The 266,761-nt window shown below is 35.5% G+C and overlaps 1 protein-coding gene, 2 long non-coding RNA genes and 1 pseudogene across 3 annotated transcripts; 2 read left to right on the top strand and 2 right to left on the bottom strand.

Moving 5' to 3' along the window:
- The first annotated feature begins 9,082 nt into the window (after nt 1-9,082).
- On the top strand, nt 9,083-9,371 carry LOC141499341 (eukaryotic translation initiation factor 1 pseudogene; annotated as a pseudogene).
- A 24,285-nt stretch (nt 9,372-33,656) lies between these two features.
- LOC141502001 (uncharacterized) lies at nt 33,657-194,123 on the top strand. The gene is made up of 2 exons (XR_012472359.1): nt 33,657-33,769; nt 193,817-194,123. It is a non-coding gene; the product is annotated as an uncharacterized LOC141502001 (long non-coding RNA).
- Nucleotides 34,729-119,102, bottom strand: LOC141496867 (cyclic nucleotide-binding domain-containing protein 1-like). Its single transcript, XM_074199441.1, has 4 exons — nt 119,043-119,102; nt 117,688-117,760; nt 93,432-93,545; nt 34,729-34,885 (listed from the first exon to the last, which is right to left on the bottom strand). The coding sequence occupies exons 1-4, from the start codon at nt 119,080-119,082 to the stop codon at nt 34,729-34,731; spliced, it is 384 nt and encodes a 127-aa protein (XP_074055542.1). The 5' UTR covers nt 119,083-119,102.
- Nucleotides 163,126-163,934, bottom strand: LOC141502002 (uncharacterized). Its single transcript, XR_012472360.1, has 2 exons — nt 163,841-163,934; nt 163,126-163,328 (listed from the first exon to the last, which is right to left on the bottom strand). It is a non-coding gene; the product is annotated as an uncharacterized LOC141502002 (long non-coding RNA).
- Nucleotides 194,124-266,761: the final 72,638 nt, after the last annotated feature.

Here is a 266,761-nt window from a genome sequence, read left to right as displayed (position 1 = left end):
TACTACATACAGCAACTTGGAACAAATAATATGGGATTATTCATGACAGATTTTCTTACTAAACAAAAAAGGGTAGCATGATGTCATTTGATCTAATCTGTCCATATTCATAAGTGAGCCAGGTGGTCTTTCCCCCTCTATTGTGAAGACATTAAAGAATGAAGAGAGGTACAATCAATTTTGTGTGATAACAATAATTATTTTCATTCATAAAGCATCTTATATGTTTAGCAAAGCACTTTCCTCCTTTGATGAGCAAGCACCCTCTCATTCTTCATCTTCCAAGGAGTTTTCTGACTACTCAAGGAAAAATATCTTTAAGGAAACAATCAAAAGAAATTGTGTAGAGAGTGATTTCATGGATTACTCATTTAACTGAAATACAGCAACAGGTAATGAAATCTTTCCTTCACAAGGACAAGAAATTAAAAGTTAAAAGGAGATTTTCTTCCCAAGCTGCAAATGCTATCAATAACCAAGAGAAAGCAGCAAAGATAACTCAGATTTGTGAAAGAAGATGGAAAATTCACCACCTAAAGAACAGGCAAAGTTGACAGCCTGGAGTAAAAGAAGTCAGTAGAATATCTGAACAATTTAAATACAATAAATAAGAATAGGCATTACATGCTAATGGAAGCCTAATTTCCAATATACATAAAAGTATGATCATTAGTGAAGAAAGGAAACAGAACTTCATAAGAGGTTACATGCATGTATTGATGTGGCTGAAAATGAAAAATCATGGTTTATGTGGTCTTTTGAAGTAATTGCTAGATTAATACCAGGTCCAGTGTTAGATCTCATGTTGGAAAAGAAATGGCACATATCCTCATTTAGTAATCTTATCCTTCCCTTCACATATTGTAAGCCCTTAAAAAACACTTTTCTATTCATTCATTCCTGGGTCAACTTTTATTAAAAAAAATAAATAACAGAATGAAACAAGAAACCTAAATTCTAAGAAATCAAGAATAATCAGAATTAGTCAGGCCACATGAAAGTTCAAGTGGGCTTTCCTAAGGCTGCTAAAAAGATTTTGCTTAATTGATTTCTAATGAGAGCTTAGATTTCAATTAGGCACAAAAGATGTATGCCTGTAAACTGAATTTAAACATTATTATGACCTTATAAAATGACTGTTATTATATAGATGGAGTGTTGCATGGCAGGTAAGGAGAGGGAGTTCGAATCAATGACCCCTGAAGTATTATCTAACTCTTAAGATTATATGATCTTCACTTAAACAAAAATTGACCATGTACTAGGTCATAAAAACCTAATGATCAATTGCAGAAAGGTAGAAATAGTGAATTCACCTTTCTCAGATCATAATGCAATAAAAATCATAAGCAATACTGGGCCAGGGAGATATAGACCTAGAACTAATTGGAAACTAAATAACCTCATTTTAAAGAATAAGTGGGTCAAGCAACAAATTATAGAAAGAATTAATTATTTCATCCTAAATAATGACAATAATGATACAACATACCAAAACCTATGGGATACACTCAAGTCAGCTGTTAGGGAATATATTATATCTTTAAATGATTGCATGAATAAATTAGAGAAAGAAGAAATCAATGAACTAAATATACAACTAAAAAAATTAGAGAAGGAACAAATTAAAGACCCACAATTAAATTCCAATAGAAATTCTAAAACTTTAAAGGAAAAATTAATAAAATCGAAAGCAAGAAAAGTATTGAACTAATAAATAAAACCAAGAGCTGGTTTTATGAAAAAGTCGATAAAATTGATAGACCTCTGGTCAATTTGATTAAAAAAAAGAAAGAAGAACAGCAAACTACTAGTATCATAAAAGAAAAAAAGTGAACTCACCACCAATGAGGAAGAAATTAAAATAATAATTTGGAATTATTTTGCCCAACTCTATGCCAATAAATGTGGCAATCTAAGTGAAATGGATGAATATTTATAAAAATATAAGTTGCCCAGATTAAATAAAGAGGAAATTAAAAACTTAAATAACCCTATCTCAGAAAAAGAAATTCAACAAGCCATTATTAAACTCCCTAAGAAAAAATCTCCAGGGCCAGATGGATTCACAAATGAATTCTATCGAACATTTAAGGAACAATTTTTCCAATTCTATATAAATTCTTTGGAAAAATAGGTGAAGATTGAACTCTGCCTAATTCTTTCTATGACACCAATATGGTGCTGATAATTGAACTAGGAAGAATTAAAACAGAGAAAGAAAATTATAGACCTATCTCCTTGATGAATATAGATGCAAAAATCTTAAATAAAACCTTAGCAAAACAATTACAAATTATCACTAGGATAATACATCATGATCAAGTAGGATTTATCCCAGGAATTCAGGGTTGGTTCAATATTAGGAAAACTGTTAGTATAATTAATTATATCAATAACATACCTATCAGAAATCATATGATCATATCAATAGATGTTGAAAAAGCTTCTGATAAAATACAGCACCCATTCCTACTAAAAACGCTAGAGACTGTTAGGAATAAATGCTTTGTTCCTTAGAATAATGAGCAGTATCTATCTGAAACCATCAACAAGCATTAGATGCAACAGGGATAGGCTAGAGGCATTCCCAATAAAATTAGGGGTGAAACAAGGATGCCCATTATCACCACTACTATTCAATATCATAATAGAAATGTTAGCCTCAGCAATAAGAGAAGAAAAAGAAATTGAAGAAATTAGAATAGGGAAGGAGGAGACAAAACTCTCGCTCTTTGAAGATGACATGATTGTATACCTAGAGAATCGCAAAAGTCACCTAAAAATCTACTAAAAATAATTAGCAACTTTAGCAAAGTAGCAGGATATAAAATAAACCTTCATAAATCCTCAATATTTCTATATATGACTAGTAAGATACAGCAGAAGCTAGAAAGAGAATTCCCATTCAAAGTAACCTCAGACAAAATAAAATACCTGGGAGTCTACCTGCCAAGGGAGACTCAAAAACCTTTTGAAAACAATTACAAAACTCTTCTCTTACAAATAAAATCAGATGGGCCGGCTAGGTGGCATAGTGGATAAAGCATCAGCCCTGGAGTAAGGAGTACCTGGGTTCAAATCTGGTCTCAGACATTTGATAATTACCTAGCTGTGTGGCCTTGGGCAAGCCACTTAACCCCATTTGCCTTGCAAAAAAACTAAAAAGTAAAATAAAATAAAATAAAAAAAACAAATAAAATCAGATTTAAATACCTGGGGCAAATATCAACTGTTCATGGATAGGCAGAGCTAATATAATAAAAATGACAGTTCTACCAAAACTAAACTACTTGTTTAGTGCCCTACCGATCAAAATTCCAAAAAGATTACTTTAATGAGTTAGAAAAAGTTGTAAGTAAATTCATATGGAGAAATAAAAAGTCAAGAATTTCCAGGGATTCAATGAAAAAAAGTGCAAAAGAAGGTAGATTAGCCTTACCAGGTCTAAAATTATATTATAAAGCATCAGTCTTCAAAACTGTCTGATATTGGCTAAGAAATAGAGTCATAGATCAGTGGAATAGACTAGGAAGAAATGATTATAGTAATCTGCTGTTTGATAAACCCAAAGTGTCTAGCTATTGGGATAAAAATTCTCTCTTCAATAAAAACTGTTGGGAAAATTGGAAGGTAGTATAGAAAAAACTTAAATTAGACTACCACCTCAAACCCTATACCAAGATAAGATCCAAATGGATACAGGATTTAGACATATAAAACAATATTATAAACAAACTAGAAGATCAAGGAGTAGTTTACCTGTCAGATCTATGGAAAGGGAAACAGTTTGTGACCAAGGAAGAGATAGAGAACATCATTGAAAACAAACTAGATAATTTTGACTACATTAAATTTAAAACTTTTGCATAAACAAAACCACTGTAACCAAGATAAAAAGAAATGTACTAAACTGGGAAACAATTTTTACAACTAGTATTTCTGATGAAGGACTCATTTGTAAAATATACAGAGAACTGAGTCAAATTTTAAAAAAAAAGCCATTCCCCAATTGACAAATGGTCAAAGGATATGCAAAAGCAATTTACAGATGAGGAAATCAAAGCAATCCATAGTCATATGAAAAATTGATCCAAATCATTACTTATTAGAGTAATACAAATTAAAGCATCTCTGAGGTACCACCTCACACCTCTCAGACTTCCCAATATGACCAGAAAGGACAATGATCAATGTTGGAAGGGATGCGGGAAATCTGGGACACTAATACATTGTTGGTGGAACTGTGAACTCATTCAGTCTTTCTGGAGAGCAATTTGGGATTATGCCCAAGGGGCATACCCCTTGACCAAGCAATACCACTACTGGGTCTATTCCCTGAAGATACCATAAAAAAGGGTAAAAACATCACTTGTACAAGAATATTTATAGCAGCCCTGTTTGTGGTGGCAAAAAAATTGGACATTAAGTGAATGTCCATCAATTGGGGAATGGCTTAACAAACTTTGACATATGTATGTCATGGAACACTATTGTTCTATTAGAAACCAGGAGGGATGGGAATTTAGGGAAGCCTAGAATGAACTGCCTGAACGAGTGAGATGAGAAGAACCAGAAAAAACATTGTACACCCTAACAGCAACATGGGGGTGATGATCAACCCTGATGGACTTGCTCATCCCTTCAGTGCAACAAGCAGGAACAATTATGAGCTATCTGCAATGGAGAATACCATCTGTATCCAGAGAAAGAATTATGGACTTTGAACAAAGACCAAAGACTATTACTGTCAAATTAGAAAAAAAAGCATTATATTATTATGTAATCTTACTATCTCATACTTTATTTTTCTTCCTTAAGGATATAATTTCTCTGTCATCACATTCCACTGAGATCAATGTATAACATGGAACCAATGTAAACACTAACAGAATGCCTTCTGTGGGGGGGGGGGGGAGTAAGAATGGGGGAAAATGGTAAAATTCAAAATAAATAAACTTTCTTTAAAAAAATATATGATACTATTGAATTTCATTTTTAAATTGTGTGCCATCTCAACTAATTTGTAAGTCTTTATCATGTGTTTCTTTGCACACCCAGTGCTTAGCATAATTACTTTCCACTTCGTATTCAATAAAAGGTGAGAATGGTGAGAAGAAAGATTTAGTATGCTTATTTATACTTTTCAAATAAATGAATTAGATGCACTGTATTTGTATGCAAACAATATTAATAAGATTCAGGAGGGATAAGAAATAGTCTACGATTATTTGGTTGGTATTTGGTTGGTTTTCACTTAGTAACAGCACAGAATAGATTTAAGCATATCTGGGTTTTTCCTTGGTTTTTCCTTCCTAAATGCTTAGAGATTTAAATATTTTTTATCTTTTAAACCAAAAAAATTATATGTCTTAAATTTACCTTACATGTGGAAGAAATCCAAGTCTCTGATTTACTAGCCATAAAATTAGGTATAGATGAAGCAGTATAAGGATCAGGAGCCTAATCCTTTCTCCACAGATCCATTTGCTATATTTAAAAGATTAATAGAAACAGGAACATAGACTATAAATATTCAAAACTACATCTAGGCATTTTTATCTTAGGCCACACATAACTATGGAAAGTGAATCACAAGGAAGTCAGGATAGCTGAGTTTGATTCCTTGCCTCACCACTTACTTTCTGACTTTTATAAATCACTTTACCTCTCTGAAGATTGGTTTCCTTGTCTACAAAATGTGGACAATTACTTTTGTACTATATATTTCACAAGATTATTGTTAAGAAAATATTTTGTAAATTTTAAAAGTAGGGATTTTTTTGGCCATTTTAATCAAAAAAAGATTTTCATACAAGAACTGTGAAGTCTTCAGTTCTAATTCCAGCTTTGCTATCAAAGCCTTTCTATAGTCTTGATTAAATATTGAGGCCAAATGTTGGTAACCACCTTTCTAAGGATCCGTCTCTCCTAACTCACATTGTTCATAATTATGCATTTCCATACATGTAAAATTTTAAAAATTGTACTCTGTTGGCATATCCCTAACAAAGCTAGGGTCACCTTCATTTCAGAGACATAAATAGAAGCTCAGTGTTCTGTCATACGTTTGGGCAAACAATGTTATTTGCCCTGTTTCCTTCAAGAAATACTGTGATCAAATAGAGATAGCTATTAAACCTTAGATGTCATCTAGTTCAAAACTTATATCTTCTTTTTTTAATTAAAGATTTTATTTGTTTTTTTGAGTTTTACAATTTTTTCCCCAATCTCACTTCCTTCCCCCCACCTCCCCCATAGAGAGTAATTTGTCGGTCTTTACATTGTTTCCATGTTGCAAATTGATCTAAATTAAGTGTGATGAGAGATCATATCCTTAAAAAGAAACATAAAGTATAAGAGATAACAAGATCAGACAATAAGATAGCAGGTTTTTTTTTCCTAAATTAAAGGGAATATAGTCCATGAACTTTGTTCAAACTCCATGTTTCTTTATCTGGATACAGATGGTATTTTCCATTGCAGACAGCCCCAAATTGTCCCTGATTATTGCACTGATGAAATAAGCATGTCCATCAAGGTTGATCATCACCCCCAAGTTACTGTTACGATGTACAGTGTTTTTCTGGTTCTGCTCATCTCACTCAGCATCAATTCATGCAAATCCCTCCAGGCCTCCATGAATTCCCATCCCTCCTGGTTTCTAATAGAACAATAGTGTTCCATGACATATATATTGCCCAGATAGTTAACCCATTCTTAACTGATGGACATTCACTCAATTTCCAAATCTTTGCCACCACACAAAAAGGCTGCTATGAATATTTTTCTACAAGTGATGTTTTTACCCTTTTTCATCATTCCTTCGGGGTATAGGCCCAGTAGTGGTATTGTCGGATCAAAGGGTATGCCCATTTTTTGTTGCCCTTTGGGCGTAGTTCCAAATTTCTCTCCATAAAGGTTGGATGAGTTCACAACTCCACCAACAATGTAATAGTGTCCCAGATTTCCCACAACCCTTCCAACAATGATCATTATCCTTTATGGTCATATTGACCAGTTTGAGAGATATGAGGTGGTACCTCAGAGAAGCTTTAATTTGCATTTCTCTAATAAGTAATGATTTAGAGCAATTTTTCATATGGCTCTGGATTGCTTTGATCTCCTCATCTGTAAATTGCCTTTGCATATCCTTTGACCATTTGTCAATTGGGGAATGGCTTTTTATTTTAAAAATATGACTCAGTTCTCTGTATATTTTACAAATGAGTCCTTTGTCAGAAACATTAGTTGTAAAGATTGTTTCCCAGTTTATCACATTTCTTTTGATCTTGGTTACAGTGGTTTTGTCTGTGCAAAAGCTTTTTAATTTAATGTAATTGAAATCACCTAGTTTGTTTCTAGTGATTTTCTCCATCTCTTCCTTAGTCACAAACTGTTCCCCTTTCCATAGATCTGACAGGTAAACTAGTCCTTGATCTTCTAATTTGCTTATAGTATTGTTTTTTTATGTCTAAATTCTGTATCCATTTGGATCTTTTCTTGGAATAGGATGTGAGGTGTTGGTCTAATCTAAGTTTCTTCCATACTAACTTCCAATTTTCCCAGTAGTTTTTATCAAAGATAGAGTTTTTATCCCAATAGCTGGACTATTTGGGTTTATCAAACAGATTACTATAATCGTTTCGTGCTATTGTACCTAGTCCATTCCACTGATCCATGACTCTATTTCTTAGCCAATACCAGATAGTTTTGAGGACTGATCTTTATATTATAATTTTTGATCAGGTAGGGCTAAGCCCCCTTCTTTTGCACTTTTTTCATTAAATCCCTGGAAATTCTTGACTTTTTATTTCTCCATATGAATTTACTTACAACTTTTTTCTAACTCATTAAAGTAATTTTTTGGAATTTTGACTATTAGGGCACTAAACAGGTAGTTAAGTTTTGGTTGAATTGTCATTTTTATTATATTAGCTCTGCTTATCCATGAGTAGTTGATGCTTGCCCAGTTATTTAAATCTGATTTAATTTGTGTGAGAAGTGTTTTATAATTCAAAACTTTTATATTCTAAATGAAGAAACTATGGTCCAGAGAGATATGTCCAAGGTCATGTGGGTAGTATGTAGGAGGACTAATATTTGAACTCCAGTTCTCTAATGAAAAGTCCAGCGATCTATCCCTATCTTCAATCCTCAACAAAAGAGCAAAAGGTAATGTTCATCCCATGTTCTATGAGCAATCAACTATACACTATAACAAAATGAGAAATTATAATAGGATGTTTGTGAAAAATGATATTCACTATTGTCAAATAAATAAACAACAAATAAATAAATAAAGTACAGCTCCCCAAACATGCTTTCCCCATGAATTACAACAATGAATTAGTCCTAGTTGGTTAATTCTAATTACTTAATTCTAATAACCAAAAAGATTCCAAGACTCATCTCCACTTTAGGTTCAAAATTATTAAATTTTATTATCAAATTTAAAATAATAATGATGATCTATAGTATATGGTTCACCTAAAACAGCATAAATTACATGCCTCCTCACAGTTTTGCAAGTTAGGGAATGTGTTGGGAATAGGTATATTTTCCATAGTAGCCACTTTAATGTGAGCTAAGTAAGAGGGATGATAAGCAAGCAAATTTAAGAAACAGTATGAAAACTAGGAATAATTTGCGGCTAAACAATACAAAACCTATAATGGATTTCTGAGGCATAATAAAATCACACAAATAAATTATGAGCAGCATCAATGAATGTGTGTGTGTGTGTGTGTGTGTGTGTGTGTATGTATATGACTCAGGTTCAAGGCATTGTGCATTCCAAGAGGCAAAGCCAAAAATGATTATAATACTCAGAGATAAAAGCCACAAAGCATAATCTTCTCAAGAGTACCATGATGCCATTTTCAGCCATACTTCCAGAGTCTGATCCAGAAGGTTTTAGAAGTAAAATGGAGAGGAATAGGTAAAATAGATTATATATGACCAGTCACTGAGCCTCCCACTTTGAGACATTTAGCTTCATAAGGCTTATTACCCCTACTCACCCTCTCCCTACCACCACTTTTGGCAGGCCATTTCCACCAAGAAAAAGGAATTATATTGAATGTCCCCTATGCAGAATATCCACTCTTTCAGTCACTTTGCTTATGCAAGTAAAGGTTCCTGTTAGTCATATAAGAATTCAACAGAGAAACAACTAGAGGATATTCACTACTGTTTAGGGGATTGCTGATGACTATGATAAAAGAAACTAGTTGGAAGCATTCAAGCAGTAGTACTATAAATGAGCATCCAGAATTGAAGAAGAAATTCATTTACAGTGTGATCAGCCCAAGAACATAAGCCAGTTCCTTGTGGAGATTGAACTGGCTAAGGATGACCATAGATTTTAAGTTTTCGTGGTTCACTGAAACTTAAAAGGGAATTTCCTTGCAACGAGTAGAAAAATTAACTTTTTTATACCATGTAAAAATCTGCACAGATTTTCATAGTTAGAAATATATAATTTTGAATTGGACTCCCAAAATGGCAATTAATGACAACCAATATGAAGGTGTCTACCAAAATGCAATAGATATCTTTAATCCAATCTACTTTAATATTAGTAATTAATAGTTTGATCAAAAACAGAGATGCTATACTAATCAAAATTTCAGATGATGTGAAACTTGGTGGAATGACGACAGGATGGAGATACAACAATTTTTTTTAAAGGCTAAGATACTGGAATAATTTTAGTAAAATTATATAATTTATAAATGTGAAGTGGATCATGAGTTCAAAAACTAACTAAATTACAGGATAATGAAAATATGGTAAGTCTGGGTAACTACTGTCACATGATTTTTGGTGGATTACAAGCTCATTATGAATCAATAGTGTAAACTGGTATCTACAAAAACTAATATGACCTTTAATTGTCCTAAAAGAATAATCCAATTATGAGAAGCTGATAGCCCAAAATATAATGCTCCATTCAAGCCATGTGTATCATAGAATAAATTAGTGATGCAGTAGAGTACTGGACCTGAAGTCAGGGAGAAGTGAGTTCAAATTCAGCCTCAGGAACTTACCAGCTTGTGATTTGGGACAATTCATTAATCTATGTCTATCTCAGTTTCCTCATCTATGATATAACAATAAAAGTACCTATTTCACAGGGCTGTTGAAAGAATAAAATTAGCTAATACTTGTAAAGCATTTTTCAGGCTTTATACTACACTATAAATATGCTTTCTGTTATAATTATTGCATTTATTTTGTGTAGGATCACATTTTAGGAAGTATAACTATAAGGTCCTCAAAAGGGCAGCTAAGATGGAGAATGAAACTAAAAGGAAGACTGGTGGAAGAAACTAAAGTTGTTTATCTGATAGAAACACCTTAAGAGCTACATGATCATGGGCTTAAACTGTTTTAATAAGTGAAGGATTCGACTCGTTCTGCTTGGTATGGAAAACAAAATTTAAATAAATGGATAAAAAAGGCAGAAAGACAAATTCTAGCTCAATATAAGAGGAAAAGAAACTTTCCCCAATTCTTTCAGTCATTCAAATGTAAAATGCACTACTAGGAGAGGTAGCATGTTCCCAATTACTGATGGTTTTCTAGTGGAAGCTATATCATCAATTATCTTGGATTTTATAACAAGGATATTGTTCATGTATGCTGGACTACAAGGCCTATGAAGTAATTTTTAGTTCTGATATAGAATTCTATGGAAATGAACCTCAGTTAAAAACAGACTTGCTATATATTTTGGTTCCAAATAGAATAGTGTATGTTTCCAGAGAGCAAGAAGGTAAGTACAAGGGACATCATCAGTGCTTAATAAAAATATATTGATTTGTACTCTATCTTCAATGTCTGAAAAAAGTAATGTAATTTTTATTCTCTTATCAAAAGCGAATAACCTCCCACTTTCCATATTGTTCCTAAAGTATACTTTTATGCCTGCTTATTCTCTCCACTTTCCTGATTAAGATTTCTTCCATTGTTGATTTTTACAAATATTTTATTTCTTTTACAACATTTAGGATATAAATATAATGATACAAAATAATGAGAAAGCCTTAGTTTTCCTTCCCAATTTCAAGGGGGAAAATACCTAACTGTAAACATTCTTCCATTAAGCCTTCTACCTCCAGCACACTTAACTCCTCTGATGATGGTGTCTGCTGGGCACCACTTGTCCAGTTAATTTTCAAGCTCCCACTAGGGAAACTTCTTGACCTAGTCCCTGCTCTTTGTGACATATAAATAATAATAACCTACATTCAAAACTACTGAATGCCCAAAGTAAAGGCTGAAAGGCTCTGCAGAGATGCAAAGATTTTTCTATTAAATTTGGTCCAGCAGGAGATAAGCTAGTTAAGTTTATTAAGCTAATATATATTTTAATGATCTCCTATGAATCATAATTAGATTTTGGATTAAATTATAAAATGGTAACACTATGTCATAATGAACAGAAATTCCATGAATTCATACTTAGAACATTAAAAATCGCCATAGAAATAATTAAGATTGTCTCATTGCTAATTCTAAGTTTTGATTTTGCTTATGACAAGGAAGAATTATTCTGAAAAAATAGCACCATCACAAAGGTGTCACTCCTTTTTTCTATGTGATGATGATTTGATGATTTTTCTCATTTTTTTGCATTATTTTATGAAGGCATATTTTTCCCATGTTTTTAAATTAATATCATGAACTAAAAACATCCAAAATCAATCCATAATTTTTTTAGATACCCTAAGTTTTAAAGCATTATAAAATGGTTCCACTGTTCTAGGTCAGTTCTTGGTATATAGTAGGCATTTAATATATGCAAAAGGTTAATTCCAAACAATAGCAAACTGATAGGAAAATGCTTTTAATAGGACTATGGAGTGAATTTTTTTCTTCACTATCCTTGACCATCTTTCATTAAATTTTAGTTCTAAGTGTACATCTCCTCAATTTCTCTAATTATGCTTATCCATTCTTAGCTCTACTACTACAAAGTCCTATTCATCCAAACCTTCAAACATTAGCTTAAGTTTTTCTTTACATGTTTATCTGTTCTCTTAACTAAGGTTCTATTCCAGAGCCCCGCCAAGTTATGAAAATCAAAATATTAGTCAGAGGAGATGCCATCTATTGGTATTAGTGAAAGACACACTTACCATGCTGAGATCCTTGAAAAATTGAAGTTTTTATCTGTGAACATACTGTAGTATATTTAGGGTCAAGGTATATATGGAATTCAGGAATGGGGAGCAATAGCTAAAACCTGGTCCTCAACTTTAATTGATAACATGTACCATAAGAGATGATATTCTTCTTAGATAAATCAATAGGCCAGAAAACTAGCCTTTCCCAATTTCTTATCTTCATTTCATGCTGCTGCTTCTCTATACCTTGCTACCATATAAAACTAAAATATATATTTGAAAATTTAGTATATTATTAATAAATATATATTCTAACCTTATTTTAATATGGACAAACTTAAGTAATTTCCATTTTTCTCTGCACAAGACAATGGAGTTATCATAATCATCTCAGAGACCATGAAAAAAACTTTGAAAACATCAAAAATATTGTTGTGAGAGACAGACATCACTCCATTAGTCAATTTTAAAAGCTGATAATAAGACAGTGCTTCTGGAATTGTCAAAAGTGTTTTTGCCTCCAGATGGAGTCTATGAAAGAGCTGAGATTCAAGAGTTAGACTGAAAAGTCCTTTATGGGAAATATCTACATGAATTCAGCCATCAATATGTCAATTTTATAAAGCATTGAAAATGGCATCAAATTATGAATTCACTAGTTAAAAACAAATGAATTTATGGTGACAATTCAAGATTATCAATATCACATTGTAGAGATGGATTGTTTTTAAGGAGTCTTAAACATTTATTAATGTTAATGTATTTTGAAGATGGAAGTGTGAGAAATTTGAAAAATCTCATGGCAGACTACAAAAAGATGGTCCTATTAAATACCTAGTTGCCAAGAGATGACCCCTAGCTAGAATTATACATAAGAAGTCCATTATATTAAATAATAGCTATTACTATAAGGTTCTTGAAAGGGTGTCATAACTGAAACAAAATAACAAAACTTATTGAAACAATTAGAATAAACTTTATCTGTTATTATAAATCCCCATACGAATGCTTTCAAATGTCAAGTATCCTTGAGAATACAACTGATAAACTGTATTAGAACTGGATCATTATCATAGGCAGAATTTTACCCACAATTACCCAGATGTAGAATTGATAGAAAAAACATTTGTGAACAATGGTTTCAACACTATATCAAAAAAATTACTTTTACTTGTCAAGCTAAATAATATGAAAGGCTTTCAAAATATAGAATTAACAAAAGAAATCAAAAATATGTGGGAACAGAATGAGATTCATATCATTCCTATTATTCTATTTATTATTAGAATTGTCCTAAAGATCCTTTCAGTAAGCTTACAGAAAATAAGCTTACATGACTACATTTATTCAATCATGAAGAACACTCATTTTACTAGCACATGCAACTGTCCTCCTATCTTGTCTACTCATGAACTTAATCAAACATTTTTGTGTATTAAAAGTATAGAAAAAAATTTTCCCTTCAAAAATTAAAAACAGAATGTGTAGTGCTTTATATGGGTTCAACATGCCGCTATATGTTTTAACACATTGAGTCTTTTTATGAAAACATTTATGCAACCTAATTTATTAACCAATTTTTCTTCCGCTTAAAAAGGTTTGCAAATTTCAATTATGTGTATGTATGTCAATCAATGAACAACTACTTATTGAGTAATCTCTGTATTCTGCAAAACCTCCCTCCCCTTTACAAGGATATGGATATATAAAATTAGGTACCTGTGTTTCACCTTTAAAAACCTGAAAATCTAATTGGGAAGATCAAATGAGCACATATGAAACAATTCAAGAAATTATCTGGAACAGCAACTTTCAAACTTTTTGTCTCAGAACCCTTTTATACTCTTTTTCATAGGTTTTTGCAAGGCAATAGGGTTAAGTGCTTGCCCAAGGCCACATAGCTAGTTAATTATTAAGTGTCTGAGGCTGGATTTGAACTCAGGTATTCCTGGACTTCAGGGCCGGTGCTCTATCCACTGCACCACCTAGCTGCCCCAACCCTTTTATACTGTTAAAATGGTTAGTAAAACTGATAAAATATGAGTCATGTTGTTCCTGAGATTATATTCATAACCTATATTTGAAGCCACTGGTGTATATACTGTATACAAAACTTTAGAGTGCTGTGAGTAACTTTTTATGAAATTAGCTTATCACAGCAGCTGACTTTCTTTGTTCCATTGAAAAGGCAGCTTACCTGAAAGTGGCAGAAATGTTGGTAGTAGAATTTTCATCCAAGCTATAAAGCAATTCTTGATCAGTCTACTCCATGGAAGTTTTAAAAAAAAAACTGCATTTTCCATTGCTTCCATTTTTTTCCCTTTTCCATATCAAGGAAGATAGCAACCACTACTCAAAAACAGAAGACTAAAGAAAGCCACTGCTCTACAATGAACAAGAGGAATGACATGATGATGGTAAAGAAAAAAACAAGTCATTATCTTCATCTGAATTCAAAGGTCCCATGACACCTGAATGGATCTGTGAGTTCACTGATGCTTATATGTGTATCTGTATATGTGTGTGTGTGTGTGTGTGAATAAAGTGAGTGGTGAATAAGTAGTGAATAAAGAATTTCCAGAGGGATTCAGAACCACAATTTATTTTTAATACATAAGTGGGACTAGATTTAAACTTTGGCTAATTATTATTTAATAATAAACCTATTGTTGTGTAATAACCACAAGCATTTAATTAAGTACCTACTCTGTAGTGAGTATTATATAAAGTAGGAGGAATGAAAATTTAAAAAAAAAATAGTTCCTGCCCTACAGGACCTTATAATGTTTTAGGAAGAAAGTAAATATCACATTGCTCTTAGAAATTAAAATCACTCATCTTTCCAAAGGTTGCCACAAGAGAGTTATGCTTCCTCTGGACTTGCAATTGCTCACATATTAACATAACACTTTTTCCAGAAGCAAAAATTTTATCATATCTACATTACAATAAAAAAAACCTTATAATATCTCTATTGTAGATATAGCAAGATGGCAGAGAGAAGACAGGCACAGTTCTAAAGTCTCCTGATCTCTTCCCCATCTATCACATGAAACAAACCTCTTGAAATTAAGCCAAACCAGGAAACTCAGAAAGAAAAGGCAGGAGAGGAAGATCTACCTCAGGATTTGTCTCCCACAGCAGCCTTGGCTGAGTACCGGCGGGTGAGTCTGGGCTCCAAGGGACACGCAGCCTGGGATCAGCCAGATTAACAGCTGAATTGGAACCTGGAGTCTGAGGGCCTGAGAGCCGGACCTGCTGGATCAGCGGTGGGGCTGGACAAAAGGGGCTTGGGTCCGCAGGGAAGCAGAGGCACTGGTGTTGGTGCTGTCCACCTGGAGCTCCTGGAACAGGCTGGGGGAAGAGTTCTGGTGCAGGAGAACCGCAGACACCATCCCTGGGCTCCTCAGGTCTGAGAAACTCTGAGCCCACACCTCCATTGCACAGAGGCCTCTCCTCAAACAAAGGCAAATTACTTCTGCCTCAGGCCCAGGTGTGTGAGCAGAAGAACCAGCCCAGCTGAGGAATCACCTCAGGCCAGGGTAAAGCCCACCATTGATTGAAGGCAAAAGAATTCAATAGCTCCAACTCCTGCCTTCCGCAAAGGGAGAAGGCCTCCCAACCAAGGTCACAGACACTCCAGAGAGGACAACCAGCGCCTCCTACTGGCCATCCAGAGAAACTGCAATCAGTAGAGCCTTTAGCGATCCCAAGCCCTGGTGAACCAGCCCCGCCCCCAACTCAAGGTCTTAGCACAATGAAGAAGGGTCAGCGGAAAGGTGGATCCATACAAAAATTCCTGGAAGGGAAAGACTCCCAACTCAGAGAGACCTGGAACCTCTGAGAATACAATCTGGTCTCCAGCACAGAAAGACTTCCTTGAAGAAATAAGGAAGGAGTTTAAAAATTTGGGAGAGACAATTAATACCTTAGAAAGTACAACTGGACAAACACAAAAGGAGAATAAATATCTCAGATCATCAATTAGACAACTATAAAATGAAAATAATTCTCTCAGATCCTCAAATGAGCAAATGCAAAAAGAAATTAATTCCCTCAAAACCTCAATTGGTCAAATGGAAAGCTCTTTCAAAAGTAGAATTGACCAGTTGGAAAAGCAGTTGCAAAAGGTTAATGAAGAAAACTCCTCCCCCCAAAAAATAATGGAGTGTAGAGAAACTAATGACTCCATGAGACAGCAAGAGTCAGTTAAACAAAATCAAAAAATAGAAAAAATAGAAGCAAATGTAAAATACCTCATCAACAAAACTACTGACCTCAAGAATAGATCGAGGAGGGGCAACCTGAAAATTATAGGACTTCCTGAAAACATTGAAGAGATAAAAATCCTGGACTTAATATTACAGGATCTAGTGATGGAAAACTGCCCTGATATCATGGAATTGGAGGGCAAAGTAGTTATTGAAAGAGTACATCGATCCCCACCAGAAAAAGATCCTAAAATGAAAACACCAAGGAATGTTGTGGCCAAATTCCAGAACTATCATATAAAAGAGAAAATCCTGCAAGCAGCCAGAAAGAAACAATTTAAATATCAAGGAGCCACAGTAAGGATCACGCAGGACCTGGCTGCATCAACTTTAAGGGATCGAAGGGCCTGGAATGAGATATTTCGAAGAGCACAGGAGCTTGGAATGCAGCCAAGAATCTACTTTCCTGCAAAGCTGAGCCTTCTCTTCCAGGGAAAAAGATGGACATTTAACAAAATGGAAGAATTCCAAAAATTTCTAATGAAAAGACCAGAGCTAAACAGAAAATTTGGACATCAAACAGGAGGTTCAAGAGACACATGAAAAGGTGAAAAAAGGGGGGGGTGGTAAAAGGAAAAAATGCAATCCAGTAAGTTGAAACTGGCTATATCCCAAAATGGGGGCAGGGGGGAAGAGACTATCATAAATCCTGAGAAAGGTAACTCTAACAGAGAGAATATACCTAGCCAGAAATGATGGACATCCATGACCTATCCATGAGACTGCTATCTAATGGGATGTAACTGGCTTTAACCCCACTTGGGAGAAAGACTCTAATAACTCTCAGGAATTTTGACTCTATTCAATAGAATATACTGAACTAGAAGGGACAGACACTCAGAATTTTCGATGACCTAGATAGAATGATCTAAAAAATACAATATATCCCTAAAAAGGGGGACAGGAAAGAGATGGGAGGAGGGAGGGGATTGAATGGGACAAATCTCATTATACTAAGAGGTACAAAAAACCTATGGTAATAGAGGGGAAGAAGGGAGCAGAGGAGAAAAACCTGAATCTTCTTCTCATCAGACTTGGCTAAAAGTCAACCTACATATACTCAATTAACTTACAAAACATCTAACCTTTCAAGTATTAAAAGGGGAAAAGGGAAGGGGGGACGGAGAAAGGGAAGGGGAGTGGGGGAAATAAGAAGAAATAACAAAAGTAAGGGAAGGGAAAGGGGAAAAAGGGAAAGAAAGGGGATGGTGTGATATAGGAGGGCAAACACACTGAAAGGGGTAGTATTCAAAAACAAACTACTGGGGAATATGGATAAAAGGGGGGAAAGGGGGAAAATACAAACAGAGGGAAGATAGCACAGAGGGCAATAAAGAATTAGTAATCATAACCTTGAATGTGAATGGGATGAACTCTCCCTTAAAATGTAAGCAAATAGCAGAGTGGATTAAAAACCAGAATCCTACAATATGCTGCTTACAAGAAACTCATTTGAAGCAGAGAGATACATATGGAGTAAAGGTAAAAGGTTGGAGCAAAATATATTTTGCCTCAGCTGAAGTAAAAAAAGCAGGGGTAGCAATCCTTATCTCAGACAAAGCAGCAGCAAAAATAAAAAACGTTAAAAGAGATAAGGAAGGAAACTTTATCCTCCTAAAAGGTACCATAGACAATAAAGTCATTTCAATATTGAATATATATGCACCCAGTGGGACAGCACCCAAATTCTTAGAGGAAAAGCTGAAAGAATTACAGGAGGACATAGCAAAACTCTACTAGTGGGAGACCTCAACCTCCCACTATCAGATCTAGATAAATCGAATCATAAAACAAACAAGAAAGAAATTAGGGAGGTAAATAGATTGTTAGAAAAATTAGATATGGTAGATTTATGGAGGAAGCTGAATGGGGATAGGAAGGAATATACCTTTTTCTCTGCAGTACATGGAACTTATACAAAAATTGACCATGTACTAGAACATAAAAACCTAATGATCAACTGCAGAAAGGCAGAAATAGTAAATACATCTTTCTTAGATCACAATGCAATAAAAGTCATATGCAATACTGGGCCAAGGAGATATAGACTCAGAACAAATTGGAAACTGAATAACCTCATTTTAAAAAATGAGTGGACCAAAAAACAAATTATAGAAAGAATTAACCATTTTATCCTAGATAATGATAATGATGAAACAACATACCCAAACATATGGGATTCATTCAAAGCAACTCTCAGGGGATATATTATTACTCTAAATGCTTATATGAATAAATTGGAGAAAGATGAAATCAATGAACTAAACATGCAACTAAAAAAATTAGAGAAAGAACAAATCAAAAATCCCCAATCAAATACCAAATTAGTAATTCTAAAAATTAAAGGAGAAATTAATAAAATTGAAAGGAAGAAAACTATTGACTTAATAAATAAAACCAAAAGTTGGTATCATGAAAAAAACAATAAAATTAATAAACCTTTGGTCAATTTGCTTTAAAAAAAAAGAAAGAAGAAAACCAAATTGCTAGTATTATAAATGAAAAAGGTGAACTCACCACCAATGAGGAGGAAATTAAAGTAATAATTCGAAATTATTTTGCCCAACTCTATGCCAATAAATTTGATAATCTAAGGGAAATGGATGAATATTTACAAAAATATAATTTGCCCAGATTAAATGAAGAAGAGATTAAATACCTAAACAACCCTATCTCAGAAAAAGAAATCCAACAAACCATTATTGAACTCCCTAAAAAAAATCTCCAGGGCCAGATGGATTCATAAGTGAATTCTACCAAACATTTAAGGAACAATTGGTTCCAATCCTATATAAACTCTTTGGAAAAATAGGGAAAGATGGAACTTTGCCTAACTCTTTCTATGAAACCAATATGGTACTGTTACCTAAACCAGTAAGAGTTAAGACAGAGAAAGAAAACTATAGACCTATTTCTCTGATGAATATAGATGCAAAAATCCTAAATAAAATCTTAGCAAAACAACTACAACAAGTCATCACAAGGATAATACATTATGATCAAGTAGGATTTATTCCAGGAAGGCAGGGTTGGTTCAATATTAGGAAAACTGGTAGTATACTCAATTATATCAACAGCAAACCTATCAGAAATCATATGATCATATCAATAGATGCTGAAAAAGCTTTTGACAAAATGGAGCATCCATTCCTATTAAAAACACTAGAGAGTGTAGGAATAAATGGACTGTTCCTTAAAATAATTAGCAGTATCTATCTGAAACCATCAACAAGCATTATATTCAATGGGGAGAGGCTAGAGGCATTCCCAATAAGATCAGGGGTCAAACAAGGGTGCCCATTATCACCACTACTATTCAATATTGTATTAGAAATGTTAGTATCAGCAATTAGAGAAGAAAAAGAAATTGAAGGAATTAGAATTGGGAAGGAAGAGACAAAACTCTCACTCTTCGCAGATGACATGATGGTCTACCTAGAGAATCCCAATAAATCATCTAAAAAACTACTGGAAACAATTAGCAATTTTAGCAAAGTTGCAGGTTATAAAATAAACCCTCATAAATCCTCAACTTTTCTATATATATCTAGTAAGAAACAGCAGGAAGAGCTAGAAAGAGAAATCCCATTCAAAGTAACCTCAGACAGTGTAAAATATTTGGGAGTCTATTTGCCAAGACAGACTCAGAATCTTTTTGAAAACAATTAAAAACACTTCTCATACAAATTAAATCAGATTTAAATAACGGCAAATATCAACTGCTCATGGATAGGTAGAGCTAATATAATAAAAATGACAATTCTACCAAAACTAAACTTATCTGTTTAGTGCCCTACCAATCAAAATTCCAAAAAATTACTTTATTGAGTTAGAAAAAATTGTAAGTAAATTCATATGGAGAAATAAAAAGTCAAGAATTCCCAGGAGCTTAATGAAAAAAAAATGCAAACAAAGGTGGCTTAGCACTACCCGATCTAAAATTATATTGTAAAGCATCAGTCATCAAAACTGTTTGGTATTGGCTAAGAAATAGATTGGTGCAGTGGAACAGACTAGGTATAAAAGCAGGAGAGGATTATAGTAATCTGCTGTTTGATAAACCCAAAGAGTCTGGCCATTGAGATAAAAACTCCCTCTTTGATAAAAACTGCTGTGATAATTGGAAATTAGTATGGAAGAAACTTAGATGAGACCAACACCTCACACCCTTTACCAAGATAAGATCCAAATGGTTACAAGATATAGACATAAAAAAAATACTATAAGCAATTTAGAAGAGCAAGGACTAGTCTACCTGTCAGATCTATTGAAAGGGGAAAAGATTATGACTAGGGAAGAGTTGGAAAACATCACTAAAAACCAATTGGATGATTTCGATTACATTAAATTAAAAAGCTTTTGCACAGATAAAATCAATGTAATCAAGATCAAAAGAAAAGTAGTAAATTGGGAAACAATCTTTACAACTAATAATTCTGACAAAGGACTCATTTCTAAAATATATAGAGAACTGAGTCATATTTTTTTTTAAAAAAAGCCATTCCCCAATTGACAAATGGTCAAAGGATATGCAAAGGCAATTTACAGATGAGGAGATCAAAGTAATCCATAGCCATATGAAAAAATGCTCTAAATCATTAATTATTAGAGAAATGCAAATTAAAGCTTCTCTGAGGTACCACCTCACACCTCTCAGATTGGCCAGTATGACCAGGAAGGATAATGATCATTGTTGGAAGGGATGTGGGAAATCTGGGACACTGTTACACTGTTGGTGGAGCTGTGAACTCATCCAACCCTTCTGGAGAGCTATTTGGAACTATGCCCAAAGGGCAACAAAAATGTGCATACCCTTTGACCCAGCAATACCACTACTGGGTCTATACCCTGAAGAGATGAGGAAAAAGGGTAAAAACATTACTTGTACAAAAATATTTATAGCAGCCCTGTTTGTGGTGGCAAAGAATTGGAAATCCAGTAAATGTCCTTCAATTGGGGAATGACTTAGCAAACTGTGGTATATGTATGTCATGGAACACTACTGTTCTATTAGAAACCAGGAAGGATGGGATTTCAGGGAAACCTGGAGGGATTTGCATGAACTGATGCTGAGTGAGATGAGCAGAACCAGAAAAACACTGTACATGCTAACAGCAACATGGGAATGATGTTCAACCTTGAAGGACTTGCTCATTCCATCAGTGCAACAATTGGGGAACAATTTTGGACTGTCTGCAAAGGAGAGTGCCATCTGTATCCAGATAAGGAACTGTGGAGTTTGAACAAAGTACAAGGACTATTCCCTTTAATTTGGAAAAAAAAAAGATATCTTATTGTCTGATCTTGTTACCCCTGAGAATTCTGTTCTCTTTAAGGATATTATTTCTCTCTCATCACACACAAATTGGATCAAGCTAAAACATGGAAACAAAGTAAAGACTGATGGAGTGCTATCTGTGGGGTGGGGTGGGGGAGGGAAGCAAGATTGGGGGAAAATTGTAAAACTCAAATACTATCTTTAATAAAAAAAAATCCAAAAAAAAAATCTATATTGTAATAGATTCCTGGTTGACCTTCCCTGCCTCAAGTCTCTTTCCCATTTTCTATCTACTCAGATGTCAAAGTGAATTTCCTAAAGCCTAAGTCACAACTTTGTTCAATAAACTCCAGTAGATTAAATATATTTGTTTGCCATTTAATATTGATTACAAATGGCCTCTCCTGACTGTTCTCATCTTATTATTTTACTGCTCTCAGTACTCTACGATCCAGTCACACTGGACTACTTACTGTTTTTCAAACACAATACTCCTGTCTGTGACTTTGCACTTTCTATTCCCTCCCACCTAGAATGCAGTTCTTCCCAACCTCTTAGAATTTCGAGTTTCCTTCAAAACAGCTGAAGCACCACATATTCTACCTAGAAGGCCATTTTTAGTTCTCCCAACTTCTCCTGCCAACCACTCTAAGATTACTTTTCATTTGCTTTGCAATTACCTTGCATATTCTGATTTTCTTGTTAATTGTCCATGTAGAATGTAAGTCCTTTGAAAGCAGGGAGGCAATTTTTTTTGTTTTTGTTTTCAGGTGTATTATCAGGTGTGTAATAAAATATTTCTGAGGGACTGATTGAGACAATAATTTGTTTTATTAACAGTAACTTATAAATGTGCCTTAGTTTACAAAATATTTTCCCCATAGTATGTCCTTGTAAGGTAGGTTAGGCAATCATTCTTGCATTTTACAAGTGGAAAGAGTAAGGCTTAGAAAATAATAGGCAACTTCTCCAGGGATGAGATTCAGAACTAGGACCTGAAATTCACAGAAATACAAATTTTCAGAGATGGATTCCTTAATACAACCTATGAGCCATTTAATTTCTCTGAGTCTCATATTTCCTCATCTATGATAAAAAGGATTAGACAAAATGATGTCTAGGGAGTAAATAGGCCTAAATTCTTTAACTTGCTTTAGGTTTTTTGTTGTTGTTCTTCTGGAGTTCATTTATTTTTTATTTGTTTAAGTTTCATTGTGTAATAGAGGTCTGAGAGCTGACTAGCATTCTGGGATTTTTAGTGTAGAAGGACAAACATTTCTCTCTCAATATCAAGAGAAGACTGGAAAAAGTTTTTGCACTAATAAAATCAATTCTGCCAGAATTAGAAGAAAAGCAGAAAGCTGAGAAACAATCTGTACAACTAGGAGTTCTAATAAAGGTCTCATTTCTAAACTATATAGAGTCATTCCCCAGTTGATAAATGATCAAAGGTATGAATAGACAGGTTTTCAAATGAAGGAATTAGATCTACATATAATGAAATGAAAAACATGCTCCAAATTGGTTAGAGAAATACAAATTAAAACAACAATGAGGTATCATCTCATACTTTTTAGATTAACCCAGATAAGTAAAAGGAAAAACATGGTCAATGTTGGAGAGGTTATGGGAGGACTGGAACATTAATGCATTGCTGGTGGAGTTGTGAATGGATCCAACCTTTCTGGAGAGCAATATGAAACTATGCCCAAAGAACAATAAAATCGTTCATACCCTTTAACCCAGAAATTGCAATTCTGGGACTATATTCAGAAGAAATTGTAAAAAATAGGAAAAGTCCCAAATTTTCCAAAATATTCATAGCAGCTCTTTTTGTAGTGGCAAAGAATTGGAAATTGAGGGGATGCCCATCAATTGGGGAATTACTAAATAAGTTATGGTACATGAATACTATGGAATACTATTGTTCTATAAGAAACCATAAATGATTGAACTCTAGAGAAGCATGGAATGACTTACAGGATCTGATACTGAGAGAAAGGAGAACCAAGAGAACAATGTATACATCAACAACATTATGAGATGAACAACCTTGATGTAAGCATCTCCTCTGGTTGGGGATAATATAGACCACTACAAGTCTAATACAGTATTAGACTTGTAGTGGTCTATATTATCCCCAACCAGAGGAAAAAAAAATCAAAACAAAACAAAACACACAGAAAAAAACACCCCTACCAAATCTGATAAACACTTTATAAAAATTATCTCTCATATAGTTATTTCCCCTGATCCTAACTCCTCATGCCAAAAATTACTAATTTGTAAAAGTGTTTAACAAAATATGTATATAAAATGCAAAAAAAATTATAGTTTGGCACTATGGAGATAATGGAGGCCCAAGTTCGAATCCCAGTGAACCTAACAAGCAGTCACCTGGTTTTAGCTTGATCTGCCAAGTGCTGGCATACAAAGGGCAAAAAATAAATATTTCCCATTCTCAAGGATGTTCTACCAGGAGAAATATATCAAAGTTTACAGACAAAATAAAATGAAATTATGATGAACTTACTCCGACCAGGGGAAAAATAATTCAATTTACTTCTGAATTGATCTTCTGACTTCATTTTTTCATGTACCTCACAGACACTCAGACACACACAACTGTAAGCTTCCCTCCATGTCTGTGCTACCACTTGTTGAATATTTATTTTCTAGACACATGCTCAGGTTATGGGTTGAACTAAACACCACTTATTGACAACATCCAAGAATCTTCAACCCTCTTGTTAGGGAAATGCATTACCTTCACAAATGAAAAAGGAAAAAAAGCAATACATTCCATTCCACACTTAGAAAAGGTTTTGGTTGTCCAGTTGTTTCAATTGTCTCTTTGTTACCTTACTTGGAGTTTTCTTGACAAATACAGTAGCGTATTGCCATTTCCTTCTCCAGAACATTTTTCAGATGAGGAAACTGAGGTAAACAGGGTTTCAATGACTAGCCCAAGGTCAAACAGCTAGTCTCTGAGACTAAGTCTGACACTTTATCCACTGTATCAACTATTTATTCCTTAAAAAGGATATTCCTCTTTTTTCCCAAAATATAATTATTTGATAATATTTCTAAAGAAAATTTATTGTAGACAACTCAAATCTTTGACAAAAATAATATTTCACATTGGTCAATAGTCAATTTTATCATTAAAAAATATAATATGAAAATATCAGCAAATGGGGATTCTAATACTTGGCATAAAATCTCTCCTCACTGACTCTTATCCATCTATCTAAAATATTGTGGTTTGTTATTAACTTGATTCCCCAAGAAGACAATTGAATTCTATGTTTGCAAATCCACTTTAACTCCATGAATAAGGTCTTTGTGAATTCTAACATATTTGTAGAGAGACACATGATTTGAGATTTTTCCCTAGTATCTAGATATATGAGATGGCATAGTTTCTGTGGCTTGTTCTCAAAACTATCAAATAATTAAAATACTTAAGAAGGAGAAAAAATGGATACAGTAAAGACAAAGAAAGATCAACACAAATAGTCAATCAAAGGGCATTTCAAAGCAGGACTTTCTGGTTTTATAAACCAGAAAATAAAATGTTGATCTGTGTCCATTATATATTATTTATCTATCCCCTTAAACAATTTATCCAAGACATGAATATTTTCAATTTGTCAACAAATAGAGGACAACATATATTCTGCACTATGATATTCTACAAAAGGTTACTGAACTTTGGGGAGAATTCTTTTCTACTTTACTGGGTTCAAATCTTGGGTCTTCTCTTCAATACCTATGTAATTATTCAGGAACCATTTGATTTCTCTGAAATTCACATTTCCTCATCTATGGAAAGAAGGTTTCGATAAAAGGTTAGACAAAATGATGTCTAGGTTCATTTCCAGACCTAAATCTTATTAATGTGATTTAGGTTTTTTGTTTGGGGGCTTGTTTGTTTTTTAATTTTTTAAGTTTCTGTGTAATAAGAGGTTTGAGAGCTGACTAGCATTCTGGGATTTATAATTTAGAGGGACAAACATTTCTCTCAGAATCAAGAGCAGTTTGGGACTATGGAGATCTTGGAGGCAGAAAAGGAGAGAGGAATGGGACATTAAGAGCATTGTTCCTAGGCTAAAAAAAAAAGCATTTGTTATTACATGTGGATGATCAAATTTCCATAGAAAAAAGGGCAGAGAGGTCAGTTGTAATAGTATTGGTCAACCATCAATAACCCCAGAGTCACATTTCACAAATAGCACTGTTATTATTGGTCTATTGAAATACATAGATTTCATATTTCATGGTATCATATAGTGGGAACAATGGCTGACAAATTCAATAAAATCAAAAAACCAATAAAGAAGAAATATGAGATTGTGCTTATAATAGAAAAGAAGCAATTTAAATTCCTTGGTGGAGAGTGACCTTCCAGTTTTGCAAAAAAAAAGTTTCTGCCATATCCCTTGACATATTCTTCTTTTATTCATTATATAAACAGTATACAAACTTTCCATTTCACATTTGGCCTACTCTATGGATTTGTGGTATTGTACTTCTTTTTACCATAGAGCTGAATGAAAACTTGGCACATCAACCTTCCTCAAGGAGTGTCTAATTTGTTTGCCTTTTACTAGGCTTTTATATTTTATGGCTATAATCCCTGCTACTGGGACAGCAGAGATTGGTGGATCTCTTGAATTCTGGAGTTCTGAGCTGCAGTAGGCTAAGCTGACCTGCTGTCCATTCCAAAGTTACATATTAATATTTTAAGCCTCAGGAAGTTGGGGTGAAAGATATCAAAATGCCTTAAGGAGGGGAAAACAGGTTCAGCTTAGAACAAAGCATAAGCAGACGGAAAGGGGGTAGGAAGGAAGGGTGGAAGGAAATTTTGTAACTTGAAAAATATGCCTGTGCAAATGGTTGAAAATTAATTGATTGATTGATTGATTAAATGAAAAGAAAGAAACAAAGTATAGCTTTGGAAATGAAGGCCACAGTTTCTGGGTTGGTCAAAATAGGTCAGAGTCATGAGTAAACTCTAGCACTTAGGAGGAAAATCTAGTCTTAAAAACAATAAAACAACAAAACTTTTGCTTTTTATACCCCTGTGATATAGCATTTGAACAATGTACAATTGCTTATTTTGTTTTTTGTGGTGCTCTAACTTCCTTAATTGCTTTGACAATTGATTTTTAACACTTGATTCCAGGTATCAAGAATTTTGAATATACTTTCTATTATTCCAAAGTCATTCTGAAGGTTTTATTCCTGTTGCTTTAATGGAAGTAATATTATGTTCAAGTTTTCTAATACATGTAGCAGCCAAATATAGATGTATCTTTCTATTGCCTTTCCATAAGCACTAGATTTCCTAAGCCACCTCCACCAAAGAACTATTTGATACCCATCCTTAAGAGTAGTTCTTGATGATGCTACCTTTCTTTCTATAGTCATTATCTTTGTGAGGGCTACAGAATATAGTATGGTGTGCAAATCCAACATCACCATCATTGTTGTTATTATCATTATCATTACATTTAATAAAATTGAGGAAGAAAAAGTTCTATTATTGTTCTTTCATATTTGATGTTTGGTACTCTACTGAACAGGAAGTTAAAGAACTTTTTTTTGTAATTGAATAGAACTGTGAAGATGTAAACACATTCCTGAAAGCACATTTAGGGCAAATCAAGTAGCAGATAGAGTGACAGATATATATTTCATCCTTTTTCCTCTGCTAAGTTTGATTTCTTCTTCTAGTTCTTCATTTTAATGATTTTTTACTCCATATAACTTGGAAATAAAAAAACAATTGGCATTGTAACATTTGTTAAATTAACATTGTTCTTTAATGTTTATGTATCAATGTTGTATCAGGAAGAATGTGGGCAACAGTTTAGTCTATGATGACATTTCAATTCAGTGTAATTTGTTGAATTGCCAGAAATATTTTGAAGTCTCCATTTGTCATACAGAGACTTGTCATCAATTAATTTCCATAAGAAAGCAAGCTTATTATGTATAATTTTAGTCATCAGATCACATATTACAAAGCATTCAGGAGATCCTAAATTTTTGTAGCCATACGTGTCTAGCATGTGCTTTCATAATTGATCATTTAAGTTTGTATTCCTTTATGGTAATTTGTCTCAAATTTCTGATATTAATGATCTGAGCTTGAATTACCCATCATAAACCCTACTTGATATCATTGTTTCTATAAGCAACTCAACATGATTCTGTCACTTGTTCAATGTTTCAATGTCAACATATTATTGAGTTCATGTGGACATTACCCATGGGAGAGCCTTCTGTTTTGCTTCCAATCTAGACAGCTAGGATCTTAGTTGTCTCATTATCCTCCAAAGGTAAACAACTTTCAGTTACATTTGGCAAATTCAAAGTATATACCTACCTACTCCTTTACTCTGGTTCAGTGAATTAATAGTTATTTTAAAAGCATTTTTGAACTTTTAATATGTTTATCAAATAATGATGACAATAATAATATTGCATAATAATAAAAACTGTTTAGCTATGGGAGGTAAAGGAAAATGATATGCTAAAAAATATCCTGTATTTCAAAACATGAAATACTAGGTAAAACCATAAGTTACCTAGTAGTCACATTATGCTAAAAATAATTCATACAAATGAATTAAATTAAAATAATTTGAAAAATCATAGTAACTTAATATATCTAAAGATGACAATTCCTATGAATGTAACTCCTATTCTGCTGGGGAATTCCCCAAGTTTTCCAGTAGGTTGCATCTTTAAATTTTGGGATCTTTTAAGTGCTTACTATGACAAGTATCAGTAAGTTATGATTTATCAGAAAAGACAGGGCCATTTCATCTCCTATAAATTTTAAGCATGCACATTACTCTTTGAAATGGAATTTATAATTTATCAAAGACACAAGACTAAAATACAAATTGGCAGTTCATGATGATTAGTAGGGATGGAGGAGTTTTAGCTCAAAGACAATATACTATTTATGCAAAATAACTCCTTGTACATAGAATTTGACCTTTAATATAAAAGTTAACTTTGTATTCACATAGAAGAAAAAACATGGTCTAGTGGATGGAGGACTCAGTGACGGGAAGGTTCCTAACACATATTAGCTATATGGCCTTGATCAAATGAATTAACTTTTCACTTCCTCAGCTAGTTCTTTAAGACTGTAAATTGTAAAGAAGGTGGGTCTAAAGTAAAAGAGGAAGTTGCTCCCTGAGAAGATCTCTGAGGGGGGCAGCTAGGTGGTGCAGTGAATAGAGCACTGGCCCTGGAGTCAGAAAGACCTAAGTTCAAATCTAGCCTCAGATACTTAATATTACCTAACTGTGTGGCCTCAGGCAAGTCACTTAACCCCACTGCCTTGCAAAAATCAAAAGGAAGGAAGGAAGGAAGGAAGGAAGGAAGGAAGGAAGGAAGGAAGGAAGGAAGGAAGGAAGGAAGGAAGGAAGGAAGGAAGGAAGGAAAGAAGGAAGGAAAGTTTCCTGAGGAAATCAGAATGATTTCATCTACACTGATGGAATCAAAGGTCCAATATCAAAAAAAAGAAAAAAGTAAAAAAGGGAAAAAAAAGAAAATCATACTAAGCAAATCAGAGATACAGAAAGCAATGACCGTTTTTCAGATGGATCTCTTGAATGCTTAGTCAGATATCCAGAGAAGTCCCAGACTCTAAACAATTCATAAAGTCAAAAAGTTTCAGTAAACAGAAATACAGGAGGAGCTACAGCTAGAATTAGTCATAAGAAAAGAGACAACTTGGAAACCCTAGTTCCCTTCAAGATACAGCTAAAAATTTATATCCTTCAAGAAAGTATTCCTAATTTCCTTAGATGTAAGTCTCTTTACTGACTAAGTATATGTGTGTGCATGTATATACTTACTCATACACACATACATATATATTCACATGTATAGATCAGGTACCATTTAAACTGAAAAGTGTGATATCTCCTAATATGATAAAAGATACCAGAAGGCATGAACTTCCACCCTTTTGCATTCATATTTCTAGGGTTTAATATAATGCTAGGCTATAAGGAAATGCTTGCTTAGTGATTTAAAGCTAAAAAAGAAGTTTTATCCCAATGTTCTAGCCAACTATCAGGTCACAATAGCTAAGAAAGTGGTCCTCCTTTCAAAGAAGTAGAACTTGGAGAAAAACTGACCAATTCTCAAGATAGAGATGGAGAGAGATAGGAGATAGAGAAAGACTGTAGAAAAGAAATGACAAATTTTACTTAATAGATCATGAAACTGATGATAAAAGTCCAAGGAAAAAAATTTAAGAAAATAAAAAACACTAAACCACATAATAATAATAAATCAATTCACTGCACAGCAAGCCTAAAAGAAAGGGCTCATTTAGAGCCTAAGCACCATGTAGGCTGAAAAGTCAAAAGACCAGTTCTCAAATCATGATTGCATGCAGCTTCCGTGGTCAGAAATTAAAAGAGCAGATGCACAAAGAATGGAAAGGAGATATCATATATTTCAATATAAATGGATACCTGATCTAAACATGAGAATATATGTGTGTGTGAGTGAGCATATACATGTATATACACACACACATAGTCAAATAGAGACTAACATCTAAGAAAAGTCTCAATTCAAACTTCTGATTAGCAACTCTGTCACTATAATTTAGACAATAACAAATTAAACAATATTTGTGGGAAGTAGAAAGTTTTTCTTTCTATTCTTGTAGAACTTGCCTAGTATTTTACTATCTGATAAAATAATCCCAGGAAATAACGAACTGAAATTAAACTTCCAGGACCCCATTCACAATCTAGAAATTTTTCCCAAGTCCCTACATCTCAAGAGATTTGAGATTGAGCCTAATGCCCCTAATCTTTCAAGATAGGTCTCCAACCTGATACACTGGGGTAAAGCAACTGTAATATGTAGTGGTTATGTCCAACATTCTTCAATCCAATGCTATAGGCCTCTTTCATAAACAACCCCCCCCCCCCATCTCTGGACTGCAGAGATTTTCTCTGACTGTCTCCCATTCTTTTAATCCTCCCCTATCTTCTTTTCAAAACTCAGCTAAAACCCCACCTTCTTCAAGCAGCCTTCAAGGGCCTTCCCTCTGTCAATTATTTCCAATTAATCCTATCTATAGCTTCTTTGTACACAGCTGTTTCTATGATGTCTTCCCCATTAGACTATGGGATCTTTGAGAATAGAATTTGTCTTTTTTATTTTATTCTATTTTATGTTGTATCCCTAGCAATCAGTACAGGGCTTGGTACATAAAGTACTTAAATATTTATTCACTGCATGGCAGCTTAATGTTAGTGCATTGCATTTCAATTAATGGTATTCATATGAATGTGCATCTGGGTGGGTGATGTGACCATTTAACCTCCCTTGGCAAGGAATAAGGAATACTGGTGACAAATATGGAATCTAGTCAATCTATCAACATCTATTACGTGTCTGATGTATTCTACCAGCTACTGTGCTAAGTACTAGAATTTAGAAAGAAGCAAAAGAAAGTCCTTATCCTCAAAGGCTTACAATCTAATGGGGGAAGACAATGTTCAAACAAATACAGATACAGAGTAACTATAGAGAAAATAAATAGGAAATAATTAATAGAAGGAAGGTACTGGAATTAGGGTTGGGGTAGGCTCCCTAAAATAGAACTTGAATTGGGAAGTCAGTGGTCAGAGCAAAGGAGGAAAGTTTTGCAAGCAGGAGCATGGCTGGAGGAGATGTCTGGAGCTGAGAGCTGAACCATCTAGTTTGTGTCACTGAATCAAAGAGCATGTTTGGGGCAGAGGAACCCAAATTGTGAAGGACCAAACAAAGCATACTGGATTTGCTCCTTGAAGACTGTTGACTACTTTAGGGCTAAATATCCAAACTATACACCTGTACATTTTCCAAATTCCTGCTCATAGAGAATGGTGTTTGCTTTAAATGATCACTGGCAAACCCGAAGACAATTCTATCATTAATTTATCATATTTAGGCACTACCTTGCATGTGGTAAAACACCTCGTTTTTCCCCCACTCCAACATACATAATTATCAGCTAGAATAAAATTCCTTATTAATTAACCTTTGTTAAATCTGGCATCTAGAAAAGCTGTTTGTGACCTTTCTCTGCTAGAGGACAGGACACTATATTTTACAGTTACATCTAGGGAAAGCTAGGTAACATAGTGGGTAGAGCAGTGGGTTTGGAATCAGAAAGACTCATCTTCCTTAGTAAAATTTGGCCTCAGACACTTATTAGCTGCATGACCCAGGCAAGTCACTAAATCCCATTTGCTTCAGTTAACTCATCTGGAGAAGGAAATGGCAAACCACTCCAGTATCATTGCCAAGAAATCTTCAAATGGGGTCATGAAGAGTCAGACATGACTGAAACAACACAACATTTATATGAGAATCATTGTTTCTGCAGTATATACAATCAGAAACAAAATAGAAACCTTATACTCAAACCAAAATCTACTTCTCTTTTGATAGTTTGAAGCAGTTATTTCTCTCCTTAAACAGTATTTCACCAGAGCAAAGTGATGCAAGAGGTATGATACTCTGGGATTTCAAACAGCACAAGCCCAAATGACAAAATTTCTGATATTCTTCCAGGGAGCAATTCCTTCAACTCATTCGACTCATAGGAAGAGGCTGTGCATCACTGCTCTACTAAAACATAATGATCTTCAGATGCATCATCCCCTTGAAGGGAAAATCTTTAATTGGAGAGAGAAAAAATAAATAAAATCCTTGCCAATTTTCTCAGAGGACATGAAACTGGCAGATGAGAAAGGCAAGAGTCATATCAAGGCAATTGGAGTTGACGAATCAAATTGAGAATTTCCTTCACTCATTTCTTAGGTCATCTCCTCTTCCCACCCTCCTAACCCCACTCCACATATCTCAATATCACTTTTAAAGAAAATATTACAAGTGCTAAAAAAAAAAAAACTTTTCACTAAAGCTGCTGGATATATTTTTAAAACTTGCTTTAGGGGTGGCTAGGTGGTGTAGTGGATAAAGCACTGGCCCTGAAGTCAGTACCTGGGTTCAAATCTGGTCTCGGACACTTAATAATAACCTAGCTGTGTGGCCTTGGGCAAGCCACTTAACCCCATTTGCCTTGCAAAAAACCTAAAAAAAAAGTTGCTTTAATTTTATCTAGTTGTCACAAAGAGAAAAAACAAGGCTACAAAATCAAATTATTTGTCTAGGACTTTAAAACAAGTCAGAAATCAAATGAGATAAGAGTAGAATTTTTTCCTCTTGCCCTAGGTATACTATTTTACTCCTATAATTTTTAAAACCCAATACTAGATGTTGTATCTAAAATGTTAAAGCAGAATATGATCTACATGTGTGAAAAAAGTAAATTAATCAAAACTCTCCTTCAGGAGTCCATAAAGATTGGTTTCACAGAATCTCAAAGTGGCAACAAAATTCCACAAACATCTAGCACCACCCTCTGAAGTAATGGATAGTCTAAAATTATCTCTCCATCCTCCCACCACCTTGAAAACTTTCCTTCTTAGGTTACTATTGATCTAAGCTTAGATTGAGTCATAATAATAGCTAACATTTATCTAGTACTTTAAGGTTTGCAAAACAATATATATAAACAGACACACACACATTAAATATATCTGTACCTATATACAGTACATACATGTGTTTGTGCTTGTATAAAATCTCATCTTAACCATTACAACAACCTTGTAAGGAAAGTGCCCTTATTATTTCTATTGTGCAGAAGAGGAAAACTAAGACTGAGAATGATGTTGATTTTCAAGGAGTAACAAAATTAATAAGTGGCTAGGGCAGGATTTGTATTTGGGTCCTCCTAAATCCAAGTTTAATACTCTGTTGAGAGAAATTATTATTTCTCTCTCTTATTAACAGTCAATTATTTAAATTAGGTAAACCCACACTTTTTTCTTGTTCTATTTTCTTCTCTGGAACTTATCTCTCAAGGATAGTGCTGACGAAAAGTAAAATTAATGTTCTCCTCATTCTGGACATTGCTACTCCACTCAACTAGATCAGATTTCTAATGGAAAATGAAGTCCTGCTCAATGTCTTCCACTCAGGTAATTGGACAAAGGGAGATACTCTGTCTAGGTTAACCAAGGATGTGGGTGGTCTAGGTGTAGAGGTAGTCCGTTAGCCCAGTAGTAACTTGATGTCACTCTCTCAGCCTCTCATTAGATTAGGTCCATCTATCATTAATTGTTAGCCAAACAGAGTTGATTGCCATCCTCTGATACACACACAGCTTATAAGCCATGAGTCTGCTGCTATAATTGTCTTTGTTCTGAGAGAGGTGCTAAATAATCACTCTTTTTATTAATAAAATGCTAGCATTATTAATAAACTGATTCATTACCCAGAAATTATATCTCAAACTTCTTTTCATATTTTTCCTTTGGTCCAGTTCTTAGTCCTGACCTATTTTTCCACCTTAGGCCTTTCTTCCAGAAATCTTTGTTTCATTCACAGTACAAGTTTTGCAATTGGACTCTGCCCAATTAGTTAGGTCCAATAAACCAACCATGTTCTAATTCTAGCCCAAATTACATTAAAGAAAGTAAAACTTAAAGAAATCTATAAATTTAAGAGATTTATTAATAATGAATGGGGGACAAAAAGGAAAGAGAGTGCCCTTCAACTTCTAATTACCTCTAAAGATTTGGAGGTTAATTATCTAATAGTCATTCATTCTCAAGAAGTGAAGTGATTATGGCTTTGATTTTTCTTTAAATGGATAGTAGATTAGAGAAATTCATATACACCTCCAAACTCCTGAAAATATATAGTACTTTGCAGCTGTTTTAAATAGTATATTCTTCAGTTTTTCTGGTATATTCACCCCTCCCTGGAACTCTATGCACATAAACTCTATACCCAACAAAAATTAAATCATCACTAATCCCAGTCCATCAAAAATCATTGGCACTACCAGGTTCTACTACAAAAAAGATTTTCAGTGTCACTCCAGATTATCCAATAAATATATGTCATTCTCAAATAAAAAACAAAATGTTCACACTCACAATTTCCTCAAGACATTAATGAAACCTTCTATCTTGTCCTTGAACTGTAGTGCCAGCTCTCCAGATGTTTGGCCATGAAGGCTTCTAATATAAAAGCCAATATTGTGAAGGTCATTATCCATGGTACTGACTGAAAAATGTTCAGTGGATGATCTAAACAAGAAAACAAAGTCCTGTTTAAATAATATTAATAATAATTTTATAACCAAGAATGGTATATGCATAGATATATAAAATTTAACTTACATAAGAAATATGTACATTAAAATATAAAACTGCCCTAAGACTTTTGGGATACCAAATTATACATTGGTTTTGAGTCATTTTGGTTATATATGACTCATTGGGACTGCATATAGGGTTTTCTTGGCAAAGATACTGGAGTGATTTGCCATTTCCTTTTCAACCTCTTTTTAAAGATGAGTAAATGAGGTAGAGGGTCACACAGCTAGTAAATGTATGAGGTCAAATTTGAACTAAAGTATGACTCCAAGGCTGGCGCTCTATAGATACACACATTTTTAATTTTTTGTTCCCTACTATAGGAATTGGTTGTTACCTTGCATTTTGAGGTTCTACCTTAGATGTTCTGGAATTTTTATAATGATTTCTTTTTCTTTCATTGCTTTAGAAGCAGTTTAGAAATTATTAAGCCAGTTCTCATATGATATATGAAATTTTACAATTTAATATAAAGAATGTACAATATTTTTAAGTACACTGACCTTAAATATAGAGGTTATAATTAAACTAAGTAATTTCATCTTCTTTTAAGTAATTTTAAAATATATCTAATTGGAGGAATACTCTAATTCACTCAGTATAAAAATGCTCATAGAGTAGTAAAAGGAATAAATAATTGTAATTTACATTACACTTTACAAATCAGGACATCCAGCCAAGATGGCAGAGAGAAGACAGACACTGTGTTAATTGCTCCTTGTTTCCTCTCAAAAATAACATGAAAGAAACTGATTAACAGAAATTTGATCAGCAAAACCCAAAAAAAAAAGAAGCTAGGAGAAGAAAACCTACCAACAAAGTCTGTCTCAGAGGACCATGGGTGAACTGGGAATGGAAAGCAGAGTACAAGGGCAGCAGCAGCACCAGGGTAAAGACAGAGGACCGGCCTTAGCTGCAGAGGCTTTGGTGAGTGGCAGGTGGTAGGGTGAGTTCCAACACAGAGAGTTGCAGAGCATGCCTGGAAATGACCAGCTGGGCCCCCAGACCTGAGCTCCAGACTTTTGGTGGAACATTATTCCCAGAATGAACAGTATCCACCCCCCCCCAAACACCCTCAGGCTCAGATGTGGGTAACAGAGTTCACTCAGCTGAAAGGGAGATGAACTACCTCCCCCAGGGCCTGGTCCATTGTTCAAGGTCAACTCAGACCATGCTGCCTCTCCTCACTCCTTCAAGGATTAGGGAGAGGACTTCAAACACTCCAGAGAAAGCAACCAGCAGCTCTTACAGGCCAGCTCACTTAGAATTATTAAATCAAATGAACAAAGCCTCTAAGGTTTTCAAAAGTAACTCTGAGAGTCAGACCCTCCCCAACACAAGATCCTAGGAAAATGAAGAAAGGCCATCCGAAGGGGGGGCATGGAGAAATACTTAGAAGAAACAGATTCTAACCCAGAGAGATCTAACACTTCTGAGGAGAATATGAATTGGCCCCCAGCCCAGAAAGACTTCCTTGAAGAAATCAGGCAGGACTTTAAAAATCAATTGGGAAAACTGGGAAGAAACTCAACAGAAAATTAATGCATTACAAGAGAAAATTAACATCTAGCAACAAGAAAACAAATCCTTGGAAAATACAATTGGAAAAAAATACAAAATGAGACTAATTCTCTCAGATCCTCCATTGGGCAAATGCAAAAAAAAAGGAACTCCCTCAAAACTACACTTGGGCAAATGAAAAACTCCTTCAAAAATAGAATTGACCAATAGGAAAAGGAGTTGCAAAAGGCAAATGAAGAAAATTTTTTTTCTATAAAAAAGAATGGAATCTGTGGAAACTGAAGATTCTGTTAAACAAAATCAAAAAGTTGAAAAAAATAGAAGAAAATGTAAAATACCTCATCAGCAAAACCACTGACCTCAAAAATAGATCAAGAAGGGACAATCTAAGAATTATAGATCTTCCTGAAAACATTTAAGAGACAAAAAAGACTGGACTTAATATTACAGGATTTAGTGATGGAAAACTGCCCTGATATCATGGAATGAGAGGATAAAATAGCTATTGAAATAACTCCAGAAAGACATTCTAAAATAAAAAACCAAGGAATGCTGTGGCCAAATTCCAGAACTATCAGATAAAAGAGAAAATCCCACAAGCAGTCAGAAATAAACCATTTGAATACCAAGGAGCCATAGCAAAGATTATGCAGGTCCTGGCTGCATCAACATTAAGGGATCAAAGGGCCTGGAATGAGATATTCTGAAGAGCAAGCAAACTTGGAATGTAGCCAAGAAACTACTATCCAGCAAACCTGAGCCTTCTCTTCCAGGGGAAAAGATGGACATTTAATGAAATGGGAGACTTCTAACATTTCCTTATGGAAAGACCAGATTCAATAGAAAATTTAGACATCAAACAGGAGGCTCAAAAGACACATGAAAAAATAAGGGGGAAAAAGGTAAAGAAAAAAACTGCTATCCAATAAGATGAAACTGGCTATATTCCCACCTGGGAGAAAGATTCTCATAACACCTCAGAATTTTAACTCTATTAGAGAGAATATACTTAGCCAGAAGAGATGGACACTCATGAATTATCTTTCAGACTACTATCCAATATATAAGATGAAACTGGTTATATCCCTACCTGGGAGAAACACTCCAATAACACTTGAGAATTGTAAGTCTATTAGAGAGAATATACTTAGCCAGAAATGATGGACACTCATGACTTTTCTGTGATTCACATAGAATGATTTAAAAACAGTACCTCCTTAAAAGGGGGGACAGTAAGGAAACATGAGGATAATGGAGATTGATTGGGGTAAAGTTCATTACACTAAGAGGTACAAATAGAGGTACAATAGAGAGGAAGAAGGGAGGAGGTGAGAACCACCTGAATCTTCCTCTCATCATACATAAATTTAAATTACACACATTTAGTTAAGATAAGAAAATTATTTTACCTTTCAAGTATTAAAAGTGGTAAAGGGGGAGCAGCTAGGTGGCACAATGGATAGAGCACTGGCCCTGGAGTTAGGAGTACCTGAGTTCAAATTCAGCCTAAGACAACAATTACATAGCTGTATTGTCTTGAGCAAGCCACTAAACCCCATTTGCCTTGCAAAAAAAACTAAAAAGGGGGGGGGAGGAAGGAAGGGGGGAAGGGGAGGGGTTGATATAGGAGGACAAACACACTGAACATGGCAGTATTCAGAAACAAAATACATTTAAGGAACAATTGATAACAAATCCATATAAACTCTTTGGAAAAATAGGTGAAGATAGAACTCTGCCTAGCTCTTTCTATGACACCAATATGGTGCTGATACCTAAACATAAATAGAAAGAAAATTATAGACATATCTCCCTGAAAAATGTAGATGCAAAACTCTTAAATAAAATCTTAGCAAAATGATTACAGCAGGTTATCACTAAGATAATACAACAGGATTTATCCCAGCAACACAAGGTTGATTCAATATTAGGAAAACTGTTAGTATAATCAATTATATCAGAAATCATATGATCATATCAATAGGTGCTGAAAAAAAGCTTTTGTCAAAGTACAATACCCATTCCTACTAAAAACATTAGAGAGTGTAGGAATAAATGGATTGTTCCTCAGAATAATAAGCAGTATCTATCTAAAACCATTAACAAGCATTATATGCAATGGAAATAAGCTAGAGGCATTCCCAATAAGAGCCAGGGTGAAACAAGGATGTCCATTATCACCACTACTATTCAATATTGTATTAAAAATGTTAGCTACAGAAATTAAAGAAGAAAAAGAAATAGAAGGAATTAGAATTGGGAAGGAAGAGACAAAACTCTCACTTTGCAGAGGACATGATGGTATACCTAGAGAATCCCAAAAAATCATCTAAAAAAACTACTAGAAATAATTAGCAACTTTGTCAAAATCCCAGGATATAAAATAAATCCTCATAAATCCTCAACATTTCTATATATGACTAGCAAGATACAGCAGAAAGAGCTAGAAAGAGAAATCCCTTACCAGATCTAAAATTATATTATAAAGCATCAGTCATCAAAACTGTCTGGCTAAGAAATAGAGTGGTGGATCAGTGGAATAGACTAGGACCAGTGGAATAGACTAGGTGCAATAAGAGAAAATGATTAAAGCGATCGGCTGTTTAATTGAACCCAAAGATTGCACCTATTGGGATAAAAATTCTCTCTTCAATAAAAACTGTTGGGAAAATTGGAAGTTAGTATTGGAAGAAACTTAGATTAGACCAACACCTCATCCTATACCAAGATAAGATCCAAATAGATACAGGATTTAGACATAAAAAACAATATTATAAGCAAACTAGAAGATCAAGGAGTAGTTTACCTGTCAGATCTATGGAAAGGGAAGCAGTTTATGACCAAGGAAAACATGGAGAACATCATTAAAAACAAACTAGATAATCAATTACATTAAATTAAAAAGCTTTTGCACAGAGAAAATCACTATAACCAAGGTCAAAAGAAATGTAGTAAATTGGGAAACAATTTTTACAACTAGTATTTCTGACAAAGGATTCATTTCTAAAATATACAGAGAACTGAGTCAAATTTTCAAAAAAAATGACAAAATGGTCAAAGAATACGCAAAGGCAATTTACAGATGAAGAAATCAAAGCTATGCATAGTCAAATGAAAAATTGCTCTAAATCATTACTTATTACAGAAATACAAATTAAAGCATCTCTGAGCTACCACCTCATACCTCTCAAAACTGGCCAATATGGCCAGAAAGGACAATGATCAATGTTGGAAAGGATGTGGGAAATCTGAGACATTAATTCATTATTGGTGGAGCTGTGAACTCATCCAACCTTTCTGGAGAGCAATTTGGAATTATGCCCAAAGGGCAACAAAAATGTGCCTACCCTTTGATCCAGCAATACCACTACTGGGTCTATACCCTGAAGGGAGATGATGAAAAAGGGGAAAAAAAACATCACTTGTATAAAAATATTCATAGCAGTCCTGTTTGTGGTGGCAAAGAATTAGAAATTTAGTGAATGTCCTTCAACTGGGGAATGGTTTACAATATGTGGTATATATGTATGTCATGGAATACTGTTGTTCTATTAGAAACCAGGGGGTATGGGAATTCAGGGAAGCCTAGAGGGATTTGCATGAACTGATGCTGAGTGAGATGAGCAGAACCAGAAAAAACACTGTATACCCTAACAGCAACATGAGGGTGATGATCAACCTTGATGGACTTGCTCATTCCATCAGTGCAACAATCAGGGACAATTCTAGGCTATCTGTGATGGAGAATACCATCTGTATCCAGAGAAAGAATTGTGGATTTTGAACAAAGACCAAATTTAGGAAAAAAGGTGTTTTATTATATAATTTTGCTATCTCTTATACTTTATTTTTTCTTCCTTAAGGATATGATTTCTCTCTCTTCACATTCAACTTCGATCAATGTATACTGTGGAAACAATGTAAAGACTAACAGACTGCCTTCTGTGGGGAGTGGGAGGATGGAAGCAAGATTAGGGGAAAAATTGTAAAACTCAAAATAAATAAAATCTTTCTAAAAAAGTAAGTTTACAAATCATTTTATTTAGGACAAGCCTATGTGATAAGGATAATATTTTATTGGTGAAGAAACTTAGGGTTCAGAGAAGTCAAATGACATTTATACATAATCATACAGCAATAAATGTCAGAGGGGTGACTTAAATGTAGGTCTAATGATTCCATATCCAATTAGTTTCCTCCATAACGTGTTTCTTTCTCTCTCTTTTTTTTGGGGGGGTGGAGATTTTCCTTACCAGGCAATGGAGGTGAAATGTCTTGACCAATGTCACACAGCTTAGTAATTATTAAGTTTTTGAGGCCACATTTGAACTCAGGTCCTCCTGACTTCAAAGCTGATACTCTATCCACTGCACTATCTAGCCACCCCATTTCTATCTGTCTTTAAGAAATGAGAGAAAAATATAAAAACTATTAGAGAAAAATCTCTGACAATTAGAGAAGTATTATTTTAACTTTATTACTTAAGAAAGCAATTATAATAAAATTTCATTTATCTGAAGCACACAGTAAAATAAAAACTAATCATTTTAGACTTCCAGGTCATGTAATCAACAAGATAAAGAACTATATTTTTCCCAAACTTCTAATCTTCAGGAATTACACACAAAAGACAAAAAACAATTTCAACTCTCCCCATGAAACAGCACATCAAGAATTCTATTGAGGTAACAATTCAATGAACTAATAGCCAGAGAAAATTAATCCCTAATCCCCTAACTTTCTTACTCAGAAATCTTTCCCTGACTGCCCATCATTTAAAAAGGGTTGCCAAATCTGACCCCAAGACTAGCCACAGAGCACAACTTTGCTCCTCCCTCTTCCCAGTGTCAGTAAAATCAAAAGGCTGCTCTGACTGGGATAACAATGATGGCACCACTCCTTACTATAACAGGTCTTAGCCAGAGAAGTGAGGAGAAGAAGGAGCTGGGGCAGAAGACATATGTAGCTGAATGATACTCCACTAAGCCTGAGGAAATGGCCTGGCATCTAGATGGAGGAAGCACTGTCCACTGAGAAGTCATTTGAGGAAGATCCTGCAGGTGGTAAAACATAAATTTCTCATTATGGGAGGAGACCAAGATGAGTTTCAGGTCCAGCCACCAGGAAAACTATAATCCTTAAGTGAGCAATAGGGGGAAATTAAAAGGAAAGACTGAAATTATTAAAGATCTCAGGTGGTTTAAAAAAAAAAGGTCAGCTGAAGACCTTAAGCATGAGCTTAAGATAAATCAATAGGGGAAGACATTAATAAAAGAAGGGGATATGGCCAACAGAATAGCTAAGATGATATCTCTGAATAAATATTGCAAAACAAAGGAAAATGGATCAATATCTGATGACTCAGAGGACCTTGTGAATTTTCAAAAGAGAGTGAAAATAAAGCAGAATGTTCCTGATGATTTTAAAAAAGAAATAAGAATTTGAAAAAGCAGAATTTATGGCCTGCACAGCAGAATTGACAGAATAGAAAAACTTAAATTTATGGTGGCAATTCTCACCAAAGAAACAAAAGAGAGACTACATGATTGAACATGTAAATATACAGAAATGAAAAATGATCTTAAAAAAAGCAAAAAGGAAATATATTTAAAGAAAACATGATCTTAAAAGCAAAATAGATTGATCTGAAAGACAGCATGTTTAAAGACAACTTAAGGTTTATAGGTTTTCCAGAAGAACATAGAAAGTCAAAAAATATGGTCAGCATAATGCAGGATAAAAATGATGCATGAAAACTACTCAGAATTCTGAACATAGAAAACCAAGGGTCAACAGAAATAATTCATAGATCACTTCCAGAAAGAAAAATCTCTATGCTCTAAGCCCTCAAGACATGTATTGTTTAATGTAAACAATTCCACCAAAAAACAAATTCTGGAAGTTACCAGGAGAAAATCCTTCAAATGTATAGGAACAGAAACTGAAATAACATAATACTATTCTGTATCCAACAAAAAATCATAGGAAGGAATGGAACAACACATTCTGAAGATGAAAGAAGTTCAAGATGCAACTTAAGATACTCTGAAAACTTGAGTCTAGTCACTAATTTAAAAAAAAAAGGAAAATCCAATAAAAGACATTAAGAACATTTTTAGAAAGAAAACTAGACCTGGCTAAATTATTTGTTTTTCAGATATCTGACAAAAGAAATTCAAGAAGCATAATAAACGAGTATAGAGATTAAAATATAAGAAACAAAATAACAAAAGAGTTTGAGTTTTCCCCATTAAAAAACTCAAGTAAACAAAGGTGAAAGCATAAGACAAATAGAAATAATGGTGAAGAAAAAGGTCTGAAACAACATGAACTAAACTTCACAGCATGGAACTAAACTATAGAGAAGGACAGGGCATAAAAAGAGAGAAAGGAGGAGAAATGTAGACAGGTATGTGATGTATCCTAGGTCAAATGTTAACAATTAAGGAAAATAACTATTTTATTCTCCCAAGAAGATGAGATCCTATAGGAGAATGAATAAAGAGGTAAAGGAAGTAATAAGGAAAAATGCAGAAGAGGAAACCTCATTTCATTGTTGGAAGGGCTACCACTGATGAACAAACACTAACAGAGGAAAAGAAAGATAGGCTATAAAAAGTGATGAAGATCTTATGAGTACAAATTGTAGGGATTTGTATTTAGATCACTCATCCTGGCCCAAGAGAAAGGAAATCAGTGCTCCTGAAAGAATGAAACCCAGAAGTGATGAAAGGGATGGACCTAGGAAGATAGTTGCATGGAAAATTGGGGGTTTGGGGGACTAGGGGAAGTAGAAAGAACATGTAGAGGGCAACAGTTAGTAATGAACTACATGATCAGGAACATGGGAAAATTCCTACTTTTGGACAATTTTCAACTGCAAGAATTTTCACTCTAAGGGTGAGGCACAACAGATAAAAGGGGGGCTAGGGGATAAAGATGTATAAGAATCTAAAAGACCTACAAATTGTTTTGAAATGGAAACCCATAAGAAGCACTAAGGCACTTTTACCTTTATACATAGAAACCTTAATTCAATGAGAAATTCAGAGACTAAAGAAGGATTAAATAAATATAAGACTATAAATCAAAGGAAAAAAGTCTAGAAGAGACAAAAATAGAAGATACAAAATAAAGAGAATGGGGGGGAAATCTTTTTTTTTAGAAAAAAAGAGTAGAAAATGAAATTTCCAAAGCTAATGAATGAAACAAGGTGAAGAGAAGAGTAAAAGATATCCTAATCGACTACATAAATGAGAGAAGAGAAAGGTAAAGAATTATATAGGTAAATGAAAGAAAGAAAAGACTACTAAATTAAATAAAGCTCCATAACTAGGGAAACAGGTGCAAGTAGGAGAAGATGAGTTGAATCTGAGAGGAAGCCAGCAAGTAGGAATGCATTTACAAGTTAAAACAAATAAAGAGAGTAAAATACTGTTTACAGAGGAAGCAAAAAACAGTCATACAAATTGTCTAGAGCATAAGATATGTGGCAGGGAATAATATGAGCTTACACTGCAAAGGTAGGCTAGTGTCTGATTATTAAAGGTTTTCAATGTCTCCAAACAAAGCTCTAACTTCAGAATTTCTTATGTGGATAATCTGGGAAAACAATGTATCATAAGGACCTTTGATGAATTATACCTTCCTCTTCTTGTTTCCTTATCCTATCCCTGAATCATCATTTATCTTCTCCTTCTGTATCATGAAAGATCTCAACATCAAGTAGACCTCACAGGTTAGACTTCTGGTTCTAGACAATTCAATGTCCATATACTGTTACCCTCACCAATGAAGTTAGAGGATTTAATCATTTTTAACTTCAACATATTTTCTACTTTTGTTTTATTTTGTTGCATTTTTCTTTTCCTTCATTCATTAAAGAACCATTTAGCATGCACCCATTGTGTTCAGAAATCTATTTTAGATATTAAGAAAAATATAAAATCTAGATAAAATAAAATTTCTACTCTTTTAAAATGTACAGCCTATTTAAGATGATATCATTCAAACACAGGTTGCCCATTATTCAATTTCATTAAATAAACATTTATTAACATTTATTATATAATATGAAAAATTATTGCCAACTTTGTGGAAAGGGGAAAGAAGAAATAGATGAAGGAAGCCAAGATAGAAAAGAAAATATTTTACAGAACAGGTAGGAATTAAACAGGCTAAAATGGGATAAAGGCAAATTTCAGCCATTGGATAAAATGTCAGCAAAAGCAAATGCATAATACATATTTGGCACAGGTTAGAAACAGTCAAATAAATTGCCTAGAGATAATATAAGACTATGCTATAAAGGTAGGCTGGTAACTGAAGGTTTTCAATGCCTCCAAATAATGCTCTAATTATATAATTTCTAAATACTAGTGACTTTTTCTCTACTGCACAACAGGCATAAACCAGGTTAAAACTTACCATCTCTTAGAATTATATCACTACCAAGGAATAGAGTGGGAAACTGTGAACCAATTACTGAAGTCACTAATAGAAGAACCATATATAAGCATAACAGACATGGGAAGAAGGTAAGGTATAACTGGTAGATTTCATGAAATTCAAAAGAGGAGAAATGATTGAGGGTATAATGGTTAAGGAATGATCTGGAAACTAAAGCAAGGAACAAGAATATGCTATCTCTACTCTCACCCTTATGAGTCTCAGTGAGTGGAACAATTGGTCTCTATTGAAGAATGATCAGTCTCTCTGTGGCATCCTCAGAAAGTACAAATTAAAGGAAAATTGCTTTAAAAGATCAAGGTCAAAGGGTGTTTGAGTATTTTTCTTTTAGTATGTTTTATAAGATTTTAAATCTTTAAAATGTTACACAAAGATTAAATAAAAGTATGATAACCTTAAAATATTCTTTGAATTGAGATCATCATTTTGAATTTGCTTGATTTGAAAGATTTTATTGATCTTCTTGGAAAATCAGAGTAAATGTTCCCCTCATTAATCTTCTGAATTTCCTTTTTCTGGAGTTGAAATCTATAATTTCTAAAATTTCTACAAACCAAATAAAAATGTTACTGATAAAATGCAGTTCAAAGTTAAGATTTCACCTTATTATTTAACAATTCCTACTTAAATCATTCATTCATCTAAGAAATCTTTAATATCAACTCAAAACCTTGTTTCATATCTATGTCCATTTGTCTTGAGAGTTCTTGAGTAAATATCAGAATTCTAATTCTTCTAATTCTATGAGTAATTTACCTTACTCTTAACCTCCACATTTCAGTTGTAATCAACTATACTGGCTCCCTGGTATACAGCACACTTTAAATTAAAATTTTCCCATTGCTCTTCACAAAAGTATCTGATGAAAAGTCATATAGATATTTCCACGAAATGATTATTCACCTCATTTACCCTCTCTAGTGTTAAGTCAAACTAAAGTGGGTCTCATTATACAGAGAATACTTAAGATTCTAAGAAAGAAAACTTCAGTAAGTCCGATTATTTATTAACCTTATAGTATTTGTATCTATCCCTATTAACTATCAGAGTATCTGACACACAGAAGGCATTCAGTCAATGGTTATGGACATTGTTTGATTTAATCAATTTCTAATCTTCATGTTGCATATTATATAGTAATAATCATGTATCCTATTCAGACAGAACCTTGCCTTCAAGAAAAGCATTTTTCCCCATCATAGGAAAAGTTTCTTAACAATTTTAGCAAAAAGGAAGCTCCCTGAAGACAGGATCAATCACATTTTTGACTTTATATCCCTATGGCTTACTGCAAGCCTTTGCACATAATAAATGTTTTATAATTAAATTAAATTGGCCATGAATTAAATTAAAATTAGCCATATCATCACCATTATCTAGCTGCCCTCCCAAGTCATTGTCCCCTTTTTTTCTGGAAAGAGTATATTTTGGGGCAGCTAGGTGGCACAGTGGACAGAGCACCCACCCTGGAGTCAGGAGGACCTGAGTTTAAATCACATCTCAGACACTTAATAATTGCCTAGCTGTATGACCTTGGGCAAGTCACTTAACCCCATTGGCTTGCAAAAATATATAGATATTTTAAATCCAGTATGAACTTCTGGTGCCAAGATTGGAGAATGAGGAAGGAACTCAAGTTTACCTCCAGCATAGCAGGAAAGGTCTGCTAAATCAGGTGGGAAGGGAGTGAGGTCCAAGAAGAGCAGCAGCACCCAGCTTCACAACAGGGCAGTTCAACAATGAGGCTCCACTCTCCTGCAAGTCAGCAGCCCCAAGCAAGTGAGTAGTCTGTGCAGCATAGCAAGGGCCCTCCCTGGTGATCCCCTATTTGCACAAGCCACCAGGGGTTGATCCCATTGCTGACCAGTAGTGAAGCCCCACACAGGGACTGACCAACAGCAAGAATGCTGCTCCTGCTGGCAGAAAGTGTCGCCCTGAGGAAAGCCAGCAGCTAAATCCCACACCCAGAAGAGACCAAAAGGGAAGCCTCGTCCCACCAAGTACAAGAGTGAAGAGTAACCTTCCCTTAAGTCAAAACTAGCAGTGAAAACCTAGCTTGAGCCTAAGATAAAAAGCTTGCTACAGTGTAGGACTAGAGTCCAACTCTCACATCAAAACACTATCACCCAAAAGGCAGAAAAACAATGAGCAAAAAGTAAAAAACAACCAAACTCTTGACTGTAGAAAGTTACCAGGGTGATAAGGAGGATGTCATAGCATAAATTTAGAGGAGAACAATAATGCTAAATTGGCTACATGTGAAGGTTCAAAGAAAAAAATGTAATTTGATCTCAGGTACAAAAAGTCCTGGAAAAGCTTTAAAATAATTGTAAAAAAGCAAATTAGAGAAGTATCTCAGGTACAAAAAGTCCTGGAAAAGCTTTAAAATAATTGTAAAAAAAAAAGCAAATTAGAGAAGTATAAGAAATACAGGGAAAGGAAATGAGAGTAATACAAAAGAATCATGGGAAAGAGTTCAAAAATGTGGGAAAAGAAATAAAAAATTTATCTAGTAAAATAGCTCCCTAAAAATGGAATTGGAAAAAATGGAAAAGGAAATACAAAATTTCCCTGAAGGAAAAAATTCAAGTTGAGCAAATGAAAGCTAATAACTCTATGAGACATCAAAATAAGATAAAAAAAAATTAAAAAAGAAAATGTAAAATTTCTCATTGAAAAAACAACTGACCTAGAAAATAGATCCAGTACAGATAATGGGAGAATAATTGGACTGCTTGAAAACCATGTTTGAAAAAAAAAATTAACCTGGAAAATATCATTCAAGAAAATTATCAAAGAAAGCTGCTTCGATATATTAGGACTAAAGGATAAAATAGAAATTGGAAAAAAAATTCAGCAATCACCACCTGAAAGAGATCCCAAAATAAAAACTCTCAGGAATATTATGGGCAAATTTCAGATGTCAGGAAAAAATACTATAAGCAGTCAAAAAAATAAACATTTCAAATATCATACACAGGATTTGGCAGCTCACACATTAAAGACCAGAGCACTTGGAATGTGATATACCAGAAGGCAAAAGAGTTAGGATTACAACCAAGAATCACCCAGCAGTAAAATTGAATATAATCTTTCAGGGGGAAAAAATGGATATTTAATGAAAGAGAACTTTCAAAAATTTCTAATTAAATCCCAGAGCTGAATAACAATTTTATTATCAAATATAACACTCAAGAGTAACACAAAAAGATTTTTAAAAAGAAAAAGAAAATAGAAGAAATTCAATAAGGTTAAATTGTTAATATTTTTATATGGCAAGATAATCTTTGTAATTTTTAAGAAAATTATTACTATAAGAGTAATTAAAAGGCTAAAGACAGAAGATATGAATATATGGTGACTTAGATGAGATGATACTCCTCCCAAAAAATAAAGAGGTAAGATGGAAAATTACATTGAAAGAAAGAGGGGGGAGAATGAATGGTTAAATTATCCCACATAAAAGAGGCAAAATTGACTCAAAGCAGGAAAAATACACGTTCAAGTTGTATAACGAAATCCATCTTGCCCCTTTAAAACATAGCTAATAGAAGGAGAGGCTACTAATTAAAAGGAAGATAAATTGGGAAAGGTGGTGTTCAAAAGTAAAAGACTTGTGAAGAAGGAATGGATGAGGTGGTAAGAGAGGAGGGGAGCAAGAAAAAGGAAAATAGCATGAACAGAACAAGTTATCATAACCACAAATATGAATGCAGTAAACTCACCCATAAAACAAAAGTGAGTAGCATAATATATTAAAAACCAGAAACTTACAATAAGTTGTTTATAAGAAACAAATTTGAAGCAGAGAGATATACACAGGGTAAAGTTTCTGCACAAATAAAATGCAACCAAAGTTATAAGGAAAGCAGGAAAATGGGGCAGGGGAGGGGGTGGGAGGCAGAGGATTTGCAACAAGTATCTCTGATAAAGGGCTCATTTCTCTAATACATAGAGAATTGACTCAAATTCTAAAAAATACAAGTCATTCTCCAATTGATAAATGGCAAATTATATGAACAGTTTTAAAAAAAAGAAATCAAAGTTATCTAATCATGCTCCAAATCACTACAGATTAGGAAAATGCAAATTAAAAACAATTCTGATACCACCTCAACCTATCAGAGTGAATAACAGGATTAAACAGGAAAATGACTAATAATAGAAGGCATGTGAAAAAAATTGGAACACAAATGCACTGTTGGTAGAGCTTTGAATTGATCTAATCATTTTGGAGAACAATTTTGTGCTATACCCAAAAGGTTATAAAACTGTGCTTACCCTATAATCTAGTCATACCACTGTTAGGTCTATATCCCAAAGACATCCAAAAAAAATCATATAAGGACTTATTTGTACAAAAATATATTTATAGTAGATCTTTTTGGTAGCTAAGAATAGAAAATCAAAGGAATGCCCATCAATTGGGAAATGGATGAACAAGCTTATGGTATATTGATACAAAAGAATACTGTTATGTTATAAGAAATAATGAACAGGATAATTTCCAAAAAACTAGAAAGATTTACATGAATTGATGCATAGTGAAGTATACCATAACAGCAATATTGTTCATTGAAGAATTTTGAATGACTTATTCTCAGCAATATAATGATCCAAGACAATTCCAAAAGACCAATAATGAATCATACTATCTCCAGAAAAGAAACGATTATTTTTTGAATACAGACAAACATGCTATTTTTCACTTTCATTTTTTCTTTAGTTGTCTTCTTGTACAAAATGATATATGGAAACTTTTTACATAATTATATATCTATAATCTATATCTGATTGCTTGCCATATCAAGGAGGGAGAAAAGGGACGGAGGAAGGAATAGAATTTCAAACTCAAAATTTTTTAAATGCTAAAAATTGTTTTAACATGTAATTGGGGGAAGGGGGCAGCTAGGTGGCACAGTGGATAGAGCACCAGCCCTGGAGTTGAACTCTGGCCTCAGACATTTAATAATTACCTAGCTATTTAACCTAGAGTAAGTCACTTAACCCCATTGCCTTGCAAAACCAAGGAGGCAAAAAGCACAACAAAACATATAATTGGGGGGAAATAGAATATTATGTATTTTAAAATTCAAGATACTAATTTTATAATAAATTTCTGAGCAGTTTGAAACTTAAAATAGTGGGTTTGGGAGCGGCTAGGTGGTGCAGTGGATAAAGCACCGGTCCTGGAGTCAGGTTACCAGGGTTCAAATCTGGTCTCAGACACTTAATAATTACCTAGCTGTGTGGCCTTGAGCAAGCCACTTAACCCCATTTGCCTTGCAAAAAAAAAAAAAAAAAAAAAAAAAAAACCTAAAAAATATAGTGGTTTTTTTACTTTGTCCATTTTCTTTTAATATTGACATTTAATAATTTTTCTTGTGATTTTAAAGTATACCTTTTTATAAATCAATATCACTTTTATTGTCCTAGAATACACTTCATCTATTATGATGCCAATCTTAATTTGAGAGTATTACTTTTGTCTCAGACAAATGACTGATTCATCTCAGGCTGAGTTTGTATTTTAAGAAAACATTTATTTTTTAATTGATAATTTATTTTTCCAAATACACATAATGAAAGTTCATCCACATTCATCCATATCCACAAATATATTTTTAAGTTAGAAAATTTCCTTCCACCCTCCTTTCCAACCCCACTCCCCTTAGAAGCAAACAGGTTAGTTAGTATTGCACACACACATTTGTGTTAAACATGTTTACAGATTAACCATTTTTGGTTTGAGGAACTATGATTAAGGGAATTGAGTACATCAGAGAAGGTTTTTAAAAACTGAATGCAGTGACTTCCCCCCCAAAGCTGGCAGGGAGAAGAAAGGCACAGTTCTAAAATCTCCTGATTCTTTCCCCATATGAAACAAACCTCTTAACAGAAATCCAATCAACAAAACCCCAAAAGAAAAGCCAGGAGAAAGAACATTACTTCAGGATTTGTCTTCTGCAGTCTTGGGTGAGTCCAGGCCCAGAGGATGGATCAGCTGTGGATCAGCCACAGATCAGCCTGATTAGCAGCCTGGTTAGAGCCCCGGGAACCTGAGGGCCATGGAACCGAACCTATGTGATCAGTGGCAGGGCTAGAGCCTGGTCAACTGCAGGGGGGTGGGTTGGGTCAACTAGGTCGCAAAGGCATTGGTGTGGGCACTGACCGTCTGGAACTGGTCAACGATGGGGAGGGGGTAGTTCCAGTGCAGGAAATCTGAGGACACCATCCCTGGGCTCTCTGATCCAAAGGAACTCCAAGTCCATGCCTCCATTGCACCTGAGGCCTCTTCCCAGAACAAACACAATTACAGACTACTTCTGCCCCAGGCACAGGTGAAGAACCAGCCCAGCTGACAATAGGGAGGTTGACCTCACCCCAGGGTAAAGCCCACCATTGATTGAAGACAAAAATATTCAATAGCTTCAACCTCTCCCTTCAGGCTAAGGGAATACACCTCAATCAAGGTAACAGACACTCCAGAGAAAGCAACCAGCACCCCCTACTGGCCATCTGGAGTTATTACACTCAGTGAGTAAAGCCTCTAGCCCCAACTCAAGGTCTTAGCAAAATGAAGAAAGGTCAGCGGAAAGGTGGATCCATAGAAAAATTCTTAGAAGGATAAGACCCTAATTCAGAGAGACTTAGAACCTCTGAGGAGGTTCTCCATCAGAGAAAGAATTCCTTGAAGAAATAAGGAAGGAGTTTAAAAATCAATTGGAAAATTTGGGAAAAGAAAGCCAAGAGAAGATTACCACCTTGCAACAAGAAAACAAATCATTGGAAAATACTATTGGATGAATAAAAAAATGAGAATAATTCTCTCAGTTCCTCAATTGGACAAATGTAAAAAGAAAATAATTCTCTAAAAAAACTCAATTGGTCAAATGGAAAGCTCTTTCAAAAATAGAATTGACCAATTGGAAAAGGAGTTGCAAAAAAGTAAATGAAGAAAAGTCCTCTCTTTAAAAAAATGGAGTCTGTGGAAATTAATGACTTCATGAGACAGCAAGAGCCTGTTAAACAAAACCAAAATAATAGACAAAATAGAAGAAAAATGTAAAGTACCTCATCAGCAAAGCCATTGACCTGAAGAATAGGTCGAGGAGGGACAACCTGAGAATTATAGGCCTTCCTGAAAACATTGAAGAGAAAAAAAGCTTGGACTTAATATTACAGGATCTAGTGATGGAAATTGCCCTGATATCATGGAACCAGAGGGAAAAATAGTTCTTTAAAGAATATATTGATCCCCTCTGGAAAGAGATCCTAAAATGAAAACACCAAGGAATGTTGAGGCCAAATTCCAGAACCATCAGATAAAAGAGAAAATCCTGCAAGCCACCAGAAAGAAACAATTTAAATACTAATGAACCACAGTAAGGATTATGCAGGACTTGGCTGCATCAACATTATGGGATCTAAGGGCCTGGAAGGAGATAGTCCAAAGAGCAAGGGAGCTTCAAATGCAGCCAAGAATCCACTATCCCACAAAACCGAGACTTCTTTTTTTCAGTAGAAAAGATGTACATTTAACAAAATGGAAGAATTCCAGAAATTACTGATGAAAAGACCAGAGCTAAATAGAAAATCTGGACATCAAACAGGAAGCTCAAAAGACACATGAAAAGGTTAAAAAAAAGGGTGAGAGTAAAGAAAAAACCTGCTATCCAATAAGATGAAACTGGCTATATCCCAGCATAGGGAAAAGATTCTCATAACTCTTAAGAATTGTAACTCTAACAGAAAGAATATATCTAGCCAGAAGTGATGGACACTCATGACTTATCCATGAGACTGCTATCTAATGGGATGAAACTAGCTATAACCCTACTTGGGAGAAAGACTCTAAAAACTCTCAAGAATTGTAACTTTATTAAATAGAATATACTTAACTAGAAGTGATGCATGCTCAGAATTTTCTATGACTCAGATAGAATGATTTAAAAACACCTCCTCCTTAAAAAGGTGGACAGGAAGGAAATGGGAGGAGGGAGAGCATTGAATGGGGTAAATCTCATTATATTAAGAGGTACAAAAGATCTATGGCAATAGAGGGGAAGAAGGGAGGAGATGAGAAACACCTGAATCTTCCTCTCATCAGACCTGGTTTAAAGTTAACTTACACACATACTCAGTTTACTTAAAAAAAAAATCATACCTTTCAAGTATTAAAAGGGGGAAAGGGGAAGGAAGGATGGAGACAGGGAGAGGGAGAAAAAGGGTAACTAACAGATGGAAGGGAAGGGGAAAGGAAAAAGGGAAAAGGGAAAGAAAGGGGAGGAGGTGGATATAGGAGGGCAAACACATTGAAGGGGTGGTGGGGGAAAAGGGGGGAATACAAACAGAGGGAAGATAGAAAGGAGGGCAATAAAGAGTGATTACAACTTTGAATGTGAATAGGATGAACTCTCCCTTAAAACATAAGCAATTGGCAGAGTGGATTAAAAACCAGAACCCTACAATATTCTGCTTACAAGAAACTCATTTGAAAAAGAGAGATACATATAGAGTAAAAGTAAAAGGTTGAAGCAAAAAATAATCTGCTTCAGCCAAAGTGAAAAAAGCAGGGGTAGCAATCCTTATCTCAAACAAAGCAGCTGCTAAAAGAGATTTCATTAAAAGAGATAAGGAAGGAAACTATATCCTCCTAAAAGGTACCATAGACAATAAAGTGATTTCAATACTGAATATATATGCACCCAATGGGATAACATCCAAATTCTTAGAGGAGAAGCTGAATGAGGTACAGGAAGACATAGACAGCAAAACTCTATTAGTGGGAGAGCTCAACTTCCCGCTCTCAGATTTAGATAAATCAAATCATAAAATAAACAAGAAAGAAGTTAAGGGGGTAAATAGATTGTTAGAAAAACTAGATATGATAGACTTATGGAGGAAACTGAATAGGGATAGAAAGGAATATACCTTTTTCTATGCAGTACATGGCACTTAAACAAAAATTGACAATGTACTAGGGCATAGAGACCTAATGATCAACTGCAGAAAGGCAGAAATAGTGAATTCATCTTTCTCAGATCACAATGCAATAAAAATCATATCCAATATTGATCCAGGGAGATATAGACCCAGAACTAATTGGAAAATGAATAACTTCATTTTAAAGAATGAATGGATCAAACAACAAATTATAGAAAGAATTAATTATTTCATCCGAGATAATGACAATAATGAAACAACATACCAAAATCTATGGGACTGACTCAAAGCAGCTGTCAGGGAATATATTATATCTTTATATGCTTACATGAATAAATTAGAGAAAGAGGAAATAGATGAACTAAATAAGCAATTTTAAAAATTAGAGAAAGAATTAATTTAAACCCCCCCCCAATTAAATACCAAATTAGAAATTCTAAAAAATTAAAGGAGAAATTAATAAAATTGAAAGAAAAAACTATTGAATTAATAAATAAAACCAAGAGTTGGTTTTATGAAAAAAACAATAAAATTGATAAACCACTGGTCAATTTGGTTTAAAAAAAAGAAAGAAGAAAACCAAATTGCTATTATCATAGATAAAAAAGGTGAATTCATCACCAGAGGAAATTAAAGTAATAATTCAGAATTATTTTGCCCAATTCTATGACAATAAATTTGACAAAGTGAAATGGATGAATATTTACAAAAAATATAAATTGCCCAGGTTAAATGAAGAGGAGATTAAACATCTAAACAACCCTATCTCAGAAAAAAGAAATTCAACAAGTCATCATTGAAATCCCTAAGAAAAAAATCTCCAAGGCCTGATAGATTCACAAGTGAATTCTACCAAAAATTTAAGGAAGAATTGGTTCCAATTCTATATAAACTCTTTAGAAAAATAGGGGCAAGATGGAACTCTGCCTAACTCTTTCCTAGGAAATCAATATGGTACTGATATCTAAACTAAGAAGAGTTAAAACAGGGAAGGAAAATTATAGACCTATCTCTCTGATGAATATAGATGCAAAAATATTAAATAAAATCTTAGCATAATGATTACAACAAGTTATCACTAGGATAATAGATTTTGACCAAGTAGGATTAATCCCAGGAATGCAGGGTTGGTTTAATATTAGGAAAACTGTTAGGTTTGAAATTATATGGTCATATCAATAGATGTTGAAAAATCTTTTGACAAAATACAGCACCCATTCCTACTAAAAACACTAGAGAATGTAGGAATAAATGGACTGTTCCTTAGAATAATAAGCAGTATCTATTTGAAACCATCAACAACCATTATATTCAATAGGGAGAGGCTAGAGGAATTCCCAATAAGATCAGTGTTGAACAAGGATGCCTATTTTCACCACTACTATTCAATATCATATTAGAAATGTTAGCTTCAGCAATTAGGGAAGAAAAAGAAATTGAAGGAATTAGAATTGGGAAGGAAGAGATAAAACTCTAGCTCTTTGCAGAGGACATGATGGTATACATAGAAAATCTCAAGAAATCATCCAAAAAACTACTGGAAAAAAAATACCAATTTTAGCAAAGTTGCAGGATATAAAATAAATCCTCATAAATCCTCAACTTTTCTATATATATGACTAGCATGATACAGCAGGAAGTGTGGAAAGAGAAATACCATTCAAAGTAACCTCAGACAATATAAAATACCTGGGAGTTTATTTGCCAAGGCAGACTCAGAAACTTTAAATCCGAAAACAATTATAAAACACTTCTCACACAAATCAAATCAGATTTAAATAACTGGGCAAACATCAACTGTTCACAGATAGGTCAAGCTAATATAATAAAAATGATAATTCTACCAAAATTAAACCATCTGTCTAGTGCCCTACCAATCAAAATTCCAAAAAATTACTTTAATGAGTTAGAAAAAGTTGTAAGTAAATTCATATGGAGAAATAAAAAGTCAAGAATTTCCAGGGATTTAATGAAAAAAAAACGTGCAAAAGAAGGTGGGTTAGCCTTACCTGATCTAAAATTATATTCTCAGGCATCAGTCATCAAAACTGTCTGGTACTGGCTAAGATACAGAGCGGTGGACCAGTAAAATAGGCTAGGTACAATAGCACAATAGCAGGAAATGATAGTAATCTGCTGTTAGATAAACCCAAAGAGTCCAGCTACTGCGATAAAAACTGTCTCTTCAATAAAAACTTCTGGAAAAATTGGAAGTTAGTATGGAAGTAACTGAGATTAGACCAACACCTCACACCCTATACCAAGATAAGATCCAGATGGATACAGGACTTAGACATAAAAAAAAAAAACCAATACTATAAGCAAACTAAAAGATCAAGGAATAGTTTAATAGTCACATCTATGGAAAGGGAAGCAGTTTATGACTAAGGAAGAGATCGAGAACATCACTAAAAACAAACTAGATGATTTCAATTACAATGAATTAAAAAGCTTTTGCACAGACAAAACCACTGTAACCAAGATCAAAAGAAATGTGGCAAACTGGGAAACAATCTTTACAACTAATGTTTCTGACAAAGGAATAATTTCTAAAATATACAGAGAACTGAGTCAAATTTTAAAAAAAGCCATTCCCCAACTGACAAATGGTCAATGCAAAAGCAGTTTACAGATGAGGAGATCAAAGCAATCCATAGTCAAATGAAAAATTACTTTAAATCATTACTTATTAGAGAAATGCAAATTAAAGCTTCTTTGAGGTACCACCTCACACCTCTCAGACTGGCCAATATGACCAGAAAGGATAATTATCATTGCTGGAAGGGTTGTGGGAAATCTGGGACACTATTACATTGTTGGTGGAGCTGTGAATTCATCCAATCTTTGTGGAGAGAAATTTGGATTTACACCCAAAGGGCAACAAAAATGTGCATACCCTTTGATCCAGCACCTAGTCTATTCAGTTATATATATATATCCTGAAAAGATTATGAAAAAGGGTAAAAAATATCACTTGTACAAAAATATTCATAGCAACCTTGATGTAGTGGCAAAGAATTAGAAATCAAGTAAATGTCCTTCAATTGGGGAATGGCTTAGCTAACTGAGGTATATGTATGTCATGTAACACTATTGTTCTATTAGAAACCAGGATGGATGGGAATTCAGGGAAGCCTGGAGGGATTTGCATGAACTAATGCTGAGCTAGATGAGCAGAACCAGAAAGACACTGTACACCCTAACAGCAACATGGGGGTGATGATCAACCTTGATGGACTCGCTCATTCCATCAGTGCAACATTCAGGGACAATTTGGGCTGTCTGAAATGGAGAATAGCATATGTATCCAGAGAAAGAACTGTGAAATTTGAACAAAACCAAGGACTATTACATTTAATTTAGGAAAAAAACCTGACATCTTATTGTCTATCTTGCTATCTCTTATACTTTGTTTCTTCCTTAACGATATGATTTCTCTCTCATCACATTCAATTTGGATCAATGTACACCATGGAAACCATGGAAAGACTGGCAGATTGCTTTCTGTGGAGGGAGGGAGTAAGAATAGGGGTATTAGATCAGGTATTAATACTAGTCAATAAGGGAAAAACTGTAAAACTCAAATAATATCTTTTTTTTAAAAAAGTGAATGCATGGGGTGGCTAGGTGGCACAGTGGATAAAGCACCGGCCCTGGAGTCAGGAGTACCTGAGTTCAAATCTGACCTCAGACACTTAATCAGTTAATAATTGCCAGCTCTGTGACCCTGGGCAAGCCACTTAACCCCATTGCCTTGCAAAACCTAAAAGAAAAATGTGAATGCAGTGTTCATCAGATTCTGAAGGGTTTTTTGGTTATTTTGTTTTGTTTTGTTTTCTTTTTCTTCCTCTGGATGAGGATAGCATTGTCCATAGTTGGTCTAATAGGGTTGTGCTATTAGAAGCTGTATTCATCAAAACTGATCAACTCACAATGTTGTTGTTAATATGTACATTGTTCTCTTCATTTTGTTCCCTTTCCTCAACATCAGATTCTGTAATTCATTCCATGCTTCTTTAGAGTCTAACATTTCTGATTTCTTATGAACAATGGCATTCCATAATATTCATATACTGTAACTTGTTCCAATTGATGTGCAGGGAAAACTTTTATTTTTATGCTCAAAATTAATATTAACATAATTTTCTTCAGTGAAGTCTTCAAATTTTCCCCAAATATGACCCAAACAGAAATATTAAAAGTTTCTATGGTTGAAATTACCATAAACAACAATTCTAGATTTTGGTAATATGTAACAACAAAATTCAATCAAAAATTAACTAGTACATATAATGCCTTTTAGCTAACATATAACCTTGTAGAACTAAGGACAGTCATTGGAAATTCCGCTATGCATTTAGAAAACATTAAAGTTATATATAAATGCTGATCATAATTACATAGTAATATACAATTTAGATAGTTTAAACATAGAAATGTTTCTGTATATATAAACATACAATATATACATAATATATACATATTCTATACATGTATATAATGTGTGTGTGTGTGTGTGTGTGTGTGTGTGTGTGTGTGTAGGGTATGTTCTTCCTCCTGCAGAAAGAGCAGAGCAGAATTGAGGCTAAAGGAGCTATTCAGTAACCAAGCTAATATACAATGTTTTCCTTCATTATAACTCAACCTTTCTCCTTCTTAATGCTATCTTTATTCTGATATGAATCTGTTGCTTCCTATATACTGCCTCTCTTTCCCCCATCAATCTTGTTTTTATACATCTATAAAATATCAGCTTCTCTATCTGATCACACTTTCTTTGAAACATGCAAAAACCTCAATCCAAGTATTCTTAATTCCTAATGAATCCATAAACTCTAAAAAAAATTCTTTGGTTGTTCTAATTTTCTTGCATTTTCATGATGAATATTTTTCTTTATAAAGCCTTCTATGATATACTTTAACATCATATGCAATTTTCTTTCTCTGTCAAATTCCTGTAGTTCTTGTATGTTTAATACCATTCATTTAGCATTTAGCACATCACACTAAGTCCTAGTATCACCACATGAAAGGAGCCATATCAGCTGTATGAATTTTGACAATTCACTAAACCTCCTTGATTCTTTGTTTCCTCATCTGATATCTAAGTTTGCAATAGCAATTTAGAATCAGGATGTCACAATCAGAAATTAATGAAGATTTATCCTTGAGAGTCAAAAATCAATAGACATTTTGCAAGGAAATAATAGAAATGGTACAACCCATCACCAAAGGTTACTAAAATATAGTACCACAGAATAGCTAGTGAGAAATGCTCAGAGGCTAAAATCATACATCAGAAGTATAAACAGATGACAAATCCCCATACTACAAAAATAAACCTAAAAATATCCTTGAGGATGACATCAATAAATTTTACTGAAATCAGAGCATTATTACAAAATTATTCCCCAAAACTACCCATGTATTAATACTAGTCAAGAAAAATTTAACCCTTTTTAATAAATGTTACTTTATCAAATATTCACAATCTTCAAACTATATGTAACAAAAAACTTTTAAAATATATTTAGTGGTAGACATTAAAACCATAAGGGAATAGGCTAAGATTAGTATATTTACCATCTGATTTTGTAGTAAGGATGCCTTGAAGACATTTTAAGTCAGTCTACAGGAAAGGATCTTAAATCTCAATACATTTAATAAATCATAGAGCAGTTACTTTATCAGCTTAGACAAATCACTCTGGCTCTCACTGATTGACCAAAAATAGGCCCCAACCCAAGCTCTGCTTGGTCATTGTTTGAGGTTTTGATAGTTCAGAATGAGTGTAAATAACAACTTTCTATTCTGGTCAGAATTACTGGGAGGTCTTCTTCTCTCAGATTGATTTTTTTTAAGTAAAAAAGAGGCCATTTTTGCTTCATTTCTTACCTAGCCTTAATCACAGAATTGCCTCAAACTGAGACCTGGAAAAAATCTTAACTTAAAATGGCCAGGGTCTCCTACTGCAACCAGGATCATCTCCAGCCATTCTGATCTAGATCTTGACCTGGACCTAGATGGCTCTGGAGGAGAGAGTGAGACTGATGACTACACAGTCCTTTAAAATTCAATTCACTTGCAAGTCATAGCATCACATTCCTAACATCATGGTCTTCTGAAGTCATGCAAAATATTTTTCCATATTAGCAATATTGCAAAAGAAAGCACAGACAAAATAAAACAAGAAACTCAAAGAAATTTTTTAACAGTATACTTCATTATGAATTCACAATTCATCAGTTTGTTTCTCTGAAGATAGAAAGCATTTTTTTTCATCATGGGTCCTTTGAATTGTATTGATTACTAAAATATCAACAATGTATTAGTATACCAATTTTTCTGGCACTGCCCTCCAGTATTAGTTATTTTCCTTTTTTTGTCTTATTAACTAACCTGATAGCTGTCAGAGCTGTTTTAATTTGTATTTTCCTAATCAGCAGTGATTTAGAGTATTTTTTTCATGTGACTATATAGCTTTTATTTCTTCTTCTGAAAACAGCTTATTCATATCCTTTGACGATTTGTCAGTTGGGGAATAGCTCGTATTTGCATATATTTGACTTAATTCTCTCTCTCTCTCTCTCTCTCTCTCTCTCTCTGGTTTAAAAAAAAGAGTGGAGGAATCAGTAGAACAGGTTAGATATACAATATACATACTATTCTAGTATTTAAAAAACCCAAAGATCCAAATTTTTGACCAGTAAAAGCTTTTTAAATATATAAGCCTTTATTAGAGACATTTCTATAAAAAGTTTTTCCTCTTTTGCTCTATATGTCTTGTTTCGTCATCAACAAATCCAACAATTAACTTTTGCATATTCCCCCTAATTACTTATGTTATCATTTATTATGTCTCAGTCATTTGTTTTGATTTTATCTGGTCTAGGGTATAAGATGTTAATCCATGCCTTTCAAAGTGCTTTCCAGTTTTCCTAGAATTATTTTTTCAAACTATGAGCTCTTACCCAAAAAATTTAGATCTTTGGGTTCCTCAGTATTAGATTACTATGAGTATTGTACATCTAACCTGTTCCACTGATTCTTCCACTCTATTTTTTAACCAGTACCAATTTTTTTTGATATTTACCACTTTGTAATATTGTATGAAATCTGGTACAGCTAGATCATCTTCCTTCACATTTTTTCCCTTGACTTCCTTGATATTCTTGATCTTTTGCTCTTTCAGATAAGCTTTATTATTTTTCTAGTCCCACAAAATATTTCTTTAGTGTTTTGATTGGTATAGTACTGAATAAATAAATGAACTTAAGTAGAATTTTCATTTTTATTTTATTGGCTCTGCCTATCCATGGACAATAGATATTTCCTGATTTGTTAAATCAATCTTCATTTGTACAAAAAATATTTTTAATTGTGTTCATATAGCCCCTGGGTTTGTCTTGGCTGATAAACTCCCAAATATTTAATATTGTCTTCAGTTATTTTAGATGGAATATCATCTTTCTAAATCTTCCTGTTGGATTCTGTTGATAGTATATAGATATACTGAATGATTTATGTGCGTTTATTTCAAGTCCTGTAACTTTGTTAATGTTACCTATATCAATTAGGTTTTTTTTAGTTGATTGTCTGGGCTTCTCTAACTCTACCATCAAAACATCATAAAAAGCGGTAGTTTTGTTTCCTCCTTGACTATTTTTATTCTTTCAATTTCTTTTTCTTGTATTAAAAAATAGTGATAATAATGGACATCCTTGCTTCACCCCTGATCTTATTGGCTCTCTTTACATTCTTAAAAATTATTAAGGATATCAAAGATATCCTTTGGTTTATGCCAGTTCTAAATATAAATATTGACCATATTAGAAATTCAAACATGTTAGTATCATTGAGAAAAGAGTTTTGACCTCACAGGCCTGCTAAAAAGTCTTGGAGACCCCTATGAGCCTTCAGGTCACATTTTGAGAACCAATGCTCCAATCCATCAAGAAAACAGCAAACAGAATGGTACTGATAATGTCTTATCTGAAGGGGTGACAGGGAAGACTGGAGGAACAGAAGTAGCATTGAAGAGGGAGAAGATATAATTGCCATGCTCAAATTTTGGAGAAATGTTCATGTGAAAAGGGTATTATATTCATTTTGTCTGACCTCAAAGAATGGAGGTAGGGACAAAGAGTATAAATTGAAATAAAATTTGGAGTCAAGGAAGGCATTTCCTCTCATCCAAAACTGGGATTGAGCTACATCATCATATAATATTGTTTGTTCAACATCTTCAAGAATATTTGTCAGGTGGATTATAGTGAGGGTTCATTTTGGTGTGGTTTAGACTAGATGATTTCTGCATTTTCTTCCATATTTGGAATTCTGATTCATTCACCAATAAGTAATTTCTATTAGTATTATCACCTAAATTTTTACCTCCTCCTCTCCACCAGTAAAGTGAACTTGATCCCTGAGTCACTCAACTCTAAAGAGTCTTGCTTCCCCTACCTCGTCCCTCGACTACCTAGCTCATGCTAACCATCTAGACTTTCTAGATCCCTTTTGTATGATGTCTTCTCATATTAGAATAAAAGCTCCTGAAGACAGGCCCTTTGTTGTGGTGGTTGATGAGTCATTTCAGTCATGCCTAACTCTCTGTGACTCCTTTTAGGATTTTCTTGGCAAAGATACGGTATGATTTGCCATTTCTTTTTCTAGCACTTTTGGCAGATGAGGAAACTGAGGCAAACAGAGTTAAAATTTCCTCAGGGCCACCCCACTAATGTATCTGAGGCTAGATTTGAATTCAGGTCTTCCTGACTCCAGACCAAGTGTTCTATCCATTATGTTACCTTGTTTCCCTTTTTTTACATCTGAATCCCTAGATCTTAGCTCAAAGTGCTTCATAAATGTTTTATTTATCAATGAAGCACTGTTAAGCAGAAGTTGCCATGGGAGACCAGCAACAAATCCTAGCAGGGACAATATATACACCTGATGAGAAAACATACAGCAAGAGAGTACAACAGGAAACAGATGCAGAAGGAGCAACATGATAATATCATCAGAAAATATCAGAGAACCTGTGCAGTGTTAAGAGGCATAAAATGTCCCTTTACACAGGTGGACAGGCCATATGCATTCCCTATACATATCTTTTTCAGCAAAAGCATTCTGACCACAAGAATTCCTCAGTCATAAATATTCCCTATGTGAATACCTCTCTGCTTGTGTGCCTCGGTTATATATGTTCCTTTTATGTGTTCCTCATATATTTGAACTCTTCTCATTATTTGTGAAAAAGGGTGCTAAGGTGCATGGGAGGAATATTTCATTATTTCATTGCTATTCTTCTTAACTAGTTTATTATTTGTTTTATTAAATGCCTTTTTAAAATAAATGTCTTAAATTTCATTAAATCACATCTAACCACCCTTCAAGAAAGCAGGGCCTATCTAAACTATTGTTCTACTTCTCTCCAACTGATATTGTCACCCGTTGGACCTGACTCCAGGTATCATTCTCCATCTAGAACACCACCCCCCAAGAAATAAATCCATCCCTCTTTGGAGCTCTTCCCTGAATGGATCTATCCGGATTGGCAAGTGAATAAAAGTCATTTAGGTCACTCTATCTAGTCCATCTAAGTTCATGTTTCACATCATATTCAACCATTTACAAGAAAATCACCTCCTACAAAGATATCTTAGCATCTAGACGACTGCCACTCACATATCTCCCCCCATGTTTCCATTTTCCAATTCTTGCTCTGAGATACTAGTCAACTTAATGCTAACCATTGCCACTATAAAAGAGTTATCAACTGAGCTGCCCTAGTGCTCTACTCACATTTCATAATACTCCCCACTTCCAAACATCCTTCCCTAGATATCTCTATTACATAAGTTCCTTGGAGCTCAGATCTAAAAGCATGGTTAACCTCAGGGGTCTTCTAGATGAAACAACTTATTTTATAGATAAGGAAACAGAGATTAAGGATACTGAATAACTTTCCCTCATTCAAATAGGTATCATCAGATCTTGGATTGGACTCAGGTCCTCTGACTTCAGAGCCAGTGCTCTTTCCATTGTGCCAGGATGGCTCCTTTCTCAGGGACATTGCCACTTCTGCACCTGAGACAGTAAAGGAGCTTGAAAAATGTTTTTTAACTCATTCTTTTATGAATGAGGTGCTCTGACCAATAAAGGTAAATCTATTAGTGGAAGCTTGTATGCCATCATTTGTTTTTAAACAGATGTTCAACTACAAAGCACTTTGAACCACTAATACTTTAGCTGGAAGGACCCACATATGAAATGGGACCAAAGTGCTATAAAGGGAATGGGCCATGGCTTTAAATTCTTTATATTCCCTTATACCTAATATACTACCTTAAATGTAGTGTGAGATCAATACATTCCTGATGAATCAAATTGAATTAAATTATTTTTGACAACGGTTCTGGCCCATTGCCTTTCTGTGTATCCCAGAATGGCCCAAAGACTCAAGTTACAATGGCAGCTGCTGCTTTCCCAGTTCACAGCTAGTCCTAGAAGATTAGATATTTTTGTGGCATGGAACCAGCTCTCTGGAATTGGATGGAGTGGAGATAAGAGAGGAAAGTTTATCTGCAGTCATTACAATTATCTTTCCCAAAGAGTCAGGCCAAAGAGACTTATCTTTTTTGGGAAGGAGGGGAGGGGGGGATGAGGGGGGAGGGGAAACTTAGATAAAATCTGATGCCCAGCTGAAGAATTTCACTTAGGCAATTTCAAAGAAATTGCTGAGGTCAACAATAAATATATGGGAGTCTTCTAGACCTGTGAAACATATTTCAGGATGTTTCTTCAAATTAAGATCTGCTTACTGAAGTCAAAATATTACGCCTCTTGATAGCATGAAAGTGGACCTTAGTTCTCAAATTCTGAACTCCTGGTGCAAAGGCTATAGCAGGAGAATGTGAACGGATCCAGGATGGAATATTGCTGACAAAAGATTAACTACACCAAGTCCAAAAAGGTTTATCCCTAGTCTGAATAAGCCATGATTAAAATTTCAATTAGAATAACAATGACTGTAGCAACAATGAGTATTTAATAAAACACTTAATTTAATAGTTTTCAAAGTGTTTTACAAACATTACCTAATTTAATCCTCAAAACAACACTGGGAAATAGGTAAAATTATTATCCCCCCCTTTATAGATGAGGAAACTGAGAATGAAAGAAGCTGTGACTTGCCTAGGATTGCAAAGCTAGTAAATGTCTAAAGTCAAATTTGACAACGTCTTCCTGATTTCAAGTCCAATGTTCTTATCCATTGTGTTACTTAACTAGACTATTTAATAAGTTATTATTATTTAGGTCAGCTATTATTATTTGGATCAGTATGATGAGTGTCCAAACAAGGAAATTACAAAATCTCTCCTTAGTACTGTTCTCCTTGGCACTGGATATTTGTGACCTACAAATTTAGCTTTAATTAAGCTGCATTCCTGAAACATTGAGTAATTCTTCATTTTCTTCTAGATAATCAAATAAGATAATAGGAAAATTACTTGGAATTTATTATAAGCTAAAAATTTAACACTATTGAATATAGGACTTTTCAAAAGAATTAGACTGATTAAGAATTTAAATTCTGGGAGGTTAGGTGCTGCAGTGGATAAAGCACCGGCCCTGGAGTCAGGAGTACCTGAGTTCAAATCCAGTCTCAAACACTTCATAATTACCTAGCTGTATGGCCTTGGGCAAGCCACTTTAACTCCATTTGCCTTGCAAAAGCCTAAAAAAAAAATTGAAATTATTCTAATTCTCCTCTAAATAATCAATAATAATTGATTTTAGTTCTACAGTATGAGTTTCAAGTTTATAGTGACATTTGTCATAAAAAAGATTATTGGGGCTGGGAACCAAAAGTCTTGGCTTTTTGTCCTGGTCCAAATGATTTTGGATAACTCATTTAACTTTACCGTATCCCTCTTTCCTCCTTTCTTCATCCATAAAGTTAATGGTATGGATCAAATAATCTCCAAGGAAAATTACAGTCACAAAGTTAATTATTTTTATCTAAGGCATTTTTAAAGTATTCTTTTATCTAAAGCTTTTCTAACTTTTTTTTTTTTAGACTCTGACCTATTATTTCATTGGATTAAGAGTTTCACATGAAGCTCCATCAATACAGATAACTAATGAAACTTAAAGTTTTGTCTTTGCAAACTTAGAGCTGTGCTTGGCCCAGAGTCACCCAGTCATTATATGTCAGAATTAGAACTTGGACCCAGATTTTCTTGATCCCAAAGTTGACTTTTTATCTTCTATACAGACCATGCTCTCTTTCTAACCCTGCAAAAGGAATTTAAATTGAGAAGTTTTAAGTTGAATCATATTTTCCCATATAAACAATATCATAATAAGAGGCAAGATTCTTGATCAGGAGCTCCTATTTTATTTGAGATTCAGTATGATTTGAGATCAAAAATTCAAGAAAAGAAAACAAGGGAAAACCCAAGAAAGGAAAAAGTAAACTAAATCAGTTTTATTAAGGAGACATAATCACAATGAAGAAGAGAAGTCAGGGAGGATAGAAATACATTATATCTGCTGGGAACCAGTAGAAATGGTCATCTAGAGGGCCACAAGTAGAACTGAGAACCAAAATATTCTTTTGTTTGTTAAACAGGACCAGAAATTGTGGAGAGGAAGGTAGACCCTTGACCTGAGGACTAGTAGTGATTTATCCTCAGATGAAGAAGTTGGTAAGAGTTGGGAACACCTGAATAATTAGAAACTAGTTGATATACAAACCACTGGTCATTAGGAAAGAGGCTTTTGATCATTATTATTGGTTTTATTCTGATAGCCTTACTCGGGAGTTTTTGAGTTCCCTAGAGCTTCTTCATTTATCAGGCCAGGGAGAGATTACTAAATTCCTAAGAAATTCTAATTTCCATTTTTTAACAGAAATAACCAAAAATGGCATTTTTAATGAACTATAAATCATATATTAAATCATAATATATAAAAATGTAATATACTTTAGCTATTGATATACAACATGTTTTATAAAATATTACATAGATGAATCAAATAGTGTGATTCAATTTGTCCTAGTACTTTTGGTTTTGCTTCGTTATTTTTTTTTTTTAGTTTTTGCAAGGCAATGGTGTTAAGTGACTTGCCCAAGGCCACACAGCTAGGTAATTATTAAGTGTCTGAGACCGGATTTGAACCCAGGTACTCCTGACTTCAGGGCCGGCACTCTATCCACTGCACCACCTAGCAGCCCCCAAAGGTCTAGTACTTTTAACTTTCTACTTCCCTATCTCTAACACAATAACCATGTAAAATATTTAACTCATTTAAATGATCTGCAAGGAAAAAAACCTTTGGACCTCCAAAAAAAAAATGGAGGACCTGTAGAAGATATAAAAAACAAAGATCTTGATACACACTGGCTAGAAAAGAACTGTAAGGCTTTGGGAAGATTCCTGAAGTTCATGGTCAAATGCATCTGAAACATATTCGTTGTATAATTGTGCTTGTGTGCTTTCTGCTAAAGCACAAAAAGTAATTGTGAGTCACAGTAGTAAAGTCATAATAGTCTCTTACTTAGCAGAAATCTTTTCTAGTCAGTCATTTAATTATAGAACTGGGGATATGGTGCCAAGATGGTAGTATCAATCATTTCTAGGCACATTAACTCTCTAAGAGGGGGAAAAAACTATTTCTTGGCTACAGATTTCATTCTTTATCCCAAGTTCTGGTCATGAGACAGAGCAAGCAAATGTAGATGGCCTAAGGAAAGTCATCACTTCTAGTACAAAACCTCAAGAGTATATGCCCAACTTATGGTAAGTAATTCATATTATCTTTTTTACACAAAGGACAAATGGTGGCAATGAGAAGCATCATATTTTTATTTCAAAACATTGTGAAAAGTTTGCAGACTCCTAAAATAGATGATCATGCCCCTCCTTTGTTTATTAAAAATATAATCTTTGGGGGGAAATACTGAGAAACATAAAATTTATCAAATGCAATATTTGTATGATTATTCAGCCTTGCAAGTTGGCTTTTCCTCTTTTTCTTATAACTCCCTAGAGAAATCTCAAACAAGATGAAAAGTCTCTTTAACCTAGCAAAATCCGTGCCTATGTTTTTAATTTTCTACAATCTCACATTATCTTTGTGAGGAAAATATTTTTAAAACCTTAAAATAGAATAGACAAATGAATTATTATTTCCTAAATCCTAAGATCATATTATCAAATATCCTATTGGAAGTCTTACAGTAGAGATTGTGACAGTATAAAGCACAGAGAGAGTATAAATATAAGGCAAAAGAAGGAAGGAAGGAAGGAAGGAAGGAAGGAAGGAAGGAAGGAAGGAAGGAAGGAAGGAAGGAAGGAAGGAAGGAAGGAAGGAAGGAAGGAAGGAAAGAAAGAGAAAGAAAGGAGAGAAAACTAAGGGAAGAAGAGGAAGGGAGGGAAGAAGAGAGGAAGGGAGGGAGGGAGGGAGGAAGGGAGGGAGGGAGGAAGGAAGGAGGACTGGTTCTAGAGTCAGAAGATCTGGGTTCAGATCCTATCTATGATTCTTATTACCTATGCGATTGAAGTGAGGTTATTTAATCTCCTTGAGGGGATTTTAGACAACCTTTGAGGTTTGGATTTCAGATAATTTATGTCTATGATCCTGTGATCCAATAAATTGCTATTTAAACTCTGCCCAAAGACGTCAAAAATGAAGAAAACCTACCAAGCAGTACATTACACTTTGGGACAATTCAAATGGTTAAGAGTGTCTTATCTGCCTAAATCTGCCTCTTCCCAATTTCTTCCTTCTGGTCTTATGCTGGAGCTAACTAGAGCAAATCTACTCCTCTTTGCATATGACAGTCCTCCTGAAGAAACCTGAAGATGCTTTCCCATATCTCAGTCTCTAAAAGAGCCATTTACCTACTTTATTTCTGAAGCTAGTGTTTTAGAAATTGAAATCTATTTGGTGACTAGTAAAAAAAAGAAAATTAAATCCACCCCTTTTAAGTCAGATAATAAATGACATCATCGAAGAAAAAAATTGCTGAGCTTAATTATCTCCAGGGATAAACAAGGGAAGTGAAATTTGGGGCAATTTCTCCCCCCACCCAAGACATTCACTGGGATCTTGGCTTTGCCATGTACTAAACTAAATTCTGCTGAACTAGTCTCAAGTTTTGCCAAAGAGATTAAAAGTGGAAACTGAGTTGAAGGCAAACTGTTATAAATTCTTGACAAACATTGGAATTCTGTCACATCTTGTCTCACTCACACACACACACACACACACACACACAAACACACAAACACACAAAGAATATTTCAAAGTTAGAAAAAAGTAAGCAATATTCCCCTTTTCTGTTGAATGACTTCCCTTGTCATGCAAAGAGTCTTCTGATTTTGAAAAAAGCATAATAAGGTTGAATAGAGAAATTCATGTATATTCTATAGTCACATTGATCAGTTTTGTTCTATGAGGTCAATGCTTGGTGCATAGGCATTCTCTCTAATTCTTTCCAATTCAACCCCAGCAACTCTCTCAATATTGATACTCTCTCAAGTACCCTAAATTCCTGATTCCTTAATCTTTTCAGATCCTAAGACATAGTCCTCCACTCTATCTCAATAAAAAACAGAGATGATTATATTCTTGATTTTGCCATCACCCACATGCATTCCTTTTCATCCATCTGAATGCCAAAAATCTTTTATAAATGTAATTTTTTGTCATTGTTGAGTTGTTTTTGCAGTGACATTCGACTCTTCATGATCCCTTTTGGAAAGATACTGACTTTTTCCATTATCAGCTTGAAGCTGAGAAAATGGGCTTCAAGGGAGCTTAAGGTTCATTTTGGGTGAAGAAATCACTAGACTCTCTGACACAGGAGGATAAGAAAAGGTGTTGGGAACCATTGTGTATTGGGAACATCGTAAATTATCTTCACCTAGTGTCTTTGAACATCAGAGCCTTATTTTACTAAATGGGAGCAGATTAGAGACTGGAAAGGTATTTATTCACTGGTGTTTTCGTGAATAAACAGAGCACTTGGAGATCTTGATGAAGTGCATGTCTCCTTTGTGATCCTTGTCTCCTGCCCCTCCAATGCTTCACCTGGGGAAGATTGAGGGAGTCCAGAACAGGGACTCTACAAAAAGGCTAAATTTATTATTTTTAGGTTTTTGCAAGGCAAATGGGGTTAAGTGGCTTGCCCAAGGCCCACAGCTAGGTAATTACTAAGTGTCTGAGGCTGGATTTGAACTCAGGTACTCCTTACTCCAAGGCTGGTGCTCTATCCACTGCTCCACCTAGCCAACCCAAAAAGGCTTAAATTTAAATTCACAGTTGCAAAAGTTCAAATTACTACAGAAAGTTATTTTTTTTTAATATTAGGAACAGAAAGGCTTATTTAAGTATTGCTGTGAGCTAAAAGGAAAGAAAGACTAAAGGGCAGGAAAACACTAAACAAAATTACCATGTTCAGCAGAAAGGGAACAAGCAGGGAATAAGTAATAGAGAAGAGCAAAAGGGAGCGAGAGGTTATTTGTGGGATGTCATTCCCCAAAGTGGGCTAACTTCCTTCAGGAAGACAAGCTACTCAACTGAGGAGTGAGTTGAGTTTTTAAAGAGGATACAGGGAAATATAGAGAGATAGGGAGACATAGGTAGGGGCAGGTAGCTCAGAGATCAGAGATGATGTAATTTAGGTGTATTGTGTTAGGGGCAGTAACTTTGAGAGCAGAGATGAAGTAATAAAGAATATGTAGAGGAAGGGTCATAGCTCAAAAACAGTCTTTTTCAGGGATCCATTGTTTTATTGATAGGGGCTTGTCTTCTGCCTGGGGGCAGGAATTTACTGAGTCCTTGCAAAGGAGGGGCAATGTACTTTACTAAAATGTTCCTTGACCTCATCTCATGGCTTGGACAATGGGTGGGGGAAGTCAGTACAAAGGAAAAAAGATTAATTATAGAATATTTTTTCTTTAACATTTTCCTTACTTCAAGCTCATTTTACAGATGATGAAACAGGGTTAAGTGACTTACCCAGGGTCATCTACCTAGTGAGATGCCAGATGTGAACACAGGAAGAATAATCTTCCTAACTCTAGGTCTGGTACTCTATCCATTGCATCACATCTTTATAATCAGTTTCCATTCCCTAGATGCCTCTGTCTTATGACCATACCTGGTTTTCATCCTCTCCAAAACCTCTAATTCCTTCATTTCGCAGTTCTTTCCCAAGCTATTCATGTTCTCTCTTCTCCAACTCATCTCAAATCACTCAAATTTTGCCAAACTAGCTATCTTCTTCGTTCCTGACTAAAGTGAAGATGTAACCCTTCTCTTATCAAGGCTAACCTTTCTATATGCATCTTTGATATTACTCGATCTTATATTCTTTATCAGATTGTCCTATATTATTCCCTCCCTCTCACTGATATTTAATTTCTTCTTATGCACTGGTACCCAAAAAGCATACCATTATCTATCCCCATTTTTAAAACCCCTCCTTTGATCCTATCATGCTATATCTCCCCACTTTCATGACTAAACAAGAAAGCAGTGTCACCACTTCCTCTCTTCTAAACCCTCTGTAGTCTGGTTTTCAACCTCATCTTTTGAAATTACTATCTCCAAAGATATACATGATCTCTATCGCCACATCTAATAACTTTTTCTCAGTCCTCATACTTCTTAAACTTTCTATAATCTTTGGCACATCATCCTTTTCAAGTTACTCCCTGATCTCTAAATTTTCATAAAACTGTTCTGCTCTCCAAATATCCTCTCATTTTTCAAACCATTCATTTTTCAGTCTCTTTTGTTGAATCCTTTCTTTCCAGGATTAATCTTGCATCTCATCTCCTCCCTTTATATAATTTCACCTGGAAATCTGCTTAGCTTGAATATAAAATTCTATCTTAAAAAATAAAAGTATTTACTGGGAGAAAGGAAGAGGGAAAGGTAGAATGAGGTAAATTATCTCACACAAAAGAGACAAGAAAAAGCTATTATAGAGGAAGGGAAGAGGAAGAAGGAGGGAAAGAGGGTGACCCTTACTCTCATCAGAATGGGATCAAAGAGAGAATAACAAAAACACTCAATTGTGTAGAATACAATCTTATCCTGCATGAAGGTTGGAAGGCAATAGGATAAAAAAAAAGAAACAAAACACTTTTGAGGAAGGACAACAGAGTAAAAGGAGAGAACAGGATAAAAAGAGGAAGAAATAGAATGGAGGGAAATAAAATTGGCAATGCAACTGTGAAAAAAATTTTGAAAGAAATTTCTCTAACAAGGGTTTCATTTCTCAATTGTGTAGAGGAGTCAAATTTATAAAAAGTCATTGATAAATAAATGGCTAAAAGATATGAAAAAATTTTAGATGAAGTAATCAAAGCTATCTATAGTCATATTAAAAAGTCAGAAGGCAGAGCTGAGGAGGGATAGAAGTCTAGGCAGAGGAAGTTGGAAGTGGAAGCAGAAGAACAGAGAGAACTTGGCATTCAAAGTGTTAAAAAAAATAAAGGTTAACTGGGAAAAATAAAAATAGTAAATTCAAAAAATAAATCTCATCAGCTCACATGAGTTCAATCATCATCTCTACATTGATGATTTCAGATCTATAAATCCAGTCTTAGTATCTCTGCTGAATTATAATTTCATATCACCAACTGCCTATTGGACATCTTGATGCTCCAGAGACATCTCAAACTTATTATGTTCAAAATACACTCATCTTTCACCCAAGGCTCCTCTTTTTCTAAATTTTCTGTAATTTAGTAAAAGAATCACTACCTTCCCAGTCCCCCAGTTCACAATTCTCAGTCATCCTTAATTTCTCACATTAATTTCCAACCCCATTACTCAATACATTGCCAAGTTTTGTCATTTCTTTATTACATATCATATATTTTATATATATATATATATATATATATATCCTCTTCTATTCATAGTTTCCATACTAGCTCACACCTCTTGCCTAGATCTGCTTCAAATCTCTCCCACTCCCCTGTTCATCCCCCACTCAATTATCAAAGTAATCTTCCTAAAATGTTGTTTGTCCATATAACCTCCCTACTCAAAAAAACTCCACTACAACAGATTTCTATTATATCAAAGATAATAAATAAAATGTTCTGTTTGGCTTTTAACCTGTCAATAGATTATCATATCAAGACGATCCTTCTCTTTATAATCCTTTTTTTATGTTTTCTGGAACTAAAGTCCAGGAAACAAGCAGTGCCCTGAGTTTGACATAACAATAATCTTTTGTGCTCATCTTCTGGGTGAACACTGATGCAACTAAATCACAGTACTAATGATCCCTGAGCTTGGGCAAGCATCAGCAGGGCCCAGACATAAATGGATTTTTTGTCACTGCCTCACTGTTGCTGTTATGCCTCACTATTATTGCCACACTACACTGTGTTTTTATCTAGCCACAGATATCTAAATCAAGGCTAAGTCTTATTGCCTTGGGTATCCTACTAGAGGAGCTCCTGACTCAGGTTTCTAAAGTTCTCTCCCCCAACAGAATAAGAAAGCTATTTGCTTATAACCTATATGAACACTCGTGATTTTTGGAGTTAACAGTGGCTTCAAATTATTCTTTTGTTGCTTGCTATCAAGAGTTGACAAGACCTTCACAATTTGTATCCTTCCTATTTTTCTAGTCTCCTTACCCATTATACTTTCCACATATTCTAAGATCCAGCAAAAATGACTTCTTTTTCCATTTCCAATGCTTTACCTTTCCACTGGCAGACCTAGACTTCTCTCCTCAACTCTGACTTCTGACTTTTTAAAGACTCAGTTCAAATCTAACCTGCAAGGTACCAGTCCCCATTACTTACCATAATCTGCTCTAAGCCTTCCCTTTGAAATTACTTCCCATTTTGTCCCATTTGCATTATACATGTAAATGTACATAAATAGTTTGTACATATATCCATAGCTTTATTTAAATTATCTCTTCTATTTGAATGTGATCTGCTTGAGGGCAGGAATGATGTTTTATCTTTATGTCCCCCAGGATTTAGGATAGTGTCAAATATATGGTAAATGCTTCAGAAATAATAATAGACTAGATGACTGAAAAATAATGGCCAATATGACTCTTTTAAATTTAAAAATTTGAAAATATTATCCAGTTAAACCTCATTATTTATAGGTAATTATTCCCATTTTATAGATGAAGCGAGGGTTATAGTTGTTCCATATTCATACAGCAACTAAGTGTCATAGTTGAAATTTTAACTCAGGATTCCAAATGCAATACTCTGTATTTTATGCCCTCTTGCTAAAAAAAAAAAAAAAAAACAGATTTAAACTTGGGTGAGCACTCTTCACCTTATCCCTTAGAAATTGTGAATTTTGCAATATAATTAATTTTCTACTCACTATTACCACTTTAGCAAACAATCTCCTACCTCTGGTTTCCTGTCTATTTATAACTCAATCACAAACTACATGTAGGAGCAAAACAAATCCTAATCCCAATTCACATTCTCTCACACTTATACTTCTAAAACCAGCTCTCTGTGTAGCCTACTCTAATCCTGCCAAAAAATGCTCTTAACATCTCCTTCCCATTGTATCCTGCAGAATTCCGATTCCTATTCATCCTGGACTTTTTTCCTCAAAATTTTTCCATTTATTAATCCTGAGACCTACCAATCACATCCTAGTCATCTTCTCTAGCACTGCCAAAAACTCACACCCCCATATTATGGAGAAGGAGCCAAAATATGCCTTCCTTCATACCATATCAATTCCAGATTCTCTTTTTACCATCAACATTCAACAATCTCACCTCCTTTTGAAGCCTTCTCAATCAAAATTATCTACCTAACTCATCATGGTTGTGCTTGTATTTCATCACCAAACTCACACTCCCTCCTTTTTCAAGGAGTTGAGTATCTTTCCCACCATTTTCCTCTCATCACCAACTCCCAACCTTATATTAGAAGACTTCAATATTTTCATTGAAGCTTCTAGTCTCCCAGTTCCTTAGCCTCCTTATATTCTGTGACCCAATCTTTTACTCTACACAGAGGAATAAGTCATATGCCAAATTTCATCACTACCTTCAAGTGTTCTAATTCCTTTATTGGAAACTTTAACATTTTTCTGCTCATAAACTTTAATCACGTATCATCTCCCTTCACCTAACCTGTCAAACTTTTTCACATTCATTAAGATTCCAAGCTCTCTATCCCTCAGTATTTTCTTATTTATCCCTGTGCTGACTTTACTTTCTTCTCTTATTGTCCCTTATTATTAGCCATTTCAATTCTATCCTGTCCTCTGCCCTTGAATTCCTTGTTTTATACCTTCTTCATTGTTTTCCAGTCTCAGCCCAAATGACTTTCACCATCTGTTTGCTATACTCAATACAATTCACTGCTAAACAAAACTAGAGGAAGTCACAAAAATGTGTTGCCTTGGATACATTATACGTTCATGTTATCCAACTTCAACTGGGCCCTTATTACAGAAAGACAGTCTTTTTATTCCTAAATGATTATCTATTTCTCTTATGCAATTATTCCAAATCTTTCTTCCTCAAACCTCCCATACTTCCCTTAGTTGAGGAAATCTTATTTTGCCAAGGAAATTGTAACCATTTGATAATCTCCCTCTTCTCCCATTCTCATTTTAAAACACCTTGAACCCAGCATCCACTCTTCTTCCCATTCTCTGATAATGGTAGTTCTTTTCTTGACCAAGTCAACTCCTAGTTACATGTGCACTTGATCTTATCCACTCCCATTTTCTCAAACATATTGCAGCCTCAATCATACATACTCTCTCAAATCTTCCTCCCTCAAAAGACATAATTTCCTTCCTTACTGCCTTCAATTATGTCCATTTCCTCTTAATAAATCTTCATTAAACATTACTAACTCAAGATATTTTTTCTAGCTCTTCTTTCAGTCAAATTCCTAGAAAACCAGCTTCAGCTACTTCCTAGTTATGTGACTCTGCAAGCCCTTTAAAGTGTCTGTCTCTCTCATTTTTTCTAGAGTGTAAAATGAGGATGGCAATGATACCAACTCACAGGATTTTCATAAGGATCAAATAAGTTATATTTGTAAATCACTGAGCACAGTGCCTGCCTGGCAAATTGCTTAATGAAAAGCTTGTACCTTTGCCTTCAACCTCTCCTGCATTTTCATGATGCTATGCTTTCCTGGTTCTCCTCTTGTTTGTCTGCTCCTTTTCTGCCCTTACTGGCTCATCATCCTTATCATCCCGCTTTACTAGGATTATTCAATATTCTCTCTCCTAGATCCTCTTCCTTCTCTGCATTCTCTCTTGGTAACCCCATCCCCTCCCATGGTATTAATTATCATGTCTGTATAAATGACTCACACATTTATCTATCCAGTCCTGCACTTTCCCCAGAAAAACTTCAATCCCACATGACCAATTGCCTAGTAGATATTTCAAAATGGATATCTCAGAGACATTTCAAATTCAACATGCCCATACCTGAATTTTCTTTCCCCCAAAACACCTTCCCTCTTCTAGATTTCTGTTTCTATCCATCTTATAAGGTACCATCATCCTTCAAGTGTCCCAGGTTTTGTCACCACAGAATTATCTTCAGCTCTTTCCACTCCATTCCATATAGCCAATCATTTACCCAGTCTTATCTTTTCTAAATTCATAATTCTCACATCTGATCTCTTTTCTACTCATGGGGTAGCTAGGTGGTGCAGTGAATAGAGCACTGGCCTTGGATTCAGGAGGAAGTAAGTTGGAATCTGGATTCAGATACTAGTTGTGTGACCTTGGGCAAGTCACTTAACCCTGATTGCCCCTCATCCACGGTCATCTCTTGATTCATATCTGGCCACTAGATCCAGATGACTCTGAAAGAGCACCTGAGGTTGGTGACTTAGCACAGCATTTCTTCACTCAAATCCAATTCATCTGCTTGCCATGGCATCACCACCCTGGGGTCATGGTCTTCTTCATAATGAAGTACAAACATTATTTCTACTCATACAAAAATCTCATACAAAATCTCATACAAAAATCTCCTTAGATCAGGTTCTCTTTATATTTTGCCTAAATTGTTGTTGTAGCAGCCTCCTAATTTATTTCCCTGACCCAAATCAATTACTATTCTGTTCTATCCTTTACACTGTTTTGTTCAGTCATTTCAGTCTTCTCTTACTTTTCATGACCCCCATTTGTAGTTTTCTTGGCAAACACACTGAAGTAGTTTTTCCTTCATTTTACAGTTGAGAAAAAAGACAAACAGGTGTAGGTGACTTAACTAGGATCAGTCAGCTGATAAAGAGTTTGAGGTTGGATTCTAACTCCAGCCCAGAGCTCTATCCCTTGTGCTACCTAGTTGCCCTGTACACTACAAAAATAATTTTGATGCAGAGAAATGTGGGCATAGGGGGTGATGAGATCAGCAAATCAGTAGCAACAATTTTTTCTAAGTGAAGTTCTAAACACAGCAGTTATTCAATTACAGAGACTGCCTATTATCTCAGGAATAAAATATAAACTAAATTGTTTACCATTTAAAGCATTTCACAATCTAGCTCAAACCTACCTTCCAGCTTCTTTGAACCATAAGGCTCTTACCCTCTGAAATTCACACAAACTGGCTTTTCTCAATTCTTCACATACAACAGTCCTCTCATATCTGTGCTTTTAAACTAGCCATCCCTCATGTTTCAATTGCACTTACTCTTTCTCTCTCTGACACAAAATTCCTCTTTTCTTCAAAATGCAGCTTAAATATTACTTTCTATATGGAGCCTTTTCTGATCCCTCAAACTGCTAGTGGACTCCTTCCCAAACTACCTTACATTTTTGTATTTAATCCCTTTATACTTATCTTTTATGTGCTTATATATCTGGTACCTGTTGTCTTTATTTGAAGGTAAGTTTCTTATGAATAAAGATTGTTTTATTCTTTGTATTTTATCCTGAGTACCTAGCATATATTGTCTAGCAGATAGGAGACACTCAATATATGCCTGGATTGACAATATCAAAGTAACTTAGGTATGCTAAAATGCATGTCCATTAAAATCAAGTTTTTTCATTACAATTTTTTCAATTAGTATTCACATTTTCTTCTACCTCCCCATCTACTCAATTAGAAGGAAAGAAGAAAAAAAAATCCTTGTAATAAATATGTGTAATTAAGGAAAATATTCTCACATTGACTCTGTCCCAAAATGTCAGTCTCATTCTGTACATTGAGTTTATTACTTCTTTGTAAAGAGGAAGGTTAACATTCTTCATCAAAACTCTGAAATTCTGGTTGGGGTATTGATTAGATTTACAATATTGTTATTGTATAAATTATTCATCTAGTTTTATTCATTTTATTTAAACTCAAATTTTCCTGACTCCAGACTCAGAGCTCCATAGCTGCCACCTAGGTGTTCTTAAAAATTTTGAAAGGTAACAGTTGTTACCATCTCTATCTATGCTTTCCCTTTGCCCTGGGAGTAGAAGTACCTTTAGATCTCATGAATGTTTTTTCTTAAAAGCAACAGATTGTGGACTTTTATTAATCAATCTGTCATTCTTTTTCCATTTTAATTTGCAAGTTATTACAAAAATGTTACAAGGAACATTAACAGTAGCAGTAGCCACATCAATGACATAAGCCATCATGACAGCATGAGAAATAAGGAAAGGTATAGGAACATGAAAAGTGGCAAGTTTCGCCATTAGACAAGGAATCAGGGGATAAGTAATAAAGAAGGGCATAGGGGCACAGAGGTAATTTGGAGGATCATGCTCCCCCTGAACAAGCTGTCCTCCCAAACAAGTTGAGCAACCCCTGAAGGTTGTTTTTGAATGAGTTTTTAAAGGGATTTGAAGATAAGGAAATTTATGTGTATGTTGATGAGGGAGTAACTACAAAATCTGGAATATGTAGATAAGGGGTGGTATCTCAAGGATCCATTGTTTTGCTGATAGGGTCTTGTTTTGTGCCTGGTGGTAGGGAGTCCTAGCTGAATAAGACAAAGTACTTTACTAAAATTTCATTGGCCTCATTTCATAGTTTGGACAGGGGTGGGGGAGGAGGTGGTGCAGTGTTAATGTAAGGTACTTAGAAAGTGCAGAGGGAATATAAAACATTTTTTTTCTGTCCAATATTTCCCCTACTTCATTTTCTCCATCAATTTTTGTTTTGTTTTTCTTTCATCACCATTTTTTCTTTCATCACCATTTTTTCTAATATCTGGGTCAAGAAACTTTTCCACTCTCTAGACTTCAATAGCTCCTTCTTTTAAAAATGGGAGAGGGGGATGGATTAGTTCACTCTCACTTGAAAAACTATGATCCCCCCCCATGATTCCTCATTTTTAGTAAATATGCTCAACACTAGGCTGTTTAAAACATAAGCTCTCCTTTCTCCATTTATAACTCAAAATATTTCTGGTCCCTCTACCTATCTTCAAGTCTTTCATTCTCAGGGGAAGAAACAGTTGGCAAGGCTAATCTCTTTACCTATATACTCTAATCCATTTCCCTTCCTCCTATGGAATTTAGTCTTCCTCTGGACCTTTTAAATGGCTTCCTTTGAGGGGCAGTTAGGTGGCACAGTGGATAGAGCATGGACCCTGGAGTCAGGAGTACCTGAGTTCAAATCTGGCCTCAGACACTTAATAATTACCTAGCTGTGTGGCCTTGGGCAAGCCACTTAACACCATTTGCCTTGCAAAAACCTAAAAAAATAAAATAAAATAAAGGGCTTCCTTTGATTGGGATCCAACAACATTGCTAGCAGACAGAAGAGGTAGAAGTCCTGAGTGAGGGTTGTTTGAATATTCTGGTCAGGGTTTCTGTATATATATTTGCTGCTCTTGTCTAGTGATTGCTTAAGGAAACCAGGTAGAAATCTTAGCCAAGAAATTAGCAAATTAATGTTAATTACTAATCTCTGAGTTCTGAGCATACTAGAAGGGTCTCTAGGAGAGGTAGCTCAAAATGGGAATGGATTGGCATATTGGCACAATTAAAAGTGTCATAATCCCAAAGAATGTCAATGTCAAGAGACTTCAGTAGCTATATAGTTCAAATCATTATCTGAATGATAATCCCCTTTACCATCAACATATTCTGCCTGAACACCTCTAATGAGAAGAATGCCCTATCTTTTGAAGCAAAGCAGTCTGTTTTTGGATCCCTCTGATTTTTATAAAATAAGATCTTCCTTTATGAAATGAAATGTTCACAAACCCCCCCCCCCCACACACACACACACACACTTCCAACTCTGCCCCCTAGGGACAAAAAATTTTAAAAATTTAATCACCTTTAAACAAAACATCCTTTACAAAATTTAAAGACAACTATCATGTTACTACCAGGCTAAAATCTCCCAGTTTGGGGAAATGAATTTTGTATCAGGTTTCTCTGATCAAGGTTTCATTTCTCAAATAGTATATCTAGAAATCTGAGACACAATGATAAAAATAAGAGCCATTCCCCAATTGATAAATGGTCAAAGTATAAATTCAGGCCCTTTCCAGAAAAAGAAATTAAATCAAAGAAAAAAATAAATCAAAAGTCAAAGGAAAAATTTCTCCAAATTGCTAATAATTTGTTGTTGTTTAGTTTTCTCGGAAAAGATAGTACAGTGGTTTGCCATTTCCTTCTCCAGCTCATTTTACAGCTGAAAAAAATGGAATCAAACTTGCCCAGGGTCACAAGTCTAGTTATTGTCTGAGGTGGGTTATGAACTGAAGTCTTCCTGACTCCAGGTCTAGTACTCTATCCACTGCACCACCTAGCTACCAAAGAACAAACAAATGATGAAGGTATGATTTCAGGGGAAAAAACTGGAAAGATTTAAATGAACTGATACAAAGTAAAGTGAGCAAAACCAAGAAAACAATCTACATAGTAATAGCAATATTTAAAGATAATGAAACAAATGCACTCAGAATGCAGATGAAAGTTTACTTTTTTCTTTATTTTTTCAGAACATGACTAATATAAAAATGTTTGTATAATTTTATGTATATAATGGATATCATATTTCTTGAGTTCTACATGATGGCAGAGGTGCTGGATGGAGGGAGAGAATTTGGAATTCAAAATAAATTAATAACAGACTCTCAGTTCCTTCAACTGACCTTTATATGGTACAATCTTAATAGTAACTCTGGTTATGGTCCAACTTCTCAAATTTTTAACTTGACATTTTCAAAAAATATGTCACCTAGAACTGATCATAATGTTCCATCTGGGCAGAATCTAACAGAACTATTACCTCTGAGACAGTCCTTTGTGACATGCTTCTTTGAAAGAAGGCTAAATGAATTGTTTTAGTTGCTATAACATTAACTCATTCTGTGCTTGCAATCTAAATTCCACAGATCCTTTATAGACAAATTTCCGCTTAAGTTCAAAGAATTCATATTCTATCTTTCCTTGGAAAACATTATGAATTTTCTATTTTTCTAGTTTAAATGACAATTGGTGTCAGTATTGAAGAATCCATGAGATGAATGAGCTGTTTAATATGTTTTTCAGTGTAGCCACATACCTTCAAATAAATCACAAGGTTAAAAAGAGAATTCTAATTTACTTCTTTAATTTGTTAATTATCCTTGTTCTATTTAGGAGAGATGATAATCAATTTAGAGCTAGGCACAAATATATTGAATTTAAACTATTTTCCTAAAAAATGTGTTTTCTATCAACTATTCTTGACATTGTATTGGTGCCACTTTTAAATAGAAAACAATTTTCCATGTGGTCATCAAACACTCTAGCATTTGCTCTATATATACCTAACTATATGGATAGATTTAGATATATATATATATATATCTAAATACATATATAGACATTTTGATAATCTAAAATATGACAAATGAAAAAATATTTTTGTCATCTTGATCAACAATTACTAAATCTATAATAAATTGCTCTTTTTTCATGTTATTTTTGCTCCTTAGCTAATATATCATTCTTATGTAGTATTGTTTTAATAAAGGGTGAGGCTGAAACTACCAGATTTGGTTCTGGTGCTTGACTAAAATGATTTTGGGGTTGAATCAAATGTGAACAGGATCTATAAACCTCCTTAAATAAATCAACACATTGTGCTTAAAAAGTGGTACAAAAAGGGCGGCTAGGTGGCCTAGTGGATAAAGCACCGGCCCTGGAGTCAGGAGTACCTGGATTCAAATCCAGTCTCAGACACTTAATAATTACCTAGCTGTGTGGCCTTGGCAAGCCACTTAACCCCATTTGCCTTGCAAAAACCTAAAAAGAAAAAAAGGGGTACAAAAGAAACACTATCTCAAAATTTTAAGGAAGAGGAAAGATTCAGAGGATGTAGTCTAAAGAGGCTGGAGCAAGCATGGAGGAAAATTGGATGAACTTTTGAAGAGATAAAGGATAATTATTGGTCCTACAGACATCTCAAAGAGGAGAAGCATGGCTTTTAAAAGTCTCTTTCCCCATTATACTATTTCTATGTACTATTTGCTTTTTATCATAGCAATCTGAAAAAGTATAAGTAAATATATATTTGTATATAAAAGGTATATAATAATAATGTTTGTCCTTCATTCTTAAAGAAGATCATGACATCAGGGAGGAAATGTTATGACATGAACATGAATTGGATTTGAGTGAGGAGGTTCTGTGCAAAGACACTAGACTTACTTTCTTTGAAATCATTTGGGTCCAGTGGTCAGATGTGGACCAGGATGACTGGACAAGGCCCTAGATGTGTATTTGCAGATATTTAATATGCAGACATTTAAGAATATAATCAAGAGTAGCAGAATATACCCTGATTCAATAATGAAGTTATGAACTACCAAAAATAAAGAGTTTCAGCCATGTTCATAGAGGGTAGTACTAAGTGTGCCTCAGAAATTTAAAATATTCCATGAAAATATTACATATCCTAAGCTGCTCTTGTGGGGAGTGGTATCACTACAGAGGTGGCAAGGTAAGAATTTGGAAACCAAACCATAGACCTGAGCTTAAAGTAAAATATTTAAAAGGGGTTTATAGTCATCACTAACATCAACACTATCATCACTATTCTTATCTGCTTCAATAGAGAAGAAATGGTCAGATAGAAATGGTTTGGGGATAGATCCCCATCCTGATACTATTTGTCTTTTTTATATTTAATGTTCAGGAAATGTTATGTCCAGACAGAAAAAAATTTTTTTAGTAACTAAATAAAATGTTAAGATTTTCCACTCATATTTTACAGCTAACTGATAATAGATTCAAGAGAACCTAAATTAGGCTATTATCCTTTGTTTTCAAAGAGATCCAAAATGACATCATTATGTCAAGTTACACTATGTCTAACTGTGGCTGATCAGACCTATAAGAGCTTGGAATGCTGTACCACAGGTTGGGGACAAATAGTTCATGTGAACATTTGGAGATTCCCTAAATCTGCATATCTCACGTTTCTGTTGAAAACTTTGTAGCAAAAGATATAATGAAGATGATACATACATTTAACCTATTCCCATATGACTTTAAATGTCTTCTTCTAAGTTTCTGATTTTGAACACTTTTAGTTCCACCTAAAAAAGGAATTATGAGCATTTGGCAGGGTGAAAACTATTAAGTAGTTTGTTGTTTGTGTTTATTTTTCATCTTTAGACAAGATTACTACATTAATACATTTAAGGAATGGCATCAACAGTAAGTATTTAAGTTTAAACAATTCAATTAATGGACTTTCATGTTATCCTTTTGAATCAGACTGAAAAGAATGAACTAAATTATTGAAGAGCTAAATCAGGATTTAGTGACCACAACTAAAGGAATGTATTTAGTAGATTACCATGATGATGTATTTTTGGTCACATTTTTATCAGTGGCATGGATAGAGCCATAAAAGCATATATATGAAACTTGCAGAAAACATGAAACTGAGAAGAAATGCTTACAAAGAATGAAAATTAGAAAGACCTAGATCTTGATGGGTAAGAACAATTGCATGAATTTAATATAAAAATATTTAATACAAATGAGTAAAAAGTTCTACACTTCAGATTTTTAAAAAAATGGTAATAGAAACATGATTAGAAATATAACATAACAGTTTGTATGAAAAAGAGATTGGAGACTAATGAGTCAACCGTGTGACAAAAGTGGCACAAAACTATTAAGGCTGTATCAAGAATGGGGCATAGTGTACAGAATGAAGAAAATGCTTACTTCTTGTATTTTTACCTTGGTAGATCACATCAGCAGTATTATATTCATTTTGCCAAACTAGACCAGGAGCGTGCAACCTTTTAACTCTTCTGATCTCCATCATTCAACAAAAACTTTTCACTCTATGCAGCTCTTGACAAGTTTTTCTTAGGTGATATGACCCAGAAGACTTAAAGATTAGACACTTATGAACTAGTGTATTTCTAAAGAAAGCCCTATTAGCCCTTATTCAATGCTAAATTTTAACATTCAAATTCTTTAAAGTAGATTTTTGCTACGTTATGTCTTCTGAGATGGGCTATTGACTTATAGGTCTAAGATATACATATATATATATATATATATATATATATATATATATATATATATATATACACACACACACAGAAACATGCCATATTCTACACTTAGGAAGACTCTTCCATTGAGGTTCAAGGATGTGTAACAAAATGACCACATACTAATATTTCACTCATACGTGACTTGGTGTTAAAGAGGTCATTTCACAAAATTGTAATCATAAATGATAACATTATAAACCTGAGAATTTAATCAGCTTGATAGTAAGCTGCTTCTTTCTTTATATTATTCTGTGTCAAATTAAAATCAAATTTTCTAAAACAAAAGTCATTACTTTTTAGAACTCTGTTATAGTTATGTGGCATCTTGACAAAGTAATGTCTTAATTCCCTGTTATGTGAAGTCTATCACAATAATTTTGTATAGCCATCAGTTTAAATAAAGTCAGATACCACTAATTTTTTTTTTAAAGAATGGGCTACCTCTTTCAATTTCCTTTCCCAAAGAAAAAATAATACTATAGTTAGAGTGTGTGTTTTGTTGAAGGGATCCATGAAAACAAGACTATCATTCTGTTTCCTGTCAAGAAACCTTAGCTTTTCCCCCCTAAATTCTTTTAAATAAGTTAAATTTGTACAAAGAAGAGGTCAGATTGTCATGTAATCATCTCCCACCTAAGTGGTTTCTTCTTGTAAAAACTATTATCTAACTTTCTGTGGGCAGAATTAATTTTCCATCAGCTGTGAGATTCCTCAAATACTAGATATGTCATGTGACCCAAACTTTAGCCTATAAGAATCATAGACACTTTTACTGTTTTGATGATTGTTTTAACTCATTTCAACTCTCAAGGCTTCAATTCCAATCTGTACACAGGTATTAGTATACAGTTACCTTTAAATTTATGATCTTCCTGTGGAAGTATGACCTAATATCCTATTATCTAATACCAAATACTTAATATTCTAATTCCCAGGGGCTTTTCTGCTAATACATAGGAACTGAGGAAACATCTTATATAGACTACATTTTTAAATGTCCTCAATATTTTATATATAGGCCTTATACTCTTAAAAGAATGTGTTAGTTTTTGTGGGGATTTAATCGACAGAAATAGAGACAGACAAAAATTGAGTTGTGAGGTTTGTTGCAGCAGAAAATGTAAGAACTTCCTGATACTTTGCACAATTATGGAAGCTTCTTTCATCTGTCTTGGGACTTGATCTTGATCTTAATTACTTAGGTTCATAGCATTATTCATAACTTACATTGTATGAGATTTGAATTGAATAATTCTCTCATTTCCTATGTTTAATGTGTCTTTAAGTGCTAACTTCAAGTTTATCAATTCTTCTGGTCTCTTTCCTTGTTCTTTTTTCCTCTTCCATCTGATAACCTCAGGTGAAATGGTAACTTTGTGAAATCAACAATTTTGAGAGTAGAAATCAGTTTGAGTTTATTATGTTTATTTTTTATAGTTGTTTCAGCTTTTTTAAAAACAGCTTCCTTCTTATGGTCCTATAACTATGTCTAAGAAAGGATAACAAATTAACCAGTTTCAGTTTTCATTGATTTTAATGATGGGGCTATGCTAGACCACCTAACATTTTTAAGGCAATTAATAAATTACTTAGTTGTCCATGAATTTCTGCCTTAGGAATCTTCCTCAAGATTCTCAAGGGGAGGGTGGCTAGGTAGTGCAGTGGATAGAGCACCAGCCCTAGAGTCAGGAAGACCTGAGTTCAAATTCAGACTCAGACACTTAATAATTACCTAGCTGTGTGGCCTTGGGCAAGCCACTGCCTTGCAAAAAAAAAAAACCCTAAAATTTTTTTTAAAAAAAGATTCTCAATGGGAACAAAAATTAATGTTCAATGCCAATGACTTTGTTTACACTCTACTCAGTTTTAACCTTATATATTCATATATTAAAATTTGAAAAACACCTTTCCCAGTACTTATCTAAACTTGTCTATTCTTCAAAGAATCGCTAATTTTTCTATGTTAATGAATCTATTTTACAATCATAACTATAAGAAAGTGATTATATTATCAAGCCCATAGATGATGATAACTGTAATTCAGTTGTTGCTTGCATATTTATGTCTTGATATTACCTCAACATTTGTTTTGGATATATAAAAAAAACTTAAATTTAGCATTGGTTATTCTAATATTGCAATTTTCACCCCAGTTAAATATGTTCCTGGCTTCAAATGTCTCCTGCTCCAAACCTTGGCCATGTTGATACAGCTATGTTCTCTCTTTCCTTGCTGGTCCTTTACACTGGACTTTACACCTACGGCAGGAAGTAGACAGCATGTGTTGTGGCATAGTTTCTATGTGAATAATCATTTGGTACAAAGGGAAGAGTGTAATGCATCTTGGAGGTGCTATGGAATATTCTATACTTTCCTATCATGGAAGCTGACAAATAAGATTTCAAAGCACAGTGGTCTGAGTAAATTCATTTTTTAAGTCTTTCCCACTCTTATCAATACTTGTAGCAACTAAGTAACCAATATCTGAGAAATATGACATTATAAAACTAAAAAATAAAGTTAAAAAACATTTAGGAAACATGAACTAATAATCAAAAACATGATATGATTCTAATGCTTTGAATTCAGAGATGCCTCTTATGTTACAGAGAGGAAGATGGGGGGGGGGAGTGGAGATAGAACAAACTTTCCTATAAAGATGAGACCTCCACTTTTTTAAGCTGCTCTCTAAGGGTAATAAGAATAGCATTCTCCAGTTTTCACTTAGTCTATTAAGATGGCTAACATAGTTGAATCAAAAGATTGGCACAGCATCTTAATATGTATAATTTATTGTATTTAATAAGATTTTAGAATCTCTAAGGAGTTCAAAACAATTTAGGATGAGGTGAATATTTTTTTGGATTTTACAACGAAACAAACAAAAACTAAATTTTAGTGATTTTCAATCATCTTGTCATGTAGTTCAATACATTTACCAACTCATGACTTTAGTCCCCCCAATCAATCTGTAGCCTTCTGAGAGAAACTTAGCAGGTCTCCCAATTAATAAAATACATGAAATTCATTTTTTTTCTTTCATTCTGCTGTTTCAAAGCACCACTATATTGAGAATGTATATTTATGGGGCAGCTAGGTGGCAGAGAAGATAGAGCACACACGCCCTGGAGTCAGGAGTACCTGAGTTCAAATCCGGCCTTAGACACTTAATAATTACCTAGCTGTGTGGCCTTGGGCAAGCCACTTAACCCCATTTGCCTTGTAAAAACCTTTAAAAAAAAGAAGAGAATGTACATTTAGACAGATGTATTAAATTAATATTTCTATAACAAAAAAAAAGAAAAGTTAGGATTTGAGACTATGATACCTAGTTTTATATTTAGTACTTTTGTCCTATATTTTAATCTATCTATAAAACAGCTTCATTTAGACATCTCATAGTCTCTTTAAACTCAAATAAGCATATTTCTGTTAGTGGTGATGTCATGTCTTCAATCTTCAAAGCTAGAAATCTTAGGTAGAATGTAAACTTCTTGAGGACAAGAAACCTTTCATTTTTGGTCATTCTCTCTGTAGTACCAGACACATGGTAGATATTTAATAAACAATTATCAACTGATTGAAGTCAACCTAAACTATTTCCCCAATTTATAACTTGGTCTTAGATTTGAAAGCCACAAAACAGTTTAACCCTCACCTATAAAGTAAGCTCTGCTCCTGCTTTAGAACAAGAGACATTTGAGACCAAGGCCAGTGGGATATCATCAAAATATCCTGGATATTAATACCTCTTTCTCCTTTCTCATTTCTACTAAGTGAACTCTTTTTGTTTTCTTCCTTGTGACCAAACCCTTGTATCCAAGATCAAATAACTCCATTACTCATTTTATACCACTTGTCCTTACCTTGGTTCCTTACTGAGCATCCTTATCTCTTCTGAGACTGAGGTTTTCTACTGACACCTCTACCTCAAGCCTCTTTTCTAGAATTGAGTCCTGATCTCTAGTTCTACAGACTTCTGATACAACCATAACACTCTTTGCCCATCAAGCTACCCTTTTGCCCAGAAAAATCACAGGATTTAAAAACATCTAATTGAAATATTTCATGTTATAGATGAGGAAACAGTCCCAAGAAGATGAAGATCTTGGTCACCTAAGTAAGCAGAGAGTAGCTGAACCAAGGAAGCCTTTGACTCCAAATCTAGTATTCTTTTCCACTACCTTATGCCCTACTGAACTTCCTCCTATTGACTGTTGATGGGTCCTGTCCTGCTTGTCTGTTCATTTCATCTAGATGTTAGTTGGCCTCTAAGGTCTCAGTCATTCTAGGTCTGGCTAATCCCATCCCTGCTAGAAGCTAGGTAAGACTCTCTGATCACTACCTTTTCTAAAATATTTCTGTGGTCCTTGCAGCATAATTTGTAAGAAGCATAATCTTTAGTTCTGTATAGTACCGTTTGATAAAAAGACAGAGAGAGATATCTTGGGGAACAGTGCCTCAGAAAGAGTCTTCCTTCCTGTTCTTGACCCAAACAGTCAGCTCTACCTGTCCCCCATCATCACAATCAATGCTACCTGCCTACTCAATGCATTATTAACTGTAGTCTAGGGTGAGTGCTCAAAGGTAAACTTACAGAGGGCTGAAGTTCAGGAATGTCATATGCCATGTCACTATTCCTCTTTTAAAAGGAAGTGAGATAGCTAGATGACAGATAGTGCTGCACTGAGAGTCAGAAAGACTGACTTTTATGGAATCCTGTGCCAGATTATATGCATGACCCTAGGAAAATCACTTAAAAAAATGATCTCAGCCTCAGTTTCTATATCTACAAAAGTGAGGCAATAACAGCATCTGCCTTATTATAGACTCTTCTGTGAAGAATAAATTAGATTATATAGCACTTAAAGCTTTACATATATTAATATGATTATGATAATAAAAGATTAAAAAAAGATTAAATAAAAAAGATTAAAAATTAGTTTCACCAATTTAGATGCTGAAATATGAATAAAATTAAAAATTAAGTTTCAAAATCTAGCTGTCCTAATATATATTTCTTTTTTTTTTCTATTTTCTTTTAGAAAAAAAAACAATCAAACATGACAGCACAACAAGGGAAATTATCTAGTTTTGCAATACTCCCTGAAGGACTTAAAGTTCATTAATCAGCAAATGGAATATATCAAATAAAAATAGAAATTCCTGTTTTTGAGACTCAAATAACAACAAAGAAATCCTCAAACTATTTGACCACATTTTAGGATAAAAGTGGGATAGTAAGACAATAGGGGACAGAGAATTAGATTCAAAGTCAGGAAGACCTTGGTTTTTAAGCAAGTCCCATAGTCTCTCAGTGCCCTAAGCAACTAAGTAACAGAAAAGATGTTAACCTGCATTGATAAGAGTCAGTCAACTTTACTTGGGAGTGTCCTACCAATAAAACCACAGATTTGTTCCCTATCCCTATCTCAGTTGAAAATATAGAATAGTTTATATGTTCACATATAGATCAAATTCCAAAATACAGTCTGCTTATATGGCATAAACATTTTGATAGAATTTTGTTCTAATGAATACGCTTCTATCTATCTATATTCCTGTCTAGAGGAAATAAAACTCTGTATACCAACCACCATCACCATTTATGCTGCTACCTGGCTAATGAACTTCAGCCAAGTGAGGGCTTGGAATACAATGCGAAAAAGATGGGGGAAAAAAAGTTGATTTGAAGGTCTCCCTTCATTCACATTCCTTTTCTTAGAGCTGATGAATCTTTACCTATGTGGTAGTGGCTCCTCCCTCATTTTCAATCTTTCCCTCCCTAACAGTTTCTTATTTATTGTTTACAAACAAGCTTCAAGTATCCCCTATTTTCAAACATAAAAAAAAAAAATTCTATACTATCCCATCAAGAGGTTCCTTTCCCAATACTTACTGAAACTCTACTCTCTGAGGTTGTCAATGACCTCTTAATAGGAAAATTAAGTCTGTTTCAATTATAAAGATCTTCAATATCTGGTCTCTTCCTATTTCTCCTGTCCTTTTGTATCTTACCCCTCCTTCACCATCCAATGACACTGACCTTCTAAATTGTCTTTGCATCCAACACTCCTGACTCCTGACTCAAGATATTTTTACAGGCTGTACCCAGGCCTATAACTCTCTTTATTTCTACCCTTAGCTTCCCTGACTTCTTTTTAAATAGCAAGAGTCCCACTTTCTACAAAAAGTCTTTTTCCCAGACCTTTTATATCTTGCATATATCTTGTTTGTATGCAGTTAATTGCATGTTGTCTCCCCCATGAAGGAAGCTCCTTGAGAGAAGGGGCTTTTTTTTGTCTTTCTTTCTACCCTAATGCTCATAACAGTCAATCAATAAATGCTTGTTGGTTTTGATTACTTTAATCAATGACCTTCTTGACATATTTTTCAAGAGTGTTACAAAATTGGCCATCCACTTCTCCATTATTTCCTCTTTCCCTAGTTTCTCTGACATTATTCTATTCTTATTCATCATCTACCTTTTTGAATAAACCCATGTTCACTCCTAAAATTCCCCTTTTCTCCTCTAACACTGTCAGCACGTCAATACAGGTCTTCCTCATGCCTGGATCATCGTAATCAGTGGCCTGCAGGTGGATCCACACTCCTATCCATCTGCCCTTTAACCACTAAAGTGATTTTCCTAAAAATGTAGGTCCAATCATGTCACCCTACCCCCTAATTCAACAAACACCAGTGGTTCCCTGTTGTTTCCAAGAACAAATACAAAATTCTCTCATTGGCATTCAAAGCCCTTCCTAACCCACCCCCTCCCTACCTTTCCAGTCTTTTTACACCTTAATCCACAATCCAGGCTCTTCAAAGAGCAAGGCATACCATTTTTTGGCTCCCAGAATTTTCTCTGATTTCCTTTAAATTCCAACTCACATCCCACTTCCTACAGGAAGTTTTCTTAATTCCAGTTTCTCCCCTCTATTCATTTTTTCATTTTTATCCAGTATTTAGCTTGTTTTGTATTTGTTTGCATTGTTGTCTCCCCTTTAGATTGCAAATTCCTTGAGGGAAGGAACTGTCTTTTCCCTCTTTTGTGCTTAGCGAAGTGCCTTAATAAATGTTTACCAACTGATTGATGAAGTGGATATGGCAGCTGTGGCCTGGCTTTTAAATAAGACATTTGAAATTTCCTTCAGATGACAGTACTTCCCCATCCCTAGCTTTATAAATGATCTAATATTTCTGTGTGTTTGTGTGTGTGTGTGTGTGTGTGTGTGTGTGTGTGTCTATAAACATTTATATATTTATATATTAATATGTTTGTGTCTTCTCTTGATATAGAAAAGTGTTTAGTGCAATATCTAACACACAGTAGGCACATATTAAAGTCCTTATTTCCTCTCTTCCCTCCCTCTCTTGAATAGATTTTATTTTTTGTGTTTTTATCTCACACCCAAGTACTGTGCTTGACACATATTAGGCACTTAATATATAACTGTCAATGGGGTGATTGTCTAAATTTTGTACTTTTTGAAAAAATATTCACAAAATATTGATTAAAAAAATTCTACCCATGAATCTAGTCATGCCTACATTAAGATGTCATTTCCTATATTGCTGCCTCTGAAAGAATTAATTCCTTGCCCAAGTCAGATTACCTCAATTATCAGCAACAAAGATAAGTTTTCTTTTTACCAATTTCATTATTGTCACTTTAATGTATAAAGGTTGGGCTACACAACAAGAAAAATGATGAACTAAAGAATTATAGAATTTTGAAGCTAAAAGTAATCCTCAAAATTATCCAAAAAACACCACATTCATATATGTTTTTGCTTTGTTTTTGTTCACACCTATGATTTTGTCAGTGGAGGAATTTCCATTGTGACTCCCCTTCACCAAAGTAGGTCAGGAATTCATCCTTAACTTAGGATCAGAGGCTCATAAGTTTGTAATTAAAAGTTTCTCAGAAGTCATTAAGGCCCTCTCATTTTATAAATGAAGAAACTAAGACACAGAAATGTTAAGGGACTTACTTGGCTAAAAGCAGGATTTGAACTTAACTCTTCCCTTCTCCAGGGCATGAGCTCTATCTGCTAAAATACATTGACTCTCATAGACTTACAGAGTTTAAAAGGAACTAAGAGTATAAGTGGTGTGATCATGTTCACTCAGCTAGTATGTGTCAGAAGTAGAATTTGAAATTAGATTTGACTCTTTAACTGGTCCTCTATCTGCTGTGACATCCTGCCTTTTACAGATTGGGCAAGTCACTTTACCCTGTTTGCCTTAGTTTCCTCATTTGCACAATGAGTTGGAGAAGGCAATGAAAAATCCCAGAGGGTCATGATGAAAAAGGTATGACTGAAAAATGACAGAAAACAACTTTTACAGATAAAAAACAAACACAGGCCTCAAAAGTGATTTGTCCAAAATAAACACTGAGTTGAAGTCAAGCCAAGAAAGAATACCTGATGCTCTATCTTCTAGGTCTCCTATTGACAAAATATGCTGGTTCTTTATCTTTTTTATCTTTTATCTTTTATCTTATCTCTTTACTTTTATTCACTTTAAGTACTTTATCCTTTTTGACTTTCAAAACAGAAAAGATATGCCTTTGCCTAGGATTTTCTGCTTGGATGCATAAGTTGAGCAAAATTACTTCTCCAGATCTTTTACCCATCCTCTGATTCATTGATTCACTCTCAGAGAACTTATGCATTTCAAAATATTCTCCAGCAATAAATACCATTATTACCACTAGTAGTAATACAGGTATGCTGGACTGGAGATGAATCTTCAGATTGCTTTAATAACTTTCTGTTCTTGTACATCACAAAATGCCAGCAAGTAGGAATAATCATTTTGCTAAAAGACTGGACCAATGCATTACTGGACAACAAATATATTTCTGAACAAAAATGAAGTCCCCACTAGCTACCAAGCTTCATCAGATGGCAAAGTAGGGAGAACTTGCCTGTTAGTTTTAACCTCACAAATGTATATAAGGTTATCAATCTTTTAGAAGTCATACTACTTACATTTTGTCTGAAGATTTTGGAAGGTAGGGCAAGATTCTCTTTTCTTTCTGAAATATTTTTTTATAATGTTTCATGAAGGCTTCATGTGCTTCTTTGGTGCTCTTTGCACTTTTGCTATAGAATTTAGTAAAAAATACATATTTTATTATACAGAGTTCAAATACAGCTTATAGAAGCATCAACATTAAAGTTAGAGGGGGAAGACAAATCACGTTTAGAGGTTCTCAAGTTCCTTGTAAAGTTTTTCAGCACACATATGGGGTTCTTTTAGCCAAAAATAAACAAATGTATTATGTCTCATGAATGTACAATTTGACATAATAAAACATTGAATCATTAAGCCAGTTGATAGCTCTCTTCCCCAGGAGTTCACAGAACTTTGCCCCTACTGAAGTACCACATTTGGATGCCCATCCTTATTGAAGTCCTTATTTGTCAACATTCTTCTCTCCCATCACTATTCTACCTAAAATACGGTACTCTAGCATTTGTTATTGTCATATTTCCCTTATTATACCCCAACTTTTTAATTTTTTTTCACATCTCAATCTATTCAGGTCTTCCAAAGTAATTATAAGCTAACCTCCTAAATTCATTGAATAGGAGAAGGTTCTAGAAACACCTCAAGCCTCTCTTGCCAGTTTCTAGGTCACACTCCTTCACTGTAATGTGAATCTTCTGAAAAAAGTTTATTATTTAGTTTATTAAGTTACATTAAATTAAAAATTAATTTGAATAAATATGGAATATGTCCAATATTCTATAGCATAAAAAATCAGGAAGATTTGGTTTCAAGTGCTACTTTTCACAAATGCTATTTATGTATCAACAAATAAATAAATAAATCTTTTTCTTTTTTTCCTCTCAAGGGCAACACTATAAACAGAAGATTTTTGAGGAGTAATTAATCAGAATCAATTTATTAAATATTAAGACAATGTATTTAGTTTTGACAATACAAAGAAAAAAACAAAAGTAGTATCTTCCATCAGTTAGCTTGCATTCTAATTGTGTGTTTTATTTAAAGGAGAATATACTAACAGTTGGGGTTCCATACACCAAGGAACTCAAGAGGTCTATTCCAAATTACAAAAATATACATGGCTCTTGAAGTGGCTCTTCAGAAAGACATATTCTGAGAATATTTTTCCCAAAATGACTCTTCTCCCTCAAAATATTGCAAACCCCTATTATAGTTAAGTCCCCTCATTAGAGATGAGCAAATTGAAGTCTACAAATAATGAAGGTTTAGGGAGTTGTTTTTTGTTTTGTTTTGTTTTTCTCCCAGCTCCCTCTCAAGTCTTCTAGCTCCTAGTTTGATGATGTCATGACCATGCCTTGTAATTTCTAATGATTTCCTTCTTCTTATCTTCCAAGATGAAGAGCTTTAGTCATAAAACAGCATCATAATGAACTTATTGCTTAAGAGAAATGACAAATTACAACAATAAACATGTACTGGGAGACAGTACTAAAGTCCAGCAAAGAGTCACTCTAGAGATCGAACTAATGCAAGAAATAGGACCAGACCAATAAACAGTTCAAGGCTACATTGGAGCCCCAGTCTTAGTAAGAGACAGGGTCAAACCGCACAGATAGATCATATCTAATCTAACATAGATGTAATGTTTGTCCTTCATTCTTCAAAGACCACCACAACAGCAGGGAGGTGATGCCATGAAAAGCACAGGAATTAGATTTGAGTGAGGGGATGCTGTGCTAAGTCATCAGTCTCACTTTCTCCTCCACAGCCAACTAGGTCTAGTGGCCAGATATGAATCAGAATGACTGGAGTTGGCCTGGATGAGAGGTAATCAGGGTTAAGTGATTTGCCCAAGGTCACATAGCAAGTATGAGTTAAGTTCCTGGGGCCAGATTCTAACTCCAATCCTCATGACTCCAAAGTCAGTGCTCCATCCACTACATCACCTAAGCTACACTTAATGTAGAGGGTAGACCAAGCCTGAATATATGAACATATGTAAGAAAATTCCTGAAAGCTGGGCTCTTGCTGTATCCCCAAGCACAAGCTTCCAATCTGGAAATCAAAACCAGAGATATGAGTAAACAGATGAAAGAGTAAAGCTATTAAAGACATATCAAAGGAAAGAAGAAAGAAAATTGTATTTAGGGTACATAGGAAGATTCTACTTGCATAAAACCAGATCATAAACTATTCCAAGATTACCAATATAGGTGAGTACTAGAACAGGGATCACCTCCATCCATTCACACCTCAGGATCCTTTTCACTTCTCTCTTTTTTTCTGGGATACCACATAAGTTCTTTAGATGGGCATTCAAGGATTTCCATGATCTGATTCCAAATCTACTTTTCTAAATCTACTTCATATACTCTCACACATCATCCATTTTAGAAAAACTATGCCTGTCCCTGAACTTGACTTAGCGTCTTTTGCATCTGCATTCCCCAGTGACTAGAAATGACTGTTCCTTCAAGGCTCAGTCCACAGAGGAATTTTCTATGATCCCTCCAGCTGGCATTCTCTTACTCTAATCTAATCTAATCTAATTTTCAATCTCTTCTTTGTTCCCATCATGCTCTTCCTAAAAAAAGTTTATCTGTGTATATATCACCTCCTCTCCCAGACTATATTTTGGTTTTTTACTTTATTTTTTTTCATTTTTGGATCCCTATGTCCTCTTATGGTGTCTTACACATTGAAGACATTTAGTAGATTCATGTCACTGAACTGGTTTGGCAGAAATATCAGTTCCATTACCAAAACCAAAAGGGAATATCTTTTTTTTTAATGCACCATCAATTTTTAATAACTTTTTGGTATACTTTGTTCTCATTCATCTATTTAAGCTATTTGAAGGATACAGAGAAGCAAAATACATTTTGTTAAGAAAGGCAAATTAATTTGGCGAATTGTTTTCTTATTTATATATGACCATAAAACCAATTAGTGGGAAACAGGCCAGAAAATTATATCTGTTCATTGCATTTTTTTATAGAGTATATACTCTCTTGGGCTTATCAGACTAGCCAAAGCTTCATTATTTACATATCTTACCTAATGAGAATCCAGCAAAATGTGAATATCTATCTTCCACATTCAGAAGGGAACAGGTACAATTTGGTATTAATTAAGCTAATTTTTCATACCTCTAGAATGATACTCCATATCTAGATTTTTATTAATATGTCTTGAAAATACCTTATGATCACACTAATGTATTTTTAATATGCCCCTGATCCAAATGAAAAAGGTATACTTCTAGAAGCTATATTAGACCCTTTAACATTAACATTCCATTCTTTAAAGTCTACTCAGTTCATTCTGTACATCTTATCTGAAGAGATTAATCTCTTTCATAGATTTTTTTTGGTCTTTTTTCTATCAAGAGATATTTATGACTTCAAGTTTCTCTCAAATTCACAGTTCCATGATTTCACAGCTTTAAAAATATTCACTCCCAAAGCAGTTCAAAATCCTAATTCAATTAATAAAAGCCTACTCAATTCATTCTGTACATCTTATTTGAAGAGATCTCTTTCACAGAAGTTACTGGTCTTTTTCTACCAAGAGATATTTACAGGGGCAGCTAGGTGGCGCAGTAGATAGAGCATCGGCCCTGGAGTCAGGAGTACCTGGGTTCGAATCCGGCCTCAGACACTTAATAATTACCTAGTTGTGTGGCCTTGGGCAAGCCACTTAGCCCCATTTGCCTTGCAAAAATCTAAAAAAAAAAATTACAGCTTAAGTTTCTCTCATGTTCACTGTTCTAAATATCCACTCCCAAAGGAGTTTAAAATCCTAATCCAATTAATTTATTGATATCAAATTTCTAATTTTCACTTCTGAGTTTCCTGGAAGCTAAGATTATTTCTTCCACGGGATTATATTGTAAACTCAAAGCTTTAAAATTAAATCTTTTTTTAATGTTTCAGGCATCCTAAATTAATATCCTAATTAATTTAGTACTCAGATTGTTTGCCAAATTAGCAGAAATTGTGACTGATACAAAGGCATTTTTATGACTCTAGATCAATCTAAAAAAAGTTAGAATGTTATTATAAGAGGAATGCTGGTTTGGATAGGTTCAAATCACATTTCTAGCATTTAAAAGTTCTGTAAGATTCACTTAACTTCTATTTAAAATATGCATCTATTTGTGATTTATCTACTAATTTATTTGAAAATACCACAACAGAAGTTTCCCACAATAATGCAATCACAGCATTATGAAATTTAGCAATATGAATCTATTATTAACACTTGCCTAATTTTTGCTGTTTTTTTCCCCTACACAATAGCTTCAATTATAATCTATACTTGAGAACCCTTCATGCCTTTTTTTCCTTCATTCCAATTATATTTTTAAAGGAGCTGTTTCCTTCAGTGGATTTTTTTCCTTTTGGTCAATTCTATTTTTTAAAGAGTTTTATTGGGGCGGCTAGGTGGCGTAGTGGATAAAGCACTGGCCTTGGAGTCAGGAGTACCTGGGCTCAAATCTGGTCTCAGACACTTAATAATTACCTAGTTGTGTGGCCTTGGGCAAGCCACTTAACCCCATTTGCCTGTGTTTTCTTTTTTGCATTTGCCCAGTCATATTTTAAAGGAGTTGTTTTCTTCAGTCAATTTTGCTTTTCCATGCTGTTAAATTTCTCTTGCATTTATTTTCCCAAGTTTTCTATTTGATTTTTTAAATTCTTTTTGAGCTCTTTCAAGAAGTTATTTTGCACTTGAGACCAATTCGTCTTGCCCTCTGAAGATTCACATTTGTACTGTTTCTGTGTCCCCTTCGAGATGATGTTCATCCTTACAGCCAGAGTACCTCTCTATGGTTAGGGTATTTCTCTCACTTTTCTTATTCATTTTGAATTCTGCTCCTGAGCCACAGGAAATACTGCCCCAGACTTTCCATGACCTCCTCACTAGAGACTTGCTTTGCCCATTCTAGTCACACTGGCCACACAGGGGTTCTAGGGCTTTCATTTGCTATAGACACTGATGGGGATGGGGCGGGGGGGCTCAGTTGCTGAGCTTTGCCATGGTAGAGACCTCCACCTGCCTTTCTCCACACCTCACCTATGCTGGTCTCTGCTCCCTGCCCTGGGTTCTGTTTCCTGGGCCTGGCATAGATTCCACTGATCACATTGGCCACATCAATCCCTCTCCCTCCACACTTCCATAGTAAACCCAATCATAATCTTCCTCTGCCCTCTGTTTCTTTTTCTTTTTTTAGGTGTTTTTTTTTTTTTGGCAAGGCAAACGGGCTTAAGTGGCGTGCCCAAGGCCACACAGCTAGGTAATTATTAAGTGTCTGAGACCGGATTTGAACCCAGGTACTCCTGACTCCAGGGATGGTTCTTTATCTACTATGCCACCTAGCTGTCCCTTGCCCTCTGTTTCTCTGAACCTTCTGGACCCCCTATATGTATTGTACTATAGTGTAAAGATATCTGGATTTAAAATCAGAGGAACTAATTCAAATTTGTCCTCAGCCACTCACTAGCTGTATGACCTTAGGCAAGTCATTTATCCTCTCTAAGCCTGTTTTTTTCATCTATAAAATAATAGGGTTCAATACCTCCAATGTATTTCCTCCTCTGATCCTGGAGCTCTTATGTTTAACCTTCATTTCTTATGGTGTGTACTAAAGCTTAGCTTGCTTCTGGAGACCCCTCCTCCTCTCTTTCCTTTCAAGGCTCTTTCATAGGCTTCTTGTGAGAAGGAATTGTTCTATTCTTTCTTCTTATATATCTAGGCACCTAGTACAGCACCTGAGGCATAGTAGGCTCTTAATAAAAACATGTTAATTAACTATTACTTGGCTTGCTGGACTATTCCTTGCTTTGTATTGCCAATTTCAGATCCTCTTCTCATCATCTCTCTGAAAGCCACCTTTCAACTCTTAAACATGATTAACAACCTTGTTTCCTACCATCTTTGGACCCAAAGGTCAATGCCCTTCTGCTCTAGTAAAGGCAGGTCTGCTCCTAATCATCTGCTCCCCTGAGCATCCCTGCCTCCAAGCCTGTTCACTTCTCTTCCACTCCAACCATGTAAAGGAGTAGATTAGACACCAACCTCTTCTCCCACCCTTTCACTTTGAGTGGGTTGGCCCCAGGTCTACAGAAAGAGCAAGTCTTTGCCCCCACTTAACCATTAGAGGTGATTTATGACACACTCAGGTACAAAACTATTTAATGACAGAATTGCCACATGTTCTGACTATGGGATTATGGCACTCACAGTAATATTTATAATATCTTTAATTCACTACATTTCCAGGGTCCTGTTCCAACCCCATCCCATTGCTATTCATTGATGCTGCTAGTGGAAAGGGAGGATTAAGTTCCCAATATGGTCTTCCTAAATATTAACACTAATTTTCTATTTTATTCAACATAGGAAGCATTTATTAAGCAACTTCTATGTACAAGGCACAAAGTTAGGTGCTGAAATATAGAAATAAAAAAGAAAAAGTTTCTGCCCTCAAAGGCCTTATATTCTATTGGAGGAAATCACATGTGCTTTTTAGTAAATATTAAATCTATGAAATATGTACAAAATAAATTTAGGAAGACATTAGCAACTGGTTCTGAGAGAAGCAGTCAAGAAAGATCTCATATAAGAGATAGTACTTGGATTGTTAGAAGGGAGTTAGGAATTCCAAAAGATGAAGTTAAAGAAGTACATTTCAGATACAGAAGATCCTGCTTGAAAATACGGATATAAGAGCTGGAAAATCATATGTAAGTAACAACAAGCAGGCAAGTTTGGCCAGAAAATGGTGATTGGAAGAAAATAATTTATAGAGATGATGGGAAAGTAAGCTGAAGTCAGAATGAAATGAGCTTTAAGTGACCACAAAGAATTACAAAGAATTTTTATACCAAAAGCCAATGATAGTCACTGGAACTTCCTGGTTAAAATAGTACTTAGGAAATATAAATGTAACAGCTATATAGATGATAGCTTTTTAAAAGGGCAAAATCTGGAAACTATACCAATAATTCAGACTAGAGGGTGAAGATGACCCAAATTAGGAAGGCAATTAAGAAGGGGGTAGATTAGAGATGTTGTGAAGATAGAATCAAGTCGTGGCAACTTACTGTATAAGGAAAAGAGGAAAAGAAAAATTGGAGATGACTTTGAAATTGTGAACCTGGTTATAAATGATTGATGGCACCCTTGACAAAAACAGAGAAATCAGGAAGAGAGGAAGCTGGGAGTGGGGAGAGATAAGTTCTCTTTTAGAAACCTGTGGAATATCCAATTAGAAATGACATTAAGAAGTTGATGTGGAATTGGAGCTCAGGAGAGAGACTAAGTCTTGATTTATAGCTCTGGGAATAATCTACATAGAAAAGATAAATGAACTCAAGGCATATGATAAAATAAGAAAGTAAAGACAGTGATGAGGTTCTTGGACAAAATGCCTACGGATGCCAATATAGGAGATGGATTATAAATGATGAACAAGCAAAAGAGACTGAAGAGTTGGAAAAGTAGGATGCGAATTTGGAAATTCAGAGATGAAAGAGTATCCAAGAAAAAGGGGTGGACATCAGTGTCAAATGATACTGAAAGGTCAAGGATAAGGCCTGAACAAAGCATTATATGTTGACTATTAAGTGATCATTAATTAGATCTCAAGCTATATAATAAAGTAGTTGTCATCAAATTATCTAGTATTGGTTAAAATAGATGAATGAAACAGACTAGACAGGAGAATCAAAAGGAACTGAATTCAATAATTGTCAAAAAATTATTTAGGAAAGATTTCCCTATCTAATTAAAATATGCTGAGGAAACCAGAAATTTGTCCAGCAGAAATTTAGGTTAAGACCTGATATTATACCATGTTCCATATAACATTTTAAATGAATATGTAAAATATTAAAGATTGCTTTATAAAAAATCAAATATTTCTCACAGATATGTGCAGGAAATATGTGATTAAAAGATTATGAACAAACAAAACTAAAAACCTGTGAGAAGGAAAGCAGTCTAATAGGGAAATAACATTTGTATCTAGTTTCTCTGATAGGGACTTTGGTGTAAAAGATATGTAAACAATATGCATATGTATAAATACACTTCATGTGTTTGTATATATAAATATATATACATACATACATATGTGTGTGTGTATCCAAAATTCATTCCCCACAAAAAGTGCTGAAAGGATATTTTAAAAAATTAGGTCTCAAAAAAAAATTGCTATTAACTACATGAAAGAATGTTCCAAACCACTAATAAAAAGAGAAATGAAAATCAAAACAACTTTGACTTTTTATCTCATCCCTTGCATAATGGAAAATATGACAAAAGAAGGGAATTGTAAGTGTTAAAAGGGTTGTGGAAAGATAAGCATATTGGTGTATATCTAGCAGAGCTTTGGTAGAGCAGAAGTCAAGGAAGCAAGGATAACTAGTTGCTTTTTTCTTCCTGAAATTTTTGGTGTCATTGTATGGAACTTAATTTATTTACCTTACTGCATAGCACTTTAAACAAATAAACTTAAAATAGCATCCATTAATGAAAACAGAACAATTATTTTTTTAAAGTAATTTGGACTTATTCAAATAAGATGACAAAAATGTCCATACTCCTTGAAACATTAGTAGGCTTATACCCCAAGGAAGTCATTGATAAGAAGAAAGTCCCCATGTATGCCAAATTATAACAGTGTTATTAAAAAAAAAAGAATTAGGGGGAAAGTAAATAACTTTAACTAAATGAATATCTAAACAAATTGTGGTATATGAATGCAATAGAGTATTACTATGCTATAAGAGATAATACAATGAATACAGAGAAGCATGGAGAGAGATGTATACAAATATATATATGCGCACATATATATGCATATGTATTTAAACTGATGCTGAGGGAAGTAAACAGAGTCAATAACTACAAATACCATAAGAATGTAAATAGAAAGAATAACTAGACACAAAAAAATAAGTGAATGCTATAAAATTATAAAGCATAACTCAAAAGGAGAGCTATGAGACCATGTACCTCCAAACCTTTGCTGAGGTAAAAACACAGTATTTGTCTTTCATTTTCAAAGAAGATCATAACATCAAGGAGGTGATGTTATGACAAACAATGTGAATTGGATTTGAGTGAGGGGAATGCTGTGTTAAGTCACCAGTCTCACTTTTTCCTCCTAGAGATGGCTCTGGGTGTGGGACAATCAAGGTTAAGTGATTTGCCCAAGGTCACAGAGCTAGTAAGTGTCAAGTGTGTGAGGTCTGATTCCATCTCTAGTCCTGAATCCACTGTGGCACCTAGCTGCCCATTGTCACTCTTACTCAATGAACATTTTTATATCTTTTGATATTTTATTTAGTTGTGGTTGTTTTCCTTTTCTTTTTCTTCAAAAAAATACTAATTGTTTATATGAGTTAGTTCTCTAAAAGGAAGAGGACGAGGGATACTGGAGGAAACTATAATAAACTATAGCTTGTTTTTAAAGTTATTTTTATTTTTTCGCTTGAGTAAAGAGGTAAGTCAAAGCACAAAGAAGGGGAAAATGAGTGAAGGCCTCCTTCTGGAGAGATAGTGGACTCAAGATAGACAATGCAAGAATCTGTTTTCTTGCCTTTGCATATTTTTAAAGAGTTTTTTTTATTTTAAATTTGGGATCAAGGTGAAAGGAATGAGAATAAAGTTGCCCATAAAATAGAATGAGAAAAAAAAACTTTAGAAAATCAAGGTCTCCTACTGCATCCAAGGTCATCTCTATTCATTCTTATTCATAGCTGGCCACTGGACCCAGATGACTTCAGAGAAGAAAATAAGGAGGTGACTTAGCACAATTCAAATCCAATTCACTTGCTTGTCATGGCATCACCTCCCTGATGCCATGGTCTGCTTTGAGAACGAAGTACAAATATCATCATCATCATCATGTTTACTTAGAATTGCAACATAGCTATTGCTATGCATTGAGGTCCACAAATTTTTTATCTAAACAATGACACCAATAATTCCTAGAGGAAGAAAAAATTATCTACCCCTTGACTTCACCTCCTTGTGCCCATTTCTTTAGTTTTTGCAAGGCAACAGGGTTAAGTGGCTTGCCCAAGGCCACACAGCTAGGCAATTATTAAGTGTCTGAGGTCACATTTGAACTCAGGTACTCCTGACTCCAGGGCTGATGCTCTATTCACTGTGCCACCTAGCCACCCCATGACCATTTCTTTTTTAAAAATTATTTTTATAAGACAGCTAGAATGAGCAGTGGAGTCAAGAAGTACTGTGTTCAAAACTGACCTCAGACACTTAATAATTGCCTAACTGTGTGACCTTGGGCAACTCACTTAACCCCATAGCTTAGAATAAATTTTTAAAAATAAATAAAAAAAGAAAAACTATCTTAAAAAATTCCTTTTATTCAGAACCTAAACACCAAACAAATGGCCATTTTCATATACATATTAAAACAGCCAAAGAATTGTATGAAAACCTTCAAATATCTAGTAGATATAGTTCATTTTCCTTTAAACATATTTTAAAAATTTGGGGCAGTGAGGTGGCACAGTGGATAGAGTGCTGACCCTGGAGTCAGGAGGACCTGAGTTCAAATCTGACCTCAGACACTTAATAATTGCCTAGCTGTACAACCTTGGGCAAGTCACTTAACCCCATTGCCTTAAATAAATAAAATTTTTAAAAATCATATCTAAAAAATTTATCATGCAACTTGCAAACTGTCTTGCTTGCCTATTATTCCTCCTGGCCTTCTGTCTGCTCTCTTCTGTTCCTCATGTCTTCAATCAACTTCTTGTTACTTAAGTCATTGTTAGTTGTAGAAAAGAGAGAATAGAATCTACTTGGATAAGTCAAAGTAAAGACATCAGAATGAAAATCAGGAGTTTTTCACAGTTAACTAAATATACCTCTCTAAAATAATCTAGAAAATATTCAGATTGAATTCTGATGAGGACAGGCATCAGAAAGTCAAAGTGAAAAAGAAAAGTCACAATGAGTCATTTCCACAGTTCAGAAAGATAAAGAAAACTGCAGCCACGGGCTTAGGGCTGGCCAGGTGCACAATAGAATAGCAGAGGTAGTGATGGCAAGAACAGAGCATTCAAATGCCCACAAACACCTGAACATCAAAGCAGGAAGCACCAGGGTAGCAAGAGGCCCCAAGGGACACCCGAATCCATGTCAGAAGCAGAAATGAGCACCTCCATCATTCGTTAGTTAGTTCCATGTCATAGTTTGTGGCCTTTGTCAGGATGAAAGCAGACTTTGCAAGGAATAAGCTGCATGACTTTAAATCTAAGAGCTGCATGGGTGGAGAAGGAGGTTCAACTCTAACCTTTAGCTCTGCACATTAAGTCCACAGTGGAATAACTGTAACAGGAAATCAAGAATGAAGAGGAGTCAAGCTGTTTGGTCACTTCAGAACCTCCTGTTAGGCTAGGAGTAGCCAAGGCAAGCAGCAGTCTCTACTGAAATCCAGTTACACACCATGCAACAGACCCAGGAACATATAGAGCTCTGGCAAGGGTTTTAGGGAATAGACCTCTTCCCACATCACATGACCGTGCAAGCACTGAAAATTTGCAGACTCCAGATTGAACTGTGAAAAATAAAAGAATGACAGAAATTCTAGACAGACTTCATCTACAGAAATGGGCAGAGTCCAACACTAAAATAAAGTCCAAAGTCAAGAAATTAGAAGAATGAGCAAACAATAACAACAAAAAAACAAGAATATAAAAACTATCATGGTGACAAGGAAACAAAAAACAAGCTCAGAAGAAAACAATAACTTGAAAACATCTCCAAGAAAAAGAAAAAAAAGGAAATTCAAATTGGATAGAAGTCCCCCCCGAAAAAAATCTTATTTTTTTCTTAAAGAGCAAAAAATACACAATATAAAAATTGAAGCAGTAGATGAAAAACTGGGGGAATTAAAGGTGGTCCCAAAATTAACAGAATTAACAGTTATGTTAAAAAGGGAGGCATAAAGCAATGAAAAAAATAACTTCTTAAAATTAGAATTGGTCAAATGTCAAGAGAAGTACAAAAATTCACTACTTAAAAATTCGAACTGGTGAAGCAGAAGCTAATGATTCCAGGGGATATCAAGAAATAATAAAAACTGGGGCAGCTAGGTGGCATAGTGAATAGAGCATCAGCCCTGGAGTCAGGAGGACCTGAGTTCAAATTCAGCCCCAGACACTTAATAATTACCTAGCTATGTGACCTTGGGAAAATCACTTTAAATCATTACCTTGCAAAAAGCAAAATAAAAAAAAGAAATAATAACAAATTCAAAAGCCTTAAAAAATAAGAAAATGTGAAATAACTAATAGGGAAAACAACTGATCTGCAAAATAGATTGCGGTGAGATAATTTAAGAATTATTGGACCACCTGAAATCCATGAATTTAAAAAAAAAGGAGAGACTTTAAATTACAAAAAAATTATAAAGGAAAATTGCCTAAATATCTTAGGAACAGAGGACAAAGAAATCAAAATAATTCTTAAGTCAGAAATTCATCATAACCAACAGAGAAGTAGAAGGGAAAGGAGTTAAGAGACAGTGGGAAGAAGGTGTCTAAGAAGGGAGATGAAAGATAGATAAAGGAAGGCAGTAGAAAGAAGTCAAACAGCAGATCCTTGAGGGAAAATGAGATATAAGTGAGAGTAGGGGAGAGAGAGAGAGACAGACAGACAGACAGATAGAGATATCAGAAAACAGAATAGAAGGAAATGCACAACAATCAAACTCTGAATGTGAATGAGATGAACTTAGCAATAAAAATGTAAGTGGAAAGCAAAATAGAAAAGAAAATCCAACAAGATGCTGTTTATAAGAAAGACACTTGAAATAGGAAAAAAACACAACAACATTTTTTTAAAAGGGCTAGAAAAGAGTTTATTATGCTCTAGTAGAAATTTTTAAAAAAGCAGAGATGGCCACCATAATTTCAAACAAAGCAAAAACCCCAAAATATGCCTAAAACAAGAAAATATTACTATTAATATTAACATTTAACATATATGCATCCAAATTCTTAAAGAAAAAGTAAAAATATAGCAAGTTTCTTCCTAAGGGACCATCATTTTAGGGCTATGATCCACTAGCTTTGGCTCTTTCCCGGTCAATAGTACCAGTCAATGCTGACTACACATTCTCCTTGATTCACTAGAAAAATGCACTATTATGAACTCCTTCCTACCTATTGTTTCTTTCCCAAAATCTTAAGGTAAATATTCAAATTCCGTCCTTGGCCAATTTATCTCATTTCATCTTCCTTAATAATTTCATTCATTTTCACAGCTTTATCACCTCTATATAAACAACTCTTCAACCAACATCACTACTCCTAGACTCAAATGTCTGAGGCAGCTAGGTGACTGAATACACAGAGGTCCAAGCATGGAAACAGGTAGACTCATCTCCCTGAGTTTAAATTTGGACTCAGGCATTTACTTGTTGGCAAGTTCTGAGCAAGTCCCTTTAATCCTGTTTACCTCTGTTTGCTCATTTGTAAAATGAGTTGGAGAAGGAAATAGCAAACTGCTCCATTTACTTGCCAAGAATCCCAAATGGGATCACAAAGAGTCAGATACAACTGAAAAAAGACAAAGTTACCTGCCAAATAGATTGTCCTCCTTAGAATTCAAAGCCCTTCCCAATCAGGCTCCAATCTGCCTTTCTAACCTTATCTAGTCTCCTTTACTATGTGATCACTAGGTGATCCAGCCAAACTAGATTTTCTACTGATCACACTCTTTCTTCCCTGCTTGTGTAATGTTCTTCCCTAAGACTTTTGCTATCCAATGTATCTAGTTAAAATTCTAACTCTACCATGAATATATAATCTCCCTTAGTTCTACTCATATACTATGGTATCATACTTTATAAGTTTATGTCTGTGTGTGTGTGTGTGTCTGTGTGTGTGTGTGTGTGTGTGTGTATGATATATATGCCTCATCTTAGCTTACTAGGTGGCAAATTCCCTGGGGACATGAATTGTGTCAATTTTTTACTTTGTGTCTCAAGTATTCAGATCTATCACACATCCATAGTAGAGTGCTTTAGTGTATTCATAAGCTCATCAATTTGGATGCCATCCCTGTTGTTGCAAACCTTCTCTGTATAGTTCTTGTTCATGATGCCCCATAAGTTCCTCTCAAGAGGCTGCCCAATATTATGGATATAGTCCTTTCTTTATTCAGATATCTCAAAACTATCAGACTGTACAGCAGTGGATAGAGCACCAAAACTTTAGTCAGGAGGGCCTGAGTTCAAATCTCTCCTCAGAACCTTGACACTTAGCTGTGCAACCTTGGGCAAGTCACTTAATCCTGATTACCTCCATCCATCTGACCACTAGAAAGTGAGAAAGTGAGGCCCATGACTTTGAACAGCACCTCCCTCACTCAAATCCAATTCACATCCTTGTCATGGCATCTATCAGCTCCTTGATGTCATGGTCTTCCTTAAGAACAAAGAACTAATATCAGCAGCAGCCTCACCCCATGAACAAGTCTGTCTTCTTTTTGATCATAACATTTCTTTAGGGAACTCATTGACTGTTTCTTCTTTGAAGTTTTTTGTTATTTATTGTAGCCTATTCACATCCACCCTATAACTCTTTATTGCCCTCTCATGGTACTCAGTGTTACTATTTTTTACTTTTAAATTTCTACCCTTGACTCACTACCATAAAATGCCAACAAAATATTGGTATTTTTTTTAAATGAGCCAGTTTCAGAAGAGGTTTGGGGCTCCTTACAAGGGTTTCACAATTTCCTAATTTTTTTATGTATGTACTAATTTGTCAAAATTCCTATTTGTGAATGACTTATACATAATGTTAATTTTTCTTAAGTGAATGTTTACATAAACTTATTTTCTCAGAACTTCTCCATGCTTTATCTCTTTAGGTTTTTTTATTTGATGTTTTAGAAAAACCTTGATCATCTGTTTTCATCTTTTAATTGTGTCAACCAGGCAATATATTTTTGTTAGTTGATAGTGACAAGTAAAAATGAAGCTGTAAAGATGAGATATAATTCTTATGTATTTGATTCTCGGAACACAGGAAATTTATTATTTGACAAATTGTTTTTCTTCATGTCAGGATAGCACAGTGAAAGGAACATTAGCCTCCCAGAAGACCTGATTTTGACTGTCAGCTCCATCACTGATTATCCATGTGTCCTTAATAAAGTCACTTTTTAATATCCGTGATTCTCAGTTTCTTCATCTTAAATTTGGAGTGATTACATTCATACTATTTACCTCATAGATAATGGGAGTAACAAAATGAGACAAAAGACTTAAGCTCTACCATAGCTAAATTTTGTATTTCAACAGCTGGCAAAACATTCTGCTCAAGGGGCAGCTAGGTGGCACAGTGAATAGTGCACTAGCCCTGAAATCAGGAGGAACTGAGTTCAAATCTGATTCATACACTTAATAATTGCCTGTGTGTGTGACCTTGGGCAAGTCACTTAACCTCATTGCCTTAAATAAAATAAAAAAATTTAATGTTCTGCTCAAAATAAAGACTTAAAAACAACTGTTTCTGTGCTTAGTATCATTATCATCAAATGTTAACAAAGAGCAAAATATAATGTGGAAATGCTCTCCTACAACAAGGAGTCATACATAACTATGTTAGTTAAGATGTTTTGATCAGCATGACCATAGAAAATGAACACCCCTCTTGTTATTAATCATCACATAAGGAATTAAAAGAGAAATATAAGCTTCAAAAAGGTATTTTTCCAGTGCTAAGGAAAATGTCTTATATAGAATCTAAGTAGGATTCCCTAAAGAAGGCAAAGTCTTTCAGATGCTTCTATTTACCAATGATTTTTTGTTAATTATATGAAGCCCCAGAACATTGCAAACACTAAATGAATGGAAAATGCCTGTTGTCTGGACAATGGAATTAGGTTGGACAGGTTTGCTATTGAGTTTGAGTATAAGTACATATTATTTGGAAAAAGCACTGGAGAGAGATAATTTGAGCCTAGAATTATATAATAGAAAGAAAGTGACCTGAATTACTTTTGAGAAATTGTTCAGTACATTTATAGACTACAGAGCTGCTCTAGAATGGACATCATTTTTAACACCAATGTTCTCTCAGTAGTTTTGTATGGTTAGTATTCTTATATTGCAACAATAGCCAAGGTATAAAATTTGTGAATAACCCCCAAAACAACAGAAAGATACATGTGGTAGACACAATGAAGCCACAGCATATGACTCAAAAGTAGCTTCATGGATATATAGTGAGGAAAGTGAAAGTTAGTCAGCTGTGGACAGAAATGAGAGGTAATAAATGAATAGGCACCATATTGTTCCACTTGTATTCATGAAATGAAAAAAAAAAGACTTAGAAGAAGCCTCTCATAGATTTTCAATGCCCCTAGAAAACTAATACTTTAAATTACAAAGAACCATCTTCAACCCCCCCAAAAATACAAAACACTTAATTGATGTTGAAAGGCTAAATGAATGTTTTATCCTTATTAATATGTAATAAATCAAGCAAAATGTCTATACGAGATATATATAAAATGCTTTGACAACCAGAGAAAAAATTCAGAACACTTATAAAGTAAAATCTGAAAGATGTTATCAATAAAAGATTGAAGTATCAAGAGAACTAAATGAGTTCCTAGTTCTAAAAACATTTTAAATAAATTATTAATTTTCAGATAATAAAATAAATAACACCATAATTATGCATTTGCCCTAACTTGTTTCTAATCATCACAGATGTAGGAGTTTCCATTTATCAAAAGCAATCATTAAAATGATCCTATTTATTTATTTGTTTATTTTTATTAAAGATATTATTTGAGTTTTGCAATTTTCCCCCCAATCTTACTTCCCTCCCCCGCCCCCCACAGAAAGCAATCTGTCAGTCTTTACTATGTCTCCATGTTGTACCTTCACCCAAATTGGGTGCGATGAGAGAGAAATCATATCCTTAAAGAATAGACGAGAAGTCTAAGAGGTAACAACATCAGACAATTATATATCTGGTTTTTTCTAAATTAAAGGGAATAGTTGTTGAATTTTGTTCCAACTCCACAGCTCCTTATCTGGATACAGATGGCACTCTCCTTTGCAGACAGCCCAAAATTGTTCCCAATTGTTGCCCTGATGGAATGAGCGAGTCCTTCGAGGTTGAACATCATTTCCATTGTGCTGTTAGGGTGTACAGTGTTTTTCTGGTTCTGCTCATCTCACTCAGCATCAGTTCGTGCAAATCCTCCAGGCTTCCCTGAAATCTAGCAGTGGCACTGCTGGGTCAAAGGGTATGCACATTCCCATTGACCCCTGGGTGTAGTTCCAAATAGCTCTCCAGAAGGGTTAGATGAGTTCACAGCTCCACCAACAGTGTAATAGTGTCCCAGATTTCCCAGAACCCTTCCAACAATGATCATTATCCTTCCTGGTCATATTGGCCAATCTGAGAGGTGTGAGGTGGTACCTCAAGAGAAGCTTTAATTTGCATTACACTAATAAGTAATGATTTAGAGCATTTTTTCATATGGCTATGGATTACTTTGATCTCCTCATCTGTAAATTGCCTTTGCATATCCTTTGCCCATTTGTCAATTGGGGAATGGCTTTTTGTTTTAAAAATATGACTCAGTTCTCTGTATATTTTAGAAATGAGTCCTTTGTCAGAATCATTAGTTGTAAAGATTGTTTCTCCATTTACTACATTTCTTTTGATCTTGGTTATATTGGTTTTATCTGTGCAAAAGCTTTTTAATTTAATGTAATCGAAATCATCTAATTGGTTTTTGGTGATATTCTTCAACTCTTCCTTAGTCATAAACTGCTCCCCTTTCCATAGATCTGACAGGTAAACTAGTCCTTGATCTTCTAATTTGCTTATAGTACTGTTTTTTTATGTCTAAGTCCTGTAACCATTTGGATTTAATCTTGGTAAAGGGTGTGAGGTGTTGGTCTAAGTTTCTTCCATACTAACTTCCAATTATCCCAGCAGTTTTTATCAAAGAGGGAGTTTTTATCCCAATGGCTGGACTCCTTGGGCTTATCGAACAGCAGATTACTATAATCATCTCCTGCTTTTACACCTAGTCTATTCCACTGGTCCACCACTCTGTTTCTTAGCCAATACCAAACAGTTTTGATGACTGATGCTTTATAATATAATTTTAGATCAGGTCGGACTAAGCCACCCTCTTTTGCACTTTTTTTCATTAAGCTCCTGGCAATTCTTGACTTTTTATTTCTCCATATGAATTTACTTACAATTTTTTCTAACTCATTAAAGTAATTTTTTGGAATTTTGATTATTAGGGAACTAAACAGATAGTTTAGTTTGGGTAGAATTGTCATTTTTATTATATTAGCTCTACCTATCCATGAGCAGTTCATATTTGCCCAGTTATTTAAATCTGATTTCATTTGTTTGAGAAGTGCTTTATAATTGTGTTTATAATTATAATTGTCTTGGCAAATAGACTCCTAAGGTATTTTATATTGTCTGAAGTTACTTTGAATGGGATTTCTCTTTCTAGCTCTTCCTGCTGTATCTTGCTAGACATATATAGAAAAGTTGAGGATTTATGAGGGCTTATTTTATAACCTGCAACTTTGCTAAAATTGCTAATTGTTTCCAGTAGTTTTTGGATGATTTCTTGGGATTCTCTAGGTAGACCATCATGTCATCTGCAAAGAGTAAGAGTTTTGTCTCTTCCTTCCCAATTCTAATTCCTTCAATTTCTTTTTCTTCTCTAATTGCTGACGCTAACATTTCTAATACAATATTGAATAGTAGTGGTGATAATGGGCACCCTTGTTTCACACCTGATCTTATTGGGAATGCCTCTAGCCTCTCTCCATTGAATATAATGCTTGTTGATGGTTTCAGATACATACTGCTAAATATTTTAAGTAACAGTCCATTTATTCCTACACTCTCTAGTGTTTTTAATAGGAATGGATGCTGTATTTTGTCAAGTTTTTTCAGCATCTATTGATATGATCATATGATTTCTGATAGGTTTGTTGTTAATATAATTGAGTATACTAACAGTTTTCCTAATATTGAACCAACCCTGCATTCCTGGAATAAATGCTACTTGGTCACAGTGTATTATCCTAGTGATAACTTGCTATAATTGCTAAGCTAAGATTTAATTTAAGATTTTTGCATCTATATTCATCAGGGAAATAGGTCTATAATTTTCTTTCTCTGTTTTAACTCTTCCTGGTTTAGGTAACAGCCCCATATCGGTTTCATAGAAAGAGCTAGGCAGAGTTCCATCTTTCCCTATTTTTCCAAAGAGTTTATATGGAATTGGAGCCAATTGTTCCTTAAATGTTTGGTACAGTTCACTTGTGAATCCATCAGGTCCTGGAGATTTTTTAGGGAATTCAATGATGACTTGTTAAATTTCTTTTTCTGAGATAGGGTTGTTTATGTATTTAATCTCTTCTTCATTTAACCTGGGCAACTTATATTTTTGTAAATATTCATCCATTTCCCTTAGATTATCAAATTTATTGGCAAAGAGTTGGGCAAAATAATTTTGAATTATTACTTTAATTTCCTCATTGGTGGTGAGTTCACCTTTTTTTCATTTATGATACTAGCAATTTGGTTTTCTTCTTTCTTTTTTTTAATCAAATTTACCAGAGGTTTATCAATTTTATTGGTTTTTTTCATAATACCAACTTTTGGTTTTATTTATTAATTCAATAGTTTTTTGGCTTTTGATTTTATTAATTTCTCCTTTAATTTTTAGAATTTCTAATTTGGTATTTAATTGAGGATTTTTAATTTGTTCTTTCTCTAATTTTTTTAGTTGCATGTTTAGTTCATTGATTTCCTCTTTCTCCAATTTATTCATGTAAGCATTGAGAGCTATAATATATCCCCTGAGATTTGCTTTGAATGAATCCCATAGGTTTTGGTATGTTGTTTCATTATTATCATTATCTAGGATAAAATGGTTAATTCTTTCTATAATTTGATTTTGGTCTACTCATTTTTTAAAATGAGGTTATTCAGTTTCCAATTTGTTCTGGGTCTATATCTCCTTGGCCCAGTATTGCATATGACTTTTATTGCATTGTGATCTGAGAAAGATGTATTCACTATTTCTGCCTTTCTGCAGTTGATCATTAGGTTTTTATGTCCTAGTACATGGTCAATTTTTGTACAAGTTCCATGTACTGCAGAGAAAAAGGTATATTCCTTTCTATCCCCATTCAGTTTCCTCTATAAGTCTACCATATCTAATTTTTCTAACAATCTATTTACCTCCTTAACTTCTTTCCTATTTATTTTATGATTCAATTTATCTAGAACTGAGAGCGGGAGGTTGAGGTCTCTCACTAGTAGAGTTTTGCTGTCTATGTCTTCCTGTAGTTCTTTCAGCTTGTCCTCTAAGCATCTGGGTACTGTCCCACTGTGTGCATATATATATACATATATATATGTATATATATACATATATATATATATATATATTCAATATTGAAATGACTTTATTATCTATGGTACCTTTTAGGAGAATAAAGTTTCCTTCCTTATCTCTTTTAACGCTATCTATTTTTGCTGCTGCTTTGTCTGAGATAAGGATTGCTACCCCTGCTTTTTTTACTTCAGCTGAAGCAAAATATATTTTGCTCCAACCTTTTACCTTTACTCTATATGTAGCTCTCTGCTTCAAATGAGTTTCTTGTAAGCAACATATTGTAGGATTCTGGTTTTTAATCCACTCTGTTTGCTTACATTTTAAGGGAGAGTTCATCACATTCACATTCAAAGTTATGAGTACTAATTCTTTATTGCCCTCCATGCTATCTTCCCTCTGTTTGTATTTTTCCCCCTTCCCCTCCTTTATCCATATTCCCCAGTATTTTTTTTCTGAATACCACCCCCTTCAGTGTGCCCTCCTATATCACACCCTCCCCTTTCTTTCCCCTTTCCCTTCCTTATTTTCCTTTTGTTATTTCCCCTTTTTCCCCCCACTCCCCTTCCCTTTCTCTGTTCCCCCTCCCCTTTTCCCCTTTTAATACTTGAAAGGTTAGATGTTTTATAAGTTAACTGAGTATGTATAGGTTGACTTTAAGCCAAGTCTGATGAGAAGAAGATTTAGGTGTTTCTTATCTACTCCATTCTTCCCCTCTATTACCATAGGTTTTTTTGTACCTCTTAGTGTAATGAGATTTACCCCATTCAATCCCCTCCCTCCTCCCATCTCTTTCCTGTCCCCCTTTTTAAGGAGGTAGTGCTTTTTTAGATCATAGAAAATTCTGAGTGTCTGTCACTTCTGGTTCAGTATATTCTATTGAATGGAGTCAAAATTCCTGAGAGTTATTAGAGTCTTTCTCCCAAGTGGGGTTAAAGTCAGTTACAGGCCATTAGATAGCAGTCTCATGGATAGGTCATGAATGTCCATCATTTCTGGCTAGGTATATTTTCCCTGTTAGAGTTACAATTCTCAAGATTTATGAGAATCTTTTCCCCCATGCTGGGATATGGCCAGTTTCAACTTACTGGATAGCATTTTTTTTCCTTTTACTACCCCCCCTTTTTTTTTTTTGCCTTTTCATGTGTCTCTCTTGAACCTCCTGTTTGATGTCCAAATTTTCTGTTTAGCTCTGGTCTTTTCATCAGAAATTTTTGGAATTCTTCCATTTTGTTAAATGTCCATCTTCCCTGGAAGAGAAGGCTCAGTTTTGTGGGAAAGTAGATTCTTGGCTGCATTCCAAGGTCCATTGCTCTTCAAAATATCTCATTCCAGGCCTTTTGATCCCTTAATGTTGATGCAGCCAGGTCCTGCATGATCCTTACTGTGGCTCCTTGATATTTAAATTTTCTTTCTGGCTGCTTGCAGGATTTTCTCTTTTATCTGATAGTTCTGGAATTTGGCCACAACATTCCTTGGTGTTTTCATTTTAGGATCTTTTTCTGGTGGGGATCAATGTACTCTTTCAATAACTACTTTGCCCTCCGATTCCATGATATCAGGACAGTTTTCTACCACTAGATCCTGTAATAGTAAGTCCAGGCTTTTTTTCTCTTCAATGTTTTCAGGAAGTCCTATAATTTTCAGGTTGCCCCTTCTTGATCTATTCTCAAGGTCAGTGGTTTTGTTGATGAGGTATTTTACATTTGCTCCTATTTTTTCTATTTTTTGATTTTGTTTAACTGACTCTTGCTGTCTCATGGAGTCATTAGTCTCTGTAGACTGTTCTTTTGGGGGGGGGGGAGTTTTCTTCATTAACCTTTTGCAACTCTTTTCCAATTGGTCAATTCTACTTTTGAAAGAGCTTTCCATTTGACCAATTGAGGTTTTGAGAGAATTATTTTCTTTTTGCATTTGCCCTATTGAGGATCTGAGAGAATTATTCTCATTTTGTATTTGTCCTATTGATGATGTGAGAGATTTATTCTCATTTTGTAATTGTCCAATTGATGATCTGAAAGATTTATTTTCCTTTTGTATTTGTCCAATTGTACTTTCTAAGGATTTGTTTTCTTATTGCAAGGTATTGTCTCCCCCAAATTTTTAAGCTCCTTCCTTATTTCTTCAAGGAAGTCTTTCTGTGCTGAAGACCAGATCATATTCTCATCAGAGGTTCTAGGTCTCTCTGAGTTAGGGTCTTTCCCTTCCAAGAATTTTTCTATGGATCCACCTTTCTGCTGACCCTTCTTCATTTTGCTAAGACCTTGAGTTGGGAAGGGGCTGGTTCACAGGGGCTTGGGATTGCTAAAGGCTTTACTTACTGAATGCAGTTTCTCTGGCTGGCCAGTAGGAGGTGTTGGTTGCTTTCTGTGGAGTGTCTGTGACCTAGCTTGAGGCCTTCTCCCTTTGCTTGCAGGGAGGAGTTGGAGCTATTGAATTCTTTTGCCTTCAATCAATGATGGGCTTTACCCTGGCCTGAGGTCATTCACTCTCAATTGTCAGCTGGGCTGGTTCTACTACTCACATACCTGGGCCTGAGGCAGAAGTAGTTTGCAATTATTTGTTCAGGGAAGAGGTCTGAGCTGTAATGGGACTCTGACCTCAGACCAGAGGAGCCCAGGGATGGTGTCCGCAGCTCTCCTGCACTGGAACTCTCCCCCCAAGCCCTGTCCTCAAGCTCCCAGGGGACAGCACCACCAGTGCCTCTGCTCCCTAGTTGACTCAAGTCCCTGCTGTCTAGCCCCACCGCTGATCCAGCAGGTCCGGCTCTCAGGCCCTCAGACTCCTGGCTCCAATTCAGCTGTTAATCTGGTTGATCTAGGGCTGATCCTCCCTCTGAGCCCAGACTCAACCGCCCAAATTCATCCAGTGCTGCTGGGGGAGACAAATCCTTAGGTAGATGTTCTTTCTCCTGGCTTTTCTTTCTGGATTTTGTGGGTCAGATTTCTTTTAAGAGGTTTGTTTCATATGATAGATGGGGGAAAGATCAGGAGACTTTAGAACTGTGCCTCTCTTCTCTCTGCCATCTTGGCCAGAAGTCCCTAAAATGATCCTATTTACTGAGATTTGAAGATCTAAGGAGTTAGTTGTATTGGCTCAATTCTACAATTATGCCTTAATTCTCTTTTCCCTTGACCATCATTTATAAGCAAATATTTTTCAAGCTTCTTAGGAAACCTAAAAAATACAAGTAAGCAGCATGCTGCTTTCAGTCTGAAAGGAAAACAAACCATCAAAACAATTTTTCAAAAGACCTTTTAATGTATTCTTCTATAAGCCTTCCATAAGCCCCTCTTTGTTGAGAAGGTAGGAATTCTAATTCAAAGTAGTACACCCTTCCAAGCAATGGTAACATGCTTATTTGTTTCAGTGTCCTCTTGACCACATTCTAATGGCTTCTATAATACAAGTGTATGTTTTGGGCCCAGATTTGCAATTTCATTGATGTAGATATCTCTCTGTGAATGCAGAGCAAGAACTATCAACAAATTATATAGCACTGAGAAATGAAGTGACTCATCCATAGTCATAGTTAATGTGAGTCTAAGTCAGGACTTGAACTCATGCCAGATCTTGATCCCAAGACCAGATCTTTCTTCACTATGCCATACTGCTTCAATATTCACTGAACATTAAAAGATTCAAGCCCAGGAATACTTATGTTTATTTCCTATTACATTATTTCCTTAAAGCATGACCTTTATTCTTGAGAATTGAATTGAGAATCAACTCTTATTTTATTCCTATGTGATCTCCACAAATTACATGCTCCCCCATTAAGCTATATAAATTTAAAAGTCAGCACTTTATTCTTACCTAGTTTCAAGTCCTTGGATTTCACATAATTTTTCTAGTTGTTCATAATCAATTAGTTTAGAAGGCTTTAACACTGCCAAAAGAAAAGAATAATTTTAAAGTAAGCAATTTGTAGTCACATAAACTGAGGTAAATTTGTAAATGAATTTCAACATTGAAAATTCAATGATGTTTAATAAGTGAAATATTAGTAGGATTAATATATGAGCATTCATTCAACAAGCATTTATTAGATAAAAAATATGTCAGACTCTACTAGGTAATGACTATACAAAGAAAAAAAATCAGACCCTACCCTTAAGAAATTTACAAACTACTATGTCTACAAATACATTTATACCAAAATTAAACAAAAAAATTACTAAGGAATTGGAGGAGATATCATAAGACCAACCAATGGGGAAAAATCAGGAAAAGTATTGTATAGGAGGTAACATTTGAACTTAGCTTGAAGTGGTTCATTAAGGACATTTGCATTTAGATGTGTCTCTCAGAATCTTAAAATTTAGGATGCAACATAGAAAGAACATTTCCTAAAACAGGAGCCTTTCTATGGGGAGATAAAGGAGAGTTACTTAAAACTGAAGATAGTAGACTCCTACTGGTGGATGGAGAAGAAAAGGAAAAGTGAGTAATTCAATCTTTGCTCTTAATTGTACACTGTCTTCTTACCTTATTCTCTCTATCCAGTGATCTTTAAAGGGAACACCATAGAATAAACACAAGGGGACTCTAGCCCAAACCCAAGGGGTGAGAGATCAGTCAATCAGAAGGAAGAAAGGTGGATTTTATTCTACCTCCTAAATCTCACTCCCCAGCCAATCATGAACTTATCTATAATATAACAACACCATTCTGTTCCACAACTGGCCTGGCCTTCAGTGACTGACTGGGATGGGGCCCTTCAGGAGGATAAACAGCATATAACCTATCCTTACCTATGTACCCAGACTTAACAATCCCATTCCCACATCCATCAACAAAGCACCTGATCTCCCTCTCATTTTTAATCTGGAAATATTAAGTAACACAGAATAAGGAAACTTTCTTGGATCCTGGGTTTCAATTAAATTATTTTTCCTCAGATGTATGTCTCTTCCAAGTTTAACTATTTCTGTAGAGGGTACCACAATCTTTTCATTCTCCTAGATTCTCAATCTCATTCATCTTTGACTCCCTACACAATTGAAAGTCCTCTATTCAATGTTACCACTTTGGTCTTAATTGTCAAATGTCAATTTTTTTTTATCAATATTAATCCTTCTTAGCCTCTCTACAGCATTTAACACTATCAACCACTCTCTCTCCTCTTGAATACTTTTTCATTGTATTATTATTCTACTATTTCCTCCTACCTGTATCACAATTCAAATCCAGTGTCCACTGTTGAGACATCACATCTATCACACTCTCTAACTATGGGTATTCCAAAAGGCTCTGTCCTGGAACCTTCTCTTCTCTCTGAGCATGCTGTTGCTTGGTTATTTCAGTAACTTCCATAGGTCTCTATGAATAGCTCCAATAGCACAAAGTGTCATTCTGAATGGAATGTCCAAAATAGAACTTATTCATTTTCCTCATTTCTCTTCCAGATTCCCCTCCTTCTAATCATGCCATTTCTACCTTCACAATACCACTGGAATCATCCCCTTTCTTGCTATTCACACCCAAGTTCTGGCCCTCATCACATCTTGCCTGGATGATTGCAATAACCTCCTAATTGATCTCTTTGTCTCTGTTCTCTCCCCACTCCAGTCCAATGTCCACATTGCTACAAAATTAGTTTTTATAAAAGGCAAGTATAACTATAATAATTTCCATATTTAGTGTATATTAATGATTCTCCATGCCTGACTGTTCTTGAGCCCATAGATCATAGAATACCTGGCCTTTCTATCTTCCACTATCTCCTAAAGTTTTCTACCTCATATTTGTTGCTCCCATAACATTATCTTTCCATCACATTCTCTAACTCCTTCTCCTTTTGCCTTCAATCTTTCCCAAAAGATCTTTTCTCAAAAGTCCCATCTTCTCATTATATGATGAAAATATTTAAGTTTCAGCTTCAGTATTTGACTTTCTAATGTGTAGTCTGAATTAATTTCACTAAGTATTGAGTGATTTGATTTTTTTTTGCTGTCCAAGGGATTTTCAAAAGTGTTCTCCAACACCACAGTTTAATAAAAGTGTTGATTCTGCAGCACTCAGATTTCTCCATAGTCCAACTCATATAATCATACATTACTATTGGAAAAACCATAGCTTTGTCTAAATGGACACTTGTCGGCAAGGTGATATCTTTACTTTTTAGTATGCTGTCCAGATTTGCCATGGCTTTCCTTCTGAGAAATTTAAATTGATTCCATGTCACATTTTTGTTGATCCTACTCACATTAATTGATTTTGTCCTGTAACTGCCTAAGTCGGGCTGCTTTGTCTTTGAACTTATTTCAGAATTCAGCTGGCCTGTAATACTCCTATTCCTGTCTCAAGGAATTTAGCTAACCTTGGGGGATGTAGCTTGCCATAAGGGATTCAAGTCTAATATTTTTACACTACCAACCTATCTTTCAAGAATGTTTGGTTTGCTGTCTAAAATGTCTAGTCCAATATATCTAGACCTTGCAGCTAGACCTAAGCAATGATCATAGAGAAGGGAAGATGTTGTTAGTCCCTCATTACACTAAATTTCCAATTATATTTGTTCCCCTTCCCTTAGCTATATAACCAATCATGTTGACCTCAACCCTGTGATGTCACCTAGAGTGTCCTGTTCTCTGTTACATGCTTATAAAAATGAGCTGCATCTTAAATTCAGGGTCTTTGGTTAGAAACTGAGGCAACCATTAACCTATTTTATACTGCCATTAGCTTTAATATCTTGCTTAGAGAAAAATATCTCAGTTTAACTTTGTTAAATTTCACTCATGAATTTCCAAAGTCTTAATTTTTATGGCTATAGGAACCATCTACAATGATCTTTGAACACAAGAATATAAAATCTGCTACAGTTGCAATGTCTTCCCCCTCTGTGAAGAAATGATGATAAAAACCAATTGCCATGATCCTGTTTTTTTGTAATTGATGTTTTACTTTCCCAAATATATATTACGGAATTTTTTTAACACTCATTCATATGCTAATGTCCATTTCTAAGTTACAAAATTTCCTTCTACCCTTCCCTCAGTGGGAACAGTTTAATATTGTATTTACACATTTGTGTTAAGCATGTTTACATCCATATTGTTAAGCATGTTTAGCCATTTTCAGTAGGAGGAATTGGGATTAAGGATAAGAATGTAGCATTCCTCAGATTATCATGGATTTTTGTTTTTTTGTTTCGTTTTGTTTTTCTTCCTCTGGTTGGGAATAGCATTGTCCATAGCTGATGTTAATATGGATGTCCTAATTCTCTGAACTGTTGAGAGGAACAGCATTCATCAGGGTTGATCATCTCACAATGTTGCTAATGTGTATATTGTTCTCTTGGTTGATCTTAGTTTTCTAAATACAAATCAGTTTTTAACACTCTTCTCTTTACCCAAATTAAGAGGCTTATTAATTCTTCTTCACTTTCTGTCATCAGAGTAGTATTATTTGCATATCTGAGATTGCTGATATTTTTCCTAGAATCCTTAATTCCAGTTTCTGATTTGTCCAACCAGGCATTTCACATGATGTTCTTTGCATATAAATCAAATATATAAGGTGACAAAAGCCTTGTTGTACTCCTTTCCCTATCTTCAATCAATCAATTGTTCCATGTTATATTCTGTTCCCTCTTGATTTACATACTGGTTCCTTAGGAGACAAGAAAAATAATCTCGTACTCCCATCTCTTTAAGTACCTTCCATATTTTGCTGTGATCCACTCAGTCAAAAGCTTTAATGTAGTCATTGAAGCAGAAGTAAATGTCCTTTTCTGGAATTCCCTTGCTTTCTCCATAATCGAGTAGATGTTGACACTTTGGTCTCTAGTTCCCTCTGTCTCTTTAAAAACCAGCCTGCACTTCTATAATTCTCAGTTCATATACTGCAGAAACCTAGCTTTAGAATCTTAAGCATAATCTTGCTAGTGTGTGAAATGAGCACAATTGTTCAGTAATTTGAACATTCTTTAGCATTATCCTTCTTGAGGATATAAATTGATATTTCCTAATCCAGTGGCCAATATTAAGTGTTCCAAATCTAACATACTGAGTGCAGCACTTTCACAGTAGCATCTTTTAGGGTTCTAAATAGCTCAACTGGAACTCCCTCAACTTCACTAATCTTATATTGGAAGCAATGCTTCCAAACTTCAACTTTACTTAACTCTCCAGGAAATCTGAATCTAGATCAATAACCACACCATCATGGTTATTGGTGATATTAGTTCTTTTGTGTGTTCCTGCCACATCTTCTCAATCTAATTTGCTTCTATTAAGTCCTTAACATTTTTGAACTTCATCATGACTATGTTTATATGAAATATTCCCTTGATATCTCTAATTTTTTAAAGAAATCTCGTCTTTGCCATTTTACTGCTTTAATGACTTCACATAGTACATTAAAGAAAATCTTATCTCTCCTTACTATTTTTGGAATTCTATATTCAGGTGGGTATAACTTTCCCTTTCACCTTTGTCTTTTGCTTTTCTTATTTTTTCAATTATTTGTAAAGCTTCATCATTTTGCTTTCTTACCCTTTTTCTTTTGGAAAACTTTTGTTGCTGCCTTTGTCTATTCTATCTACCAGAAACTAAATCTAATCATCACTTTCACTTTACATCTATAAGGGATGCTATTTAGGTCATGCCTATATGATATATAATTTTCCCCTACTTTATTCAACTTAAATCTGAATTTTGCAACAAGCTCATAATTTAAGCTACAATCAGTTTTTAAATATATAGTTATTTATAATAGAATTCAGATAAGTAATTTAGAAATATATAAGTACACATGTAGAAGAATGCATAAATTAAAATGTTTTATGATAAAAATCATTTATCAAAAATTGTTTTGTTCCCTCCATATATTTATACATATAATTTCCAATTAATTAAAGTTATCAACTCCTAAGATTCTTCAGCACCATATATTATAGTACAGTTCTGGCAAGTTAAGGACATTCAATTAAATTAGAAGATTTTAGCACAAAAAGGTAGAGATTTAGAATGATGCAGCTATACCTCAGAGGTAATCTGGTCCAACCTCCTCATTTCATAAAGGAGAAAATCAGGGGCCAGAGAAATGAAATTATTTGATCAAGGCCACTAGTTTCTAGTAAGACCCCAGGCAGTTAGTTGTATGGTAGAGGAGTGCTAGCTGTACAATCAGGAAAATCTGAATTCAAATTCAGTTTTAGACCCTAACTACTGTGTGATCCTGGGCATGTCATTTTAACATGTCTGCCTCAGTTTCATCAACTATAAAATCATAGTAATAACACCTACCTCTTATTAAATGAGATAGTAAATGTAATAGCAAAATACTAAGACATTTAAGAAATTTTATTTTCTTCTTTTCTCCCTGCCTGTGTTCCTTCCTTCCATTCCATGATGCTAAACTGAATAGAAACATTCTATATGTAGGTCCCAGATTTATGCTTCACATCAGGATACCATTTAAAAGTGGAATGACCTGCCCAAGAAGGCATTAGTTTTATCTTGAAGGTCTTAAACTTTTTGCATGTCATTTGACAATCTGGTAAAACCAATTCCAGTAAAACCCTTTTCTGATTAATGGTTTTCTAAATTACTAGAGGAAATGATAAATTAGAGTAAGCGATTAATCTTACACTAAGATATGTTTTTCTCATAGAATTTCACCCACTACCTAAAATCTGGTCCATAAATTCCAGTTAAGAACATACCTACTATAGGTCTTCAAGTCAAGAATGGCCACTTGATAGGTACATTGCTGAGTGATTTGGAGCAGTCAAATAAAATGGATAAAATTGTGGATTCAAAGTAATGAGGATCTAAGTGCATATATATGACTTTGAGAAAACTTGCCGGGACATTTTTTTATCCCACTTGGAAATGCTAAGATAGCCCATACATCAGGCGAAAGAGCTCTCATCCCTCACCTCCAGAATCAGGACTGATGGGCTACACTCCAGCTTTGAGGTGGGTCTCTAGTTCTACACCTCTGACTCTGATTCAAGTCTCACCAGAAGCTCAGCTACTGAATAGACAGCTTAAGAACTCTCCAACAAGGGTTACAAATGTCCTCATAATTTGACACAGCCATGTTGAAAAATCAATTTTCAGTCTATGTAGTAAAGTGAAATGATATATTTCCATGTTTAAACCAATGGATCTTCATTATAGAATCACAGAATCCTGTATTTTAGAGATCAAGTCAAGTCTCTATTTTAAAGCGCAAACAGGCTAAGTAAAACAATTCTATCTGGCAAATGTCTGAATATGGATTTGAACTCCTAATTCCAAGCCTAGCAGATAGACAAAACACAAGATAGAAGAGAAGGCATGAATTTATAAGAATTTTCAAAGTTGTGTATTTGCAAGTGTGTCATAATGAGGCAGTTCAGTTCAGTGGTAGTTTATGTGTTATAGGAAAAAAAAATAAAAACTATTCTGTGGTTCACCACAAAGGTCCTGCATGCCAGTACTTAAGAAACATCTAGGGCAACTAGGTGGTGCAGTGGATAGAGCTCCAGCACTGGAGTCAGGAGGACTTGAGTTCAAATCCAGCCTCAGACACTTAATAATTACCTAGCCATGTGACCTTGGGCAAGTCATTTAACCCCAATGCCTTGTAAAAAAAAACTTAGAAAAAGAAACAGCTAATATTTTCCTCCACAAATCTCCCTTTTTCAGTGCCCACTTCTCATTGCATTAAAAAGAGCAACTCTAATAGTTATTTCATATCATCTTACTGTTAAGGAGAGAGAGAAAATAGCAATGAAATGTTCCTGTAGGTAACTGGTTAGGTTGGATGACAATTCACACTAACATGGCCATCATCAAATACTTCTATAGCCTGGAAATATTCCCTTGCCCATAGTCTTCAGAATATACAACATGATGGTTCTCTTGTACTTTGTTATCAAAGAAGACCAAAATGCATCACCATGTTTGAAACAAATTTCAGTGCGTTCAACTGTGGCTGATAAGAGCTCAGAATACTCTACCACAGGTTGGTTACAAATAGTCCATGTGAATACCTGGGATGGGTACTCAACTTACAGATGTCATGTTTCCTTTGAACTACTTTAATTCTGCCTTCCTAATAGGGTGCACCTCACTGATGAGAGCACATCAACCTGGGTGATCCTATTCCAGAGTCTCCCAAGCTGTATAGTCAGTTTTGAAGTTCTTCAATGAGAACTCCAGGTATCCTGGTATTGCTTCTTCTGACCCCCTTGTGAGTGCTTGCCTTGTGTGAGTTCTTCATAAACTAGGGTTTTTCGCAAGCATATGTCTGGCATTCTAATAACATTCACAGCCTATTGTAGTTGCACTCTCTGTAATAATACTGGAATGCTAGGCAGTTTAGTTCAAGAAAGGCCTTCAGTGTCTGGTATCTTCTCCTACCATGTGAGCTCCAGAATCTTCCTGAGAGAATTTAAAAGGAAGCAATTCAGTTCCCTGACATGGAGCTGGTAGACTGCCCAGGTTTCACAGACATACATCAATGAGGTCAATACAGTGGCTCTGTAGACCTTCAGTTTGGTAATCAGTCTAATACTTCTCTCACCCTTTCTTCGGAGCCTCCCAAATACCGAGCTAGCTCTGGCAATGCGTGTGTCAACTTTATTGTCAATGTTTACCTCTCTACAAAGGGCACTGCCAAAGTAAGTGAACTTATGCACAGTACTCAAACCTTCTCCATTTGTTGTAATCAATGGTTTCACATATGATGTGGTGCTACTGATGGAGCACCTGTGTTTTCTTGGTGTTAATTGTTAAGACCAAAATAAATACAAGTTTGTTGCATTTCAGCTTCAGGCTGCACTGAGTGCACAATCATCTGCAAATAGAAGATTGTATACCAATACTCCCTCCACGTTGGTCTTTTCAAGTTGAAGAATTTGTCATCAGTGCAGTAGCTGACCTTGAGGTCATGTTCATCCTTGTTGATAACACGGCTGAAAACATCATGCTAAAAAGTATGGGAGCAAGGACACATTCTTGTTTTACTCCATTGATGAGTGGGAAATCTTGAGAGCATCACCCACTATCTGGAACCTGGCATGCATGCTGTCATGGAATTGATGTACAATACTGATGAACTTCTCCAGGCAACCAAATTTTGACATAATTTTTGATAAACCTTCGTGACTGACAGTATCAAAGTCTTGGTCAGCTCTACCAATGTTGTATACAGACCTCTGTTCTGTTCCTTGCATTTTTCCTGGAATTATCAGGCAGCAAACACCATATCCCGTTTCTCTACCCTTTCTGAAGCCAAACTGGCTCTCAGGAAGGTGACCAACTTCCAGGTTAGCCTATTGAAAAGAACTCTTGCCAGGAATATTACCAGTAATGACTTAAAGGGGAAAGCCCCTTGCTTGTCACAGGACAATCTAGTCCTAAATAGAGATGGACAACAGAAGCATCCTTGAATTTCCATCAGTTTTTGGGTGAGCAATGGACCCCCCCCCACCTAATCAGCCCCAGGTGCTTTGCCAGTTGAAAGGAGTCAAGTGGTATTCAAAACCTCTTCTTCTGTTAGAACTTCAACTAGGGACTGATTGATGATGGTCTGTTAAGAAAACATGATACATTACCTCTAGATCTCACACACATATTTCATCACAAAATTAGGACCTGGAAATTCTTGATAGCCCACAGCTTTTCAGTTAGGTCAGCACATTCAAGATCACTTCCATTGCTTGTTTCACAGCAACCCAATGAGAATTTCCATAATCTAGCAGTACCTGACTGTCATCGCATTACATACCTTCTGTGTAAGCACTAGCCCTGAATGCAGCTGTTCCTTTGAAAGAACATGCCTATACACCTACATACAGGATCACAGAAGCCACATTCAGGACAGCAAAAAGAGTCATATTGTGTTATTCCCTCTAGGTGTTCTGAGCCAGGGTACAATTCCTTGTTCTTATAAGCCCCTCCTTCCCATTTCTCTAAACAATGCCAACTTGTGACTGAAAAACATCTTTACTGAATCAAGGAGCAATGTGATTCACCGGTTTACACCTACCACTTTGTCTCTATCCACCACAGGCATAGTACAAACATTTCAGGTGGTCTCTTTGGAGATCTGGATTTATAGCCTTTAGTAGGCATTCTAAAAAGCTCAAAGGGCCTTCACAAACACTATTTCTATCAGGAATAGAAACGAGATGAAAAATTCAGACACCAGATACAACAGAGGCAGATGGTGACCAGCTGAAGGCCGGATACTCCTAAATCCAAAACAACTTTTTTCTTTTGCTGGCCGACACAAAACATTTAAGTTGTACATGCTTATCTCCACCTATCAAGCTTGGAAGCATCTCCCTGGCTCGAGCCGGAGACTGGACCCCCGGTGCTGCCGGACGAGGCTGTCCCCGGCTGCCCTGGCACAGGCCTGGTTTGGAATCCCTCTTGAAGCCCCCCATGCACTCCTGGGGGCCAGGGGCTAGTTTCACCTTTCTTTCTACCCCCTTCCCCAGGGGGTTGCACTGCCTCTGGGTCACTTAATAAAGGCCTCAGGCTGAAAGAGAAGGCGGGAAGTGGAGGAAGTTTTCGAGCACATGGCTCCTAAAAAGGCGTGACCCCACGCTTGGAAACGCCCCGGAAGCAGTCAGAACCGCTGGCAGGAGCTCGCCCTTCTCGCTACGGCTCTCGAGGCCCTCAGACCTTCCCGGAAGGTCACCGACCTGCCCGGAAGGTCACCGACCTTCTGAGTCATGAACTTCCGTTCTGGCGCCTGGTGCGTGACGTTGCTCCGCCTTTAAAGCAGATCCGCTTCCGGCGCTTCACGGACACTTCTCGGGTGGAGCTGGAGGAGGGCTGCGGCCCGTGGAGCAGTCACGGCGGGAGAGGGCCGGCCAGCCCGCCAAGCATGAGCAAGATGCGTAGGCTCCCACTACCCGGGAAACACACTTCTTTCCCAAAACAAACCAAAAAATTAGTTTTCCCGTTATCAGTAATTCTGAATGGAAGTTATTTCCCCCCCGCCAAGGGATCAAAAGGCCCCCAAGTATATGATTGCAAATGGAAAAATGAGGGACCGAATAAATATTGACAAGTTTTTTTTCCCATTTTTTTCCATTCCTGACAGGACATAAATAAAGTATTAATGAGGTCAAAAAAAGTTTCCATGAACGAGTTTAAAATAACGATAAATAAACCTATTAAATTTTTCTGGACAATGCCAGCATTTAAATTTTTTTTTTAAAAAATTAAATTTCTTAGTGATGGCAATTAAATGTTATTTATAACATTTTTATCATATAGTAGATTCCATCCATTCACTTTTTTTGAGTTGTCTTACATGTTTTTAATGTCCGTTTTCTATGTTGTTCCTGTAAGTTTGCTATTAAAATACATTAAATTAAAATAAAAATGAATGCTTGTTGACTTAATTAGGTATTGACTACAAAAAACAAAAAAAAATAAAGCTGTTTCAATTTTCAACTCAAAAGTCATTTATATAAAGCTTTCCATGATGCCTCTCAGGAAACATTTTTCCTTCCCTTTTTTTTTTTAATTAGGTTGGGTTTTCTTTTTGCAAGACAAAGGGGTTAAGTGGCTTGCCCAAGGCCACACAGCTAGGTAATTATAAAGTGCCTGAGACCAGATTTGAACTCAGTTACTCCTGACTCCAGGGCTGGTGCTCTATCCACTGTGCCACCTAGCCGCCCCTTCCTTCCTTTTTACTTTGAAAAATATTTTTTATTACAATTCAGTTCAGTTCAATAAGCAGCCATTTTTTAAAATGCCTAGTTTATGCAAGACAGCATACTAAGTACTGCAGTTACAAAGACAGAAATGAAAAAACACCCCTTGTTCAAGAAATTTATACAATTTGTTGTATACACATCTGTATACATGTTATAATGTGTTACAAGACCATATGTTCTCAGATGGTAAAGAACGTGAATGTCCAATCTTTTAGCTCTTCTGGGCCATATCACTCAAAAAAAAATAACTTGTCAAGGGCCATATAGAGAAGTCAATATTTATTTATGCCTATAATGTAACCCATAATAAAAGGGAGTAATGCTGCATGAATGCGCTCTGAGGGCATCATGTGGCCCTCAGGCTGCAGGGTTGGACACACCTCATAGAGACAAAGTCTTTTTAATCTTTGTACTAGCTGTTGTTCAAGATTCAGCACATAGAAGGAACTTAATAAAGGGTTGCTGAATATAATCATTTACTCCCATCTTCATAGTTCATGATCTTGTGACATTCTACTCCTTGCTACTGCTTCACAACATTCCATCTCCTGATTCTTCTTTGCCTTTGTGTTGGCTATCCCCTGCCTAAATAGCCCTCTCCTCATCCCCATATCCTAGATTCTCAAATCTCACCTATTACAGCAGTCTTTTGCCAGTGAGGTCACTTTCCAATGATTTTGTCTAAATCTTGTACATGTAATTATTTGTTTGCATTTTGTCATACTCCTTAGAATGTGTGCTCTTTGAGGGCAAGGACTGTGTTTTTGCTTTTCTTCTGTCCTTAGGGTTTAGCACAAAATAATCCCTTAATACTGTCATATGTACAAGTTTCCTTTGCCCTAAAGAAGGGTAATGAATTAGTCCATTATGCATTTCTAAAACTTTTAGAAATTTACTCAATGATTGGATTCTAATAATAGAGAATTAGAAGTTGACAAACCCAAATTTATACTGTTTTAAATTCAGGTTTCTGAAGGATGAAATTTGATTTTATTTGAATCCTTCGTGGTCTCAAAATTAATCAGTAATGATAGATGCCACTTTCTAAATATGAAATTTAACTGTGTGAAAATTTATAATGAAAACTGATTACTATACACATAAATTATACTGGTTTAATTTTAATACATTTTTAAAAGGCTGATTCATAATTAAGTCACCTTTTACCTATACAAAGCAAATAGTATATAAAAGTAAAATTGTCAAATTCTTTTGTCTCCACATGGGATAATACCCAAATGATCAAGTTTATAATACAGGTATCAACAATACTTTTCCCTTGATACTTTTTCCACAAGATAATATTGCATGGTGACCTGAGCAATAAATTCCATAATCATTTAATCTATTGACCTCTTAGACTTGGAAAATTAGAAAAGAATAATCTCTCCCTTTAAATGAGCACCAGAAAGGATTAGGGGAAGAAGTCAAGTCAGATGTCTGTGGAAGCTGAGGAAGGCAAAGAGGAAAAGATAGCTTGCCTTAGGATTGGATTCAAGTTCCATATTTGCTGTTAAGAGTCTATGAGAGGGCAGCTAGGTGGCATACTGGATAAAGCACCGGCCCTGGAGTCAGGAGTTCCTGGGTTCAAATCTGGTCTCAGACATGTAATAATTACCTAGCTGTATGGCCTTGAGCAAGCCACTTAACCCCTCTTGCAAAAAAAAATTAAAAATTAAAAAAAGAGTCTATGAGATGGGGAGGCTAGGTGGTGCAGTGGATAGAGCAATGGCCCTGGAGTCAGGAGTGCCTGAGTTCAAATCCAGCAGACACTTAATAATTACCTAGCTGTGTGGCCTCCGGCAAGCCACTTAACCCCATTTGCCTTGCAAAAGCCTTAAAAAAAAAGAGTCTATGACATATATGCAAGTGTCTTAACTCCCCTGGGTCTGTTTCCTTATCTACAAAATGAAGGTCATATTTTAAAGAGGAAAAAAATAATCATGTGTAATTTAGGGCCATTTGTGAACTGCTATCATTTGTTAAGGTTGAGGGTGTCAAGAAATCAGGAAAACAGAACTTAGAGAAACTATCAAGGAACCAGCAATCATAGAATCATAGATTCCTGGAGAAAAATCTAATCCAATTTATACATGAAACAAGAATTCTACATTCCTACCATATAATACCACAACCCTGTGTTCAATTAATCCTCTGCTTTTAGATATTTTTTAGATTTCGAGAACAGTATCTTGAACATAGTAGGTGATTAAAAAAATTTGTAGCACTATACATTTACAGAAACATTGGACACAACTCCTCTCAGCAGTTCAGTGATCAAGGACAATACTGAGAGACCTGTTATGGAAAAGTCCATCCAGAGGGAAAAAACAATGGAGTCTGAATACAGAGAAAAGCATATGTTCACTTTTTTTTAATTTATTTTTTATTCTCATTTTGTACAAATTTTTTTTTTACATTAATAAAATATACTTGTTTACAAGTAAACAAAATACCCCTCCCCCCATGAATATAGATAGACTTGCTTGGGCGAAAAAGTAAAGGGGAGAGAAAAAGAATTAAAATTAAAAAAATAATAGTAATAATTGTAGGTATGGCCAGGTGGCGCAATGGACGAAGCACCAGCCCTGGAGCCACGAGCACCCGAGTCCATATCCAGACTCATAAACCCAACAATCACCCAGCCATGTGACATGCAAGCCACCCGATCCCCACTGCCCTGCAAAAACCAAAAAGAAGGAAAAAAAAAAAGACCCAAAATAAAATAAAATAGTAATAATAGTAGGGGTGGCTGGGTGGCAGACAGAGCATTTGCCCTTGAGCCAGGAGCACCTGGGTCCGAATCTGGCCCCAGACATCCAAAGATCACCCTGCTATGTGGCCCCAGGCAGGCCACCCAGCCCCACTTGCCCTGCACCCTCCCCCAAATAATAATAACAAAAAATGTGCTTCAGTCTTTGTTCCAACACCATCAACTCTGTCGTGGATGGATCACATTCTTCATGATAAGTCCATCACAAAAGTTACTTCCATATTTTTCCACTGTTGCCATTGCTGATCGCAACTCCCTCCTTATTTCTCCACTACCATGTACTATATTTTCTCTCCTTTCACTCTGACTCTTCTGTAGGGTCGCTGAGTGGCGCAACAGACAGATCCCTGGTCCTGGGGCCTGGAGGCCCTGAGCCCCCATACCACCCCTTAGGCCCAGAATCCACCTGACCCCATGGTCCTGGGCAGGCCTTCCAATCCCAACCCCTTGAAAGAAATAAAAAAGAAAATGTGTTATATCTGACCACTGCCCCCCCATGGTCCATCCTCTCCTCCTTTATTCACATTCCTGTCCGGATCTCTTCTGTCCGGACCCCAAGTGAGCTTCTCAGCGGGCAGCTGCTTCGGGCGTCCCTGGATTCTCCCTCCCGGGGGATCAGCGAGGAGGGACTCAGACGGACACTACTTCAGGAGGCATATGCTTTATTAGGTGCGGAGGAATCCCCCGAACAGCTCAGGACTTTGGTTTATATAGGAAGTCAGTTCCAGGCTGTCATCCTAACCCGCTCCGAGGGCGAGACCTGCCACCCGATAGGAGCAAGTGACATAACCCAATCCCGGAGGGCCACGGCTCCTTCAAGAGGACCGTGTCACTCTAGGATTGGGCCAACCTCACTCCCGGGGAGGTCCCTATCCGCTCAGGCGTCTAGGACCGACCCCCGACAACTCCCCCTTTTTGTTTTAACATCAGTATGTCTGCCTTTAGTTGTTCTAAAGTCCAACGTCATATTTTAAACAACAATGATATGAGACAAGGCAACAAACAACATATCGATAAGACAAAAACAATTGAGCCTCCAACTATTAACAAATTATGTAACCATTGCCCAAGATCCACATTATTGATCCAATCAGGGAGTAATCCATGTTCCTTTTCCATATCCTTCTTATACTGATCAGTGATATTCCTTATATCACGTACAATCTGATCTAGCCTATCCAAATATTCACCCAAGTTGTGATGCTCATTTAGTGTCCTAATGGCCGAATCGAGCTGCTCACTGGCATTCTTAACTAGTGCTGTCATACAGGCTGGTCGTTGGAGGGCGTGATGACATGGCAGGCCCTCCAAAATCATCTCAACCCTCACTAGGGTGGACAAGGTTTGAACTGCCGAAGTGAGCGCACCCAGCTCTATAGCCACTTCTCTATTTATTTGTTGCTGAAGCGTCCACGCCTGTGCAGTTGCCTGCATGAAATTCTGGAGGTCCCCTGCCAGGATATGGATTTGATTGGTTATAGCAGAAATCTCTATTTGCTCTATAACAGAGACAACCAGTCCTATAATGTCCAGGGCGGATACCTCCACAGCTCTTTTTGGTCGTTTAAGGACGGCCACAAGATAATCTGAGTCTGCAAACGGCTCAGGAGTGTTTACCGGGAGAAAGGTAACCGGGGGAACTTGCATAAGGAACACCTTGGTGTTATCTGAAACAATCTGGTCCTGTTTAAGGGTGTTGGTTAATGTCCCATTTGCACATTGTATCTCATATTGTCCGTCTCCCCGGGTGATGTTAGCGGAGAGACACACCAGGAACATATCCGTATCTCGAACAGTCTGTGTCTTCAACGTGAACGTATTACAGTGTCCCCTTTCCTCTCCCTCAGAGCAAGTATACCCTTTGCCCCCAAACAACAACTCCCACCACCACCCTCGCAAGGTTGCATTATCAGTCAATGGCCCGCTATTGTCTGTCATGTGAGTCACATTCCCAAATGCAGCAGCGGCTTTCCAAAGGTGTAACTGTACCCCAGTGGTCTTGTTGTCTAAGATGTGTGGCACTGGTGCAGTGAAATAAGGTCCTGGGAATCCGTCCATAAAATACACCTGCGTTCCGTTCAGCGGTGGTCCTCCTATGGCATGCCCTGTGGAACACACTTGAACCATATCAAACATATTAGGTGAGGGGGTGCAGGGTGGTAAAGGGGAATGAAGGAGCTAGTCTCCAAAGGAGAAACTGCCCGTGGCATTTAGCCTTTCCTTCAAGGAACAAGGGCCATCCGTTTTGTTGCTATAAGTGGTATTGGTGTTATTGCAGCCTCTTCCCACAACATAGTGATATGTGTGGTTCCAGGCTTGACCGACCTGGGTGTGCTTATGGGACACATTGTGGAAGATCGTGTTGAAATGTAGATAATCCCCGTGACCCAAGGAGGAGTGTGGTCCATGGGGGATTTCTCTTATAGTATCATTCTTTACTTGGGCACATAAGTCATGTGGGCCTTTAGTAAGGCAAATGGGAAGATGCTTGGTCCGCCAGGTCATGGTTTTATTTAGCCTATGGGTTTTCTCAGGGACCCCTTCTTTATCTCCTCCCAATACTAAATGAGCAGAGCCGCTCATCTTCAACTCTATAGCATCTCCTGACCAAGTTGCCGGGTGAGCCATGGGAAACCTCGGGATAACTGTCCAATAAGTGTAATGGCCAGCAGTACTAGCATTATTCATTCGGAGACGGGGAATGGGGTGCCCCGCCGTAAGCTGGAGGCTGCCTAGCAGCCCTAAAAGGTACAACCACTTATCCATCTTCTGTGCCCTGTGAGTCCGGTTGTGGCGCTTCCTCCTCTTCTGTCGGCGGCGCCTTCTCCTTGGTGGTGGAATCCTCACATGTCCTGGTCCACCGGATGGGCACCCAGCGTGTCCCTTCACCTGTTTGGACACATAAAAATCCCTTTCCCCATACTACTACCTGGCTGGGGCCATACCAGTGGCCCCCCTCATCTTTCCACCATACCGTGGCTGGTTTTTTCGTATCCAATTTTTGTTGGTCGGTAGATAGGGGAGGAGACTTCACCTTCTTTAGTAATTGTTTCATGGCGGGGGTGATGCCGTGTTCATTGTCTATCAAATAATTCCTGGTATATACTGCCGTTGCTAATTGTGCCATGGTGAGCCTACCACGCACTCCCCCTTTTTGTTTTATGAGGGTGCGCTTCAGGGATTGATTGGCTCGTTCAACAATGGCTTGACCCGTGGGATTGTGAGGGATGCCAGTGATATGTCTAATGCCAAATTGGTCGCAAAACCGTACGAAAGCTTTGGATGCATAAGCAGGGCCATTATCAGTTTTTAAAACTTGAGGCACCCCTTGGCTAGCAAAACAGTGAAGGCAATGAGCGATCACATGTCGTGTCGCTTCACCCGGTTGTAAGGTAGCCATGATGAAATTGGAAAATGTATCTACAGTAACATGGATTAAGCTAGCTTGAAAGTGTGTGACATCCATCTGCCAGATTTGATTAGGTGCCAGACCTCGCGGATTGATGGCCTGTCCGCTAGGGGCCGGCCGGAATGGCACACACCCCCTGCATTGACGGACAATGCGGCGGGCCTCTTCCTTAGGAATTCCATAGAGTCGGGCGAGTGTCTTAGCTGGCAGATGAAAGGTGCCGTGAACTGTAGAGGGATCTGCATACATAATAATGTCACTTTTGATATCAGGATTACTGAGGGCTGAATCTGCCACCGCGTTTCCGGAATAAATAGGGCCGGAGGTGGACATATGGGACCTAACATGTAATACATAAAGAGGTTCTGAGTGGCTTAGAAGCGCTTGTTGTGCTTGTTTTAACAATTCTACTACTGCAGAGTTAGAAACAGTGAGGTCCGCAAGGGCTAAGTGCTGTAGCATTAGATAACAATAATAACTATCTATAATCAAATTTATAGGCTCATGTGCACACATTTCTAGAGCTACTACTATGGCCTGCAGTTCATTTTTCTGGGCTGACGTATATGGTGTCTGCAAGACCTTAAGAATCTGTTTGTCGGGGATGTAAATGGAGGCCTTATGGTGTTTAGTAGCATCCGTGAAAACATTCACCCCTTGCACAGGCTGTGAGACCACTGGGTTTGAAGGGTATTTTAATGGGAGTTGCAGCCATCCCGGTAATGACGGTGGAGGATGGCCTTGAGAGGTAGAGTAGGTGGTCAATAGCGAGGCCCACCCCTCTGAATTCTGAGCCAATTGATTAAGGACACGTGGATCCTCCTGAAGCAACAGCACTGGAAGCTTGCCAGTGATGGTAACGGCGGCCTCGGCCATTTTTAAGAGGATGAGGGCATCTTCCTCAATTCTATTGGGTACACTTTTTGATGGCTTGGAGGGGTGCACCCATTGCAAGGGGCCTACGACCTGAAAGACCACCCCGGCTCTCCCTAACGAGGGATGCTGTAATAGAGTGGCATAGATTGGTGCTGCTGGATCCACTCTGCTGACGGTTGACGTTGTTGCCAACTCTTGTATTTGGGCAATTGCCTTCAGGGCTCTGGGGGACCATTGTTGGGGAGAGGTTAATTCCGAGGGACCCTTAAGGATATCATATAGCGGCTGCATTAATTCATTGGGGATAGGGACTATGTTCCTTAGCCATTGGATGGAACCTATAAGCTTTTGGAAATCATTTAAGGTGTGTACTTGTTTGATATCAATTGAGGGAATTTTCTTCACCAGTTCACTGTGCACTTGATGCCCTAAATAGCTATAAGGGGCCTGTGTCTGTATCTTCTCAGGGGCCACCTGTAAGCCATATACCGCCAGAGCGTCAGTGACTTCCTTTAGAATCATACTAACAGTGTCACGTTGTGGTGCGGCTATCAAGATGTCATCCATATAATGGATAATAATAGCTCCTGCGTATTTACGTCTAGTAGATTCTAAAATGCTGGCTACATATATCTGGCATACGGTGGGGCTATTGGCCATTCCTTGGGGGAGGACTTTAAACTGATATCGCTGAGAGGGTTCCTGGTAGTTCACAGAAGGGACACTAAATGCAAAGTGTTTCCTATCTACTTGGCAAAGGGGAATGCTATAAAAGCAGTCTTTTATATCTATTACAGCTAAAGGCCATGTCTTTGGAATCGGTACTGGGGAAGGCAGTCCTGGCTGAGTAGCTCCCATAGGTTGCAGTGTGGCATTAACTTTTCTTAAATCTATTAACATTCTCCACTTTCCACTTTTCTTTTTAATTACGAAGACTGGAGAATTCCATGGGCTGGTGGACGGCTCTATGTGTCCAGCTACCAAGAGCCCTTGCACTATTTCCTTAAGGGCCTGCAATTTTTCCAATGTGAGGGGCCACTGATCCACCCAAACCGGAGCGTTGGTCTGCCACGTCAACGGTATAGGTTGCGGCCCTTCAGTGACCCCTAGCGGTTTAAAGCCAATTCAGTAGAGATGGTCACGCCCATGACTTGTAATATGTCTCTTCCCCATAGAGACATAGGAATGGGAAGTACCAGAGGCCGAAAAGCCCCTGCGACCTCATCATTTTTCCACTTTAGGAATCTCCGGGACTTTTTTGCTTGGGTTTCCCCTGAAACCCCAGTGATATCTTGGGGACTTTCCGAGAGTTCCCAATGCGGCTGCCAGTCCTTCATGGCAATGACGGAGATGTCAGCACCTGTGTCAATCAGCCCTACAATCTCCTTTCCTTCCACTGACAGTCTTAAGGTGGGCCGGCTGGCTGAAACAGCCTGGGTCCAGGCCACGAACGTATCGTGCCTCTCCGGTTCTTTCCAATCTTTATCTATCCAGGGGAGAGAAATAGCAAGCGCAATAGGCTCACCCTTATTTAATTTCACAGGATAATGGTGGGGATTTGTGACCGATATGGCTGTTTGACCTGGGCTTAGAAGTTGAGTATGGACAATAACTTGTGGGGAGTGTGCCGTCCGGATCACTAGGCGGTGGCAATCCCCAGGGAGAACCTTAATTGTACTCGTTGTCCATGGACCCAGCTCTTCTCCCCCCGGGAGCGATATAGTGGTCGAGGGATTTACTGAGCTGTCTCCGGGGCCGGACCCCCGTATTCCCGGCCCCGTTTCCCATTTCCCTGCTGCCTTCCGGTTCCCTGATTCTGGTTCCTGTGTCTTTGTCTGCAGTTTTTGGCGATATGCCCAGGTCTACCACATGCGAAGCGTTTTAAATTATTCTTCTGAGGGCTATGGCATTCAGACTGAAAATGACCAGATTTGCCACAACGGTAGCAATTTCTTTTTCCTTTCCCTTGTTGGGCCTTCGTGGAGGCTTGTAAAGCTTCAACAAGGAAGTTAATAGAAGCCTGCAGTGGCTCTTGGGGAGGGGACTCATCTAGAGCCTTATCTATGATCTCTTCCACTGTAGGGTCAGCAGGCAGGGTGGCTAATAAGCCCTTGGAGTGCGTGAACCCTCCCTTTATTAATTGAATAATCAGGGGCTGGGATGCCTGCCCTGTCCCGAACTTTCCTTCCACGGTATTCTGCACTCTGCTAATAAATTCAAGAGCTGACTCCCTGGGCCTTTGCTTCAACTGCTGTAGTGGTGTAGCTGCTGCCTTGGCCAGCTTTTGTAAGGCGTTCAGGGCGGACAATTGGACTGCCCTGATGACCGGCTCGGCCAATTGTAATTGTGCATCTACCGCGGAGTAGTCACCATACCCGGTAATTTGGTTGGTAATAACATCAGAGTTGTTGGCATCAATGAGGTCTGCCTGCTGCCTAGCCTCTCTCCGCCAGTACGCGGACCAAGCAGTGTAATGAGCTGGTTCTAGCACCGCTTGCATAGTCTCATCCCAATCTGAAGGGAGCCAGGCAGCGATTTGAACAGAGGAGCTCAAGAGTCTTTTTACATAAGCCGATCTGGGCCCATAGTTTCTAACTGCCTCTCTCACATCTTTAACAAACTTATAAGGCACCGGACAACGGACCCTGACCTGTTGGCCATTTTCTACTTGCACAAACACTGGGAAGGCGGCAGATGAGGAGGCAAGATAATCTAAGTCCTCCTCGTCCACATCTTCGCCCTCCTCTAAAGCCTTGTGGATGGCCTGCTGAAGTCGAGTCCGGCGGGGACCCTGACCGGGAGTGGTCGGCCCTGGGCTTTGTTCCCTGTTGCTGATGTCTGTCTCTGCTTCTGTTCGCTGCAACCACAAGCTGCCTGATACCCCATCTGTGTACCCCACGGCTTCCCGCCGTTACTTTCGATTTGTGCCGAGGAAAGCGGCCGATTTGCGGCAGCATCTTCAAGCCTCAACAGGGAAAGTTCTTCCCAAGGATACTTGGGAGCTGGCCCTACGGGGCTCAAAGTCTCATCTGTCCTGGTCTTCTCATCTAGGGGTGGTGGCCACTCAGACTCCCCTACTAACGAGGCGCTTGTCTGAGTTTCCTCAGGGACGGCTCCTGGTGGCGGCTGGGGATCAAGGGCCGCCGCCACCACAGAATAAATCACAAAGTCGGTGTCCTTAAGGACACCGGGTCTCTCCTTGTTATAGGAGGCCATCTGAGTACCCACCACCCTCCATCTCTGCGGGTCAATCCCTGTATGGGAAACCCAAGGGGAAACTTCCAAGATCTTTCCTACCCACTCTCGGCAATCCTTAACATGAACCCTAATACCATGGGTCCTCACTAGTGCATGTACTTGACATGCTAATACTCCTGTATCCTCCGGCTGCAAATGTTTTGACATTCCTTTGCCCATGTTTCCTACCTCTAGGTGCCCCGTAAACCTAGGGTGTCCGTCTCTTCCGCCCTTAGCTGGGCGGGCTTACCTCACTTGGCAGGGTCTCCAGTGTCCCTGTTCGGGGCACCAGCTGTCCGGATCTCTGTCCGGACCCCAAGTGAGCTTCTCAGCGGGCAGCTGCTTCGGGCATCCCCGGATTCTCCCTCCCGGGGGATCAGCGAGGAGGGACTCAGACGGATACTACTTCAGGAGGCATATGCTTTATTAGGTGCGGAGGAATCCCCCGAACAGCTCAGGACGTTGGTTTATATAGGAAGTCAGTTCCAGGCTGTCATCCTAACCCGCCCCGAGGGCAAGACCTGCCACCCGATAGGAGCAAGTGACATAACCCAATCCCGGAGGGCCACGGCTCCTTCAAGAGGACCGTGTCACTCTAGGATTGGGCCAACCTCACTCCCGGGGAGGTCCCTATCCGCTCAGGCGTCTAGGACCGACCCCCGACACATCCCCACCCCTTCCCCCTGTCCCCCCCCTTCTTACTCCAGATGCCTATACCCCATTGAGTATATTTGCCGTTTCCTCTCCTAGCCATCTCTGATTAGAGCAAAGATTTCCTCATTCCCCCTTGCCTCCCCACTTCCATATCATTGCAATAGCTCATTGTAATAAAAAAAAAATCTTATTATGTGAAATATCTTGGACTATTCCCCCTCTCCTTTTTCTTTCTCCCATTATATTTCCCTTTTTTTCCCATTGACTCCATTTTTATACCATGTTTTATCTTTGAATTCAGCTTTCCCCTGTGCTTCAACTATAAAAGCTCCCTCTACCTGCTCTATTAACTGAGATGGTTCATATGAATATTATCAGTATCATTTTTCTATACATGCAGTTCATCCTCATTAAGTCCCTCATATTCCCCCCCCCTCTCCTCCAATCTCCATGCTTCACCTGAGTCCTGTATCTGAAGATCAAACCTTCTGTTCAGCTCTGGCCATTCCAACAGGAACATTTGAAATTCCTCTGATTCATTGAAAGTCCATCTTTTTCCCTGGAAGAGGACATTCAGCCTTGCTGGGTAGTTCATTCTTGGCTGCATTCTAAGCTCTTTCGCCTTCTGGTATGTTGTATTCCAAGCCCTACGAGCTTCCAATGTAGTTGCTGCTAAGTCTTGTGTGATCCTGACTGCAGCTCCACGAGATTTGAACTGTGTCCTTCTGGCTGCTTGTAATATTTTCTCTTTGACTTGGGAGTTCTGGAACTTGGCTATAATATTCCTGGGGGTTGGTTCTTTGGGATCTCTTTCTCGGGGGGATCGGTGGATTCTCTCCATTTCTATTTTGCCCTCTGCTTCTAGAATATCGGCAATTTTCCTGTATGTCAAGGCTCTTTTCCTGATCATGACTTTCAGGTATTCCAATAATTTTCAAATTATCTTTCCTAAGTCTGTTTTCCATATCAGTTGTTTTTTCAATGAGATATTTCACATTTTCCTCTAATTTTTCATTTTTTTGGTTTTGAAGTATTGATTCCTGATTTCTGGTAAAGTCATCAATCTCCCTGGATTCTATTCTAGCTGAAGGATTTCTTCCTCCTCAGAGAGTTTTCTTATCTCTTTTATCCATTTGACCTAAGCTGTTTTTAGCATGCTATTTTCTTCAGCATTTTTTTGGATTTCCTTGACTAAGCTGCTGATTTCATTTCCATGTTTTTCCTGCATCTCTCTCCTTTCTTTCCCCAGTTTTTCTTCCAACTCCCTCATTTGATTTTCAAAGTCTTTTTTGAGCTCTATCATAGCCTGAGCCTAATTTCTGTTTTTCTTGGAGTCTTTAGATGCAGGAGCTTGTGCTTCCTCATCTTCAGACTGAGTATTTTGATCCTTCTTGGGCTCATTTGCAAAATATTTCTCAATGGTCTTCCTCTTGTTTCTCTGCTTGCTCATTTTCCCAGCCTGGGCCTGGTTTTGGGGTGCTTTCTGACCTTTTGGGGCACTCCCACAAGGGTCTCAGTGTGTGAGGCTCTGTCCTCTCTCCTGGTCTGTGAATGACCATAAGAGCCCCCCTCTGCCACGGGCCGAGGTGGGGGGGCCCTGTTGTTCTATGGGGGGGGCCTAGATTGTGATCAGGATCTGAATGTGGTCAGAACCCCAGAGTCTTGTTCCATGGGCAGAGAACCGAGCTTGCAGTTTCTCTTCGCTCCCCTCCCTCAGCTCAATGGGCTCATGCCCTGGAGGTTCCTGCTTACTGGCTCCACCTGCTTCTGTTTCTGGTTCTAGGCTGTGGAAAGACTAAGCTGCTCGCTGTGTGCCCTGAGGGCTGAGCTCCAAGTGCTAGCTCTGGCAGAGGTCCCCCACTGTTCCCCTACTTTGTGCCCGGTGCTCCCTGGGGTGCAGCTCAGGAGACTCCCCCATTGCTGTGAGCTTCGGCTCCCAGCTCCCTGGGGTTGCCTCCAGGAGGCTGAAGTTCTTTGGCTCTGGGCCGCCTCTCCGACCCCGGGGAACAGAGCCTTTCTCCTCTTTTCCAGGTTACCTTGAGTAGGAGAACTGCCTCACTGGGTCCCTTTGTGGGTTCTGTCTCTCGAAAGTTTAGTTAGAGTCCTTAGTTTATGAGTTTTTATCAGAGAGCTCCTAAGACTCGATCCCTTCATGTCGCCATCTTGGCTCCACCCCCATATGTTCACTTTTTAAAACTTCTTTTATATTGTTCCTTTCTCTCTTGTGATCTTTTCTCCCCTAAGTTATAGTTGTTCTTTCACAGAGTGACATAGAAGTATGTTAAGCACAATCGTAAATATACAATCTATATCTTCACATTGTTTTGCTGCCATGAGGAGGGAGAAGGGAAGAAATAGTAGTATAAAGATGCAGAACTCAACAACTTGCAAAAGGATGATTGTTGAAAACTATCTTTGCATGGAAAAAAAAGAAGGGAGAAAAAACATCTGTTGGATTGAAATTGAAGGGACTCGAGATCGTTTAGAACCTAGAGATCATTTGTATTGACTGATTGATGAGTGTAAATTGTATAGTAAATTCATGCAAGTGTCGTACATAGCAGAATGTTAAGTTCCTTGAGGTCAGAATATTATTTAGTTTTTGTCCTTGTATCCCTAGTACCTAGATCAGTGTCCGATACACTTTTGATTAAACTAGAGAAGTGGATTGAGCAAAGGAAAACTATGTTGAGTTGTTTTTGGAAAATTTAATACATTTTTATTTCTAGCTAATTTATTACAATAACGTGAAAGTAGTAATAACTGTATTCGGTCCTAAGCATGACTAGTGAAACTTGCTATTTGAGATGAAATTTTGTGGAGCTGTTAAGTAGTGACTGATACTTTGCGACTGAATTTGGGGTTTTCTTGTGAAAGTCACTGAGGCAGTTTACCATTTCCTTCTCTAGTTCAATTTACAGATGAAGAATTTAGGCAAACAGAATGAAGTAACTTGCCCAGGGTCACACAGCTAGTAAATGTCTGAGGCCAGATTTGAATTCAAGCCTGCAGGCCCAGTACTCTATCTATTATGCAATCAAACTGCCTCAACCTGATACTTAGAATTATTGGATCAAATTAAATCTAACCCACTGTCCTCTTTTAATTTTAAGAAGTTATTCTTTATATTGAATGAAAATTTACCTCTACTTCCACTCATTAATTTTACTTGTAGTCTGAGAGTCTTATCTTTCCACATTATAGATGGCCCCCTCCCCCACTAGCCACATAAGAGCCCTTAAAATACTTAAGAGATATTCACAACATGTTCAATAAAGATCTATGTTCAGCATGGTTAAAAATACAGAGCTTGTATTAGATTGCCTTCTATCAGGGGGAGGAGGGAGGAGAGGGAGAGAAGAAAAATTGTAAAACAAATCCTTGCAAAAAAAAAGATTGGTAAAGAGTACCATTGCATCTAGTTGGAAAAACAAATAAATACATAAAATATTTTTTAAAAAATACTGAGAGATATCTACCAAACCCAGACGTCATTCCTTGGGCTTCTCTTTTCCAGGTTCAACATTCCTAATTCCTTTAAACAATCTCAACTTAACTCACCATCCTGGTCCCTTTCCTCTGGATGCTCTCCAGTCCAATAACATTATTCTTATATTGTACTACATAGAATATAACTATACTCTAGAATACATTTTTAAATAACATCTATCAAAGCCTAAGGCCATATTCAATTTTTCAGGGACCCTGTCATATTGGTACCTATTTCTTTTTCTCTTTTGTTTAAAAATTTATTTATTTTGAAGTTTACAATTTTTCCCCTGATCTTGCTTCCCTCCCCCCACCCCCCCAAAGAAGGCAGTCTGTTAGTCTTTACATTACTTGATCTAAGTTGAATGTTATGAGAGAGAAATCATATCCTTAAGTAAAAAAAAAGTATAAGAGATAGCAAAATTACATAACAAGATAAAACATGTTTTTTTTAATTAAAGGTAATGGTCTTTGGTCTTTGTTCAAACTCCACAACTCTTTCTCCATCACAGATATCCCAAAATTGTACGTAATTGTTGCACTAATGGAATGAGCAAGTTCATTGAGGTTGGTCATCACCCCCATGTTGCTGTTAAGGTGTACCATGTTCTTCTGGTTCTGTTCATCTCATTCAGCATCAGTTCATGCAAATCCTTCCAGGCTTCCCTGAATTCCCCTCTCTCCTGTATTCCATCACATACATATATCTCAGTTTATTTAAGCCATTCCCCCAATTGATGGACATTCACTCTATTTCCAGTTCTTTGCCACCACAAACAGGGATGCTATGAATATTTTTGTACAAGTGATATTTTTACCCTTTTTTATAATCCTGTCAGGGTATAGACCCAGTAGTGGTATTGCTGGATCAAAGGATATGCACATTTTTGTTGCCCTTTGGGTGTAACTCCAAATTGTTCTCCACATTGGTACCTTACTTCTGACCTTGTAGTCCCTTAAAACCACAAGATTACTTTCATACTAACTGTTATCTGGTCATACCTCCCATATTTTATACACAAAATAATGTTCTTATGAAGTTATGGTTTTAAATCCAAATTTAGGACTTTACATTTATCCTTATTTCATATCATCATAATAAATTTAAGCCATTTCTCTATCCTGTCCAGACCATTTTAGATGCTATTAGTCATTCACAAACTACCTATTTCTATCAGTTTTATGTCTTCTATGATTTTCATAAGCATATAATTGATTTTAAAAATTCAGTAGCATATGGCTAAAGAAAGATTCTTTGGCTAAATTAGACCCATCCTACTCATAAGGATTCCTTCAAGTTGACATCACCCTATTAATACCTTTTCTTTGGTCATCATCATCATCAAATATTTCAGAATTCATCTAATTGTACAATGTCATCTACTCTACACTTTAACATTTTACCAACAAGGCTAACTCAAAAGACTTTTAAGAAATGCTTTGCTAATATCTCAAATGAGATAATGCATAAATACAATTTTTCCTATATTATAACATTGTATTAATTTGTTATAACATTGTCAGTTATAATTTTTATTATATAACACTTCCCTCAGCTCCTGGTCTAGTAATCTAATCAAGAAAGAAAATGAGGTTAGTGTAACATGATTTGTAATTGGAGAGCACATGCTGTTTTTTTATTGATCAGTGATTCCCTTTCTAAATTCTCCCAAGTCATCCTTTTAATAATACATTTTAGAATTTCCCCAGGAATAGAAGTCAAGTTTGTAAAATTTTTTAATGTCAAATTGATTTTCCTAAAGCAGAGATAGGATTATATCAATCCCCCCCCCCCCACAAGAAGCTCCAGTGGCTCATTTTTGCCTCCAGGATGAAAATACAAAATCTTCCATTTAGCATGTCTTTTAAAGCCTTTTATGGCACGACTCCAAGATAACTCTCTGGGTTCTGGCCTCATTATTCCCCCCTTACAAAAACTGATATTCTGAACAATCCTATACAAGATATTCTATCTCTGAATTCTATGCCTTTATATAAACTGCCCTCTACTTAGAATTTACTCCTTCCTCAATTCCACCTCAAATTATTCTAGCTTCTTCTCTGAGGTACCACTTCACACCTCTCAGATTGGCCAATATGACCAGAAAGGATAATGATCATTGTTGGAAGAGTTGTGGGAAATCTGGGACACTATTACACTGTTGGTGGATCTGTGAACTCATCCAACCTTTCTGGAGAGCTATTTGGAACTATGCCCAAAGCACAACAAAAATGTGCATACCCTTTGACCCAACAATACCACTGCTGGGTTTATACCCCAAAGAGATGATGAAAAAGAATAAAAATATCACCTGTACAAAAATATTTATAGCAGCCCTGTTTGGAAATTCCTGTTTGGAAATCAAGTAAATGTCCTTCAATTGGGAAATGGTTTAGCAAACTGTGGTATATGTATGTCATGGAACACTATTGTTCTATTAGAAACCAGGAGGGACAGGATTTCAGGGAAGCCTGGAGGGATTTGCATGAACTGATGCTGAGTGAGATGAGCAGAACCAGAAAAACACTGTACACCCTAACAGCAACATGGGAGTGATTCGCTCATTCCATCAGTGCAACAATCGGGAACAATTTTGGGCTGTCTGCAAAGGAGAGTACCATCTGTATCCAAATACGGAGCTGTGGAGTTTGAACAAAGTTCAAGGACTATTCCCTTTCATTTAGAAAAAAAAAACAGATATCTTATATTGTCTGATCTTGTTACCTCTTAGACTTCTTGGCTCTTCTTTAAGGATATGATTTCTCTCTCATCACACTCAATTTGGATCAATGCACAACATGGAAACAAAGTAAAGACTGACAGATTGCTTTCTGTGTGGGGGGTAGGGAGAGGGAAGTAAGATTGGGGAGAAAATTATAAAATGCAAATAATATCTTTAATAAAAATAAATTTAAAAAATTATTTTCACTTCTTTCATGATTCAATTCAAGTTCCATCTCCTACACAAGTCCTCAATCTATTTAACCCAATTGTTACTAACTTACTCTCCTTCATGAAATAAAATGCTTTACATTTATGTTTTATACATTTTATTATTACTTTTTATTACATTTTACCCCAGGAGAACATAAAGTCTTTGACTTCAATTTAAAGTTATTTGATTTTGTTTTTGTCTCTGTATCCTCAGTATCTTGTCCAGTGCTTGGTCCCTTGTGAGTGCTTAACAAGGGTAAATTGAACCTTCCCTCACCCCTCTACCATCTCTATTTTTAGGTTAAAACCCTTTTGAGTAGGTCCACACATCTCTTAACTGATAAATTCTTGCTAACCCTTATTATATGTGTACTCTACCTGGAAAGGAGATTTCTGAATCATACCATAAATTCAAAAATTCAAATTTTTATCAATTTCATCTTTTTTTTTTTTAGTGTCTATTTACTGCTAGAATGGTTTGGTGGGAAGTTTGGTGAAAAGAATAGTTTGGAGAAAGAGTTTGGATTATAATTTAAATCTTAGTATCCCATTGCCTAGAGACCCTTGTTTTGGCCATGAGTAAGTCACATACCCTCTCAAGGCCTTCATTTCCCCATTTCCCTAGTATTGGACTAGATTTCTAAAGTTCCTTCTAACTAAAACTCAGTGAGTTAGGATCTTCTCTCTCTTCCGAAATCTCTAAGATGATTTGCTTTTAGCCTCCTGACTCCAGTAAAATTTCTCTTTCTGCTTAATCAAAGATTATTTCTTCTTAGTGTTTCCTTAAAGAATTTTTTCCTTCATTCAATTTAGTTGGAGCTGGCTAAAGGAAGAAGTGGTTGTCACTGTGATAGAGTAATTACTAGAATTAAACCAGTCCTTGGCAATGATGTGGTCATTACAAAGCTGAGTGAAGTCTGGCTAAATGTTTAGTGGTTGCAGAAATCAAAACCTAATACCCAAAGTCAAATCTTTCAGTGTTGTACATAGGTGCTCATTTATGAATTATTATATTGTGTGTTACTCCATCCCCCCCAAAGGGGCCAGTTTTGTTATATTTATGTGGTATATTAATTTCCTCTGTGCATAAAAGGAATTGTAAAATAGGAAAGCATTGTTTTGTTTAGTGGTAACAATATGATAGTTAGTAAAAGAATTTGCAGGGTAAAGTGATTTAAATTTCTCAGCAGAACTTGATATCTGCTCATTATAACCTTAAGATTGACTAGTATAAAAAAAGCATGGAAGTAAAAATTCAATTGTATTCATTACCAAAAAATGTGGCAGTGAAGCAATTTGTATACTGGGGAGCAATCAATATCATTTTGCCCCTTTTCTTAGCTCCACATTGGCAGGATTGAACTGAAAAAAAAGTAGGTACTAAAGAAAAATCACTCCACCCCAAACAACTTAACTGGACCCAGTATTACAGTTTAGCTAAAGTATATTTGGAGAAATGGAGGGAAAAAAATCAAGGTTTTATCATTATTATTCATTATACAGCTAATTCCACAAAATTCTCTTAAAGGTGCTCATATTCACCCATCATGCTTTTTTTATTAGCCATAGGCTACCATGCAAGGTTAAATAGAGTAAAGTGTGACCTCTAGTGGAGATATATGATTTGCATTGTAATTAGATTAAAATATTTTCTATTTATAAGCCTATACTATAGCTCAGGATCCATTTCTTTATGAAGCTGTTTAATCAAGAAATTCTAATTCTTAACAATCTCTATGCAAAGAGCAAACAAGATTGTGGCAAAGAGAGTATCCTGGCTAGAAGGTTGACAATAAAAAGAAATGAAATATAAATGTGGTACTTAGAAAAAGTATCCCTTCCTTATTTCTTATTTTTAGCATCATAGAATTTCTGAATCAGAAGGAAATTCAGAGGTCATAAGTCTAATCTATAAAGAAATGACTTTTACAATATCTCTAAAAAGTAATTAGCTACTTAAAACAGTGAGAAAGAAGTCACTAATTCATCAGGTAGTATCTTATTTTTCTTGTGGACAGCTCTAATTGTCAGGAAGTCTTTCTTTTTATTATACTTCTTTGTAGCTTTATTCACTGTTCCTTTTTCCTATTCTTGGAGTTCAAGCAAAGCTATTTTAATTGTTCTTCCTTCATGACCAAGGACTTTATAATTTACATTCAGAATAAGAACAACAACAAAGGATACATTCACTACTTAGGGAAAAATCATGTAAAATCATTAGCTGAGAAAGAAAGAAGTACAAAGTGGTTTGTAAATTTTAAAGCATTATAAAAAAAATGAGTTGCTATTACTGCAGTGTTTTTACAGTGAGCTTCATGTGGCATCATCTGCTCTGCTTGCTTTCAGCTCCATCATCCTCTTCTATCCAGGATAAACTCATCACTAGGAAACTTCTCATGGAGATTGGTTTAGCTTTATTACTCATACCTCATCAGTACCCTCAATGATCTCTGCTTCTCTGATTGGAGGGCAGAACTAAAAACTTTCCCCATACCCTTTCTCTATAAAGAGCTCTAGATACCAATCATCTCTTCATCTGACACCAATCATTCTCCTTAGTTTTAACTCTACCATAATATTCATTAATACTGCTTTGCACAGGTTCCCTCTGGCATTTCTCCTACCCAAGTTTTAGCATCCTTTGTATATTATCTTCCCCCCTATTAGATTGTAAACTCATTGAAGGCAGGAACTGCCTTTCTAAAAGATAATTTTTTTTTATTTGAATCCCTAACGTTGAACAAAGTGCCTGATGCTTAATAAATATTTATTATATCATAGCTTCACACTGAAAAGGGTTGGAACAGTCATCTTTGAGAGAGAACTCAAACTGGAAATAGAGAGAGAACCCCCAGATACTTAAATAAACTCGGTGCCCTGATACTGAAGGAATCTGCAGGTGTTATTGTGGGTTTCGTGTTGCAAATTGTAGGTTTTATGACCCTTGGTGATTTTTAAGAAATCATGAAGAATAAAGAGGTGCTCCTGAGAACTGCAGGGCAGCAATAGCCCAATTTTCAAAATGATGAAATCTTAGACTACAAAATTTAGATTAGTGAACTTGATGTTTTATGGAGGAAATATCTAGGATGAATCACTGAACAAGGGTTTGAAAGCATTAGGAAGGAAAGTCTAGCCCTGGTGCCTGTTCAGTAATATTGAGTCTTGTCAAATTGATCCCATTTCCTCTTTGACAAAGTTACCAAACTTACCAGAATGCAAGGGAGAATGAAAGGGAATGCAAGAGAAAAAGTGAATTTGCATTTCAACAAAGTATTTGATAAGAGGTAGTTTGTCATAGTAGATAGAGAGCAGTCCTTGAAGCCAAGATTACCTAATCTCAACACCTCCCTTCCAGCTATACTTCAGGGTCCAAGACTGCCTCTCTTTTTACTCTATTTTACAGAATTGAGACTCAGTAAGCAAGCTGTGCTCTGAATTTAGCATAACAACAATCATTCGCATCCTGGATGAACTCAGCTGAAGATCAAGAATTCATGGTCTGTAAACTCAGGCAAGCACCAATAGGTCCAAACCCGAAGCCCTGCTATGAATGGACTTCTTGTCACTTGACAAGCTTATCTCTCACTATTGCTGCTGTGCCTCACTGTTGTTATTGTGGCTCACCACTTGCTACACTACACTGTTTGATTTTTTTCTGACCACAAATATATAAATCAAGATTTAGCCCCACTGTCTTGGGTTTCCAACTAGAGGAAGGCCTGACACATGTGTCTACTTTTTCTCCCCAATGGAATAAAGAAAGCCTATGTGAGCTTTTTAAATTTTAGCCTATGTGAGCTCAAAAAAATTTTTTGGAATTAACAGTTGGAAAACCTCTGTGATTCTTTGATCATTTGTTATGAGAGTTGACAGTTTGGTGGCAATAATAGGATTAGAAAGCAGATAATTATCTTCTATCCTGTCCCTAGTACAATCAGAAGTGTGATACCTACAAGAGTCCTATGAGTACCACTTGATTTGAATTTGAAGAAAGAATGTGGATGATATACCTTCTCGGATTCTTGAGCTCCCATCTTTGGTCAAGCTCTAGATTGTATTGTCTTAACTTAAAAATATGTTTTGTTGGCCCTCCCTGGGGGGGGGGGGATTATTGGCTCTCTCTTGGGAGAAGTTTGGGGTTTCTGTCTCTTGTAAGGACTTTCTTTCAACTTGCACATTAAGAGCTTTGGAAATGGATGTAACTTTCTCTCAGGCTGTAGGCAAGCTCCAGATGATGATCCACCTCAGAAAGAATAACCTAAAATCTATATCATGGGCACAAAATTTGCTGGTAATATAATTAATCGGCAGAAATTGACCTAAGATGACTTGTCTTTGTTAACTGGCATGGTTCTTTTGATTGAAATGAAATAAATTACTTTATAAAATGTCTTGATGAAACTGGCAAAACATTAAAACTCCATATAGAATTGTTTTCAATGAATGACTACCCAAAACCACCAACTGACTTTTTGTAACATAATATTCCCTTAAGAAAACCTTGGATGGAATTATCCTATCTATGTGTCTCTCATCATTTTGTCTATTTGTGTCTTCATGAAATGTAAAATGTCTGTGTTGTTTGTAGTCTGCTACCTTGAGAGATTTAAAATACAGCCAGTCAAAAAAACTGCTAAGGGTTGTAGCCAAACTTTTTAGAATACTGGGTAAGAATTAATGAATTTTTGTACTTGAAGCAATTGTCCCAGTAAGCAGGACTAACTCCCACTTTAGATTCTCCAGGAAGATTAGGCTATAAGAATAAAAGGGGGGGAGGTTGCAAAATACATATTTTTCTGTCATTTCAGTTTTGGTCATTTGGAATTGAAGAAACAAAGTAAGATAATAAAAGTTTATAGAACTGCTAAAAAAAATCTTGGTAGATTTTAGAGGTTAAGGAGATTAATCATGAAGGCATTTGAAGATTTATCATTTTTAAGATTGTAGGAGAGAACTCCTGGGATTTTAAGTAAACCAGGAAGTCATTCCCTTCAATATTTTAATAAGTTTTGTAGTGCCACTGTGTAGAATTTGTTTTAAGAAAAAATCCTACATTAAAATGGCAGTTGAACTTCCCCTGAAAATTGATAGCTTCACTGTTTTAGGGCAGTGCAGGAGGGCAGCTAATTTGGAAGTAATCTCAGAGTAAAGGGAAAAAAAAAACTTAGGCATTTTGTTCACATTTTATAGCCACCTCTTGTTAACTCTTCCTTGATCATGAGGAGAAAAAAAGAGTATTTCAACTATAGCTCTCCTGTGTATGCCCCCCCCATTAAGAAAACCTCTCCCTCTTATCCTGTTAATTTCTCTCATCTCAGATCACTTTCCCAGACACATGTGTTAAAAGAAAATGCTAGAAAAATGGTACGGAAAATTGAATTATGTTCTGGTTACAGAAATTTATTAACTAGTTAACCTCAATCAAGTTATCTCCGTTTGCCCTGGTTTCCTGATCTATAAAGAGACAAACAATAACAGCACCCATCTGCCAGGGTTGTTGTTAGAATCAAAATGACATACTGCTTGTAGAGTGCTTAAAACAATAACGGACATAAGCTAAAAGCTATGTTAGTATTTCTTTAATGGAACTGATATAAATCTAGAGTGGATTTTAAAATGCCCAAGATATTAAGAGTAATGATATGGAATTATGTGAAAATGCAACTGACTGAATGGATATAATCTGAATTTTTATTTATTATTTTAAATACATAATATTATTTGTGTTGTTATTGTATTTCTAAGATCCTCGTATTCTCTAAGAATCTTTAAGATTCTCTGAAATTTGAGAGATCATTGTCATAGAAGTGCTTAGAAATAAGTTCCCTTTTTTTTTTAGGGTTGTTTTTTTTTTGCAGGGCAAATGGGCTTAAGTGGCTTGCCCAAGTCCACACAGCTAGGTAATTATTAAGTGTCTGAGACCATTTTTGAACCCAGGTACTCCTGACTCCAGGGCCAGTGCTTTATCCACTGCACCACCTAGCTACCCCTAATAAATTCCTTTTTGATATAGACACCATTAGGTTAAAAATTAGGCTTTTAAATGGATGTTATAAAAATAGATTTTTTTTAAAACTTAAATATTTAATAAGGCATATTTTGTTATAAAACTATCAAGCTAAATATGAAATAGCAAATTTTCATTTGAATATTCTTGGCTTATGAAAGTGTATATGGTGGTTTAAAGATGTAGCTTCAACATATTAAAGATGAGTCAACTATCAGGTATTCACTATATGTCTGAAGCCCCAGAATATGGTTAGTTTTAATATATAAGAAAAGGATTAATGCAGTGTTAATGGTTAGGGAAACATCAGGAAAGATATTCAAGGCCTAGGTTGTAGTTAGGAAATTTTGCTATTTAAGGTAAAAATTGTTAGTGCTGTAATTTACTGTTGTTTTGAGTTTTTGAACATAGGGATCGTTGTCTGAATTGTCATGAAGCCAATAGTAGAAAATAGCATGTGTTTCAGTCTGGGGAACTGCTAAAGGTGGATGTCTGTGTCTGGGAAAAGTTTTGGGGATGACCTTGGCGTGACCTATGTATGATCCTCCTGATTCAATTACCCCATTGTGCTATTTCCTTTCTGAAAAGGAAAATTTCCCATATGGTTAATCTTGAAACTTGCTTTTAACAACTAGTGACTATATGATTGATTGTCAGATATGACTCACACCTAGAATCAGAGCTAAGGGAGTTTTCCCCCCATTCAGATATATGACACTGTCATAACTATGTTTCTCCTTTTTTTTTTTTAGAAAATTTCTATAAACTAAATATATTAAATATTAGGTTAATACTGGAACATTTCTAAGTTACTATAATAGACATAAGTTTGTATTTGTGGTGAAACTAAAACATAGGAATGGTATCCTCCTAAGGGAGAAATGATTAGGCAAAGTTATAAAACAAAGCTGTAATATAATAATGTTCTAACTAAATGGAATAGTAAATTTTGAGGAAGCAACAGATCAGACTGTTTTCTCTAAGAATTATATACATATGTATATGATTAGCTTCCAAATTTATCTATCATGAAATTTCAGGTTTTGAGTATGTTTTATAAATATGTTCTCAAAGTTAGATTAAGGATTTTCTACATAAATTGTATAGATAACAGTAAAGTGAAACTATTTTCCCATTTTTAAGGCATCTATCTGATAATTTTAAAAGGTAGAAGTGCTCATTACTCCCATAAATTTTTTTAAAGATTCTTACATGAGGTACAGATTTAATGAGGATAGATACAGCAAATGGAATATAAACTGAAATTCAAAATTGAAGAACCACATTTTTAGTGATCTCAATTTTATTAAGACAGAATTATGTAGGAACTTCTAGATTTGGAACCAGAGAAGTAGAGCCCCTTTCAGAGCTGTCCTGACAATAAAACCCATTGTCCAAGAAAAGATATCTAAGGACCAGCCAACTACATGAGACATATGAGACTCAAAATGTACAAGTCAAATGGACACTGAGAATGGATTACTAGGATACAAGGAGACTTGGTGTTAGCTAATATTGGTGAACATTATTATATTGGGGCGGCTAGGTGGCTCAGTGAATAGAGCAGCGGCCTTGGAGTCAGGAGTACCTGGGTTCAAATCGGACCTCAGACATATCAGCTGTGTGGCCTTGGGCAAGCCGCTTAAACCCATTGCCTCGAAAAATCTAAAAAAAAAAATCATTATATTGCTTTGATCTTTTGTTTCTAGTCTTAGTTTTTGAAGCTCTGGTTTCTGACCCCAGTTTTGAGATCCTTGTTCATATTTAAGTTTTGTTGGTTAACTTAGTGACATATAAATCTCCCTTCTCAAAACCAGTCTATTGTAAACCCTCTAAGTGGTTTGATCTATCCCATGGTGAAACATGAATTAATGTAATTATGATTGTGAATTTATAAAGAATCTTTTTTCATTGTTCAAACCTAACTCTGCCTGACTGGGAAACTGGACCATCTTTTTGTAGTCTTTAGAGTCTTTTAACCAAGGACCTATATTATGCTAACCAGAAACACAAATCCAAAGATTGAGGCAAGGAATTTTTTTACAATTGTACATTTCATGCAAAACTATATGAAAACTAGCCCCATACTGATCAAACAAGCATTGTTTCTAAGGACCCACCCCTACCAGGTCCTTCAGACTACTTTCATAGCTGCCAAACTTGTGGATATGGATTCCTGTATCATCTGATGAAAGTCCTGGTTCCTGAGCGAAAAGCAGAACCTTCCAAGGACTTCGAGGTTTGTCTAATATGGACCCAGAAAAAGCTGACACTCAGATGAGATAATTGTCCCAAGATTCTGAATGAGGACTAAGTATACTTTCCTAGATTTTTTTTTTCCTTTTCTCTTTTACTATGCATGAACTACCATGGCCCTGATTCCCTATGGGGAGTTAGTGATATTTGGGACATATTTCCCAAATAGCTCTTCTCAAGAATAAAAATGCCATTCCATCACTGCTAAATAGAGGGGGCCTAGATCTACCACCTTAATCCCTAAGCTCTCCCAAATGCCCCTTAACATCCTGTCCTTGTCCAACTGGACTTTCATAGCATTTGGCTTATAGACAAATGGTCAGAAGGGGAAGGATTCTTTCAGAACCTCTCCCTTTGATAAAAAAGGGAAAAATGTCAGGATGAAGACCACCTCTCTCTTTTTAGACAGTCTGTTTCCAGAGCTGAGGCCCAGCAAGCAAGCTTTGCCCTGAATTTGCCATAGCAACAATCTTTAATGCTCCGGATTAACTGCTGCAACTAAATCACAAAACTGATGATCCATGAGCTTGGACAAGTACCAACAAGTCCCAAAGCACGGCTATGAATAGTTTTGCCTCACTGTTGTTGTTGTTTGTGCCTTATCACTGTTGATATGCTCAGTGTTCGATTTTTTTTATCTGTCATAAATATATAAATCAAGGTTTAGCCCCACAGCCTCGGATCTCCCACTGAAGGAATCCCTGACACATGTGTCTAATTTCTCTCCTTCAGTGGAATGAAGAAAGCTTTTGTTTTGGAGTTAACAGTGTTTGCAAAACCTTTGTGCTTCTCTGGTTATTTCTTACCAAAATTGTCAATACAGTATGTGTAATCAATCTGTCTCATTGCCCTGGGCAAGTCACATCACTTCTTAGAGCTCCCATATAATGTTCTAAGATTATAAGTTCCAGGAAAAATTGTATTGGAACCATGGTAAAAGGAGTATTCTGTACCTATGAAAACCAATCTTGCTATTCAATAATGCACTTTGTGGCATTATCCTGGAAAATATGAAAAATATAAAATAGTCAACAGTAAAAGTAGGTAGATTTAATTGGTTGAATAAATGTATGCATATTAGTTACTCAATGTGTACCAGGAAGGAAACTTCTGACAATACATGGCAGGAGTTTTGGCCTTGTCTCTCTCTTGGTCAACATTTTCTCTAGTTTATTTGAATGAATTTATATTAGCATATTTATTAAAATGATACATGACACAAATCATCATACAAATTGCATATTGTGTAACTCTTGGTAATTTTAAAGAATCATGGAGAATAAGGAGGTGCTCCAGAGGATGAGATATGGGCAAATATTCCATTTTTTTCAAAATGGTTAAGAAGACTTAAGCTGGGTTGATGTTTACCAAGAACAATGATCTAGAATGAATCACTGAACAGTAGGTTTGTAAGCATTAAGTCAGCTAGGTAGTACAGTGAATAGAGTGTCAGACCCTGGAGTCAGGAAGATTCATTTCCCTGAATTCAAATTGGCCTCAGACACTTATTAGCTACATGGCCCAGGACAAGTTACTTAACCCTGTTTGCTTCAGTATCCTCATCTGCAAAATGAGCTGGAAAAGGAAATGGCAAGCCACTCTACTATCTTTGCCAAGAAAGCTCCAAATGCAGTAAGAAAAAGTTGGACACAACTGAACATCAACAAGAATTAGGGAAAATGATTGCCTGGAAAGATATGCTAATCCAGAAAGATCTTTCAGGGACTGAGGGTGTAGGGAAAGAGGATTCATGGACTTAAATAAAATGAATAGGGATAAATCAATAGTCCTGCAATTAGATTTCAAAAATAATCAATTCTATATTAACAGGAGAGGAGGCATTTATATTGTCAGTTTATGTGAAAAAGACTTAAGTGTTTTATTTTCATGCAAATAGGAAAAATTGACAATGGGAAATGACTGGTACCAAAGTTAACAAAATCTTAGGACACCTTAATAGAAGTAAATTGCTCAGTAATTCTTTGGTGCTATATTTTATGTATGTCAATTATACCATTGAGCAGGTACTTTGGAGACTACCTTAAATGGTGAGAAGATTTATTATTACATAAAGAAAAATTGAAATAACTGGAAATGTTTAACCTGAAATAAAGGAAGCAAAAGAGCCATCTTCAAATAATTGGATGATTACTCTGAAGGAGATCATGGAATAAAAGATTGAAAATGGAAAGGGAACATGGAAATCATTAGATTAAGTATTATGCTAAATATATTCCTTTAAAGAGGCAATATTTCTCAGTGGATGGAGTGCTAGACTTGGTCCCTCTGCTGGCCCAAATTGTGTTATCACAGACAAGCATTCTGGGAGCCTGTGTCCATATGGACAAGTTGAGTATCATAATACTTACCCCACTGGATTGTTCCAAAGTTTAAATGATGGAAGGTACAAAGTAATACAGCAGGTAGGAAGAATGCTGGATATAGAGTCAGAAAGACTTGGATCTAGATCACTATTATTTATCTGTATTCAGATATACTTATTAGCTGTATGACCTAAAGAAAGTTACTTAACCTCTTTCTTCCATTTATTCATCCCTAGATGAGGATATTGAACTAAAAGTTCATCTTAAGATGAATTCAAAGATCCATCCCAACTCTATACCTATGGTTACAATAACATATTTTGTGAAAGTCTAAATGTTCTATGAGAATATTAGTTATTATAATCAGAGGACAGAACTAGGATCAATGGGTGAAAATTATAGAGAAGCAAGTTTTCACTCAAAGAAGAAAGAATTTCCTAATAATTAGAACTATAAATGAGATATCTCATAAGGTCTCTGATCAAAGACTGCTTAGGAATTTTGTAAAGAGGATTTCCCTTTTTTTAATTTAAAATTTTATTTATTTAAGGTAATGGGGTTAAATGATTTGCCCAAGGTCATACAACTAGGCTATCATTAAATGTCTGAGGTCAAATTTGAACTCAGGTCTTCAGGTCTTCCTGACTCCAGTTCTCTCACCTAGCTACTCCAAAAAAAAGCAAATTTCCACTGTAATGTGATGATTCTCAAAGGTCTAGAGACTTCTGGGACTCCCCAAGTCCGTTTCAGGGATTCTATGAGGTAAAACTGTTTTCATAATGTTTCATTTCTAATGCAGAAAATATTGATAGATAGAATCCACATAAACTACAGCTCTTTGAGTCATCTTCAATCGGGGGTAAAGAGGTCCTAAGACCAGAAAGATTGTGAGAACCACTGGTAGAGAAGTAAATTATATGATCTCTAAGATTCTATAGTGTTGTGTTAGCTTATCTGTCCAAAGTTTTCTCTCCCCATCTAAATTAGCTCATGACCCTTTTCTGACAGTTCTATAAAGAATTAAGAGATTCCTAGTACACAGAAATAACAAATCAAAGTCCTGAAAAAACTTCTAAGTATGAACTTTGAAGAATCATGAAGTAGAAAGAACATTTTCCAAAAAGTATCTTCTCTCAAATGTACCTTCTTTTCTATTTTTCCCCTGTTTGGTTTTGAATTTTTATTGCCTCATTTATTGTATTTAGTGTCTTTGCCTTTTATTATCCACTTTTTGTTTCTTTTCTCCCTTACTCATTTTTTTCCTCCACACCTCCCCCCAAAACACACACACACACACACACATTATTCAATGGTCCATTAAACTGACATGGTCTTGTATTTCCATTCACACCAAGTCAGCTGTTGACACATTTCATATTTGCAACTCCTTACTCCACTGAAAAATAGAATACAAAATCTCTGGAAGAAAAGAATAGCCTTAGAATTCACAGGACCTAGAACTCAAAAGACCTTAGAAAATCAACAAGCTCACCTCATCCCCTCCCTCATCCTCTCTACCTTCCCACCTGCCACCACCCTCCTCCAATTTTACAAGTAACTGATATAACTAGTCCAAAGTCATGCAAATGAAGCAGTCAGAATTTGAACAGAGGCCCTTGGATGACAAATCCATAACACTCACCACTATTCTATTAACCCTCAAAGTACTAGAATTTAGAAAACTTTTTTTTTTCTGGTGGCAAACATGAACCAGGGGTCAAAGACCATAAAATCAAAATACTAGAACAAGTGATTTAATTTTTATTCTACTTCCCTGTGTAATGGGGTTCCTTCCTTCCACTGTCTGTCTTGGTTTTTCTGATGGTTAAGATGCACTACAGTGCATCTAGTCATGGCTCTGAGCTCTACTTTATCCATGGAAAATCATTAGCATTCTCCTTTCTTCCCCAGACAACCAATGATCAGAATACACAACACACACAAAAACAAACAAACAAACAAAAAGAATACACAACAGTCAAATTTTAGTTTTCTTAAAGGATAAATCTAATCAGACAACAAAAAACTATATCTAATAGGTTTCTATTTAGGGTCTCAAGTCTAGAATGTACTTGATGAAAACCAATGAAAGACAGCTATCTGAACCACAGAGATGTGAAAATGGTTGCCACCACTCAGTTTCTAAAGTTCCAGCTGCAACTCCTACAGTTTCCAAAGGAAAGGAAGAAGAAAAAAAGCCTTTCTGTACCTGCCTCTTTTCCCAGCCTAGACCAGGTATCAGCTAGCAGCAACCAGTGAGCCAGTGCCTGTACCTGCTTCAGGTTACTTCACCCAGGTGGATATCAGACCTTATTAACAACTGGGTCTTTAACCATTTCACTTCCATAACAAAAAGGGGGTGGGGGTGGTTCATACCACACAAGGAAAAAAATAATGCCTTGTCCAAGGTCTGACTGGCGGCAAACATTCTTGGGGAAGTGGAAGACAGGCCACCAGAGGACAAAACTTAAAGGATTAGAAGACAAGTTTTTAAGCCCTAAATTGGCACAGCTGCTTAACAACTTGGATTGCCTCTGAGCATGAAGTATATGGGTAATGAGGCAGCACTAGCTGGGCCTTTGGAGAGGTATGATGTGTTCAGCTGTTCCCCTCTCTCATCACTGAAAACAATAGAGCCACCCAAAATGACATCTTGCAAAAAGCCCTAGGGACTCTACCACTTAAAATGTAAAATGCCTAAGTATTTCAAGTGGAGGAAAGAACTGTGTTCTGTTTTGTTTTGGTTTAGTTTTAATGTTTAGAAGACAAACAAGCTATCAAGGCAATTCCCAGTGCTAAACAGACAAGGATATTTATGCTGTTTTGTTTTCCTTATCTCTTAGAAACATCCTTCTTACTTCTGTTGGCTACACCTTAACTCCTTTCCCAGCCTTTTTTTTTTTTTTTTAGAAATCAGGTTTAGTCAAATTGGAGCTCCACATGTTTATTCAAGATGTATTGGTGATTACTGTTCAGTTCTGACTTTTACAGAGTTTGCTGGGTTCTCTTTGCTCAGATTTTTATAGGACTATACCTACCTGGGAGGAGGAAAGGAACTGTTGGTTTTATTGGAGTTGCACAAAAATATAGCTATTGAGCAACCAGGGCACATCTCCAAAGAGAAGCTCAGAAAAGAGACATCAAGAAAGGTTTCTGAAGAGAAGTTAGGAAATATGTACCCCTGTTCTTCATGGAGACTAATATAAGCCTTGGTTTTAAATTGTTGGGATTTTTTTTTTCATTTTAAAAACATCCCCGTATGTTGAGGGCCATTGGTAAATGTTGAAAATGGGAATGGTGTAATCCTGTACATCTACAGTTACAAAGTAATCTGATTAAGCTCACCTACAGTGAAAGAGAATCCTAGGTAAATGAAGAATAATTTTATTATGATTTTCTTATTATTGTCTTTATCCAAGGTGGTTAAAACCCAGCTATTCACCAAACTCTGTGTTGACAATAGTGATTGTATGGGGACAACAAAATATTTCTAAATTTTATCTAGAGTGAATTTCCTTAGTGATGATAAAAATAAATTTGAAAATAGAACATGCAGAAACTCATTTGGAAAAGGACTTTATCTAAAATACCTTAAGGCATAAATAAAACACAACATTCAGAAATTTCTCATACTTATGTTTTTAATTTTACATATATTGAGTAGAATATTTACTGTGAGAGTTTATTTCTCCTATTCTGGCAATACTTTAAAAAGCGTTAAATTCTAACTAGATATTTTATTTTCACAATTTTCATTGATCAACAATAAGGGAATGGCTGTTGACAGTAACATGCTGGAACCAACTCAGCCATCAGAAGAGCTGATTATTAAATTTTCTGTGTAAGCATTTACACCATGGGAAATCAGCAAAGTACAAATCTGGGTTTGATTTTTTGTTTTTTTGATTGTTTAAATTTAAGAAAACACCAACAGTACAAAAATGTCATGCGTATTTTTTTCCCTCAGATGGTTGTTAAACATTTATCAATTAACCATTGCTTACTAAAGTAGAAACAAGGAGAGAATTTATCAATCTACCTTAGAATTCATGAAAGATCTTTTCATTTTTGTCCTCCTATTCCCTGAGCCTGGAATATAGTAGATATTCAGTAAATGTTTATTAACTGATTGATTGACAATGAGAGGAAATCTAGGAAGTATTATATTGATTTTCCTTTTAAGGTCAGGTCCCATCTACCTCCAAATCTCTTGTAGAGAGAGAGAAGATTACAAAGGGTTCTAAAAGAAGGGAGGCAGAATTCTCATAGACTTAAAATGCCATAGGGAAAGTCAGCCTCTAAGATGTGGGAAATTTGAAATTCTGAATATATATAAAATTTTAATGTAGAAACAAAGGAAGAAGTTTCTGACAAAAGGAATGTAGATACATAGGAAAAACCATCTATATATAAATGATAATGATAGCTACTGTTTATATAACACTTAGTGCAAGCACTATGCTAAACACTTTACAATTACTATTTTATTTGATCCTCAAAATGATCCCAATTGATAGGTGGTATTATTATACACACTTTACAAATGAGAAAACTAACAAAGGTGAAGAGAGACTCACCTAGTGTCACACAGCTAGTAAGTATCTGAGAGTAAATTTGAACTCAGATCTTTTTGACTCCAGGCCCTGTACTTTATCCACTGTACTGCATAACTACCCAATCTGGATATTATTATTAGGAAGGAAAAATAATAAATGATGAATGCAAAGGACCTCACAGCAATAGCACTGATAATTTACTAGCTCTAAATAGCACAAAAAATCAAAATAAGCTAAAGCTATGAATAATAACAAGTGCAACAAAAGAGGAAGGGATGAGAAAGCTATATTAGGGAAATGATTAGAGATGAGATGGGGCCAATGTTGAGAAGACTGGATAATGTCAAGTGCCCCCTCTGCCCCCTAAGAAAAGTTAAAGCTATTTAATTTCATATTGCTACTGCTTCTCTGCCTCAGAGAATGGTCCTTGGACTTTGAACTTCTAGAAGTTTTTTCCAAAGGGAATTCAGACCCAAGAGAAAATGGGAGATTACAAGAGAACACCAATTTACCCATAAGAATTTCAAGTTCAGATAAATTTCATGACAGGGTACTGAAAGCACTGGTAGATTAATAAGTCACTATTAGGAACCTCAAAGATCGTGAAAAATAACTCATTGAACTGAAGAAGAAATATATTCTTTTTTCTTACAAGGTTACTAGACCAGTAAATAGGAAAGGAATTCCAAGCAAAGCATTTAACAAAGTTTCTTACCTTAATTTTGTGAACAAAATGAAGAAATGTAGGCCAGACAATATAATTAGGAATTCATTGAATAGTGGGACCAAAGAGCATTCTATAATGTTTTGAAATCACTTTAGAAGAAAATCTCTAGTAAAGAAAATTAGGTTTATGTACTGAAATCTGAGCTATTAAAAAATTTCTCATGACTCAGATGAAAGGTGTAAATAGCAAACTTTGCAAATATGCAAATAACTCAAAGTTGAGGTGATTGACTAAAATGCTGCCTGATACTCAGGATCCAAAAAGATATTGAAAGATTAAAACAAATGTTAAAGTGAATCTAAGATGACAGAAGTTATATCTGTATTTTCAGCGTTCCTAAATGAAATTTAACATGGATAATTAATACAAAATTTTCTATTTTTTTATAATCAACTTCATAAGTGTAATATTGAGGAGGTATTATTAAACGAGTTCATCTGAAAAACTCCTAGGGATTTTATGAACTACAAGATCAATATGAATCAATAGTATCATATAGCTTTCAAAAAATGCTAACTCAAAATTAGGCTGCCTTAAAAGTCACATAATATCCAAAATAAAGGAAGCAATAAATACCACAGTTTTCAGCCCTGGTCAGATCATACCTGAATATTATATTCAGTTCAGAAAGCTGCATTTTGGAAAAGCTATTGAGAAATTGAAGTGTATCTAGAGTATGACAAGAATGATGTCAGTCAACAATCAATCATTTAAGAACCATTACTATTGCCATGCAAGCATTTATAAAAAGACAAAAATGAAATCGTATAGAGCTTCCATTGTACCTAGTAAAATAACTTATATGCATATGACTATATAATGAATCCATAAAAATAAATAAGACAATTTAAATAAATAAGGCATAGTATTTGGAGATCCAAAATCATGCCATGGGAGAATTGACTGATTCTAATTCAAGTATTTTTTTCAGCCTCTACTTGGTGTAGTCACAGAACTCATTGCTAGGAATACAAATGGGGAAGAAAAAGTTCTTCCCCAAAGGAGCTAATCTTCTACTGAAGAAAATGAGCACAAATAAGTAAATATGAGACACCTATAAAGCAATGGGGGGAGGAAGGGACAGTGAATATGACAAAATTTGGAAATATCTCACATAGATCATGGCACAAACTAAAACTCAAAGGAATTGGATTTGCAAAAGATAGGGAAGAAATAGCATTCCAAGAGCAGGGACAGGCTGTGGAAAGATGAAGACAGGAACTTGGTATCTCATGATCAGGGAACAACGGTAGGATAGTTTAACTGGAATATAAAGTATCAGTAAATGTAATCAACTTGAAAAGATGAACTAGAGACATATTGAGAAAGAATTAAATACCAAAAGTAATAGTTTTTATTTTTACCTAGAGACAGTGGAGAGTCACTGAAGTTTCTTGAATAGGGGAGTAACATACCCAAACTGTTTTAACCATATAAATTTGGGAGTTCTTGTTGAAGTTGAGATGTTAACAATGGAAGAGAAAAAGATATGTTGAGGCACAATAAAATCTTCAAATATTTGAGTAACTGTTACCTAGAAGAGAAGTAAAAATTATTCTAGGAAGCCAAAGAGGGAAGAACTAGGAGCAATGAATGGCAATGATAAAAAGGGAGATTTAGGCTTAATGTAAGAGAAAAAAAAGGCTTCATAAAAATTAGAGTTATCCAAAAGTGGAATAAGCTTTCTGGAGAGATAGTAGATTCTCTTTCTTTGAAAGTCTTTAAGACAATTTGAAATAAAAAACAAAAAATAGGTCTCTACAAATGTGAACCTGAAACTTAGAAATGAAAATTATCAAACCTTGTGGAGATATATATATATATATATATATATATATATATATATATATATATATATATATATATATATATTCAGAACTTTCTTAATTTCCTGCTTAGTTTCCTTTTATGAAATGATGGGGCTGAATTAGGTAGTCTCTATGGCCTTCTGTAGCCCTGCAACTGTAGTTATCTGATTTATAAGCCTTGTGATAGGCACATTAAAATAAATAACAGAAGGAACTACCCAAAATATCATTTACTCACTTGGTACCTCTTGGAGTGGAAAAGGAGGAGTATCATACATAATACTCAGAATAGTTTATGAAATTGTGGATAGTGGCATCTTGATAGCTGAAAATTTGTTGGTTAGTTAAACAATTGAGTTTCAAAAGCAAAAGGATAATACTTTTATTGGTGACATCATAAGTCAGAATTCTCAAAGTGACCTCTGATAGGTTGAGCCTTGGAAATACATTTTTCTTATCTGACTGAGTAGCTCTCAGAATTCTCAAAGTGGCCTCTGATTGGTTGTGCCTTGGAAATACATTTTTCTTACCTGACTGAGTAGCTCTCCAAAGAGCTACAAAGAAAAATTGTTTCAGGAAGAATTTTTTTTATAGTCTGGTCAGAATGTGCGCCAAGTTATTCATGTTTTAAAAAGATGAAAAGTGAAATATTGGGCAGAGAGCATGAAGATAAATAACTTAAACAGTAAGGCTAATCCTATGGATAAGTGGAGTAAGTAGCTACCACCTATGTGTTAATCATTTCAAAGGCACTTGCAAAGTATCTTCCCAGTGCAGGTGACTCCTTGCGTGAAATTATACCATTTGAGACATTTCTTTATATTGAATATTATCCTTTCCCAAGAGTGCTCTTTGAAAATGCACATATTTTCAGTAAATAGTCACCAAATTCTTAGTGTATATTAATTTATTCTGTGAGTGATTTATGTATTGATTTATTCTGTGAATTATAAGAGAGGTAAGAACACAAAGTCCCTAGGGGAGAGAAAAGATACTTAAAAGGGAGAGCAGGACTTGGAAAGGGGATGTGAGGAATACCAAAGAAAAATGTCACCTATTTGACAATTTAGCAGAATTCTGATTCTGCTTTAACAAGTGACAGACTAGATTTAAACCCAGTTTCTCTTTTTTCCAAAATACCTTTTCCTTAAAAAAAAATTTCCAAGTTTAATTTTTTTGCTATAAAAAGCAACCATGCTAGAATCATAAAATTTCATAACTAGAAAGAACCTCAAAGATTATTCAGTCCAAACCTCATTCTATAAATAAGGGAAATGAGTTCAGTAAGATGATGTGATTTCTCAAAGTTCGTATAGCCAGCTAATGGCAAAGTTGGAACCTGAACCCCAGACTAATTATTTAAAGGACAACTATTCAGTTGATTGGAAAACAAGAAATAGTTGTATCTGCTTTTTCTACTATCCTACATTGTTCTCCTCTCTCTTTCCTAGACTGCTGTTGATGCTTTTGAGTTATTATTAATGAATACAAAATCACTAAAACACAGAAACTTAGCATTAGAAGAGACTTTGATAGGCATTTTTTTCCAACTCATATATTACAGTCCCCACTACAACATACCCAACAAACAATCATCCACACTCTATATGAAGACTTCTAAGAAGGGCAATTCCATTATCTCTAATATAAAGACAAGTCATTCTAGTTTTATTCATTTATTAATAATTATTATTTAATTATTAATATTTAATATATTGTCTAGTTGATTATTAAAAAGTTTTCCTTATAAAAATTTTAAGTGTATCCCCGCAATTTCTGCCTATTTCAGGAAGTTTTAACCTCTGAAGCTAAATAAAATTGGTCATTTGCAAATATTTTCCATCTCCTTTTGAAAGATCTTGTAATAATTTAGTCATTTTCATATTGTCTGCCCCAGTGGAATGTGAGCTCCTTAAGGTTAGACACTTTTTCCTGCTCTTCTGTATGATATATCTAATAGGCACCTCCAGTGTCCAGCACAGTGCTTGGTCAAAGCAAATTCCTAATAAATATTTTCTCATTTATTCATTCATTGTTGACTAACTGATAAGAAGACCAAAGAATTATAAATGTAAAACTACAAGGAAACTTAATAGTCCACTTAATCTAATCTTTTCATTTTTATAGGTAAGAAAACTGAGGCCAAAAGAAATAAAGGACTTGACTTTAATAATAAACAGCAGAGCTAATAAGGCAATTGGAAGGTTCATTATATAGAGCACCAGCCCTGAAGTCAGGAGAACCTGAGTTCAAATCCAGCCTCAGATACATATTGGCTGTGTGACCTTGGACAAGTCACTTAATCCTGATTGCCTTGCATCCAGGGCCATTGCCAGTTATTCTCATCCATATCTGTCCAGAGGACTCCAGGGTAGAACGTGAGGCTGGAGACTTTGCAGAGCACCTCCTCACTCAAATCCAATTCCCTTGCATGTCATGCCTCTACCTCCCTGATGCCATGGTCTTGTTTAAGGAGGGAGGACAAACGTTTTCAAGTAGCCTATGACTGAACCCAGTTTTCAGTTTCAAAACCCACTCCACGTTTTGACAAGTTTCATAAGAAGGAAGTCCAATAAAATAAATCAAAGTGAACCTAGGAAAATTATCAAAGGACATGATTGGGAAGTAGATACTTATATGAAAGATATAGAAAATAACTTCTTAACAAGTCCCAGGCAACAGGATCAAGAGAAACCTGCATGTCTGTGTCTTCTGAACAAATATAAATATTCAACAGGATGGTGCAGAGCACATTAATACTGGGGGATGGCTTTTAAAATGAGCGAGATGTTATCAGCTGTTGATGATTGCAGCAGACAAATAACATCTTAAATGAAATCAACCGTCCTTGGGACTAATAAAAGACACGACAATGACTTGCATCTTTTGAAAAACATGGCTAAGATGAGAAACTGGCCTCAGATGTTCCCATTCTATTTTATAGATGACATTAGCAATTACTTATCTTCACAGAAATCTGCACAAAGCACACTCAGTGAGCTGCAACCCTGAAAAAACAACTTTTATTTGCCATAAAATTACTTTCTGGTATGCCCTCATTCATTTTGTTTTCTTTTGTTTTTCCATTACAATAAAGAAAGTACACACAACATTTACATTACCAAAATGTTTAAGCAGGCCAGGATATTAAACAATTCATTCAAATAGACAGGGTCAGGACCTTTTTCAGTATTTGATTACCTGCTCTGCATTATCTCTGAAGCCACAAGTTTAGTTTGGGCTTTGCTTCCTATCAGATAAATCATGGGCAGCAGGCATATTCCAGTTTAAGTTCAGAGTGAGGATACTATTATATTCCTTCACATTTCTGCTCAGTTTTCTATGCATGAGACTAATTATTTAAAGGACAACTATTCAGTTGATTGGAGCACAAGAAATAGATTTATCTTTCACAATTTATCTTTTCGTTGCATTTTCTCCCAAAAACCTACTCCAGACAGAAGGTCTAACTTAAACCAATACATAGCTAGAGTAATATATAGCCCACTTGTTCAGAAAAAAAGCGCTGCATCTGGAGTTAGAAGATATTATCAGTAGCATCTCACTCATCATCACCCCCTTTATGGGGGAAGGGGAGTTCTTAGAAAAGATCCTGTTGCCATTTGCCATTTCCTTTTCCAGCTCATTTTACAGATGAGGAAACAGAAGTAAACAGGATTAAGCCCAAGATCAGGTAGCTAGCAAGTGACTGGGACCAGATTTGAACTCATGAAGTTAAGTCTTCCTGACTCCCAACCCAGCACTACCTAAGGGATTTGGGAATCAAACCTTTTCCATTCCACTTAATCCTTGATACTGGATTTGATCAAGCCATTTAACCTTTCTAAGGTGGCAGCCAGGTGGTGCAAATGGGACCACTAAGAGTCAAACAAGACTGAACAACAGGTCAAAAATTCTTTATCTGTAAAAGGAGGAGTTTGTATTATATAATAGTTGTACTGTATAGTAGATTATATAATCTCTAAATGCCCTTATTTGCGGTGAATATTATTTCCAGTCCACTCTAAGATTAAGAGACACAGAGAAGAGACAAAAAGTGACTCACGTATAGGAGGCGTTCATATTTGTATATGTTCATTCATGTATTTTCATTCATTCTAATTCTACACTTAGAAACCTAATGATAAAATGACTTGTGCCTTATAAAGTTACAGAGCAAAACTCTCCAACAATGGCCTCAGGGTTGAGCTCCCAACCAATGTTAGGAAAAGACCTTCTCCTACATGGCCCTCCTTACATCCTCTTGACACAAAAGTAAAGGGACACCCAACAATATAAGCACAAGTTGAAGCAACAGTATTCTTGCAAAATGATATTAAATCTGGCAAATGTATTCATTGGCAGAATAAAAATTTAAAAACAATTAACTGCAATTTTTTCTTTCAGTACTTCTATCACACACATCCCAGAGCATTCATGTGAAAATCATCTCTCAAACTGCAGATGTGGAAGAAACCAGTTGATGCCATGCATGTGCTGTGGCCAGAGAAAACTATAACCTAGTGACAAAGAATTGGAAATCGAGAGGATGATCCATCAATTGAGGAATGGCTGAACAAATTATGATATATGAATGTTATGGAATATTATTATTCTATTAGAAACCAGGAGGGATGGAATTTCAGAGAAGCCTGGAAAGACTTGCATGAGATGCTGAGTGAGATGAGCAGAACTAGAAGAACATTGTATACCCCAACAGCAACATGGAATGATGATCCACCTTAATAGACTTGCTCACTCCATCAGTGCTATAATCTGGGACAATTTTAGGGTATCTGCAATAGAGAATGCCATCTGTATCCAGAGAAGAAATTGTGGAATTGAAAAAAAGAAAAAAAAGATTATTATCTTCAATTTTTTAAAAAAAATTGTCTTATGTACTACATAATTTTGCTATCTCTAATATTTTATTTCTTCTTCAAGGATACATTTATTTTCTCTCAACATATTCAATTTTGATCAATGCATATCATGGAAACAATGTAAAAACTGTTGGGGGTGGTGGGAGGGAAGGGAGAGAGGGTGAAAAATTGTAAAATTAACAACCTTACAAAAATGATTGGTGGAAACTACTATTGTATATAACTGGAAAACAAAATATTTATATAATAAAAAAAGAAAAGCCACAACCTTTACCTTTTTTCCCTCTCTTTGTTATTAAATCCCCAAACTCCAGCCGAAGGAAAGAGGAAGACAAGGGAGGGAAGGGAAGAAGAGAAAAGGAGAGGAGAGAAGGGGAGAGGAGAAGCAAAAGAAGGGGAGGAGAAAAGGGAGGGAAAGGATGGTAGAGTATTTCATTTGCTTATATAATTGCAGATGTATTTTGTTAATGTTTCAGATATATTATTTTTAATTTCTAATAATTTCCTTCCTTAAGAATCTAAAACTCCTGAAAAGTCAGAATTCAATTCTACTTTTCAGGGTTAGAAGAATGTAAACTGGATATACAATGTGAACCAAAGTCTCCCTTCTTCTATTCTTTTCCTCTCACCTTTTTAGTATTTTTAAAAACTCAATAAAACCTACAGTATCATTCAAGTGAAAATAAAATCATAGAAATTAGAGCTGCAAAGAACCTTAAAAACCATTTAATTCAACCCCTATATTTTACAGATACGGAAAATAAAGACCCCAAAAAGTTAAACCAGTCCTCCAAGGTAACAAAATAAACAAGGAATAGAACCCTAATTATTAGATATAAAACTAGTAAATCTATTTTTGATAGTTAAAGTATATATTCTCAGGGCAGCTGGATGGCACAGAGTATTGACCCTGGAGTCAGGAGGAACTGAGTTCAAATTCAGCCTCAAACACTTAATATTTATTTGGCTATGTCACCTTGAGCAAGTCACTTAAACCCATTGCTTTGCAAAATAAATGAATGAATGAATGAATGAATGAATGAATAGATAGATAATAGATAGATAGATAGATAGATAGATAGATAGATAGATAGATAAAGTGTATAGTCTTAATTCTCAGGCTAGTTCCTTCCCCATATACAACCCAGTTCTTCATCTCTTTGGGAAATTTCCTTTTAAGTTTTTGGCTCTTTTCCATCTCAGATAACCTGATCACCTCTTTCTCTCAACATATTCAATTTTGATCAATGTATATCATGGAAACAATGTAAAATTTTTGGGGGTGGTGGGAAGAGGAACCCCATGGAAAGTTGCATGATAATAGCCAATTGCAATCAGTAAAACAAACTGAGGGAGGATGTGTGTGTGTGTTAACTTTAAAAAATATATATATATAGCAAACACATCTTGTTTGCTTCTGTTTCTCCTAATGTCTTTTTCAACTGCTTTTGTTTTTCAGGTTTTGTTGATATTATTTTGCTTTTTATAGCAAATTTTATAAATTTTAGTCACTAAAATCAATGTGTATATATGTATCTATATATACATATTTATTTCTGATTCAGCATCATTTTATGTTAGTAATAATAACTAACATTTATGTAGTATTTGAAGGTTTGCAAAGTAAACCTTTAAATATTGTTTCATTGGATCTTCACAACAACCCTGTGAGGTGGCTACTATTATTATCATCCTTTTACAGATGAGAAAATAAAAAGAAAGGAAAAGTGATTTGCCCAGGATCATAAGCTGGAATTTTCTGAGGGAAGATTTGAACTCAGTTCTTCCTGACTTCAGGTTCATCATACTATTCCTTGTGCCATCTAGTTTCCTGTAAGTCTTCTCATACTTGAGTCATTCGTGCTTATCACTTCTTGTAAAACAAAAATATTCTACCTTGTTCATATATTGCAATTTGTTTAGCCATTCCCCAGTTCACTGGCCCCATCCTCTCTTTCTTTTTCTTTAATGTTGAACTAAGATAAAACCCCAAAGAACCATCTGGCCATTCCACAACAGCTTGAAAAGTATTTTAAACATAACAACAGAGCACTGAGATACAGGTTTCCTGCCTTGATCTCATACCATCCCTAGACTATTTCTGCCTTGCTCTGGTCTCATAAATTATCAAAGTTATCTGTTCAAAACCAGTCATGTGCTTGTTGGAAAGACTAGATGTAAGAGGACCAAATAGTCCAAGCAAGGTATGATGGTAGTTGTGTGAGTAGAGGGAAGGAAATGAGTGTAAGAAGAAGAAGCATTGACAAGATTCTCTAATTATATACATACACATATATAAATATGTGTGCATATATATATATATATATATATGTGTGTGTGTGTGTGTGTGTGTGTGTGTGTGTGTGTGTGTGTGTGTATACACACAAAAACATAGGATTGGAGGAAGAATGAGGAGTTGAAGATAACTCCAAAGTTATGACCTGAGAGACTAGAAGGATGGTGGTTCCCTTTGGGAAAATGATGGGTTTAAGAGGGAAGGTAACAAATTTTATTTTGATTCATGATGACATCAAGATGTTTATGAAACATTCAGGGAGAGAAATCTAATAGTCATTTGGTGACAAGACTGTATAGGAGAGAGATGAGGGATGTCCAGTTAGGTTTTAGAGTTATCTTCAAAGAAATAACCAAATTCATGGTACCAAGTCACCAAGAGGACAAAGAAATCAAGAAAGAGAGAGAGCCTAGGACAGACCCCTTAGAACAAATCCATTCATCCATTAAATGAATGAATGATGATTCAACAACGACATAGGAGTGGTTGTACAGTGGTTATACAAGCATATTTGGTAACATACTGGCTCCTTTTCTCCTACATTTCCTGATTCACTACAGCTGACAACAGTTCCCCACCTAAAAATTACATAACTTAAATAAATATACACATGTCTGTATATTTTGTTGATTAAAATTCTAGATAAAATTATTTCTGAATCAGAAATCAGTGAAGTTAATTTTGAAGTCCCTGTCACCATAGTCTGGCATTCTTTTGAATGACTAGATTGTCTTCTCTTCAGTTTCTTTGTTCATCTGTTTAACCAGTCTATGTCATTCTTCCCTTCTCAGGAGAATTTGAAATCCTTTTTTTATTATACCATGGAGAAATTTCATGGATGTGCAGTTTGCATCATCAGATGAGCCACTTGTCATATTGATTTTTTTCCTAATGAAATTCCATTATCATAGAGATTTGATACATCCTAGCTGGAGTTCCTACATTTTATTTCTAAGTTGCCTTATCTCTCCCCCATCCCTCAGGAATCAAAATTGTTGTTCTCCCTTTATAACACCATAGATTTAGTGAAGAATATGTTTCCTTTGGTGCATTGCACTCTGTCCTTCTAAAAATCACTCACCTGGGAATCAGGAAATTAGGAGTTCGAATCCAGCCTCTGACAACTAATTGTGTGACCCTGGGCAAGTCACTTACCCTGATTGCCCCACATACAGAGCCATCACCAGTCATCCTGATTTATATCTGGCTACTGGATCCAAATGGTTCTTGAGGAGAAAGTAAGGTTGGTGACTTAGCATAGCCCTCCTCACTCAAATTCAATTCATGTGCTTGTCATGGCATCACCTCCCTGATGTAATGGTCATCTTTGAGAACAAAGGACAAACATGTTTAGCTCCAAACAATGTGTTGTCCTTACAAAGTGTCCTACAATACCAAAATGGTCCATAATATAGTAAATCATAGTATCATATTGGCATAAAATGTAACTTGAGTAAATATGCATCATATCATGCTATGCCTCCCTTCCCCACAGAGGACTGTTAGTTGTGTTTTATTGCTTAGGTAGAGAAGGTGTGTTGTGGCTTGCTTCATCTTGGGGCCCACAGTGGTGACCTCCCTCCAGGAGGGGAGCTGAGAATAAGGAGTCAAGCCACCACTGCCTTATGTCTCCAGCTCAATTTTATTACTGCTTAGCTTCTACATATATACTGTTAGGTCTTCCGGGGTAGAACAAAGAATAATGAGGTAATGAGGGGGGTGCACAAGCCGGGTGTACATGCAGTGTCCCACATCACAGGATAAGGGGGTATGTTACGGGGGAGATGGTAAAACACAGCTGTGTCTTGTGCCCTTGGTCTGTGGGGCTGAACATCCAGCTCCCAAGGACTCCAGCACACTTTATCTCTCAGGGCGGCATGCCAGCTCCTGAGACTGTCCAGGTGGCAGTCTGTTAGAATAGCTTGTGTTCCCACAAAGGTGTACCAATGACCTTTTGTCTATGTTTTTGTTCTTGTTTAAAGTTTTTTTCCTGTGTATCTAATAGCTAACATTTATAGGTTGCTTACATAATCATGTACTGTAACTGCACATATGTACAATGTGAGGAGTTATAATGCAATCAGCTTGGGGATCTCTTGTGTATGAGATCCTTCCAAACAAATAAATTACAACTTGACCATGACTAGGCAGGAACTATTTTGATCATTTTGGGGTTTTTTTCCCCTTTTGTATCCCCAGTGCCATATTGAATACTTGATAAGTACTTCTTTAATGAACAAATGAATCTATGATCTATTTAGGGTCACACAGCTAATAAATGTCAGGGATGATGTTTGAAGCATTGTAAAGATGTTAACACATCCTAACAAATTGAAGCCCTAAAAACTCAAAGCAATTATAGAAAAGAGAGGTTCAGAAACAGCAGCCCAGAAAAAGATATGCAATAACTGAAAAGTATATGTGGCATAGTGGATATGAGCTCTGGACTTAGAATCAGGAATATATGAGCATAAAACCCAGTTTAGAAACATAGTCATTGTGTTACCCTGAACAAGTCACTTAATCTCTGTTGGCCTTAATCTCTATAGGGAAAGACAGACTGGGATTAAGGAGAAACTTTAAAGAATAAAATTTTGAAAATGAAGAGAATTCTCATGAAGAGGAAAGAAGCAATTGTTTGAATAAATTGAAGTAAAAGTACAGGGAATTAACTAACCTACTTAATTTTTTAAAAAGACTTTGTACCTTTGGACACAGGACAAAACATAAATAATTAGTAGAATGTTGATATTCAGAATAAGTAGGGACATAGTAAAGCAACATCTAGTTGGTCTAATGAGTTGAAGTCAACAGAACTACTTGCTAAATTCTAAAACCACTGACAGTTGTGATTGTTGGACCATTGGCATAAATATGTGTGTATGCATATATGTATATGTATATGTACATATGTAGCTGAACACATACATTTACACATGTTATATACACATATATACACAAATATGTACATATATGTATATATATATATATATATATATATATATATATATATTTAACTGTGGAAAAGAGGAAAGGTACTTCAGGACTGGAAAAGACAAAAATGTTGAACCAATTCAACAAATAATTTTCCAAATTCAGAGACTGAATTTATAAACCACTAGTCATCGAGCTTGCCTTTGATTCTTGAGGAAACTTAGAATATGTCATTAAAGGAACATTTAGTGAATAGCTAGAAAAGGAAACAATGTTCTCAAGAACAAACAGCTTTAGGAAGCACAAGTTAAACTAGACTCACCTTATTTTTTTAAAGGTTTTAAAACTGGCAAATCTAGGAAATGTTGTAATTGTAGTTTATCTAGACTTATAAAGGACTTAATAAAGTTCCTCATTCTTTTCTTGTATTAAAAAATGTAGGCTAAATTATAGTCCAGCATTGATAAAATGGATTTGGAATTGACTTGAATGGTTCACTATCAGCTTGGAAGACAATCTCCAAAAGAGTGCCCAAGAGAAGGGTAAAAGGGGTACCAGATTCAGTAAAAGCAAAAAAGTAACAATGCATAATGACTACCTAATAGTCATATTACAATCTATGAAAAAATACAGAAAATACATTAAAAAACAATGTTTTTAGAGTAACCCCTTAATCAACACAATTCTCTTCCCTCTCAGGTGAGTCTTACCTTTGTCCCAAGACATAGATTTTTTTTTTTAGGATTTTGCAAGGCAAATGGGGTTAAGTGGCTTGCCCAAGGCCACACAGCTATGTAATTATTAAGTGTCTGAGACCGGATTTGAACCCAGATACTCCTGACTCCAGGGCCAGTGCTTTATCCACTACACCACCTAGCAGCCCCGACATAGATTTTCTTATATAAGAGCACCCTGTGGTTTGTACTCCTTTCATAAAGGAAACAAACTTGGGACTTTGAAAGACCTACAACATCTGAATAACTTGTTCTATTAGGTGACGATAAAGACTTTTTTAATCCCCCATATTGTAGCTTCAATCTCTTTCTTTTCCTCTAGGTAAAAGTTTGAGAGTCAGGGAAAAAGAGATATGTACCATTTTCCTTTTTCCATGAGACTGAGATTTGGTTCCCTAGGAAATATTATCACCACCACTCTCCACTTGCCCCATCTCCAAGGCTGTATTCTATTACTTTAACTCCCTTTTCTGATCATTTGGCTAAGTACATATAACTTCTGTGTGACTCTAACCCAAAGTAGCCATTAGAGGTTCATGATGAGTGGATGAGAGAGAAAGAGAAGGTTCTGAACTTAGTTCTCTGTCCCATACCCCCAAGGAGGAAGAAGTACTTTTAGTCCTGCTACTCCCTGTTCTCCTTTCTGAAAAAAGCAAAAAGACAAAAAGGCTGATGCTAATCTCCAACTGCATAATTTTGATAAATTAGCACAGGTTAATATTGACCCAAAATAATCCAAACCAATTCATACCCAACTGAGATGCAACAATTCAAGCCAATCAATTAATCTTGATCAATTAAATGCAAAGTCCCAAGCAAAGATTCTGTACCTTAATTGGCTCAAGTTGATCAGGAAATTTCCCTGATCATAAAGAATAACTCTGAATCCCTTCACGTTCTAATTGGCTCCATCTGCAGCATATAAATTGTGATTCCTAAAATATACAATGCCAGGGACTGAACAGTATTCTCCAGATGTGACCTGACCAAGGCAAAGCAGAGTAGAGCTATTACTTCTCTTTCTGGAATAAATAGACCCTGACCAAAGGCTTAAGGGTTTGAGGTTCTTAGGAGGAATTTAGTTTTTGTTTTGTTTTAACTTCCTGATTTGGGGACATGTTCCTGATAGTTGAGATTGCTAGGTAAGTTATCTTTAAATAAGAGTCTGTCACCTCTCAGAGAATGAATGTCAATGAATAAACATTGGTCTGAGCTTCAAGTGAAGAACAGAAATATTTAAACTGAAAATAACCTTTCCTTCATTAATGCCTTTGACTATGCCAGAGTATCTTTTCTATAATTCCTACAATGATGGGGTGAAGGGCTTGCCTAAATTTGGAGGCAACCATAACCCTCTCCTAAATTTTGTCAACAAAAGTCTGCTTTTTTATAGCACTGCTATTTTTCTATGTTCTGAATGCATTATACATTGTGTTTTTTTCAAGTTCTTGGAGAACTTCTGTCACACATTTTATTGGGTCTCATTTATTCTAGAAAAGAGTTTTCATTATTAATGAATTTTTGTTACCACTCAGAAGTTTATGTAAATTTATTGTTCTCATGTTCAATGAGGATTATTTTTAGTTTTGACTTAATTAAGTAGCTAAATTAAAAGGGATTTCATCACATTTGGACCACAGTGTCATTCTTCCTACTCCCAAGTAAATTCAGCTGATTTAAATGACAATTTTTAATAGTCTTTCCTATTATATCTTTTTCAGCCACGGGCTAAGATTATAGAATCTTTCCTTAACCCTCAGTGGAACTCTATTGAAGGGAATTAAAATGAAGTCAGCAAGATTCTTACTGTCTACTATTTTGCCTTGTAGCACTACTGTGGAATTGGAAAAAGGGCTCCCAGCACTTTGGCAAAACCTGGACCCTTTGTTGCTTGTTTTATGATTTGAGTCCCCATAGCATTGCCTCCTCTAGAGTCGGTCTTTGTAAGTTCTGCCTAAGGAAGGATTATGTCTGTTTAACTTGATTTTAAAAGTGCTGATCACAGAGGCATGCAATTAGGGTCACAGGATCATAGAATTAGAGCTAGAAGGCAGTTTAGAGGCAATCTAAGCCAACTTTCTCATTTTACAGATAAGGAAACTGAGGTCCCAAGAGGTGAATCCCCTTAAGATTACAAAGCAAATGACAGAGCTGGAATTTGTACTCTTCCTATAATTCAATCCAACTTACTCTTCACTGTGTTGACATTTTATGAGACAAGGGAAGAAAAGACAAAGCAATGTGATTTTTTTCAGTTGTGCCTGAATCTTTGTGATCCAATTTGGGATTTTCTTAGCAAAGTTGTTTGTCATTTCCTTCTCTAGCTCATTTTTCAGATGAGAAAAGTTGAGTCAAACAGGGGTAAGTGACTTGCCTAGGGTCACTCAGATAGGAAGTGTCAGAGGTTGGATTTGAATTCAGGAAGATGAATATTCCTAACTGCAGACCTGGCACTCTTTCCATTGCATCGCCTAGCTGTCCTTGCAATGTAGGAAGCAGCAGTTATACCGAATTATATGCTATTCCTAATGCTAATAGTAATACCCCTTTTAGAAACAGAGGACACATGGCCGACTCTGAAAGCAAAGTCACCAGGACACATTTTCAATAGTGGAAATTCAGTATCATTCAGCCATTCACTTGTTATTCTTGGTTAACTTAGTTTATTCCCTAAATTTCTTGATCAATTTTGGCTCATTTTGACCCAGACTTCCACTCCTAGTCCCCATTGGTTCTTAGATTCTTAGAGCCTATCTTGCACCTCCAAACTCCTGTTTTGTTTTTTTTTATCAAATTTCTTGACTTGACACAGTGATATATTATGATATGATAGGAAAGAATCTAGATTTGTAGTTGGAGGATATGAATTAGAATCTCCACTTCCATAATCTCAGGAAGGTTACTTGACTTCTATTGATCTCAGTTTCTTCATCTGAAAAATGTAGGGTCTGAACTGGACGATCTTTAAAAACTCTTTGAAAATATATTCTACTCTAACTTTAGCTTGAGCCTTGGCTCTGACTCCCATCTCTGTATGTCTTCTCTTTTACCTGATTGCACAGGAAGTCTTCCCTGAGAATTAATTTAGCTACATATCAAATCACAAGTAATGGCTATTAGAATTATAAGAACATCAGATCATAGATTTAAAGCTGGAATAAACCTTAAAGACCATATAGTGCTAACCCTCTCATTCAACAGTTTAGGAAAATGAGTCCCAGAAACTGACTTATCAGCCCAAGGTCACACAGATGAAAAATGAAGAATAAGAGGATTTAAATTTGGATCCAATGATATTTGAGTTTGCCACAATGTATCTTAAGTCAAACCACTTAAAATCTCATGCTCTGATTAAGTAATAAATAATAGTTATTTAATAAAATCAATTCTACACACTATTTTCTTTGGCAAAGTCAATATACCCAAATGTAGTTTGAAATAAAATTTTAAATGGAAAGAAACAAAAAGCAGGTGTTCTGGATTACATTTTCTTCTAAATTCTACCTAATCCTTATGATTTACCCCCTCCCTCTCAAAAAAAAATTCCTATTTTCCCATTCCTGAATTTTTAAAAGGACTGTCATGTTGAACAGTTTTCTGATGATGGTCTTAGTAGTGATTTCAATTCTTAACTACATTTTTCAAAAGGATCAAAGGCACTCTGTTGTCTGCCAGTAAATTGTCCATTCTGACCAGCACTTCTGTTAGATTTCAATGATGTCTGTCTATTCATGAAAAGCAAAAATATTGCTCTGTAACTTAGGCTTTTGAGATTCCTCATACTCTCATCAGAGAACTATAGACATAAGCAGAAAGGTAATCAAAAGTCAATGGATTCACCCATTACAAGAATTGTAATACTTATATTCTTATATTCTATAAGAGGTTTTGTGCTTTGAAGAAGACATTTGAAATAATTAAGAAGGCAATTGTACTCAGGTTTGGATTACAGAGAACACACTTTCTGAAACTGAACTGAAGATTTTAGAACTGGACTTGGAGCCATTTCTGCTTTTAGATAAACTGGTAATAGCAGTCAGTGGAAGGATCGAAAATTCTTCAACCATGCAGTGTTGTCAGAAAAGGTAACACCCAAAGATTGAAGGGCTAACATAAGATGAACATCTAGTGGAAAGGCATTTAAGTAGAATATTATTTGATTCTTCAAGGATACAAAGCTATTCTTACTTGTAAGGCACTATGCCTGCACTATTGTAGGCAGAAAAGTCTTAATAATTGTTGTTGTTCTTGTTATTCAGTGATTTCAATCATGTCCCAGTCTTCATAAACCCCTTTTGGAGTTTTCTTGACAGAGATGCTGAAATAGTTTGTCATTTCCTTTTCTAGATCCCTTGACAGAAGAGAAACCTGAGGTAGAAAATAGAGTTAAGTAATTTGTCCAAGCTCACACAGCTAGTAAGTGCTTGAGGCTGGAGATGAGCTCAGGTCTTTCAATCTCCAATCCTTACCAATAATGATGATGATGATGATGATGATGATAATAATGGTAATAATAATAATTAATAACTACTCACTACATACTACTACTACTAGTAACTTACTACTTCTTACTGCTGTTCACTACTACTTCTCTACTACTTACTACATACTATGACTGTTAACTTACCACTCTACTACTATGAGTTACTACTATTCACCACCATCACTACTACTACAATGACAACAACGACTATGATGACTACTACGACTTACTACATACTACTAACTTACTAACTTACTCTACTATTTACTATTATTCACTACTCTTCCTCCTACCCACTACTACGACTATGACTACTACTAACTCATTAGTACCATTAATGTTAATAAAAATAAAACTAAGCAATTATATAACACTTCATATGGGTCAGCCATTGTGCCAAGCCTTTTCCAAATATCTCATTTGATCTTCACAATATCCCTGTGAAGTTGATGCTAGTATTATCCTCATTTTACAGCCCAGGAAACTTAAACAAAAAAAAAAACATTAATTAAGTATCTGAGTACCAGCCAACTGCCTCCCTCAGTATTTATTTATTAAACTCTCAAAATCATCCAGTCCTTGTGCTAAGTGCTTCTAATACAAAGAAAGGCAAAAATATTCCCTGCTCTTAAGAAATTTATATTCTAATCAGGGAAGTAACATGTAAATGATGGATGCTATACATAGGGGAAAATAGAAGATATTCTGGGAGTTGAAGGCATCAATAATATCCTAAAAACAGAATTTGAACAAAGTCTTGACAATCAATGCAGAAAGAACAAAGACTGAAAAAATATGTGTTATGTGCAAGGGAATGCAAGTAAGCCAGTGGGCAAGATTGTGCAGTGCATGGAGGGGAGTAAAGTATGAGAAAAATGGAAAAGTAAAAAGGAATCCAGTGATAAGAGCTTTAGATGTCACACAGAGGAGTTTATATTTGATCCTAGAAGTAATAAGGATTCAATGAAGTTCATTTAGCAGGGGAGCAGGAGAGTGACATGATCAGAATTACATTTTAGAAAAAATCAATCAGTTTCCCAAAGAGATCCTAAAAAAGAGAAAAAAGATCCACAAGTACAAAAATATCTATAACAGATCTTTTTGAAGTGGCAAAGAATTGGAAATTGAGGGGCTGTCCATCAATTGGGAAGTGACTGATTAAATTGTGGTAACTGAATATGCTAAATGATGGAATATTATTATTCTGTAAAAAATCATGAGAAGGTGAATTTCAGAAAAATCTGAAAAGACTTGCATGAACTGATACAGAACCTAGAGAATATGGTACATAATAACAGTAATATTGTGTGATGATCAGCTATGATACACTTAGTACTTCTCAGCAGAACAGTGATCAGACAATTCTGTTTTGTTTTTGGATTTTTGCATGACAATTGGGTTAAGTGACTTGTCCAAGGTCACACAATTAAGCAAGTATTAAGTGTCTGAGGCCATATTTGAACTCAGGTCCTCTTGACTTGAGGGCTGTTGTTCAATCCACTGCACCACTAAATTGCCCTAGTATCTCAGGTAGAAAGAAGTAGATATAAGAAAATAGAGGAAATGTCCAACTGTTAGTGATCCCATTTGGGATTTTCTTCGCAAAAATACTGAAGTGGTTTTCCATCTCCTTCTCCAACTTATTTTACAGATGAGAAAGTTGCACCAAATCAGATTAAGTGACTTGCCCACAGTCACAGTTAGTATGTGACAGAGGTCAGATTTGAACTTAGGAAGATGAATCTTCCTGACTCCAAGGTCAGCACTCTATCCACTGTGCCACCTAGCTGCCCAGAAGCAAAGGAATACTTCCTTACAGTTTCCTCATCCATATAATGGGAAAAATTGAGCAATATTATAACATAGCATTAAAACAAATTCAGACATTTTCTATATAAGCAAGTGTGATAAATTTTCATTAAAGTCTCATAGCTAAAGTGGATAGAATACTGGGCCTGCAGACAGGAAAAAAATGAGTTCAAATCTAACCTCAGATATTTACTAACTGTATGACCTGAGACAAGCTACTTAACCACTATCTGCCTCAGTTTCCTCATCTGTAAAAAGAAGACAATTAGGTTTTTGTAGGACAAAATGAGGTAATATTTATACTTCGCAAATCCTAAAGCACTATATCACTGTTAACTATTAGCTATTGTTTAAACATTATTTCTTAAAAGAGGTAAACAACATTAACTCTATGTGTTGGTTCTGTGATGATTAATATTAAGTAAAACATAAAGCAGAGAATGAATGAATGAATGATTCCCCCAAAGTGTTTATCACTGTCTTTAAAGGTGTCCAAGTGTAGAGTCCACATTAAAAAGATTCAGTATAGATAATGATAGCTAGGTGGCAGAATGGATAGAGTGCCACACCTGGAATCAGGAAGACCTAAATTCAAATTTGGTCTTAGACACTTACTAATGTGTGACTCTGTGCAAGTCACTTCTCCTTTCTGCCTCAGTTCCTCATCAGTAAAATGAGCTGGAGAAGAACATGGCACACCACTCCAGTATATTTGCCAAGAAAATCCCAAATGAGATTATGAAGAGTCAGACATGACTAATAAATAGCAAGTAGATAGTGAGATCCTCTATTTGTTGTTTTTAATAAATTATGTTGTACTGTTTGCATCAAGCCACGATACATTGCAGAGTCTAACAGAAATGAGAGGCATAATTAGAAACAGAGAGACACACAGAGGAAAAATGAGACAAAGACAAAGCAAAGAAAGAGGCAGAGACAAAGAAAGAGATAAAGAGACAAAGGAAAAGATAGAAACAGAGGGAGGAGAGAGAGAGAGAGAGAGAGAGAGAGAGAGAGAGAGAGAGAGAGAGAGAGAAGAAAGGAAGAGAAGATGAAAAGAACAGTATCAGTAATTAAAATGTGAGGTTGAAAATGTCTCCTAAGTAAACAAATGAAAAAAATGTCAAATAAGTATAAGTGACCATGTGTATTTGAAAGTCCACACTACAGAAATGTTCCTTGTCACTTTTGCTCAGCATTCTACTTTCATGCTATATACATGGCCATTTTACAAAAAAAAAAAAAAAACAGCAGAAAACAGTTACAAATGATAGAATGAAGACAATTGTCAAGAAGTGAATTTTTTTAAAAAGATTTTGCCTGGAAAGGAAACTAAATTTATGATCCTGGATTCCTTCTCTTCAGGTCTTTGAGTGTCATGAAAACAGACAGCAGTGAAAATGATGCATGGAGATAGTGGTGAATGAATAGGGAAGAACTGTCTAAATCTTACTTTCAGACAAAATTGAAGGGTTTTGTGGGAAAAGATTTACAACAGGAACAATTCAGTTTTTTTCCTTACCCTATCTTATAACAATCTAATATGAAAGGCTCACTCCTGCATTTTAGTAGCACAACTTAACCCTTTTCACTGGAGAATCTTGATTGTCCCTTTCATTTTCTGGGCCCATGCCCCTCATTATCCTCTATTTATTTATTTATTCATTCTGTATCTCTTGCCTTGAATAGTCTATTTAATCTTCTCCTGCTACTTTTCAAATTCTACCCATTCTTTAAGGGTTGGTTCATGGTTCTGGATTTGGTTGTGAGACCTTAGGTTCTAGTCTGTAACCTAGTAATTAGATGCTTATTTGCCCAGAATATTCTGCTCTCATCTCTGCCTCCTGCCTTCCTTCAAGTCCCAGTTAAATTCTCACCTTCAAAAGGATTTACCCAATCCTCCTTAATTCTAATGTCTTCTCTTGCTTGATTATTTCCAAATGGATCCTGGCTGTGGTTTGTGTGTACAAAGTTGTTTATTTGTTGTCTTCCCCATTTTAAATTTTAAAGCAGGAACTGTCTTTTTGCCTTCTTTGTACCCCTAGAGCTTAGTACATAATAGAAACTAAATAAATTGTTTATTGACTGATTGACCATTAATAGTCAAGCCATTTAACCTCTCTACCTTCTGATTTTTTAACTAACAAAAAATTTGGACTAGATGATCTCAAATGTCCCTTTTAGCTTTAACATTCTAAGGGAGCCTTCATAATGCCTTTGTCATGTTCTCTAACACCCACTGCTTTTCTTCATCCTCTGAAGTCCTATGTCATCTATGGCCTACATCATATATTTTGGCATCTAATTACATACTCTCTCATTATTTCCACAGTTAATGTTCTGTACTCTGTATTAGCTCTTTCAGGGAAGTTCTTTCATAAGATTCTTTTTTTCTTGTCCCTCAGGATCCAGAATAATGCAGCTCCCATTGTAGATACTCAATATCAACTGGGTGTTCATGTGACCATGGGGATGTATGAAATGATGAGAGAATGAGTCACTTTTTAAATCCTAGCTAATACAAAATAGCTTATTTGCTGTCCATTGACTTTCTTCATTAACTGCTGACCTTAAGGCTTAATAAATTTGAGTTTCATTACAATTTTCTTCTCTTGCCTGATCTCAGATAAACTAATGAAAACAACCAAGGGAAACCAGAACAAGATTTCAGAAGAAATGTGATTCTGAAAAATTGCTAAGAATCAGAATCAGTCTATTCCATTGTTACTTGGCTTAGAGATCAGGTCACCCCCCCCAGAAGAAAATCAAGAATTTGCCCAAATTTGTTAGATTATTAATATTTTTTGTATTTAATTTGTAGTCTGTTTTTCATAGAAATACTGCTTAATAGTTCAGCTGAATCATGGGAATTTTGTAGTTCCACACTCCTTGGCTATATTGTAAAAAGATATGCAATCAAGATAATACAGTTCAACTACTATTTCCTGAAAGCTAAACAGTTTATTAATTTTCATATAACATACAAATATGTAATGTATCTGAATAGAGAGGCAGACAAGAAGAAGAGTAGGGAGAGAAAAGAGCAACGAGGAATAGTTCTGCAATTTCACTGATTTCATTAAACTTGCAAATGAGGAAATATCTTCTCCCAATACAATTGGCCATCCCCTCTATAATTTCACTATAGCATTGATCATAGAATTATCAATTTTAAGCTGGGAGAGATCTCAGAAGCTATCCAATTCAAACCCAACATTTTACAGATATGGATTATAAGCCCCAAGAAGGTTGGGTGACTTCCCTAAGATTGTAGCCATTAAATATGAGAGAATTTGAACTTGAGTCCAGGTATTCCTGACTCTAAGACGAACTATATATTCACTACCCCATTCATATGAATATATAAAAGTTTATTGAATTAAGTACTTTCACAATTTTAAAGAAATTAATGTTGATTTTGTAATCAACAATTTTCATTGAGTTACCTATTCATGTCATTTAAACGAAATGTCTTTGGACAGTAGAAAGATAGTTGAGTTAGTTGAATTAGAAATGTAGTTAGAGTTGAAACGCAAAGAAAATAGGAATTTTTTCTTAAAGTATACATCAAGAACTTGACATTAAACACAATTTCTAAAACAGTAGACTATTATAGCGATAGAAATTAAACCACCCTAAAGAGAAGTGGATAAAGAATATGAGCAAGATGATTTTAAAAGAATATATGAATATCATCAGCAACTAAAAGAAAAATGCCTCAAAATCACTAATAAAAGAAATGCCAATTAAAACAGCTCCAAAGTTTCATTTCACAACTACCAGGGGAGAAATAGTAAATGTTGGAGGTGCCATGAGAAGACAAGCACATAAATACACTATTGGTAAGCTAAAACTTGGTCCAATAGTTTTGGAAAATCATTTTAAATATTCAAGTAAAGTTACTAAGTTACTTGAGCCCTCTGACCCAGCAATACTTTATTCTGACATATATTCCCACTCTGTCAAAAACAGAGGGGGAAAGCCCTATATACATGAGTAATTTTTTGTCATTGTGATGAAAAAGAAGGCATCAGTAAAACAGGTTTCTTAATTGGGTCATGAGAAAAATTTTCTATGGCTACTTGTTGAACAGTTGGAAAGGATTCTAAGATAATTATTTTTTAAATGTGCTAGATGTTCAAGTTAGAATGATTTATCCAGAATACTAAGTAGGAAACAAAACAATTTCTAGACAATAGTGTAGCTGAAAATAGAAGAAAATAAGAATTCAAAATAACAGCTATTGAGCTAAATTGGGGGTCAGCAACCTTTCAAAAGTAATGTGCCAAGGTTCAGGCCTCTGGTGTTCTGGTATTGCTGGGATGAAGGTGGTTGCCATGCCAACTCAGGGGAAGAGTTTATTAGCATAGACTCCCAAGGCAAAGAATGGAAAGGGTGATGGTGGGCCAGCTAATCACAAGGCAGGTAACAGTTTTCTGCAAACCATTGGCAATCAACAGGATCTCACAAGTGAAAATATCTATTTGGTTTTACAGCAGAAAAGAAGTCTGGGGCACATTGTTGGTCCAGATACCATCCAGTGCTGATCCCTAAGCCAGACTTTCCCTGTGCATAAACAATACTTAAAAAGAATAAGAGAAGATTTGAAAACTTTATAGCATTGTCATGCCTCTAAGGGCCATTTAAAACTGTGGATTCCTTATTAATGTAAGCACTTCTTCACGGATGAAATGCCAGTCAGTCAGCAAGCATTTATTAAATTCTTAGGTTTCAGACACTGTGCTGGTGCTGAGAATACAATGAAGATTATCTCAAGAAGTTCACATTCTAATGGGAAAAACAATATGCAAACAACTATGTATAGACAATAAATATATATATATACATATATATGTATATATATATATATGATTAGTCATTGAAAGATGTCAAAGGGAAGTCATTACCAGTGAGACTAAGGTTGAAAAGATAGGGAGCTTCCTCCTGCAGAAGGTAGAATTAGAATTTGTATCTTGAAGGGAGCCATGGAAGCCAAGAGGGGTTTTTGAAGAGGGATAATATTCCAGGCCTGGGAAACAGACAATGCAAAGACATGGAGTTGGGACATGGAGTGTAGAGAAAATAGACCAGTATGGCTAGGTGATGAAGTGAGAAGAAAGAAGTTAACTTCTTAAGCTAACAGAAGAACCAAATTGTATAGGAATGAATCGCCTCTTCAACTTTATCTTTTGAACCTTATTATGCTTGTCTTCCTTCAAGGTTCAACTTGGATAGTCTCTCATGTCTCTCATCTGGGCTATTCCTTCTTGTTTGTATTTGGGTAGCTAGGTGGCATAGTGGATAAAATGCAAGATATACAGTCAGAAAGACTCATCTTCCTAAGTTCAAATCTGGTATCCAATATTTATGAGCTGTGGACAAGTCATATAACCTTGTTTGCCTTAATTTGCTCATCTGTAAAATATGCTGGAGAAGGAAAGAGCAAACCACTCCAGTATCTCTGCCAAGAAAATCCCAAATGGTGTCATGCAGAATTGTAAATATGTGAAACAACAACAACAACAATTTTTTGTATGGGTTGTATCTTCCCATTGTGAAATAAGCTTCTTGAGGACAAAAGACTATTTTAATTTTTTATGTTTGTATTCCTTGTAAGACATAGTGGCTTCTGCATAACATGTGCATAAAAACACATTTTTAGGGGTTTTTTTGGCAAGGCAAATGGGGTTAAGTGGCTTGCCCAAGGCCACACAGCTAGGTAATTATTAAGTGTCTGAGGCCAGATTTAAACTCAGGTACTCTTGACTCCAGGGCCAGTGCTTTATCTAGCTGTCCCTAAAAAACACATTTTGAAAGAAATACAAAAGAGCTTCTCAGTACATCTGCTTTACTAAAAAGTAATAAACTAGGAGGATAATGGAAATAGTATATCTTATTAATTAAAAGTATTTCCCTGGAAATTTAATAAAATTTATTTCTAACTAACTGTGACTGAAAGCCTTGCAATGAAAGAGGCTCCAGAGTACTACACTAAATAAAAAGTAGCCCCCTAACTGAAAGGAAGCATTGACTATATTTCCTTTGTGATACTAAAATATTATTTTTTAAATATTAAATCTATTCTTTTCAGTAAGAGAGACAGTATTTAAACTATAAGGGATTGTAAAGACCTTAGTATCAAACTGGTTCATTTTTCATGTGAGGAAGCTGAGTCAAGTACTTCACAAAAGTCATACATTTAACAAGTGACAGAGCCAATCCTCCAATTCTTAAACTAGTGCCCTTTCCATTGTACCATGCTGGTTATTGGACAGTTACTATTGGAGTCAAAATATGTAGTGTTCAAGTCCTGCTCATAACATATACTGACTATGAGACCTTAGGCAAACCATTTGATTTCCTTATACCCCAAATATGTCTCTAAGACTAGAAATTATAATTAAATTGTCAGCTTGTACCTATAAAGGAATTTTCTACCTGAATGAAAACCATTCCCCAAAAATGCTTTGACTGTGCTATTTGAAGCATTGGCATTCTTTCTCCAGTATTATTCTTTTCATTTTTTAAAAAATACAATCTTCTTAAGATAGTAGTATCCTAGATAATTTAACTGGTATAAGTCACAATGCAACATTGAAAAAGTTCCTAGGTAGGTTTGCACATCATTTTTATTCTGGGCCATTACATGGAAGCAAAGAAAGGGATCAGTGAACAAATAGCCATTTGCATAGGTCACCATGTCTTATCATTCTAAAATGTCTTCCCAGGCCTACCTTAGTACTGCCACAGAAGATTTGACAGCAGAGGGCCAATCTCACTGAAAATCATCTCATGGTTTGACCTTAAAATCCCAATTATGTACCAGAGATTACCCTGCCCCACCTTCCACAAAATAGAACCTTCATTCTGCCCTTTAACAATTTCATTTTTTTCACGACTGCCCTTGATGAAACAAAGACAAACATAATAATGGCTTGATTTTGGGGGATTTACACATATAAAGAGATTTAGAAGGGGACACAGAAGAAATGTATTTTTTTATTTTTTATTTGATTTTTAGCCTTTCAAAATGTTTATTATACTATTACTGTTTAATATCCATAGAACCAATTAAATCTGCTTTACTATTATTTGTGATTAAACAGATGAATTTCAATGTATAAAATGTCATAAAATTTTTAATAATAATGTTGGCTAATATTTATAAAAAGCTTCGAGGTTTGCAAAACACTTTGCATATATTATCTCATTTATTCTCACTTCAGACCTGTGAGTTAGGTCCTATTATTAGCAGCTAAGCAGCAGCTATACAGCTGCATTTTATAGATGAGGAAACTAGGGTTGATTAAGATTAAGTGACTTGTCTAGGCTCATATAGTTAGTAGGTGTCTCAAGTGGAATTCAGCTCAGTTATTCCCTCTAAGGCTCAGTTAGTCTAATTGATTCATTTACTAATTCTGTTTGTTTAAATTATGCAATTTTTTTAAACTTGATTTCCTTAGAAAGTATAATTTCTTCTAATATTCATTACAAACTTCTCTTAAGTGCTCTTTTCTCAGGTTTTCATGATACTCCTTTTCTGAGCATCTCTTCTGGATCTCTTTCATTGAATCATCATCATCTATGTACTTCTACAGGGCACAGACATCCTCATGATCTATTTTGTATACTCTCTCTTGCTCAGTGTAGTCAAAAGTATCAAGGGTGATATCATTAGTTCAATTATTATCTTTATGTATATGACTCTGTGAACTGTATAACTCTGTCTTAAGCTCCAGTCTCATATAATGAGTGATACCTATTCCATATTTCCACCATAGGTGTTTCAACCTCCTTATCATCAAAACAGAACTCCACATATCCAAAGTATGTCACTCCTTAAATCCTCTCCTCTTTCACCTGTACTCCTAACTCTTCTCCCTGCTTCCAATCTTCCTCCTTTCTAGTTCATCCTCTATACAGCTGCCAAAATAGCACTCCTATATTACAGAGCTATATCACTCTATTACTCATGAAGCTTCATGTCTTTCATGTTATGACTCCAACTGATCTTTCCAGACTAGACTCACATTATTCCTTCTTCAAGTGTTGTCTCTTCCTGCCAAACTATCTTAATTACTATTGTTTGATATATACTACATTCAAGTATCCTCATCACTGTGGTTTTTGTTGTAGTCATTCTTTTCAGTCACATCCAACTCTAAGTGACTACATTTGGGGTCTTTTCAGCAAGGATGCTGAAATGACTTGTCATTTCTTTCTCCAACATTTTTTTAAATGAGGAAACTGAGGCAAACAAGATCAAATGATTTCCCCAGGGTCACACAGCTAGAAAGTGTTTGAGGATAGCTTTGAACTCTGAAAGATGAGTTTTCCTGACTCCAGACTCTATCCACCATGTCACCTAGTTACCTGTATGTTTACAGCAGCTCATGCCTGGACATTTTTCCACCTCTTATAAGCCTTCTTTTCAACTGAAGAGGGATAATATTCCAAGCCTGGGAAACAGACAATGCAAAGACATGGAGTTGGGATGTGGAGTGTAGAGCAAATAGACCAAAAACAAAGCCTTTTCTAGGCCCCTTCCCACCAAGACAAAAACATTGATTGTAAAAAATCTTACCTTCAAGGATTTGGTCATATATTGCTGTATCCCAGTGGAGTAGAAGCTCTTTGAGGTACATACTCCTGAGGTTTTCTTTAGATTTTTTACAAGGCAAATGGGGTTAAGTGGCTTGCCCAAGGCCACACAGCTAGGTAATTATTAAGTGTCTGAGGTCAGATTTGAACTCAGGTACTCTTGACTCCAGGGCCAGTGCTCTATCCACTGCGCCACCTAGCTGCCCCCACTAGTTAGTTTTTAATCTTTGTATTTTTAGCACCTAGAATGCTGCCTTATACTTAGTGAGCAATTTTAAAAAGAACCTTTAAAATTCCCTTTAATGAAAGGATTTTTAAAATTAATAATTGCCTTAATAAACAAAAAGGAAAAGTTTTTATAAAGGGGTATTTGACATCAAAGATAGTGGGAATTTAATAAGGATGAAAACCAAGCATCATCTCTAATTTGATTTTGTATCACAGAAACATAGTTTCTAAAGTACATCTTCTAAAAGATGTACTTTGCAGAGTATGCCAATATATTGTGAAGTATGTCTAAAAAGAATAAAGAGGAGGCGGAGACAAAGTTGGGACAAGACTATTCATGGTTTTCTTGATGCTACAGCCAACTGTACATGATCAATTGACATAATGGGTTCTCTTTTTCCTTAGCAATTTTATTAGGCTCCATTCCCCCATTTCCCCTGTTAGTTCTTAGAGTAATGCATTGCATATCAAAGCAGAAAGTAGTTGTAAGCAGCACTTAAATATGGAGACTTTTTCATGAACTTTGGACTTTTGTTCATTTATCAATAGCCCATAATAATTCCATTATTAGTTAAGCTGATGAATTATTGCTTTAAACTGAGACATTTCTAAAGACTGAAAAGTTTGCTATGTGAACCTAATCCTGAAGCATTTTTTCATTTGTCTTAATAAATTAACAGTTGTTTTGAGCTAGTATGGGTAGCATCTCAAGGACCATCTTGATACCATATGAAGTTCTCTTGATTCATTGAATTGGTACTAACTCCAAAACAAGATGGCAATCACATATCACTCATCCCAGATTCCTGAAGCTCCCATAGATAAGATTCCAAGCCTAACCTTTCTCCCAGCTTCTTTTCTCCCCCTGAGGTGCCTTGTATGAGGTTGTCCTGGTAGAAAAGACAGAAAGAAATCACCCCCTCAGGTCTTAAGGGAATCACAGATTTAGATATGGATAAGACCTTAGAGAATATCAAATCTAGCCCCTTCATTTTATAGATGGAGAAACACACAGAAAATAAAGTGCACAGAAAAGTTAAGATATTTTCTCAGGATCACATAGTCATGAAAGTGTCTAAGGTAGGATTTGAACCAAGAACTTCCCAGCTCCAAGTACCTAAATACTAGTCTCAGTGATTTTGATACTTTTCTATCCCAGACTCCTAAATAGGGAAAAAATTTTCAGTCCCAGAGAATACTGAGTAATTTAGAGTATAAGAACTACATTCAGTTATTTTCTCCACTTTATAGTTGGCCATCTAGACCCCTAAATACACTTTAGGACAGGAAATAGGGATTCCATTAGTGACTTCAGTAATAAGGCTGATGATCAATTTCCTTCTACCAAATCTGAGAGAGCTGATGATCACCTGAATTGCTTTGAGTATCCCTACAATAGGCCTCCTTTCAATTCTCACCATGTGTGGTCTGTGTTTTTCACCCCAAGAACCCTCAAACTCACTAATAATACCCTGAATCCAGATCTAAAGTTTAGATCACTGTAATAATTTCAATTCAAAGATCTTAAGTGCTGTTCAAATTTTGCTTTTATTTCTCTCAAATCTAAAGTTGGTTTTTAAAAGGAAATTAAAAAATGAAGATTTCTGGCATTACTAGAGATGAACTGAAGAGAAATAGAAGAATCAATAGATTCGTCCTCAAGTCAACAAATATTTATTAAGTATCTACTACATACTAGACTCTGTGCTAAGTACTGAAATACAAAGATAAAATAAAGTCTCTCATCTCAGGGGGTTCATAGTCTAACTAGGGAGACAGCATGCAAACAGTTATGTACATACAAGTTACAGGGTAAATTGGAAGTAATCTCAGAGGGACCACATTAACAACATTGAGGAAGACTGTAAAAAAAAGATTTTAAAGGGCTGAATAAAGCTCCAGAACACTATAAGAGAATCTGCAATACAAAATATATTGAAGAGACATTCATGGTCAGTTATTCTGTAATGGACTTGTTTGTTTGATGTGTAGGCTCATGGGCCAGAAAAAAAATTAACTCCTCTTGCTTGGCATTGTCATTTATATAAAATAACCTTCAGGATTATTTCTTTTTGAATCATTTCAGTCATGTCCTTCTCTTCATAATCCCATTTGGGACTTTCTTGGAAAAGATACTGAAGTGGTTTGTCATTTCATTCTCCAGCTCATTTTTCAGATGAGGAAACTGAGGCAGATAGGATAAATTGACTTGCCCAGAGTCACACAGCTAGTAAATATCTGATTATGAACTTAGTTCTTCCTGATTCTAGGCCTGACACTCTTTCCTGTGCCACCTACCTGCCCTTTGATACCCATAGGAAACAATATAAAATACATCTCTGTATATTAATTCAAATCTATAATTTCACCAGTATTGGGAACTACCTACTGGTAAAGAAGCTCCTCCTATCAATAGAGATTCACAAATGTTCTGCAGTTTATAGCCTTTTCAAGTTCCACCCCATTTCAGGGTCTAAGTGAGTTGTCTATGTTCACAGTGGGGGAGAGGACTTGAACCAAGGTTTTTCTGGAGAGTAGCTTATTCTCTGGATTAAGACATGCTTCTAAACACACACACACACACACACACACACACACACACACACACACACACAAACACACACACCACATACCCATACACAGATTCAAAAGGGTAACACTTTTTTAATTGAATTTCTTTGAAGTATTGATTAAAGTCTAACTTTCTTATTTCATATTCTTTGTAAAAATACCTGTATTTTTCGCAAGTGACTTTAACTATTAAATTTATTTATTTATTTATCAAAGGAAGTTATTTACAAAGAACAAAGCTCAATGAACAGCACTGTCCATTGTTCCCTGGAGTTAAATATACATCTTGATTTTTAGTGGTATATGAAAGGAGAATGGGGGGAAGAGGGGAAATGGGGAGAGGAAAATGCAGCAAAGATAATAGCAATAACAGCTGACATTGGTATGATATTTTAAGGTTTGCAGAGCACTTTACATACCTTTTCTTGGAAAATTAGCATGATATAGAGAAAGGAGATTGGATCAGGAGTCTGAGGATCTAAACTGACCTAAGTTCAAATCCTGGAATAGCCAATCACTACTTATTTTTCTTCCCAGGGCAAGCCTCTGTGCCAGTTTCTATATCTTAAAATGATAGGTTAGACTAGATAGCTTCAATTCCTATAAGGTCATACTCTATGAGCCATATTTTTAATCACTTAATTGCTCTGAGTTCCTATTTCATATCTATAAAATAAGGAAATTGGACAAGATGAACACCAAAAGACCTTTCCAGAAGACCTTTCTATGATCCTTCAGTTGATCTTATGTTCACTTAATTCTCAGTGCTACTCTTCCTTGTCTCACCAGCTTGGTGATTCATTGCCTTTCACTTAATCTTTTTGGATTGTAAGTTTCTTGATCTATTCAAAAAAAATCCTGTAGAGCCCCCCATAATCTGTTAATGTGAGGGTGAAATAAGCAAATATATATAAAATAACTTAAAAAAAAAACTAAAACAGGGGGTGGCTAGGTGGCGCAGTGGATAGAGCACCAGCCCTACAGTCAGGAGTACCTGAGTTCAAATCCAGCCTCAGACACTTAATAATGACCTAGCTGTGTGGCCTTAGGCAAGCCACTTAACCCCATTGCCTTGCAAAAACTAAAAAAAAAAAAAAAAAAAAAAAAAAAAAAAAAAAAAAAAAACTAAAACATTGTGAAAATGTCAGGAATGAATATCTTCCATCATTATTACCTCTGGGAAAACTCATTGCAGTTTTCTTAGCTCAATAGAGAGAATCCAACTCAGAAAGTTAGAGTACAACAATCCATGCCTCAGAAAAAGCCAAGATATCTAGTATGGTTAAGAAGAGAAATTTATATATTATGTCCTTGAAATATTTAAAAGAACTTCTACAGTGGAGAAGATGGGAAAACTAGAGCTAAAAGCAGTACCAGTTTGGAAATCTATTGTTTGCATTTATAATTATCATAGGATATTATCATAAGGAATGATGATAATATAAGGATCATCTGGTTCTAGAAGGGTTCTCAGACGACCTTGAGTTCAAACTTTTATTCTACAGATGAAAAAAGCTTGATACCTAGGGAGATGAAGGGATTTGGCGAAGATCACATAGGTAGTAAATGACAGAGTTCATCTTAGGGCTTTTGACATAGAATCACAGACAGTAAAAGGATTTAGGAATTTAAAGAGATTCTGAAGATTTTATAATGCTATTCCTTTATTTTTCAGATGAGGAAATGCTGAGACCCAAGGGAGCTTAAGGACTTCCATGGATTCCCAGGGTGTTAATAAAACAGTTAAAGCTGTTTGTGAAGAATCTGTCACCAAGTGCAGAGCAACACCATCCTTTGCAGTACTGTTTAAGATGAATTTTCTTCCAAATCACTTAGCTTCTCTGTCTCAATTTCGTCACTTTTAAAATGCACATAATAGAAGCAATTACCTCACTTTGTGGATGTGAGGATCAAATGAGTTAATCTGTGGAAAATACTTTGCAAACCATAATATGTTATAAAACATTACCTGTTATAACACACCTGGGGCATGGTACTTTGTTGTTGTTTAGTTGTCATGTCTGGTCTGACTTTTCATGACCCCATTTTGGGTTTTCTTGACATAAATACTGATTTGTCATTTTCTTCTCCAACTCATTTTACAGATGAAGATCTGAGGCAAACAGAGTTAAATGACTTGTTCAGGATCACATAGCTAACAAGTGTCTGAGATCAGATTTGAACTTATGAAGATGAGTTATCCTGATTCTAAGTCTTATACTCTTTCCATTATACAATCCAGTTATCACTGACATGCTACTGATATCTTCCTAATACTGGATCAGTAACTTTGGATGGAGGTCTAATGTTTGAAAAATAATCTGAAGAGATTATTTCATGTCATTTTATAATTGTAAAATGGAAGCAAGAATTCTTCCAGATATAACAGAATTAATATCCATTGAGTAAATGCTAATCAGTGGTTAGTGCCAAGACATGATTCTTGATCTAAATCATTCAAAGGAAAAAAATCAAACTAAAACTATTCCTGGCCACATGACATAAGCCTAGCTTTGGGTAAGGAATTCCTTTCTTAATACTAGCTATACCATCTATGAAGAATAAGAAACAGTACCACTTGTCTTAAATTCAATATTACTGTGTGGGAGAAAAACAATGTTAAATATTTAACCATAAAGAAACTTTATCATATCCTTCATGAAAAATGATAGTAATAAAAATATTTAGGAATGATTGTATACTTCTGTAATCCATGCTAATGGTGAAGAGTAAGGATGGTCAATTGTTGGGTTTTAGGGTTCTGAGCTATAGTAGAGCTAAAATTTGCTTGTATTCACACCAAGTCCAGCACCAATATGATGAGCCCTGAGAGCTGTAAGGCTGCCTAAGAAGAAGTAAAGTGATCATCAATAGGTTTCAAATGGTATAGGTCAAATCCTCTCTGCCTACAGGCAGTGGAATTAACCTGTGAGTATCCATGAACCTCCAACCTGGGTAAGAAAGGATAACCAGTCCCAAAATCAGCAAACAAAAAACCTAGTCAAAAGGATCACATAGCAATCTACATCTAAAGTATTTCAGATACTCAACTTCTGTCTCAGCTCTGCATCTAGTCCAATAATGAAAATGTATAGGAATAATTATCACCCATTTCCCCAGAACTACCACTACCATCACCACCTACCACAGCCAACAAACAGTTATGAAACATGAGTTTTCATAATCCTATTTCCTCCCTCTCTTCAAAATTTGCCTATACCTCATCAGACCCTACATATGGTGGTACAATTAGGTCCAGAATTTCTCTCCAAAGCCTATGCATCAAGTTACCTTTTCTCCCTTCTTTATTCTCTACCCTCAATGAGCCTTATCAAAAGCAGTTGGTGGTTGGTTATTCATCTTGTCACATTAGGAAAACATCTGCACTGAAAGACAACTTATTAACAATATGAAGCATCCTTTAATATTCTATTTGAGGACTTTCAGGTTTTGTAGATACCAAAGTTTCTACTGAAACTGTAATGATGGAGCATGTCTCTTTTCCTCTCATTTAAAAAAATGACTTATTAAGTAAAAATAACTGAAGGAGATTTCCCCCTGAAAATGATGAAGGATATACCACACTTCCTGAATAAGAAAGCACTTTTCAGTATTTCTGCCAGCTACAAATCCTGTGGAAAGCTGGCAATTTTGGTCATCCTGTCCTATACAAATTCTTTTCATGAAATCATTTCCTTAGAGCCGATGCTAATTAATAACTTCCTTTCATCAGTCACAGTCCTTTCAGGTACCTTCCTGCCAAGTAGTGCTTCAGACTTCTGAGAGTCTATAACATATGTCAACTGACTTGCACACACTGACTGATTTACTCAGCTTTCTTCTGACTCACTTACACGTCATTGTTTGCGTCAGAGTTCATAAATCCTGCTTTGTAGGGGAGAAAATGATTCACATTCAAGACACTAGTGACTGAATGAGAAATGAGCTTATATTACAGTGGTGGCTGGGATAACATGTGTGTGAAGTATGTAAATTTTCATGGTTGCAAATTATTGCAAACAGATTCTCATATGTTTCAGCTTAATAAATTCCAGACAACTCATTATAGGTATGAATTAAGACAAGACTACTATAGAATAAGAATTTACACTACTCCATGAAAAAAGCCAAAGGGTTCTGAGGGTGTTCTACATCAATATATATTTTCATCTTGAACTTAAGAAAAACTTCCTCATTCTTTTAAGATTTTGAGTCAAATATTTGTATCTTGATTAGTAGCACTATTTGTGGCAATGGCTGAATTCTGAGAATACGTATGATATAGCAGATAAGGTGCTAGATCTTAGATTAGGAAATCATTGGTTCAAATCCTACCATGGATTCAACATTTATTTGATTTTAGAAAAGTCAACAAACTGCACTAATCCTCCTTTCCTTATTTATAAAATGCAGCAAACGACAGTCTACCTCACAGGACTGTTGGGAGACTCCATAATCCATATAAATAGCAGCTGGTTTTATCATTACTTATTTTGTATTTGAAAGGCAGTGAGGTATAATGGCAAGGATACTGGTCTTAACACAAGAAAATATGAATTTGGCTCTGTGATTTCTCATTATGAGCTAATCCACTAACCTGCAACTTAAAGAGAATAGTTGTACCACATTTTGCAGGGAAGGAAGAACTAGATAAATTTGAATCATGCTATAAGAGTAAGGTGTCATTCAGGTTGTTTTAAAACTTCTGAATGTTGTTATTCAATTGTGTTCAACTTTTTATGAACCTATTTGGAGTTTTCTGGGCAAAGATACTAGAGTGATTCTCCAGGTCATTTTACAGATGAGGAAACTGAGGGAAACAGGGTTAAGTGATTTATATAACTAGTAAATTGTCTGAGATCAAATTTAGGTTTAGGAAAATTGCCTTCCTAAATCCAGAACCAGCACCCCATCCACTATGCCATATAGTTGCCTCTCTTAATAGCATAACTAATTAGCTTTCCTTAACCAGTTAGAAAACTTATTAAGTTCTTAAGACTGGGTCTAGTTATGAAATATATTAAAAAGTCACTTTCCCATGCTACAGCTTCAAATGACATCAACAAGATCTTTTTCTTTGACTTACCTTGATTTCTACCAAGGCTTGCTGCTCAAAGAAACTGTATAAACTTGAGGGCATCTTTATAATGCATCAGAACAACTTGATGTCAACTAAATAATTCAACTTTAATTAAACATTTTTTTAACAAAAAACTTGAGAAAAGCTTTATGTTGGGTGTTAACAATTCAGACAAGCCAGATTTTGCATTGGCTGAGAAAACCTAGGCCAACACATGTTCACCCAATTAAACAGAAGACACAAAGAGAGTTTGTAGGGAGCCTCAGTACAGGTACAGACATATGGGAAAATTAGGGGCAGATGTTTTAGTGTTACTTTGTCTCTTCCTAGTAGATGCAATATATCATCCACCATTCTATTTTAGTGAATATAAAACATATTCATAACAAAACAGACACATTTGACAACAAGAGATCATCTTTTTACACATCCAAATTCTTAAAAGATGAAAAACTTGAAAGAAAATCTCAGTAGTTTATCATTGGACCTGATATTTATTTATAGCATGTCTTTTTTTTCTTCAAAATTGACTGAATCACATCAATTTTCATTAAGATGAAATTAACTGATGAAAAACAGTTCCTGAATCTTTGAAGAGGTTTGGGTGGTTTTTTTTTTTTTTGGTTTTTTGAGCAAGTGAATCTGTCTCATAGCATGTTAATGTAAATTACTGTAGTGAATGTCACATTCCCATCTGCTGCTACAATCTGTTAAGACATACAATATACTATTATTTTCAAGAGACCAAAGTTTTTAATCTCTGAGCATTTTTATAAGTTTTCTTGATGAACTATGCTGTGCCAGAGTCTCTTCTTCCTTAATAACCCACTCCTACCACCTGGCAGATTGACTTTTCGTGACATCACAGTGGCTAAGAACATTTCAAACCCCAATAAGTAGCTCACAAAGGCCCATAACAGAATATTCCTCTATGGTGCTCAAAGGGAGCTTTCTCAGCACTTACTTCTATCTCCATCCTGTGTTTGGCCAATCAGAGCAATTCAGAAAAACTCCTGAGCTCACTGTATTCAGCAATCGCAGTGGGAGGTCAATATCTTCCACAATGGAATATGGTGCCTGAGAAGGAAATTCTGTTTGTTTCTTTGTTTTTTTCTCAGACTCCAAGTTCTACTGTGAAATTAGAATTTATACTACACCACAGTGGGGAAGAGAAGGTAGATTGTGTATCAAAGAGAGGTTCAATACAGTATTATTTAGTAGTAAACAGATTTATGCCTGAGGATTTTTAATTTGAAAAGGGGTAGATAGACATGTGCCATTGACCTTAAGTTTTTATAATTCCCTCCTGAATCCTCCCCAAATTCACAAGCATTTGTATTTATTTGTATAAGCTTCATTGAAACTGCCTTAAGAAAATATAATCATTAGGGCAGCAACCTATTATAATATGAGAGGCATCAAGTCTGAAAGTTTTAATTCCAAAGGGTTAAATAGATAGACGTCTTGAAACTAAAAATCTCTACATTTCTTCACCTTCCCTCCAAAATTCTGAAATGTTTGTACTTTGTTTTGGGGGAGTTTGAGGGGTTGAATTACATTTCCCTTAATTTCAATTCAGTGGATATAATAAAATAACAATAATATTACAATAAGATATAACCTAATAATAATATGAGAGATAGTGTGGTACAAGGTAAAGACTATTGGCTATGGAATCAGATTTGATTTCAAATATCACTTCTGATTCTTACTATTTCTTTTTTTTTTTAGTTTTTTGCAAGGCAAATGGGGTTAAGGCTACACAGCTAGGTAATTATTAAATGTCTGAGGCCGGATTTGAACTCAGGTACTCCTGACTCCAGGGCCGGTGCTCTATCCACTGCGCCACCTAGCCACCCCAATTCTTACTATTTCTATATAAAGAAACAACTTCTCCTCTTTGGACTTTAATCCTATTATTTATCAAATTAGAGAGTTGGTCTAAATGAACTCTAGGGTACCTTCCCACTCTATGATCCTAATTGTGTCTAAACCCAAGATAATAACCATCACAAAAGGTGATCTATTAGGGTCTTATGAGACATACAGCCAGTAGAACAAGTTCTCAAACTCAAGTTTGGGAATTTTGCAATCCCTTATTTGGCTCAGATTTTATTATCTTTTGTCAAAGGACAGTTTGGATTGACCTATACTCCTTTATACATCTACTCTTCAATACTTCAAAGAAATTTGCACATTGATATGAGCATTCTTTCTACTCACATCTTGGTGTGAGCATTCTTTCTGCCCTCTATGCCTTAGTAGACATATTCAAGCATTGATATTGACAAAACATCACTTTGTAGCCAATTTTATAATCATTCTTTTCCAATTTAGCTAGTTATGTTCATATGTTGGGTGTCACCAGTTCTATATTTAAATCCTTTCCAGCTTGGTATAATTGGCCAGAATTTGTATTACACTTAATTAGCCTTTGAAAATTCATGTGTACTTTCATCAGTCAGTCAAGAAGTATTTATTCAGGAGTAATTTAGTGCTAGGCAGTAGACTAAGTTCTGAAGATGCAAAGAAAGGCAAAAACATGTCTCATGCCCTCAGAGAGTTCATATCTAATACAGGAAACAATTTTCAGATAAGTATATGCATATAACATATATACAGAGTAAATGAAAAGAAGTCTCAGAGAGAAGGCACTAGTGGGACTGGAGGGATGAGGGGTGAAGATACTTGAGTATTTTATGACTCCAAACCATGTCTATCTTGCAGACCCCTGAGAACAGAAATCAAAAATAGACTTTTTGTTTCCTGACCCTTTCTATTTCCCATTCCTAACAAGTATTTAACATTTTAAAAATAGGAAAGTCAAGAAATAATTATTAGCATTCTCCTAGCCCTAAAAGAATTTTGGTCTTTGATTAATTTTGTGGGACTTTTGTGGAAGCACAAAAATCTTCAGATTAAAAACTTTTATTTCAGAGACAGGTTTCTTATCAACATTTGTTCAAAAAAAATTTTATTGCAGCATACACAATTCTTCTGAAACTATTCTCGGGTTTATCTGATTCTAATGGTTCATGCTCCTAAATTTGACACTATTGGTCTCTGTGATATATAATTTAATAATATTTTATTTTTTCCCAAGATAATTTTTAGAATTCATATTTTACAAGATTGAGTTCCAAATTTTTCTCCTTTCTTTTTCTCCTCTTCTTCCTAAAATGGTAGGTAAAGTTGATATTTATTATACATGTGCTATCGTGAAATATTTTCATATTAGTCACTTGTGAAAGAAGAAACTGATCAAAAGGGGGAAAAACATGAAGAAAAAGTAAGTGAAAAAAATGCTTTGAGTTGCATTCAGACATCAGCTCTTTATCTGGATGTGGAAAGCATTTTGCTTCCTGAGTCCTTTGCACTTATCTTGGATCTTTGTGTTGTTGAAAAGACCTGAGTCATTCTCGTTCTGCTAATTTCACTTTGCATCAGTTTGTATACGTCTTTCCAGATTTTTCTGAAATCTGGTTTTTTTTTTTATCATTTCTGATTACATAATAGTATTCCATTGTATTCATATAAATAGCTTGTTCAATCCTTCCCCAATTGATGGGCATCAACTCAATTTCCACTATTTTACCACCACAAAAAGGGATGCTATAGTTTTGCACATATAGGTCCTTTTTCCTTTCTTATGATCTCTATGGGATACAGACTTTTGAGATAAAAGCAATTCAGAAATAGTTTGAAACTGTTCTCCATAGTAGTTGGATCAATTTACAACTCCACCACAATATATTAAGTTTCTAATTTTCCCACATCTTCTCCAACACTTACCATTTTCTTTTTCTGTCATATTAGCCAATATGATTGGTATCAGGTGGTACCTAAGTGTTATTTTAATTTGTATTTCACTAATCAATAGTGATTTAGAACACTTTAATTTCCTCATCTAAAAACTGCCTCTTTTGACTATTTGATCATTTATCATTGAAAAATGATTTGTATTCTTAGACAATTGTTTCAATTCTTTACATATTTGAGAAATGAGGACTTTATCACAGACAATTATTGTAAAAAGTGTTTCCCAGATTTGTGTTTTCCATATAATTTTGGTTGTATTGGTTTTGTTTTTACAAATGCTTTTTTTAATTCAATGTAATCAAAATTATTTATTTTATATTTCATTTAGTCATGATTTCTTCCCATTCCCATATATTTGACAGGTAGACTATTCCTAGCTCTTCCAATTTGTTTATTGGGTTATCTTTTTGACCTTTTTGACCTTGTCACACATCTTGACCTTGTCTTCCTTTACAGTGTGAGATGTTGGTCTAGATCTAGTTTTTGTCCTATTGTTTTCCAGTTTTTCCAGCAGTTTTTATCAAATAGTTTTTTATCCCACTGGCTGGGAACTTTGGGTTTGGCAAACACTAAGTTACTATGTTCATTCATTACTGTGTCTTATATACCTAATTTATTACACTAATCCACCACTTTCTTAGCCAGCTCCAGATAGGTTTGGTGATTAGTTCTTTATAATATAGTTTGAGATCTAGTACTGCTAGGCCATCTTTGCATTTTTTAAAATTAACTACCTTGATATTCTTGACCTTTTATTCTTCCAGGCATATTTTGTTGTTATTTTTTCTAGCTCTGTCAATAATTTTGGTAGTTTTATTGGTATAGCATTGAGTAAATAAATTATTTTATTCATAATTGTAATTTTTATTATATTAGATTAGACTACCCATGAGCAATTGACATTTTCCCAGTGGTTTAGATTTAACTTTATATGTGTGAAAACTGTTGAGTTCATATAGTCCTGGATTTTTCTTCATAGGTTTACTCCCCAGTATTTTATGCTATTATTTTTAAATGGAATTTCATTTTCTATCTCTTGCTGCTGGGCTCTGTTACTAATATACATACATATATATATATATATATAAATGCTGATGATTTATATAGGTTTATCTTATATCCTTCAACTTTACTAAAGTTGGTAACTATTTCAAGTTTGTTATTTGATTCTCTAGGATTTTCAAAGTATACTATCATAACATTTTCAAAGAGTGTTAGTTTTGTTTCCTTATGGCCTTTTCTAATTTCTTCCCTTTTTTTCCTTTCTGATTGCTATGGCTAACATTTCTAGTATTATGTTGAATAATAGCGAGGATAATGTATATCCTTTCTTTTTTAAAATTTATTTTTTATTCTCATTTTGTACAAATGTCTTTTTACATTAATAAAATATTCTTGTTTACAAGTAAACAAAATACCCCTCCCCCCATGAATATAGATAGACTTGCTTGGGCGAAAAAAAGTAAAGGGGAGAAAAAAAATTAAAATTAAAAAAAATAATAGTAATAATTGTAGGTATGGCAAGGTGGCGCAATGGACGAAGCACCAGCCCTGGAGCCACGAACACCTGAGTCCATATCCAGCCTTGTAAACCCAACAATCACCCAGCCATGTGACATGCAAGCCACCCAATCCCCACTGCCCTGCAAAAATCAAAAAGAAGGAAAAAAAAGACCCAAAATAAAATAAAACAGTAATAATAGTAGGGGGTGGCTGGGTGGCAGACAGAGCATTGGCCCTTGAACCAGGAGCACCTGGGTCCAAATCTGGCCCCAGACACCCAAAGATCACCCTGCTATGTGGCACCAGGCAGGCCACCCAGTCCCATTTGCCCTGCACACTCCCCCAAATAATAATAACAAAAAATGTGCTTCAGTCTTTGTTCCAACACCAACAACTCTGTCATGAGTGGATCACATTCTTTATGATAAGTCCATCACAAAAGTTACTTCCATATTTTTCCAACGTTGCCATTGCTGATCGCAACTCCCTCCTTTCTTATTTCTCCACTACCATGTACTATATTTTCTCTCTCCTTTCACTCTGACTCTGCTGTAGGGTTGCTGAGTGGCGCAGCAGACATATCCCTGGTCCTGGGGCCAAGAAGCCCTGAGCCCCCATACCTCCCCTTAGGCCCAGAATCCACCTGGCCCTATGGTCCTGGACAGGCCTTCCAATCCCAGCCCCTTGCAAGAAGTAAAAAAGAAAATGTGTTATATCTGACCACTGTCCCCCCATGGTCCATCCTCTCCTCCTTTATTCACATCCCCAACCCTTCCCCCTGTCCCCCCCTTCTTACTACAGATGTCAATAACCCATTGAGTATATATGCTCTTTCCTCTCCTAGCCATCTCTGATGAGAGCAAAGGTTCCCTCATTCCCCCTTGCCTCCCCCCTTCCATATCATTGCAATACCTCATTGTAATAAAATCTTATTATGTGAAATAGCTTGGACTATTCCCCCTCTCCTTTTTTCTTTCTCCCATTCCATTTCCCTTTTTTTCTATTGACTCCATTTTTACACCATATTTTATCTTCGAATTCAGCTTTCTCCTGTGCTTCAACTATAAAAGCTCCCTCTACCTGCTCTATTAACTGAGAAGGTTCATATGAATATTACCAGTATCATTTTTCTATACATGTCCCTCATATAAGTCCCTCATATTTCCCCCCTCTCCTCCAATCTCCATGCTTCACCTGAATTCTGTATCTGAAGATCAAACCTTCTGTTCAGCTCTGGCCATTCCATAAGGAACCTATGAAATTCCCCTGGTTCATTGAAAGTCCATCTTTTTCCCTGGGAAAAGACATTCAGCCTTGCTGGGTAGTTGATTCTTGGCTGCATTCTAAGTTCTTTTGCCTTCCCTTATATTGTATTCCAAGCTCTACAAGTTTCCAATGTAGTTGCTGCTAAGTCCTGTGTGATCCTGACTGCAGCAACATGAGATTTGAACTATGTCCTTCTGGCTGCTTGTAATATTTTCTCTTTGACTTGGGAGTTCTGGACCTTGGCTATAATATTCCTAGGGGTTGGTTTTTTGGGATCTCTTTCTCTGGGGGATCGGTGGATTCTCTCCATTTCTATTTTGCCCTCTGCTTCTAGAATATCAGGGCAATTTTCCTGTAGTAATTTTTTGGAAATGATGTCAAGGCTCTTTTCCTGATCATGACTTTCAGGTATTCCAATAATTTTTAAATTATCTTTCCTAAGTCTGTTTTCCATATCAGTTGTTTTTTCAATGAGATATTTCACATTTTCTTCTAATTTTTCATTTTTTTTGGTTTTGAAGTATTGATTCCTGATTTCTGGTAAATTCATCAATCTCCCTGAATTCTATTCTTTGTCTGAAGGATTTGTTTTCCTCAGAGAGTTTTCTTATCTCTTTTTCCATCTGGCCAATTTTGCTTTTTAAAGCATTCTTCTCCTCAATAACTTTTTGAACTGTTTTATCCATTTGACCTAAGCTGGTTTTTAGCATGCTATTTTCTTCAGCATTTTTTTGGATTTACTTGACTAAGCTGTTGACTTCATTTTCATGTTTTTCCTGCATCTCTCTCCTTTCTTTTCCCAGTTTTTCTTCCAACTCCCTCATTTGATTTTCAAAGTCTTTTTTGAGCTCTGTCATAGCCTGAGCCCAATTTCTGTTTTTCTTGGAGTCTTTAGATGTGGGAGCTTGTGCTTCCTCATCTTCAGACTGAATATTTTGATCCTTCTTGGGCTCATTTGCAAAATATTTCTCAATAATCTTCCTTTTGTTTCTCTGATTGCTCATTTTCCCAGCCTGGGCCTGGTTTTGGGGTGCTTACTGAGCTTTGGGGCACTCCCACAAGGGTCTCAGTGTGTGAGGCTCTGTTCTCCCTCCTGGTCTGTGAATGACCATAAGCGCCCCCCTCTGCCATGGGGCAAGGGTGGGGGGGGGCCCTGTTGTTCTATGTGGGGGCCTAGACTGGGATCAGGATCTGAATATGGTCAGAGCCCCAGAGTCCTGTTCCAGAGGCAGAGGACAGAGCTCTGCAGTCTCTCTTCACTCCCCTCCCTCAGCTCAATGGGCTCATGCCCTGGGGGCTCCTGCTTACAGGCTCAGCCTGCTTCTGTTTCTGGATCTGGGCTGCAGAAAGACCAAGCTGCTCACTGTGTGCCCTGAGGGCTGGGCTCCACGTGCTTGCTCTGGCAGAGGTCCCCCGCTGTTCCCCCCACTTTGTGCCCGATGCTCCTCAGGGTGCAGCTCAGGAGACTCCCCCGCTGCTGTGAGCCGCAGCTCCTAGCAGCCTGGGGCTGCCTCCGGGAGACTGAAGTTCTTTCACTCTGGCGGGCCACCCCTCTGGCGCCACTCCTCCGATCCTGGGGAGCAGAGCCTTTCTGCTCTTTTCCAGGTTACCTTGAGTAGGAAAACTGCTTCTCTGGGTCCCTTTGTGGGTTCTATCTCTGGAAAGTTTAGTTAGAGTCCTTAGCCCATGAGTTTTATCAGAGAGTTTCTAAAGCTTGATCCCTTCTTGTCACCATCTTGGCTCTTCCCCCCCCCCCCACCATGTGTATCCTTTCTTTATCCCTGATCTTACTGGGAAGGTTTCTAGCTTATTCCCATTCCAGATAATGGTTGTTTATGGATTTAGTTAGATACTGCTTATCATTTTATTCCTATGCTCCTTATAGCTTTTAATAGAAATGTTGTATTTGTACTGTATTTTGTCAAAAAAAGGTTTTTCTGAATTTATTGAGATAAACATATGATTTCTGTTAGTTTTATTATTTAGATGGTCAATTATGTTGATAGTTTTTTCTGATACTGAATCAACCTTGCATTCCTGGTAGAAAACCCACCTGTAAATAATATATAATCCTTGTGATATATTACTGGAAAAACCTTGCTAATATTTTGTTCAATTTTTGTACATCAACATTCATTAGGGAAATTGATCTTTAATTTTATTTCTCTGTTTTAGTTTTTCCTAGTTTAGTATCAGCACCATATTTGCATCATAAAAGGAGTTTAGTAAAATGCTGCCTACTTTTTTTCAAATAGTTTTTTTTTAGTATTGGAATTAATTTTCCTTTAAATGTTTTGTACCTGGGAATTTTTTCATAGGGAGTTCATTAATCGTTTGTTCAATTTATTTTTCTAAGATGGGATTACTTAGATTTTCTATTGCCTGATTTGTTAACCTAGGTATTTTCATAAAAATTTAATAATTTTTCTCAGATTGTCAGATTTATTGGCATATGATTGGGCAAAATATTTCCTAATGATTCCTTTAATTTCTTCTTCCTTTGTTGTGATTTTATCCTTTTTAATTTCTGATTCTGCATTTCAGACTCCATAGTTTCTTTCTTGGATGTGGATGGCATTTTCATAACAGGTCTCTCAGGATTATCCATGAATACTGAATTGTTGAGAGGAATTGCATCCAACATAATTGATCATTTCACAATGTTGTTAATATGTACAATATTCTCTTGGTTCTGCTCACTTCACTAAGCATCAGTTCATGCAAGTTTTTCCATGTTTCTCTAAAATCTTGCCCCTCATGGTTTCTTACAGAACAATAGAATTTCATAATATTCATATATCATAACTTGTTCAGCCATTCCCCAATTGATGAACATCCACTCAGGCTCCAATTATTTGTCACTACAAAAAGAAATGCTTCAAATATTTTTGTACATGTGGAACTTTTCCCTTATTTTTATCTTTGAGATAAATGCCTAGTAGCTGTATTGCTGGATCAAAGGGTTAGCACAGTTTTCTTGCCCATTGGACATAGGATTAAATTGCTCTCCAGAATGGTTGAGTCGGTTTACAACAAAGCATAAGTTCATAACAGTGTGTAAGTTGGTAACAATTTTCCCACATACACTCCAATACTGATCATTCCCCTGTTTTGCCAACTTAGCCAATGCAGTAGGTATGAGGTGGTACCTTAATGTTGTTATAATTTGCATTTCTCTAATCAATAATGATTTGAACCATTTTTTTTCATTGGATTATAAATACCTTTAATATCTTCATTTGAAAACTGTGTTTGTCCTTTAACCATTTATCAATTGGAGAATGACTTGTAATTATAAAAAACATTAGATTTACTTCTCTATATATCTCAGAAATAAGTCTTCTATCAGAAACACTGTGAAACTTGTTTCCCAGTTTTTCTGCATTACTTCTAATCTTGATTGCATTGGTTTTAATTTAGCTTTTTTAATAATTTGATATAGTTGGAATCAACTGTCTCTTGTTTGATCACCAACTTTACCCCTCTCCATAGATTCAACAGAGAATTTCTTTTTTTCTTAATTGGTCTATGATATCACCCTTTATTCCTAAATCCTATGTCCATTTCAACCTTATTTTGATATAGGGTGTGAAATATGGATCTATCCCAAGTTTTTGTCATATTTCTAGGTTTACTAGAAGTTTTTGTCAAATAGTAAATTCTTATCCTAGAACTTAGAGTCTTTGGGTTCATCAAACAGTAAGTTATTATAGTCATTTACTTCTGTTTCTTTTCAACCTAATGTATCCATTGATCTATTTCTCAATTTCTTAGTAGCAGACAATTTTGATGACTGCCTCATTTTAATATAGTTTTTGATCTTATATAGTTAGGTCACTTTCCATTACATTTTTTCCAATTATTACTATTATTTTCTTGCTCTGTAAAATAGCCTTTTATTAGTTTGTTCTATCATTGAATTTAAGTAATTTAATTTAGGGGTAATTGTTACTTTTACTATATTGGCTTGGTCTAATTTTTCCAGTTGTTTAAATCTGACTTTATTTTTCAACAAGAGTTTTATAATTATGTTCATATAGTTTGAGTTTGTCTTGGGAAGAAGATTCCCAGGTGGTTTTTGGTTGTCTACAGTTACTTTAAATGAAATTTGTCTCTCTCTATCTCTTGCTCTTGGACTTTATTGTTCATAAATAAAAATCCTGATGATTTAAGTGCCTTTATTTTATATCCTGCTACTTTGATAAAGGTACTGTTTCAAGTACTTTGTAAATTGATTTTCTAGGGTTCCCTAAGTATACCATCATATTGTCTTCAAAGAGTGAAAATTGCATTTCCTCATTGCCTATTCTAATCCCTTTGATTTCTTTTTCTTCTCTTATTGCTAAGGCTAGCATTTGAAATATAATACTGAATAATAATGGTGATAATGGACATCATTGCTTCACTCCTGATCTTATTAGAAATGCTACTAATTTATTTCTGTTGTATATAATGCTTGGTGATGATTTTAGATAGATTCTGCTTATCTTTTTAAGAAAAAACTCCATTATTTCTATGCTCTCTAATGTTTTTAGAAATGAGTATTGTATTTTGTCAAATATTTTTTCTGTTATCTATTAAGATAATCATGATTTATTAATTCTGTCATTGATATGGTCAATTATGTTGATTACTTTCCTGATATTGAACCTTCCCTGCATATCTAGCATAAATCTTACCTGATCATGAAGTACTATCCTATTAATAACTTATTTTAATCTTTTCTCTAGTATTTTATTTAAAATTTTTGCATCAATATTCATTAAGGAAATTGGTCTATGACTTTCTTTGTCTGTTTTGACTCTTCCTGGTTTAGGCATCAATACCACAGTGGTATCATAAAAGAAATTTGGTAGAACTCCTTCACCTATTTTTTAAAAGTTAATATAGAGTTGAAATTAATCATTCCTTAACTGTTTGATAGAATTCTATTTGTAAATTCATCTGATGCTGGAGATTTTTTTCTTAGGGAGTGTATTGATAGTTTCTCTTCAATTACTTTTTTCTGAATGGGTTTTTTTTTTGCTTTTACTTCACTATGAAATTATTTAACCCATTCTAATTCTACCTTCTTTCTGTACTCATTCCTTAATTATTTTCATGTCATTCCCTCAAATTCATTTTATACCAGTACCCACTTTTCATGTATCTTCCTTCTAATTTTATTATTAGTAAGACTTTTTTTTAGTTTTTTTTGCAAGGCAATGGGGTTAAGTGGCTTGCCCAAGGCCTCACAGCTAGGTAATTATTAAGTGTCTGAGACTGGATTTGAACTCAGGTCCTCCTGACTCCAGAACTGGTGCTCTATCCACTATGCCACCTAGCTGCCCCTAATGAGACAATTTTTAAGAATTACAAGTAGCATCTTCCTATATAAGAATTTAAACAATTTACTTTATTAAATTCTTTTTATTTTTTTATTTGTTTATGTTTCTTTTGGGTTTTGATATTAAAGATCAATTTTTTGGTTTAATTCTAGTCTTTTCCTTATTAAAACTTTAAATCCTTCTGTTTCAATGAATGGTCATTTCCTGCCCTTGATTTATTATGCTTAATTTTTCCAGGCATTAGATTCTTATTTGTAGTCCTAACTCTTTTTCCTTCAAGAATATCATGTTCATGACCACTGCTCTTTTATTTTTGCAGTTGCCAAGTCCTGTGTAATCTTGATTGTGGCTCCCTAATATTTGAGTTATTTATTTCTGGCCACTTGCATTATTTTTTCCTTGACCTGATGGTTCTGAAATTTGGCTCTAATGTTCCTTGGAGTTTTAAATTTTGAGATCTTTATTCTGAGATGATCAATGAATTCTTTCCATGCCTATTCTGCCTTCTGGTTCCAGGATATCATGGCAGTTTTTCTTGATAATTTCTTGAAAGATACTGTCTGTTCTCCTTTTCTTTAGGGTTTTCACTCATTTCCATCATTCTTATATCATCTCTCCTAAAACTATTTTCTAGGTAAGTTTTGTTTTTTTCCCATTAAGTGTTTTACATTTTCATCTATTTATCCCATTCTTTTGAACTTTTTGACTTATTCTTGATGTCTCCTAGAGTTGGAAGTTGTATTTTCTTACTTTTCAGTTAACTGAAGCAGTGCTAGAAGTCTGTGAATCCATTAGATGAATCGTGGAACAAAATGTAGATGGAATTTTAGAGCTGATTTTAAGAGTTGGCTACTCAAGTCAGGCTGAAGTGAGAATCTTGCAATTATTCCCTTCACCAGCAAAGACTAATAACTTGTGAACCTAGCTACTATATTTTAATAACTAAGTCTAGGGGAGTTAACTGAGACAAAAAGAAATCACATCATGACACATCTAATTAAGTGTCAGGTCCAAGCATTCTGTCCACTTCTCCATTCTGCTTCTAATGGATTATTAGTCACATTGTAGAGTGATTTCTAAATCTCTATTTTATTTCATCCTCTGTGGGCAAAGCAAAATAGCAACAACAGCAACAACAACAAAATTAACAGTAAACTAATTCAAAATATGGATGCATTAGATCAAGGGTGAATTAGTATAATTTAGTTCTGTTAGAGATAATAATGATGTCTTTTATAAGAAACCATAAATGGTCAGACTCTAGAGAATCATGGAATGACTTAGAGGATCTGATGCTGAGTGAAGGGAGTAGAACTGAGAGAACAATATACACATCAACAGCAATATTGTGAGGTGAACAACCTTGAAGCAGCTTTTCTCAGCAGTTCAGAGAGTTAGGACGACTGTATTAGTCTGACTATGGACTATGTTATCCCCATCCAAAGGAAGAAAAACAAAATAAAACAACACACACACACACTCAAACTTTTGGAATTTGATGAACACATTATAAAAATTATCTCTTACGTATCACTCTCCCTTATTCCTAATTCCTTATACTGAAAATAACTAATCTGTAAAAATATTTATCAAAATATATATATATATATATATATATGTATATGTATAATGATAACCTGATGACTGCTGAGGGGAGGAGGGTGGGAAGGTAGGGTGGAAAGATATACATGTGAATATGGATAAAAATAAATGAATGAAAATTTTTAAGAGATAATAGCAAGGCCTCTCCAAAAAAGAGTGGTTTTTGTTGTAAAATAGCAATCATGCAAAGAGAAGGAAAAGAGTTTGTGTACAAAATTTATGTATCCAAATGAATTTTAGTTCTGAAGTATGATCTTTACAGTCAATTGAGATCTTAAGGAAACCAGAGTTAAGGAAATGCTGTCATTTCTCAGATTTTTATTACAAGGAAAGGATTTCACTCTCTGAAGTATGAACTAATACCCATCATGAGATTAATTCATAATTAGAGAGACATCTGAGTAGGGGACAAGGCTACAATCAAAGATGGTTTTTTGGTATTCTATTTTTAATATAATTTCTGGCAAGTAACAGTGCTATTTCACCAGTTTTCTTGACTTTCAAGTTGTCATGGAGTAATATTATGTTGAAAAGATTTATTTATTCTCTGCACTCTCAGAGCTTTATTTGGGGAGCTTTAAACATTGTAACTGGTGAGGGTACAAAGGGTGGAGAAATGGAAGGGTAGAAATAGTTTGCTTTTTTGGTAACTTTGTAATTTATTAGGTCTGGTATAGTAGAGAAGATAAGTATGCTCTCATGACATTGATTAGACTCTAAGATATTTCTCACTCCTCTGCAAAAATGATCATTGGCTCATAGGGACCACTAATTAACTCAATACTCCTTAGTCAATGTCTATACTCTGAAAAATGCAGTAAGGATTAAAACATTGACTCAAGAGCTTTTTTTCAGTACTTCATAAATTAGGATGTATTACATCTGAGATGGAGCAGTAGGTCATTCCTTAGGATTAAAATAGGCTCTAACACAAGAGAGGAGAAGGAGAATCCATCTGTTGAAGAAAACAAAGTTAAATGTTGGCTATCCATTTTTTGTTAATCACCAACAATTTTTCAACTCTCTGCACCAATGTCTTTGTAGATAAATCTTCATTTTATTACTTACTTATGTATATTCAAGACATTTAATTTGATTCAAAAATATTTTAGTTCCAAATTAATTGAAAAGGCATCTATAACATCCCAGAGGTCAGATCTGTATTGCATTTTGTATTTTTCAGACAGATATTTGATTTCTGACTGAGGGAGAGAATGCTGAATATGCTACTATGTATATGTGTGAGGGAAAATGTTGGCCAAGGCTTCCAAAAAGTAATTGAAGAGAGGCATGTCACAAAAAAACAAAGCACAAACTTTTTAATAATCTAGAGAGAAGAGGCTAACTTTTCATCATGTCCTTTGAATATCTATGGTTGCAATGTTAGTGCAGGTTTCTCTTAGTGAGATCATTTTCTTTTTCCTTGTTTTAGCTAAACTGTTTTGTCCCATACCCAGTTAAAAGAAAAGTTCCTTTATTTTATATATTCTTTTGTTTATTTTAATTTGAATAATTTCCATGATGACTATTTACTATTTCACTTGGCTGAATGGATTCAATAATTATTTCTTTCTTGTGATTTTTTTTGTATATTCAACATTTGGTTGGAGAGAACTAAGGTGAAACTACTATGCTGTTATCCTCCTTCTGAAAGCAATCAAGGAAAATGATGTTGACACTGGACCCCAAGAGTGCTATCTCATAGACTTACAGACGTGTGATGTGAATTTGATAGATTCTAATTCTAGTCTGCTATCATTCTTGGAGATAGGAGACTATGGAAGAAACTATTCAATTGGGAAAGTTGTGGATCCTGTCTGCCCCATTCTGGTGAATAACTGTTTATGCATGCACTTCCCTCCTGGTATCTGCAAATGGGGCAAAAGCAGTTTTCAGTTCATATATCTCCCCATGAAACAAAAGAATCAAAGTATTTTTATATATTTGGATAGTGTATATATATATATATATATATATATATATATATATGCATGTATACTATATATATATATATATATAATCATGCACAATTAAAAATTACTAAAGAAATTTAAGATATTTATATAAGTAACCATCTAACTTGGTATATTTTCCAAAAGATTCTGCAATATTTGATGGCTATAATTTCTTTTAAGACATTGTTGGTTTTGAAAATATGTTTTTGGAAAAATATGTTCATTTTAAAGACATTTTAAAACTAATGATTAATTATTAGACTTTGAAAACAAATATGGTTATTCAATATTTTCTGCTGCAACTTAAGAATCAGTATTCAATAGTCCTCCAACCACGGCTAATAAGAAGAAACCTGGAAAGTGGAGCTAATCTCAGCCTAACTGACAGAAAAATCTCTAATTCACAAAAACTATCAGAAAAGTGAGGGCAGCAATTGAATAAGATACTGTCTGAAACAGAGACTTTCCCTGTTATCCCAGGATCAAGTCATTCATCCTGGCTCAGATTATAATAGAAGCTAACATTTATAGTACACTCATTATGTACCAGGCTAAGGGTATTACTATTATCTCATTTGATTCTCACAACAATTCTGGGAGGTTGGATCTATATTATTCCCATTTTACAGACAAAAAAAAAACTGAGACATTAAATGACTTGTCCAAAGTCAGACAGCTAGTAAATGTCTGAGACTGGATTTGAACCAAGGGTCTTTCTGACTCCAGGCCCAGCACTCTATTAAGACACCTAGATGCTGCATATTAAATTTGACTTTTCCCCCCACTCCTATTTCTGAGCTGTATTTTCATTACCCCATCCTCCCAATAGAGCCCTTACTTCTCAGTGCACCAGTGCTGGCTCTGGGTGACCACATTCTCTTTTCAGTTCTTTTCCTATATGAATTGAATTGGGGTTATTTGTTTGTTTGTTTTGCTTTTTGCTCCCCAGACTGGAAACCATTCAGACCTATGCCCCATATTTTCCTTAGAGTGGATTAAGTGAAACAGTATCATCTTTATATGATTACATAAAGTATTTTTAAAAACATTTTTATAAGAAAAAGTGTAATATGCCATCAGAGTGTCATAAAGACACACATATGATGTTAAGAACCTTATCAAAGCAAGTTTTTACTCAATGGAGCATGATAGTTTTCCTGAACAGTCTTGAGTTTATGCATCTGTGAGTTTGAAGGGGCACTTAGGGAGTGGTATGCACCAGAAGATGTTTCTTTGTATGTATCCTTTGGCTTTGCTTAAAAGTTTTTTGTTATAAGGAAAGGTTCTTTGGGGTTGGGGTTTATGGGAATTGATGGTGGTAAGAAAACAAAAGGTCACAATATTTGTAAAGAAAAAATCAGGCATTGGGGACAGTTTTAGAAATAACAAATGCATATTCAGGAAATATATAAAATGGTATAATAAACCCACTATTAAAGTTTTAATGCTTCAACACTCCCATGAATTCAGGACATTATCTATTTGTATTTTCTCCTCTGCTGCAGATTACAACACACCAAACCATATAATATTTGTTAGAAATTATCCTCTTTATTGGATTGGGGCAGGGAGGAGGGGAAGAGGAGCAAGGGGACAGAGAGTGGAAGAGTATAAGAACCTTACCTACAGAACAAACTAAATGAAACAGTCTCTTGAGTACAAAAAGTGAAAGAATAAACATCTTTGAACTGGTCAGAAGGCATGAATTTCTTTCCTAGTAAAATTAAATCACATATTATGCAAAATATCAACAGAAAAAAACAGAGTTAAAGTCCTGGACCCTGAAACATTTACCATACAATAATCAGTCACTAAAACTGTAATGCAATTTTTTTATTATTTTAATGTTAAATCTGGTTTCCAAAAAGAACTTGAAGAAGGAACCATTATTTATTTATATGTTATAAATGTCTAATGCTGAAAGACTCAGGGAACACTTAAAACAATTATGCTTTTTACAAAAATCATAGAGGGGTGGAGCCAATATGGCAGTGTGAAGACAGGAATTCCCAGAAACTTGTTCTCCCAAAAAACTCCAAAAGCCATCAAACTATGACTCTAGTCAAAATTTAGAGGGGCAAACCCTACAGAAAGACTGAGTGATATAATTCCCCAGTCCAAGACAACTTAGAAGTTCTGTGGGATGGACCAGGGGTTGAAAAAGCTGCTGTAAGCACAGCCCCAGCCACAGTCATAGCACAGCTGCCATTACCAGGTGCCTAGATTCCTGGAGGCGACTGGGTCCATGGCAGAGGGGGCAGTTTCCAGACCTCCTGACCCAGGGAATCACTGGGAACAGCTTGAATGGGTGGTAAGAGAACTCTCCCAGACCAAAGTAAGTAAGGAGTGAGTGCCAGCCTCAGCGCAGCCCTGAGGTGAGAACCTGCAGCAGGAATCAGGGAAGTCAACCTGCACCTCCAAAGCACAACCCACAGACAGTAAGGGGGTCACGGGAGACTGCAGAGGTCTCTTTGCTCTCCCTAGGACAGGACTATGCTGTTTGCCCACACCCAAATACAAGTTGCAGTTTGGGCTCCCATACTACCATAACTGAGCAGAGATCCTCCTCACAGCTCCAGGGCAGAGGGGAGGGCCTGTGATCATCCACATATCAAAGCACAGGTTAGAGAGCAGTCAAAGCCTTTCATAAGACCTTGGAGGAATTAAGGTCCCTGTGAATTGTGCCCCAAACTCCCCAAAGCCTTGGAAGTGTGGTAAATCAGAAAGAAGCCTGAGGAAATGAGCAAACAAAAGAAAAAGAAGAATCTGACCATAGAAAATTACTTTGGTCCCATGGAAGATTCAGAAGATGACAAAATCAAAGCTTCTTTACCCAAAACCTCCAGGAAAAAATTAGAAAATGGGCCCAGGCTGTGAATGAGCTTTAAAAAAACTTTGAAAAGCAATTAAGGGAGGTAGAGGAAAAATTGAGAGAAGAAATGAAAGTGATACAGATAAATCATGAAAACCAAATCAACAACTTGGTGAAGAAATACAAAAAATACTGAAGAAAATAATATGTTAAAAACCAGTTTAGGCCAAATGGAAAAAGCAACACAAAAGGCAAAAATGAGAAGAATGCCTTAAAAAGCAGAACTGGCCAGCTGGAAAAGGAGAATAACTCCTTCAAACACAGCATGGAACTAAAGAAAGCTGATGACTTTGTGAGAAATCAGGAAGAAATAAAACTATTCAAAAAACAAAAACAAAAATTAGAAGAAAATGTGAAATAGTTCATTGGAAAAACAACTGACATTGAAAACAGATTCAGAAGAGATAATTTAAAAATTATCAGGCTACCTGAAAGTCACGACCAAGAAAAGAACCTAGACTTCATTTTTCAAGAAATAATACAGCAAAATTGCTCTGAGATCCTAGAAGCAGAGTGTAAAATGGAAATTGAGGGAATTCACTGATCACCTCCCGAAAGAGATCCCAAAAGAAAAACTTCCAGAAATATTACAGCTAAATTCCAAAACTCCCATGTCAAAGAGAAAACACTAAAAGCTGCCAGAAACAATTCAAATACTGTGGCTCTATAGTCAGGATTACACAGGATCTGGCAGCATCTACATTAAGGGCTCAAAGGGCTTGGAATATGATATTCTGGAAGACAAAAGATCTTGGTTTACAACTGAGAATCAACTACCCAGAAAGACTGAACATCCTCTTAGAGGGGAAAGGATGGACTTTCAATGAAACAGGAGAATTTCAGACTTTCCTATTGAAACAACCAGAGCTGAACAGGAAGTTCATTCTCCAAGTACAGGACTCAGGTGAGCCATAGAGAGGGAAGACAAGAAGGACTAACTATGAGGAACTTAATGATGCTGAACTGTTTGTATTCCTGCATGGGAAGAAGATACTGATAATTAATATGAACTTTCCCATTTATAAGAGCAGTTAGAAAGAGCATATATAGACTAAGCACAGGAAGGAGCTGAAAATAATGTTATAATGTAGTAAAAAGATGGAGTCAATGGGTAATAAAGGAAAGTACCAGGAAGAAGAGAAAGGAGAGGAAGAAGGGGCTAAGATATTTCACATAATAGCCAAGAAAAATCTTTTCAATGGAATGGTATGGGGAAAGATGAGGGGGAATGAGTGAGCCTTCATTCTCATCAGAAATGGCTCAGAGAGGAAATAACAGAGGAAATAACACACTTAATAGGTACAGAAATCTATCTTACCCTAAAGAAAAATGAGAAGAAAGGGATGGGATAAGAGGAATGGGAGGAAAGAAGGGAGGGAATAGGTGATAGAAAAAAAAGAAGATTGTGGGAGATGGTATTCAAATACAACACACTCTTGAACAGGGACAGGGTAAAAGGAGAGAGAGAGAGAGAGAGAGAGAGAGAGAGAGAGAGAGAGAGAGAGAGAGAGAGAGAGAGAGAGAGAATAGAATAAATGAGATTGGGAAGGAATAGAGTATAGGGAAATATAGCTAGTAAGAGCAACTTTGGGAAAAATATTGAAGCAACTTCTTTGGTGGACTTATGATAAAGGAGGAAACTGATCCCAGAGACAGAGCCATTGGAATCTATACACAGATGGAATACATTTTTTTCTCTCTATTTAATGTTTACTCTCATAACAGGATTATTGTAATAATATAAAGTAAATAAACCAAAACACTTCGTTTCCAAAAAAAGTTCACAAAAGTAAACCCCACCACAGGAGGAACAGAATTGGAATCATCCAAGAGGTAATCATCTAGAGAGAAAAATTATTTTCTCCAAGTCCTGGAATTCAACATACTAGGAATCTATTAGGTCAGTACATATAAAATGTTTCAAAGCCTGGGCCTCCAGTTCCTGAAGCCAGAGAAAAATTGATCCTTGTTTCCTGAAGAATACATGAAGAGAAAGAGATGAGTCCAGAATAATAAAAATAACAGTGGAATGAACCTTTGTGTCTAGAAGTAAAGCTTCTCTGATAGGTGCAAATCCCTTGGTTCATCTTCCCCTATATAAATACTTTAAGGACTGATAATTTCTTCACCAATGCAGATGTCAACAGTCCTGAAATTTGATAGATGTTGTCTGAGACTTGCTATAGATTAAAAATTCATCACCTTGTGGTCAACCTGGTGATGAAATTCTCTGTACTTAATAGTCTTCAGATAATAAATAATAGTCTTCAGATAATAAATATCCTTCTTTGGATTATTACTTGAAGCCATTCCAGTTTCATATATATGACCATTGGCACTATTACCACTATATATAAAAGAAAAGCTAAAGAAGATGATAAGGGAGATGAGACAAAGGTTAAGGATGACCCACAGAGGAGATTGACTTGATTATTTGCCAGATCAACTCCTCCAAAACCAGAATGCAAACCCCAAGACTGAGAGGAAGAGAAGTTACCCAAAGGAAAAAAAAGAGGAAGGTCAAATCTAGTAAGACTGGGGTGGCTAGGTGGCACAGTGGATAAAGCACCAGCCCTGGAGTCCGGAGTACCTGGGTTCAAATCCAGTCTTAGACACTTAATAAATACCTAGCTATGTGACCTTGGGCAAGCCACTTAACTCCATTTGTCTTTCAAAAAAACAAAAAAAAATCCAGTAAGACTGACAACTCTACAAAAAACAAAGCATACCAGGCACAAAAATCTGAAGTAATGCAGATGCCAAGTGAACCATATGAATTTGTCCTGACTCTTCTTTTGGTAAGTAAATTTTCAAATATCATTAAGTTTTTATAAAAATCTAAAATTTTATTTTATATGACTATGAGTATTCTGCTTGTGTAATCCTGGTAATTATTCCCACCCTCCAGAGTCAACTTTAAAAAGTTAATATTAGTTTATTTTTATAGACTCAGAGTTTAAAATAATCTCTGAGATTTTCCTCTACAACATCCTCAGCAAGTAGACATCAAACCTCTATTTAAAGACTTACAGAGATACATTATTTCATGATGAAATCCCTTTTTTTCTTTTTTGTATGATACTAAATGTCAGAAAGTACCCCCCACCTTATGTTAATCTTAAATATGCCTTTTTGAAACTTCTCTTCTTTGCTTCTAGTTCTGGTTCACCCTCAGTAAGATAGGCAGAATCCCTTTTCCACATGACAGTGCTTCAAACATTTAAAGACTACAATTACATTTCACCTTTACCATATCCTTCCTAGGAAAACTTTCCCAATTCCATCAATAGATTTTCAAATGACTTCAAAGTCCTTTACTATACTGTTCATTCTCCTCAAGAAAAGGGATATGAGACTCAGAGCTAGAGGGGACTTGAGAGATTAGTCACATTCATCTATTTTACAAATGAGGAAACCAAAACCCAGAAAGTTGCCCAAGGTCACATAAAAATGATAGCAGTCAGAGTTGTATTCATGGTGGTGGTATGGTGGTAGTAGATGGAGGATGAGACAGATGAGGAGGAGGAGGAGGAGGAAGAGGAGGAGGAGGAGGAGGAAGAGTTGTAATAGCAACAGAAGTAGCAGTGGTAATAGCAATGATAGTAGTAGTAGAAGTAGTAGCCACAGTAGAAGCAATAATAGCAATAGCAGCAGTAATAGAAGCAGCAATAGTAATACTGCCTGTAGTAAAAGTAGGAGTAGTAGTAGCTTTAGGGACCCTGACTTTGTTTTCTAAGTTCTTAAAGACCATTCATTTAATAATAGATTCTGGAATTTTTCAAGTAATAAGAGTTAAGCCCACATGCCTCTGATTTGCAGAAAGAACCTTCTTGAAAAGCACTACATTTGCTCTTCTCCAGACCTATAGAATGTTTTGATTTCTCAAGTTTTTTGAAAGATTACTGACAATATCTCAGTTATCACCCCCAGCTGGTCCTTTATACAGTTATGATCAACATATAGCTTTAAACTCACTGAAGCCAAAAGGGTGCTCTCCTATTATCTCTTTATTTAGACAGGGCTTCAATCCTGCCATAATTCATTTCTGATCTGTTTTCTACTCCAAAGAAGCCATGAAAAAAACTTAAATATTTCTACCTCTTCATGAATCATTACCATCACCTTGACAACTCTGATCTTTCTCTTGCCCCCATAGTAGCTTAAATTTTTTTTGTTTTTAGAATAGTTCATTATCCTCAGCATATTCTGAACTTTATTATATGAAACAATTCTCAATAAACCTTGATACTATCTTGGTGTTTGTCCTGACTTCTTTCTTGGGGATAGGGAATAAAAATAGACAATGGACCAGTATTTCCATTGGTACAAAGAACTACCACATCAGGAAACTTCCTTTACTAAGGCAGATCATTAATGACTTACAGTTTTAGAGAACTATTTAATATACCAAGAGGTTAAATGGCTTTGCCCAAGGGACACAAAAACACTATGAATCAGGGGTGGCTAGGTGGCAGTGGATAAAGCACCGGCCCTGGAGTCAGGAGTACCTGAGTTCAAACCCCATCTGCCTTTCAAAATCATAAAAAAAACCCATTATGAATCAGATGCAGGAATTAGGAGTCTAAGTCTTTCTGTTTTCTAAGACTGGCTCTCCCACTTCAAAATCTATATTTTTAAATTCAAACTGATGAATGCACTGGTTTTTTAGGTTTTTGCAAGGCAAACTGGGGTTAAGTGGCTTACCCAGGGCCACACAGCTAGGTAATTATTAAGTGTCTGAGACTGGATTTGAACCCAGGTACTCCTGACTCCAGGGCCGGTGCTTTATCCACTCCACCACCTAGCCGCCCTGTGAATGCACTTCTTGTATAATTCTTATAAACCAATTCTCTTTAGATTGCCCTCATTAAAAAAATGAGAACTTCTACCTAAATCTTCTATCTAGTACCTCATTAGAACTGTATGTTCATGTTAGAATTTAATTATGAAAAACTTGCCATCCCTCTGGAACTGAGTTCTATTACAGAATTATTAACTAAGAGATCCTGTCTATCCTTAATCTGAATCTTCGAGATCAGCTCTAATCTAACTATAGTGGATGTCAAACTGTAGCTGGATTTCATCTACTTCTTTATGAATTCTTTTTTTTTTTAGGTTTTTGCAAGATAAATGGGGTTAAGTGGCTTGCCCAAGGCCACACAGCTAGGTAATTATTAAGTGTCTGAGACCAGATTTGAACCCAGATACTCCTGACTCCAAGGCCGGTGCTTTATCCACTACACCACCTAGCCGCCCCTTCTTTATGAATTCTAAAGTGGCATGAGCACTTCTACTTCAACATAAAATTCATCCTTGTTGTTCAAGACCAAATCCTGAATTGCAGATTAATAGATTCCTTTATTATTTTCTTCATGTTTTGAAGAATGAAACACATTATTGACATGTCAGATCTTAGCTTTTGGCTAAGATAGGCCCTTGATAAGTGTACTCTGTATTTGGTAATCCTTGGTCAAGAACTGATCATACTTTTAGCTTTGATCCAGAAATCCAAATCATGTTCTCAAACATTTTCTTCATAAGTAGACACACCTTCCCAAATCTGCTAGTTCCTAGCAGTGGTTTCTGTGATCCCTTTGTGGTTTCCTATTTTTCACCATCTGAATTATCTAGAGTACGTTGAGGCATTCGTGTTTAACAAGTAAAATGAAAGACTTGGCACAGAGTAGTCGGTGCTTACTAAAGACTTCTGTCCTTCCTTCTTCTACTCTTTTGAAGACACTTCATTCTCTGATAACCTGGACAATAGAGGTTAATAATTTCTCCTTCTCCTCTAGAAGAGAAAACAATTTGGACTCTTTGCATTGCTTGCCATTAGTAGACACAGATATATAGCACAATTTTTGCAAGTCATGTTAAGATTCCAAGTGCCTCCATAGCTGGAAGGGCAGCTCTCTGGCCTCAGTAAGACTGGTTGATAGTTCTTTATGGTAAAGTCCCTACTTGTTTTGCCTACTTGTTGCACTCAGGACTTAGATTTGCAAACCAGACTTGGGAATTTGGACTTTGTAGTGGAGGTTGATGTCAATTTGAATATTATTGTTGCATCTCAGGCAAAAGTGTCAAGATAACTTTTATTAAACAGCTCCACATATTTGCATAATTTATATGTCTTCTCATGGACATTCTCAATCAGTGGACTTTTCCTCCACTTCTTATCTGAATTCTCCTTTGCTGGTTTTGTTTTTCCTCTAAAGCTTTAGCAAATCAAGTGAAACTTTGAATGATTTGAATTGCTTGAGATCTTTTTTTTTAATGTTACCACATAGTTGATGTCAAATTAGCATTCAACTTCATTTTCCAAAAATCTCAAATTAAGACTTGATTTTGATTACTTCTAGTTTACATTTTGCACTATTCTTGCATGTTGGCAATTTTAAAGGAAGTAAAGTTGTTTTTAAAAAATTAGATTTACAAATGCAATAATATGACAACTTTAGATGTACCTTCTCTTGCAATTATGAAGCTGTTCTACAAAATGAGGAGCCTTCATTTAATTTGTTTTCTTTCTTTGATTACAGACTTCTCCTTTGCCTCTTTATATTGTCACATGTTATTTGTATCTTTAACAAGCATAGCATTTAAAAAAAAAAGTAACCACCACCTGTCAATTATCACTGGGGCAGGAACAGACTAAACAAGATTAATCAAGACTCTATAGATGTGTTCTGGGTGTATTCATGGTCTTAAAGGCTTTCTTAGGAATCCATAAAGGCTATTCTGTCTTTCTCTTCCCATTTGAGGTCAATTCATATTTAATCTACTTTATCTCTATTCACAGATTTCAAAACTTAAAGTCTGGCTTCTTAAATCACTAGTCTACTGATCCTTCCAAATTCACAAAGTCTGTTAAGTTTTGTTATATTTTCTTTCTCTTTGATCTGTCTGTGGCATTTTGTACAGTGAACCTTTACTCACTTCTAATTCCCTTCCTCCCTTAACTCCCCTGATACTGTCTTTAGTTTTTCTTTTTTTTTTTTTTTTTGCAAGGCAATGGGGTTAAGTGGCTTGCTCAAGGCCACACAGCTAGGTGAGTATTAAGTGTCTGAGGCTGGATTTGAACTCAAGTCCTCCTGACTCCAGGGCTGGTGCTTTACCCACTGCACCTCCTAGCTGCCCCCTTTGTGCCACCAAGCTACCCCCTTAGTTTTTCTTACTAGCTGGATTGTACCTACTTTGAGTCTCTTCTGGAGCTTCTTCATGCTCTTTCTATTATTTAAATGTGAGTATAACACAAGGTTTTGTCTAGAACATTCATCTCTAATTTCATACTTTCAATAACCTTTGTGTTGATGAATGGCAATATTTTATCTTCATCTTCACAGTCTTTAGCTACATATATCCACCTGCCTACTGGTTGCCTACAATCAAACATCTAATCAACCTCAATTTGTAAGTCCAAAACTGAACACATCATCCTCCCATTAGAATTTTTTCACTCCCCTTAACCTATGGCTGTTAGTAGAACCACTATCCCAGAGGCTTGTGAAACCTTGAATCTTCTATGTCACTTCTCTCTCCATTCCATGTATCTGATCAATTGCCAAGAACAGTCATTTTTTACCTCTATAATTCTACTAACATCCATTCCTTCCTCTCTCTCTTTTCACCCTCTCAATTCATACCTTCATCTCTTCCTCTAATGTTCCTAATGTACTGTTATTATTGTTAATGCATATTGTTTATATCCTTAAAAACTGTCCTCTAACCTTCTTATCTAGTCTTTTCCCATAAGACCTCTCTTTAGATATGTACATATATATATATATATATATATATATATATATATCAGACTAGAATAATCCCTGCCTATCCTCCCCTCCCTTAATTTTTCATCTTACCTTTCCAAACTCCATAGTTTTACTCATATTACCCAGGATGTTGTGTCTAATAGTTTCCTCTTGGTTCAACTTGCTATCTCTCTCCCTTCTTTTTCAGATGAATGAAGTATTCCTTCCAGATGGCAGTGACAGAGGTCACTTGCTTGCAAATGAATGATCTCTGGTTCCTCAGATTTCTCTCAGCACACTGCCTAAACTCTACCTTAAATCAATATTATAGCCATTATGGCCACAAATGTGCTTTTTCTTCGCTGCTCTCCCATTGGATTTCAATCCCATTTCAAAATCAATCTTCATATGCTCAGTACCTAAGATGGTGTTTTATGCATAACAAGCACTTAACAAATGTTCATTGATTCAAACTGAATTGTTAGTTTATATTTTTCTAGCTTCCTAATGTAAATACTCCTTCTTAGGGGACTCCAAAATTTTTCATGAGGTTCATAAGTATCATCATTGAACCAAATTACTAATTGTAAATATGTGTGTGTGTGTGTGTGTGTGTGTGTGTGTGTGTGTGTGTGTGTACCTCTTTTATCATAGTCCTTGAGGTCATAGACTATTTCACTTTCATCTATGTCATCTAGGTGGATAGAACAGTCTAGAATAAAGAAGACTTGAATTCAAATCTAGTGTCAAACAATATCTGTATGACCCTGGAAAATTGCTTAGTCTCTGCCTGCCTCAGTACCCACAACTGAAAAATAGGAATGATAATAGAGCCTATCTCCTAGTGTTGTTGTGAAGATAAAATGAGATAATATTTGTAAAATACTCAGGGAAGTGTCTGGTCCATGGTAGGCCTTTAATAAATGCTTGTTCTAGCCATTCCTCAATTGACAAGTGTTCAAAGGATATGCAGATGAATTTATAGATGAGGAAATCAAAGCAATCATAGTCATATGAAAAACTGCTCTAAATCATTACTGATTAGAGAAATGCAAATTAAAACATCACTGAGGTACCACTTCACACCTCTCAGACTGGCCAATATGACCAGAAAGGGCATTCATCAATGTTGAAAGGGACATGGGAAATCTGGGACACTAATGCATTGTTGGTGGAGGTGTGAACTTATCCGACCTTTCTGGAGAGCAATTTGGAATTATGCCCAATGGACAATAAAAATGTGCATACCCTTTGACTCAGCAATACCACTACTGGGTCTATACCCTGAAGAGATCATGAAAAAAAGTAGAAACATCACTTGTACAAAAATATTCATACCAGCCTTTTGTGGTGGCAAAGAATTGGAAATCCAATGAATATCCATCCATTGGGGAATGGCTGAACAAATTGTGGTATATGCATGTTATAGAATACTATTGTTCTATTAGAAACCAGGAGGGACGAGAACTCAGAGAAACCTAGGAGGATTTGCAAACTGATGCTGAGCAAGATGAGCAGAACCAGAAAATCATTGTATACCCTAACAGCAACATGGGGGTGATGATTAGACTTAATGGACTTGCCCATTTCATCAGTGCCACAATCAGGGACAATTTTAGGCTATTTGCAATGGAGAATACCATCTGTATCCAAAGAAAGAATTGTGGAGTTTAAACAAAAACCAAAGAAAATTATCTTTAATTTTTCAGAAAAAAAGGTATCTTATGTAATTTTGCTCTTTTGTATTTTATTTTTTTCCTTAAGGATATGATGTCTCTTTCAACACATTCACTTTTGATCAATGTAGAGCATAGAAACAATGTAAAGACTATCAAACTGCCTTCTGTGGGGGGTGGGGGAGGGAAGCGAGATGGGGGAAAGCTGTAAAATTCAAAAAACAATATAAATAAATAAACAGACAAATAAATAACTGCTTATTCTCCTTCCCCCTTGCTACATCCCCAGCAAAAAGTGCTTTATTAAACAGAGAAGGGGCCTAGTAGATGTGTCTTGAATTAGACTAGCATCATAATCATATTCTACAGAAATATGAACAAAAAGTAACTTGGATACAAAAATAGACCTGCTTAAATACATTTAAAGTTACATTCTACCTCACAAGCAAAATGTTCAGATTTCCACTATACTTTTGATTATGGAATGATAGCAAGAGACAGAACAAATGTATAGCATTTTAGATATATATTATTGACAGACTATGAAACTTCTTTTCGTTATTTTGCACAGCAATGGGGTTGTGACTTGCCCAAGATCACATAGCCAGGTAATTTTTAAGTGGCTGAGGCCAGATTTGAGCACAAGTCCTCCTGATTCCAGGATTGGTGCCCTATCTACTGTACTAACCACCTGCTCCTGAAAGATTTTTTATAGAGAAGAAACCATATGTAAGTGAACCAAGAGATTTCAAGGAGGAAGATGGAACAGTGAACATGGGAATTAGCATTGTAAGTCAAAAAATCCTTAGAATAGTTTTAAAGTTTGGATTTTTATCAAGGTTATCAGTTAATTGGCTTACCATTTAGACAAACCATATTGGTTTACAATTTAAAATTCCAAGGAAGTTCATGAAAGTAAAGAGCATTCCAATTCAGAAGATAGGAAATAAACCTACAACCTTATCCTTTCCATGAAAGTTAACTTGGGTAGAGAAAGTAGACTAAAGGCCTTCTGCCCACCACAGAATTTTGCTAGACCAATTCTATCCACTCTTCCATATTGATCCCTTTTCACTCAAACTGTAGTATTTACAATTGTTTCTTTTTCTATATTCAACTCCATACTCACAGTGACAACCCTGGAGGACAAAATGGAGAGAACTGGAGATGGTACAGGCTTACCTATAAGATATACAATGTGGAAGACAAAAAAGATCCAAGAGAACAGCATTAGTTATACCCAGAATGAGAAACCCTTAAATAGATAGTAGGTATAGTGATAGGATTAATTTTCATTCCAATTAATATACCCAATAGCCTATAAACTAGAATTCCCATTGTTCTTGAAACATCATCCTCAGTTCTTTTGAACCCCACTGATGTCATAATGCTAACCCAGCACTGGTAGAAAGGCAAGAGAAATTCTAAGTGAAAGAAAACCTCAATAATAGATGCTTCTCAAAGACTTGGTTGGTTAAAGTAAAATATAATGGAATATAGTGGAAACAAAGAGCACAAACCAAGATCTCTTCATAGACCCCCCAAAAATGAAGGAATTCCACCAATGGGATCCTACCAAGACTGTTTTCTGAGCCAGAGAGATTCTCTGGAAGAAGAAATTATATTTTTAACATCAGTAAATTTATAATTTATCTAATAAATATTTATGGACCTTCTACATGTATAGAACTATGCAATGATTAGTGGCAAAGAATAAAACATGGCCATTGTTCTAGAAGAACTAACAATTTTACAGGGGAGAAAAGATGTCTTGGCTCTAAACCTCTCAATTTATGTATCTAAAATGCTTTATAAACCTTAAAACATTATTGTAAATGGCATCTAAAGGGACAATGATTCAAAAACCAACTCATTACTATACCCATATGTTATACATTCCATAGAAGACAGGAAGGATTAACTTAACACCTTATTTCCCTAGAGACTAAAAAGCATGAGACATACACAGTTGACTGTTGTTCTATTAAAAAGTGCACCCAATTTTCTAAAATTATTAAGTGAATGTATTTTGCAAATAATTGTTTATTTGACCTAAAATATTGTGAAAATCCATTTGTTTAAGATATTTGACCAGTGAAACAAGACTTGTTACAGAAGCAAAACTATGACTTAACTAAATATCAATAAATGAAACTGTCAGCAAAAATATATTTATGCATAAGTTGTAGAATGATATCTTCTTAAGCTAGGAATATCAGAGTCAGTCATTTCCAAACATTTGGTCCCAAATGGTGTTTTATCTTTTTCCTTTCTGTGGAAGTAGAGAAAGTGGGGGTGGGGGTGGGGAGACAGGGTGAGGTATCTGCCTCACTGACCTCCAAAAACAGGAACATTTTAAAGCTATTTTTCAATTTATTTTCTTCTCCAATCTTTCCACCCCTTCCCCACAGAAAAAAGTACAGACTATTCCCACTTTACATAAATTTACATTACACAAATGTGACTTTTTTTTCTGAAAGAAATAAGCATTCCAATTTCAAACCTACATCTCAGTGGAGGAAAAAACTAGGATAGGGCATAAAGCTTCAAAAAATAGAGTTACTCTTCTGCTTGGAAGGAATGTATCTGGGACTTGCAAATTAAAACCTGTTCTTGTATACTACTCAGAAAATTCCAGAGAATTGAAAAGAATCAGCAAAGTAACCTGTGCATTATTTCACTAACCCTAAGGCATGGAAAACCCTTATCTTTTAACAATGGTTTTTGCACTGTTACATTCCCAAGACTAGAAGTTTTATTATGATAATGACAATCCTTTCAATATTCTATTTTACTATATTTCATCTTGGCCATTGCAACTTTAAATGCCGTCAAGGACTTGGAGAAATTTCTGGAAGTTCAATAATATTTACCATGCAATTTGGAATGGTGCTAAGGCATGGGAAGATATAGCAGAAAACTGTTTTAAGAGAATTTGGAAAAAAAGTATGCTCACAGTTCATTCCCCATCTTCATGGATTTGACAAAGATGAAATGATTTGAAGGACTAACAAGACGGTAAAATTAGCCCAAGAATTAGAGCTAGATGTGGACAAGAATTATGTGGAAAAGTTAATTAAGTTTCATGAAGAAGACCTATTGAAAAGCTTCTAGCATTCAGGCCATCTCAAGTCATCCTGATTCATATCTGACTACTGAACCCAGATGGCTCTGGTGGAGAAAGTGAGGCTGGAAACTTAGTTCAGCACACCTTCACTCAAATCCAATTCATATGCTTGTCATGTTTCACCTATTTTGATATCATAATCAGAGAATGAAGGACAAATATGACTACCAGCAAAGAATGAAGAAAGAATGGAAAATTTAGGAACCTGTGGTCAAACCAAAAGTTCCCAATAAAACAATTGGCAAAAACATTTCATCATGTGAGTTTTTCTTATATTGAAAAGATTGGTTCAGATACTGTAAAAATTTTAAAATTTCAGTCAAGTTGAGGATGATATTGTTTGCTATTATCAGATATACAAGGAAAAGAACAACAGAACTATTGTCCAGACATCTCCCAATAACTTCATTAACAAGTTGCATAGTCAACTACTAGTAGTAATAAAGGCTCAGTACAATGAATAGGGAAGGAGCAAAATACTGCACAATTATATTAACTATACTGAACAAAATCATACATACTATATCATTAACTTTTCCTTTCATTTCATAATTCTATTTCTTATCATGGCCCAGTATTTTAATATGTTTGTATTTTACATTGTTGGTGGAGCTGTGAACTCATCCAACCTTTCTGGAGAGCAATTTGGGATTATGCCCAAAGGGCAATAAAAATGTGCATGCCCTTTGACCCAGGAATACCACTACTGGGTCTATAGCCTGAAGAGATTATGAAAAAGAGTAAAAAAAATCACTTGTACAAAAATATTTATAGCAGTCCAGTTTGTGGTGGCAAAAACTTGGAAATTAAGTGAATGTCCTTCAAATGGGGAATGGCTTAACAAACTTTGGAATATGTATGTCATGGAACACTATTATTCTATTAGAAACCAGGAAGGATGGGGATTCCAGGAAGCCTGGAAGGATATGCATGAACTGATGCTGAGTGAGATGAGCAGAACCAGAAAAACATTGTACACCCTAATAGCAACATGGGGGTGATGATCAACCTTGATGGACTTGCTCATCCCTTCAGTGCAACAACCAGAGACAATTTGGGCTGTCTGAAATGGAGAATACCATCTGTATCCAGAGAAAGAATTATGGACTTTGAACAAAGACTATTACCATCGAATTAGAAAAAAAAGTCACATTATTATGTAATTTTACTATCTCATACTTTATTTGTCTTCCTTAAGGATATGATTTCTCTGTCATCACATTCAACTGAGACAAATGTATAACATGGAACCAATGTAAAGACTAACAGACTGCCTTCTGTGGGGGGTGGGGGAGGGAAGCAAGAATGGGAGAAAATTTGTAAAACTCAAAATAAATAAAATCTTTTTTTTTAAACAAAAAACATGTTTGGGGGAAGCTAGGTGGTACAGTGGATAGAGCATTGGCCCTGGAGTCAGGAGTACCTGAGTTCAAATCCAGCCTCAGACACTTAATAATTATCTAGCTGTGTGGCCTTGGGCAAGCCACTTAACCCCATTGCCTTGCAAAAAAACAGAAAAACCTAAAAAGAATATGTTTGTATTTTAGTACATATTATGACTTGACTAGAGGTATTTTTTATTTATGCTTTTGTAATATATGCTAAGTGAAGTAGGAAGATAGAGGCAAATTCACATTAAGTAAGAAGTTTGTCAAATAGGGGCAGCTAGGTGGTGCAGTGAATAGAGCACCCAGCCCTGGAATTAGGAGGACATGAGTTCAAATCCAACCTCAGACATTTACTAATTTATCTAGCTATGTGACCTTGAGCATGCCACTTAACCTCATTGCCTTGCAAAAACCTAAAAAAAGAAAAAGGTTGTCAAATAGTCCTTTTACATAAAGTGATAACTGTCAATATTGACATTATTAAATTGAATATAGCTATTACAAAATGGATTACTTTGAAATATTTTCTTTTCAAGCTAACTGCAAAGATGAAATGAAGTGGTAAGTTGAGGCAGTCATCCCATTCATTTGTTTTTTTTTTTAATTTCTTTAGAAAGGTATAGATATTGAGAGGCAGTATGACATGGTAGAGACAGCTGAACTGAGAAGTCCAAATCTTCCTTCTGATTTACTTGCACAAAGCAAATCAGCTAAATTTTGTAACCTCTCAGTGTCCTGAGGCAGCTTTCTAAAGCTCCAAGTTGCTGAACAGGTCTTGAACTGCATTGGCAGAAAGTTTCTTATTAGGAGTTCCTTACATGGATTAAAAAAAAAAATCACATAGTCACTCAAATCTAATTACCCAAAAGATATTAAGATTCTAGTCTCCAAAAGGTCTGGTCACACTGCTTCAATGCTTTAGGCATTTGCTCAATGTTTCAGTTCATTGGTCCTTTATTATAATTTGGAAAACATCTCCATGGCCCTTGAAACAATGGGAACCAACAATCCAAAAGAGAACCGTGAGATTCCATAGAATTTTAAAACTGGAAGAAATCTCAGAGGTCATTAAGTCCAATATTAAGCAATGCAATCTAGGGACATTAAATGACTTCCAAGTATTTGGGGCATGTGGATATGTTTGTTATGGTTGTTCATGTGTGTGTGTGTGTGTGTGTGTGTGTGTGTGTGTGTGTTTTGCAAGGCAATTGGGTTAAGTGACACACCCAGTGTGTCTGTGTCAAGTATCTGAGTTCAAATTTGAGCTCAGGTACTCTAAACTCCAGGGCCAGTGCACTAATTACTATATCACTTAACTGCCTCATATATATATATATATATATATATATATATATATATATATATATATATATATATATATATATATATATTATGAATGGGAATAATATGTTGATATGAAATTAAAGATTATACAATCATTTATAACAATTTGGAGCAGGAGAACCCAGACACTTAGCAGCTGTGTGATTCTTGCAAGTCTCTTAACTTTTGCCTGTCTTGGTTTTCTTGTTTGTAAAATGGTGATAATAATAGCACCTACCTCTCAGGGTTGTTGTGAGGATGAAATGAAATCATACTGTAAAGCATTTTACAAACTTTAAAGTATTTGATAAATACCGACTATTCCTTTAGTTCCCTTAGCAATTTTTCCCTGAAAGTCATTTTGTTCATGTTGTGGAGGAGGTGAGGAGAAGAGGAGTGAACAGGAATTACTAGAATTTTTCATATGTCATTTTCTCATGCAGATAAAATTCATCATAATCTTCTTTTCCATATTCTGCCTTATTGCATCATAAATAGCTATACCTCACTTAACTAATGCTACAAAAAACATCTCCCAACCTTGCTGATTGTTTTTCATTGTGGGGGGAAAAAGGAAAAAAAAGATAGATTGATAAGATTAGATTTTTATTTTATATAATTTTTTTACAAGTTTGAAATCTTATAATAATTCATTAAAATTTTCTTTTTCTCTTGTATGTAAATAATAGATAAAATATGAAGAAACATATCTATTGTCTACAGACTTCATCTAATATATGAAACATTCTTCTCTCACTTACTTTCTTATTACAACTGATAAGCATATGGTTAGTATTTATATGGCAGATTTGGCAAAGATTTCATATTTACTTGGAGCATATGATATAAATTACACTTAGAAGTGTTTTTAATCATAAAAAAGTTAATAAATGGAGCTATTCTAAAGGCTGTTCCATTATAACTAGAGTTCATCACTGAGATAATACATAGTTCTTTGGAATTTTTATTTCTATTTCATAATTATAACTGACTTGGGATTTGACAGGTAAGGCAAGGTGAGGAAGAGAAGTTGAAATATTAATTGTGAACACACTCGTGAACATAATATGAAAAAAATTATTCTTTTTCCTCTAAAGGTAAAAAATACTTCCCTTTTTTTCTTTTATCAATCACAGAATTCTTTATATTCAAAGTACTTCTATTCATGGAGTTTATAAAAACTTAGAATCTTTTTACGTTCTTTCATCATCATAACATAACTACCAAGTGGCTATTTTCCTTACTTTTAGAATGAGCTCAAAGTCATTAATTCCTAGCCATGGCTTTCCAGTTCACTTAAAGAAAAATTATTGCTGTTTTTTATTTTTATTTTATATTTTTCAATTTAAAATAATGCAAATTTTCTACCTCCTACCTTCTCACCAGTCACTTCTTTGAAAAGGAAAGAAAACCAAAACTCATATAACAAATATGTATAGTTAAGTAAAGCAAATCCCCACATAGGTCATGTAAAAAAAATATGACTCAATCTCTACCCTGAGTCCAACACACCTCCTTCAGGAGGTTAGTAGCGTCATCATGAGTCTTCCAGGATCATGACTGGTCTTTCTGGTGATGAAAGTCTTCAGAATTGTATTTATGGAGTTGTTATTGTATAAGTTGGCCTTTTGGTTCTGCTCACTTTATATCAATTCATCTAAGTTTTCCCAGGTTTATCTGAAACTGTCTCCATCATTTCTTATAGCACAATCATATTTCTTTTTTTTTAATTATTTATTTATTTTTCCAATTACATGCAATGGTAGTTTCCAACAATTATTTTTTGCAAGGTTTTGAGTTTCACATTTTTCTCCTCCTCTCCCTGACAGAAAGCAATCTAATATAGGCTATGCTTGCATAACCATACTAAACATATATACAAATTAATCATGTTAACAGAATCATTTTATCACAATCATATACCATCATTTGTCCAGTCATTCTTCAGTTGATTGACAACCCTTTTGTTTCTAGTTCCTTGTCACTACAAAAATAAAACCCTGCTATAAATGTTTTTTATAAATATGGGTCCTTTTTTCTTCTCTCTTTGATCTCCTTGAGGTGTAGACCTAGTAATGGAGGGAAATTTTCTCTTTTAAAATGTTTTGTTTCCTTAATTATTTGAGTAATATGTTTAAATGACTGTATTTCTTGGAAAGTGGTGGTCACCTAAAGTTGTATTTATAAGACCATAGCTGAATGTAATGAGGACCAAAATACTTGACCTACCTGATTTCCATTTCTAAGTAGAAAGTCAGGTGAGTATTGATAAATTGTGAAAAATGTCATGGTTCAAACACATCCTTCTTTTCCAGTTTGGGGCACTGGCATCAACTAAGTTCAAACTGTAAGGGATAAATTATCCCTCCCAGCAGAGTAAGGTTGCAATATGGGATGAATGCATGAATTATCTAAAACAGCTCAGAACAAAAATTGATTTTTCTTAGAATGAAGATGCAGTTAGTTGTATGATCTTTCTTAAAGGCAACCAAATTTATCACGAGTGAATTAAATAGGACAGAGGTAGTTGAATGTAAACTAAGAATTTCAATGAATATGCTGACTCAAGAATTATGATTCCATGTGAATATAAAGGAAAAACCAGGGCACCAAGCTGATTTTGATCATTTGAAATTTGAGTAGTTGCTTAGTTCTCTTCCCAACAAAAAAAGTTTCTCTCTTGAAATAAATAAAATGTCCTGTAGTATCTCCCTAAGTTCCTATAAACATATACCTAAGGTAGCTATAGGGCACCAGTCTGTTGGAATGCACCAAATGTTAGTAATTGCAGAAACTGTCAGGTAACTTAACTTGAAACACCAGAAAACAGGAAGACAAATAAGCATTTCCACAGGCAAAACAGGTAATGAAAAAGAGGCTTAGAATAAACTTTACACATTACAAATAGATTTATATCGAAATAAGAAAACATGTCTTATAAGGTAGCCTTTGAACATCCGACTCCAGGGATTATTTCTGCCTTTCAAAACTACCCACTACCAAAGCTCATGAGGAGCTAATACTTTCATATTTTACTCATATTGCTTTTGAAATATCAAATATAAAGAAAGCATGAGGAAAATAATAGAAATCACATATTTACACTGCCTAGGTTTACAAAAGAAAAGTTAAATAATATGATGAACAAAGTAAGAGATGAATTTGATCAGTAGGGACAGCCAACTTACATAATTTAAAACTCCAAACAGCATTTTTTTTTCCCTCAGAGGGGAATTTAGGGCTGAATTATTTTAAATAATTTCTTCAATTTCCGGCTTCACTTTGCTGATGTAGATGTAGATGTGGGATTTTGACATCTAGCATGTACCAACATAATACAATGCTATCCCCAATAACTCAGACATTCTTTACAAATAGCTGCATTTCCTACATTTCTGAATACCAGTTAGTCAGTTTTCTAGTATATAAATTCTTTTCCCATTCATTTCAATGACTCTCTAAAAGAAAGAAATGCTGTGCAATGAAAAAAAGTTAAATTCTATAAAATGGAAAAGTTGTATAAATTGATCTATTTGCAATTAAGTGGAATAATAAATAGTGGACTGAATTTGGAGTCAGAAAGAATCATATTCAAATCCTGCCTCAGAAACTTACTAGTTACCTGTTCCTAGGGAACACTTTTAAGCTTATTTAACTTCTGGTTCCTCATTTATAAAATTGGGATAATAATAATAATAATAATCTCTTAAAAAGGTAATTGTGAAGACATTTGACAACCTTTAAAATCTCATATAAATATTATCTATCATTAATACCTAGCTATTTGATATTTAAAGGCCCTTTCAACTGTCACTGTTTTGACTCCATGCATTTGCAGTAAAAAGGTGAAACCCTATACTTTGCCAGACTATCCAGGTACAATTTTGGTTCTAGGTCAACTCAGTATCTATAGAACATGTTTCACTTTGAGATGGGAGTAAGCTGAAAAGTCTTTAGCTAAAGGCATGCATATGTAATGTTAAAGGAACTGCATAAACACATAATATCAGATATAGAGTATTCTCTGGTTTAAGAATTTCAAATTGACCTTCAGGAAGGAGAAATATGTTAGAAGAAGGTAGACCTCTCTAGAAAAAGACTCAAGAACTGGTAGAATTCTCCATTTCAAGAGAAAGAATGTCTGGGTATTATGCACATTAGAAAGACTTTTTTTAAGAGGCAAAACAATCTTTTATGGAGAAAAATACAATAGATAATCTGAGATAGCCATCAGATTTGATTAACCAAAATTTATGCTATTTGCAAGCATCTAGTACTCAGGTCTGAGTTATAGACCAGGTACTTAAGTAATAGACTCAAGTTCTTGCTGAAGCGTCTTTAGAACAATAGTCAGGAAGAGAGTTTGATTCTGCTTCAAACATTTATCAGTTATGTGACTCCTGGCAAACGGCATAACCTCTTAGCCTCAGTTTTCCTTATCTGAAGATCAAATGCTATGTGTAATATATGTCACAAGCTTTAAACTGGTACATATTAAGATTATCTTTTTATTGCTTATTTGTCCTGAATGATAAGCTCAGTGAACTCACTCCAGAACCCCAGGACCTGGGTTCAATCCCACTGGTGATACAACCTGTGCAAACTTGACAAGTTATTTAACCTCTCTCAGCCTCAGTCTCCACATCTGAAAAAAAATACCTATTAAGATGGCTTCCATCTCCAAGTGTATGATTGAATGATCACTCCTGAAGCCCCAGTGTCAAGCTTACATTGATAAAAAATAAACAAAGAAGCATGATCCAATTAAATATACCTCAAACTTCCAGATATGTTCCCATATAATGCCTTAAATTTTGATTTAACATTGTCTCTGAGATGTTTAAGCCTTGGGCAATAGGACATAAGTAACTACATAGTGAAAATCTCATTGCCTATGTGTCTGCCTTAACAAATGGAATCCAGTGAATGTAGGGACATCATTTATTAATAACTCCAAGCTTTTATATTTCTGAGCTCATGGATTTCTAGCGCAATATAGTAGAAAGGGGTGAGGATTGATATCCCAATTTTCTCTACTGTTTCTAAGGGAAAAGATGCCCAAGATTACTGCTCTTTTCATCTTTGATTCTTCAATAAAATTCAGTCAAAATGAGGATATTGGGTGAACAATTAGTATGAAGAGCATATTTGGCAAATGAAAATCTCTAGAACTATATACTAATACACAACTTTTAATTCTTGACAAACTTAAAGAGTGAGTGAGAAATAAATCTAAGGCAAACTGAAAATATGGAGGAAGGGGAAAGTTTGACAAGAGAAAACCAAGAGACAGCTGGGTGGTACAGTGTATAGAATACCTGCCCTGGAGTCAAGAGCACCTGAGTTCAAATTCGAATTCAGATACTTAATAATTACTTAATTATGTGACCTTGGGCAAGACACAACCCCATTGATTTGCAAAAACAAAAAAAAAAAAAAAAAAAAAAAGAGGATACCAAGAGAGGAGTAAAGAAGCAAGTATGTCCAGCCAGGGAATGCCTCTAAATGGAGATTCTGGAAGGAACTCAACAATCAGAGGAGGGAGCCTTATGTGTGAAAGGAACTTTAAGGTGACAAAGCCTGGAAGGTCCATATTCATTCTATTATCCTGAACTGTGATTATACTTGGTGAAATTAGGATCTACTGCCCCTGAAGCACTGGGTAAGGCAGTGGATGAAGAGAGAAGTAAAATAAATAGATGATCGATAGATAAATGAATAAATAAATGAACAAATAAATGAATAAACAAATAAATTAAAATCAAATAAATGAATGAATGAATAAATGAATAAGTAAAGGAAAGGAAGGAAGGAAGGAAGGAAGGAAGGAAGGAAGGAAGGAAGGAAGGAAGGAAAATAAACAAACAATCCTATTTGGACTGGAAGCTTCTCATCCCACCAGAAAGGGTCAATTCAGCTCAGGGTCATTGGTTTTGGAGGCCTCAGACCCCAGGGTTATGTAAAATGCTATTTCTAAAGCCCTGGGTATCTCAGTTCTAGGAAGAATGAACATAAAATAATGAGGAAAGAAAATGAGCAGACTGTGGTCACAAAGACCATAAACAGTTCTTGCCATTGCTATCTGTAGTCAGACCTTCAGTCATCACCTTTGCCATCATGGATGTATTGATATGCAGCAAGAGAGTATAGAAATATGTATGAAAAATTGTTTTTACCTTGTTCATTGTACTAACTTGTAAATCTATCAGTACTTTCTTCTGTCTTAGTGATCCCACTAGGTTCTTACTGGGCACTTAATCCTACTAGGTTCTTACTGGGCACTTAATAATTGACTGTTAATTGATGATCACCTGCACCTATATTCAGGAAGTAATAGTAATTTTTAAAAAAGAGATGAACTTTTTTTTTGCAAGGCAGCAGGGTTAAGTGGCCAGGGCCACACAGCTAGTTGATTATTAAGTGTCCGAGGCCGGATTTGAACTCAGGTACTCCTGACTCCAGGGCCAGTGTTTGATCCACTGTGCCACCTAGCCGCCCCTAAAAAAAGATGAACGTTTTTAAAAAAAATATATTTATTTTCATTCATATGCACATGTATATTTTTAAGTTACAAAATTTCCTTCCACCCTCCCTTCCTACCCCCCCCCTTGGCAGCAGTCAGATTAACACTGTACATACATAGTTTTGATAAACATATTTACAGATTAGTTATTTTCAGTATGAGGTCACATGGAAAAGGGAAAGCCATCTTACCATACTTTGATTATAATGATATTAATAGTGAGAATCATTACAGAATGTTATGTTTACAAAGTGCTTTACATATATCATTTGATTCTCACAACAAACCTACAAGCCCTCTGTTATTACTCCTAATTTACAGATAAGAACCCTGAGACTGAGAGAGATCAAGTGACTTACCCAAGGTTCACATAGCTATCAACTAAAGCAGGCTTGTGAACTCAAGTCTTCTGGACTACAAGTCCAACACCCTATCCATTACACCTCCTAGTTTAGTAGCCATTGTTAGTGGTCATTTAGTAGCCTAGTTTAGTGGTCATTTTCTCCTAATCAATATTCATACAAAATCTGCAGCACAATTTAGGCAGCCCAGATCCCTTCTTCTATCTCCTATCACTATGTCAATTTATCATAGATGCAGCCAGAAACCTTAGAACAAGGCAGCCACTCAGTATTTCCATAGATGTACCCTGGGAAACAATTTCCCTTTTTCTGCTACACTCAGATGTAGAGTCTCCTAGGGTATAGTTTCAAAGGAAGGACCCCTGAGTCCAAGTGAGCAAATCTGCCTTTTTCAAAATTATACCAATAGACTCAACCTTTTGCCAATGCCCTTTACACTAGTGTTCTGGAGACTCTATATTTCCATTACCCTGGAACCCAAGAGTGAAAAAAAATTGGGAGGAGAAAAGATGTACTCACTCACTACACAGCAAGGTCTATATTCCTTTTAAGACAATTTTAGGTCATTCTATAGGGGGAGGGAAGACAAATCGGAGGGATCGAATTTTTACATACATTTTAAAATAAAGTTGGTACACTCTATTTTTCTGTCATGAACCACTTTATAAATAATAAATAAATGAATATTCCATGAGTGCATATCTTCAGAGAAAGTGAATTAGAAGAAATTCAAGCTTCACAGCTGAAAGACCTCAGCGTATCTAATTCTATACTCCAATGAAGCTGATTTAAGTGAAGAGCTGTCTTTGAAGTCCATGGGAGTTCTGCAGGGCAGCATAGCAAGTAAGGAATCAGGTCTGAAGTGAGCTCTCTAGACGATCCAAGCTAAAGAAATGTAGTCAACTAATTATTTATTTATATGGTGTTTTTAGGCACATATATATTTATATACAGGTTTATGATGTTGAACTTAATTTTTCTGTCAGTCAGTAGCAACTTAGCTTGCCTTTATGGATTTATGAGATGGGAAAAGTGTATATTCTCTTCCCTTACTGCAGTTATTCTTAATGCTTCTGCAGAAAAGAGAAACAAAAATCCCATTTGGGTACATGACTGGAATTGTTAACATACACATGTCCAGATGTTTGTGTCCTGGTCACCCACTGATCACCCACTTCAATAACATCATAAGCAGCTTTGAAAACTCATTAGACTATTGTTTTGGGCCATGATTGCAGAGGCCACCCACTGGAAAAAGAATGATTTTCAACTCAAACCAGAGACACCCAGGAGGTGGAATAATTTTATACTGTGAAGCCAGTAGAATGAGTATCTTTCATACATATAGTAGTTTTCACCTATGAAGTCAGAGTGTTTCCAGTTAGTAAGTTAAGCATTATCAATATCCTCTCCACTGAGTTAAAGTTATTTGTTCCTTTACCAAGGAAGAGTTAAAGTCATGTGTTCTGATGTTGCCAAGATTAGCCTCACAGATTGGGATCTCTTCTCTCTATCATGGGAAGCCAAAGGAACCACTGAGATGTAGAACATTCCAAAATTCCAATTTTAAAAGGATAATGAAAGAAATCCCAAAAGGAGGTAAACAATCTAATCTTCAGTCAAGAATTAAAGGGTGAAATAAGTGGATTTACATCTAGAAAAGACTCAGGCATAATTTAGTTGAAACCTCTCCTTCTACAGAGGAGGAAATTGAAGCCCAGTTATATTAAGGGAGCTGATCAAAGTAATACAGTAAAAATCTGAGTTGGGATTTGAACCCAAGACTTCAGATTCCAAATCCAGAACATTTTTGGTCAAGAAATGATAACTAAGAGGGCAGTTAGATGGTATAGTGAATAGAGCACCAGTCCTGGAGTCAGGAGGACCTGAGTTCAAATTTGACCTCAGACACTTGCCACTTACCAGCTGTGAGACCTTGGGCAAGTCACTTAACCCTGATTGCCTCACATTCAGGGCTATCTCTAGTTGTCCTGATTAATATCCGGCTACTGAACCCAGATGACTCTGGAGGAGAAAGTGAATCTAGTGATGTAGCACAGTCCCCTCTCATATCCAATTCACTTCCTTTTCATGGCATCACTTTCCTGATGCCTGGTCTTTTTCCAGAATGAAGGACATACATCATCAAATCATCATCATCATCATCATCATCATCATCATCATCATCAAGAGGCAGTGACTTGGAGACTTGGAGACAGAGCATTCTTGTCTCTGATACACTGAACAGGTTGCTTTAGGCAATTCCCTTAATTTCTCTAAGTCTTAAGTTTCTTCCTCTATAGAATGGAGAAAATCATATTTATATTATATAATTGCTTCATTGAGTTTCTTTAAATAAAGCTCTTTGCAAACCAAGTGCCATGTACTTCTAAGTTATTACGAATATTGTCTTCATGGATGTAATATTTACTCTATAATGCTAGCTTACTTTAATTCATAAATTAAAAATATTTTTTTATTTTTAATTTTTTTTAAATTTTGCTTCAGGAGAAAAGGATGAAGACATATACAACAAGATTTTTTTCCCTCTACATATTTAGGAAAGTGTATAGAATTACAATATATTAGAACTAGAAGGAATTATAGAGCTCTTCTTACCCCAGTCCTTTAATTTTCAGAACAGGAAACTGAGTCCCAAGAGAGTTCAGTGTCACCCAGCAAGTCAATAGCACAGCTAGAACTCAAACCAAGATGTCCTGCTCTTAACTGTGACTAGGAATTTTTGTCCTCAGGACAAGTACCAAAAATTCTACTTGGGGCAAGCCATAAGAAGCACAATTTAAATTGGAGGAAAGGAAGAAAAAGAAACATGGGAGATGAGTTTATTCTAGCCCATTATATAAGGTAGCCTTTTATTTTAACTATTCTTGCTAACTAGGAGTCAAGTTCTGTTGTTCTTATAGTTCAGAAAGAAGAGTCCTCTAAATTTGACAATTTAGGGCAAAGTTGCCCTGATTTAGTTATCATTCTATCACTTTTCTCCTCCAAGAGACAAAGGAAGAAACAGTTTTATAAGCCATTAAGATTACCTTTTCCTATAAATTATATTTTCTGTATATATTGTATATAATTCTTTCCACAGGTCTCTTCCTAAATATATTAGAAAAATAATATTTCTTCACCAAAACATCTACTTAACTTTCATCTTTTTATAGCATTAGAATTTGTTTCCATGGAAATTATTATATAATTGTAAAAAAGGATAATAACTTCAGGTAGGAAAAGAGCATTATTTCTACAATAAGATGTATTTTTCAGTTTTTTTATTAAATGTCATCAGGGTTTTACTCATTACCACAAAGGGTTTTGAACCATGTGTTGTATTTAAATAACTGTCATTGATACAAGCAAAGAAAAATCATATACCTGTATGTGACAAAAAAAAAGTTATTTCCAAGCTGTGATTTTTAAAGAATTATAGCCTCTCCTAGAGGCAAATGGATTTGAAAGAGTGATTTGCATTCCTCCTGCTTTCCTTTCAAAAATAAAAATCTCTGAAGCCCAAATATTTCCTCCAGGTATGTTTCTATCATTCAACGAACCCAAACCATTTTCATATTCATACATTTTTGTTGAGGCTCCAAACAATGGAGAACCAAAAAAAAAATTGATCTAGAACACACTAGGCTACAGTTAATGTCTATGTTCTGAAGAAAAATTATTTCACAAACTATTCATAGAGTCTTAAATCTGGAAAGGACCATTGAGAATGTCTAGTCCAACCCTCACATTTTTAAAGTGAGAAAACTGAGGCCTAGAGAGATTCAGTGACTAGTCAAAGCTCAATTTGAAGTCCCCATGCTCCCGATCTACCCCATCAATTATTCTTCTCAGCCAAACTAAAACTTTTTGTTCTTTACACATAAGGACATTCCCAAATTCCAATTTTTAAAGGATAATGAAAGAATTCCCAAAAGGAGCTAAGCAAAATTAATAGAATCCCCAAAATGGGTGGAAGAAACAATATAAATAGCATCCTACTACTGATTAAAGGACCAGGTTTGCCATTTTATTACAAGCAAGGGCATCTGGTACCTTGGCAGATTTCAACAGCGGGGAGAGAGTATAAGGCATCTGGAGCTTTGAGACAGTACAGTAAGTAAATAGTGAGCTGAAGCTGCCTAAGGTGATTTTGCTTTGGGCTTGATAAAGTGATTAATCAAGCTAGTTAAAAACACATTTTGATTGAGGGTACATTAAAAGCCAAGCACTGTCAAAGCTACACTAAGGGATATAGGAAAAGGGTAAGAGATGGTTCCTGCCCTCAAAGTGCTTATAATCTATCTAATTAAAGATACAACATAAACATACCAAAGAAGATGGTCAATGAGAGCATAGGATCATAGATTTTTAGCTGAAAAGGACCTTAGTCAACATCCATTCCCACTCACCCACCTCCAATCTAGCTTTTATAGATAAGGAAATTGAGATGAAAAGGGTAAGTGGTTTGCCAAGATGATATTGGAAGCAAGTAACAAAGACAAGAGTTGAATCCAAGTCCCCTGGTTTCAAAATCCAACATAAGCAATTATATTTAACAATTATAAATAAGGTTCAGCAATTACAAATTCACTGATTACAAATAAGGTTCAAAATACAAAAAACTCTAGAAGATGTAATATTTTCATAACAATTTCATATGAAAGAGCAAAAAGGCTGATATTAAAGTTTCTCCCCAAAACAGATTTTGATGGTTGATGGAAGTGGAAAGAGATATTGGAAAATTAGCAGAAACACAGAGCAGACCTGAAATGGGCAAGTCTGGGGACACAACTTGATGAATTCACAAGCTTGCCAAAGAACACATAACAACAAAATAATAATGGGGTGCAACTCCACCATGATCTCCTTGTTCTTTTGCCATAGCTGTAGGAATATGATAGCAGGATGGCTGTGTTCAGAGCCATGACATTAAACTCAGGATAGAAACATTTTCTGGGGCAAAACAGAAAAGCAAGACTCCTGATTTACCCGGAATTCTATAGTGAAAGGAAAATTAGGTTACATATTTTTATAAAATATAGTTTTTAAAAACTGTTGTTTTCTTGTTCTCCATTTGCAAGTATTTTATTTTAGAGATATTTTTTCCTTGTGAATATTTAAGTAATCAGTAAACAGCAGTAATTACTTCCATTTTATATTGGAGAAGATATGCATTACGTTTTTTACTTCAGGGTTTTTTTCCCTTCCCCTATGAAATCACAGCCATTCTTCAGATAAAAGTGTGGATTTTTTTAACCAGGCAGGAGACTTCAAAGGAGAAAAGAAAGTGTCATTTTACTCCTGAAAAAGCTAACTAGTGGAATAAAACAAACAATTTCTTTGAGTGATAAAATTAAAAAGATACCTAATTTTTTGCAATCTCCTCACTATCTCAGGCTACATAAATGCATGTATGTATATATTATAACCACACCTGCTAGAATTTTAATCAGATTGCAGACTAAATATAGAAAATACACTACAGGTGTGAAGGGACCTTCTAAAATCCAGTCTTCAGTTCTGACCATATTTATTGCTCTTCCATTAGATTTCTGACAGTATCAAGTTTTGGGGGTTGGTTACTCACTTATAATTGACAAAGGTATTACAGAATTGAATCTATCTTCTTATATACCATAGTTAAAAATACATAGTATTACAGAATTGAATCTATCTTCTTATATACCATAGTTAAAAATACATAGTTAAAAATATTTGAATAATCTCAACACTAATAAGCAGAAAGATAAATCATGATGATTGAATAGAATCAAGAAATAATTCTCCCACTTTGTAATAATTCATTTTCAAAACATCAGATGATTTTGATATGGTCATTAGCCATGTGTGCAATGGTGACTAAAACAATCACACTCAGCATTTCTTTCCATTTTTGAAATATAGCTGCACTATTCCCAATGTGAAGAATTTACTCTTCAGAGGAGTAAATTTCATAATAGTCTGGAAAGTGAATGATTGGTAAAGAAAATGGTGTCCAGGACTTGGATTATCCAAACATGATTTAGAATGTAGGAATGGTGAGGGACTCTTTGCCATATATGGAATATAGCCATCAGTTCCTCAGACTTATCCTGCAAGATTATATCATCTTTGAAATACACTTCATCAAATACCCTTTGTTTTCCTTTCGATTGATGAGGGTAAAGGGCAGATAGTGGAGGGAGCTCCTACCAGATCCCCTGTCTAAAGAGGGAGCCCAGGGCAGTCACTTCTTTATTTACCACCAGGCTCCATTGTTCCAGAGTTCATCATGCCCCCACCATGGATGGATGATCTCCCTCCAACCCTTTTTCTTTTAAGTTTCTTTTGATGTGTTTCCTTTACATTGTCAGCTTTTTAGGGGGATTTCAGAAAATCCTGGAAAGACTTACATGAACTGATGCTGAGTAAAGTCAGCAGAATCAGATCATTGTACACCTTAACAGCAACATTATGGGATGATCAATTATGATAAACTTAACTCTCCTCAGCAGTTAATTGATTAAAGACAATTTTAAAAGATGTGATGGAAAATGACATTGACATCCAGAGAAAAAACTGTGTAGCCTAAGTGCAGACCAGAACATACAATTTTCACGTTTCTAAAATATGCTATTTGTTTTTTCTCCTCACAGTTTTTTCCATTCTGTTCTGATTCTTTTTTCACAACACAACTAATATCTATAATCTTTATCAGATCATTCACTCTTAGGTGGAGAGAGAGAAGGGAAGGAGGGAGAAAAATGTAGAACTCAAAATATTACCAAAAAATGAATGTTGAAGACTATCTTTACATATAATAGGAAAAAATAAAATTAAAAGAAAAAGAAAAGCAATGACAACAACAACAACATAATAATAATAATAATAAAAGATTGTCAGCTCCTTAAGATCAGAGTTTATCCTTTTCCTTTTTTTGTATCTTCAGAGCTCAGTACAGAGGCAGAAATAGAGTAGCCACTTCTTGTGCATTTATTGACTGTCTTCTCCATCCCTTTCTTTTGGTTTTTGCAAGGCAAACGGTTAAATGGCTTGCCCAAGGCCACACAGCTAGGTAATTATTAAGTGTCTGAGACCGGATTTGAACCCAGGTACTCCTGACTCCAGGGCCAGTGCTTTATCCACTGTGCCACCTAGCCGCCCCCATCCTTTTCTTAAGTCTAGAAATCAACAAAACAAATAAATCAAGATATGATTTGTAACATTTGCCTAACACTGAATTGTTAATGTTCACACTGAACACAATCATCAAACCTCATATATGAGTTTTATGAACTAGTTTCAGATGGGAGTACACCACAGAACAACTCAAATTGGAGTACACTATACAGTAACTGGTCAGAGAGAGAATTCAAAAGTATGCTGGAATTTACTCATATCAGCTCAGGAGAGTCAATTATTAAATTTTCAGTGTGAGCATTTATACTTCAGAAATTGGTAGATGCTACATACCAGGGCTTCATTTATTGTTTTGTTGACTTCCAGACCTAAGAATAAAAGAAGATATTAATAATGCAGATTTAATTTTAAAATTGTATCAAGGGTACTTTTTTTTTCTTCTGGAGAGCCAGGCATCAAACATTTACCAACACTTACCAACATCTGGGGATATAGATGAAGTGCTCTAGAAACCAATCCCTATGCAGAGAGGTATGTATTTCAGTAGTGGAGAGAAAGCATTAATGAACAGAGCTGAACTTTGAGTCAGAAGTTCTTTTGACAATTTTAGTTGTCTGATTATGGACAAACTACTTAAAAATCTCTGAATTTTTCTTTCCTCAACAATACCAACCTCTCAGGATTTTTGAGGCATACGTGAGTTACTATTTGTACAGTGCTTTGCCAACTGTGCTTTATAAATGTCATTTATTATTATCATTCATTTTGATTAACTTCAATCATATCTGCTAGAGGCTCTCTCTGACAAAAGCAAAGTAACTAATTACTTAATGCATTTTCTTAGTAGTATTTCACCTTTTAAAAGAGGGTAGATTTGTTATTATGGACCTGTTTTTCACAGGAAAGAATTTGTTTTAAATATAAATGATGACAACACTGAAAAAAGTGACTACTTTACATTGGTATTTATGATTTTAAAAAGATATAAAATCCAGACATACCTAGATTTTGATAAAAACAGATTTCAAAGGATTCAGAGAAACTATAGGCAAGATTTCATGGCTAAAAATTCTATAGAAGGGGTCAACAGTGGAAGAAAAGTTCAGAAAGTTTAGAACTTTATTCTAAAGACACATGCAAAAATTCTAATAAAGAGGAAAAATCTAGAGAAACCAATGCACAGAAATTTAATATAAATCATGTAATGATCCTAAAGAAGTAGTGTCAAGATAGTTGAAGGGCAAGCTGAGCTCAAACTAGGAAATTAGGTTACAGACAAGTAGACTATGCTGTTATTACTGTTGTTTGATTTTTGATGGGGGGGTTGTCTAGATATAATATAGAAAACAAAAGTCTTAAAGGAGGGGATAGGGTTCCTATTTGTGGAGGAGTGATGGAGAGTAAGAACTACTCACTTTATAGGACCGATCATCATCTAGTGCAAACTCTTCATTTTACAATAGGAATCTGAGACTGAGAGAGGTTAATTAGTTTTCACAAGTTCACACAGGAAGTGACAAAGTCTAGATTTGAATACAGTCCTCCAAGTCCAAATGTATCATTCTTTCCATTGTATTTTGCTGCACACCCCAAGAGACTAAACCCATACTTCAAACTTCTTCCAAGGATATCCTTAAATAAATTATCTCATCCTTATTCTAGCTTGTTATTTTTGTTTATCTCAGATAGCTACTCATAACTTCTGTGATCTACTCAATCCACTTCTTTCTTTCCTAAAGTAAATAATTTTTAGATCAACCAACTGTTTTAATTGAAATGTCTAAAAGTTTGCTGATCTGAACTTCCAAGTCCTACTTCTTACATTTATTCATATTCTCATTTCTCCTTAAGAATGATCTTTGGCCCTAAAAGGACAGAATAGAGTAAAAAATTATCCAATATGGTTATAAAACTCAAGATATGTAGAGGAGATTGATAAGATGGTATTTATCTGCCATCTCACTATGACACTGGAAAACACTTTTGATTAATAAACATCTTCCTCCTTTTATGTTTTACTTTTTTATTAGTTGCTATGTCCTTGACAAAATTATCTAGGTGTATTTATTATATGATCTTAATATGTGTAATAGAAATTCCTTGTTGGAAGGACACTTTCAAGGCAGGCTTTGTTATAACAGAATCAAATGAGTTTTTTGGAAACCAAGAAAACAATAAACAGTGGATTCTAATATGCTTTGCCCCTTTCAGTTTAATGTGTTACAGTAAAACTGTAGTCTGTTGTGGAAAATGATTTGTGAAACCCAGCCTCCCTTTCTCATATTTTCATGTAAGATACCCTTGATGAATAAATAAATCATTCTACTAAGGACTGTATAAAGATGAAAAGGTAAGTGTATGGGTTACTAAGGACTATGAGTAATTCATGCACCAAGAGCAAATTCATTTGAAAAGAGATGGAGAAGGGATAGAAGCCAGTTTGACTATCCCCAAAACAGGTCAGGAGGACTAGAGTTCGAATTCAGACTCAAACCTGACTAACTGTGAGATCGTGGGCAAGTCACTTTATCCTGATTGTCTCACATCCAGGTCCATCTCCAGTCGACTTGATTCATATCTGGTCACTGGATCCAGATGACTCTGGAGGAGAAAGTGAGGTTGGTGGCTTAGCACATCACCCCTTCACTCAAATCCAATTCATGTGCTTGATATGGCATCACCTCCCTGATGTCATGATCTCCTTAGAGAACAAAAGACAAAAATAATAAATCTTCAACTTCATCAATGATTTCCAAACCCCAGAAAGATGTAGGACTCCAAAGTGTGGGAAGTTGGATCCAAGGAAAGAAATGATAATACACTAAGATAAGAGCTGAGCAGGGTAAAGGAACAAGGGCTGTCAAATCACATGTACCTGTAGGTCATAAGACAGCCATAGGGAGAAATATATCAATCCATTCCCACAGATGTCTAGACCTGCCATACTTCCTGATTTCATATTCTTAAATACCATTTCAAATATCTTATAAAGTGCTATAGGAACTGAAGTGTTAGGATTCAATTATGATGTTACCATAGACATGATCACAAATTTATTTATTAGAAAAATATAAGCAAATGTGTTCCATTTTCTATTTGCTGCCTTATCAGTTTCCATCTATAATGTTCTCACAGTAAAGGAATTGGGCTGGGTCTCATGCAAGCTTTCTATAGAATTTATCTCCACTGAAAGGCCACACATAATAATTAATCATTCTTCTCTGTAATGTCTCACATTTGAGTAGTTGTTGTCATTTTCCAATTGTGTCTGACTCTTCATGACCCCATTTGGGATTTTCTTAGCAAAGATACTGGAGGACTGGCCATTAACAAGGTTAAATGACGTACCCAGGGCAACATAGTTAATAAGTGTCTGAGAACAGAACTGAACTCAAAAAGATGAGTTTTTCTGATGTGAGATCCACTACTCTAACCACTATACCACCTATTTAAACTGACATTGTCTTTAACTGTCTTTCTTTTTTCTTTGTAAGGAGATCAAGTATTTGCTCGCTCTGATAATTTCTAACTCCTTTTATTCTCCATATTGTATCAATTATTTCACAATTGTCAAACTTTTATAGAAAATAAATCAAGTTCAACATTTTACCTTTTCTTTTTTTCCATTTTTCAATATTGATGGCTAATACTAATGGGAGATTGAAACAGTTGCAATCATTCCAGGTATATTATTCTCATCTTTAGACTTGCTTCTAATTTTATGCAAATTTCAGTGCTTCCTCGGACCAACAGATAGTATAACTACATATAGAGAGTTGATTCTGATATGACAAATATATTAGTAATCAGTTGTTTTCTGTCTGATAAAAAAAATTCATTTCTTGTGTTATTGTATAGTACTCACCATATCAGACAACTCTTCTGGAAGCAAATATTCCTAATATATATTCACGAAATTTCTGAATAATTTCTGACCCTTTTTGGCTTCTTTCATTTCTCAAAATTGAGTCATATTTTCTAACATTCTCCACAGTAGGGGAACTATTTTAATTTTTTATTATTTTAATTAGACTAATCTTTTTGTCTTCTGGTTTCAATTGTTCTTAATAATATCAGTTTATATGACTCATTGCTTTTAAAATTACATCAACAAGATATCACTGAACAAATATTTCATATTCTGAGTACATAATCTTAAATTATCAACACACTCATGTACATATAGAAAACTAATTTAGCTAATAGGGAAGTAAAAGGAGAAGGGGATAAGAGAAATGGCAGATGGTAAAAGGAAAAGAGGATTATGAAAGGTGATAGTGAGAAGCAAAGGAAAGAGACAAAGGATGATAAAGAAAATGGGATGGAGGGAAATACATAATTATCATAACTGAATCATAACTGAAAATGGGATTAAAATGACCCATAAAGCAGAAGCAGATAGCAAAAAGTATTAGAAACCAGAATCCAACAATATGATGTTTACAAGAGACACAATTGAAACAAAAAGGTGCACACAGAGTTAAAATAAGAGACTGGATCAGAAATCTACTATATTTTAGCCAAAGTTTTAAAAAGGCAGAGGTAGGAGATGATAGAGAAAAGTTCGAGCTCTCTCCACTTTTCCTCAGAAATAATATTAAGTCAAGTGCTAAATTCTGGAGTGACAGAACCCACAAAAAGATAGAATGAAACTATTTTCAGCTAAAGATGTCTTAGAAGAACTTCAGGAAAGGTCTGTCTCAATTAAAAGGGGAGCACTACCCAGTGCAGACAGTATATAGGCAAGCCAACAGGAGGCTCTTAGCCATAATACAGATTAACAATCAAGGCCCTTTGATTCTGGCTCAACAGGCCAATGGCAAAAGCCAGCTTTGAAGCCTCTTGCCTCAGCATAGAAAACAAATTGCCATTCTAGGAATCTCTGGCACAAAAGGTGTGACTAGTCCAGTTCTGTGGGCAAACTGCCAACAGCTAAGACCCTGGTGCAGAAAGCCAGTGACCACACCTCTAGTCTCTAGCACAACAAGCTTGGGACAAGTGACCCCTGTGCCCCAGAAAAAGAGGTCAATTTTTAAAGCCATAAAATAGGCTCAAAAATGAGCAAAATAACAAAAAAAAGACCCTTGATCATAGAAAGCTACTATAGCAACAGGGAAAACCAAATATAATAACTTAGCAGAGAATAACAATATCAAAATGCCTACATGCAAAGCCTCAAAGGGGAATATGAATTGGTGTCAAACCCAAAAAGTCTCCTTGGAAGAACTCAAAAATTATTTTAAACTTCAAATAAGAGATATAGAAGAAAATCCAGGGAAAGAGATGAGTATCATACAAGAGGGAGTCAACAGTTTAGAAAAGGAAGAACAAAAATTAACTGAATAAAATAGTTCCTTAAAAATAGAATTGGACACATGGAACAGGAGGTACAAAAACTAAATGAAGAACATAATTCCTGAAAAATTAGAATTAAGACAGTAGAAGCTAATGATTCTATGAGCTATCAAGAATCAGTTGAACAAAATCAAAAGAATAAAAAATAGAAGACAATGTAAAATACCTCACTGGAAAAATTACTGTCTTGGAAAATAAATTCAGGAGAAATAAATTAAGAATCATTGAACTATCTGAAAGCCATTATCACAAAAATAAAAAGAATCTGATCAGCATACAGAAATATCTTGGAAAAAGTGTCCTGATATCCTAGAACTAAAGGGTAAAACAGTAATTGAAAGAAGTCACTGATCATTTCCTGAAAGAGATCCCAAAAATGAAAGCTACAAGGAATATTTTAGTTAAATTCCAGAGATATCAAGTCAACAGAGCTGATCAGAAAGTTTGATTTTCAAGTAAAGAACTCAGGGGAACCATGGCAAGGGTAGATAGGAAGGGCAAATAATGAGGGACTTAATAATATTGAACTTCTTTTATTCCTTCATGGGAGGATGATACAGATAACTCATATGAACCTTCTCATTTATCAGGGCAGTTAGAAGGAGTATATATAGACAAAGACATAGGAGGGAGCTGAATTTGAAGGTATAATATATTGTAAATATGTAGTAAATGGGAGAGAAAGGAATGTACTGGAAGAAAGGGAAAGGAGAGGTAGAAGTAGTGTTACACAGGACCTATCTGCATCAACATCAAGGGATTGAGGGTCCTGGAATTCAGCATACCAAAGAGCAAGGAAACTTGGAATGCAGCCAAGAATTCACTATCAGGCAAACTGAGCCTTCTCTTCCAGGGAAAAAGGTGGCCATTTAATGAAAAAGGAGACTTCCAACTTTTCCTGATGAAAAGACCAGAGCTAAATAGAGAATTTGGACTTCAGGAGACTCAAGAGACATGAAAAGGTTAAAAAAAAGCGAAAAGAAAAAAATTGCTCTTCAGTAAGATAAAACTGGCTATATCCCCACCTGGGAGAAAGATTCTCATAACTCTTGAGAATTGTAACTCTATTAGAGAGAATATAGTTAGCTAGTAGTAAAGGATATTCATGACCTATCCGTGACTCTGATAGAATGATTTAAAAACAATATCTTCTTACAAAGGGGGCCATAGCAAAGAGGCAGGATGGTGGAGGAGATTGAATGGAGTAAATCACATTACATAAAGAGGGACAAAGTACCTATTGCAATAGAGAGGAAAAAGGGAGGAGGTGAGATCAGATTTGACTCAAAGTTAACATATCAGTTAAGTTATGAAACTTACCTTACCTTTCAAATATTAAAAGGGGCAAAGGGAGAGGGGAGGAAAAGAGGAACTAAAAGAAGGAAGGGAAGGAAATGGGCAAAGGAAAAGGGGAAAATAAAAGGGAGGGGAGTTGGATATAAGGGGGGACAAACACACTGAAGGAGGTGGTATTCAGAAGCAAAATACTGGGGACTATGGATAAAGTGGGGGGGAAGGAAAATACAAACAGAGGGAAGATAGCATGGAGGGCAATAAAGAGTTAGTAATTATAACTTTGAATATGAATGGGATTAACTCTTCCATAAAATGTAAGCGAATAGTAGAGTAGATTAAAAATCAGAATCCTACAATATGCTAATACAATAAACTCATTTGAAGCAGAGAGATACATATAGAAAAAAGGTAAAAGGTTGGAGCACAATATAGTTTGCTTCATCTGAATTGAAAAAGGCAGGGGAAGCAATCCTTATCTCACACAAAATGGCTGCAAAATAGATCTCATTAAAAGAGATAAGGAAGGAAATTATATCCTCTTAAAAGATATCATAGTCAATGAAGCAATTTCAAAACTAAATATGTATGCACCAAGTGGTATAGCATCCAAATTCTTAGAGAAGAAGTTGAATGAGTTATAGGAAGACATAGACAACAAAACTCTACTGATGGGAGGCTCCAAGCTCCTGCTCTCATATTTAGCTAAATCTAACCATAAAGTAAACAAGAAGGAAGTTAAGGAGGTAAATAGAATGTCAGAAAACCTGGACATGATAGACATTTGGAAAAAAATAATTGAATGCATATAGAAAGGAGTATACCTTTTTTCTGCAGCACATGGTACTTATACAAAAATTGACCATGTACTAGGGCAAAAAAACCTTATAATCAAATGAAGAAAGGCAGAAATAGTGAATAATTCCTTCTCAGATCATAATGCAATAAAAATCACATGCAACAATGGGCCATGGAGAGATAGACCTAAAAACTAATTGGAAATTAAATAACCTCATTCTAAAGAATGAATGGATCAAACAACAAATTATAGATAGAATTAATTATTTCATCCTACTTAATGGCAATAACAAGACAACATACCAAAATTGATGGAAAATAGCCAAGGCAATTGTCAGGGGATATATTATATCTTTAAATGCTTACATGAATAAATTAGAAAAAGAGAAAATCAATGAACTAAGCATACAACTAAAAAAATTATAGAAAGAACAAATTAAAACCCCTCAGTTAAATACCAAATTAGGAATTCTAAAAATTAAAGGAGAAATTAATAAAATTGAAAACAAGAAAACTATTGAACTACTGAATAAAACCAAGAATTGGTTTTATGAAAAAAACAATAAAATTGATAAACCTGTGATTAATTTGATTGAAAAAAGAAAGAAAAAAAACCAAATTGCTATTATCACAAAAGAAAAAGGTAAACTCTCCTTGAGTTTACCACCAATGAGGAGGAAATTAAATTAATGATTCAGGAATTGTTTTGCCCAACTGTATGCCAACAAATCTGATAATCTAAGTGAAATGGATTAATATTTACAAAAATATAAGTTGCCCAGGTTAAATGAAGAGGAAATTAAATACCTGAATAGCCCTATGTCAGAAAAAAAAGAATTCCCAAGTGAATTCTATCAAACATTTAAGGAACAATTGGGTCCAATTCTATATAAACTCTTTGGAAAAATATGTGAAAATGGAAACCTACTTAACTCCTTCTATGACACCAATATGGTGCTGCTGATATCTAAACTAGGAAGAGTTAAAACAGAGAAAGAAAATTATAGACATATCTCCTTAAGGAATATAGATGCAAAAATTTTAAATAAAATCTTAGCAAAGTGATTCCAGCAAGTTATCACTAGGACAATACACTATGATCAAGCAGGATTTATCCCAGGAATGCAGCATTGCACCAATAATAGGAAAACTGTTAGTTTAATTAACTATACAAATAACAAACCTAACAGAAATCATATAATTATCTCAATAGATGCTGAAAAAGCCTTTGACAAAATACAGCACCCATTCCTATTAAAAACACCAGAGAAGGTAGGAATAAACGTGTTATTCCTTAGATCGATTAGCAGTATCTATCTGAAAACATCAACAAGCATTATATGCAATGGGGATGAGCTAGAGGCATTCCCAATAAGATCAGGGTTGACACAAGGATGCCCATTATCGCCACTACTATTCAATATTGTGTTAGAAATGTTAGCTTCATCAATAAGAGATGAAAAAAAAGAAATTGAAGGAATTAGAATTAGGAAGCACAAAACAAACTCTCACTCTTTGCAGATGATATGATGGTATACCTAGAGAATCCTAAAAAATCATCTGAAAAACTGCAAAGTCACAGGATATAAAATAAACCCTCATAAATCCTCAGTATTTCTATATATTATTTGCAAGATATAGCAGCAAGAGCTAGAAAGAGAAATCCCATTTAATGTAACTTCAAACAAGAGAAAATACTTGGGAATCTATCTGCTGAGGCAGACTCATAAACTCTACAAAAACAACTATAAAACACTTCTCATGCAAATAAAATCAGATTTAAATAACTGGGAAAATATCAATGGCTCATGGATAGGATGAGCTAATATAATAAAAATTACAATTCTACCTAAATTAAACTACTTATTTGGTGCTTTACCAATAAATCTTTCCAAAAAATTACTTTAAGGAGTTAGAAAAAATTGTAACTAAATTCATATGAGAAACAAAATGTTAGGACTATCCAGGGATTTAATGAAAAAAAGTGCAAAAGAAGGTGGCTTAGCCTCACCAGGTAAAAACTTATATTATAAAGCATCAGTCATGAAAACTGTCTTGTATTGGCTAAGAAAGAGTGGTATATCATTAGAATAGACTAGGTGCAAAAGAGATAGAAGGAAATGATTATAATAATAATCTGCTTTTTGACAAACCCAAAGAGCTCAGCTTCTGGGATTAAAAACTCTGATAAAAACTGTTGGGAAAATTGGAAGTTATATGGCAGAAACTTGGATCAGATCAACATCTCATACCCTATACCAAGGTAAGATCAAAATGCATACAGGATTTAGACATAAAGCAAACTAGGAGATCAAGGAATAGTTTACCTGTCAGATCTATGGAAAGGGAAACAGTTTATGACCAAGGAAGAAATGGAGAACATCATTAAAATAATTTTGATTACATTAAATTAAAAAGCTTTTGCACAAAAGAAACCATTGTAGCCAAGATCAAAAGAAATGTAGTAAAATGGAAAACAATTTTTACTACTAATATTTCTGACAAAGGACTCATTTCTAAAATATAGAGAGAAATGAGTCAAATTTATTAAAAAAAAAAGAACAAGTCATTCACCAATTGACAAATGGTCAAAGGATATACAAAGGCAATTTACAGATGAGGAAATCAAAGCTATCATAGTCATATGAAAAATGACTCTAAATCATTGCTGATTAGAGAAATGCAAAGTCAAAGCATCTCTGAGGTACCACCTCACATCCCTCAGATTGACCAGAAAGGACAATGATCAATGTTGGAAAGGATGTGGGAAATCTGAGACACTAATGCATTGTTGGTGGAGCTGTGGAATTCATCCAACCTTTCCTCCAGAGCAATTTGGAATTATGCCCAAAGGGCATGTCAGCTAGGTAGCACAGTGGAAGAACACTAGTCCTGGAGTCAGGAGGACCTGAGTTAAAATCCAGCCTTAGACACTTAATAATTACTGTGGCTATGTGACCTTGGATAAGTCACTCAACCCAATCGCTTTGCAAAAAACAAAAAATAAAAAAAATAGAAGAATGTGCATACCCTTTGTTCCAGCAATACCACTACTGGGTCTATATCCTGAAGGGATCATGAAAAAAGGTAAAAATATCACTTGTACAAAAATATTCATAGCAGCTCTCTTTGTAGTGGCAAAGAATTGGAAATTAAGCGAATATCCATCAATTGGGAAATGACTGAACAAATTGTGGTATATGTACATTATGGAACACTATTGTTCTATTAGAAACCAGGAGGGATGGGAATTCAGAGAAGCCTGGAAATATTTTCATGAACTGATACTGAGTGAGATGAGCAGAACCAGAAAAACATTGTACATAACAGCAACATGGCGTTGATGATCAACTTTAATGGACTTGCTCATTTCATCAGTTCAATAATCAGAGACAATTTTAGGGTCGCTGTAATGGAGAATACTATCTGTATCCAAAGAAAGAATTGTGGAGTTTAAACAAAGACCAAAGACTATTGCCTTTAATTTTTTTTAAAAAAATAGTTCTCTTATGTATTATGTAATTTTGCTATCTCTCTTATTTTTTCCATAAGGATATTATTTTTCTCTCAACACATTCAATTTTGATCAATGTATAGCATGGAAACAATGTAAAGACTAACAGACTGCCTTCTGTGGGGGTGGGGGAGGGAAGCAAATTTGGGGGAAATTATAAAATTCAAAAAAAACTTTAATTAAAAAATAACTAAAATAATTAAATAACCAAAAATAAGAATAAAGAAAATAATTAAATTTAAATTATTTAAAAATAAAAAACAAACTACACCAAGTAACTTTCTTTCTCAATAGGGGGAGTGGGATGAGAGTAAGGGAGAGAATTTGAAACTCAAGATTTTGAAAGCAAATGCTGAAACTTGCCTTTACATGTAGCTACAGTAAAAAAAAAAATTAAATAAAATAAAATTGTTAGCAAAAGAAAAAATTTTAGTGTTATAAGGAATGACTCTCTGAGAGAGGAAGAGAAAAGGGGACATCAAAGCAATATAAAAACAAAATATATCGATGTGCATATATTTTTAAAGTCAAAGTAGTTGATCTATAAAGGTCAAAAGGCAGCAAAGTTGGTACTAATAATAACATTAAAAGGGCAGCTTTTCTCTTGTTCACCAAGAGTCTTTCAATCATATAAAGGTTTGGATGCAGGGTTTCTTTATTCAGACTAGTATGCTGCTACTACTCAAAGAAAGGAACAAGATAGCACCATGGACATATAGAGTCCAAAGTTCTCTTAATATAGGGAAAGAGAGGAACAAGGTGAAACATCTTCATAGTGAATCAGTTCACAAATACAATCTAGGGACTGTTAGCTAGAATTTTACTAGGCAGGGGGAAAAGCTAAAGAGTTAATGAGATGGCTTCTAAGGTCACTTCTTGTTAACATGAATATTCTGTGATCATGTGTTATACCCAAGCATTTTCAGTGTTGTTCTAATATGATCTTCTATCTGTATTGTTGTTTGTATTCTCTTATGCTCCATGTCCATAGGGAAATATTTTGCTCCAAGTCATGTTTCAAAGAAGCTTAAAGAAAGTCTCTAGTCCAAAGAATCCAAAGAGATTTGCAGTGATTAATCTGTTTCATAAGGAAAGACACAGTTGATCCTCAAAAGTCAAAGAGCAATGTAAAAAAAAGAAAGAAAAGAAACTGCTTATCACACAGAAAATAATTCTGTCTCCTGAAGTATATTACATCTATTGCAAATAGCACTCCTAAAGTTCATATTTATACTTTTTTGCAAAATGAATATTGTGTCTATTTCTCACATTATATTATTCCATAATGTTCATATAAGCAGGCTGATTTCCTTTGCCTCACTCTCCCTTTCTAGTTTAATTATGTGGGAAAATTACCTAGATACAGATATAATAATTAAGGTTTGCAAAGCATTTTATGCATATTCTCTCATCTGAATAGAATAGGCATCAATATATTTTCCATTATTGCCTCAGAATGAAAGCAATTTATAGCCTACTTTGATAACCTGACCCTGAAGGAAAATCAAATACTATACAAATCTTCTCTTACATAATCTAGTTCATAAACCCCCTTAATCAAGCACTTAGTAATATTCAGCCTTATTTAAAAAAACAAAACACATAATTCTGTCATTAATAATAAAAGTGAGTGCTTATTATTTAGAGTTATGATTAACTCTCAGAAGCACCTAGAGTGAGATAATAAAAAAGGTACCAAGGAACATGGAAGCAGAGCAAGAACAATAATAATAGCTAAAATTTATATAATTTTTGAGGTTTTAAAAGCACATTTATTATTTGATCCTTACAATTACTATATGAGAAAGTGCTATTATTGATCCCCTTTTACACATGAGAAAACTGAGTTTCAGAGATCTTGAGCGACTTGAGTTTTTATGTATCTCAATCAAGATTCACTGTCTGACTTCAAAACCAGTGAACTCATAACCCACATGACCTCTCAATAGCAATGAATAATGTAGAAAGATTAGAAACCAAGAACTAAAATCACAGAAGTCCAGATAGAGTTTTAGAGCTATAAGGACCTTCAGGATCATCTGGACCAATCCCTTCATATTTTATCTGTTCAAATTTAGACTTGGGGATGAAATAATTAGAGTGCAGGTACTCTAAAAAAGGAAAAATTATGCCAGAAGAATTGGCTTGAAAAACACACCAAGGAACAAGAAACACTGTATATTAAGCCCTTCTGTCTCTGAGTGGACAAGACAAAAGCAGGAACTTCCCATGGAAAAAACTGTGGAATTCTTAGTAGAAAGTCAGGCTTCAGTCAAGGTGAAGAACTGAAAAGTGTTGGGGGAAGAAAAGTTCAAGAAATTTAACAATAAAGAAGCATTTCAAAGCACAGAGTAAAATAAGGTGGAGTTTGAAGCTGATCTGGGGAAAAGTGATGCTAATCTCAATAAGGATGAAGCTTCAGGATGAGGTTGTAAGGGCATACAGCTTGCTTCTAATATTAATCTCATTCACCCTGGGAAAAAAAGGAGGGGAAAAAAATTACACAGTATTTTAACCATAAAGCAGTCTCTGGTCAAAGCCAAGTTTTGAATTGAATGTTTTATTTAAGAATCCAACCCTCTTGATCTATTTCTTTTCTATCTGTTTATCTATCTATCTACCCAGCTACTATGATCTGTATTTGTGCATGCATGTATATGCATATTTGTACCTAAACTTAAATATGATATATGCATATATGAATGAGAAGGGTTGTACTCACATTTTCTATATAGAGTTGGTTTATATAGTTGGCTTTAATTGTTCTGTCATGTACTTTCTGTTCATTTTTCTGTCACCCTCATCAGCTTGATCTGTTAATATATAAATCATAGGTAAAAGCTTAAGAATCAGAGTACAAAGTGATCAGTGATTGCAGTTAAAGTCATATTGTAAAACCAGGAGCCAGGATTTCTAAAATAGTTTTCAAACACAAAAAACAATTTATATGAGAATGAAAATAAAAAATTTTGGCCTTAGCTGTAATTTCCCTGATTTAGGGAAATTAAACTTTCTTTGCCCATGAACAACAGAAACTATTTTTACAGTATTAAATATTTGTCTGGGACACTAAAAAGTTGAGTGACTTGCCCAATCAGGGTCCATACATGTCCATATATGTCAGATAGGATTTAAGAAAAAGATATCCATTTTATGCAGAATGGCCAACAGAGCTACTTTGGCAGGATTATTTTTTCTAATTGATCTTATTTAATCAGAAAGCAAGATTTTCAGATTATACTGGGAACTCTCAGTAAGATGGTTTCTACAGTGACATATTTTAAATATTCATGATAAAAGAACATGCAGTTTCTGTGTTAGTGCAGCAGGAAGATACTCTTGGGCTGATGGATCAGGAGAGTGCAGACAACACAACATGAAGACTAGCAGAAGCCCATTACTGCTTTGAACTTTTTTCTTTGATATCATAACACATTTCAGTTTCCTGAAGAGTTTTAGGTTACTAAAGATAGCCAAAAGTGTTTCTCTTTTTTTCCCTCTCTTCTGAAAGCAAAACACCTTCCTTCTCATTCTTTGATGTATTGAAGGAAGTCTAAAGAACTGCAAGAATGTAATTGCCTATAAAATGAATGGAGTTCCCCCTCCCCTCTGGAATTACTTACTCAAAAAACTCCAAAATATTCAGAGAAACAAATAACCAAGGAGTATATTTTGAGTTTTCCATCATTGTGAATAAATCTGGAGGAATTTACACAGACTGACACCTGATCAGGGTAAAGGTGAAAACTGAAGATTCTGAAAGAGACACTTAAATTCAAGTGTACAGATTTCTAATTAGTTTGTGACCTGAAGGTCGATTTTATACAGAATTGTGTCTGATAGTAAATTAGACCATCAATTAGCTTAAGGTGAAACAGAAAAATGAAATCACTCTTTGAAGATCAAATTTAAAAGCAATAGCAATTTGTAAGGTTTCATTTGGATCCCTAGGATCTCTCTGCAGTGATTGCCTGACCCCTCTGGGACTGTGTCTGCATAAAAATCCTCAAATGTTTTGAAAATGAAAGAGAGCAGCCAGTGATTCAATAATTCCTGACTTAACTGATTCTATGCTAATTTCATTGTAATTCAGTAATACAAATTTTATTCTTCTCTTCCCTTTTTGCTTCATCCCTCAAGTATGACTCCCCCACATCTTGGCAAGAACTGAAATCATTTGACTCATGGATAATGCCCATGTAAAACTGGTACTTTGGGTATTTCATTGTAAATAGAATGGGTAATTACATATCATATAACAAGGAACTCCAAGGAAGTGGTTAAGTAAAAGATGTCATCAAGGATTTGGGTAATATGAAGAAAAGAAGAATCAGAACATAGGATGACACAAACAGCCAGAATGTTCTATTGGTACCCTAATGGCATAAGTAGGAGGAGTACATTAGTTGGATCTCCATGGCAAACTTTTGGGATAATGAAGAAGAAAATTATACACTTTAGTAGCAATGGATAGCTTAACATTTTTGAAAGAAACTCCTAAATCAATGAAATCACAGATCTATTTGAGTAGTTGAATTGAGCTATAGAAATTCAGCATGCAAATCTCAATATATAGAGAGAACTAGGGCCACTTTAGCAACCCCATTATTAGCATGACCTCTCTCTCTCTCTTTTCTCCTCTATACATCTCAAAACACTTTGAAATCCACCCTCCATTCCTTCAGTTTTCCATGAAAAGATGGCCCTTCTCATTAAAGTCAATCATTCTATACATGCCTTCTCTATCATCCATTTTCTATCCCTTCTATATATAATCTTTAATCTCTCCTTCTCTACTTGTTCTTTCCCGTTAAGGTATAAACATGTCCAGGTCTTCTTCATCAAAAAATTCTCACTTGTCCCTAAGGTTGTTGTCCTGTAAATCTCCATCCTTTCAGAAACTCCTAGAAAAAAGTAGAAAGAGAACAAGGATAGAAGAATGTCACAAAAAAACTAAAAAGAAGAGACTGTCAGAGTAAAAAGAGTGATTGTTAAGGACTACCTCCACAACAATCTCACTCTCATATCTGTCCTCTTATAAAGTTGAGGGTCATCTCCAGTAGTCCCAATCTTTATCCTGTCACTAGACCCAGATGACTCTGGAGAAGACAGTAAGGCTGATGACTGCGGCATTTAAATCCAGTTCATTTGCAAGTTATGCCTTCACCTTCCTGATGTCTTTGATCCTCTTCAAGAACTAAAGACAAACAAGGGTGTACAAAGCCACTACCCTAGTTAAGGCCCTTATCACCTCTCACCTGATCTATTGCAATAGCTTTTTAATTGATTTCATTATATTAAGTTTCTCCTCACTCTAATTCATTCTCCACACAACTCAAGAGGTTTTCCATAACACAAGTCTGATCATGTTATTTGGTTAATTAACAAACTCCAATGACTCATTATTGTCTTCAGGATCAAATATAATTTCTTATGTTTGACTTTTAAAGTCCTTCACAATTGAGCTTAAACTCACTTTTCCAATCCTGTCAAAATTTACTTCCCTTCCTACATGCTGCAGTCAAGCCAAACTAACCTTGTTGGTCTTCATATGTGGTCATTTTATTTACTTTAAAAGTAGTTATCAGGGCAGCTAGGTGGTACAGTAGATAGAGCACTGGCCCTGGAATCAGGAGTACCTGAGTTCAAATCCAGCCTCAAACGCTTAATAATGACCTAGTTGTGCAGCCTTGGGCAAGCCACTTATCCCCATTGCCTTGCAGAAACCTAAAAAAGAAAAAAAAAGAAAGTAGTTATCCCTCTGTCTGTAATATATTCCCTTCTATCTATTAGTATCATTTATTTTCTTCAAAATCACAAATGCCATCTCCCATATAAGAATATGAGATCTTCCTAATGAACTCTGCTCCTCCACCCCACTCCCAAGCTGCTAGAGCAGCTAGATGGCACAGTGGCTAGAGCACTGACCTTGGAGTCAGGGGGACAAGAGTTCAAATCCAGCCTCAGACATTTACTAGTTGTATGACCTTGGACAAGGCCCTTAACCCTTATTGCTAGCATGCAAGGCCATCTCCAGTCTTCCTGATTCTTATCTGGCCATTGGACCCAGATGACTGTGGAGGAGAAAGTGAGACTTAGCACAGCTCCCCTCTCACACAAATCCAATTCATGTGCACATTGTCATGGCATCAACTCCCTGATGTCATGGTCTTCTTTGGGAATGAAAGACAAACATCATTAGTGCTCTGCTCTCAAAATTGCTTTGTATTTATCTTGTATCCAGAATGTAAACTCTTTGAAAGTAACAACTGTATAATTTTTAACTTTGTATCTCTAGTGTTTGGCATGTTATAGGTACTAAGAAAATTATTAATTATTCTTCACACTCCCTCAGAACATACAAGCAGTCATTAAGTCCTGTTGATTCTGCCTCATCATCTCTTGCAGCTCTTGCTTTTTTCCCACCCACATGACCACCAATTTAGTTCAGACCATCAACATACTGTGCTAGGTCACCACTTTCTCCTCCAAAGTCAACTGGGTCCAGTGGCCAGATATGAATCAGGATAACTGTAGATGGCCCTGGATGTGAGGCAATCAGGATTAAGTGACTTGCCCAAGTACACACACAGCTAGCACATGTCTGAGGACAGATTTGAACTCAGGTCCTCCTGACTTCGGGTTCAGCACTCTACCCATTTTTCCATGAGGCCCACAGGGAACCCTCATATCTAGTGCTGCACTGAGGAGGCGGGATAGGGAGTAACTGGTGCTGTTGGAGGCCATAGGGGTCTGGCAATTTATCTGGTGCTGAGTTAGGGTCCTAGTGGTGGTGTCTGGAATATGATAAAACCAGTGGTGTAACTCTGCTTTTTCCCTGGGACTACAATGAGGAATATGGAGATCTAGACACTGGAGGATACCTGTTTGTCCATGTCTGTGCTGAAGCACATGGTGGTGCTTGGAACTGGAGTCTACTAGTTCTCCTGAATATACCACAGCAATTGGGGTTGGGTGTGGGGAGGTAGTTCCTGGTATTGGTATTTGCCTGCTCCATCAAACCAGGGTTTAAGATCTCCTGTATGTTTGCTGAGGGAGGTTTGCTCCTAATTTGCTGGGATGCTTCCAGTTTTGGACTGCATTCCCATTCCCCTTTTATCAGAGTGAGATGGACCTTTCTTACTGTATTCTGCTAAAAGACTTTCACACTTTCAAAGGCAGACAAAATGGCAGCTAGGAAGCTCTTAGAGTTTTTCCCAAAACAATTTTAAATGAAGCCTTTAAAACAGACCCTAAAGTGATTCATCAAAGAACTCATAAAAAAAATAAAACAAGTTCTCAACTCAAGATATCATGGAGACATGGCAGAAAAAGTCTGTCTCAAGTGGGGAAAAGGGGAAAGTTGGAACCAGTGGGAGACTCTTGGTCATAGCACAGTCCAGGTTCTGAATCAGCAGGCCAACAATGCAATTGCTCAGCAGTGAGGGTTCCAATCCCAGCCTATAAGGTAAAGTTTGACCAGGATTGCTGGTACAACAGGTGAGCCTGGGTTTGACTACTGTATTGCAGGGAACCAACCCCTAGCAAGATGCCAGAACAGAAAGCCTCAGGAACCAGATCCCTGTCACCAGCACAAGAATCTTGGGATTTTGTGCCTTTGCTCCAAGAACAGAGCTCAACTACTAAAATGAGCAAAAAAAAAAAAAAAAAACAGCCACTAATCATAAAAAAAAAAACATCTATTCCTGATAGGGATGATAAAATCATCATGCCAGAAGAGAAAAGCAGGGACAAAATGCCTTCAAGTGAAGCCTCAAAGGGGTTTATGAATTGGACACAAATCCAAAAAATTTCTTGGAATTACCAAAAAAAGAATTTTAAAAACCAAAGAAGAGAGGAAAAAGAAAAACTGAGAAAAGAAATGAGTCATACAGAATTATGAAAAATTGACTGAAGAAAACAATATTTTAAAAGTAAAATTGACCAACTGGAAAATAAACATCTAAAAATAAAAATAGCCACCTGGAAATGGAAAACAACTCATTTAAAAGTAAAATTAACAACTGGAAAAGGAAAAATGAAAATTAACTGAAGATAACAAAACTCTTCAAATTAGAATTGGATAAATGGAAACTAAGTATCTATGAGACACTAAGATTCCATCAAACAAAACCAAAAAGCTGAAAAACGAAAAGAAAATGTAAATTACCTCTTAGGGAAAATGCCTAGTCTGGAAAATAGATAATTTATGAATTATTAGTCTACCAGAAAGCCATGATCAGAAAAACAGCCTGAACAAAATCTTGCAGAAAATTATCATGGAAAAATGTTCTAATATCCTGAAAAAGAAGATAAAATAGTCCTTGAAAAATTCAGCAAACACCTCTAGAAAAAAGATTTCAAACTAAAAACTCTAAGGGAACAGCTAGGTTGATAGAACACTGACTCCAAAGTCAGGAGGATCTGAGTTCCAGTTCAATCTCAGATATTCAATTCCTACTTACTACCTGTATGACCTTATCATTTGACCCCATTGCCCACAAAAATAAAAACAAAAATAAATAACAAGGAAAAGACTTCCAAGGAATATTATAGCCAAATTTCAGAATTCTCAGCTAAAGAAGAAAATACTACAAACTGCCAAAAAGAAGCAATTTAAATACCAGGAAACCACAGTCAAAATTACACAGAATTTATCAGCTTCAACATCAAAGGATCAGATGATGTGGAATATCATATTCCAGGGGGCAAAGGAGCTTGGATACAACCAAGAATCAGCTACCCTACAAAATTCAACATATTCTTTCAGGGGAAAAGATGGATTTTCAGTTAAATAGAGCACTTTCAAACTTACCTGATAAAAAGACCAGAACTGAACAGAAAATTTGATCTTCAAATATTTGACTCAAGAGATGCAAATGGCGAATGGAAAGAAAAATAACATGCCACTAAATAAGATTAAATTGTCTACATCCCTACACAGAAAGACAATATTTATAAGTCTTGAAAATTGTATTTCTCTTATTACAGTTGAAAGAAGAATAATTAGGCAGAGGGTATGAGTGTAAATTACTCATGATGTGATGGTACTTTAGCTCATGAGAACTGTATTTCTCTTAGAACAATTGAAGGGAGCTGAACAGAGGGCCTGGATATAAATTGATCATGATATTATGATGCTTATGACTCTTGAGAATTGATCTTCTATCAGATCAGTTGAAAGGAGTATTCTTTGACAGAGTGTATGGGTGACAGGTATGAAACAATTAAGATATAAATAAAAGGATTATAGTGGGAGAAGAAGGCTAAAGCATCAGAAGCACAAAAGATTTATTCTAAGAGAGGGAAATAAGAGAAAGTGTAAACACTGAGTATATCAACAGATTTGACCTGAAGAGAAAATAATATACATTGATTTTAGAAATTTATCCTACCCTACAGGAAAACAGGAGGTGAAATATGAAAGGGCAAATTGTGGAAGGCAGCAATCAAAAGCAAATCACTGGTGAGAAGTGATGGGGGAAAGAAGAAAGAAAGGTGTAATTGGGGGAAGATATTATGGAGGGAAATACAGAGTAAGTAATCAGAACTGTGAATGTGAATGGTATAAACTCGTGCATAAACTGGAAATGGGGAGCAGAATGGATTAAAAACCAAAATCCTACTAAATGTTGTTTACAAGAAACACATTTGAAGCAGAGAGATACAGGGTAAAAGTAAAAGCCTGGAGCACAATTATTATACTTCAACTAAAGTAAAGAAAGCAGGGGTAGCAATATTTATCTCAAACAAAGAAAAAGCAAAAATACAACTAATTATAAGGGATAATCAAGGAAGTTATATCTTCCTAAAAGATTCCATGGTAATGAAGCAACATCAGTATTAAGCATATATACACTAAGTGGTATATGGTTCAGATTCTTAAAGGCGAAGCTAAGGGTGTTAAAGAAAGGCATAGACTGTAAAGTTATATTAATGGGAGACCTTAACCTTCAGTCAGAATTAGATAAATCTAACCATAAAATAAAGAAAGCAATTAAGGAGGTGAATAGAACTTTAGAAAAGCTAGATATGATAGACCTCTAGAGAAAATTGAATGGAATAGAAAAGACTATATCTTCTTCTCTGTAGTACATGGTATTTACACAAATTGGCCATGAATTAGGACAAAAAAAATCTACAATCAAATGCAGAAAAGCAGAAATTTTAAATGCATCCTATTAAGAGCAAGATGTAATAAAGTTCTATGGGAAAAAACTAAAAACTAATTGGAAGCTAAACATAATTTAAAGAATGAATGAATCAAACAACAAATCATAGAAATAATCACCAATTTCATCCTAGACAATGACAATGATGAAACAACATACCAAAATTTGTGAGATGCAGCCAAAGCAGTTATTGGGGGAAATTTGAACAAGACATCAATAAACTCCCTAAAAAAAATCTTCAGGGTAAAATGGATTTACAAATGAATTTCACCGAACATTTAAAGAATAATTCCAATTCCATATAAACTATTTGAAAAAATAGGTAAATGCGTTCTATCAAGTTTCTTATATGACACCAAAATGGTACTGATACCTAAACTGGGAATTACCAAAACAGAAAAAAAGAAAATTGTAGACCAATGTCCCTAATTAATATTGTAGCAAAGAGATTATAGAACATCATCACTAAAATAATGCACTATGATCTGGTAGTATTTAAACCAAGTATGCAGGGATGGTTCAATATTAGGAAACAATTTCATAATGAACAATATTAATAACAAAATTAACAGAAATCATATGATTATATCAATAGATACTGAAAAAGTATATCAAAATACAGCACATATTCTAATTAAAAGCATTAGAGGGGCAGCTAGGTGGCATAATGAATAAAGCACTGGCCCTGGAGTCAGGAGTACCTGGGTTCAAATCCAGTCTCAGACACTTAATAATTACCTAGCTGTGTGGCCTTGGGCAAGCCACTTAACCCTGTTTGCCTTGCAAAAAAAACCT

This window comes from Macrotis lagotis, chromosome X, assembly GCF_037893015.1.
Source record: "Macrotis lagotis isolate mMagLag1 chromosome X, bilby.v1.9.chrom.fasta, whole genome shotgun sequence".
Lineage (NCBI taxonomy): Eukaryota > Metazoa > Chordata > Mammalia > Peramelemorphia > Peramelidae > Macrotis > Macrotis lagotis.
This window is presented reverse-complemented; position numbering and strand designations above follow the sequence as displayed.

Excerpts from the sequence above, each read along its gene's own strand:
- LOC141496867 (XM_074199441.1), bottom strand. The coding sequence starts at position 119,082 with ATGTCTCAACAGTGGACACTGGATTTGAATTGTGATACAG. Across the intron at positions 117,761-119,042 it reads GGATTTGAATTGTGATACAG|TGTTAAAGCCTTCTAAACTA; the intron begins GTAGGAGGAAAT and ends TTCTTTTGGCAG. Across the intron at positions 93,546-117,687 it reads ATCCAAGGACTTGAAACTAG|CAAAAGTGCAAAGAGCACCA; the intron begins GTAAGAATAAAG and ends TAAATTCTATAG.